This window comes from Zonotrichia leucophrys, chromosome 9 (assembly GCF_028769735.1).
Source record: "Zonotrichia leucophrys gambelii isolate GWCS_2022_RI chromosome 9, RI_Zleu_2.0, whole genome shotgun sequence".
In the NCBI taxonomy this organism is placed as follows: Eukaryota; Metazoa; Chordata; class Aves; order Passeriformes; family Passerellidae; genus Zonotrichia; species Zonotrichia leucophrys.
The window spans coordinates 24,127,680-24,337,495 of record NC_088179.1 but is presented as its reverse complement, the minus strand read 5'-3'; the positions used below and the strand labels follow the sequence as shown (position 1 = coordinate 24,337,495).

Genomic DNA, 209,816 nt, shown 5'->3' with positions numbered 1-209,816 from the left:
TTTATCAGAATCACATTGAACATGAGAAATCAGAGTTCTGGTCTTAGATTCCAATAAATTCCCTGGTTTAGCTTCTCCTGTAGCAGATTTCTGGCCCCTCAGTGTTGAGAATTTAGCTGCTAGAGAATGGAAAATTACAAAGCTGTGGCTAATTCCAAGTCCTGCACCTGTGTAGATAGCGTGTCCTTGGGCCTGGCTGTAGTATAATAACAGTGAAAGAGACATGACAAAAGAGAGATGTAACCCCTAAGGAATGAGGAAGAGTTCATGGTATAGTTTAACCAATAGATTGCTTGGCTTACAGAATATTCATAAGCTTATTATTTGCTGTATAAGTGTTTGATGCTTTCTTCAATAAACTGGACCTGAAGGACCTGAGGGACCGGGATGGGACCGGACCTGAGGGCCATGATGAACCAACTGGTGTCCTGGTCCCCTTCCTTTGACACCTCAGTGTCACCAACCACCTCATCCACCACCTGCTCACACTCAAATGCTGCAGTGATGAATCTGGAGTGTCACACATGGGATCCACAAAGTGTTTCTCTTCCTTGGAAGCGCAGTTTGTGTGTGTAACGAGGAAGAGGAGCAGCAGTGTGGGTGCTGCCTGGCTCTCAGGGGCTGTGCTCACTCCCTGCAGTCTGGCAGTTCCTCCGGGGGATTGGGGCTGGCTGGAGCTGCTGCAGCCAGGCTTTGCACAGAGGCTGTTCAGCATCCCTAACCGGATTTGGGGATTTGCAGGGGCTGGGGACGGAGGCAGAAAGCAGCTCCCGGGATTGGAGCTCCATGCAGGATGCTCGGCTGCTCTCAGTGCCTCCCCATCAGAGAGCAGGAGATGGAGCAGGAGCGGGGCCCTGGCTCTGGCACCTCCTGCAGGAATGTGCCCGGGATGTGTGGGAGGGCTCGCTGCCATTGTCTGCTCGCTGCCTGCTGCCCTCCCCTGAGTTGAAAGTCTTAAGCAGTTCTCAGATTCGAACATGAGTAATCTTGCCTGAAGCCTTTTGCAAAAGCTGCCTTTTTTCTTTTTCTTTCTTTTTTTTTTTTAATTTTATCTTGGATATGTTCCTCTATCTGCATAATACAGATAGAATAATATGCCAGAGAAGCATGTTGTTCATGTTTGCAAAAATATTTGGTGGTTGACAAATGAGCTTGATGTACTGTGCTGTTGTACTGACTTGACACTAATCTCTGCCACTTAGAGCAAATGAGAATAAATCACCTCTCCTCTCTTATCTTCTCCACCCTGAGTTGTGTGTGCACTTGCAGCTCAAGCTGGCTCAAGGTTTATTTAAATCCATGTTTTCCCAGCCATCCTGTCCTGCCAATTCAGTTTGGGTTGGGAAAAGGTCAGGAGCAGCCCTGGAGCTGGCACTTGCACAGTGCTGAATCACTTGGTCACTGCGTTCAGGTTTCAGAATGCAGGTAGGACATGACAAAGGAAAAGGAGGAATGATCTCAGCAGCTGAAAATGCCTGGAAGAAAATGGGGTTGACTCCAAAGTCTGTTCCCATAATGGGGATATGATTTACTGGCCTGGTAAAAGGGCTGTGGAGATCAAGTGGAATAAAACCACGCTTGCTCAGCTGTTGAGCTGCAGAAATGCGAGCTGAAATATTAATTGGAGAGGGGCTTTGCATTAAAACTGTCATGTTTGTGAGCACTGAATTCAGCAAGGCGTGTCCTGTGGGCTCAGCTTTGGGATTGCTCCCCAGTCCTCACTGCCAATCTGAATCACCGCTCTCAGTGGAGTTGTGAGCTCCCTGTTCATCCTGAGCCCTTCTGTGTTTAACACAGGGCTCTCTTATTTCTGCCATCTATAAACCCAGTCATAATTGCCCAAATATTTACACTGATGTTTATTTCTGGCAGTGATTTCGTGTTTGTCATTCACATTATGATTATGAAGCAGCATTTCTGTGCAGTTGAGAGGTATTTCAAATTACTTGCCTACTGAACAAGCAAATGTTTCATTTCCTTCAGATTGTCACTGCTGCTTTTTATGAGAACAAGGACCTAATTATGATTTCACAATTTGTGTACTGTAAGCTCAAGGATCAGAAGGTGACAAAAGGTAAGTTTTTACAACAATAAAGTGTTCTCCATGATGTAGCACAGTCTTTACTGAGAGATTTTCCTGCAGCATCTAAGTACATTTTATTTCAGAGTGTACAAATTCTGGAGTTCTGAGACCTGTTGCCTCCAGTTTTCCCTTGCTTCTCATTTCTGACCCACACACATCTGTGAATATTTTCCATGGAGTACTTTCAGTTGATATAAAAAATGCAATAGATTTTTTAAATCTGGTTCCATATTTTAACTGGTTCCATGGTTTTTGTGGAAACGTGTGGGAGTTGAAACCAAGCCTCATTTCTTTGTGGGGTTCAGTTGGTTTCCTCCCCATTGATTGAAAGTGGGCTTTATTTGCTTATAGCGTAAAATATGTTGACATCTTCATGTGTCCTGTTTCAATATATGCATTTAAAAAAACATATTCCAGGGAATGAAATTACTGGAGTTGTGCTTGAGCAAATCCTAGTGGTGGCTGGAATGTTCAGCCTGCCCAAGGACTACTGTTTTGTCTGAAATGGAAGACAGCTCTCTTCACATTGTACCAAATCAAAACCATTAACTCATCAGTTTAAAAAAAAAAAATTAGGAAAGAAAATCCATGGTACAGCAGAGGTAACAAAAAGCTGAAGTAAACCAGATGCCTCCCCACAAACTAAATGGGGGTAAAGCAGATTCAATATGGAACTGATAATAAACCTGGAGATGGGCAGTGCTGAGGGGTTTCCTTCCTGCTGCCTCCTCTGGACACAAACCCAGGATTTGGAGCATGGAACGGCCACTGCCTGGTCCAAAATGACCCAGTCATCAATATCTTAGTGAGATTTTATTAATTCACATTCCAAATATCCTTGCTTTTGCAGTTTTTTATCAAGGTGTGTGGCGAGAAAGTTACATTCTATTCTATTCTATTCTATTCTATTCTATTCTATTCTATTCTATTCCATTCCATTCCATTCCATTCCATTCCATTCCATTCCATTCTCTTCATCAATTTTGTTCATTAGCTGTTATTTATTCATAAATTAGATATCAAAGATAATCATAATATAAGAGAGAAGGTGGGAATGAACATTTCCTGTCAGGAGCAATGCCCACCAAGGAGCTCCCCAGCAGTTCCTCCACCCTCAGCACAGTGAGCAGGGCTGGGCACAGAGCCCAGAAAAAAGGGGTGGAACTTTTCCTGCTGCCAAGAAAAAGAGACATGAAATTCTACCTTTGCATTTGCATATTTGTACTGCAAACAGAAAGTGACCTCAAATCAACAGCAGATGTTGTTTTTCAGCTAATTTGTTTGTGTGTCATTCCAGGCAGTCCCAGCCTGAGGAATTTGGGCACAGCCTGGATCGTGGGGTGTGGAGCTCTGAGTGGCACTGCCCTCTGTCAGCTGCTCCTCAGGACAGCAATCCCAAGGAATAATGTCAATTCTTACCTGTTTCCATTAAAAAAAATAAAGAAAGAAAAAAAAAATCCCACCCAGAAGTGTCTTGAAAAGTTTGTGTACTTTCAAAAAAAAACTGGAGGTTTTTTTAACAAGGATTTAGCAATCATGTATGTGGATGTTTTTTCCCACCCATCCCAAAATAAAGAAGTTATAAAATTGCTTCTTTCAGCGGCTTCCCAGGCTTGTTGTGTCCTTTGGGCCCTGAGGATGCGCTGCTCTGAACTAACAGAACAGAACTGTTGTGTCTGTGCCTGTGGGAAATGCTGTAAACATCCACGTGGAGAGCACAAAAAATCAATAAAAGGGGAAAACCACCATTGTACCTGCTGCTGTCAGTGCGGCAGGAAGGTTCACAGCCCATTGCAGCAGTGTGATGCCCTCCTGCTAATGCCAGGGAAATAATTGTAATCCTGCAGCACGGCCCAGCAGGGAGGCAGCTGATTTTCAAAACACAGCCGCAGTGAGAAAACCAGCAACTCTTCAGCTGTGAAAAATGAGTAGTTTGCTTTCTCCAGACAGGATGATTTTTATTTTTTTCTTGTGGCTCCAGCTACAGTTTTTAGTTTTGATTTATTGTGCCCGGGCTTTTTTAGCAGGAGGACTGGATTGATGCCGGTGTCATATCCCAAACCTGGCGCCAGTTTTGATCTGCTCTGTTGTGAGATGAAGATTAAACCCTTCCTCGCCCTCGCTGGTCACCTGAAGAGCAGCACGGCCCTGCCTGAAAGGAGCTCTGTCCACAAACTCAGCCGTGGGCTCTGTTTAATCCTCTGAAATGCCTCGGGGCGTTCTTGCCAAAATCCGAGTGCTTTTGCTGCCCAGAGCTCTGCTGACCTGACTGAAACGCCAGCCTTCATTTGTGGCTCCTGTGCTGTCCTGGGCAGCAGATTCCCTCAGCTCTGTGAGTGGCTTTTTGGCACTTGTTTATTTGATTTTCTCTTCCTTCCAGTGTTGGGGTCCCCCTCACACCGAGCCCTCCTCAACTCAAATCCCCACTTTGCTTTTGTGACTGAAAAAAAGGGGTTTTTTTCTCCATTCGGAGAAGGATGATGAGAATTTAAGGAAAACACTGGTCTTTGATTGCTGGAAAAATATTGATTGGCAGGGGAAGAATTTACAGCTGGATTTATCAGCAGAAATCTGCTTTCTATGATTGTTGTCATGAGCAAGTGGCATCCCCTCTTTTCTTTCTCCAAACTATTCCATCATGGCAATAAAAGTTAGAATTAGAGGAAAATTTGTTTTAAATCTTATCCCCTTTTCACCAACATATCATTACCTTTCACCACAGCCTCTTCACTATCAGTATATTTAAAAAACCCAACAAACATATCAGAAGATGATAACATTTTACTTTGTCCATTATATGCAGATATTTTAATTCATTATGGAACTGATTAATTAATTTTTAAGCCTGTTGATATTCCCTCTCTACCTGGAATGGCAAAGTATTTTCAAAAGGATCTGCTAAATACACTGCTGCAGCAACAGATTCCTTAAAAACTAGTTACCATTTGGCAACAGATTATCCCTCCTGTTTGCACTCCCACAAAAATGGCATTAACCAGTGATCTAAGCACTGTAACAATTCCTGAATTTTCAGTGATATGTGCTGAAACTCAGAAAATTCAGAGCCCCAGGAAGACAGGACAAGAATGACTGAAAGTCTTTGAATGGGTTATAATACAAAACGCCCAAATTATCTCGAAATGGCTACTGTGAGTACATATTAACATTTATTTGTATTTATAAAACTGTTATTTTAATAATCTGTGTATAAAATTTGTGTTTAGCTCCAGAGAAGGTGCACAGAAAGCACCTTTTACCTGCTCTTTGCCTTATCCATGATGGGAAACTGCACCTGTGGACTGAGCTTTGTTCTAAAGATGCCAAACCCCAAATCCTCCTGGGCCCTCTGTTTTGTTCAACACCTTCCCTGGCTCATTTGAGCTTTGGAGTTTTGTTCCCTGATATTTTGGTATCATTTTCCTGTTACAGCTAAAGATTCGGGGTGGGCTTATTAACAAACAGATCAGAAATGAAGTGGATTCTTTTTAAAATCACATTTTTTCTAACCTGATCATAAAACCTTCTTGCTGAACCATAATTTGTACCCTCTCTATAATGATAATTCTTAAGAATAGCAACTTTATAGAAGATAGCAATATTAAAGCTACTTTGATCAGGTTAATTTATACCTTGGAGCAAATAAGTAGACACTAAAAGTTGGGAGGGGTTGCACATGGTGGTGGGTTTTTTTTATATTTAATATATTCATACCCAGTGTAGTAGTTATTGTTAATCATGTATTTTCCAGGTGGAGCACTGACATTTTGTGCTCAAGAAATGAAAAGCAAAATCTTTGGAGAAACTTTTGCACCTTGGTTTCAAACACCTGGTGAAAAGAGATGGATTGGGACTGTGCACTACAGTCACCTGTCTCACTACCAGAGCTTGGATTTGCACTTAAAAGAGCAAAAAATGACATTTTTTCTGATTTTTTTTCTGTAGGAAGAATTGTATGCTTGTGTGTGAAAACATCTCTCTGCTTAACTCCATAAACTGGAGCCATAAACCAGGATGGAACAAGGAGGGATTCCAGGCATTTTGTATTAATCCATTCCAGATTAAATGCAAGTTCTTCCCCAAATTTACCTGGAACTCTTCCAGGAGTTCTGATTCCCAGAAGTTATAATTCCAGTTGGTGTTGTCTTTCTGATTAAAGGAATTTCAGAAGGCCCTGCAATCAGAGGAGTGACCAGACAGCCCTGGCCTCGGGATGGGCCCTGAAATTCCAGTGCCATTCCCAAAACCTGATTGTGGGCTGGGTAAAACCTCCTGCACCATGGAACACAATCCCCCCTGAGCTGGGACACTGAACCGGGGCTCCTGGCCTGTTCTGAAACAAATTCTGCTTTTATCTTTTATGGGACAGTGCATTCTGTGAGCAGACTGTGGCATTCAGGGGTTATTCCATGAACAAACTCCTGACTTTCTCCTGCTCCAGCCCCCAGATGGAAACATAAACCAGGCAGTATTTATTTACCCAAAACCCCCCTGAACTTGATTTTGACGACCCTCACAGTACATTCAGTACAGATCTGCAGATGCTTTTCTATGATAGACTCTGAAAATCAACTTTTTATTGCCCCCAAAGCTCCCCTGCTCCATTCCCTGCCCTGGGACTGCAGTGCCAGCCTGCACATGACATCAATTCCTGGGCTCTGCCTTGATTGGGGTCTGAATCCAATCTTGTTAATAGTCCTCCAGTTCAAATTGTATTGCAAACAGATGCTTCCAAATCAGGTTGAGGAGCTCACAGGAATCTGGTCAAGTATAAAGTGTTGGTTGGGGATGGATGAAGTATTTGTAATCAAGAGAAAACAAAAGCAGACCTCCTGCTTGGAGAGCCCTGAAGGTAAGGGAGGCACTGGCTTTAAAAAGAGCTCCACTGCTGCCTCTTGCCAAGCAAGAAAATAAAAATCTGACAAATTTATCCATCACTCCAGTCAGAAACCAAAGGATGGGCTCACCTGGGTCTTGGTAAACAGGAATTAACCCCAGAAGTCCTAATTTCTAAGAGGGAGCTGTTTCATCATTGGTATTTGTGTAACAGTCTGTTTTGAGGAGAAATTGCCTAATTCTGGTCGACTTTATTCCTGATTGTGTCCAGAGTTTCATTAGGTGGAAAACAAACCCTCATTTCTCAAGGCCCAAGGCAGGATTAAGAGTTCACTCACTCTGTGTCTGCTGCACTGTTCCTGTGCTTCCATCTGACACGGACTAATGCTGGAAACAAATGGGCTCCTGCTGGGGCTGGGGCAGGATTCCCCAGGGCAGGATTCCCCAGGGCAGGATTCCCAGGGCAGAATTCCCCAGAGCAGGATTCCCCAGGGCAGGATTCCCAGGGCAGGATTCCCCAGAGCAGGATTCCCCAGGGCAGGATTCCCCAGGGCAGGATTCCCCAGGGCAGGATTCCCCAGGGCAGGATTCTCAGGGCAGGATTCCCCAGGGCAGGATTCCCCAGGGCAGGATTCCCAGGGCAGGATTCCCCAGGGCAGGATTCCCAGGGCAGGATTCCCAGGGCAGGATTCTCCCAGGGCAGGATTCCCCAGGGCAGGATTTCCCAGGGCAGGATTCTCAGGGCAGAATTCCCCAGGGCAGGATTCCCAGGGCAGGATTCTCAGGGCAGAATTCCCCAGGGCAGGATTCCCCAGAGCAGGATTCCCCAGGGCAGGATTCCCAGGGCAGGATTCCCAGGGCAGGATTCCCAGGGCAGGATTCCCAGGGCAGGATTCCCCAGGGCAGGATTCCCAGGGCAGGATTCCCCAGGGCAGGATTCCCCAGAGCAGGATTCCCCAGGGCAGGATTCCCAGGGCAGGATTCCCAGAGCAGGATTTCCCAGGGCAGGATTCCCCAGGGCAGGATTCCCCAGGGCAGGATTCCCAGGGCAGAATTCCCCAGGGCAGGATTCCGCAGATCAGGATTCCCCAGAGCAGGATTCCCAGAGCAGGATTCCCAGAGCAGGATTCTCCAGGGCAGGATTCTCCCAGGGCAGGATTCCCCAGGGCAGGATTCCCCAGGGCAGGATTTCCCAGGGCAGAATTCCCCAGGGCAGGATTCCCCAGAGCAGGATTCCCAGGGCAGTTCCTGGAGCAGGATTCCCAGAGCAGGATTCCCAGAGCAGGATTCCCCAGGGCAGGATTCCCCAGGGCAGGATTCCCCAGGGCAGGATTCCCCAGGGCAGGATTCCCCAGAGCAGGATTCCCCAGAGCAGGATTCCCCAGGGCAGGATTCTCAGGGCAGGATTCCCCAGGGCAGGATTCCCCAGAGCAGGATTTCCCAGGGCAGGATTCCCCAGAGCAGGATTCCCCAGGGCAGGATTCTCAGGGCAGGATTTCCCAGGGCAGGATTCCCCAGGGCAGGATTCCCCAGGGCAGGATTCCCAGAGCAGGATTCCCCAGAGCAGGATTCTCAGGGCAGGATTCCCAGATCAGGATTCCCAGGGCAGGATTCCCCAGGGCAGGATTCCCAGGGCAGGATTCTCAGGGCAGGATTCCCAGGGCAGGATTCCCAGGGCAGGATTCCCCAGGGCAGGATTTCCCAGGGCAGGATTCCCCAGAGCAGGATTCCCCAGGGCAGGATTCCCCAGGGCAGGATTTCCCAGGGCAGGATTCCCCAGGGCAGGATTCTCAGGGCAGAATTCCCCAGGGCAGGATTCCCAGGGCAGGATTTCCCAGGGCAGGATTTCCCAGGGCAGGATTCCCCAGGGCAGGATTCCCCAGGGCAGGATTCCCCAGAGCAGGATTCCCCAGGGCAGAATTCCCCAGGGCAGGATTCCCCAGGGCAGGATTCCCCAGGGCAGGATTTCCCAGGGCAGGATTCCCTAGGGCAGGATTCCCAGGGCAGGATTCCCCCTCAGCCTGGCTTAAAGGACAGCAAAACCTCACCCAAAGCTGTGGTGGCTGCAGTGAAAGGGGCCTGCTTGCACAAACAGCCAGTTATTCCCATAATTAATGGGAGTGCCCAGCTGTCTGCGGAGCGTGAGCTGCCCTCCTGTTCACTTGGTGAGGAGTTTCATCACTGCACATTTCAATTACAAATTGGACAGAATTTCCTTTTCCGGTCGATGTTTGCTCCCACTCTGCAGCAGAAGGTGGTTGGGATTCCTCCAGGTATTCTGGGGCTTGTCAGAGATGCTAAACCCAGGTTTGGGTTTTAGTAGAGCTTTAAGTTCTGTGCATGACTATTTAATGTTTCCCTTGTACACAGGGCTGCAGTCCTAATTGTTTGAAAATCCCAAATCAGTCCAGCCCTTGGTCTTGGAGCAGCACCTTCCTGAAGCTGCTAAGAGCCTGAATCTAGTGCAAGTTTTTCTGGAAAACTTCATCCTTTCCTCGTGTTTCCTCCCCTGTGTCCTTCCTCCCCTGCTCCCTCCAAACCCAAACAACTCTGCTTTGTGTTTAGTTCAGAAAAAACCCTTCACCGAGATTTTTTTCCCTTATTTTTTAGCTTTGACATCACCCTATTGTCTGGGAATTGTGTCCAGCTCTTCCACATGTTTTCCTTTTCATTAAACATGGCCAGGCTGTGCCTGGATAGCCAGAGTTTATTCAGCAGGAGCCAAGCTGCTGCACACAGACTTCTCCTGCACCTTTGGAATCCTTTCTAACCCTCCACAAAACATCAGGCCCTGCAATTCAATTACTGGGCTAAAAACAGAAGCCTGGCCTGACAACTGAGCCAGGAGAGTTTCCCAGCCAGACACTGAACTTCTCTGCACTCCTGTAAATGCTTGGGGTTGCCTCCAGTTTTCAAACTCAGTTTTAAAATTCATCTCAGATTTTTCAATTGCCAGTGCGTTGTTTAATTTCATGGAGCAAATTTGCTGCAGTAGCTCAGTGGCTGTTGGAAAGTTTACCCAGGAACCCACTTTGGGTGTCTCCTCCACCCTGGGCTCTCTCTTGGGGTCTGAAAGTTCCTGGATTCAGTATTTTGGCAGTTTATTATTATTATTATTATTATTATTAGTAGTAGTAGTAGTAGTAGTAGTAGTAGTAGTATTAATAATATTATTATGCAGTTTAGATACTACTACAACTACTACTACTACTACTATTATTATTATTATTATTAACATTAATAACATTAATAATAATAATAATAATAATAACAACAATAATATCAACAATAATAGTAATGGCTTTTCCAGCCTTAAAACCTCCAAGGTTCTGGAATTCTCTAATCCATGGTGGGACTCCCAACAGATTTTCCCAGTTCCCATGGAAGCCTCTGTTAGAAACCAGAGTGGTTTGTACCAAACTCAGACCTCAAGTACAAAACTCCTCGATTATCCAGCAGATCTTGGGGAGAATTGTGATTATTTGGTGTTTCAGGGCTGCCTGTGCTCCAAGCCAATGATTTTACTGCAGAGCTGACACCAGCAGAGAAAGGACAAGGACACATTTGTTAATTCTGTCTAGATGAGCAGTGTTTCAATGGCCTGCTTTACAATGGGGATAAATAATTATGTCTAATTGCACAACTCGTGCTGAAAACAGCTCTAAATGTTGACTCATTTGTTGTCTGTCAGTGCCTGGAAATTTGACTGCCTGGAAGTTTTGCAGGGGATGAGAATTGTGTTTTGTGACCAGGCCCTGCTGAGCTATTGCTAAGAAGAGTTTTTAAATAATTTTTAATAACTTTTTCTCCTTACCAGCCTCTCCTCTCCTTTTATACATTTGTGGGCTGATCAAGAAGCTCCTTTGATTTCAGGTAACTTAAAGGGACACAATATAAATTTTGGTTTTAAATAACAAAACTTAATCAAAAATAAATTTGTTTTTAAATAATAAACTAATGGATTCAATGGATTGTATTTAAATTCCTGCCAAAAACACATACTGAAAATGAAATATTTTCCCTGTGTTTTTGAGGATCCACCTTGGAGAACAGTATTACTTTATTAGTTTCAGTCTGTATTTCCCTGATTTCTGGAGTGAGTAGAGGGAATTAAAAATTAACCCTTTCAGTCCATAAATTAAAATGCAATTTGTTGTCCCCCCAGATTTATCTGCTGTACACATGAGATTAGCAATCTGCTGCCTGGCTGTGATTGAAACCATGACTTGTTCCTTCTTAATGCCCTTAGAATTTGTTCTTCCATCATTTCTTCAAAGATTATTTCTCCTTGTATTGCTGCTCTGTGTAATCCTGTTTTGGGATGTCTTTTTATCCCTGTTTCATACTGCTGGTTAGAACAGCCAAATGTGGGGTGTACAAAGTTGCTGTGATTTAATTTGAGGCTTTTGACTGAAAAGAATTTGAATTTTTGCATGTGAAGCTGTGGTAGTTATTTACTGGTAGGTCATATATCAGTAATTATTGTGTATGGGTTAAATCAAGGCTTCAGCTTGAGAAAATGTGATTTCCGTGCTCAAACATTCCAGGTCAAAGGCTGAAAGGCAGGTCCTGATCACCTCTTCCTTAATCCCAGGAAAAGACAGCATGGAGCTCCCACCCCAGCTACTTTATTGGAGAGCAAAGTGCCTCAAATCTTCTTGATTTATTTTACTAATTCTTCCCTGGTGCTGCTTGTAATCCCAGATTAACAGCATTGTTTGCTAATTTCTTTGTTTTAACTATCATGGAAATCTCATTAACTAAAGGAAACATCTAAAATGTCTCCAGGGCTTTATTTCTAAACAAATTAATCCCATTTTAAACAAATTCACCCCACCACAGTTCTCTGTTGTTGTCAGCAAACTCCTCCAAGACTGGAGCTACTCCTGGTTGTTACATCCCAGGTTTGATTCTTTGTTCAATAAGAAAACTGTGTCTAAAATAAAAAACTCTGCTTTATTTGCACCTTCTGCCTTTCTCCTGGAATGTGAGGTTTTCCAAGTCCATCCTGGTGTTCCCACTCCCCAAGCTGGTGTTCCTGGGAAGGGAAATTGGTTTAGCACGGGTGTGTGCTCTGAACTGGGATGAACTGGGATTGCTGGTGAACAGGCCAGTTCCCTGTTCTATACTGGGATTGCTGCTGGAATAGCCCAGCTCTCTGCTCTGTACTGGGATTGGTGCTGGAACAGCCCAGTTCCCTGCTCTGAACTGGGATAAACTGGGATGAACCGGGATTGCTGCTGGAACAGCCCAGTTCCCTGTTCTATACTGGGATGAGCTGGGATTGCTGCTGGAACAGCCCAGCTCCCTGCTCTGTACTGGGATGAACTGGGATGAACTGGGATTGCTGCTGGAACAGCCCAGCTCCCTGCTCCATACTGGGATGAACTGGGATTGCTGCTGGAACAGCCCAGTTCCCTGTTCTATACTGGGATTGCAGCTGGAGCAGCCCAGCTCCCTGCTCTGTACTGGGATGAACTGGGATTGCTGCTGGAGCAGCCCAGCTCCCTGCTCCATACTGGGATGAACTGGGATTGCTGCTGGAATAGCCCAGCTCCCTGCTCTGTAATGGGATGAACTGGGATAAACTGGGATTGGTGCTGGAACAGCCCAGCACCCTGCTCTGTACTGGGATGAACTGGGATTGCTGCTGGAGCAGCCCAGCTCCCTGCTCTGTACTGGGATGAACTGGGATTGGTGCTGGAACAGCCCAGTTCCCTGTTCTATACTGGGATTGCAGCTGGAGCAGCCCAGCTCCCTGCTCTGTACTGGGATGAACTGGGATGAACTGGGATTGCTGCTGGAACAGCCCAGTTCCCTGTTCTATACTGGGATTGCAGCTGGAACAGCCCAGCTCCCTGCTCTGTACTGGGATGAACTGGGATGAACCGGGATTGCTGCTGGAACAGCCCAGTTCCCTGTTCTATACTGGGATTGCAGCTGGAGCAGCCCAGCTCCCTGCTCTGTACTGGGATGAACTGGGATGAGCTGGGATTGCTGCTGGAACAGCCCAGCTCCCTGCTCTGTACTGGGATGAACTGGGATGAACTGGGATTGCTGCTGGAACAGCCCAGTTCCCTGTTCTATACTGGGATTTCTGCTGGAATAGCCCAGCTCCCTGCTCTGTACTGGGATGAACTGGGATGAACCGGGATTGCCTCTGGGCCGTGTCCCCTGCCCCGGAAGGTGACAGGGATGCTCCCGGACTCTCCGTGGCAGCACAGCCTCGCCCCAAAGGCTCTGGAGCTGTCCCCTGGGAGCTGCTCCGGCTTTTCCAACCCCAGTCCCGGAGTTTCCCAGCCCTCCTGCCCTTAGGGAGCCCCATCCCAGCCCGGAGTCAAACCCAAACCCTGCTGGGGGATGTTAAGGGAATCCCAATGGCACAGGGAGCATTCATGAATATTAACGGCCTCCAGTGCCTCGGTGTCCATCGTGTGGCTGCTCGAGAGGCTGCTGGAAATATATGGGCCGGAGACAGGGCATTGATTCATTCCAGGATGAGGGGGTCGCCCTAATGTGCTCCAAACAGCTTTTAAATAACGACTGCGGAGGAATTAAGACCAGTTTAATCCGACTAAATAATACTCCTAATGATAAACCATTAAAATCAAGTTGACTTTTAGATTCTAGCAATTGTATCAGACAAGGTGATTACACTCACCATCAGTATTGATAATCATTAAAATAGATTAAACCACGGCCTGGGAAATGAGAGATGCCGGGTGACTCGGGCAGAAACGCTGCTTTGACTTTCCAGCAGGGCCCCTCCTGCTCCCTGGAGCTTCTGCTGCTCCCTGGGGATTCAGGGATGGTTCTCCACCAGCCTCAGAATGAGCAACTCTTGAAGCAGTGCATTTTATCTCAAAATGTCTTGGGAGGGGGGCTGCAGACAACAGGAAGGAAAGAATTGTGTGCTCTTGCTTTGGTCCACCTGCTGTGCCTGGAGCCCAACCCTTGTTCTCCCATTTTCCAGGGTGGGAACACATCCAGAGGGAAGGGCACTCACTGGGAACTGAGCTTTGATTCCTTCAGCAGCAGCCTGAGGTTTCTCCTCTTACAGGAAGCTCTTGTAGATGTGGCCCAAAGCGACTCTGAGGAAGCTGAACATGCAGAGCTGTCCCAGGCAGAGCCTCAGCTCTGAGCAGGACACAGCTGGACACAAACCAGCCCTAAAGCCACCAGCCCTAAAGCCAGCACGGGGCCAGAACCAGGTGGTCCTTGAGATGCCTCCCAACCCAAACCATTCTGTGATCCTGTGACAACGGGAAGGACCAGAAGCAGCCAAGGCAGAGGGAGAGGAGGAACCACCTTGTCAGAGCTGCTCTTGTCTTGCAGCACCTCTGCCCTGTGGATTGGCCACAATCCCAGAGCTTGATGATAAAAATCCCCTCCACATGGAGAGAGAAGGTGTTCTGTGAGTGGATGATGCAGAAGAGCCCTTGGGCACGTTGGAAAAGGAATTTCTCAGTGTTCCAAAAGGCTCCTTGGCAATGGAGCCTCTCCCTGCAGTGCTCCCTGTGAGCCACCTCATCCCTCTGAGGGCTCTGACTGAGCCTGGCGTGTTTGGGGTGATCCAGGGCAGCGTGGCTGCTGCTCCGCTCAGGGAATATTGATATGGAGCACTCACTTGTCTGTGCCTTCAATTGCAAAGGGCTTTTTAAAATTGATTACTGGTCTGGCTCAAGTTATTGGATGACCCTGTAAATACAGAGCGAGGATGGGCGTTTTATGATGTCTGACTTCCCTACAATATTTTTTTATTAAGTAAACGGTAATGGAAATATTGGGTTTTCATTCCTTGCTTGCTGCTTTTCCAACAATTGCCAGTAAATCAAAGTTGCAAAGAGCTGCTCCGTGCTGGCAGAGCTGACAGAGCCTGGTGGGCACTCATTTTGGAGATGATATCCCCTTATTTCTAGGCACTCAGCAGACTTCAGCGCTGATGTATTGACACTCCAGCTTTCAGGTCAAGGAAATAGTGCAGGAAAGCATTTCCAGCAGAGAAATGCCCATATTTTAAAGTAAGGACTGCCGGTGGTAGCGACGCCAATTTGCTGAGGTACAAAAATGCCACGCTTAGAAAGCAAGGAAGTATTTCTTCCCTTCTTATTCCAACATCATGCCTGGGTGTCTCCATATCCATCAGGCACTTTGGACAGCACAGAAACCCCTGTGAGCCCCGGGCCAGGGGGCCAGGCTTGGTCCACCTGTCCCATCACACATCTAACAATGCCAGCACAGCCAGCAATTGGGGCTCCTCCCCACCCTCCCAGGAAGGATCTGATCCAAATTCCCGTTCTTTTCAGTGGTTTGTTTACAACCCGAGAGCAGCCGGCCCGGCTCAGCTCGGTTTCTTTGGGACTGGTGATTCCAGCTGGGATTCCCTGGGATACTGGGAGCCCTGGGATGTGGGACTGGCCAGGACATCGCTGCTGCTCTGCCGGGGGAGCTGCGAGCCTGCATTCCCCATCACATCCCACATTCCCCATCATATCCTGCATCCCATCCCTCATCCCCATTACATCCCGCATCCTTCATCCCATCCCATCCCACATCCTTCATCCCATCCCACATTCCCCATCATATCCTGCATCCCATCCCTCATCCCCATCACATCCCGCATCCTTCATCCCATCCCACATTCCCCATTACATCCCGCATCCCCCATCCCATCCCGCATCCCCCATCCCATCCCGCATCCCTCATCCCATCCCACATCCCTCATCCCATCCCGCATCCCATCGCTGCCGGAGCCGCTCCCAGCAGATGGAGCAGTTGCTGTTCCAGCGCTGCCGAGCCGCGAATCCCAAACTCTGCGGCTCCAGCCCGGACCCGCTGATGCTGCGGCTGCTCCCGGGTGTGGATCTGCCGCGGGGCTCCCGGAGCCACGAGAACCAAACCCGGCCCTGCTTTACTTCTCTTGTTCAGCAGCCTCTGCTTCCCGAGCACGTCCCAGCTCTGCCCGGGTTTTCCCGGCTGTGCCCGGTTTTGGCCGCTGCTGTTTCAGCAAACTCTTTTCACCCGGTTTGGCCAAAAGGGCGAACAGCTGATCAAAGATGAGACAGCCTGAAACAGTGACCCGTGCTCAGGCGGGACTGGGGTGTCTCTCCCGGGGGAGCAGAGGATGCCCACACTGGCCCCCATCCCTTGGCACAGCTCTGGGGCTGCACCCTGTGGCTCTGCACAGATCCCTGACAGGGACAGCAGGAGAGGGAACGGCCTCAGGATGGGCCAGGGGAGGGAAAGGTTGGATATTGGGAGAATTCTTCTCAGAAAATGCTGCCCAGCCTGGCACAGGGCATTGGTGGAGTCCCCAAACCTGGAGGGGTTTATCAGCCCTGGGCATGTGGCACTTGGGGCATGGTCAGTGTGGCCTTGGCAGTGCTGGACTCGATGACCTCAGAGGGCTCTTCCAAACTGAACAATTCTCTGAGCCTGTTCCTTGACTTTCCTACTGCTATAAAAATAAATTGTTCCTAACCCATCCTGCCCTGGCTGCACATGGCCATGGAGGGTGATGTTAAACCCTGTGTGCCCGTACTTCTGTGATAACCATGAGAGGTAAAACTTGAGATTTTTCTGTCTCAGCTGGAGGTGAACCTTGGGGTCCAGGTACCCCCAGAATTTGGAAGGCTCAGCCAGAGCTCCAGATGTTGCAGTTTGGAGCTGGCTCTGAGCTGGTGAAACACCAAGGTGTGATTTATTATTGCCTCATTCGCCTGCACATTGAAAATAAGATTGTGTTACATAATCAGATCTCATTTGTTATTTATTGCTTTCTCTCCCTGCACAGATGTGGATGTTTCTCCCTCTCTCCTGGTGCATAATCCCCGTGGTTTTCCTGCTGGGCTGTGGGAGGTGCTGTGGGATGGGTGGGGAGCCAGGGGCTGGAGGGACGGGATGGGTTCAAGTTTTTCCAAAGAAAACCAACATCTTTTACGTGTTAGTGCCTACAAAACTGCAGGAACTTCTGCAAACAGTGAGTTCAGGGGCCGTGGCTTGTCCTGGGAGGTGAAATGCTTGGATATCGAGCTGATACTGCTGCAAAAAATGCCCCAAAAAATGTTTGGTGACACCAGACCCCACCACAGCTTGTGCAGGTAACTGTGCTGCCTTTTCCTGGCAGGGCAGGCAGAGTCACCCCCAGGCACGGGCATGACAATCCTGATCCAGGTGCTGCCACAGTGCAATCCTTGCTGCTCAGTGCCACAAACACCTGCAGCACGAGTGCTTCCCTGCCCAGCAGCCTTCCAGAGCTCAGGGAGCGTTTGGACAACACTCTCAGGGCATGGTGGGGTTTTGGGGATGTCCTGAGCAGGGCCAGGAGCTGGACTGGATGATCCCTGTGGGTCCCTCCCCGCTCAGGATGTTCTGTGATTCTGGGACTCTTCTGTCCCACAGAGCATCCCACAGTGAGCTGAGCCCATCCACACCCCAGGTAAAACCCACATCCTGCTGAGAGACAGTGGGATTTAGGATTTAGAAATGGTGTGAGGTGAAAGGGCTTGGGAGGGCTGTGCATTGCACCAAAATCTACAGGTGGCTGTGGGTGCCAGCCCTGCTGCTCACAGAGCGCTCAGAACAGATCCTGCTCTCTAACCCGGATGGATCAGCCCTTGGAGCAGGTCCTTGCTCCCAGTCTCCCCCATGCCCACACCCATCAGTTCCATCTCCCAAACCACAACAGACAAATGATTTGAGATGTGTTTTGGATCCCCACAGCAAATTCAACACGACCCCGGCGGTGCCAGTGCTGCAAGAACTTGCCCCGAGCACAAAGCTGAGACAGGTTTGATTTTAAACCTCTTTATCCAATATTCCAGCTCCTACTTAAAAGCAGGTGTATGATGGGGACGTAATAAATGTTGATCTTCTCGCTCCAACTCTCTGCTAATGTGATTTTTGGTGCTGCATCATGTAGGAAATATGAATTCTTGTTTTCTTATGTAAAAGTGCTGTCACAAACCCCAGCAAGTTTTCAGTGTGATGAGACCTTTAAAAAAGGGGGGATTTTTGTTGTGCTGTAGTTACTGAGGTTTTCTGCAAAGGAGTTGTTTAGGACACAGGAACAGCTCTGGCTGCCAGTGCTGGGAATCCCTTGGACCATCATGGAATGCAGGGACAGCGATGGAAAACCTCCCCAGCTTCTTGGCTGGGTTTGTCCTGCCTTGCTTTGTGCTTCCCTCAGGTTTGTCACTTGGAACCAGCCTGTGTCCCCTCACTGCCCTCACACAGAAGGACTTTTCCTGCCAGCCCAGCATCGCTTGTCTGAACTCCCTGCTGTCCCTAAGGGGACCTGGTGGCAGCAAGGGGCACAGGGACATTTCCTCTCCATGCAAAACTTCCCTCAGCAATGCTGTCCTGGCCCTGGCTGCTGCTCAGCACGAGGGTTTCTCACTGACTGCCCCAAAGGTGAAGTTGTTGGTGAATGCTTGATCATTCCTCTGCAGCCCAAATTAATTAAACCACACTGGATCTGTTGTGTGGAATAAATGGGAATCATTTTAAGTGGTGGAGTGATTATAATGTGTGCTCTTCCAGGGCAAATATGGGAAAACAGGGTCCTTTGCTGGGTGGGGAGGGTGCTCCCCTGCTTTTCCATACATCTCTGAGCTAAGGGGGAATGCAAAGTAATGCAGGGTGACTTAATACCCAACATGACAGACGGATAATCCACACCCATGTAAAACGCTGTAAGCACCAGCTGCACGTGACCAGCCTTCATCCAAAACATGTGTGGATCTCCAGCATTCCCTGCACTGCATCCCCTGCACAACATTCCATGCAAAGCATTCCTTGTGCTGCATTCCCTGCACTGCATTCCCTATTCTGCATTCCCTTCATTGCATTCCTACCTGTCTCCTTCCAACCCCTTGGAGGTACAACTCCAGACCTCCAAGTATTCCAGAAGAAATGACATTACTGACATTGCCCACTCAGGAGCAGTGCAAGTATGCATTTCCTGAATTAAATAAAATAAAACCCAGAATAAAAAAATGAAACCCAGAATAGAATAAAACCCAGAATAAATTTCTGGTTTTTTAACTGAAAATGGGGATGTGGGGCCATCAGACAGAGAACAAAGGTGACAGAGCTGTCGGAACCGAGCTTTGTCTTCAGAACCATCACTAAATCATCAGATGTTGCTGAGAGAGGAGCACCAGCCCAAATTCCTTATAAATCCTTTCAGATAATAAGGCCACAGTCAATAGGACATGGAAGAGGAGGAGATTTGGAAATTCCTTTGGAGAAGATCCAGCTGCTCTCAGAATTCTCCTGCAGGATGTTTGGAGCACTGGGAGCAGCTCTGGGAGTGTGGGGGAGGCTGTGCCCAATGGTGTGCCCAGGAGCCCAGACTGTGCAGGATGGAAGGAAAAACTGTTCAATCCTCTAGAAAGCACCAAAAAATTAAAATTTGGGTCTTTAATACAATAAATTTCCAGTTTCTCAGAGAATGGTTGCTTCTCTCCGTGCTGGTGGTGCTCCCTCAGTCCTCACATCTCCAGGAGTTTGGGGTTCCTGGATTCTATGCATTCAATGCATTTTGGAAGAGGGGTTATTTGAATAATTATATTGATAATTTCAGGGTTTGCAAAATTCCTCAGCTCCTGATCCCTCTCACTGTTTGTATTTGCTTTCCAAAAGAGAAAATTTGTTTTGCATTTCCCAGCCACACCAAACGTGGGCTCCTGATGCTCGACACAAATCCTGTCCCAGCCGAGCTCTCCTCTGCTGCCCTGAGGGAAAACGGGAATCTGAAGGAAGTGTGGGGAATGGGAATCAAACAGAGTACAAAGAAACGAAAAGCCCAATTTTGGGGAGGGATGAGGAGCACTCCTGCACACAATCCCCCCCTCCTGTGCTGCCTGTGTTCACAGATTCTTGTTTTGACTCATCCTGCAGCTCCAGCTGTGGCAGCAGCTTCTCAGAGAGCAGCTCAAATACAAATTTGATGTTCAAGTGGAGGAATCAACAGAATTATTCAAGTGGTGCAGAAACAGCCTCAGAAAAGAGTGTGTGCAGCATCTCAGCTATTAATGTATTATTCCCTAACAGCATTCCTCGCTCATTGAAAGAGCAGAAAGGCCTGATTTGGAATGCTCCAGTTTATATAAGAATATTAAATATGCCAAAGCTTTTCCAAATAATGGTTTTATTAGTCCTGCTGGGATCACACAGGATCCAGTCCTGCTCTTTGCAGCACCCGGGGCACCTCTATCCACAGGGTGACACCACCCCTGGAAGGGCCACTCAGTGCTTCATTTGCATAAGAAATTCATTAACAAGTAATTAAATGGCAGGAGTGAGGGCCCCTGGATGGGCAGGGTTTGGTGGAGGAGCCAAGGAGCTTCTCCTGGTAACCCTGGCCCTGTTTGGTGTTTTTGTAAAACCATCTCAGGGTTTGTGGTTCTCACCAGTGCTGCTATCAGTGCCCTGGGTTTGGACAGCACAAACCTGGCTGGGGCAGGGGGGCAGCTCTGGGCATGGCCTAGGGATGAGTCCTGTTCTGGTGTGATTCCAAACACCCAGAGAGAAATCCCCAGGAGTTTGGTTTCTGTTCTGGTGTGATTCCAGAGGTAAATCCCCAGGAGTTTGGTTTCTGTTCTGGTGTGATTCCAGAGGTAAATCCCCAGGAGTTTGGTTCCTGTTCTGGTGTAATTCCAGAGGTAAATCCCCAGGAGTTTGGTTTCTGTTCTGGTTTAATTCCAGAGGTAAATCCCCAGGAGTTTGGTTCCTGTTCTGGTGTGATTCCACGCACCCAAAGGTAAATCCCCAGGAGTGTGTGGCTGTGTGGGGCACACAGCTTTACTGGAGAGTGCCTTTCCACCCCAGCTGGCTGCAGGGACACCAATCCATCCCTGACCCAGCTGGACAGGGGCAGTGAGAGCACCCTGAGTGGCACCAGCACGGTGCTGGAGCAGCATTCCCATTCCAGGGACAAAGCCCACCGGAGCTGCCCAGCGCTCCCCAGGCCCTGCACAGGGGCAGCTGGAGCTGGGCACTGCTCTGGGGGAATTCACCTTTTAGCAGCTTGGTACCCTGGCCACCGGGGCTGCCACATCCCTGTGTCCCCTGGCTGGTGTCACACCCGGCCCTCGGCTCCGGGGCTGCCTCTGGAGCTGCTGTTTGCAGCTACTCAGTATTCAGCGGCACCACTTACCTAATGCACACGGATTTAATTCATTTCTGATTGATCCCATAATTACAAAATTTGTTTAAAGCTGTTATATTATCTCCTTATTTGACACAATATGGCACAATTTTGTTATAGTATTGAAAACCAAATAAGACAACTGCAGCTGGTAGCATTTCAAAGAGCCATTCCCTTTAAGATGAAATCAATCCCGTTTCAAGTTTATTCCCTTGCTTTAGGATCGAGGCTCTAGGGGTGTATTTTGCTGAAAAATGTCTTTTTGATTTTTCAGAAATTCTTTAGATTAATATGCAGCTGTCATTGCAAGGCAAATCCAGCCCGGCTTTCATGTGCTCCTCTCTCCCCGGGCTGTGGCGAGCGCCCGGCCCTGCCGGGAGCCAGCGCGGGGCTGGTGGCAGCGCGGGCACCGACACCGGGCACGGACACCGGGCACCGACACCGGGCACCGACACTGGGCACCGAGCCTCGCCCCTCGGCCCCGCCCCGTTAAACCGGGCTTAAAGCACACGCCCGTGACAATACAGAGAGTGCGGGTCCTTTGTGCGGCCCCTGGAGTGTCCTTTGAAAAGTTGTTTAACTTGCAGATCATGTCGGCAAAACTTTCCAGGGGGATGCTTTGGAGTAAATAGACGCTGAAGGGCCTGAGTGAAGTTTAAATATTTATATCAATATTTGGCTTATTCTTTCAGCAGCATCGATCAGAGAATCACAGAAGGGTTTGGGTTGGGAGGGACATTAAAGCTCATCCAATGTCCCATGGCAGGGACACCTCCCACTGTCCCAGGAGCTCCCAGCCCTGCCCAGCCTGGCCTTGGGCACTGCCAGGGATCCAGGGGCAGCCCCAGCTGCTCTGGGCACCTGTGCCAGGGCCTGAATTCCCTGCACCCTGCCAGCCCGGAATTCCCTTCCAACATCCCATCCATCCCTGCCCTCTGTCCATGTGCAGCCATTCCCATTTCTCATGGATGTGCCCTACAGAGACTCCACCTCAGCCATGGCTCGTCCCTGGTGTTCGGGAAGGAATTTTCCTGTTTTCTCCCTGCATTCCATCCCTGCGGAGCCCCCCGGGCTGCTGAGGACGGGGATCATCTCAGCCCAGCAGTTCCTGCCCAGGATTTGCCCGGGTGGGCAGAGGAGACCCTGGGGCTGCTGGAGCTCCTGCCCTGCAGAGAACACTGCCACCGCTTTAGAGACGGCCTCAGAAAAAAGGGAAGAAGTTCTCTTTTTATTCCTTTCCTTACTGAGTGGGAAGAAAGAAGGGAAATGGTTATTTGAGCGCTCCTGTGGAGTCCCGAGCCGGCCCAGCACCGCTCCTTCCCCTGCCGGAGCACCCGGGCAGGTGAGAGCGGGGATGGAGCGCTCCGGGAAGGGCAGCGGGGCCGGTCCGGGCGTTCCTGCAGGCTTTAAAGAGCTCGTCTCAGAGCGGGGACAGGGATCCGTCTCTTTTCTTGCAACTCGCTTCACACAGAGCCCCGCTGTCCCCTGACATCTTCAAAGGCGGCGCTGGCAGCGCGGTTGAAAGCGGCCGTGCGGGAGGCGCGCTCCTGCGGGGAGATGGAATGCGGGAGATGCGCTCCCCTCCTCCGAGCCCGGGCCGAGCCTTCCCCAGCACCATCGAACCTTCCCGAGCACGATTCCTCTGCTTTCCCGGCCCCCCAAACCCGGCCTGGGCCTCTGCAGGGGCTGGGGGGGCTCCCCAGGCCCCCTCACACACCCAGATGGGCATCGGCCACCCGGGTGTTGGGGTGCTGGCACTGCGGCGGGTGCCGGGGGATACTGGGAGCACTGGGAGCACTGGAGTTATGGGGATGCTGGGGGCACTGGGAGCGCTGGAGATACTGGGAGTACTGGGATTCTGGAGGTGCTGAGGTGCTGAGAGCACTGGGAGTACTGCGGTTATGGGGATGCTGGGGGTATTGGGATGCTGAGGGCACTGGGGTTCGGAGGATGCTGGGGGTGCTGGAGGTGCTGGAAGTACCAGGATTGTGGAGGTGCTGAGGGCGCTGGGAGCACTGCGGTGCTGAGGGCACTGGAGGGTGCTGGGGGTGCTGGGGGCACTGGGGTTCTGAGGGCTCTGGGGATTCTGAAGGTTTTGGGGGGATCTGGAAGTACTGAGGTTGTTGGGTGTTCTGAGGGTTCTGGGGGATCTGAGGGTTCTGAGGGCTTTAGGGGATCTGAGGGTTCTGAGGGTGCCGGGGAATCTGGGGGTGCTGGGGTATCTCGTGGTTTTGGGGATTCTGAGGGTTCTGGGGGATCTGGTGCTTTTGGGGGTTTTGGGGGTGCTGGGGTATCTGGTGGTTTGGGGGGTTTTGGGGGTTCTGGGGGTGCTAGGGGTGCTCGGGCTGCACCGATCCCTCAGCCCTGCCAGCCTGGTCCCTGCTCACTCTCAGCCCGTGTCACCTCCCGGCTGTCCCACCCGAGGGTCCCACCCGAGGGCTCAGGGGCCGGGTCTGGCCCTCCCAGCCTGGCCAGGACCCTCCGGAGCCCGGGGCCGGCCCGGCTGCTGCTGCTGCTCACGGCAGCGATGCAAATGATCGGCTCTGGAGCGTGTTGGATAAATACAATGTTTGTTCTTCCTAATGGATTTCAGCAAGATATGGTAAATATTAACTCCCAGGTGGGGCAAATGCATAATTCATCAGCAGGCTCGCTCTGATGAACGCGCGGCAGCCCTGGCTGCGGCAGAGTTAATTCTCCTCCCAGAAGCTGGGCTGGGGACTGTGCTGGGAGCAGCACCGATAACCCAGGGCTGGTTCTGCTCTCTCTGAGCGGGCTCACACAGCAGAGAGGGCTTTGCTGCACAGCTGGGCGTGCACAAGGAGCTGGGGACCCAGCCCGGACAGCTGAACCCAGCTGAGCCCAGGGGTTTCATTTGATCCCTCCCCAAATCCCTCCAAGAGTGACTGAAAACCTCAGTGAGGTGATGCAGGTGAGTGGTTGAGCTGGGGACAGCTCTGACATCATTTCTGGGGGAGAAGATGAGGTTTAGTCATTAATTATCTCTCTCTCAGTCATTAATTATCCCTCTCTCCTGTGTCCACACTCTCCTCTCTGTGTCAGCCCTGTGCAAACCCCACAGCACCCAAATCACTCCACACTGCTCCATCCACCTTCTCAAACCCCAATTTTTGGTAGGTATGTGCTGAGGAAAGGGTTAAGAGCTGAAACCCTCCTGCATCGATCCTTGGCCATGTCATTTAACCCAATTAATTCCAGCGCAGTAAATAGGATTTAAATTTCTGCTGAAGTGATTTGTTAAGTCAGGAGATAAATACAGGCCCTCACCTCCTTCCCGTTAATTAGATGTCAATTCATAAACGCAGGAATTTGATGCCACGGCGAAAATTGCCCCCAGAAATGATTAGAGCCTCTCTTAAACTGGTGGAGGAAATCTGTTTTTACAGACTATGGCCCTTCCACTTTTTCCTGGGCATTAATTAACCCCTGCACACCCCTCGGTGGCTCTGGTGGCAGCGCTGGGTGACACCGTCACCCTCTGGAGCTGCTCCCTCGCCCCGCAGTTGGATTTAAGCCCAGGCCTAAGAAGTCAAGGCTGGTGCACTGACTTAGCAGTGCCCAGATTTTCTCCTTGTTTGAAGCTGCCTTTGCCCGGTGTGGTGACAGCCCCACCAAAAGCCATCTCCCGAAATGAAAGCAGTGACATTCAGCGATGCGATTGCAGACCTGGCTAAGTCAGATGTTAAACACCTTAGGGGTATAATCTCCTTTTAATGTGAGCACAACTCCCATTAACATTAATAGGGGGTTGTGTGGCGGCTTCAAAAGGAGAATATGCACCTAAAAGTGCAAATTAGCACTTACAAACTCTATTGATAAATTATTAAAGCGGATCATTAAAGCATAGCCACGCCCCCAGATCATTAGAGCTAGTCCAAAACATCACGGGGGCATGCGCAATGCTCCCTCATTAAAACAGCTCCTAAAATGCCATTTAGGCCCCAAAATGAATCCAGAGTAAATATTGGTTCATCAGCCGCAGCTTCGTGCAGAATTTGGAGCTTTAAGAGCTTGAACTTCTTTTCTTTAAATGCAAATGAGCAGCAGGCAGTGCTTTAATGCAGGTCCCTGCTCAGAAATCGGTGTTTAAAAGGTAAATTGAAGCCCAAAGCCCCAAGCTCGGGGCCAGGCTGTCACCAGAGCTCTTTGTTGTTGTTTATGTGGTGACAAAGCTGCACCCCGTCCCCAGGGCCCAATTCCTACATCTCATTTTCCTCCTGTCCTGGTGCCATGGGTGACGCCAGAGGCTTTGAGGGGACACTGGAATCCTCCTTGCTTGTCCTTCCTGCCTTCCCTCATCCCCATGGCTCATTCCCATGGCTGCAGCAGCTCATGCCCACCCTGGGCTTGTCCAGCCCCATGGATTTGCCTCGCTGGGCAGACTGGCCTGGTTATTCCTCCCCTGGGCTGATTATTCCTCCCCGTGGTCCCAGAGCAGATCCCTCCAAGCTGGATCATCATGGGAATACAATCACCCTAAAATCCATAAAAGGGGTTCAGCAGGACGTGGTCATCCTGTGAGGTGTTTACTCAGGCTGTGATGATTTTCAGGTTTCACTGAAATGGTATTTCCTCAAATGCAATATTCAGGTTGCCATGGTTTGTAGCATCCCAGTGACCAACATTCCTAATTTATAGGGTATTGCCTTTGCCCTTCCAGGGATATTTTTTTTAATTTTAAAAAATGCATTATAATGTTATAACCACTATCCTAAACACAAATCCCAAACTCCAAACCCATTCTCAGAGCCATTAACCAAATTCTATTTTAAAATAAGATTATTTCTATTAATGTAGCAGCAAAAGGAGCAGAAGTCAAGAAAGCAGCTCCTCAGTGCTGATCCTGAGCTTGAGATGATGCCAGTTCTTTCTGCGGTTGAGAATTTTGCAACAGGTGAATGCGAAGCTAAATAAATTTTATTTAGCTATTTTTCTATATTTATTTATTTATTTTAAAATAAATAAATAAATAAATAAATAATGTTTCTGGAGATACATAAAGACACAAATTCAGCTGGGGAGGTTAAAACAGAACAAGAACCAGGTCTTGGTGCACCATCAGCCAGAGCTGGGTGCTGCTGCATTTCCCAGGAAAATAGAAAATGTGGATTTTGGGGTTGGGTTAGAGCAGGTTCAGCTCTGGGCTGGAGGCTCCGGGTGCAGCATCTGCCCAGGCACGTCTCCAGCAGCCCCCGGTGTCACCAGAGCCACCGGTGCCCCCAGCAACACCCCCCGAGGAGCCCAGCCGGGCTCAGCCCCATTAAACGAGTTTTAATTATTCCGCACATTGCACTGAAAACACTCGTTCCTTTTTAAAAATAATTCTCCTCAGAAAACACGTTTTATCTCTCTAATAAGAAACCATTAATTAGGAGATGTTGACCCGACGAGCTGTGATAGTTTGGTGGCTGATGAACACTGCCTTTAATCAGACCTTTTACAAGCTGGTGGATGTTAACTTGTGGCTGTTAATTATTCACACCTTCAAGTATTCCGATGGTCGGAATATTTCATGAATGCCCTTCTTTTTATTTAACAGCGACGATGGATTTTATGAGCCAGGAATTGCACTTATTAATTTACAGTCGTTTTGCACTTCCATGGCAGTCGTTTGGCATTAACTCTCTGTTTAAAAATAATAAATGACCCCTGACTCTCTATTGTCTGCCCTAATTAGCATATTGTCTTTTAAAGAGGAAAGCGTGTTTTCTCTTCATTAACAGTAATATTACCTCGGCAGACAATCAGTAGGTCCGTGATCTAGAAGCTGCCGTGGACGCCAAATTACCTCCTCTACCAGGACAAAATCAATTAACACCACTAGGGATGTCATTATTGTCACATTATGTCACCGGATATACTCCAGGGTAAATAAATGATTTGTGGAATTTTTAATGCCGGAAAGCCGCGGCTGAGCCACCCGGGTGGTGGGACCGGGGGCTGCGGGCACTGCCCGGCCCTGGCCTGCCCTTCCTGGGGGACAGAGCTGGGCAGTCCCGGGGGAAAGGGCTGGGCCGGGCCGGGCTGGGCTGGGCCGGGATGGGCTGGGCTGGGCCGGGCTGAGATGGGTTGGGGACCCCAAATCCCCCCGGAGCGGACCCCAAATCCCCCGGGTCCCCCGCACCGGGACAGCGCCGAGCTCCAGCAAGGAGCGCCCGTGCAGAGCTGGGACAGGGAGGGCTCAGCGAGGGCACAGAGCAAATTACAAACAATTTTATTGCCAGGACCGCCCGCGTTTGCCGCTCCGACACGAACCGCCCGGCTGCTCCTCGGCCGCGCTGCCGCAGAGGTGCCGGCGCTAAAAGTGTCCCCAAGTTGTGCTCTTGCCCTGCGTCGGGGGGTGTTTAATTAAGTCTGCTCTGTCTGACACGATCTGATGTCATTGTACAAGGAGATGTTCTTTGTTAGCGGCGCGCTTAGTTTCGGGCTCCTCTGTGTATTTGAAACCATGGTAACAGAAGAGTAAGCTAAAGCCAATGAGATAATGAGATATTCTCATTGTAATTGTGTTTCACGAGGGCACACGCTCCCATGGGTGGGATCCGACTGTCTTACAACTGCGAACAGAATTTAAGGGACAGGAATAAATTAGCGCGGCGGCGTTTGCCGCAACAGCCGTGTAAACACTCCCGACGCGGCGCTGCCGCTGTCCCGGCGCCTTCCAGCGCGTCCTGCGCGGCTGCGGCGCGGGGAAAACGCTGCCAAATGGGGAGCGCCGCGCTCAAACCCCTCAGAACTTCAAGGAAGTTGGGGTTTGAAAGGCATTAACGAGCGGCGAGGTGCTGGTTTGCATGATAATTGCGGTGGGCGCTGGAGAGGAGGCGATGGAGGCAGGGGAAGGGGGACTGGGTTGGAGCTGCAGCGGCCCCGGCTTGTTGGGGAGATTATGGAGAATCCCATGGGGAACGCAGCCCAAGGGCCCGTGGGGTTCGTCCTCCTGCTCCCCTGGAAGTGAAATCCAAAAGTTCAGCCGTGATTTAAATGATAAAACTTTCTGGAGGCCCTGAGGAAGGGAGGAGCTTGTGCTCTCCCATTGTAGAGGGAGAGAAGCTCAAAGCGAGGGGTTGGGTTTGGAGAGCCCTGGGTGAGGTTTTCATTCTGCTCCCACACGGGGACAGGGGAGCCACACCGTGGGCAGCACTTCACACACGAGATGGACTCGGAGCACCACAAAGCAAACTAGGAAATGTGATATGGGGAGTGGAAACAGGATCAGATCTGCTTCATGCCCTAATTGTCTTCATCCTATAATTGTCTTCATCCTGTGTAATTCCCAGCAAATGTACAATTATTGCTCTTTTCCCCAGAACATCTCAGTGCAGGCAGGGCCATTTCGGGTGGAGCGTGAGCCCAGGAAATATGGGATGGTCTTCTGAGAAAAATCGCAAAACGTCTGGGAAAATCCTTTTTTCCTGGAGCAGGAATAGCGAGAGGGTCCCCAGGAGCACAGCCCGGAGCTGTTCCACCACCCGGGCAGGCTCAGGCAGGGGAGCAGCCACAACTTGCACCACATTAGGCAGGGCTGATTTTTATTAATGTAATTATTACTGTTGCTCAAAGAGCGCACTTCTGATGTGGGGACAGCTGACAAGATAAATTATATCTGTTGTCAGCTGCAGGGAGAGACCTTTGGGAGATTTTAATTGGGAGCAGGCTCCCCCCAGCACATTGTGCATCTTCCCCAGAGCGGGGCTGGAGCCTCACGGCAACCACCCCATCCAACCTCCTTCCCAACCATCCAGCCTCCTTCTGGACCATCCAACCTCCTTCTGAAACATCCAACCTCCTTCTGAACCATCCAACCTCCTTCTGAACCATCCAACCTCCTTCTGAAACATCCAACCTCCTTCTGAAACATCCAACCTCCTTCCCAACCATCCAGCCTCCTTCTGAACCATCCAGCCTCCTTCTGAAACATCCAACCTCCTTCTGAAACATCCAACCTCCTTCCCAACCATCCAGCCTCCTTCTGGACCATCCAACCTCCTTCTGAACCATCCAACCTCCTTCTGAAACATCCGAGATCCTTCCAAACCATCCAAGCTCCTCCCCAACCATCCAACCTCCTTCTGAAACATCCGAGATCCTTCCAAACCATCCAAGCTCCTCCCCAACCATCTGAGATCCTCCCAAACCATCCAAGCTCCTCCCCAACATCCAACCTCCTCCCCAGCTATCCCACCTTCTCCCCACACCATCCAACCTCCTTCCCACACCACAGAGATTTGGGGTTTGCCTCATGCACCCCCAAACTCAGTGCCTGTATTTATTTGGTGCAAAACAATACCATGAAGTGCCATATTTTACATGGGTGCCACTTCTGAGGGTATTTCCCATTAAAGCTGCCAGCAAATCATCATCACAAGGGAGATAATCAGATATAAAAACCCTCTTTAACTGGCTGACTACTCTGTAAGCTCCTCCCTGGCACAGAGTCCAAAGGAGAGGTTTGTTTAGACTCTTAAAAGAAGATTATTTTCAGTGCTGCAGTGCCTGGCACACTCTGACCCAGAGCCTGGGGACTATGTGGGATAAATGGTGCTTCAGCTGCAAAGCTGATACTGAGGGATCCTCCAGGACCCAGGTGTGGGGTTGGGTTGGTCATTCCCACCCTCTGAACTGTCCACATCCATCACCACCAAAAGGTCCAGGGCCTCCCAGATAGACAGTTGCACCAGAAAGGAAGAATATTTTAGAAATTGTCCCAAAAGAATCTGCCCAGACTCTCATGCAACCCCATCTTCTCCTCACTGACGTGCCCATGCACAGAGCAAGTTGCCAAGAGCCTTCTCTCAGAATTTACCACAGAAGAGCTGTCTGACAGCCTTGTACAGGAAATCAGAGCTGTGTCGTGGCTTTTTGAAACTTCAGCAATATACACAAATCAAGTGCATTTATTAAATCAATGTATAATCATTTTTACAAGGAAGTGTAATATAAAAACAGACATAAAAGATTTCGAAAGTAATGCTACACATTTCTTTTGGACAAATGTTATTTCAGGGATTTATGATAATTCCTTTTCTGAAAGAAAAACAAAGCTAATTGAAACAAACTTTGTAGTTTCTATTAATGCCATTGGAATACAGTATGTGCTGCCAGTTACAAAGTGACATTGAAAGCTGATGCTGTTCTCAACAACACCACGATTTCTCAGTTTTATGTACTTTTTAATTTCCTCTGTGGAAAATCTGTTCTTCATAAAAGGGCTGCTGAAGAAAATGTGGAAAAAGTTGATTCATTCCATATTTACATTCTTGCAAGTACCTGGAAATGAACCAATTACCAACGGGAGCCAAAAGAGAAGTTAGGAAAGTCATTTAGAAAACTCATCTTCTGACAGGCCTCAGAAGTGCCTGGGAAAGTCCTGCCCCGATTGCAAACCCCTTCGAGCCCAGCAGGACTGGGATCCTTGGCCCTGGTCCTTGTCCCACTCCGAGCTCCAGGCCCTCTGGAGCTTGGGGACAGCTCTGGAAAGGGGCCTGGACTCCTGTCCCAAACTTCAATTCCCACTTGGACTGGGACCCCAACATGATCTCAAACCAAAACATAAACATGAACTCAAAGCCAAGGCCAAAACCGAACCCAAAACCAAACCAAACCAAACCTGAACCTAAATGCAACCCAACCCTGATGTGAACCCAACCAAAACCCAAATCCCAACCCAAAACCAAGCCTAAAGCTGGGCCTAACCAAAACACAAACCTGAGCCCAAATAAATCCCACATCCAAACCTAAATCTCAGCCCAACCCAAACTAAAATCTGACCCTAAGCCAACCTTCAGCCAAAGCCAAACCAAAAATAATCAAACTCCTCCACAAACCCAGACTCCAAACCAAATTTGAACTTTAACCCAACTTAAATCTAGTCTCAAACCCCAGCAGCCTCTCAGCCCAGCACATCAGGGCAGGGCTGCTGTGGTTGCAGGAGAATGCTCTTCCTATTAAACCCTCAGAACCCCTCCTAGTTAAATAAAAAAATAAAAAAAAAAAAGGAAAACCAAAATTCCCCAGAAGATTAAGAAGAAGGGGGGTTACTTGTACATTTGTACTTTTGCCAGTCCCACCCTGAAGCCACTATGAGAGCAGAGCTGCCTCACCCAGCTCCAGACATGGCTGCTGCCAGCCCCAGCCTGAGCCATTCCCCCCTTTTCCCCTCAGAGTTTCAGCTGATGTGCCCTGCTAAAAAAGCCCCCCAGCTCAGGAGGGGCTGTTTGGAGCCTCTGTGCTCCCTGTTGGTGACTCAGCTGTGCAGGAGCTGAGTTTTTCCCTAAGCCTGGCTTTAATAAAGCCTTGCTGCCCTGAGGTGCTGCTTGGGGCTCGTGCGGCTTTCAGCGGCGCTAGGCCCGGACAAGGCTTTATTAAATTCTGCCAGAGGAGGAAAAGGAAAAAGTTGAGTTTCCTGCACTAATATTTTTTATTCTCTTTTTTTATCCCCCTCACCAGCCTGGTGGCTTTCACACTTGTATTGTGAGTCCATTTCCAGCAGGGTTTGATGGCCCCTTGTTACCGGGAAAAGCCAGGCCGGGCCCACAGCCCCACAGGCCCCAGAGAAAGGGAGAAGCCTTGTCCTTGTCCCACCTCGTGCTCCACAAACTGGGACCCAACCTCTGTGAGGGTGGATACACTGAGGTGGAGAGTTTTGCCTCTCTGAGGTTTTCACACCCCATCCCTGCAATCCCTGTTTGGATTTATTTTAGCAAGGACATAAGCTTGGTATCAGGGATCTGCCCCAGCACCCGGCAGCCCCACTCTGCTGAGGGGTGCCAAGAGGATGAACTTCCCTCCTTGCAGCTGTGGAGAAACTTGGGGGGAAACTTCCCACATTCAGGACAGCTGGGAAAGAAAATGTTTGTTTTCTTGAAGAGGGAGAGAAAACCATTCCCCAATCCTGCCCTGGCCATAGAGCCAGCACTGAAGGGAGTTTGTCTGAGCCCACACTCCTGGCTCATGGCTGTGCAAACCCTGGCTCAGATCCCCCTGAGCCCGAGGACCCCAAAATTCTCCTCGAAAGGCAGCACTGGGCAGGTGGGATTGATCCACTGATCCCAATCCCCAGCGGCCACACTGCAGCCACTGCACAATAAACACAGCTCAGAGCAGATATACCAGCATTGATCTGATACTAATAATCCTTTGCACTTCCACAGGGCTCCTAGGGAGTCTCCAGGGTTTCTAGGATAGTTCTTCTTACCCACAGCCCTGAAACAGCAACTGGCTCTGGTGTTCCCCTTGGATCTGTGGGAGCATTGGAGCCATCAGACTTTTATAGGAGCAAAAATTAAAATTGCTTGATATGCAACAGGTTTCTCAGGCTCCCTGCTCCAAATCCTGTTTGTAAACCCAGCCTTTCATGTTCCTCCCAGCAAGCAGTGAGCAGGGAAGTTGGTTTGTGGCCTCCAAATTAAATTAGGATTGATTTTATTTTGGTTTTTTTTTTCCTGCAGGCAGACTGAAGAAATATCTCCAGTTAAAATTGCTTTAAGTCCATTTTAAAGTATGCACTTTCATACTGAATTTAGCACACAGGCCATTAGTCTTGTTATTTTAAATTAACTAGAAAATCAATTGGAAAAAGTAATTTCCATGCACAGCTGCAGGAAACTGTGGGAGCATCAACATCTGCTGCAATGGGGCATCTGAAAATCTTAAATATTAGAGGGTAAATGAACCACTGAATGTGGGCACTTTAAATTCAGCTGAAATACACCACCATGGCATTAATTAACTTCATCTGTTTGGATGTGTCAATGTTAGGTTAATTGTTGGACTTGATGGTCTTAAAGGCCTTTCCCAATATTAATGATCCTGTGATTCTATATTTTATATAGGATATATATAATTTTGTTAATATTTTTCCTCTTGCTGTTGTTGCTGTTCTTCTTCTCCTTCATATCAGTATTTTTAATTTCCAGCCTTCCTCCTTCCCATCTCCTCCTGCCATTTCCCTCCCCCAGATTCTGAGCACAGAACATTTCTGTGCCTCTTTGGAGCTGTTCCTGCCTGGTCTTTTCCGAGTTTCCAGGAGACAGGGCCCAGGTAATTCATGAGGCCCTTTGCTGTTAGGACTGGCAGAAGAAATGCTGTAATATCTTTGCAAAATTTAATGAAAGGAGAAAAACAAATTCTTAACTGCGCAAGAGGAGTCAGATGTGCAGCTTCTCCAATAGGAATGGTTCTGTTTTCCCCTTGGATTTTCCATCCCAAGAAGGGTGCAGGTTGTACATGGGATTTACGTGCTGGCTTTTGTTTCGGTGTTGATTTATTTATGCTGAGGCTATGAACTGAGTGACTGCAAAGTGCCTGCTGAATGCCATTCGGATAAATCACTGCTGGTATTTATTGTATTCCTTGCTGGACTGGTGTTGCACACACTGATATAAAAAAAATGGACGGGAAATCAATGTGGCTCAGTGTAAAATATCTTGACTATAAAGATTTTTCAGATCTATCAAACATCCAGTGTGTTTGCTGTGTCTGGAGGCCGTTCCCTTGACATGAGGATTGTACTAATTGTCCAAGTATTTGATTTAATTTGCCGTGGGAGCCAGGAAGGAGCACACAGCTCCTACATCAGGGATTTCACTGTGGGTTTGGGGCAGGAAAATGCTCTGTACATAGGCAGCCATGGGATAGAATCCCTTCCATGAATGTGAGCCCAACCCAAAGCCCCCAAGCCTGTTTTCCCTTCCTTCCCCCACGCTCCCTGGTGTAGGGATGCTGCAGGACTTCTTCACACCACAGAAACCAGAACAGCTCAAACTCTGCCCACAGACACTCCACAGCTTTGTTCTTAGGTTAGGGATGTCCTTCAGCTTGGAGCGCTCTGTTTCCTGCTGGGATTGCACAGTCAGCGGTGTCCCCTGAGCACAGATTGTCCATAGACACTCCAGATTTGTTCTTGGGTCAGGGATGTCCTTCATTCTGGAAAGCTCTGTTTGTTTCCTGCTGGGATTGCACAGCCAGCAGGGTCCCCTGAGCTCAAGGTGCCTCCTCCTTTTCTACCATGATGTCTCTTGAAGAGGATTCTGAGCTGAGCAGGGCTTGCCACAGCTGCACATGAACCATTTCACAGAGATAGAGAGCAGGGCTGGATGGACATTGGAAGGAAATTCTTCCTTGGGAGGGTGGGCAGGCCCTGGCACAGCTGTGGCTGCCCCTGGATCCCTGGCAGTGCCCAAGGCCAGGTTGGACACTGGGGTTTGGAGCAGCCTGGGACAGTGGGAGGCGTCCCTGCCATGGCAGAGCTGGCACTGGGTGGGATTTAAGGTCTCCCACCCAATTCTGGGATGAGGGATGCACTCAGTGAGGCTTGGGGTGCATCTGGGAGTGCTCGTGTGTGCAGACAGCTTTCAGGGAGCCGTGAGGGGGCTGAGATGCTGCTTTCCCTGCACATCCCTTGTTCCAGGGAAGCCCCTCATCCCAGCACCGAGTGTCCCGTGTCACCGCACACCGCGGCACCGCGGCCTCGTTAGCGGGGGGTTAATTGGGAAAGCGGGAAGCGTGTCCCCCTCGGAGCAGCACCTCTCCTGTTTGGATAGGAAGGAGCAGAACAATTCCAGTATTTCAAACATCACTCAGGCCCCGCCGCTCTAATCGCCGCCGGCCCAACCTGCCTTGGGTCACTAATGCATTCAAACACCGCTAATGACACCGGGGGATGACAAGATAAGGACGGGCTGCGGATGAATGGCTGCACAAAGGCAACGTGGCAGAAGTAATTAGAGCCTCACGTGGGCCCAGACGCCGAATTTCGTGTAGAGCTGAACCCCCCCAGATAACCCCGTGTGCTGGGAGCTGGGGCTGGGCCACCCCTGGAACCCAGCTGACATTGGCTGCCATGAACATGAACCAATTTGCAGCAAAGAACCAGCCTCCATTTCCCTCAATTTCCCTCCATTAATTAGACAAATTAATTAAAGCGCTCTTTGGAATCTATTCCCCATTCAAGACGAGGATGCTGCAGAGATTTTGTTAAATGGTTCAGAGAAGGCTTATTAATCCTGAAATGAATTCTATCAAGCCTTGTAAAGCACCAACTTCAAGTGCATTTGCGGAGAAGAAAGCTTTGCAAATCAGATAGGAAAGCTACAAAAGTGCTGGGTATTATCCTAATCTGGGGAGTGTTTAATTTGACACTCTTATGTCAAGATATTAGAAGAGAATGAGCAAATGGCCTGATAAATATGTACTTAAAGAATGACAATCCTCATAATCAGTTAATTTCTATTTATCTTGTGATACCCTTTTCCGCAGAAACTTGTATTAGAAAATAAATAAGATTACAGGGTAATTCTGAGAGCTGTAAAAACATAAAACACTCGTCTTCCCTTAAAGGCAGAAGTTGTGTTTTATTGTGCAGCACTTCCACAGTGATTCCATCCACTCCCAGATGTGGGATTGTCTCCTGCAGGGACTGGTGCCACCAAACCCCCAGCACAGACATCTCCCTGCAGCCCAGGGTCATGGAGCAGCCAGGGAGAGGCATCAGAGCTTGGAGAACTTCTTGTGCCAGAGCTTGGTGATTTCTTCTGCAAACCACGTTGCGCTGAGGAACAGTGCCTGTCTGAGGGAAGGCTTGGTTTGGGGGCTGTTCTGCTCGGGCAGTGCCTGGGAGGGCTTGAACTCAAAATTCCTCATCAGAGGGGCCAAAGAACAGCCTTAAAGGCTTCAGAATATGACCCAGGCCTGAAACAATAGCCAGCCCAGAAGAAATGAGTTTATTATCTGCTCTAAAGGGATTTTATTGACTTGCTGAAAAAAAAGTCATATTTAATATTGAAGTATAACTTTTAAAAACAGAGATGCTGACTCTATAAAAATGTGCTCTGGAGCCGAGACCTTGACTCCAAAGCGTAATCCAGAGTTTTTTTATAGCTGTGCTATAAATCATCAAAATTAAATGTTTGCATTAGCAGCAGTGGGAGAAGACTATGCAGAGTGTGGGGATGTGTCACCCAGCACAAAGCTCAGCAACTGCACACCCTGGGGTGGTTCTGACCCGGGGAGGGCTGGGCGTGGGGTTTGCCTCTATTTCTAGTGGGTTTTGCTGTTCCCCTGTGGGGTTTTTCCCAGTGGGGCAGGTGAGGTGTTGGGAAGCTCCCTGTTCCCTGAGTGCCTGCTGGGGCTGGGTGCTATGGGGGTGAGCTGGGAGAGCAGGAGCAGGATGGGGAGAGGCTGCCCAGCACAGTGAGGGTGAAAAAATTAGGAGTTTCCCCCATTCACATGGAGGTTACCTGGCTGGCACCACCAGCCCTGGGCTTGGCCTTCCTGAGCTGCTTTCTCACCATAATCGTCACAGGAATATCATCTTTATCCAGGATCTGTCCAGATCCCCTGGCCAGGCTGGCCCCAGGGGGTTTGCAGCCCTGGCCTGGCTGGAGGAAGGTTTCAGTGCTGTCCTGCACATGAACCCCTTCCCTGCACCGCTGCAAACGCTCTGCAGTCCAGCCAGCCAACCTGTTAACATCCTCTCCTTCACACTCCCGCAACGAGCCAGCTGCTCTGCTAGGAAAATACAGCTGGAGAGGTTTATAAATAGTAAATTAAGGCTTGCTCCAGCCACTCCAGCTGGGCAGTGTTAGAGGAGTGAGCAATTCATCACCGGGGTGTCATCCCCCCTTGATGTGCTGCCCACCAGCCCCGCGCCGGCGCGAGCCGGGGACTCCTCGCCCCGCTTGGCTCAGCTCCCATTCAGTGTTTGATCCTTCTCTCAGGGTTCATTTTGCAGTGTTCCCTGCCCAGCTGGGGAAGTGTCGGTGACAGGTCGCTCACGGAGGCCCAAGGACGTGGCTCCCAGGGAGGGACGGGTGCTGCAGGGCCCAGGAGCCCCCAGTCTGCCCCGCTTCCCCCTCAGCCACTGCGGGGGCGTTTCAGGGCCAGTCCTGAACAAGCTCCATCTCTGCTGGGCAGGAGGGGCTGGGGAGATGAGCCCGGACATCTGACACATCCTCCTGCTGTGACTTTGCTTCAGGGAGAGGGGAGAGAGGGCTCGGTCCCTCCATCTGTTGTGTGCATCAGCCGAGGGTCTCCTGGGTGTGTATCCATATCAAAACTCAATTAGAAAATGAGCCCTGCCTGTGAAGGACTATTGTGTTCCAAGTATTTTTATAATTAAATCTGAGAAGGTGGGACAGGCTATTTATGAAGGGCCTTCACATGGTGCATGGAGGAAGGGGGTAGGAGAGTTTACTTTATGTGTGGTTATATCATTTTCAGTGCACAATGGGGAGAAATCTCTCTGAGGGATCAGGATCCCAAATGCACATCAGCATCATCATCATCCTCATCACCACCACCATCACCCTGCACTGCAGCTGGTTAATTGTTTAATACTCCTCAGTCACTAAGCAGTGGTTTCATCCCAGGATCTAGAGGGGTGCAATAGCAACCTGCACCTCCATCCCAATGGAATTGCTTCTGGAATTGCTCAGAAACACTGAATCCCAGAATGACTTGAGTTGGAAAGGACCTTAAATCCCATCCAGTGCCACCCCTACCATGGCAGGGACACCTCCCACTGTCCCAGGCTTCTCCAAGCCTGGCCTTGGGCACTGCCAGGGATCCAGGGGCAGCCACAGCTGCTCTGGGCACCTGTGCCAGGCCTGCCCACCCTCCCAGGAAGGGATTTCTCCCTGACATCTAATCCAAATCTTTCTTCCTTTATTTTAAGGCCATTCCCCATTATCTTATCACTATCTGCCTGTTTTAAAAGTTGCTTCTCTTCTTTTTTATAAGCCCTCTTCAAGTACTGGAAACTGTAGGGCTTCGGCTTTGTGCTGCTGCTCTTGAAGTCCTGCACTCAGAAGAAAAGTTATTCCCTTTCTACATCCCTGCCTGAATTATTTCCCACTTGCAGAGCTGCTACCTACAGGATATAATCATGAGCACAGTAAATCATTGTGCCATGTCAAGCTGCAAGTGGTTTTGGAGTTAGATCTGGAGTTCAAATCTGCGTCTGACTGTGTATTTTATCTCAAATGTACTTTTTAATTTGTCCTTCTGAAATTCTTCTAAATTTAGGGGGTATGCAGCAAGAAGAGAAAAAGTTTTTCTAAGTAACTGCGGTTATTTTACTGCCAAAATCTCTGCAAGAAATCTCAGCCCAGTTCTGGAGTTAGGGGTGTGTTCAGCACTGGCTGTCCCTTTCCTGCACCCCAGACTCTGCTCTGCCCACAGAAACACCCAGAGCGTACACACAGATTTTTCAGCCACAAATTGCATTTCTGTTCTTTGCACAGATCTATTTAATCACTATCATGATTTTAATAATTTTTATCTGTCCATTTTTTACTCTGTTGAAAAGCCAGTATGATGGCTCCCGTTAATCACCCAAAGGAGTGGGAGTTTTAATATTCTTCGTAGCAGGTGGATATTGGATGTGCAGATGTCACCTCCTTTGGTGGTGATGGGGACATTGTGACAGCACAGGGCAGCAGTGAGGGGACGGGAGGGACAAACTCCTCAGTGCTGTCCTTGAGCTCCCCTTGCTGAGGGGTGGCAGGCGGGGGATGAGGAGGACTTGGCCAGGAACAGAAGAATCCAGGGCCCAGGATGAGACGTCTTGGCGTTTTCTGGGCTGGCTCCCTGGAGCCTGGCTTGGAGGCTGGGCTGGCTGAGCCGTTATCCCGCTGCCAAGGCTCCGCACCGCAGCGTCCCCGCAGTCACGTTCCTGCCTCAGAGTCTGCATTGTCCTCAGAAAATAATCCCCACTCCATAATTCCCCTGTAATTCTCCACATGAGGGTCTTCCCTGCCCAGGCAGGGGATGGGAAGGCAGCAGAAGCTCTTCCACAGTCCGTGAGCCCAAAGTGAATCGTGCTGGGCATGGAGCACGGCCCTGCTGGCACCCACGGGCCAGGGAGACCACAGGTCATCACAGCTGAATCAGCACATTAAAAAATAACATCCTGGCAGAAGGGACTGTCTTCAAAGCACAAAGGCCAGAAAGAACAATTGTATTAAACTGCATTCATGAATTCATAATAAAGTTCAATTTGCCACCATTTATCATGTGACTTAAAATTAAATTGAGTTTTTAGAGCAAAAGAAAAGGGTTTTGTGCTTTTTTTGAAAATAATACAAAATCTTTCATGCCGTTCACAAATCATTTGTATTAGCACCAGTGTATACAGATTAATTTATTTATTTTCATTAATTCGTCGCTGCTTCCCATTGTTCCATTATCCTCAGGGACAATCCTTATTCTTTCATGTATTTTTAAGCACTAAAGAGTCACACAGACAAATAACAGACTAAAAAGACACAGTGGCTTTGGTTGTCTCTTGGGTTTGGAGTGCTGGAAGGAGTTAAAAACCTTGAGCTGGAGGAGGCCATTGTGGTGGTGGCACTGACATGGCATTGGTGTTGACATTGGTATTGATTTGGCATAGATGTTGGCATTGGTGCTGGTGTTGGCATTGGTGCTGGTGTTGATTTTGGCATTGGTGTTGGTGCTGCGTTTTTGGTGTTGATTACGGCTTTTTGGTGTTGATGTTGGCACTGGAATTGATGCTGATGTTGGTGTTGACATTGGCATTGGTGTTGGTGCTGGTACATTAGGACAGGACCCAGGAAATAGGGAGGCACTAAAACAGAGGCTCCATCCCATAAGGATGGAAAAAAAAAACCAGCAAACCTTCATGCCCGCCAATGCCCACATGGAAACCATGGAAATTCAAGTGCTGGAGCTGCAGCTGCCTTTGGGCGCTGCACAGAGATGGTGCAGGTCTGAAGCAGGAGCTGCTCACAGGAACCCCTCACCCCGTGCAGGATAAAGAGCAAATCCAGCCCAGCGTCCCCCGGTCGCCCCTGCCGAGCGCGCTCCTTATCAGCGCCGTTTGTGCGCCCGCCGAAAATAATCATCTGTGAATGGAGCCCTAATTACATTAGAGCTAATCCATTTTCCTCTCTGAAGCTGGTAGTCAACAGTTTATTCTCTCACCTCCGAGATGAAACCGAATGTCAATTTTGGAGATAACATTGACGTGAACTTATGTATCAGGCAAGTAGACAAATACCATTATAATCATTTATAATCCTTTAAAGCTGTGACTGAGAAGTGGCATTTGGACTGGATTTAAACTTGGCGTTGTCCGTGCAGAAGATTAACCGCTCCATAAGACTTTGATTTCAGAATATTGCCCATTAGAGAGTTTTGACATAGGAAATTGAAGTATTATATATAGTTTTAACGTGGTTAACAGAGTCTGACACAAACAATAACATTCCAACTTCAGTTAATTCTTTTGCATCCCATTTTCCCCAGCAGGGAAAACTCCACTGTCGTCCAAAAGCACCCCAGCAGGACTTTGAAGATTATTCCTGCTGGATGGGAATTACACATCCCCAGCTCATTCCTGCTGTTGCCGATCACTATCGATGCTCTCCAGGAGCTGCTCTGTTTGTGCAACAAGGCCCAGCCTCTGGGGCCAACACCAGCCCACAGAATCATAAAATCATGGAATTGTATAGGTTGGGAAAACCTAAGACCGAGTTCAACCATTGCCCCAGCACTGCCAAGGCCACCACTAACCCATGTCCCCAGGTGCCACATCTGCAGGGCTGTTAAATCCCTCTGGGGATGGGGACTCCACCACTGCCCTGGGCAGCTGTGCCAGGCTGGACAATCCTTTCCTTGGAAATTTTCCCAGGATGGAGCAAAGGAATGGCCAGAGTTCTGCAGTGTTTAGAGTTCATCCTTCCCAAATGCTCTGCAGGAGCTGATGGCAGAAGTCAGTGCTGACTGCTGACAAAGGAATGGATCCTATCCAATGCCACTGGATTCTCTTGGTGACTTTTGTGCTAAAACTACAAGTTCCAGACATTGCCCATGCAGAGGTAAAGAGCCAAACCCCAGCAGGGAATGGTGCTGTGGTCCTTGCTGGATGCTCCCAGCCCTGCAGCTGCTCCAGGGAAAATGAGCACCAGGATCACACTTAGATCTTCCAGGAGGAAATTAGTGATTAGTGTTTAACAATTTTTATTGCCACTTGTTCCTCAGAATCACAAGCAGCTTAGGAGGGATAGAAAGGAAATTTCAGTGATGGTGCCTGCTAGATGACAAGAAGGCAAAAGGGGAGGGTGGTCAAGGGAGAGGTGGAAATTGCTCTGGTTTAGATGTTCTCCAGGCACAGGGATGTGCCAGGCTGTTGTGTGCTCCTGGTGTGGGCTGGGTATTCTCCAACCTTTGTAGAGCTTGAGGTGCCTTCCATGCACCATTCACAGTTTCCAGGATTGTGCCCTGATTTGAGGGATGTGAGTGACTGTGAGCAGGTCCCAGGGGAGCAGAAGTGCCCAGCCATGGTTGGACAGGGATGTTTGGGGCTCTGGAGGAGGCAAGGAGGGAAGGAGCCACCCAGGGCTGCCCCCACGTTCCCCCCTGGGTCCCCAGCCCAGAGAACTGGGTGTCTGTTGGAGGCACATTCCAGCCCATGCGAACAGCTTGCTGTCATCTGGCTTCAATCTGGGGATAAATGGGCTCCAGAAGTTTTGGAATATTTGTATAAGACCACAACGCTTCTTATCAAAACATTTCCCATTATTATTTTCCAGTCTTCCCTCCATCCCCAGCTACCTCCTCCTTCCCTTCGGTGCCCAGCCATGCCCCAGCCATTAGCAGTGCTATCATTTTTTCTCTCCATATGGGAAGCAGAGGAGAGCTTTCCTCTAAAGAGGGCAGCCCAAATCCTCCTGGGGCTCCCAACCCATCCTCCATCTGCGGTCACACAAGTGTTTCCTCCCGGGCATTATCCCTGGAAATGAAAGAATGTGAACACGCCAGGCTCATTTGTTTTGTGTGTTTAATTTCGGCGTAGGTTTGTGTAAGTACTTATCGTCTTCTCCTCGGGAGATAATCCAAGACAAATGTGCAGGCGAGAGGCAGCTTTAACAAATGGGGCTGCCTCCCGAAAACTCCGTGGAATAAATCGGGATGGAAGAGCAGAAGGGATGCTCCCAGGAAGCACGGCAAGTTATGAACACAGCTCAAATCAGCACGACCCCATCATCAATATTCATAGAGCCCAGACAAAATATTTCATATTGGAGCTGCTCATAAATCAGAGGGAGAAGAAGGGGGAAAGGGAAAAGGTGAGGAGAAAGGGGAAGATAGAAAGGAAGGAATAGCTGGGGGATGAGGGGGTGGCAAGGGGGGACTCTGCTCATTTCAGGGTAACATCTGCTCACTCTGAAGTGGAACCACCTGTTAGTTTATTAAACTATGCAATTAATTCATGTGGGAGACAGGGAAGGCTATATCTCCTCAAAACCTTCCCTTTTAGCCTCTTCCTCCAAAAGTGAGCTGGGTAAAACTGTGCATGGCACCATCACTTCCACAGGGACTGATGGAGGATCCCCAGCATGTCCCCACATGGTGCCCATCATGGCTGGGAGCCAAGAGAATCCCAGAATCCCTTAGGCTGGAAAAGCTCTTTGAGTCCAACCATTCCCCCAGCAGTGCCAGGACCACTAATCCATGTCCCCAAGTGCCACATGCACAGGGCTGTTAAATCTCTCCAGGGATGGCGATTCCATCACTGCCCTGTTCCAGGCTTTGACAAACCTCCCCACAAAGAAATTTTCCCTAATATCCAACCTAAACCTCCCCTAGTGCAACTTGAGGTTGTTTCCTGTCCTGTCACTTGTTCCCTCAGGGAAGAGCCCAATCCCTTCAGATGGAGGTTGAGGATCACAGAGCATCTCTACAAGGAGCATCATCATCCTGAGCACCAAACAGGAGCTGTAAACCACTGCTCACACACATCCCAAAGGTTTGTCTCCAAAATCCTGCAGTGGCAGGGGAGAGCATTGTGCAGGAGAGCTTTTGCACCAGCCTCTTGCAGCCCTGTTCTCCAGCACTTACCCATGTCAAAACACTTGAATTTTTCATTATCAAAAAAAAAAAAAAAACAACAAACTGAAAGATTTTCAATAATTTATTTCAGGCATCTATTCTGGAAGGCGTCCGAGCGGCTCCTTCCTGCAAGTCCCCACCAGAGGAGGGTTCAGAGCCCCCGGGGGTCCTGGGCCTTCCGAGCCCGCAGGATCGGGCTCCAATTAAGTGCAATGCTCTCCAGATTTGGTTCCCATTATTGTCTTCCTTTGGCATGACCGACCAGAGCACTCGAATTGGAAAGGCCCCAGAATCTTCAGCCTCCTAAAATATTTTCAATAACATTGAGAGCAATTTTCCTTAGAGCATGTAAGGATTTCAGTGGAGGAGCCAACTTTCCCAGAGGAATGATCCAATTATGAGCACTGGATGCTCTTGTCAATCTCTCCCTCAGGGACGTGGAAAATCAAAATTATGATTTATTTTTTTGAATGTGACAGTGAGCGTAAAGGCAGAAATCTAAACCATGCCCTTATCTCCCCATGCACCCCCAGCTCCCTTTCTGATAAAGTCAGCTAAAAATACCCCCTCGTTTCAGGCAGAACCTCCTGAAGCTCTGCTCTAATGACAGCACAGGCAGGACCCAGCCCTGGGAGCAGCTGAATGATGACTTTTTAATGGTGACCTTTGCATGTAAAAATTGAGTCAAAATTACTCTGCTTCTCGCTAATGCAACGAGGGAAATGTGGTTTGAACCCCGTGGTTTGTGCTCGGTGACAAAGCGGGGGAGAGGCACCAGCAGGCCCCCAAAAGCTAAAAATAGCTCCCATGGAGGGGAGGAGGGGGGCAATGAGTGAGGAATTGGCTGTGCCTTCGCTCAGGATGCTGCGGGAGATGGCCCCAGGATGCTGATTGTGGGCAGCTGGATGGGATCCTAAAGGGAACCATGGGCTGTGCCAGCTGGGATGGGATCCCAATGGGCACCATGGGCTGTGCCAGCAGGATGGGATCCCAAAGGGCACCATGGGCTGTGCCAGCTGGATGGGATCCTAAAGGGCACCATGGGCTGTGCCAGCAGGATGGGATCCCAATGGGCACCATGGGCTGTGCCAGCTGGATGGGATCCCAATGGGCACCATGGGCTGTGCCAGCTGGGATGGGATCCCCATGGGCACCATGGGCTGTGCCAACAGGGATGGGATCCCAATGGGCACCATGGGCTGTGCCAGCTGGATGGGACCCTGATCAGCACCATGGGCCGTTCCAGCTGGGGCAGGACCCCCAGGGGCTCCCTTGCCTCCCACCACCCTGCAGCCCCCGTTCCCCCAGGCACCCCGTGCCCTGTGTGGGTGCGGCCGTGCCGGGTGCAGCTGTGCCTGTGCCAGCCCCCCGTGCCGTGCATTGTGCCGGGAAGGAGCTGCCTTTGTCTGGCGGGCAGCAGGGGGCCTTTGTCCCCTCGGGGCCGCCTGGCTCCCGGGGCTGGAACACCGAGATCAAGGCGTGGGCAGTGGGATGCGCACCACCCGCTCCCCCTTAGAAGTTGTTGTTGCTATGGGGTCCATTGTTGGCAGCTTTCCCCCGGTGCTTTACATCCTGCACCTTGCTTTTCACAGGGTGAACAATAATGCAAACTCTTTTTGCTCCTGGAGTTGCCTTTTCACAGTTTCCCCCCCTTTTGCAACCTATAATGAGTGATAACTCTAAAGAACAGCACAATTCTCCAAGAGACTCCCCCCTCCCCAGCTCACACCGTGCTGCTCGCTGGGTTACTCTGCCCGAGAGGCCCAGGCAAATCTGCATATTTAGGGATGTATAAATTACCCAACGTGACATCTCCAGCTCTGCAAAGATCATCTCTGGCCAATGAAGCTGTCAGGGCAGGCTCCACGCCGATGCCACCCTGCCGTGGGTGCTGGCCCTGCTGTTCCCTGCCCCAGTCTGCAATCCCAGCAGCACAGGAGCAGCACCCAGCCCTGGCTGCTCCCATCATCACCACACCAGCTCCATCCTCCAGCACTTCTGGGTCGCCTCAGCAAAAAAACCAGCTGGAAATCAAAACTGTTTGGTCTCATCTATTAATCCTGGAGGTTGAACCTGCAGCAGGAGGAACCAGAGCTTTGATCCTTTCAGGGTGTGACCTCTGCAGATCCTCTGTGTGCTCCTGCAGGGCTCTGGGGAAGACAAATGGAATGAATTTGATATTGTGCCAGGGACAGGAGCAGCATCCCTGGCCTGGGTGCCAGAGGGCAGAGGATGGGCAGGTCCCTGCACCAACACAGCACTCATTTCCTATGGTCAGGTTCCATCCTTGTTCCAGCAATGGGAAAACATCCCAAGATGCTGGTCCTGCTCCTGGGAGCCTCCCCCTGGCAGTGCTCAACCCCACACTCCCATCCTCAGGAATCTGACTTTCATGAAACCCATTGTAAGGGATGAATAACCCCACGTTCAGAGCAGCTTTCCATGATGGGACTGATCTTTCCTGCTGATACAGACTGGGCTCCCTCAGCTCAAATCCACATTGTAAAATTCCTTAAATGGAAATTGATACTCATGTTTAAATAAATTATTTTATTGGTTTAAGAATTCCTAATGACGAGGAGCAGGAGGGCTGCTGGAGCGCGTGCCAGATCGTCTGCTTTCCTAATGACAAATGTTTGAATTAAAATAATTCTAATTAAATGGATGTCAAAAAAATGTTTCAGTTCGAAACACACTTCACAACCTCACATCACATCCTATCAGGCAGCGGAGCACATGACAAAACACAAAACAAACTGAGACCTTTAGGCAGACATTCCTCAAAGAGCAGCAGTAATTCCCAGCTGGCTGTGCCGTGTGCTGGCAGCCAGAGGGGTGGCAGGGCCAGGAGTCACCTGCACCAAACCAAAGCCACTTTGGGGCTTTAATTACTCTGACATCATGTCACTTTGTAGGGCTTCAGCTCTCCTGGAGGATGTGGGAATCTTCACTCACACCCAGCACACACGGAACCAGAGACAAGGTTTGCTCTCCTCCTCCCTAGGGTGGTTTTCAGGGTTGGATTTGGATGATTTCTCCTTTGGAGTGGTGGCCTGGGATAACAGAATCATCAAATGGGTTGGGTTGGGAGGGGCCTTAAAGCCCATCTTATTCCACTCCCCACTGTGGGCAGGGACACCTTCACCACCCCAGGGTGCTCAAAGTCCCGTCCAGCCTGGCCTTGGGCACTGCCAGGGGTGGGGCACACACAGCTTTTGGGGCAGTGGGTGCCCAGTGATTGGGGCACACACAGCTGTTTGGGGCAGTGGGTGCCCAGTGATTGGGGCACACACAGCTTTTGGGGCAGTGGGTGCCCAGTGATTGGGGCACACACAGCTTTTGGGGCAGTGGGTGCCCAGTGATTGGGGCACACACAGCTGTTTGGGGCAGTGGGTGCCCAGTGATTGGGGCACACACAGCTTTTGGGGCAGTGGGTGCCCAGTGATTGGGGCACACACAGCTTTTGGGCAGTGGGTGCCCAGTGATTGGGGCACACACAGCTTTTGGGGCAGTGGGTGCCCAGCGATTGGGGCACACACAGCTTTTGGGGCATTGGGTGCCCAGTGATTGGGGCACACACAGCTGTTGGGGCAGTGGGTGCCAGCGATTGGGGCACACACAGCTGTTTGGGGCAGTGGGTGCCAGTGATACAGGGCACCACAGCTTTTGGGGCAGTGGGTGCCCAGTGATTGGGGCACACACAGCTTTTGGGCAGTGGGTACCCAGTGATTGGGACACACACAGCTTTTGGGGCAATGGGTGCCCAGTGATTGGGGCACACACAGCTTTTGGGGCAGTGGGTGCCCAGCGATTGGGGCACACACAGCTTTTGGGGCAGTGGGTGCCCAGTGATTGGGGCACACGCAGCTGTTTGGGGCAGTGGGTGCCCAGTGATTGGGACACACACAGCTTTTGGGCAGTGGGTGCCCAGTGATTGGGGCACACACGGCTGTTTGGGGCAGTGGGTGCCCAGTGATACAGGACAGACATGGGAGCAAACTGCAGCCAGGTGTTCGGTATGGTCAGGAATGCTGCAGGAGGGGAAGGGAGGGAGTGAGGGACATCAGCAGGAACATCCCTGGGACAGCTCTGAACCCCCTCTCTGACCCCAAAGTGATCTAACAGGACTTGAGGCCATTTATCATTTTCTCCATCTGACCCTTTTAATTTCCCATCCCAGGAGTATTTCCAAGGGATCCCCAGCCCCTGGGGGCTGCAGGTGAAGCTGCCAGGATCCCGTGAGATCCCCCATCCTCTATCCCACATCCCACACAAGGCAAGGCCGCTCTGCCGCCAGGGCCGAACGCTGTAATTGGATCTTAATTACACAACTCTGCAAGAGGTTATTTTTATTTCTTTGTTTGTTAATGCAATTATTTAGCTGCCCTATTTTAGCCTTGACCTTGCAGGAAGAGGGTATTTTCCAGTCAGCATAATGCTTTATCTTTGAAAGCTCCAATCAATAAGGATAATTAATGATGCCTGCTGCAATGATAGCCTCAGCAATCATTATCCCACATTAATCCCTGCAGTCAGCCTGGGGTCAAGGCCATCTAAATCATTCACCTGGGGGTGGAGAAATTCAAATAATTTCCCCATTTAAATCCAAGCAAACAAATCCCACTGTATTTTTCCGAGCTGTTTGGAAGAGGCTGCAGCCTGTTGGAGCTGTGGGTGTGCAGGAGCTGTGGATCCTCCTTGCAGGGATCCAGGTCCCCCGGTGGGGATGGCAGTGGGGACATGCCCCAGGGACGTGCCACATGTGCCACCAGGTTCTCCTCAAACTGGCAGGAGGATTCGATGTGGGGATGGTCACACTGCCCACACAGCACACCCCAGTCCCAAAACTGGGATCACCCGGTGTGGTTGTGCTGTGGGAGCAGGAACAGGGTTGTGCTGCTGTTGCAGGGACAAAATGTCTCTGTCACCAGCCCCAGGATGGAGCATTTGTCAGCCTTTAGTGCTGGTTCGTGCTGGAAACCCTTGGGGCACCCAAAGATGGGACAAGGCATCTGCAGGAGATCTCCAAGAGGAGCAGAGGTGTCTCCCCAGGGTATTCCTGTCCCCCACCAGCCCCTCAAACTCCAGCCCATGCCTGAGCTCCCGGGACAGCCACCTGCACAACCCCTGTTCACCCAACTGCTGCTGCTGCAGGTGTCCCCAGCCCTCCTGCCCATCCCTCATCCCATTCCCAGCCAGTATGGAGTGAGGCACAGGCAACTGGGCATGAGCACAAACTGCAAACCCATTGATCTTTCTCGTTCTTCAGCCTGTCCTTGGCACATTTATAATCTCTCAGGGGCAGGAATGCATGTGGGGCAGTGTGGAGAGCCCAAGGAAAACCCTTGGCATGTTCCCTCTGGAATCTGCAGCCATCCTTGAGGCTGGGGCAGCTCTGTGGCTGCTGTGCCCGGCTGTTTTTAATGTCCCCTGTCAGAGGGGTGCAGCTTTTTGACATCTCCGTGCTAGCACTGAAGATATCCCTTGTCTGCTCCCTGCAAAGATAATTTTTGGGATACAGCCAGCACTGGGGTCGCATCCTGACACTTCCCAATGCAGTCAGCTGGGAGAATGCTGCATCCCTTTGACCCCAAGGTGAGGAGGAGGACAAGGATCCCATCCAGCCCCGGGTGCCAGTCCCAGCCAAAATGCCCATCCGGTGGTGCTGGGCAGAAAGAGGCACCAAGGACTTTGTCAGGATATGGAGAAACCCACAAAGCCAAGCTGGTGTTATTATAGAACAGCTGCAGAGCAATGTCCTTGGCCAAAAACCAGCGTTGTTGGTAATCAATACAGTTTTGCTGATCTAAAGCTGCCTCTGGTGGCCCTTGCAGGGCTGGGTTTTACAGCTGGACGTGTGGCCTGCTGCGATGCCCACTGCAGTGTCCACCATCATGTCCACCACAATGACCACTGCAATGCCCACCACGATGTCCTCAATGATGCCCACCATGATTCCTGCTGAACAACCACCACAACTCCCACCATCATTCCCATGTGATGACCACAGCGATGTCCACCACGATGACCACAGCAATGTCCACCACAAAGTTGTCCATGATTCCCACCATGATTCCCACTGCAATTCCCACCATAATTCCCACTGGGACATCCAGCACCCTGCAGGACCAGCAGTGGAGCAGGGTCTCAGGGCTGTCCCTGTGTCCCCCCAGCCCAGCTCAGGGGCTCGATGGCCCCCAGGGTGGGTGAAGTTTGATATGTGCCAGCGTTGATTCCCTTCCTCCATGGAAACGAAGGGACAATTTGGATTAGTTGTGATTTATGGCTCTGTTATGACCAAGTTGGTGTTTTCACCAAAGTCCTTCTCCCCCTGCCTGGAATTAATTCTATATTAACAGCAGCGTATAATTTATATGTGGACACATCCACATATTCAATAAATTATGGCCTAACTCTATAATTCCACAGCTATAATTAATTACATTAAAGACCTCCATTTTAAGCCCACAATTAGATAACCCTGGGAGACAATCCCGTTAGCATTTTTAATAAATACTTGTGTTTGAAGCTGTTGAACAGAGCACCTGATAACTGATAGAGCAGTGTTAACATCTGTTCCATTATTTCCACAGGACGTTGCTTTAACGTAATGCTCCTCACATAAAATATGCATTTGTTCTTGACTGTCAAGTGCCTCTATTATTTTATTAAAAAGTCAAAAAAGAATATAATCAGACTTCATAATTTATGTGTGACATTTTCATTACAGAAAACTTTATGCAAAATTGAATTCTAAAATTTAATTTCCTGTGATGTTTAAATTACTTACTATCTGGCTCCTCTCCAAACATTGTGATCACTCCAGGCCCCATATGAATTCCATTAAGGATATGTTTAGCTGCTGCCAAAACGTATGGGGTATTTTTCTATGTAATTCCAAGAATATGCTCCCTAAATTTATTTTGTGCCAGTTTAAATAGTTTCTCTCATGCAGGAAAGAAACACAAGACATTTTAACAGCTGCCATGTTTTTTTTTTTGTTGTTGTTGTTTCCCTTGGGTTTTGATGCCCATCGTGGTTCTGCAGTCCCATTAGCCAGAGGAGAATTCCCAGCAGTCTGGCAGGACTGGATGGAGACCTGAGCTTTGAGGGTGCCCTGCTCACCACGTTCTCTGTGTGCACTGGAAATTAGCACATGCAAATTAGGTGTAATGAGTGAGTGGCTGAAGGAATATGGTCGGTGCTGCCTCAGTTCCCAAAGTCTGGGGGTTTTTATTGTCCCTGCTCCACGTCATCTCCCTGGGATGTCTTCAGTGTCCATGTAAGGAAGAGAAAGCAAATCAGGGCCTGGAGAAGGGCAAGAATTGGGAATTGTGAGGGTCTTGATGGAACCTGAGAGGGTCAGACACAGAATCCCTGAATCACAGAATCACAGAATCACAGAATATCCCAATCTGGACCCACAAGGGTCAAGTCCAGCTTCTGGGCCAGAGTGAGAGGGGTGTGGGAGACCCCAAGGAGGGACAGGGGGATGCTCCAACCCCCCAAAACCCACAGGACATGTGGAGTCACCCCCTCCCTGGTCCCATCACCACCAGGGGTGCTCAGGTCCTGCATCTCAGCATCTCCCAACTTCATCCCTCCCTTGGAGCAGTGTCCTCTGGCCATGTCCATGGCTGTGGACAAATATTTGAGGAATAACCAGGTGCCTCTGCCATCCCTGAGCTATCCCAGCTCTTCCTGGCAGCTCTTTCTAAAATCAATCTGCGTTTTGCATGGCCTCATCCACCCGGAGCCAAGGCACTCTCAGCGCTGAGATCAATACATCCTCCGGCCCAGCGCTATCGGGTTCGCTCCTTTGCTGAGCAGAACACGCCAGCAAAACTCAGCCTGCTTGGGAAATACAGCCTGAGCTCACGAATCTTCAGAGAAATGCAGGGAAAACCTTCAGGCTTGTCTTTGGAAACAATTCCAAAGTTGTTGTTGCTGTAAAATTGCGATGTTTCATGCGCTGTGATTAATGGTGATGTAGGAGTCACCAAAATAAAGGTGCTCTGCCAGATTCCTGCTTCCCTCCCTTTGCCTGGAACGTGTGAGCAGCACTCACACTCTGCTGTGTGCCTGTGGGAAGAGTGACTGGGAATAAAGAGATGCTGGGAAAAGGGGATGCCTGGACAGAGCCATGCCTGTGCCCTTCGCAGTCAGCTTTGGTGTGGATCAGGGAGATGAGCATGGTGGTGAACATCCCAGCTCACCCCAGCATGTGCCAGCATGTCCCAGCAGATCCCAGTACATCCCAGCTGATCCCAGCACGTGCCAGGATGTCACAGATCATCCCAGTAACTCCCAGTGTTCCCAGCTCATCCCAGCTCATCGTCTCTTCAGGGATGTTCAGGAAAGGCCTGAGCTCACTGACTCCAAGTCAGAGGAGAGGAGATAAAATCCAAAAACCCCTCAGCTGCTTGGATGGAGAGGGATTTTGCACATGGCAGGGGTGGAATCCCTTCCCCAGGGACACGGTCCCTGCTCCCTGGCCGTGTGCATCCCCCTGTGCCAGGGCTCCCTTTGGATCTGCTCCCATTGCACGTGGGGGAGTGAGAGCAGGGCTGATGCTGGCAACAGGGATGTCACTGCTGGGATGGGCCCTCTCCCAGCCCTCCCTGGGCACTGGGAGGCCAAACTGGTGAGTGGGAAGCTCCCAGTTGCCATTGGGAGTTCTGGTAACCGGATCTGCCCGGGCCAGTAGCGAGCACAGAACTAATAAAGGATGCAGCCGGGCTGATGGCGAAGGAAGGCTGGGCAGGAATAGGATGACAGAGCAATATCGCAGGAGGTAGGATCCTGCTGAGTCTGGAAGTGCCTGATTTATTTATATTCAGCTAAACTGAAATATTCAGAAGGAGAAAATCTTCAAGCCGGACCCTTTTTCTGCCTCCTTTCAGAAGGGAGGGGTGTGTGTGGTGTTTGCCAGGGAATGATGCTCTCCCTGTGCCTCTTCCAGTGCCCAGCTCCCATTAATTCAGGCAGCACAACTCCAAGATGAATTTTTTCTCTGATACCTTGTGGTTCCCAGATTGGGTGATGACAAAATGAGGTAATTTATTACCAGTATATTAATTTATTTATTATTGAACATTTGATTAACCTGTACACTTTGCTGCCTGCTCATCTTCAGGGGTTTGTAGTAAACGTATTCATTTATTCCTGAGTGTGAGCTGGTACCTTCATAATTCACCTGTTAATTTTGTCCCCCTTAAACCCTTTGTTTAATGGTTAAACACTAATGATGGTAAAGCACATTCTCATTCTGGAGAGCTGCTTCCCTCAAAATCTGCTTCCCCATTCCTGGCTCAGCCCTCCTCGTGTGAACAGGTCATGCATTTATGTGGAGTCCAGCATTTGTAGCCTATTCCCATTCCTTAATGGGTCAGAACCGTTTAGGCAGACTGTAATGGAAAAGTGGGTACAGAGGGTGGTCACCATTCCTGTAGGCTGTCCATAAAACAGAATCACAAAATCTCCTGAGCTGGAAGGGACCCCCAAGGATTGTCCAGTTCAATCCCTCCCTGGCCCTGCCCAGGCACCCCAACAATCCCACCCTGTTCATCCCTGGGAGCAGGGTCCAAAGGCTCCTGGAGCTCTGGCAGCCTTGGGGCTGTGCCCATTCCCTGGGAATCTGGACAGTGCTCAGCACCTTTCCCTGCTATCCAAACTAACCCTCCCCTGGCCCAGCTCCAGCCATCCCCTGGGTCCTGCCCCTGCCACAGAGGGCAGAGATCACTGCCAGATGTTGGCTGACCAGCACTGTTGGTGGGTGCTGGACATTTGACCCCAGTGGGAAGATGTTCCCTTGCAGGTGAAGCTTTCCACAGCTCTGAGCTGCCCCTGGCCACCTTGGCAGCCAGCGCTGGTGCTGAGGGGAGTTTTGGGGGGGATCTGGCGTTTTGGGGCAGAAAACTTCAGGGGAAAAAGGGCATCTCACAGCACAGGGAATAAAAATAGCATCGTGGGGAGGGGAGGGGGCTGTAATAAGAAACACGTTGGGCTGGAAATAACTTAATTCTGTCACAAACACCAGCTTAATGTATGCCCTTAAATTTGCAGCCATCTAGGTTTCCCTGCAACATCCGCCCGTATCGGGAGGATCTGCTCCATCCAGACACCGTGGTGCCTCGCGCCCGCGCTCGCAGCAGCTTTTAATGAGCATTTCTCTATTTATCTCATGTCACTGCTTCCCCAGCAGCCCCGTGCCCGGCCTGGCCAGTAAAAGCCATTATCTCTATTATGCTGCCGATAGCCCATCGCCGGGATTGCTGCTCCCTAATTGCTGGAGCACCCTCCTCCTCCTCCTCCTTCTCCTCCTCCTCCTCCTCCTCTCGCTGATAGATTACCCGGGGCTAACGGCCCCAGAGCCCGCTCCCCAGCGCCAGCCGAGCCCCAGCTATTGGGCTGTGCTCTCAGGAATAAATCCTAAGCTATCAATATATAATAGGGCTAAATAATCAACAGCTCGAGACGTTGTCTGCTCCGGGAGGGCTCCGCCGCGCCGGGCAGTTTTTATCGGCTATAATTAGCAGCAGGCAGAGCCTGTGCCTGGCCAGGCTGCGCAGGAACGAGGACAGGTTTTATGCACGTTCAAACATGATTTAATCGGCTGCTCTGCCTGTCTCGATAATGCGCAGGGGTGTAAAAAAGTCCAGCTGGCCTGGGAACGTGTGGGAAACATAAATCCTGCGGCGGGCGGCTCTGGAGGGAGCTCTGCCCTCGCCGCTGCGGAGGTGCCTTATTGCTGATAGCGGGGGAGCGGCCGTGGCAGAAACCCTGCGACAGGAGTTGGACGGGGCTTGGAGCAGCCCGGGCTGTGGAGGGTGTCCCTGCCCATGGCACGGTGGGACTGGATGGGCTTCAGGGTTCCTTCCCACGCAAACCACTCAATGACTGTGATTCCGAGATTCTGTGATTGTGTGCTCAGCCTGGGGGCTTCGATAGGAGGGCCTTTGCATCCATTCAGGAGGGGCTTTGCAGCCAGGAGCAGAGGATGCTGCTGGAAAACCAAATCCGCTTGGGTAAAGTAGCTGTGCACCAGCCACGGGAGCGGAGGAAGGGAAGGTGCCCCAAAACAAGGCAGTAAAACTATAAAGTTAATGAGGAACCCGTGTCCTTTTTTACAGTATCACCCTTTACAACCCCTCCTCCGGAGCAAGGCTTTCAGGGGAGCACAGCAAATGCTGTAAAATGCATGTTTAATGTAGCTGGGGGCCAAGAAAAACATTGTATAATTGTAGTAAGCAGCTTGCTAAGTAAAGTGATAGCTTTTAAAGGATGAAATACAGCGTGGCTTTGCAGGGCTGCACAGGCTCCAGCCTCAGATTGCCTCAATAACAGTTTCCTCCTTCCACTTACAAACACATCTCTGAGAAGATTTGGGATTAATATCTCTGGCTTTTGAGACCAGCTGCTGACTAGGTCTGCTCTGAGAATAAATTACTTGGGACAGTCAGTCCTCACCCCACTCACACCAAATTTGTTTGATTTTCATCCTTTTGTGCAAACAGGATCTGTCCCACTGTGTCCCAGCAGGACACTGGGGCAGTGAGGGATGCTCCCCTGGGATAACCACCCCGGCTGCACCCACACTTCAGTTTGGTCCTGGGGGTTCCATGGGCCCCCAGCGCCTCCCAGCCCACCCCAGTCCCACCAGGACCACAGTTCCAGCGCTTCCAGCCTGTGTGATGTGGTTTGGGCTGGGCTTCTGAGGAGAAGGGGCACAGGGAGAGGGATCTGGGTTTGGCTGGTTGGTGGAGTTAAAGTTTTCTTTGTCTCCCAACACTCTGGGCCGATGGTTGCTGTTCGGCCCTTGTAAATTCAAATTAAAGGGGACCTGTGGCTTGGCTGTGGTTTCTAACACAGAAATTAATCTGTTGTATGTGATATGTGTCCTCAGGAGGTGGGGAGGCCACTGCTCGGGACTTGTGGTCTCTGTGGTGCATCTTCCCCTCCTGCCCCAGCTGTGCCCTGGTTCCCATCACCCTGGGAGCCACAATGCCCAACCTGGGCCATCCCCCAGGGTCTGCAACTTCTGCTGGAAAAGCTGCTCACTCTTCATGAGGCATTTCCTGCTCGGAGGTGCTGAGGGTGTCACTGGTAAGCTCAGTGAAGTGAGGGGCTGAGCCTTTCTGGTGGCAATCGGGAGATGGTAGTGCTGCAGAGAACTGTGACCAAAGTTCAGTCACAATACTCTCAATTTGGGCAGAAACAGCAAAACTCAAGTACAAAATACCCTCCTTGGCTCCTAATTCTGGGGCCTGTTCAAGCTGAGAATAAACCCACGCACCTCTGCTTTCTGTGTGTGCACATAATGGGAAATTTCATCAGCTGCAATATTCCCGAAGACAGGACTCGTGAGATATATCACATGTAAATGGACACATCATCTGAGCAAGGCCCCATTCATCAATAGCACTTGGAAATGCAGTGGAAGATCTGATGGGATTATGTAGATCTCAACTATCCATGGGTGAATGAAATTGGGTAACCTTAGCAACCCCAGGTACGCTTGTGCAGCTATGAATCAAACGTCAGCCCGATGAGCTCTGTGCAAAATAAAGAAATAATTCTTTGAAATATTCATAACAGGCTGCAGAGTATTATTTTATCAGGCTCTGCCTATTATGCATTTTGGAAGCCAGGTTTTAAAAGAACCAACATTAGCATTTACATCCCCCACGCTGGCATAAATGCTTATAAATAAACCCAAGATGAAACACAACCAGCAACTGCAGCAAACCAGGGCTCCTCTTCCTGCTGGGGGAAAGGGCATCTCCCACCAAGCAAATATTCCAGCTGGAGGAGCAGCACAGAGGATGGGTTATCCACAAAGGTTTGGAACAGCACCTCCCATGATCAGGTTGGATAAAAACAAAAGTTATACACTGTCCTTTCACTTGTGTTAAATTCATCCGGCTGCTTTAATGCCAGGAAAAAAAAGGTGGGAAAAGCTGAAAGTCTCCCTTAAAAGTTGATTAAGTCAAGAAAATGTATGGTTTGTGGTACTTGTTATGCTGTTTTCATTATTTATTTTATTTAAATAGTTTAAATACATACTGTACCTTCATTTAAAAATCCATAATTACATCTGAATTTGCAGAGAATTCCATATCCCTCTGCCCTTGGCTCATGTTCAGCTCCAGACAGCATTCAGGCATGTGCCAGCTGTGGTCTCCTCCACACTGAAGCACTGAAATTTTCAAAGTTTCCTGATTTTTTCCGACATCCTTTATCCCTGGCATTGCTTGGAGACTGTAGTTCTCAGCCTGAAAATTTATTTTTAATTAATTAATGGCCACTGCAGTGACCTGCAGCAGTTGGGATCACGCACTCCAGGACAAACAACCTCTGAGCAACCTGGTGCAGTGGAAGGCTGGATGATCCTGAGGGTCCCTTCCAACCCAAACTGTTCTGGGATTCCATCACAAGGAGAAGACAGGGCATGGCCAGGGTGCTCAGGCACCTCCAAGCCTCCACCTTGGTGTTCCCTGCAGATGTTCTAAGGTTTATCTGTGGCAGAATCACAGAATCCTACAGTGGGTTGGGTTGGAAGGGACTTAAAAAATCAACCAGTTCCAAGCCTAAAGCTGGAACGATGTAGCTGAAGTTTTCCTTACAGCCTGAGCACAAGAAGTTATGTTGATAATTGAGAATCTCACATTTCCTTCAAAATAATTCCTCATACTTGTGGTCAGTGAAAAAACCCAAACATATTTGACTCTTGGGCTCCAGTTCCCTCTTGCTTTCCAGGTCCTGAACGCTGGAGAAATCAGATTATAGCTCCCCAGCCCTCTCAGCACCACGTGCCCTGTGGAGGGCTCAGATTTCAGAGCCGGGAACCACCCATTTATTTATTTTATAGTGCTTTAACCCACCCTCACACTTAACAGGCTGGCAAGCTCTGCGCTCTGTTTCTTTATTTCCCAAACAGCTCTTAAAGAATTAGTGTTTCCATAAATGCTTCTCATTCCCGTTAAACATTTTGGGTGGTGCTGGAGAGCTCAGCAGTGAAACCACCCTGAGAATTGCAGCAGCAGCTCTGGAGCTGCAGCCTTGTTTGTTCCAAATCACCTCCTCCGATGGCTCTCCCCAACGAGCTGGATTAATTGTTCAGGACCTATAGCACATGCTTCAGTGAAAATAAATTACTTTATTTCTATTACACCACCAGTGGCTGTGTAACTTAATTTCATTAGCTCAAACCTGTTGAGAGTGTTCAGATTTCCATGGCAGGACGCACTCGAAATGAAAAGACGCCTTCGATTCCCAATTAACAGAATCGCTCCCTTTCAACTGAAATGAATGTTATTGAAACCAATTAGCATAGACTGGAAAATCTCTCATTAATGAGGGGAGTGTGGGTGAGTAAACAGCAATGAAAAGATGAAATTAGAGAAGAGGCTCTTCTTGTTGGCCTGAATAATTACATGCTTAGTTGCCTAATTGTCTGGTGAAAAGCCTCGCCGTGCTGGTAACAGATTGCCGTGTTCATTAGGCTGCAAAAGGCCACCTGCTGCTGAGGCTCATTTTCCTGCAGTCTATATCCACGTGTTGCTCCCCAGGGACTGCTATTTGGACACAACACTGGCTGTGAAAAGCAAATGAGCTTGCCAATATGCTGCAATATTGTGTCCTTTATGCCAAGATACAGAAGCTTAATATGTCAAATATAATGAATAAAACCAACAGCGATAACGAAGTTTATGAGGAGAGTGACCTTCCAACACGGCCTGGTGCAGGAGGGCAGGGCCCTCCATGCAGATGTTCCTGCCTGGCCTGGACTGCTCCGAATTACGGAGCACAAAAGAGAAATTACAACCGCCACCCCTTAGACAATGGCAGAAGGAAAGCCCACAATGGCAACTGGTAAAATTGGAAACAAATGTGAAATTCCGAGCGCTAAGGAGGGCTCACGAAGCCCGGCATTGTTCCGATTTACTCTGCTGTGGCAATAAACATCAAAGGCAGGAGGCCTCTGCTCCAGCCCTGCCTCAGATCATTCCGTGTCTTATAATTGCTGGCTTTATGGGGCTTTTAAGCCAGGCTTTATTGCACGGCTCTGTTGGCAGGCAGGAGTCACCCTGGGCACGGAGTCGAGGGGCTCTTGCTCCTCCGTGAGCCCCGGCACGTGCTGAGAGCCCGACCTGCCAAGGGTGGGATGGAGGCTTGGAGCCTGCTGGAAATGTGGGATGTTGCAGGAGTGTCCAGAGAAGGGAATGGGGCTGGGGAAGGGTCTGGAGCTGGGGGAGCTCAGCCTGGAGTAAAGGTGGCTCAGGAAGGACCTTCTGGCTCTGCACAGCTCCCTGATAGGAGGGGGCAGCCGGGTGAGGGCTGGTCTCTGTTCCCAAAGAACAAGTGAAAACAGCCTTGAGTTACACCAGAGAAGGTTTAGGTTGGATATTGGGAAAATTACTTCATGGAAAAGGTTGTCCAGCCTTGGCACAGCTTCCCAGATCAGTGGTGGAATTTCCATCCCTGGAAGGATTCAAAAGCCATGTGGATGTGGCACTTGGGGACATGGTCACTGGTGGCCTTGGCAATGCTGAGGGATAGTACGACTCCCTGATCTTAGAGGGTGTTTCCAAATTAAAAACTCCATGATTCTATGATTCCATGATTCCACGTCGTGCACTGTGCAGGAGGAATTGCAGGGTACAGCAGGTTGGTTCACAGTCACCAGCAAAGAAATCAGGGATGTGTGGATCTGAATATGGATACAAGTATTGATGTCCACATTGAAGGGTATTATACTACTGCAACTACTACTAATGAACAGCTGAGGCAACTAATACTAATTGCATTGGGAGGGGAGTGCTGTCCCCCATGTGGGGACAGGATCTGTGTCCCTGGCGGCATTCCCAAGCCACCCTGGGTGAGGAGCAGCCCTGTTGCCATTTCACAGCACAAAACTTCTTCCTCTGCAAAGTTAAAATACTCCATGCCCGCAGCTTGAGCCCCTCACGATGGTGGCACATCCTGCGCTATATCACGCAGCCCACGTTGTCCCCATGTCCCACCCGCTCCTGAGGCTGGATCCACACAGGTTAAACACAAAGGCTCCAGTAGCTCCCAGTCGAAGGCTCAGGTGACCATGGGGGAACAAATGCTGCTGCTTTGCCAGATTTTGGATTGCTTTCTGTGGAGAGGTGAGTGTGGAATGTGTCCCCTCATAAATGCAGAGAATGATGAGATTGAGAAATGTTTTTATTGTTGGAAAGCAAGGATGACATGCCTGGCAAGGAGCAGGAACATGCCAGGTGGCATTGAAGGGAGCACTGGGAATGTGGTTCCAGCGGTGGAGCCTGCACAAGGCCCTCCTCAATGGCCACCCCACCAACAGGTCCTTTTTAGAGTGTGCTGTAGCAAACTCTCCCTCCCTGACCATAATCACGGCCTTTGTTTAACTCCTTAAATTGCAGCACATGGATTTCACCTCAATTAGCCATCAAGTGTCCATTACAACCCCTTTGGAATGGCTCCAGGTAGGAGCAGGCCCTGATGCCAGAGCAAAGGCCTGCTTGGAAGAAGGAAACAAGCAGGCCCTTCCCACCAGGATGTGCTGATTTCTCTGGAAACCCAGAGGATTAATGAGCACAGAAAACACAAAAAATACACAAACCACACAAATCCTGTTCTGAACCAGGTCAGGATTTGCTGTTTGTCTCCGGACAAACAAAACCTGCTGAGGCCTGCAGGCCCAACTCCCATGAAAATGGCGGATCTGCATCTGCTCTCCCTCAGCTGAGGGGGCTGAGCAGTGACCCCAGGGGACAAAGTTTTGAGGCCCTGCCAGGGATGTCAGGGCACACAGAGTCCCCTCCCCTATGGACAGGGACCCCCTAAAGCCGCCTCCATCCCATAGCTGGAAGGGGTTGTGGTGCAGCAGTGCCAGGAGGCCTCACACCCATCTCCCCTCAGCAGTGACCACCACAAAAACCATTTATGGCTGTGCCTGAGGCCGTGTGCCCACCTGAGCCACAGCTCTGTGTCACATCCCAAATCAAAATTACAGTTCCATGTTACCCTGAATGATTTTTACAGCTCTCTCAGGTTTTATTCTGTGAAAAACCCAATGTGATTACATTATTTAGGCCACTTGCCAACTGGTTAAATATAATTGACTAAATTAATTACTAAGATCAGTTTTACAGCAGATTAGGATAATTTATTGGGCAGTTTGTTGTTTTCCTAATAGTCTCACCTGATTGATGGAGAGGCTTGGCTATAAATGATTTTTTATGACCGAGAATGGCAAACACAAACTTAATCAGGTGTTCCACTTTGCACTGAGGAAAGCCTGTGTAACTTGGATAATGTGCAGGTATAATTCTTTGGAATGCCTGTGAAAATTTTGAGTGATTAAAGGGGAAAAAACTCAGAGAGAGGCATTTATGTGAAGCAGCTGGTTTGGGGGGCAGCCCCAGCTCACCTCTGCTGAGCTTTGGGGTGATGGGGATGTTGGATGAGAGCTCAGCCTCGGGGTTCACCCTGCAATCCTTCTGTACTGTCCCTGTGAGGATAAACTGGCACCTTTGGAGACTGTCTCTCTCTATCCAACACATTTTTGGGCCAAAAGTTATTGTTAGTGACAAACCAACAGCAGAAAATTAAGAAACAATGACCCAAACTTAATTAAGAAGTTCAAAAAAAGGGCAAAGCCTCTCTTGGTGTGCAGCAGCAGGTTCAGAGATCCCCTCTCTCAGAAAGGTACCACCTGCAGGGGGTGAGGCACAGGATGTTAATTTGATTGCACCAGCTCCTTTTCATGCAAAGAGTGAATTGTTTTCAGACTGCTGATGATTAATGTGGTTATTGATTAGTTGATCAATAAGGCCATGATGTCTAATTATTGATAATCCTTCCCCAAATGAAAGATCGAGTGTAAGGAGTGCTACTTACAGAGCTCAAAATATAAAGTGATTCAGTGTGAAGCCTGGTAATTGAAAGTCAAACTAATTCCATAAATTAAATCACAGCAATCCATAACATTTACCTGATAAATCCTTTGGAAAGCTTTATTTAACTCTCAGTTCTCATTGAGAAAGCTTTGGAGGCTCCCAGGAAAGTGTCTCTAAGTCTGGGTTTGAGGTGCCTTTGCTTAATGCAAAAGTTTAATTTAATATAAATGTGTATAATGACGCTTGTTTGAAATGTCTGATCTCACAGCTATAACTGAATATATTTTGCTACAACAATTTATTTTGGAAATTTAAGGATACTGGTACTAGTCACGCCAGTGTGTCACCTGTACACCAAATTGTTGTCCAAACTTCCCCTCTAAGCCCTTTCCCTGCCAACCATTTATATCATAATTAGATGGGGGAAAACAACCTCCCTGACAGCCCCTGCAAGACTTTTTAGGCACTTGGGAGAAACAGAAATAAACAAAACAATCTTTTTTAAAGAAAGGGGTTTTTCTTTTAAAATCAAAGCATTGGAAGAACATTTTGAGAAAGACATTCATTAGGATTTTGTGTTAAATACAATGTAATGGTCCCCAAATGACAGCAGTGATTTGGTTCTAAAAATTGCCCCATATTTAATAACAGCATAAATCACCTGTAAAAGATTCTTCACACCAAGCGAAACTGCTTTACATACATAAACCCCATAATTTGTTTTTATTGAAAAGATTCCGACAGTCGAAGGTTATTTATGTTTTTAATTTGTCTACACTACTAAATAACTCCTTGCTCGGTGTGCAGCCCTGTGGGGAGCCTGGGCAGGGCAGGGCAGGGGCGGGCAGGGCTGGCTGTGGGTGCTGGTTCTCTTTTGGGGTGAGCACATTGCACAGAGCACCTCTGCCCTGAGCTGGGGTGCAGCTGGCCCCTTGTAGGTATGGAAATTTGTCATAAAGTCTTTGCAGTTCCCCACCAAAGCCCCAGCTCCAGCCTGTTCTAAGCTCTTCTACACCCTCGTTAGTCCTGGAGCAAACCAAAATAATTGTGTCCCTGAGAGGCAAAATCAAAGTGGGTTCCATTTAAATATCGGCTGGGAAGTTGTCCTGAAACAGCATTATCTGTCCTTGGGGGGATGAGGGTGAGGATCGGGCTGGGAGCAGCCCTTCCTGGCAGGTCCCACATGGGCTGGTGGCACCTCCAGCTGGCACTGGCCCTGCCAGGGCTGCAGAAGGCACAGAGCCACCGTGGGGACCGGGGCTGTGCTGGCTCCGGGATGAGCAGGGCAGTGGGAATGAGCCCCTGTGGGGTGTCCAGCCTGAGCCAGGGTGTGAGCGGGAGCACGGCATGGGACAGAGCTGCAGTCGGGGTTTCCCCTGCACAGGACCAGCCTTGTGCTGTGAGAGGCCCTCGGCTTGCCCGGGTGCCAGCGCTGTCCCCACGGAGCATCAGCAGGGCACAGACATCATCCCCCCGTGCCCCCCAGCCCTGCCCGGTGCCATCAGGGACAGACGGGCAGTGGGGTGTGGCAGTGCCAGCCCTGCCCGATGCCATCAGGGCCAGGCGGGCAGTGGGTGTGGCAGTGCCAGCCCTGCCCGATGCCATCAGGGCCAGGCGGGCAGTGGGTGTGGCAGTGCCAGCCCGGTGCCATCGGGGTCTGGGGACAGTGGGTGTGGCAGTGCCAGCCCTGCCCGGTGCCATCAGGGCCAGGCGGGCAGTGGGTGTGGCAGTGCCAGCCCGGTGCCATCGGGGTCTGGGTACAGTGGGTGCGACAGTGCCAGCCCTGCCCGATGCCATCAGGCAAGCGGCAGTGGGTGTGCAGTGCCACCGTGCATCAGGGACAGGCGGCAGTGGGTGCGACAGTGCCAGCCCTGTCCGATGCCACAGGCCAGGGCAGTGGTGTGGCAGTGCCAGCCTGCCCGTCCCATAGGACAGACAGGCAGGCATGGGTGTGGCAGTGCCAGCCCGGTGCCATCGGGGTCTGGGGACAGTGGGTGTGGCAGTGCCAGCCCCGGGTCCCGGCGCTGTCGCGCTGCCGGCACGCGGCACTGGCAGCTGTGACAGCCTGATTTAATCTGCGGGAGCCTCGCTGCCTCCGACCACTGCGCCGAGTCATTAACCTTGACTCGCATAATTGAATTCAAGGTTGATTGCCTGTGACCCTCCTCGGCGAGGTCCTCCAAATGTACATATTCATTATGAGGCGCGGGGCTAAATGGATTGCACAGGGAAAGCTGTAGCAATCAGCCTGCTTGGTATGCGAGGGGCGAGGAGGGCACTAATTGCATGTTAGAGTTGAGGATTAGATTATGAAAAGAGTGAGAAAATGAAGATAGATCCCTGTGACACTGTCAGATTAAGGGCAGCCATGCACAGGAATATGACATTGAAAATTTACAGGACTGTTAAGGCAAAGGAGATTTGAAAGGGGGTGGTGGGTGTTGGGGTTTTTTTATTTTTATTTTTCAAAATTCCCATCTATTTGCTCAGTTAGGAGCTATTTAAAAGCACAAGCTGACAAATGTGTATTTTGAATCTCACTAAATGCTGGAGTGGTTGTGATGTCTCTGATAGCGGCTGTAAGGAAGAACATTTGGAATATTTTGCCCCACAGCACCTACTTGTTGTTTCATACCACCCTGAGCAGCCTGGTGTGGGAAATGTGTCCCTGCCCACGGCAGGAGTGCCAGGCTGAGCTTTCCAAACCATTCCATAAGGATTCCATGATTCAAGTTGTCCAGTCAGGACACAAACACGCAATGACCCAGGGGGTGACAGGCTCAGCAGGCTCTGGGAATCCAGCAAAACTCACCTTGGGAAGGGAGAAATGTCTGATCCCCAAAGCTTTGCCTTGTCCTGATCCCAGACCTGGCTCTGCCCAGCCCCGGAGGGAATGGGCTGAGGGAAGGTGGCCACCAGCAATCTTTGGGTTCACATCCCTGTTGTTGTGATAGCTGGGTAAGGATTTTCCCATGTTTTGCTGCAACTCCAACCAGATGGGATTTTTTTTCTTGAATTAAATGAAAGTTAAGTACAAAAACATTTTGCCCGCAGGGAATTCAGATTCTCAATGTGCTTTTAATAACTGTTTGTAAAACATTTAGGAAAATCTATGGCAACATGTTTGTGGGGAGGGGGGAAATCAAATTGTTCTTGCCTCAGGATGTTATTCTGGTATCTAAACTTTATGAATCACCCTGTGTGGCCCAATTTCTAAGCAGTTACACTGTGCAACAGAATGGAAGTGTCTGAATTTAATAGATGTAAAAATTTTTAATAAAGACATTAATCATAGCCATTGGCTGGAAATCTGTTAAGGACTTTATACTAATTCAGATGTCCAAACCTCTGCAGTCTAATAAAGCTTTAAAAGCCCAGTTCAAATTAATGTTCTTGTTAGTATTAATTGCAATGGGTAGGCCCCAGTTTTGGGCCACCTCTCTAAGCCTGCTCTTGTGTTAAAATCAGGCTTAAAATCACAGAATGGTTGGGTTTGGGAGGGGCTTAAAGCTCTCTTCATTCCACCCCCCGTGCCATGAGCAGGGACACCTTCCACTATCCCAGGTTGCTCCAGGCCCTGTCCAACCTGGCCTTAAACACTTCAATCTGCCATAAAAATTGTGTTTAATTCCAGCATTTCTGGAGGTGGAAGCTGAACACCAAAATCCCAATCCAAATGTTTTGTCAGCATCGCAGGGGTTGTTGTTAAATAGAGAAATTCAGGGTGAAATGGGGCAAAAGCTCATGCAGGTTTTTATCCCAGTCCTACAAAAGGAGGTTTTGGAGAAGCTTTTCCCCTGCTATTCCCAGTTCTTGTCATTCCTGGTGTCAGGGGGGCTGTGAGCACCTATTGATGGAAGCATGAGGGAGAAAGCACCCAAATGCCCTCACACAGGTGCAACCTGTGCCTTTCCCAGGCAGCAATCTCACCTTTTATGCAAAAAAAACCCTCTTTTTGTGTAAGAAACAAATCCTGGAAAGCTGCAAACAGCGTGCAGAGCTCCTGGGATCTCTCAGCTTCCCCTCATCAAGGAGCAGAGCTCTTCAGCCAGGCTCCAGGTCACTCCCTGCTCAGGGCACCTGTCCCTCAGCCACCTCTCCAGAACAGCAACTCCATTAATTTAATTAAATTCCCAATGTCCAGAGCTTGTGGTATTGTAATAACAACGGGATTGGAGGTGGCAGCACATCCCCAAAATCTCAGCCCTGTGAATTGCTGGGGTTTGGGGGGTTCTGATGTGTTGAGGACATAATTAATGGGATAACTTTGCGCTTTCCATCGCAGGGCTCTGTCCTGAAAGGAGGGCTCCTCACAAATGATCTGTCAGGACCACTGCTGGCTGGGTATGAGCAGAATTTTTATGTCCCGCTCATTAAATTACCACGGGCTATGACTTTCTAGGCACTGGAAGTCAAGGGAAATCGTTGCTGACTGACAATCCGGGATTGCAGGTTACCAACAGCTGCCTCAAGTTGAATAAGACTGACAAATGAGTGCTCCTTGCACAGGCCTGCAATAAAACCACCCTGCGACGTGGGGGTGTCTGTGCAGGAGGGTGGTGGCACCCACAGAAGGAAGAAAGAGTCGTTCATTCACAGGGGGGAAAAGAGGAAGTTTCTGAAGTGCTCAGATTCACCAGCAGCACATTGCTCTGTGGAGTTACAGGCAGGCAGTGAGACAGCTAAAATCCATTTGTCTCCAAAAATCCCTTTGATTTGTTTCAATTTATGAATGAGCTGCAGAGAGCAAGGCAAGTGCCCAAGGAATGTAAATGAAGTGGCTGTGCCATGCTCTGTGAAAAAAGCCCCCAGACATCTGATGAAGGAAATTTTCTGTGAGGAAAACCCAGTTTGTTGGCATTTTGTGAATCCTAAAAATACCCCAAGACAAATAGTCTAACTCACTATTGCTGAAATTTCATTTACTTACCAACCACACTAATGAGGCACTGCAGAGGGACTTCTAATTAGATCCACTTTATTCCTGTCACTGAAATTAATTTATTTGCTTCAGCTCCTAGAACTAGTTTGATATTACCCTGATGTTTAAGCTGGGCTGTACAAAGCTGGGGCTGGCTCTGATGTTTACACCCTCTGACCCAAGGCTGGAAGTGCAGGTTCTGCTGCTGGGCTGGTCCCAAGCAGAAGCTCTTTCTCAGCAGGTTTGGAGCATCCCTGAGCTGAGCAGGAGCTGGGGGAGCTGCAGCCCTGGGCTGGCTGTCCCCAGAGCCCGGGCAGGGCTCTAAGTAAGCACTAAAGCAGCAATATTGTGCCACTTGGCGATTTCCTGCCTCATGCATATTCAAAGAGGGAAGAGGCTGCATGCATAATTCATCAGCCATTACAATTGCATTATACTATTTATACTATTACTTCGGGAGCTGTTTAAATTAAGGGTTACAAATGGCTCGTTTGTTTTTCCCAGCCCCTCCAAGCTGCTGGGAGGGCTCTGGCCAGGGCTGGGGGCACACAGGGGTCCCCAGCCAGGGCACCCAGGAACTTTGCAAACTTTTGTCCCGCTGGGATTTGATTTTACAATGAATGGAGCCCCCTGGGGGAAAGCCCAGCCCGGGGGTCCGGGAGAAGCTTGGTTGGGACTCTGGGAATGCTGAATAAATCACAGCTGTGACCGTGACATGAAATCCTCTTCACACCCCAGTAAAACTCAGAGAAACATGGGAAACCCTCAGCTGGTAACTAATTGTCAACTAACTGCTAAACCCCAGGTCTGGCTGCACAGATTATGACTCTTGGTGCCTTTCCAAACATTATTTTATTAATATGAATAATATATTAACTATTGAACAGTCTGGACTGCATCCAAACCACTCTGTTGTAAGTGCTTTGCTAAGACTTACCAAGGATATTTACTTCTCTAAACAACAGGCAACATTTGTATCGGTTTTGGTTTTATTATTGTTTTACTAAATAGTTATGAGAGCACCAAGAGAGGGATCTGAAGATTTTTAAAACGATTTGAAAGATAGTCCATAAAGTGCTTTACATCTTGGTGAGTTTAAAAGGTGAATTACTGTTCTTTAATAATTTAAAGAAAACCCTCCAGAATGCATTTTTAAATGTATTTCCAGCTAAACACAGGATCCTGTCCTGGGCTCTCATCACCAGGGGATCACGTCAGGATGAATCACAGCAGTCGGGGCCGTGTAATTGAGAGCAAAGCTGCCAAGGGAAGAGCTGCTCCCCGGGGACAGCCAGCAGATACCTCTGTTCATTACCCTGTGCCCAGGTCACAGGCCAGGGACAGATCTGATTTAGATATGACTTAAAATTCAATTTCTCAAAGTTTACTTAAAATTACTGAGTTCTGCAAACGCTTTTCTAGAGGGGTGGGGCATTAAACTGAGAGAGGTTTAGATCAGATGCTGGGTTAGATACCCTTTACGGTGGGAAGTCCCAGCTGGAGCTTGGCAGCAGGAGCTGGACCCAATGATCTTTGTGGGTCCCTTCAAACTCTGGTTACTCTGTGATTCTCTGATTCTGTGAATAGGAAGGAATTCCTGGCTGGGAGGGTGGGCAGGCCCTGGCACAGGTGCCCAGAGCAGCTGTGGCTGCCCCTGGATCCCTGGCAGTGCCCAAGGCCAGGTTGGAGCAACCTGGGGTATTAGGAGGTGTCCCTGCCCGTGGCAGGGGGTTGGAATGGGATGGATTTTAAGGCCCCTTCCAACCCAAACCATTCTGGGATTAACAGATCACCCCCTGACCTTGCAGACCTGCAGGACTCAGGGATCACACAGCAACACGAGAATGAAATGAAACTGGCTGTGACAGGAGGCCCTCTCTGAGTCTGCAGGGTCAGGAGAGACCTGGCCCTTCCCACGGCATTTCCCTGCCAGCCTTGGCAATGGATGCCAGGAGCCCACAGGGGCAACCCAGAGCTGTTCCCCAGCCCTGGCAGCATCCTCACCTCCTGCTCCATTGAGGGGCTGGCTCCCACATCACTTTGGGGCTGGTTCCCACATCACTTTGGAAGGGGTTCCCACACCACTTTGGGGATGGTTCTCACATCACTTTGGGGCTGGTTCTCACATCACCTCGGGGTGGCTCCCACTCCACCTCCCCTTCGTACCTGAAGCAGTTTTGCTGTCCAGCTCATTCCCATTTCGCTGCCCACCCCCAAACTGGCTGTGACCCCAGTGTGCACAGCTCTGAGCATCCCTCGGGGTGACCCCCAGCCTGGAGAGTTTAACCCTTGCTGAGCTGCACAGACAAAAGACACCTTTCAGTTGTAAACTCTCAAACTCCCTCAGACTTGCATTAACACGTCCCTAAGTGTATTTTTTGCCCAGCAGACCCTTCAGGAAGGTGCATTTTGCCTTCCTCGAGTTCGTGCATTTTCCAGCCTGGCGGGGAGATGCTGTTTCACCTTTCCCACACGCTGGGGGCTGGGCTGGAGGGGACAGTCCCTCCACGGCGGGGTTAAGGCAGGGAGCTGCCTGCCCAGCAATGAGGATCCTCTTCCAGACAGCCCATCATCCACTAATGGGACTTAAGACAGTTGCTGCCTCATCGGCAGGAGCGTAATGATCGCTGGGCAGGGAGAGACCCATTATCCATCATCCATCCTTCTCCTCTGGCTGATGATAATGATTTCTTAGTTCAACAGTGGTGCACTGGGACCTCGGCGCTTTGTGCACGACTGGGGTTTAATATCCTGATCAAGACAAATACAGATCGTGGCCGGGCCATGGGGCCACTGCAGAGGACAAAGCCAAAAGGCTCCCTGGAAAACTCAGAGGATACACAAGAGCCTGAGAAAACCTGAGGAGTGCCTGTGTTTTGTGCAGTGAGGAGAAAGTCACTCCCTCCCCCCACAGCACACAACTTTGAGATGAGGATTTGTGTGTAAAGAATCTGATCACCAGGCCAAGGGAAAACCTAAAAGCTCTTGAAAATGCATTTTTACTTCCCATTTCATTCTCTCCAGCTGTTATTCTCCAACTCAAATCACTCTATAATTCTATTGATTGAATATTGTCATTTCAATGATTACAGCTCATGGATTTAAACTGAAAGAGTGTAGATTTAAATTGGATATTGGGAAGGAATTCCTGGCTGTGAGGGTGGTCAGGCCCTGGCACAAGTGCCCAGAGCAGCTGTGGCTGCCCCTGGATCCCTGGCAGTGCCCAAGGCCAGGCTGGACATTGGGGCTGGAGCACTCTGGGACAGTGGGAGGTGTCCCTGCCTGGCAGGGGTGGAATGAGATGATTTTTAAGATCCCACCCAAACCACGGGCACTGCACCACGGTGCTGGTGAGCAGTGTCACGGTGGTGCTGAGCCACCAGGGCCGTTGTCCCCTGTGCCACCCCCAGCCCCAGCAGCTGTACTCATCACTGGCAGGGAGAGGGTGAAGCCATCTCACCACACCCTCCCTGCCACTCTCAGCAACTTCAAGTCCAATAAAGGATGCTCAGAAGAAACACAATAGCGAGAGCGGAGCCGCCGCTGGAAATTAAATCTGAAAGACGAGTATTTATTCTTGTCGGGGCTCCTCGAGGAGCGCGGGCACACCGGCAGCATGTTAAACACTGCTCAGGTTCAGCCAGACAAATGTCCAGGCAGCTCTGCTGCAATATCCATTTGAAAGGAGCTTAGTGCCACGAGCCTTTCATCTCAATATTCCTGAGGCCGGATTTGAAAGTGCTTAAGGTTAAATATTGCTCACTCTTGGAAAGAACAGCTCCATCTGTCTCGTAAAAAAAAAGCTTTCAGTCTTGGAGGTGCTCAGGGAAACTCACCCATAAACACGGTCAGGAGAGGCTGCACAGGCAAATCCTGTGGGCCCTGTCCCAGGAGTAATTAGCCCCTAAAATTGCACAAGGATTAATCCAAAACACCTTATATACAAAATATAATCTGTACTTTCAGTGGGACGAGTGACCTGCCCGAGTCAGTGCTACACAGCTGGATCCTCACTGGGCATCCTGAAGAGTGAGGCAAGGAGAAAAGTCCCATCTGACCCTGAAGGATCCCAGAAAGGCACTCCTGACGTGGTCCCTGGCCTCAGGACAGAGCCTCTGGGTGCTCCTGGCTGACTGGAAGCTGCCACAGCATCTCAGAGGTGCCAAGAGACTCTCGGGCTGCTAAATGCCCAATTCACTTTTGAAAACCGGATTTAAGCAGCTGGTTTTGAACATTTGTGGTTAAAGAGAGACCCGAAATAGCATTGTGTGATTTGGGGTGAAGTGCCCCGAGGCCTGGTGATAATAATTGTAGTGCTCTTTAAAAAGAAAAATGACATTTTTTTCAAGGCGGTGAAAGCCACTGACGACATCCCTGGGGAGCTGGGGAAGCTTTGGAGAGGAGGAATTCTGTCTTTTCAGAGGCTGACAAATGACAGGCTCAGCAGCCTGGAACGTGTCTCCTGGAGTCCTGGATCAGACACAGAGTGATGCTGACAGTGCCCTGGGCCCGTGGTGACCAGAGGGACCATGAGAACCCTGGCCAGCAGCTGGAAAAGCCTTTGGGTTTTTCAGGGGAGCTGCTGGGAAACTCTGCTTTAGGAATCACTCCTTGCTCATCCTCGGGGAAGGAGCTGAGGTGGGTCCTGCTGGCGGGCTGGGAAGTGTGGCTGCTTCTTCTCTCAGCTGTGAATCATCCTCAGGAGCTGAGGTGGGTCCTGTTGGCATCCTGGGAAGTGTGGCTGCTTCTTCTCTCAGCTGTGAATCATCCTCAGGGTGTCTCAAGGCCAGGAGGGGAGGTCTGAAGGGTCCCAGTCCCTGCTGCTGAACAGGTTTGTTGGAATAAAACTGATCCCAAGATTAAGCTGCGTTTAGATGACTCCTCATTCTGTGAAAAACACTTTATTGTGCAGGTTCTCCTTCAGTTTGAAACCTCTTCCCACCACCATCCTCACTCCTGCTGCATTTCCCTGCTCTGCTCAGCCCTGCAAGGTCCCAGCACGACCTGGGGTCTTTTTAACCCCCCCAACTCCAGTTCAATGATTGACTGGGAAGATGGTGCCGCACTGGTCACTATACGTTGCCAGGAGAGGCTTCCAAGGAAAACTGACTTTTAATGTATTGATCGCTGCTATTTGATTACACTGGGAAAAAGGTCGGAGAGAAAATGCCAATAACGGTGCAAAACTTGAAAGCAAATTAATGCTTTTCCATCGTCACCCTCCTGCCTCCCGCCAGCACCACAGAGCAGCGGGAGCAGAGCCTTGCACAGAGATTTTATGGTGAGGACTTCTCCTTCCCACTGCAGGTGAAGCAGGGAGAGATGTGTGGTCTGGTCCTGATTAAATGGCCCCAATCTGTGCCCAAAAGTCACACCACTGAGGTGTGGGTGCTGGGACAGCTCCTCAATCCCATGGACACAGGAAAAAGGGTGCCAGGAACCCAAAACTGAGAGACATTTTCAAAACATTTTCAAAATAGCTTTGAAAGAAGGGCTCTGATATTTTAAGTGACTCAGGAAGAACAGAGAATCCCATAAAATCCAGAGGCACCTACACCATGGATGTCCTTCAGCAGAAAGATTATCCTGGACATTGGGATGTTCATCTGGAGCCACTGCCAACCCACATTCACCCAAAGGGGCTCTGTGGGGGAAAAACAAACCCAGCCAGGAGGACCAATGAGAGATCTCACAGAAACACACAAAAGGGACCCAATCAATATCAATAAACTCCTTCAGATGGTGATTAATTAATAGCAATTAATTTTGAAAAGAAGAGGATATTGACTTAAATTGACAGAGGGGCTAACCTTTGAGCAATTCAGAGAAAACATCTTTAAAGCACAGTGATTAAGTTGTAGAAAGTAATAAAAGGGCTACACTGCCTCCAGGACAAGCTGAACCCAGCTTGGGAGTGGCGTCAGGAGAGCTCTAATTAGACGTTGCAGCTTGATAAGGTAAATTGATTAGCTTGGCTCTGCCAGGTGGGATTTAAACAGGCATCTCAGTTTGGAATGTGTCCTCTGTGCCGAGAGCGCCAGATTCTGGCAGATCATTAAAAAATGCCAAAAGCTTTGCAGGCTGGATGTGCTGCAGCAAGGGAGGCTCCGTGGTGTCCCTGGAGTGAGGTGGTCCCTTCCAAGCCAAACCATTCCATGGGTTTGTGATTCTGTGACACCTCATCTCCTCAGAGGTCACAGCCATTCCAAAACCTCCTTATTCATGGGAGAGCAAGTGTCCCAATGTCCCCACGTGGATGCCTCATGGAAGGCATCCCTGCAGGTTCCCTCGCTCCTCAGAAGGTTTTGGCAGCCTTTCCCTCTGATCCAGGCACAGGGATTGATGTCTTTGAGCAAGTGAAGCTCCAGAGTCCAACCTGGGTTGGGCTGGGGGTGAATTAAATTAATTGTGAGCTGGCATTAGGGACATGAGGCCTAAGCTCTGCTCTGACAATTTGCTGATAATTAATTACTCATAATTGGTTGTTGTGGGGCCGCATGTGGTGATGGCCAAGCGGGCAAAGCCTGTGGCCACAGCAAACGTGACTCAGCCTTGGCTTTTGGGCTTCTCATTTTCCTGGGAATGTAAATTATTGAAACCCTCCCGGAAAGGAGACAGGGACATCTGGTAGCTCTTTGTGGCGGGATCAGGAGACACAACAGCTCAGCAGGTCAAAATTGTCTTCTGAAGGCCTTAATTTCTTCTCCCTTTTCTTCCTCGACATCCTGAAGTCCTGGCAGATCATTTGAAGGGAGTCCTAACCATAATCAAGCAAAACCAATTTCCCAACCTTCATGAAATGCATCCCCCAGAATGACCCTCCATCACAACAGGATGCTCAGAAATTCCTGAAATCTGCTCCTGCTGGGAGCTCCCCCCAGGCAGGAGAGCCCAGCTGTGGGTTTTCCAAGGAAGAGGCTGTTTCTTTTTTAAATAACTTTGCTCTACCTTTATTCTTGAGTGGAACAACTATTCAGGAGCTGAAGGAAATGGTTAATCACAGCCACGTTGTCTGGGATGCAGCACGTGGGCTTGAGCATTGTCTGATCACTCTGTGGGCTTGGAAAATTCGTCTCCTCTCCCAAAATGTGCCATTTTTAGCTGGTTTTTACAGGTCTGGTGAGCTCCTTCAGAGACAGCACGGAGCTGTTTACTAACAATTATTTCCAAACAGATAATTAAAAGCCGATTATGATAAAAACCTTAAAAATAGAGGCATTCTAGAAACCTTCTCAGCTTGTTTTGAAATAGCCCTTTTAAATGTCAGCAGATGAAAACATCATCCAGCAACAGGGAGCTGGGCCCTGTTTTGAAAAACAAATAGCAGTGATTGGATTCAGCTGTACAACAATGGGAACGCTGGAAAAGCCCAGCCAGGGCTTCACCCCCACGGAACAGCCCCGTCCTTCCCCCCAGCTCCAGGGCCATGGGCAGAGCCCAAGAGGTGCCAGAGCCTCGTGGAGAGCCCCTTGTCATCCTTGTTCTGAGCAAAATAAAGCCATTTCTGTTGGCAGAGCTTTGGGAAGGATCCCGAGGCGTGATCGGGTTTCTCCCTCCGAGCTGAGAGGCTGAAGACAGCCCTGTCTACAACGGCTCGTGGAGCAAATAATTATTGAGGCTGAGGACCTAAAATGACCTTGCAGAAAGAAAAAATTGTTATGGCAAAGGAGAAAAACCCACCCCAAGAGGGTCTATTGTTAATGGCTGGCACCGTTATAAAGTTCACAATTGGTAACTTATTTAAAGATTATTTTTGCCCGGATTTTTTGTGCTTTGTGCAAATCTGACTTGAAAGGAATGCCATTCTCTCAGCTCTCTCCCAACACTGGTGTTTGCAGCCATGAGCAGCCCCTAAACTTGTATTTCAGCACTAAAGACAATTGCAGAAGCAGATCCAGATTCTGATACGACTTTTTAAAAACAAATAAACATCCCCCAGTGGGATTTGCAGCCCGTGGCTGCAGGGCCATGCTGATGAGTGGGAGCTGGAAAAGCTCATTTCTGGGGCTCACTGAGGCACACAGGGAACCAAACCAGTTCTTGGCTGTTCCAGCAGAGAGAGAGAGAAGAAAACCAAATGCAGGCTCTGAAAATGAGATGAGGTTTTTAGATTTCTCTTGATATTATTAATCTACAATGCTGCCTTTTAGCACTGTTGACCAACATTTTCATGCAATTAAAGCTGGCGCTGCTCCCGACAGTTCGGGAGCAATCAAGAGTTGATTTTGGTGTTGCATTTTGACACATTAACGGGTGAGGACAACGCTGCATCCCACTGGAATCAGCCAGGAGGTTTCTTCTTGCTTGTAGGGCTGGAGGAACAAGAGTGAGACCTCAGCCCTGGGGTCCCTGCAGGTCATGATCCAGCAGCAGACCCCCAGAGAGCCACTTCCAATGTGGCGGAGCCTTGAGCCATGAAAAATGAGGAAAGAAAGAAAGGGAAAAAAAGAAAGAAGCAAATTGAAACAACAGAACATTGGACTGTTCTAAATGTCAGTTTATCTCTGTTTTAAATATCAGTCTAATTCAATTTTAAATGTCAAGGCCTGATTCTCCTCCAGGTCACACAGGCCTGGTGTGGGCCCTCCCTCCCTGCTGGGCTGCAGAGCCCAGGGATGGCTCTCCAAGGGGGCTGGGGGCTCAGAGCCTCCCAAAACCACCCAGCAGCAGCCTGGCTTCCCAAAAACTGTGAGGAAAAGGAGATGTGAGGGTCTCTGAGCAGAGAAAAGGATCTCGTGCATGGGACACCCCCTGAAGCTGTGACCACGAAGGACAAAGCTGGTCCTGCCATGGCCTTCCCGACCATGAGAGCTCTGCTGGCTCCCAGGAACCCTCAGGAATACTTTTGATAGAAAGCTGTGGATTTTTTGGTCAAAACTTGCAGCAAAGGGACTTTTATAATAATATTTTACTGGCTGTAGCATGCCTGGTATTACACGGGAAAGAACAAGATAGGAAACACATGTGCAGATATTATTTGCTGCAGAAGTTAAATTCCATCAAAGACCACAGAAATATTTATGTTTCTAGTTTGTAATGAAAAACTGAGTTGTAATTATGGATTTGCAGAGGTGGGAGCACAATATCAGTACAGCATTTACAAAAGAAATACTCATTCCCAATCCTGAAGCCCCCAGTCAGAGTGAATCTCGGAAATACAGGGACACCTCCCTTCATAAAGCTGCTACAGCATGTCCATAATCCCTTTTCTTTTATGATCCAACTCATGCACAGAATTTAATAAAATTGTATTTGCTTTACCAAAGGCACTGAGTGCACACATGTGGAAGGATAAAGAGAGAATGTCTCAGGAAGGGGGAAGACGTTCAGCTCCATCCTGGAGAGGAGCGAGGTGGGAATGTGGCTGCCCAGCAAAGGCTGCAGCGTTAAATCCTTGCACCAGAGACACCATCTGAGGCCAAGGGAGCCTTTGGAGCCCTTGGCAGATGAAATCTTGTCTTCAGTCTTGTCTTCTCTGACTTCCCTGCAGAGTCAGGGAAGGGTTTGTTGGGAGGGAGGCCGAGGGCACAGTGAGAGCTCTGCCCAAGCTGCTCTGAAGGGCACTGAGGTGCATCCAAGGGATGTGTCCCAGCACAGGGACAATGATCCTGCTGTGTCCCCTCCCTGAGGGTGTGCCAGGGGACACTGTGCTGCCAGGCCACCAAAACACCTCCTAGAAGTCACCACCCTGAGCCAGAGTGTCTCCAGGGAGCAATGTGGGGCTGTTCTGTCTAAATTCACCTCATTTTCAGTTACTGGCCAAATGTGATCCCCATTGGACATCCTGTGGATTACCTTCTCTCAGAAGTGGATGTAGGACCAGGAATTTTTCACATTTTGTCTCCAAAAGCTCCATCAGAGCCAAATGTGCTTCTGCAAAGGTTTCTCCAAAGCCAGCAAAGTCCAGAACCCAGGAAGGGGCAGGCAGGAATTTCCTGTTTGGTGGGGTAACATTCATCCTTCAAACAGCATTTTGCACACACTTAGGGATGGAGATATTTAGTGCAGGTGCTCTGGTGACCAAGGGAGCTCAGGAGCTCAGCTTCTCCAGCAGTTTGGTCCTTTCCCCTGCACTGGGAAGGTGCAAACCCTCTCCTGGGATCACCCAGGTAGACTTGAGGTGTTCACACACCTCTCCCACCACCCATTTGGGAAAAATCCTGCTGCCTAGTGTGGGCTTTCCTGGGAGAAAACCCACACTAGGCTGCACTCCCAGCATTGCTGATCCAGTGGTGATGCCCAAACCCTGCTTTTGGCAGCCCAGACATTGTTAGAAATACTTTCAAAACTGGTTAAAATGAAGAGAGCTAATTTTTCAGTGATCAGTCTGAGGCAGCAAAACTAAGAATAACTAAAATAAATTCTCCTAATGAGCAAAAAAATCCTTGGCTATGGATGTGTCCAATGGTGGTGACAACTCCTTATTGATTAGGTTGAACAGGATTGCTCTCTAATTATGTGACCCACTGATGTCCTAAAAATCTTGGCGAAAACTCAGAGTTGGAGCAGGTTATTACACAAGGTTTTAGCTCTGGGTTTCCCTTTAATCAATCATAACAATGTGGTTGAAAGGATTCGTTGAGCACATTTGGTTTTTCCCCCCATTTTGCAGGAGTTGGGTGGCAGAGGAGCTGGCACAGCCTGCAGACCACCATGGCTGCTCCATGAATTATAAGGAGCTAAATTTCCAACGCTCCAGCCACCTCCCTGAGTGGTGTCACCCTACAGGCGTTAGGGGAGAGCATTTTAATAATGAAAAGCTTAAAAATTATAGATCTGTAAGGGTCGAATAAGCTGTCACACCTTCAATGAAGATAACAGATCTGTACAAGCACCTAAAATATTCCTGCAGACTTTGGAATTTAGGCTTATGGCATAATAGCATTTGCACAATAATTCAATCTAATTGTGTAGGGGAGCTGTAAAACTGCTCCATCTCTGATGCTTTACTGTGCAGAGGAAAAAAAAAAGGATGCTGTTCCACCTTTTTCGCTGACATCTAATGTTTCAGGTTTTTAAAAATATTGTATAAAGACTGAGATTTATTTCCTAAGATGTTTCATTAATGGTTGTGGCAGGCAGCTGGCCTGAGGTTTGACACACAATAAAATCCATGTCAAGAATATTAAAGATAGTGCAAAAGATAACTATGAATTTACATTCAAACAGGCTTTTGACAAAGCCATTGCAACAGGCTCCTAATCAGGTCTTGAGACCCAGCCTGCCCTCTCTTTAAACCCGTGATCTTGAAAAGGAGCTTTAAATTGGAAATTATTACACATTAAAACCTCAACATGGAGCAGATCGAAGCGGATCGATATCTTGCCGAGCACAATAAATCAGCTGCTGCTCTGCGGTTACTGTTTGCTGAACATATTTAAATTTTCTTGTAACAAATTAATTCCAACATTTTCTCTTGATTGAATTAGGGCAAGTGTTGGAGCTGTCACAAGTATTTCACTGCTTCAGGGAGACAAATTGCTCGTCTGGACATGGGTAACAAGCCAAAGTGTTGAGTCCCTGATAATCTTTCCACTAATTCTCCATTACAGCAAAATGAAGCCATAAATCACCGTGACAGCTGATCGATGCAAACATTGTTTCCGCCATGATTGCCAGCGCTCCCCGCGGACCCACTGTCCGCTCACAATTCCCGGGAATTACTCCCCGGCCAGGCTCCCCGGCCCCGCTCCCGTGCCACAAGTAACCATCTCATTTCAGCCCTCAGCCCTCCCCCAGAACTCAAACATCCATCGTGGTGGTGGTGCCCGTTTGGGGCAATCCGTTACAGCCCGGCGCCCTCCCAAAAAAAATGGGATTTTAAACCTCCTGTTGTATAAAATGATTCTGCGGGCTTGTAACAACGTCAGGCTCCAGCCCTGTCGCTTCCCCTTAACTAACTGGTGGCAAGTTGGATGAAATTACTTGACCCTTTATCGAGTTCTGCTAATGCCTTCTAAAAAAGAAATTAAAGCCGCCCGCGGCGCGGCCCCCGGCAGCTCTCCGTGCACATTTAATTCCAGGGAAGATGGATTAAGTAGTTCCCAGGACTAATTCACACAGAGGTGGCTCCGTGGTGCTCTGGACAAGGAACCCAGGAAGGAACCACAGAGCCTGGAAAGCTCTGTGTGGGTTCCCAGCCTCAAACCAGACTGGGAATTCCAGATTGAAATGGGGTTTTGTGTGATTACCCAAAGCTCAGGCTGCTCTGAGGGAGGAGGGCTTCAGCACCAAGTGGGGATGTGGCAAGGAGGATAGATGGGGTAAGTGCTCCTAGGAAAGCCTGAGTTCCATGAAGGAGCTGTTTGCATGGCTGAGATAATGCAATAAAAGGGATGAAAACAATGGAGAAGTGGTTCCAGGAGAGCCTTGGGGTTGCTGATGGAATGTTGTCCCCATGTGTGACTGGGAGCAGCACGAGGAGCCCACTCTGGGACAACTCATTGTGGTTGGACCTCTGACCAGGCAGGACTGGATGTCACAGCCCTAAACTGTCCCAGGGCACCTCAGCATCCTCAAGAATAATTAAGGTTGGAAAAGTCATCTCAGATCATCGAGTCCAGCCATCCCCAGCACTGCCAAGGCCACTGCTGAGCCACATCCCCAAGTGCCACCTCCCCAGGGCTGTCAAACCTCCAGAGATGAGGCTCCACCACTGCCCTGGCACAGGACAACCCCTCTGCTGAAGAAATTTCCCAAATATCCAACCTGAAGCTCTCCTGCCACAGCTTGAGGCCGGTTCCTTTGTCCTGAGCACAGCAAGTGTGTCCCATGTCACCAGGGAGGTGCCAGCGGAGAGGAGGAACAACAAACGTGCACAGTGCGAATGCATCCAGCAGATCCCTGCCAGGGAATAACAAGACACTTCCTAATATTCAGGTTTCAGAGCTGGATCATTTTAGATACCAACAACGCTGTGTTATCAGCTCTGGAACTCCCCTGTCAGGAGCAGAAGAGGCACCACCTTCCCCTGGCTGGTTATGGATGAGTGAAAACTGGGGAAGCAGCGAGAGGGATCCAAACTCTGTTTCCTCCCATCAAACACGAGGTGCTCCATCCTGTCACAGCCTCTCCACTGTGCAGCAAATCCCAGGAATTCCATGGAGGAATTCCATCTGTGAGCTCTCCCAAGGAGCCAAAATCCACCCCCCTGTGCCTGCCTCGGCCTCAGCCCCCGATTTTCCCTGCAGAGGGCAGGGCCAGGGAGCTCAGCCCGGGATTGCAGGGATGCCGAGGGGCTCTGGGCATCCATCCCCATCCCCATCCCCATCCCCATCCCCATCCCCTGGAGCCGCTGCCAGCGCTCCCAGCTGGATCAATGCGGGATCGTTAGGGAGGAGGGACAGCGCTGGAGGTGACCAGAGACAGGCAAGGATAGCAAACCCCGGGCTGCCCTGGGTGTGATGCATCAGAGAATTTAAGGAGAGCTTAAAAAATAAAAATAAAGCCACCTCTGCATCACTTCTGTGCCCTTCCTTTCTTTTCCATGCTGCAATTCCACTTTGGAAGCTCTTATTATTATTGAAATACACTTAATTGAGGCACGTTTAACTGAGATTAATTGAAATTCCACTGCCACGGCAGTAAATAAAAAAGAAGGGGAAAGATCAGAAAGGATCTTTTCTTGACATTGCTAAACTCCAGCTTGTTTTGCTGTTCCAAACTGGAGCGCTGCTAATAAAAAGCCTTGTTCTTTTGCAGTAATTGTGCGTTTTCAAATATTGTTTCTAAGAAAAAGAATCTATTAAAACCAGAGAAACAATCCCAAAGAAATGCCAGTCAAAGCCATTAAGATGTTTTCACTGATGCACTGCATGTAAATCTGATTTATGTTGGTTTAAACAGTTAAGAAATCCCCGAAATAACTTCATTTATTATTTTATTGCCTGATTAATGGTTCAGAGGAACTGATTTGTAGCTGAAGTTTTACAGAACGCAAAATTAAAATAAGAGCCTTTTGTAGAAACGTCCCGTATTTGTTCAATTATGTGTTCAAAACTGAAACAAATATAAAAACTTCAATAAATATATTTTCTTCCAAGGAATGACATGCTGTGGGTTTGCTGTTATTGTTGGGTTTGATGTTTTTGCCTCTAAGGAGGTCAGCAATATGGAAACATAAAGGCCAATTTAATTTGTGCATCTGTGGCTGCCAAGTATTTTAATTCCGACAGCTGTGACTGAAGAGTTAATATTTTACTTGTCAAAATCCAAAAGGAGGCCAGTGAATCACTCTAATTCTCATTAAGAGGCTTCCCCCCAGTAGCACCCTAATTCAAAATAATGAAAGTAGAGACTGAGTGCGATTCTAATGCCAGTTGAGACCTATCTTTTAATATTTCTCTGGTGATGGATTAGGGATCGGGGAAATTCATCTCAGATCATAGAGCCTAATTTAATAAGGGATCATTCCAAGAGTATTGCATTTTATAATAATGTCATTTAATGTGTCGTCTTCCATTTTTACTGTCCCATATGGATGCTTACACGATGGTGCCACAGGGATAAACTTTTAAAGGACCAGGCTCGTTTTTTGTCCTGGGCTCCCCTTGACGAAGAACTTTATCAAGGAGATGGTTTATTAGCCAGCCCTGGTAATTGTGGGGTGCTTAAAGGAACCTTTGGAAGGCACGGGAATGGTGACAGAAGCCACAGTTTCAAATCCTGGATGAAGGGGAAGGGAGAACATTTAAAAGTACGTTAAAATCTGATTTTAGTGCCTAACGCAATTGTGCAGTTGCATGAAAAATGTGGGCACCTGCTTGTTTAAAACACATGATAATAAAATCATTTTCCCCCTGTAACCACATCTCCATGCGACGTTTCCCACTTGCTCCCTCAGTGTATTCCTGGGATTATTTAGCTAATTGCTTCTTTGGGGGTTTTCATGACTGTTTCCCAATGTTCTTTTCCCCAAAAATACAAAGACTTGCCATGCTGTGAGGGCAGCGATTTTCAACAACCATTAAGGGATTAGATGTCATTATTCTGTCTAAATATTTGGGCTCTAATATTTAATTGAATTTGTGTTTCTTGGCATTGCAGTGGAGGGGAGATCCTGGGCGATTGCCACCCCAAACCTGAGCTGCTCAAGGTCAAGGAACGAGCCAAGCCCCCAACCATCAATGGCTGGGGATTGCCAGAAGCTGCAAAGCTGCAGCCTGAGCTTTGGGTAATCACACAAAGCCTTTAGGAAAAGCGGGGCCATAATGAGGATTTTTGTTCCAAATCCATTGGCGTGATTAAGTCTTTATTTTCAGGTAGCGACTCAGGGGCTGCACTGCAAGGTTTGACAGAATGAGATCAAACGCAGGCAGGCTGAACAGGAAGCAGCTGAGGAATAAATAACCTGCTGTAAACAATAATCCCATTACAGCAGTTTTTTCCAGTGTTGGAATGTGGTGTCTGAAAGGGAACACAATTAATACAAAATGAGGGGTTTCATATTTTCTCTTTCCTCCTGAGTGTTTTCACAGTTTTGTTGTCTTTAGAACATTGTAACTTCTGGTATTTCTTGCACTTTTCCTCATCCAGCTCAATTTTTTATCCCTGCATTGTTGAAATTATTCTTCCTTGGCATTTCTTTTGATTTTCTGCTTTTCTCCTTTGACATTTTGCGCTTCTTTTTCAAGTCTCTGTTTGTTTACTGTTTATTCTCTTCCTTTGCCTCTTCCTTCCATTTTATTCCACCTCTCCCCAGTCCAGTTCTTTTACTCTTTTTCAGGTTTCATTTTTGAGCCATGCCTTTGCTTAAACTAACATTTGTAAAACTCTTTGTACGAATTGGAGAAGTTTCATCAAAATTTTATAGACTGGACTTTTTTCTTCTTACCATTTTATCTCTTCTTGTGTCAGTGTCCCATTTGTTAAACTTGTTGCTTTGGATTCAATACCCAAAGTTCTCCCCCAGTAGGAATGTTACAAATGTCCATGTCTGGCATCTGGAACTGCTTTAGGGACTCCTTGGGTTTGCAATGAGAAAATTATATTTATAACTGGTTTAAATCAGAAAAAAAATGGGCTCTGCTTGCATCTAAAATAATTAAAACTGACTAGTTTATATTAAAGAATTAAAAACAAGCAAACAAAAAGTTAAATAAATGGGGGTTGAGGGCTGGTTTTTTGATGAATGCTGCCTGTGTGAGTGACCATTTTCCATCTCCATTGCTTGTTTTTCCCATGTCACCTGCATTCCAAACCTGGAGGTGCTCCAGGCCAGGGCTTGGAGAGGGCTTGGAGCAAGCTGGGGTGGTGGAAGGAGCCCATGGGAGTCAGGCTGAGGGGACAGGGGGACACAGAAGCAATTCCTGGGCACTTTTCCCCTCAGGAAAGGAGGCTCCCAGAGCAGGAGGCCCCTCCTCGGGCAGCTGATCTGGGGGAAGCTGAGCTTGTCCAGCTGAGCTGTGTCCCAGGGGCTGGGCTGGCCCGGCCCAGGCTGCTGAGCTGCCCCTGCACACCCACCCCAGAGGGCTGAAAATAGAAATATCCCAGTGGGAACAAACAGGACAGCCAGGAACGGGGGCTTGGGCAGGAGAGAGGAGGGAGCAGCAGCAGAAAGTGACCCCCTGCCAAAGATCATAAACACAGAATGTTTCCAAACTGACTCATTCCTGCCTTGTCCTCCACAACTGCAGCTCCCTCTCCCCTCTCCCAGCCCCAAGTCCATCAGGAGTGCCCATCCCTCCCTCCATCTCCTTCTGGTGATGTCAAGTTTGATATTTCTGCCTTTTCATCCACAACTGCAGCTCCCTCTCCCCTCTCCCAGCCCAAGTCCATCAGGAGTGCCCATCCCTCCCTCCACCTCCTTCTGGTGATGGTAAATTTGATATTTCTGCCTTTTCATCCACAACTGCAGCTCCCTCTCCCCTCTCCAGCCCAAGTCCATCAGGAGTGCCCATCCCTCCCTCCATCTCCTTCTGGTGATGGTAAATTTGATATTTCTGCCTTTTCATCCACAACTGCAGCTCCCTCTCCCCTCTCCCAGCCCCAAGTCCATCAGGAGTGCCCATCCCTCCCTCCACCTCTTCCTAGTGGTATTAAATTTGATATTTCTGCCTTTTCATCCACAACTGCAGCTCCCTCTCCCCTCTCCCAGCCCCAAGTCCATCCAGGAGTGCCCATCCCTCTCTCCATCTCCTCCTGGTGATGTCAAATTTGATATTTCTGCCTCCCATCACAGAGCTGAGCCGCTGAACCCCCATTTCAGACTTGTGGGCCCTCTGACAGCAGGAGCACCTCCAGGAGGACACTGCAGGAGGGAGCTCTCCACGATGCTCTCACTGCAGGTTTCCCTCCCTGCCTTGTCAGGCCCTGCCAGGGAATCCAGCCCAGCCCCACCACGGAGCAGAGCTGCTTCCAACCCATCCCTGGAAGTGTCCCAGGCCAGGCTGGAGGGGATTGGAGCAGCCTGGGGTGGTGGAAGGCCTCCCATGGCAGATGAACTTTAAGGTCCCTCCAACCCCCTTTGGGATTCCAGGACCTGTTCTCACATTTTCAGCCCTCCATCCACTCCAGACCATTCCCACCCATGATGTCAGGTAGCAGCTCGTGGCTTTCCTTTTGTTTCTTTCTGATCCTTAAATTAATTAGAATTTATTTTTAATCAGAAATTCACAGTCAGTTCACTACAGGAATTTGAGAGTTGATACTTAGGGTAATAGAATTGTGCAGTTAAGTCTTAAGGCATTTTTCTTTAGCTGTCTGGACAGGTATAAATCTGTCTCCAGAAAAAAAAAAACAGGCTGCCACAGCAAATATTCTTTATTACAATACAAAACTGATTTTCAACAAATAAAATATGCTGCTGTGGTCAGGACTGCCCCAGATCTCTGCCTGCTAAAGGATTTGCAGACAGCAGGCACGGGCAAAGACAAACACCCCGTGAATTGATGCTTTAAAGATCAACCCCCTCGCACACAGCAACTGCCAATAGTTTCACTGAGCAGAAACCAACATCAGCTAAATTCCACCACGTCCTTCTGAAGGTTGGGCTCTTCCTGGAGCACATTTTTTTTTTTTAAAATTCAAATAATGAAGCCTAAAATATTGGTAAAGGGGTGTAGAAATGGAACCAGATTGGCCATGGAAATGTAGCCAGAGCATTCATCCTGTTCTCTCTGATACTGAACTGGTATTTTTCCCTATTAAATGCCATTAACTTTACATCTGCCGCTCCAAGTGTCTGCCCAGTGGGGAGTGCCTGAACACGAGGTAACTCTGATTCTGTTCAGGGGCTCTTGCAGCCCTTGATCCCCGAATCCCAGCCCTGCCAGGGTTTGGATGCACAACCATCATGAGCTGTTACCTCCCCGTGGTGCCCAGGGGGAAGCGCTGTGGAAGGACAGCTGGAGCTCTGCTCCCTCCAGGAGAAGGAGGGAAGATGCTGGGATTCATCTCCAGCAGCAGGAGCTGCTCCAGCGTGGGCCTTCAGATCCCAACACGTCCTCCCAGCTGGAAACCTTTTCGCATCGCTTTGGAGGAGCTGCCCTGCGCTTTGAGGGGGAAATGAAGGCGCTGGGAAATGACTGATCCGGGGATGTTTTCCCCTCTGAAATCCCAAACGGAGCCTACAAAGGGCTCGAGGGTGCCCCCGGAGCCCAGGGCTCCGTGTGATTCTCTGGCTGCAGAGCTGTGTTTAAACACACTCTGCTCAAACACCCGGGCAGGGTTTCCACAGCGCTGCCACGGCCGCAGCTTCGGCTGCGAGCTGGAAACACACTTTGATCTCTGCAAACAAATGCGTGTGGGTTTGGGCACAAATAAATGCTAAACCAACAGTTTATTTTGGGGGCACAACGGCTCTGCTGAGAGCTTGGAACATAAGTTGTTACTTAGGTTTGAATCTCCTTTAAAATGGGTGTCAAAAATAAAAATTATCCTTTGTGAAGTGGCACTTACACAGACAGAGCTCCAGCTCAGTGAGTGCTGCTCATGAGACTTTCCATGGAGTCACACCCCACTGGAATATTTATTATCCATGTGCTGCAAATGAGGGAATCCAGTTAGAATTAAATGCTATTTTGCATTAATTGTGTTTAAATGCTCACAGTTTGCTGGTAGCCAGAGTGAGGTTGGCAGTTCCTGTGCCTCTCTGAACAAATCCTGAAGGAGGGAAAAAAATTATTTACAGCTTGAAGTCTTCTGTCTTCCTTTCCATCACTGCACATGCCCTTTCCAGCAAGGTTTCCATCACCCTCACTGTGGAACTGCCTTGCTGGCAGCAGGTGCAAGGCCAGGAGGACATCTGGTGAGGAGGAGGATGATCTCCATGCCCTTCATCCAGCTGTGATCCCTTCAGGAACCCCCCAGCTCCCCTGAAGGAGTTTTGTTCTCCCTGTCCCTGGGAATGATGGAGACAGTGGCCATTCATGGATGATGGATTAATGGATAGCAGGAAAATTGAATTTCCTGCTTGCACTGCATGGTTCTGCTCCTTCTGTGGGACACAAAAGTGCACAAGACAACGACATTCTGAGGGCCAAACTGGGGATTTCGCTTCCCACCTTTTCCTGCAGAATTCCCAAGCTCTGGGAGGGCCAGCACTGCCAGCCTGCGTGGCACGGACTGCCCAGGCTCCCTTGGGCTGTTCCACCCAGGAAAATAAATTGGTGAGTGAACAAAGCATTCCACAAATCCATTGGATTTGTGGGGTTCACAGAATTCCCAGAATGACCCGGTTGGAAGAGACCTTCAAGATCATCGAGTCCAACCCAGCCCCAACACCTCAACTCACCCCTGGCACTCAGTGCCACATCCAGGCTGTGTTAAACACACCCAGGGATGGGGACTCCAGCACCTCCCTGGGCAGCCATTCCAGAACTTTACACCCTTTCTGTAAAAACTTTTTCCTAATATCCCACCTAAATTTCCCTTGGCACAGCCTGAGACTGTTTATTACAATTAGAGCACCGTGCCCAGCTGGGAGGGCATCCAGGGGACCTGGAAATGCTCCTGGTTTTGTCCCCCACCAAACTTCCTGTGCTCGTCCCCATCCCCACATTCCCTGTCCCTGTCCCTGTCCCCATCCATGGCCCATCCTGGATTTTCCCTGCCTGCAGGGATGGGTTCCTGCAGGGATGGGTTCCTGCAGGGATGGGTTCCTGCAGGGATGGGTTCCTGCAGGGATGGGTTCCTGCAGGGATGGGTTCTTGCAGGGGTGGGTTCCTGCAGGGATGGGTTCCTGCAGGGATGGGCTCCTGCAGGGGTGGTTCTTGCAGGGGTGGGTTCCTGCAGGGATGGGTTCCTGCAGGGATGGGTTCCTGCAGGGATGGGTTCCTGCAGGGGTGGGTTCCTGCAGGGATGGGTTCCTGCAGGGATGGGTTCCTGCAGGGATGGGTTCTTGCAGGGATGGGTTCCTGCAGGGATGGGTTCCTGCAGGGGTGGGTTCCTGCAGGGATGGGTTCCTGCAGGGATGGGTTCCTGCAGGGATGGGTTCCTGCAGGGATGGGTTCTTGCAGGGATGGGTTCTTGCAGGGGTGGGTTCCTGCAGGGATGGGTTCCTGCTGCTTTGGCCCCTCGGTCACACTCAGAACCTGCCCTGTTCCCTCTCCCCCTGCAGCAGAGCTGGGATGTGGCTCCCAGCACCCCTGCCTGGGTTGGGTTGGAGCCATTCTCAGCACTCACAGCCCCCCAAATTTCAGGGCTTTGCTGGAATCCACTCCTTTGGCTCTTTCCTCAACTTTGCCATTCAAGGACCAACAGCTGTTTGCTCCCAAGAGGTGTTCTCAAGTTATTTATTTCCAGGGAACTCAGAATCCCTGAGCAGTTTGGGTTGGGAGAGGCCTTAAAAATCATCTCTTTCCACCCCTGCCATGGCAGGGACCCCTCCCACTGCCTGGGATGCTCCAGGGTGCTTCTCTGCAGGAGCTGCAGCTGCTTTTGACAATTTCACACCTTTTTCATGTGAGACTGCCCCAAAGACTGCCCACATTTTGTGCCTTCCTGGGTGTCCCAGGGCAAACATTGGGAATGTCAGAGCAGGAGAGCAGGGATGGACATTTGGCCTTAAATTATTCCCCAGGATTTCAGCGATAAGAGCCACGCTCAGGCACCATCCCAGAGCCTTGGGCTGTAATTTTCTTACATCTTTGAAGCTAAACAAGGTTGTGCCAATTGGAGAGCTGTACAGAAATCAGGGAAAATGAAATTTGTGGCCAATGCATTTCTTCTGTGCCCAAACCTGATTTTTTTTTTTTGGTTTTGTTTTCATTTACATTCTGCAGCTCCTTCTCTGAAAGGGCTGGCTGGAGTCCATCCTTCCATCCTCCTCCTCAGACCACAGGGCCAGGGGGTGCTGCCCACAGAGGAACCCAGTGCAGCCTCAAGAACAATTTGCAGAATTCTTATGGTTTTCTTTACATTTTTGCAATTTCAATTCCATGTTGAAATCGTGACCATCCCCATTTTATAGGTGTTAAAATACAAAAGTCTGAGCATTTTTCAGGGCCAGGTTGGGCTGGGCTTGGAGCACCCTGGGGTGGTGGAAGGTGTCCCTGTCCCCAGCAGAGAGTGGAGTGGGATGGGCTTGGAGGTCCCTCCCAACACAAAGCATTCTGTGATTCTGTCAATTTTAATTGCAAATGGCAGAACAAAAGTTCCTCTTTCTGCTCCAGTTGTTCTCTTGGCTGCTGGAGCCTCCAGCATGAATCCACACCTCTGCTCCAAGTTCTCTGCACTTAGACAAGACCAAACTCCCTTTTCCTCCTTGACAACGCCTGAATCCACTGCACCCCCAGAGATTCCCCACATGAATGACCCATGATTGTGCAAGCACAATGGAAATAGTTAAAAACAAACCCAAATCCTGCTCTGTGTTTTTATTTTCCTGAAAACTAAGCAAGACATTTAAAGAACTTATGCACAACTTGAAACAAAATTTGAATAAATTCTTACATTTGAGAGTCCTGGAGATAAATTACCCACAGGAGTGCTTCACCCAGCGCTCAGCCTGGCCCAGGCCGTATCTTGGCTAATAACAATTGAAGTGTATATGTTCCATTCCTGAGAGAAGGCTTAATTCATCTGAATTCATCTTCCTGCAGGCCCAGAGCAGAGCTGGCACCCTGTAAATCTGCCTCTCCATTGTTCCAGACACAGGAGGGAAAATCCACAGGCACTTCCCCAGCCCAGGAAAAGAAGTTCTGGATTTCCAGCAAAACGAGTTCATTAGAAAATAATCCAAATTAATTACATCTGAAGGTAAAATAATGCATGAATTGCAAATGTTCCTGTTTCCTTCAGCAGTGTTGATGTGGCCAAATTAGTTTTGAAATTCATACAGAATCCTTTACCTGGGTAGGAAAGTATTGTAAACAGCTTGTGTAATTAAAGTGATTACACATGTACAAATTGTCATCTGCTTGAGGTTGCACAGCTCTTTGTCAGCTGCATGGAACAGGGACAAAACCCACCAGGCTCTGTCTGGGGGAGGAGGACAGAGCTGCCACTGCTTCCACCAGGTCAGGAATGGCCTGAAACCACCAGATCCACCAGGAAATGTTCTCCTGCAGTTCCATCAGATCCATCAGGAAATGCTCTCCTGCAGTTCCATCAGATCCATCAGGAAATGCTCTCCTGCAGTTCCACCAGATCCATCAGGAAATGCTCTCCTGCAGTTCCATCAGATCCATCAGGAAATGCTCTCCTGCAGTTCCATCAGATCCATCAGGAAATATCTCCTGCAGTTCCACCAGATCCATCAGGAAATGCTGTCCTGCAGTTCCAGCCATGTGGGAATAACCAGATCCCACTGCAGGGATTGCACAGGGAGGAAAAGCAGCTAAACCACGAGCAGAGCCCTGGGCTGAGCTCCCATCCCTGTGCAGAGGGAGGATGGATGTTGGAGCTGTGGTATCTCTGTAAATGAATGACTCTTCAGTAATTGGGATAATCTAAATCAGGTATGGGATGACAAAGGGAAAGATGGGATATTGGGAGGGAATTCCTGGCTGGGAGGGTGGGGAATCCCTGGCACAGGTGCCCAGAGCAGCTGGGGCTGTCCCTGCATCCCTGGCAGTGCCCAAGGCCAGGCTGGACACTGGGGACAGTGGAAGGTGTCCCTGCCATGGCAGGGCTGGGATGAACACTAAAATCCTTCCCAAACCAGTCTGGGATTCTGTGGTTTCAAATCCATCAAACCCAGTTAATTCCTCACCCCATTGTTTCCCTGTTCTTCCAGGATCAGGACCCCAGCAGAATTCCTGAATTCCAGAATTCCTTGCTGCAGCCACCAAAGTCACTGGGAACATCCCTGGGTTCCCTGCCAGGGACAGCAGGGACGTTTCCATGTGGTTCCCATTGTCCTGCATTTAACCTCTCAGAGATATTTTGGGGCAATTCTTTATTTACATTTTCTTTAACAAAGAATATGTTTACCTTCTTCCTAAAGATTACCACATGGCCAAACACTTCCAAATCCAAATATTTCCTAAAGGGGAATCTGCATAATAATTAAAGCGTGTACATAGAGCGGAGGAGTGGTGAAAAAGATGTTCTGAGTGTTCACAGGGATTTTGTAAGGGGATCCAGGCAGGATCTCAGTTTCCAGCAGATTGCCAGTCTGGGGGAGTGCAAGCCAAGTTTCCACTGCTTAAATATTTACTCAAAGGACAATGAGAGGGTGGGAAGTGTGTTGTTGTTAATAATAACAGTTTGCACACTGCTGTCTGAGCTGGGGTGCCAAACCCCGTCCTGGATGCTCTGGACACCAGGAGGAGAGGGCAGCTGGGCCAGCCCTCAGCAGAATTCAGTCACTGAACTAAAATCACCTTCAGGAGAATCCTTGTGGCTTTTTCTGGTTGCCTCCAAAATTCAGATGTTTTTTCTAAGAGCGTTTAGAGACAGGGCAAGGGGGGGAATGGCTTCAAAGTGATGGAGGGCAGGGATGGGAGGGATTTGGGAAGGAATTGTTCCCTGGGAGGGTGGGCAGCAGTGCTGGCACTCACTGCACCAAAACAGCACCAAAACTGGCACTCACTGCACCAAAACTGGCATTCCCAGCCCCAGCAATCACCCTCACGGGGAAGGAGGGGTTTGTGTGGCTCTTCCCCCTGCCAAAGCAGCCCCGGTGATAGCTCAGGGCTGAGGGGGGTGATGGGCATCGGTGGCTCTGCCCTTGGGAATTGTGGCAGGACGAGCTGGCAGGGCAGCACAAACACATCCCAAAGCCCAGAGCCTGCCCACAGAGCAGGGAGACTCGGGGTGTCGAAAATTCTGAGGATTTCCTTCACTCACACCAAGTTAATTGCCTAAAGAGCACCTGGAGGGAAGGCTGAGTGCTGGTGTAAAGTGTGAGTAGTGACAGCTCCCGTGGCTGGGAACACTCACTGGATCCTCCAGGAAAACCAGGGGCAGTCGCTGCTTGAATGCAGGGAAGGGAAATTTAAAAATGAGCACAACTTTTCCAGGTCCCTGCAGAGCTTTGCTGCCCACCTCAGAACCCCCAAAGGAATCCAGATCTCCTGCTTTTATTCCTCAAAGCTGTGCAGGAGGTGACCTTCAAGGTGCCCTCTCACCTGCTGGCACCTCTCAGTGAGGGAATCAGGCTCAGGAATAGCCAGGGACCGAGGACTCAAGGGCAAACAGAACGGGAACAGCCACAAAATGCAGCAAGTATCAATATTTGCTGGGCAGGAAGGAGCACAGGCTGTTCTGCTGGCACAACACATCGTTCATTCCCTGCTGCCCAGCCGCAGCTCCCTCCAGGGATCCCACAGAGGCTCGGGTGCTTTTCCAATGCTGCTGCTCCACAAGGCAGCTCTGGAGGAGCTGGGCTGTGGGAGAGCCCCAGGGGACACAGCAGGTTTGTGCCCAGCGCTCTGCACCTTTCCAGGCTCGCTGTTTGCTCCTTGCCAGCCTTGCTGTGTGCAGAGCTGAGAGCCAGGCAGGGTCTGTGGGGCTGAGCTCCATCAGAGCTCTGGCTGCTCCCTGCCCTGCTCTCCTCATTCCTGCTGCTGCAGGGAGACACCAAAATGCGGGAACTGCTCCTTCAGCCCCACAGACCCCACGGCAGGGCCTGCAGGAGCACAGGGACAGGTGTTTGTCCTTCCTGCAGCATTCCTGGATCCCTTCTCCATCCCCCTGCTCCGGCCAGCACGTCAATCCCACACCAAAGTTTTATCTGCAGGAAGCACAGGCTGTGAGAGCTGGCTGGTTCCTGAAATAGCCATAATTAAATTTGGGGAAATCTACGGGGTTTTGTAGAGGTTCAGACACTCTAAGAAATAAAATAGAAACAGAAGAGTGCTGGCCAACTTCTGTTGGCCTGTAGACTTATTAGGGATTCCAGTCCAAGGAAACCAGGAATGTGAGTATTCCTGTCCAACACATCCCGTTAAGGCTATTTTATTTTAATCACAGCTGTGCTAAAAACCACACAGTTCTCTCACACCATCCAATCACCTTCCCTGATAGGATGAAAGCCCATTTTCCCTGACTTTTTATTACAACCATCTTGAAGACAGACGTGCCAAGAGCTGGGGGAAGGTTTGAGGTTCCCACCACGTTTGTGTTACACCCCAAAAACCTGCACAAGGCTTTAGGGCTGCTCCACTTCAACCGGCTGTGCTCTAAGCAGAGCAGGTAGGACCTGGCAGGTTTATTCGGAGGAGGGAGAGGGTGGCAGAGGCCGGGGCTGAGCCTGCCGTGCTCTCACGCACGTATTAATGAACTGCTCTATTCGGGATCAATCGACAGCACCGCTACTTTTATTGACTTTATAATTAGCAGTATCTTACTTTTGCCGGAATAAAGCCGTTTTACCTAATGTAAAATCTATCATTTCCAGCCCGTTATTAGCACAGGAACGGCCGAGCTGCTTGGGGCCTCGCCGGGAGTGTCCTGGCTGTCCCTGTCCTCATCTCTGTCCTTGTCTGTGTTGTTATCCCGGTCTTGCTCCGTTGTCCATCCCGCGGGGACGCCTCGGGCTCTGCCGTCGCTGCCCGCGGTGCTCGGGCCGGCTCGGGGAACCCTTCTGGACCCTCCCCAACATTTCCCGACCCTTCCCAGCCTTTCCTCGGCGGGGTCTCAGGGCTGCGCATCCCCGGCCAGCCCCGTCCATCGCTGGCCCCGGAGCGGCTCCTCCCGCCGGGAATTCCTGGAGCTTCCCAGCGCCCCGGGAAGGAGGAGCGGGAGGAGAATCCCGGAATCCCGGCGTGGGGAGAGCGCCCGGCCGGGAGCGGGCACGGTGCGGGCAATGCCCGGGCTCTGTGCGGGCAATGCCCGAGCACAGGGGGTCCCGGTGCCCCCTGTGGGATCCCGCCCTGCAAAAGATGCCGAGCCGTTCCGCTTTGCTCGCTTTTATTACCTGAGGGAACCTGACAGAACTCGCACAGACACAATTGCGATAGAGCGTCCGCCCGGCTCGGCTGCCGCAGCAAAGCCCGGTCCGCGCAGCCGAAACTCGGGGAAAACTCACAGAAAGTGGAGGGGGAAATAAAAAAATGTTTTTAAAAAAAGCTGCGCGGAGGCGAGCGGCGCTTCCTCGTCGTGCTGAGCGCTATCGGCGTGTCGCGACATCTACGGAGCGGGAAGGAACGTGCGAGATGTAGAGGAGGGGAGAACACGGGAAAGAAAGAAAGAAAGAACATCACCGCTGGCCGGGCACCGGGAGCTGGCACCGGCCCCGAACCGGCCCCCGGCACCAATAGGCAAAGTGTCTTAAATTCATTACTTGGCACTTATTGAAACTCGTGACGTCGAGAATGGATTAAAAAAGGTGAAGCAAACCTGAGTGAAACAAAATATATTGTACTGACAACAAATGCAATGAGATAACAGCATCTTGCTTTCTTTTTTTTTCTCTTTTTTCTTTTTTAAATAACTTAAAATACACTAGAAAAAATATGGTCAATATAAATAATTTTGTTTTCATGGAGAACAAATAGATACAAAGCCCGTCCATACCAAAGTTCGCGTAGAAGAGCTTTCCCTCTGTCTTGGCAATAAGCATGAGGGTCAGATGGCGAAATCTGGGATAACAATCACTGACTGCAGGGTACCCCAGGTTAAATAGCTATACGTCTCTCAAATAATAATAATAATAACCAAAAAATCACAAGGTTACGTGAATAGATACACCTTTATGAGATAAAATGTAAATGTTTGACAGTCAACTATCAATTCACAAGTTATAGCCAAAATAAACTTTGTTCGTGTGTATCAACATATTTTACATGTACCCAGTACCTCTTATTGGAAATTGCCGTGGTGTCAAGTAGTGGTTGGGAATTAAATACTCTTTTTTTTTTTTTCCTTTTCCTTTTTTTTTTTTTCCCCATTTACTTTTGCCCTCAGGACAGGAGAGACCCGGCAAAGGGAGGCGAACTCCGCTCTCCTGGCGCTTTCCGCTCCCTTTTATTTCAGAGGTGGGACAGCAAACGACCAACAAAGATTTGAGAGTGGGAGAGGTAGCGCTTGATCTGCCTCTCTCTGCCTGCTTCCCTCCAAGATTAAAGGAGAAAGAACCCAGCCACGTTTGTTTGTTTGCTTTTGTGGTTGTCTCGGTTTTTTTTTTCTACTAAAGATGAGGGTGAAGTGCAAGTGAATCAAAGGACTCCATCAATGAAATACAAATACATGCAACCCGGAATGCTGCTGGAGGAAGTATCCCGGACAGTTTCCCATTAGAAATTCGCAGAGAAATCATTGTCTTTTTTTTTTTCCCCTTTTTTTTGTTTCTGTTCGTCGTAGTCTTTCTTTCTTTTTTTATTTTCCTTTTTTTTTCCTTTTTTTTTTGTCGCTATTCCAGACGTGGTTGTTAAACTCAAGTACCTGATGCAACGTGAAAGGAGGCCCGCCTCTCTTATCAAATTTCTCGTATTAAAGTGAACTTCGCAGAAAAAGGTCAGTTTCAAAACCTGTGAACTTCCCAGCTGCGCGTCCTCTAATTCCTTAAATAAGTATATATCTCCCGTCCGTTTCTCCTCTCCCTCGTTTCTTTTTCCTTTTATTCTTTTTAACTCTTTTTTTTTTCCCCTTTTTTTTTTTTTTTTGTGGAAAAAAAAAATAATAATAATAAAGCAGCAGCAGCAGCGGCGGCGTCGCGGTCACAGCCCGAGGGCGGCGGCGTGTTTCTTGGCCTTGAGGCGCAGGTCGGCGATGCTGGAGTTCTTGCTGGTGGTCTTGGCGGCGGCGGCCGCGGCCACCACGGAGGCGGCGGAGGCGGACTCGGCCAGGGTGGCGAGCGGGAGCCCGAAGGGCGGCGCGGGGAACATCATGTAGGGGGCGTGGGCCAGGTGCGGGTGCAGGTGATGGTGCGCGTGGGCCACGGCGCTGTCCAGCTGCAGCTGCGCCTGCACCTGCGGGGGACAAAGCGGAGAGGGCGGCCCGTGTCACCCGCGGGGCCGCGCCCGCGCCCGCGCCGCGCTCCCGAGCGCACTTGCCTGCTGGAAGGGCATCCTGAGCGCGCCCACGTTCACGTAGGGAGCCACCCGGCAGGCCTCGAACTGCGTGGCGGCGCCGATCAGCACCCCTGGCAAGGGGGGGCACGGCGCGGTCAGGCCCGGGCGGGGCGCGGCCCCGGCCCCCCCCCCGCGCGTGCCCGCGGCGCGCCCCCGGCCCGTTACCTTTGTGCAGCTGGTTCTCCTGCTTGCGGCACTTGGCCCGGCGGTTCTGGAACCAAACCTGCGGGGAACGGAGCGGGACACGGCGTCAGGGCAGCCCCGGAAAGCCCCGCAACAACAACAGCAACAACGATAACAACCGTAATAATCATTAAAAATGATTGAAAATGGCCCGAACCCCGCAGACAAAGAGCGCGGGTGCGCCCCCCGCCCGGGCAGCCCCAGCTCCGAGAGCAGAAGGGAAAGAGCCCAAAGCCCCCGAAAATGGCCAAAAGCAGCGCGCACCCCCAGGGAAATGATTGCCCGAGCCCCGGGCTCCTCTTCCCGCACCAACTCCCAAAAGGCTGGAATCGCCCTCGATACCCGCTGCTGACGGGCGGTAATGGCCTGAGAAGCTGCGCTCATTAATAAATAAATTAATTAGCTCTGTCTTACAGAAAAACTCAACGACAACAGCGTTTTATGACTTTTTATCGTCTTTTTTTTGTGGGGGGGTGGAGGAGAATTGCGGTCCTAAAAGCTTCGCTACAAAGAAGTTTCGAATTTCTCTGTTCACTGGAGTGTAGCGCAGAAGCGGAATAATTATCTCATTATCATAATAATCTAATTTGCTTGCACCGAAGAGGCTGCCCCGTTAGACAAGAACGTACTTTTAATATTGGAAATGGAATCGTTAAAATAAATTCCCAGCCTGAAGTTCTGCTGGCTTTGGGAAAGGAGGGAGGGAAAGGGGGAGAGCCGGTCCTAAAACATCCCCGTTTTAACCCAGGGCTCTGCAGCGCATCCCAGCAGCCGCATCGGCCAAGGAATCCTTTCCCCGCGGCCAGAAAAAAAGAATAAAAAAAGATAAAAATTGCATTTTTTGAGGTCTTACTTTAAGAGACAAATATAAACGGGAATTCCTCCCGCCCTGTCATTTTCTCCAGCCAGGGAAAATCTGCCCAAGAGCTACGCTCGCCCTCAGCCTCCCGTGGAAACAAACGCGCCTTCCGTCATTTACAAATTAGAGCAGATACGAGGCAAAATATTATTGAAAAGCGGTTTTTTACGGGCGGATTTCTAGGGAATGGGTTTAATCTATGTAAATCTCCAAAAGTTATTATGCACCCTGCGATTTGGCATCATGGGAGCGCGGATTATGCGCCGCCGCCGCCTCCTTTGTCGAGCACCTCCCTGCTCCATTTTCCACAGCCAACAACTTTTTGCCTTGGTTTTGTCAGGGTTTGGTGAACGGAAATAAAAAATAAATTTCAAAACCACGAACAAACACAATTAAAAACCAAGCAACCAAAAACCGAGCAGCCAGGAAAAAAAAAAAAAAGGTTAAAAAAAAAAAAAAAGCAACCAAAAAATAAAAGGAGGGGGAGAAGAGAGGGAAAATGAAGAGTTTTATTTTTTTATTTCTTTTTCTTTTCTCTCTTTTTTTTTTTTTTTTTTTTTCCGTTCAGGCTCTGACAAAAGCTGCTCGTTTTGAGTTTTTCGGTTCCCCGTGCCGGCTCTGCCTCTGTCCTCACAACCTTACACGATGCAGGGAAAGCCCCCAAGGACTGAGCGCATACTCGGGTGCAGATGGTGCCTGCGAGCACAAAGATTGAGGGGGAGTATCTGTTACAGCGATACTTTCCACCAGCTGCAGATGTTCGGGGCCTAAAACTTCTCCATGTGTTCCAGCAAATAATGACCATCATTTTCTCTTCTTTTATTTTCAGAACGGAAATACACCGGAGCAGCTACATTTGTTCTCATTTGAGGGATCTCCCCTTCCTCTCCTCGGCTCATCCCGACAGAACTCGCAGGGAGCAGCCCAGGGACCCGTTTGGAAAAACTTTGGGAGGGTGCAAAGCGCAGGTTAAACCCAGAGAAGCCGCGGCTTCCCGGGAGGACAGAAAGCTCAAAATATCTCGGGTTAATCCCAGACTTTCTGTATTCCATAAACCCCAACAAAGCACCTCGCTCAATTTTCGTGCCGTTTCAACATTTAGGAACTACGGGGCGAAACGGGCTGAAAATGCCTCTATCATTGTTTCACTCGGCGGTGTCTAATTCAGTTCATGCTCGCCACATCCATGACGGGAATCGCTGTCCATGGATGAGCCGGGCAGCGGCCCCGGGAGCGGCTGCCGAGGCGGGGATGGAACGGCGGCGGGGCTGGGATCAACCGCGGCAGAACCGGGGGACACAAACCCCGGGCACGCAAAGCCCTGCGAGGCCGCGGGCAGATTTGCGGGGGAAGTTGGGAGCCGGGGAGCTGCGGAGCCGCCTCCGGGCCCTGACACAAGGATGGGGCTCGTCCCCATCGTCCCCCCGGCTCTCCCCGCGCACACGCACCCGCACGGCCCCGGCTACCTGCACCCTGGCCTCGGAGAGCCCCAGCCGCTGGCTCAGCTCCTCCCGCATGAACGCGTCCGGGTAGTGCGTCTCGTCGAAAAGCCTTTCCAGCTCGTTCAGCTGCTCCAGGGTGAAATTCGTCCGGCTCCTCCTCTGCTTGATTTTCGTCTGCCCTTCGTCTTCCATCGCTTTCGCATCCTCCTTGCGCTCCTTCAGCTCTGGGGACACTGGGCACGACACAGCAGTCAGAGCGGCGGGGCCGGGGGCACCGGAGCTGGCCCCGCTCCCGTTCCCGCCGCTCTCGGCGGCCGTGGGGACGCGGGCGGGAGCGCCCCGGGGCCGGGGCAGCCGGGAGCGGGGCCTGTGCGCCCGGGCCGCGCTAGGCCGCTGCCGTGCCGGGCTCCGCCGCCGGCTCCGGGAACGCTGCCGGGGGAACGGGCTCCGCACCGAGCCCTCCCCTCCGGCCCCGCCGCGGCCCCGGGGGATGCGCAGCAACAGGTCCCCGGAGCCTCCGCCGGCCGCCGCGGCCCCTCCGCGCCCCCGGCATCCGCTGCTCTCGGTCAATTCCCGGCCGGAGGCGCGCCCCGGGCCGGAGAGCGGGGCCCGCGCCCCGACCCCCGGGGCCGCCCGGCCCGGTCCCGCCGCACCGATCGCCTCATTGCGGGCATCCGACCGGGGATGCTCCGGGCGCTCCGCCGGCCCGAACAAAAGGGCGGCAGCGACCCGCGGGTCCCCGCGGCCACGGGCACGGGCCCGGCCGCTTCCCGCAGCGCCCGGGAGCGGCGGGCGGGCGGCCCCGGTGCCGGCCCCGCGGTGCCGCGCGGAACAGCCGCGGGCGGATCTGCCGAAGGCGCGGGGCGAGCGTGGGCAGCGCGGCCCGGCCCCACGAGAGTCCGCGGAGCCGCGGGGGAACGAACGGGCCCGCGGGGCCGGGCTTTCGTTGGCGGCGCGGCTTCCCGTGGGATGCCGAACGGGAATGGGAACGAGATCGCGTTCGGAGCAAGTTAAATCCGGGTTTACATATTTTAATCTAAAAACTTCGAGGCCGGCCGCCCATCTCCCGCGGCCGGGAGCGCCCGGGCAGCCGCCCATCACCGCCGGGGGCTGCCTCCCCGCCGGCCCCCCGCGACCGCGGCCGCCCCGCGCGTACCGACCCCGACGGGGGAAGGGGGGACGGGGAACGGGAACGGGGGAAGGGGGAGCCCGCGGTGCCGCCGTTACCGTCGCTGAGCTTGGGGGTGGCCGCCTCGGCCGCTCTCTCGGCGGCGGCGTCGGGCTCCCGCGGCGGGGAGCGCCCGGCCGGCCGCGCCGCGGGGCTGCCCGTGTCCTCCCGGCCCGGCTCCGGTGCCGCCGCCCCGCCGGGCTCCCGCGGGCCGCCGCCGCCGCCGCGCAGGGGCCCGCTCTCCAGCACCTCGCGGTAGGTGATCAGCTCCTTCTTCTCCTTGGCTTTGGGATCAAACGACTTGGAGACGAACGCCGTCAGCTCCTCCATGGCTCAGGGGCGCGCTGCCCCGGCTCCCCGGGCGGGCATCCACGGGGCGGGGAGGCGGCGGCGGCGGCGCCCCGGGCCGTGCCGAGCCGGGCCGGGCCGTGCCGCCCGACGTGCAGGGCTCCCGGGGTCTGATAGCGACGCCGCGATTGAAGTGGCACTATTTATACTTTGCAAAGCCGGCCCCTTGTTCCCGGCGAATTACCTCCCCTCGGAGCTCTGAATGGACCCCTTCCTTCCTCCCTTCCTTCCTCCCGTGCTCGCCGGCCGCCCGCCCGCCGCGGGGCACTGCGGCCACGGCACCGCCCGCCCGCCGCGCGCTGCGCCCTAATTAATTTAATTAGGCGCGGGACCGTGCGCGAGGTCCCGGCTGAGCGCGGAGCGGGGCCGGGGCGGCGGGGGAGTGGCCACGGGACGCGCGGGGGGGCGGCGGGGACGCGCAGGCTCCGCGCACCGCCCCGCGCGCCTCGGGTCAGCCCCGGGCACGGCCAACCGGGGCGGCCCCGGCCCCGCGGGAGCCGCAAAAGTTCCGCCGTGGGCGCCCCGAGAAGCCGAGGGGACAAATGACAGCGAGGGACATCGCGCTCCTTCCGCGGCCGCGCAGCGAGCGCCGGATAGAGCCGAACGCGCCGATATCGCTGATATTGGTGTCCCTTTGTTTTTTAAAATCCCACCGCGGAGCACTTTTGTCGGCGGAGCTCGCCTCTTTCCCACCTTCGCTAAATTCTAATAAATTATTCAGAATTGTTTAACTCTTGCCTGCGTATCGATTTTTCATTGACCTTTGGGGCGATGACTGCACATAACGGAGCGTTCATTTACCGGGGCAGGGTCGGCACCGGGGGTGGCGGCGGGGTTTATTCCGAGCCGGTCACACGCGACCGTGTCGCGACAGGCAGCGAGTCCCGGTGCCCGCTCGGGAGCCGCTCCCGCGCGGCGATTTCGATCCCCGGGGCACCGGGCACCGGGGCATTCGGTGTGACGGGCCCGCCGCGGCTGCCGACCGGCCCGGTGACCCTCTCCGGCCCCTCCGCCCTGACATTTCGTTTATTCCCACGCGCGTCCCGCCGCTCCCGTGGCGGGGGAGCGCGCGCTCGGGAGCTCGCGTTAAACGAACCAAATTCGGTAGGAAAATCGAATTAAGCGGAGCGATGCGATCGTTCTGTTGCATTTCTGCTCGGTGCCCGGCGGAGGCTCCGCCCGGCCCGGTGGGTCAGGCTCGGTCCGTGCCCACCCGCGCCCGGCGCGCTCCGTCCCGCGGGGCGGCTCTCGGTGCCCACGCCGCGCGTGGAGCGCTGCCCTCCGCCCGCGGGGCGGCTCTCGGTGCCATAAACCCCCGGCCCTCCCTTAACTCTCCGGGACGGAACGAAGCCCGCTCCGTGCCGCTGTGACACGGGGCGGGCGGGACACGGGGCGGGGGGGATACGCTGTGGGTCGCCATGTCGAGCACTGTACAGACAGCGCTCCGTGGGCTCAGCACCCCCGTGGGCAGCGGGACCCCGACCCCGGGACCACCCACGCTCCCCTCCTGCGCGTCACCCACGGTGTGTCACGCCGTGCGCCCGTGGGTCACCGCGTTGGTCGCCATGTCGAGCACTGTACAGACAGTGCTCCGTGGGCTCTGCACGCCCGTGGGCAGCGGGACCCGGTCCCGACCCCGGCCCGACCGCAGCCCGACCCCCGCCCGTCCCGCGTGGGCGCTCGCCGGCGCGCCGCATCGATGGCTCGGCGCTCGCTGCGGCCGCCTAGCCGCGCTCGGCGGTGGATTGGCGCTGCCTGCCCACCGCCCCGGAAGGCGCTGGGCTCGAACCGGGGCTGCGGCGGCTCCGCCAGGTACGGGGGACACGGGGGGCATTGGGGGGCACAGGGACACGGGGGGACACAGGGACACAGCACCGGCCCCCGAGGGCACGGCAGGGCTGCCGGCGGCCGCTGCAGGGCCGGCTATGCTGGGCATCGCCGGCGTGCGCAGGGCTTGGGCCTTGGGAAGGAGTCCCTGGAGCTGCTGGTGACGGGGAGCGGCTCCGGGGGGATCGCGGTGCTCCCGGGCCTGGCCGGGACCGCTCGGGAGCTGCCCCGGTGCGGGTGCCGTGCCCAGACCGGGCCGCTCTCCCGGAGGGTGTTGTTCCCTGGAGCCCCGCGGCTCCCGGCAGTGCTCCGAGGGCTCTCCGTGTCCTTATGGTGAATTTGCTTCTCCGCTGCAGGCGCTCGCTCCCCGGTGGATCAGGAGGCGCTGCCCCGGTGACCGGAGGTGTGAGGATGGGCCAGGGTTTGGATGGAGGAATTGAGCGGGTTGGAGCCGTCTGTGCTGGGAAGAGGAGGAACAGAGAAGGGAGCGGAGCTGGGAAGGGGATGGAGCCCCTGGAGGGGCTGGGGGAGCTGGGAAGGGAATCAGCCTGGAGCAAAGGGGGATCAGATCAGGGCTGGGAAGGGCTCAGCCTGGAGCAAAGGGGGGTCAGGGGATCAGATGAGAGCTGGGAAGGGACTCAGCCTGGAGAAAAGGGGGATCAGGGGGTCCCTTGTGGCTCTGCACAGCTCCTGCCAGGAGGGCACAGCCGGGGGGTCAGGCTGTGCTCCAGGGACAGGGACAAGAGGAGAGGGAACCGCGTGTTTTGATTTTTTTAACATTATAAATACAAACCAGGCCAGGGCAGGCAGCGGCCCTGTCCCACGTGTGCATTCCGTGCAGGTGGGGATGGGCCGGCGCTCCTCGGACACGGAGGAGGAGGGCAGGAGCCGCAGGAAGAAGAAGCACCGGCGGCGCTCCTCCTCCAGCAGCTCCTCGGACAGCCGCGCCTACAGCCGCAAAAAGTCGGGCCGGAAATCCAGGTCCAGGTCGCGCTCCCGGGATCTCCCGTCCTGGTCCCACTCCTATGAGAAAAGGTGCATTTGTAGGAGATTCTAGAAACTCATGTTACAGGAGGAAGCTGGAAGGGATTGGATCCCACGGGTTGGGATTTTATGGCACAGATTGTTCTGAACCTTAAGGGATGGGAAACTGTTTTCTGTTTGTCAAAATAATACCCCAGACCCACCACCATGACCAGAAATACCCACACCTCCTTCTCCCCAGGGGAATAGGGCAGGGAATGTGCAGGTCTAGAGGGAAATTCTGCTTTAACCCAGGGGAACCCCAGGAGGTAAAACAGCTCTTCCTTTCTTCTGCCAGCAGGGACATGTCCCTCTCTCCCAGGGTGTTCCAAGCTCATCCTTGGGCACTGCCAGGGGTGCAGGGGCAGCCCCAGCTGCTCTGGGAATCCCATCCCAGCCAGGAATTCCCAATTCCCAATGTCCCACCCATCCCAATGGGAGCCATTCCCTGGGTGCTGTCCCTCCATCCCTGTCCCCAGTCCCTCTGCAGCTCTCCTGGAGCCCCTGCAGGCCCTGAGCTCTCCCTGGATCCTTCTCCTCTCCAGTGTCCCAGCCTGGCCCCAGCCCTGCAGCAGCTCCCTGCTCCATCCTGGCTGTCTCAGCCTGGCTTGTGCTGCTGAATTCACTGGGAGGAGCAGCTGGAGAACTCTCCTGGTGTGTCCAGGAGGAAATGGAGTGGCTGCAGGCTGGGAAAGAACCTCAGGGGTGCATTCCCAGCCCTTTCTCCTGCTCCTGCTGGGATCTCCATCCTCCCCAGGGCCAGGCCAGGGCACCTTGGATCCCGTTATTCCAGGGATCCCAGGGCATCCCAGCTGCATCCAGGAATGATCCAGGGCTCTGCTTTGGGATCCTGCCTTTGCCCCTGGGGCAGGGCAAATGCTCCTGGCAGGTCAGGCTCTGTCCATGTGGGTTTATCCCTGACCCCCAGGAATCAAAGGCAGAAGTTTCTGGAATTCCTGTTCCTCATCCAGCAGGAGCATCACATTCCCTTTCCAGGAGCATTAATTCCCTCTTCTTCAGCATTAATTTTTGTATCCTGCCCAGCATTCCAGCTCCTGCTGCCCTTTGCCTCATGCTGGACCATCCCTGAGCACATCCTGAATTCCATAAGAATATAATATAATATAAAATAATATAATATAATATAATATAATATAATATAATATAATATAATATAAGTATAATATAATATAGTATAATATAATATATTAAATAATAAATTATATTATAATATATATAATTTTATATTTTTAATATATATTATATTATATTATATTATATTATATTATATTATATTATATTATATTATATCACACATAAAGGTCAAAACCAGAGAATATTGTAATTGTTAATCAGTTAATTACTGGGGAGATGGGGAGGAAGTGTTAATATTTGGATTTTGGGTTAATATATTTTCTTTCACCTTTCTCTTTGGTGGAGAAGAATTTATTCTTGGAATAGACAAAACTGGAAGGGAGGGAAAAAGGAAGAGACCCAATTGAATCCTGATTGGACTCAGGAGGGAACTGCCCTTAAATGAACTCAAGTGAAGTAAATCAACACTGATTAACTGATTACTACTAAGAGTACTTAAGGGCCCCACCCAAACTTCATTTTTTGCCTGGGATGTGAATTTTGGAGGATCAGCTCTTTAGGGTAGCAGCGTCCCTGTGTATGTGAATTATTTGCTATGGGGGAATATTGGGATTTGAGGTTTCTGGAATCCCCCAAGTCTGTGCATGTTTTCTCAGGAATCCTTGGGGATTTGTCCCTGTTTTCTGGGGGTTTTGGGAGCAGTGCCAGCCTCACCCTGGCTGGGTTTTCTCAGGAATTGTTTGGGGATTTGTCCCTGGTTTTGGGGTTTTTTGAGGCAGTGCTGTGCTTAGCCCTGGCTGTGTTTTCTGAGGACTCCTTGGGGGTTTTTCCCCGTTTTTTGGGAGTTTTGGGAGCAGTGCCAGCCTCACCCCTGGCTGTGTTTTTTCAGGAATTGCTTGGGGAGCAGTGTTGTGTTTTCTGAGGAATCCTTGGGGTTTTTTGCTGTTTTTGGGTATTTTGGCAGCACCAGGCTCACCCCTGGCTGTGTTTTCTCAGGATTCCTTGGGGTTGTTTTGCTGTTTTTGGGTGTTTTGGCAGCACCAGGCTCACCCCAGCTCTGTTTTCTCAGGATTCCTTGGGGTTTTTTGCTGTTTTTGGGTATTTTGGCAGTGCCATGCTCCCCCTGCTCTGTTTCCTGAGGATTCCTTGGGGTTTTTTGCTGTTTTTGGGTGTTTTGGCAGCACCAGGCTCACCCCTGGCTGTGTTTTCTCAGGATTCCTTGGGGTTTTTTGCTGTTTTTGGGTATTTTGGCAGCGCCAGGCTCACCCTGCTCTGTTTCCTGAGGATTCCTTGGGGTTGTTTTGCTGTTTTTGGATATTTTGGCAGCACCAGGCTCACCCCTGGCTGTGTTTCCTCAGGATTCCTTGGGGTTTTTTGCTGTTTTGGGTATTTTGGCAGCGCCAGGCTCACCCCAGCTCTGTTTCCTCAGGATTCCTTGGGGTTGTTTTGCTGTTTTGGGTATTTTGGCAGTGCCATGCTCCCCCTGCTCTGTTTCCTCAGGATTCCTTGGGGTTGTTTTGCTGTTTAGGGTATTTTGCCAGCACCAGGCTCACTCCTGGCTGTGTTTTCTCAGGATTCCTTGGGGTTTTTTGCTGTTTTTGGGGTTTTTAGCAGTGCCAGGCTCACCCCAGCTTGTTCTCAGGATCTTGGTTTTTTGCTGTTGGTATTGCAGCGCCAGGCTCACCAGCTCGTGCAGCGCAGGCACAGATCCAGCAGCAGCTCCTCCTACGGCTCCAGGAGGAAGCGCAGCCGCTCCCGGGGCAGAGGCAAATCCTACAGATCCCAAAGGTCCAGGTCAAAGAGCAGGACCAGGAGGTAAGAGTGACCCTAGGAGAAAACAGCAGTGGTGTTTGACTGCAAAAACATTCCTGGGAAATCCTGCCAGAATTCCTGGGCTTGGGGTAAATGGGAATAACGGCTGCGGTGATGGTTCACACCACACATCCCTGGAATTCCTCATTTGGAATATACATACAGGGCTTCCCACTCTGTAAATCTTTCAGTTACCCTGGTGGAACACTTTTGAAGATAAAATATTTATTTTGCATTTGATTCAAGCAAAAAAACCCCATAAATAGGGTCTTGTGTTGTCATACAATCATTTGGAAATGTCTAGTTTTTTATTTTTTTCCTTTGGTTCCTGCTTTCCATAATTCCCACACATAACACTGGCTCCCTGCAGTTCAGAATAAACTGGTTTTCTCACCTGTGTTCCTCTCAGAAAAGGATGAGTCTTTAGTTATGCAATCTTTTATTAATATTTAAGGGTGTCTGCAGTGAAAGTTTGCATGCATTGGTTTGTGACAAACAAATATTTCACAATTTAAATATTTAAATCTTATCCAGAAGTTGCAAAAGGTATTATAAAATCTACTTTTATTCTTTAATTAAAAGGTGCTCAGGTTGTGTTTGTGTGTATTTTTCAATTAAGAGGTTTAACTGAAGTTTATCCTGGCTACCAGGTTTCCCATTAGCATTTTCTATTGATTTGAAATTAATTATTGAGTGGATCGGGCACATCAAAGCTGTTTGGGTCCCTATTTAAAATCTTCAGCCAGGTGATTTTGTGGGCCTGCACGAAGAATTTGTTAAACCTTTGGTTTCCATGTCCAAACCAGGAGAGCTGTTGCCTGTAAATGTTGAAAAATTGTTGTTGAAAGATGTGAATATTCCCCTTTCTCCATGGCTTATTCCCAGCTGTTCACTGGAGGAGCTGCTTGGACCCTTTATTGCTGCAGTGCCTTTGTAGTAGAAATTTGATTATTTAGAGTCAGAAATAAATTTAGAAATTAAACTGCCTGACCTTTCTTAGAGCATCCTCCCCATCAGAGCTGTTCAGCTATTTTTCTGGATTTCCACTTTTTTTGCTAAGAAAATCAGTTTGAGCCCACAGAAATGTCAGAGGAATGAGGTGAAAGGGAAGAGTTTTCACATATTCAGTGTTAGGAAGTGTGATAAACTGATTTAAAATATTTTTTATTATAATAAAACAATATATAATAAATTACAGACCTCATTAGCTAGGGCTTAATGGTCATACAATAATATATAATAAATACAAATTGCAGCTCTCAGTAGCTGTGGTTTAGTGGTCTTCTTTCCAAGGGGTTTGATTTTAATCATGGTTACAATATATAGAAATTAGGCACCTGAACTTGAAAAACCTGGCTACTGCTAGGAAATATTTGGTGTTAAATGGTTGATGTATCAGATATTTAATGTATCAAATATTTGGTTTATCAAACATTTCATGTACAGAGTGTGCAGCACCAGCGGGGTAGAGCTGCACATTCCTTTAAATGCTGATTCTGTGAATGTGGTTCACACCCACAGAGGGGAAATATTGCTAAATAACATCCCAAATGATCCCACAGGAGCCCAAAAGCTTAAAGTTAAACCCAACAGGACCCAACCTATCCTTTACTGTAATTTTTTCTGAGTGTGGCACTGAGCAGCTCTGCATTAATCTGATTTTGGGGAGTTAAATCTTGGTTTAGCACAAAGCTGCTACTCCAGGCCTGTGCTTGCCTGCTTGTCAGTGATGCCAAATAATCCCTTTTCTGCCTCAAAATCACTCAACCCAGGGGCTCTCCAGCTTTCCAAGGAGTTCAGGATTCCTCAGGCTGGAAATGAGATTGTGGGAGAGAGGGAATGTGATGGAGGGATAGAAAAAATAAACCTAAAAATACAAATGGTGGGAAAAGGTGGTTCAGGATTGAGGGTTCCCCATCTCTGCCCCACCTGGTGCAGGTGTGACAATGTTTGTCCTGGAAAATGTGTGTGTTTCTAGTGCTGGCATGGAATTCTCATGAATTCCAATTTTTATTTGTTCAGGGCGGCACAACTTCTTTTCCTATGGCTTTCCAAGGCAAATCCTGAAGAAACCACTTGTAAATAATGAATAAATAATTAATAAAAGGTTCCAGAGGAGCTCAGGCAGCCCCTGTGTTCCTGTGTGAGGAATGGGTTATCCAGGGGATAAAAAAGGGAGGAAAAGCTGTTCCCACCTGGAAAGGGGAGCTCAGCCCTGGTTTGTACCCTCTGCTGCACCCCCAGAGGATTATCCCCTTTAGAAACCCAGAAAAACCAAATTTCTAAATTTTATTTTATTTATTAGGAGTCTGCCTCTAGAAAATCTCCTTCCTGTTGGAAGTTAAGGTCTTTTTTGTGGTCTCTTTAAATGCCTGGAGTTGGTTTTGGTATAAATCATGCAGGTGGCACAGATTCTGTACCCTGTAACATCTTTTCTCCTCACAATCTTCTTTGAATTTGTTTTTCAAGGTACTGAAGGTGGTGTTAAAAGTAATGTGTTTTTTAATAACTTCTCTAACACAGGTGTTTTATTTGAGCAGGTGATTTACAGATCCCCAGCACTGAGATAGATCAAGTTTTACTTTGAAAAGTTGGATTTTTATAATGCTGTGTGTAAGATATTTTAAATAGGTGTTGTTTGCAACCTAAACTGATTTCTTGTACTTTAATTGGAGAAGAAAACTTGTGCATATTGTGGTTGTTTTATTTCAGATGCATTTTTAGGGTGGAAAAAGTGAGGATTCCCAATATTGCTTGTACTTTTTTTAAGAACATAAGAAAACTTGTGCATATTATAATTATCCTATTTTAGATGCATTTTTAGAGTTAAAAAAGTGGAGCTTCCTAATAACAGTTGTGTTTTATTGGAGAAAATAAGAAAATTTGTGTGTGTTGGCTGTTTTATTTTGGATGCAGTTTTTAGGGTGAAAAAAGTGGAGCTTCCCAATAGTGGTTGTGTTTTATTTGAGAAGATAAGAAAACTTGTGCATATTATAATTATCCTGTTTTAGATGCATTTTTAAAGTCAGAAAAGTGGAGCTTCCCAATAGTGGTTGTGTTTTATTTGAGAAGATAAGAAAACTTGTGCATATTATAATTATCCTGTTTTAGATGCATTTTTAAAGTCAGAAAAGTGGAGCTTCCCAGTAATGCTATAAATTCCAAGCTGTCCTACAGTGAGGGAGTACAATGCAAATACGACTTAATAAGATCACAAACTGAATTTCAGCAGAAACAACCAAGATTTACATTAAATTAGGAATTTTAAAACCGATTTAGTTTGTTTTACTGAGCATTTGCTTAATAACATTTCGCCTCCTCACAATCTTTTTAAAGCCAATAATTCGCCTGCGAAGCGCGGGCACATCCTCCTGTGGAAAAATTGGAAGCAACAGCTCCCTCTCTGCAGCCAGGCATCCAGAGCTGGGAAAGAATATTTCAGCTCCACAGAATTTAATAAATCATCCCATTTCCTAATTTGATCATATTAGATGCTGATGTGGAAGGAGCATTTCAAATAGCAGCTCCTCATTAATATACATCAGGCTGGGGAATAGCAGGGAATGCTTATGGAGGGATGTCACAGTTCCTGTTCCGTAGTTTACTAAGTGGAACAGGTTGATGTGATCCTGGGTGTTATTTGTCACTGTCTTGCTAAAATGGTTTGGGTCGAGTTATGGAGTCCAGGCAGACGGGGCTGATAAATCAAAAGTGGATTGAGTGGACAGCAGGCAGTGATTGATACCGTGACAGGATATGAGGAAAGGAATCTTGATAGGAGCATGCCCCATATTGAATATGAGAAGGAAAATGGCCCTGGAGTATGGATATTATTCAAGGAAATGAGAATAATAATATCATCTTGAAATTATTGCTGGGTGAAGATTAGGGGAGTTCTTATTAGAATATTCTGCTGCAGGATTCTGGGCTGGATGGAGCCCTGGGAATACTGGGAGGGTTTCCACTGGGATTGTTCTGCCAGTTAATCACATAGAAAATACTCTGCAGCAGAACTTGCTGCACAAATCTTCTAATTCACGGAGCTTTAAATAGAATTAACCAAAAATGTTGACCTTTATTCCCTGATTTCAGCCAATCCTGGCACTGCCTGTGAATATGCAAGTTTGCTTTATTGTCTGCCAAATGGCTTTGGCTTCTCCCATTATGTTAAACTGCAAACTGCTGCCTTGAAATATCTTTAATGCACTTCAACTTAAAAATCCACACAAAACCAGCAAGTGCATAAAATATCTTTAATGCACTTCAACTTAAAAATCCACACAAAACCAGCAAGTGCATCTGTACACGTTGAAGAAGAAAAAAAGATTTTATGGGAAGTAATCCTGCCTGGAGAGCTGATCCTTGGCAGTGTGGCTGAAGGAGGTGTTGGATCAGGTTTTACCTCTTGTTTCTTTGCCATTCCCCCAGTGTGATTATTTCACGTGCAGGTTATTGCAGCCAGGGCAGGGCAGCAAACCCCAAACCTTTGGCACAGCTCTGGCTTTGGGGATGCAGAAGCAGCTGCCCCCATCCCAGCAGTGAGAGCTGGAATTAACCTGGCCTCAGCCTGGCACAGCTCTCATTTGTGCTATTTCAACCCAGAGCCCTCAATGCAGTGGGAAAAGAGTCATTAAATACCTGAGAGTAAAACCCCACTGATTATGGGGTTTTGGGGTCTTTGAGAGTTTCCCTTATAATCCCTTCTTAAAAAAATTGCTGTTATATATTTTATTGAAGGGTTGGTACTGCACAGTTTGTAAGACTTTTTAAAGATTGGATCACTGAATGCTTTTGTATTTGTGGTGCTGGTACCTGTCTCAGTTAATCTCCTTTTTTCCATGCAATTATCTTAGTGTGGGATTGAAATGCTCGAGTCTTTCCACATTAAAACCTGGCCCATCAGGCCTCAGAGCTGATAAGAACTGGTGGATCAAGGCACGATTTGTAGTAATTTTGTGTCTGTCTGTCCTGCTCAGCACATGCTGGTGGAGAGCTTTTCATGGATTACAGAGCAGGGGCTTCATTATGAGAACTTCAGGAGGGATTTCCTCAAACAGCATTGGCCTAAAAGGAAAAGAAAGCTTTGTAGGAGAGAGGAAATTAAAGGGGATGGATGTTTTGAGTGGACAGCAGATAAATAAAGAGTAAAATTGTGATGGAGAGTTTATGGAGGAACAGAAGGATGTAGAGGAGGGATTGGTTAAAAAAAAAGGAAAAAAAAGAATGGAGTGTCTCCAGTGGTGGGCAAAGATCCACTGTGGTGGTGTGGGGTTAGAAGATTGAGTTTTAGGGGTGCTGGGCTGTGAATTTGAGGGTGCTGCAGGTGGGAGCAGAGGTGTGGCTGTGGCCCTGGGCACTGGCACAGCTGATTTGAAATTCCTAGCCATTCCATGCTTCTGTAATTTTATTCTTGTGATTAATTCTTAGGATTGCTTAATTTTTTGCCCAGTTGTGGCCACTGGAGTTACCATTCCTTTCAAGTATTGATCTGCAGCTTAGGATATTTTTTTCCCCGTCCTTGCTCCTCAAGTTAACCCACTCAGGTGCAATTATGTGAGGAATCAGTGTAAATATTACATGTTCTCTCTTTTTACTGCTGGGAAAGTTTTAAGCCTTTGGTCCATTAGCAAATAGATTTAATTAAGATATTGCAGCATTTCTTTCATGAAACTTCAAATAAAAGCTTGGGGCAGGAGGGTGGAATTGACATTACTGAGTGTGATCCTGCTGATGGTAATGTCAGCTCTTGTTTGTTTTTCCCCCGGTAAATCCAACCCTGCAGTTTTTATTTAGGATCTTGTTGCATTCCAGGTTGTATCAGCACTAGTCTCTAAAAATATCCTTTTCTTTTGTTGCAATAAGTGACTTTTTCAAGAGGATTGATCAGTTTGTGTCCGTGGCTGTCCAGGAGAGGCCCGGAGGTGGAGCAGGAGCAGAGAGGATATCCTGGAGCAGCAGCACTGCTGAGCTCATTGCCCACCCTTAATTGACCACTTTGGGAAATTAAACTTCACAAGGCAACGCCGAGGGCCCTCCAGTTATCAATAAAGGCACAGAGCTGCGAGTGACAGCTGCTTTGATGCTTTTCATTGGTATAAAACCAGGAAAAGGAGCCTCAAAAAGGCTCTGAATGCAGAAGTGCTGTTCATTGGAGCTCAGGCTCGAGTCTGGATGCAGGGAAAGTTGGTTTGTGCAGCCCAGGTGTTGGGTACACAAAATGTGTTTAAAGCAGAGCTCATCATTGCTCCAGAATATCTCACTGCTCCCTTTGCCAAAAGGGGTCTTTGCTGGTTGTTGGGGTTTTTAGTGCTTCAGTTTTCTGTTTGGAAAAGGAACTCCCCTCAGTCAGGAATTGCCTTTTTGATTTCAGTGTGTCTGTGTCTACATTCTAAACCACTACATATTTTAATTTTTTTTAAAATTCTCTTTTTCTTCTGCTACCAAAGCTCTGGCCATGAAACAGAATCTGTTTTTTCTTTGCTGCAGAGCTCAAGTTTCTCGAGGCAGCCCTGCACAAGCAGATGTCTTGAGGATGCCCTGGTAATCCAAAACCCTCTTTGCTCTGTACATTGTTGCTCTTTCCAGGGTTCATTTCTAGGAGTGATTTTTCCCCCACTGTAAAACACAAAATAATAGAATTTAGTAGTAAAAATTTACTCTTTATTCCCATCTTTCTAATTCTGATAATGTATGGCAGGAACAGAATCTGGTTAAAATGGTGAAGGCAAAAAAAGTGGATTTCTGCCAAAAAACTGATATGGAGAGGTTATGTTGGGTGTGGAGTGATAGAGCAGGGGGGGATGAATTCCCACTGCCAGAGGGCAGGGCTGGGATGGGATTTTGGGAAGGACTGGGATGGGATTTTGGGAAGGGCTGGGATGGGATTTTGGGAAGGGCTGGGATGGGATTTTGGGAAGGGCTGGGATGGGATTTTGGGAAGGGCTGGGATGGGATTTTGGAAGGGCTGGGATGGATTTGGAAGGGCTGGGATGGGATTTTGGGAAGGGCTGGGATGGGATTTTGGGAAGGACTGGATGGGATTTTGGGAAGGAATTGTTCCCTGGGATTTTGGGAAGGGCTGGGACGGGATTTTGGGAAGGGCTGGGACGGGATTTTGGGAAGGGCTGGGACGGGATTTTGGGAAGGGCTGGGACGGGATTTTGGGAGGGGCTGGGACGGGATTTTGGGAAGGGCTGGACGGGATTTTGGGAGGGACTGGGACGGGATTTTGGGAGGGACTGGGACGGGATTTTGGGAGGGACTGGGACGGGATTTTGGGAGGGACTGGGACGGGATTTTGGGAGGGGCTGGGATGGGATTTTGGGAGGGACTGGATGGGATTTTGGGAGGGACTGGGACGGGATTTTGGGAAGGGCTGGGATGGGATTTTGGGAAGGGACTGGATGGGATTTTGGGAGGGACTGGATGGGATTTTGGGAAGGAATTGTTCCCTGGCAGGGTGGGAAGGACTGGATGGGATTTTGGGAAGGGCTGGGATGGGATTTTGGGAAGGGCTGGGATGGGATTTTGGGAAGGGCTGGATGGGATTTTGGGAGGGAATTGTTCCCTGGCAGGGTGGGAAGGGCTGGCACAGATTCCCAGAGCAGCGGGGGCTGCCCTGCATCTGGTGTTCTAGGAAAAAAGGTTCCCAAAAAAAAATGGGATAATTGCAGGCATGTGCAGAGCTTTTGTCCTTTTGCTGTATCAAAATAGAGTATGAACAATTCTCTGAACAAAATATTTAATGTTAAATACGTGGTGAGGGTAAGAAAAAGATGGGAAAACTTGAATTTGTTGTTGCACAGTGTAGCTGAAGACAGGTGCATTAGATATATAATGTATGTTTAAACAACTGAAATCTAGAAAGATATGGGAATTTAGTATCTATACCATAATTATAACTGTAATTATAATTACTAAACTAAAATATTTTTATTGTACTCTTGTAGAATTTTATTTTGAGTTCAAGTTTTCTGCAAAATTCTTACATGCAAAGCCCCAAAATCCTGGGAAATTAAATGGGGAATTTAATACTTTATCCAGAGGTGTTATTGTAAGAGATTCTCCAGTTGTGTTTTTTATTGGATCATATCCATATCTCTTAGGAAGGCAACCTCTCAATGAATTTAAAGGGTCAGCTCAAATAACTGATGTAAATTGTGGTTGTAATTCTGTGCCATGGATTTATATCCTAGAAATGAAGGCAAGGCCAGCAGTATGGGTTTATTATGTAATTCTGTATAAACTCTTAGGTATCTATTTTTCTTCCATGGTTTTTGTTTCTCCTGTATGGAAACATGGAGGGATAAACTGAATTGTGATAGAATTTAAATTAATCTGTGGCACAGCACTGAAAATCTGTTCCCAGTCTATATCAAAAAGAGATGCTAAAAGTTTTCCTGTTAAAGCTCTGAGCTTCTTGATTGGAGAATGGGTGGGAAAAAAAAGCAAAGCCTTTTCCTATTTTTCTCCTATATAGTCTTCTTGAAGTTCTTCCAAATTAGATTTTAAATGCCAATTAGGAGGTTGAATATACTAAAATAAAAGCAAATACAACCAAAATGGCCTCACCTTATGGCTAGTTAGGCTTTTTCTCTCAAAAGCAGAACCTTTGCTCTGAGCATGGCTTTGAGAAAGATATTCAGCTTAATGAACACATTAATTAGAACCATAACTATTTATAAGATAATTAGAAACGAAGCACGGTAAACTGGGCTTTTCCTGCAATTAATGGAGGATTAATTACTGGAGGTAATGAAGTGGATTTTTAAATGCATTAAGGTGAAGTACAGAGATGTGCAAGGCTTTGTGATAGTTGCATAATTATTCCAGGCTGTTTGAGCAGAGCTCCTATGAGCTCGCTAATAAGCATCATTGCATCATTATGTATGCACTTAAAAAGACTTACCACCAAAATGACTGCCTAATTATTTCTAATTGGCAGGACTCTGTGTAGTCATTGAGCTGTTTGTAGCCATTTTAAGGTTCATTTAACTATCCTTGGGGCCATGTGATAGATGGAAAAAAGCTCCTGCTCCGCGCTGGCCTTGGCTGGCGCCGCTAATCAGTTTTGGTGGGCTCCAGTTTGAAATGCATTTGCTCCTGCAGAGGTCAAAACCTGAAGTAGTCCAAGCAAAGTTTGGCTTTTTGAAGCCACTTGACTGTATTCATTAGCAATTAGTAAAATAATTGTGGCTGTGGCTGTGTTTGGATTTCTGTGGGGCCGGGTGCGCTTTCATCGCCGGCACATCGGCTTCCCAGGAATCCAAACCTTCTCCCTGAGCCCCTCAGCAGCCTCAGTGCTGTGCCATGTGTCAGCTGCAGCACCTTTCTTCAGCCAGAAGATTATTTTGTTCCTGACCCAGCTCCCAGCGTTTCACCAGCAGCAGCTCCTGGTTCCCAGTGGGATTTGTGCCCTGGGATAGCGCAGGGAATCTCTGAGGAACCGGGGCTGTGTTGGGAGAGGGAACCTGGAGCAGGCAAACCCTGCTGGTGCCCAGGGTTTGGGAGTCTGGGGCATCCATCCCCCAGCTGCTGACAGCTCTGATACCCAAGGACATCATCCCAGATGTGTGGTGGGTCAGTGCAGCCAGCAGTATTTCCATTGGAAATGTGGTGGCTGGAAACCCTCTCCTGTTTGCAGAGGTGGAATCGGTCTGGAGGGGTGTTGTAGTGTGTTGTTAAGTTTCTTGTGTTATTCCCCCAATTTATGTATTGTTCTCCCCTATTATGTGTAAAATGGGTTCGTTCCCCCAGTTTTTCCCGCCACTGCTAGCCTGTCAGCTAAGTTGCCATAGTAACCGCTATTCATAGTTGCCGATGTGTAATTGCTCCTCCCCTGGTTTCCCTTATAAGTGAAAGTTGTTTCCTCCCTGGGCCCAGTCAATCACCCCCTTCCTCCTCCCAGGTTTCGAGAACCTTCTCCTCTCTGGAGATGGTGGCTGGCTGGGGTCCCAGGACACCTCCTTTACCTTTTGATTATTGGTCTCCATGGAGTGTCAGTTCTGTGAAGTTCATCCCCTCACCTTTCCCGATTAGTTCCGCCTGTACCCACCCCCCTCCTTTATAATCCTGTTTCACCCCCTATGGAAAAACTTCTTCCGGTTGGTTTCCCCGCGTTTAGATCCCGCAACACCTTCAATAACCGATGTTTAACCCCGGGAATGGTCAGCTCCGATGTTTAACCCCCGGGAAATGGTCAGCTCCGTTCCTCCCCAGTACCAGCGGTGTGAGCCAGTCCGCAGCCAGCACAGCCCGAGGCCCTCAGACGCCGAAGGGAGCTGGCCAGGAATTGCAGAGGGGCGTCGGCCTTTCGCCCTCAGCAGTCGGACTCCAAACTTCGAGCCACCTATACCCCCCTCTGCAGAGGGGTTTGTGTGCCCCTCTCTGTGGGGATGAGCTGAGATCCCCTTAGAGAGTGCCAGGGAGGGTCCTGGGTGTGATCACAGCCAGCCACAGCAGCCACGCAGGGCAGCACTGGCAGCAAACTGCAGCCTGACAAGGGAAAGGTCAGCAGGGCCATTGGACCACAAAAAAAATGGCCTTGAGGGATCTAATAGTAATGCAGAACCCAAAGAGTTATTGTGGTTACAGTGTAAGGTTGATTAAAAAGAGTTATGAATTACAAAACAGCCAAAATGTCATTGATTCAAGAGATATTGGTTCAAATAACTGATAAAGGATTAAAGCAAATGAATTGTGGCAATGTAGACAAAAATAAAAACAAATCCTTAAGGAAAACTGCAGAATTGTTTCAACTTTTTAAAAACTGGTTTAATTGTGAGACTTCTCTAAGGGTAATATTTTGATTACTCTGTAAGCAAATATTCAATACAGAAAAATGATGTAAAATGCAAATATTTTACAAAAATACAAACAAGCCTTTCTTATTCATTAGGAGTTTTATTTTATGGAGTCCCATCAAATATGTGGTCATGGAAATTGCTCTGTAGATTATCAGAACAAGGAAATGCATTTTAGAGTGAAGCTACAGCTTTAATTACATCCATATAATATGGAAAATGGGAAATTAAATTAAATCAGACTTTCAGTGAAAACGGTACCCACTTCCTCAGAGGGTGATGGTGGGAGGATGGGGTGTTCCTCATTCCCTTGAAAGGAATGTTGGAAATGTGCATGTTGTGGGTCAGGCAGCAGGACAAGGCCAGAGCTGGAGCATTCTGGTGGCTCTAAAATATCTCAGTTCTGAGGTGTTCCCTCACTTCAGCCACACCAAAAGATGGAATTCTCTGAATAACCCACTGAAGCCTTGGCCTTGCTCAGAGCATCTCTCAGTGAGTGCAGCTGGAGGTTGGGGGGCAGAGCCATGGGTTGGGGGGAGCCCCAGCTTGGGGCTGAGGGATTGTTGGGGGTCTCAGCCCGCCCAGGGAAGGGTGGCACTCCAGGGACCCTCGGGTGATGGGGACAGGGCAGGGCTGGGTGGGATGCAGCTCCTTGCCCTCTGCAGCATCCAGGAGTGTCCAGAACAGAAATGCCAGAGGCTTGGAGCTTGGGCAGCAGCAGGAACCAGCAAGAGAGGGAGAAAAAGCTGGAGAAACATGAAAAATATGTCAGTAAAAAACCCAAAATACACAGCAGGAACAGCTGGGGACACCAGTGACTCCCAGAGGGGTGTCAGACACATTTCCCTTGGGTAGTACATGGTTAACTCAATAAAAGTGACACGTTTCAGTTTCTGAAATCCCCTATTATATTAATATTATATCATAGCTGATATCATAGCTGATATCATATCTATCTCATATCTCATATCTATCTCATATCTCATATCTATCTCATATCTCATATCATCATATCTCATATCATCATATCTCATATTCCTATTCCATCCCCTCCAACATCCCAGAATGGTGTTATTGGTGTTAATTAACACCTTGGTGGTGTGAGTCTTCCCACAGTTGTGGGGACAGAACTGTGGAAGGTTTTGAGTGACACAACAGGTACTGGCTTATTTTTGGAATTTCTTTGGAATTCTCAGCTGCCTGGTTTGGGTAATATTCTCAGAGATGGAAATAATTCAGTTTTCATTTTAATTCTTGCCTTGAGGTCTGGAAATGCAGGTGAGTGTGGTCCATCAGAGCTGCTGCAGAGTCAGGAACCTGTCACTCTTTCCTGGGTTAGTGGGGCTTTGTGAGTTTCTTTTGTGTTTTAAACAAAAAGCAGAGCTTGGAAGAAAGTTCCATGAGACCCTTTTTTTAACAAAGCCTAGCTATGTAGAAATCACATCATAATTCACCTTTATTCCCCATTTAAATTAGCACTGACACCAACCAGTTTGTGCTCAGCATCATCAGCTGCTCAGAACAGTCAGAACACATTTTGAAATAGAATTATTAAGTACTTCTGTTGCTTTTTGTATTTTTTAAAAACAATCCGGATTTTGTTGTTTTTCTGGTGTGAATTATTTGACAATATTTTTGTCGCTGTTGCACATTCCATGAGGAAAGCACTAATTTTAGAATAGTAAATGAAATATTGAGAGTTTCTTCCCTGGGATTTTTGATTAGCCGTAAGAATTGGGCTTTGGGAGGAACAGGACAGGGTTAGGGGTGAGGACTCCCAGCAAAGGAGATTTTGGGGCTGATAAAGGTGGCAGCTCCGTGCTCCTCAGCAGCCTGCAGGAATGGAGCTGTTCACTTTTCATCCAGGGGAATATTGAAAACAGCCCCTGCCTTCCTCTGTCTGCTCTGGCTTTGTTACATGCAAAATATCTAAAGGGAGATGCATCCAACTTGCATGGAAATCAGGAATTACCCCTGTGTTTATAGACACAAAATATCCAAACTCTTTATGTTGTTCTATTGTCCCTCCCCAAGATTTTGAGTGGATGGTGTGAAATATTTTTGTTTTTCTTGTGTTTTTCTAAAACCTTTTCATAACTTAATTATAGCAATTTTCATTTAAAATGTCAAGTTTCTTTTGTTTTTATTTTGGGAAGACAAGATATTCTAAAAGCCTTTCTGTATTCTTCATAAACATATGGTGGTAAAAAGTACAGGTAGAATACCTTAAATTTTTTTACATCTCATAAAATTTAAACCTCAACCTGTCTGGTTATCACTGAATTAAAGAAAAAAAATTGCCTTTTTTAGAAGCTGTGAGCACAGAGAATGGGTTCATTTGTTTTGCTCAGGAAAAGGCAGAGACACAGCTTTTCATCCAGGTGTTATTATTTGTGTTGCTTGTGGTCATTATGAATCCAGTCAGTCTCAATATTCCCAGCCTTCCAAATTAGGTATTTATTTCTAGGAAATGCCTTAATCCTGTATTTAAGCAGATTTTTTCTTTGCCTTTTAAAAGGTGTTGCAGTGTTGAAGAATGAGGAATATTCAGTTTTTTCCCCTGTTGTTTCAATTTTGGCTCCGTGCTGGTGGCACTTTGAGATCTCAGTTGCCAGTGCTGGTGCTGACCAAAAATTGGGATTTTTTGGGGGTTTTTTTGCAGTTTCTGAGAGCAGGTGGTGTCCTGGTGTGTAAGCTGATTTCAAATGTCTGTTTAGGTAATTCCCTTCAGCTGTCTAATACCAATTTGGGGATGTAGGGACACACAAATATTACAGAGTCCTTAAGCTCAGCCCATCACTGAGGCCTCAATCTCGGAGGTTTTCTGATCCCAAACCCTGAATTATTGTGTTTGTCCCAGGCAGGCAGGGGAGCAGTGTTTACCTGTAATTAATCTGAGCTGAGGCACAGGGGAAGTGGAAAACCTCAACCTGAAAATCTCTCCTGTCTGTCCCTTAACGTTTTACCATAATATCAGAGGTGTTGTCAAATTTACAACAAATAATTGCCTGGCTCGTGGTTCCATCTGGAGAATGGATTGGAGCCTTTGCCATGCTCTGGGATCCATCCAGGGCAGATGCAGAGGGATAATCTGGCCTGTTTGTCCGGGGTCCTGCAGAAAGCTGCACCTTTGTGTTTCCAAATGGATTCCAGCTGCCTGGAGAAGGGAGCAACTCCACGTGCTTGTAGGAATTAATTACAGGGGCTGATGGATCTGCTTGCTAATAGATTGTGGGGCTCGTTTGTTCCTGTAGAATTCTAAGTTTTCCTATTTTTTTTTTGGAGAAAATAAAAAATGTCTTTCTTCCAGGATTGCAGCATTTAAACTTTCATTCAGCCCATTTTTTTTCTGGTTGCTTTTCCTCAGCCTAAGCAGGGACAGCTCTGGGGTTTACTTGGGAGAGGAAGGAATTTGTGTCTTTGTGTGACAAATGAGCAACTGTTGTGATTTTGCCTCACCTCGTGCTTTAAACTTTTTGTGTTTTGTATTTTTTGTATTGAAAACAAATTGGGTATTCTTAACTTAACTGAGCCTTTTTTTGTTCTGTTTTCAGATTATTGGAATAATATTTACTTCCCTTATCAACATTAACTCTGGTTTTATATGGGAGTTTTTATCTTATGTACCTGCAGCTGGGTATTGCACCCTTTTTTTTTTAGATGTATGTGGAGTTTTTGCTTTTGAATTCCAAGACTGCTTTGAATGAGAAAGGACAAGGAATGTGAGGGACTTTTGGCTGTTTATTTAATAGGACAATGTACCAGTTTCTGTATTAACTTTGCTTTCTTTATTATTTTATTCCCTAAAGATTATTAGAATTAGAGTCCATATTTTTCTGCTCAGTCATGACATGGCTGCAGGAATGCAGGGTTAGGAAAAAGTCCTGCTTTGGGACACACTGTGAGAAGAGGCGAGGGAAATTCATGTCAGGTAAAACCAGATGGGTTCTTATCTGGTGATCTTAATTTGAAGTTGAATTTTAGGAAGGAGCCTTTAAGCAGATTGACAAGAGAAATAAATGGTTTATCTCCCTTGTATCCAGGGAGCTGTGCCTGGATCCCAGGGGATGTGCAGGGACTCCTTAGGTAACCAAGGCTTTGTGGCAGAGGAGAACCTTCATCCATCCCCTTGAATCCAGAGCAGACCAAGAGTCCGGGGAGCTCGAGGTGTGCCAGACCAGCTGCTCCACAATTCCAGAGTGCCCCATCCCTGCTGCTTCTCTCCAGCTGCATCCCTGTCCTCTCCATCCTTTTCAGAATGACAGTTATGGGAATTTCGCCTCCTCAAATGTTTCCTCCTGTAGTCACCGTGATTTAAACGTGCAGAATTGCTGGGCTGGGTTGGTGCTGGTGTTTGGTGAATGAATTTCCTCAGCTCTGCATTTGGCATCGTTTCCCACACAAAGGCACCAGCAATGAAATTCTCCCTCTCCCAACCAAAGCCCAGCACTCTCCCTGCTTAGGCTGAGGGAGAAGCAGCCAGGAAGAAATGGGCTGAATGAAAGTTTAAATGCTGCAATCCTGGAGGAAAGACATTTTACATCCTCTCCAAAAACGTTCATGGTTGTCCCAGTTCTTGTTTTTATTTCATCCTGCTTTTCTCTGGCACTGTGGATGATACTTTTTAAAATCTTAAATATTCCCCTATTCTGAAATATGTTTTGTCACTTCCCAACTCTCCCAGCTGCTGGTTTGAAACAATTTTTCCCTCTTTGCATCAGTCTCATTTCAGGTTGAAACTCTGCTGCTGCCTTTTGTTATCACTCACCTTATATTGAACAGTAAATTTTAAAAAATTATTATCATACATATTATCTATATTTAACTTCCTCAAAGGCATGCATTTGAAATTGCAAACTAATAACAACCTGCAATGTTTATGGAGGCAGCTACATTTGTATTATGTATACATCTTTAATAATTTCTGCAGTCTGAATGACTGCAATTGATACCTGAAATTATTTTACCTTTCCAACAACTTGTACCATGATTTTTTTTTCCTGGTGGTGAAGTTGAGTTAAACAAGGAACTTTCTCTTAATATGCTTTGAAAGAGAACATGGCATTTTGCTGCAATTACTTGTGTGTTTGCACTCTGGCTTTATTAGCAGCCTGAGCACCCAGGCTTGATGCAGTGCAGTTGTTCCATTGTTCCACCCTTGGATTTATGGCTGGAGTATTAAAGAGCCCTCAATTTGTTGCCTTTTGTTTGTGGCCATTGAGCTAAAAATAATCTAATAAGGCTTGTGTCAGGTGAGAGATGCTGAGAAGAATTCCAGGGGAGACGTTGACATCTCAGCACCCTTCTTTGGGGTGGGGGTGCTGTTTGCCAAGAAAACGGATTATTTGTGCAAAAATTGATCTTTCCTGGAAGAGCTCAAAGAGAAGAAAACAAACCCTGTCTTGGTTTTGGGCTCTAATTCCTCTTTCCATTTAAAAAAAGTCTCTTTTGCAGTTGTAACCTTTTGAAGAGATTAGATTGGACCTCTAAGATAGAGTTCAGTGCTTTAGTGCAATATAATTGGGGAAATACTAAACGCCACTGACCTCATTTCCTTTAGAACAATGAGAATTAATAGTTGCACGTTTTATTAGGCTGATATTCCAGATGTAGTGTACATTTAATTAAGTGTAGTTTCCTTTTGGTTATGGTATGTGGCTCTGCTTTTTGTCGCAAATTCTTTCTAGTTTTACAGTTTTCCACATGTTTTCTTTCACCATTTATGATTTTTTCAAAGCGGGGCTGTAAGGATTTAAATCACTTTAGCATGCAGCAAAACAGTTCCCATTCAAACAATAAACGCCATTTTAAAAAGCCTTTAGATCTTCTGTCACTTCATAAATATAAATGTATAAAAACATTATGCAGTTGTAGTGCCCACCTGCTAATTAAATGCAGATTTCCTCAAACTTGTTTTAAAATCCGCTTATTTGTTTCAACTCTGTCTCTGCTCAGAATACATATGGCCCTTGTGAAACTAATTATGCTTATGGAGCAGCTGTTAAATTTAGTGCAACTAATTTTATCCAATATTTTACATTTTAATTGATTACCTGTGAAGAAATTAGCAAATTAACACTTATTGTGCAGTAACTGAATGGGCTTTTATGGAGACTTTCAATTTTTACAAGCGGCCCGAGTGCTGATGGAATAAAGCCATTTCTTAGGGCTGGAGATGGGGAACTTATTGGTGAGCCTTGATTATCTGGTGTGAGAATTTAGGGATCCCGAGTGATGCCAAGCATCTGTGTGTTCTGCAACTTAGACATGAAAAGCAGATTGGAAAGTAATGGCTTTTCACAGAATTTTGGGAACATATGGGCTTATCTGGATCTAAGAACCCTTTGAAGATCTTTGAACTTGACTAAATGACTTAACCTTTGGCATGGTGGGTGGGTGTTTTGGGTGTTGTTGGGGGGAAGGGGATCCATGCTGCAAATCTCCTCTACAGCTTCATTTTTTGGTGATGGCTTTTTCCCCCCACCCCCCGGTAGTTCCATAATTTGAACATTTGGGGTCTTGCTTTAATAGGACTAATTGCGATTCTTGTTATTTTTCAACAGCAGATGAAATAGAAAATCTGTCTGCTCTGCCGGATCTGTGGCCTTTTGTTGTGGTTTGGTGATGAGCTGGGGACGCAGATGACTTTTGGGAGCTCCATTTCAGGAAGCCTTATCTTGATTTCCTGTCCTGTAGATCTTGCAAGATACTTTAATGGGAATTAAGGAACAGTAGAGAGAGGCTCTTCCCAAGGCCACGGAGTGATGGGAGATGTGGGAATGGCCTGAAGCTGATGGAGGGGAGGTTAGATGGGATTTTGGGGAGGAATTCATCCCTGGGAGGGAGGTGGGACACTGGGACACCCTCCACTGTCCCAGGGAGCTCCAGTCCCTGCCTTGGACACTGCCAGGGATGGGGAAATTTAATGCAATAACTCTTTGAATTTTGAAAAACTGTTTCCTGTGTATAAATGTCACCTGTACAGACATGGGAATGAGCAGGAATCCAGGAATTGAGCATCCAGCCTGCCTGAGCTGAGCTTATTTGCACCTGTAAAAGGTAGAGCTGAACTCCAGCTCAGATTTGAGCTGAGCAACTGGAATTCTTTAGCAATAAATATTTGAGATTCCTGTTATTGCTGGTGGAGGACTGTGCCATTAAATGAGGAGAGGCCCTGCATTGATTAAAGATGATTTGTGTTGCTACAGGGCTTTGTTTGTTTGGGGTTTATTTTCTGTTTTGGACTTACCTGCAGTTCTGAGAAGCCAGGGTTACCTGGGAATACTGGATTTAGGGCAGTGCTGTGTTAATCTGTGCTGCCTCATCATGATGTTTGTACAAACAGTGCCTCTGTGCCAAACAAAAATTAGATTTAATATCCAGAATGTTCCTTCATGTCAAAACTTCCAGTGCCTGAGGAGTGAGGATGGATGCATGGATGGACACTCTTACATTTGTGATGACACACTAAAAATCCAATTTGAGCCAGCAAATGCTCTCCAGTTAAGAATGCAGCAGTGCAGTGGTAATTTGATCTATTTGTGAGTGTTAATAGAGTGACCAGGATGGGAGAGCTGCTGTTGGAGGGTACCAGCTGCTGAAACAGGAACCCAGCCCTGACCTCTGGAGCTGCTCCTGGCAGCAACAGGGACCTGAACTCCCATGTGCTGGACAAATTCCAGAAATGTAATTTATAGCCTCATCTGGATGGAGGATTTTCTTTTGCTTAGTCTATTGTTGAGTTTTATTAAGCAGTTGTTGTTTCATAAAAGGAGGGATTTTGTCTGTGTGATTTGGCTTTTAAAGGCTTTGGGAGTTTTGGACTCCAAGAGGTGCTAAAGAAACTTTTTATACTGTTTTAAAAATTCTCCTATTTCCTTCAGTATTGATGAAACTTTTCCATGAGGTGCCATCAGAATTGAATCATGGAGTTGTAGAATCATGGGATGGGTTGGGAAGGACCTTAAAGCCCATTTCCCTGGGAGGGACACATTCCAAAGGCCAGGGTGCTCAGGTAAGAGAAACCAAGGAAAACTTGACCTGATTTTTCCCAAATATCCCTTGTCCGCTCAGGTAGCATTGATCTGTGACAAATTATTAAATAAAACTTAAAAAATCCTCTACAAGAAATACACAAAGAACCAGCCCTAATATTTCTGGATCTTTTTTTCCGTTTTGTTAATGGATGAATCCATTGTTTAAGTTATTTTGCATCTCTTTTCAGAGCAGGAGCCATGTTTTCTATTTCACTTCTTTTGTTAAATTGTCAGTTTAAAGGTATTAAATTGTGACATGTGCTACATTATTAGATGTGTTTATTAAATGTATTGAAATTAAGCAATATAACTATAACAAGGCTGAGGAGCAGTGCTGGTGAGAAATGGCTCAAGGATTGTTCTGATGATGAAATTTTCTAATTGTGAGGTAGGGCAGTAAGGTCTCTGAGATTGTCACTCTAGACCTTTAAGGCATTTAAAGTGTTTGTGTTCAGGGCTGAGTAGCCAAAAGCTTCTAAAAGCTGGAGATGAAACCCTTGGTAGCAAACTAAACCTGCTGATGTGTGTCTGACTTCACTCACTGTGGTTTTTGGAGAATAAAAGTTATCTAGATATCTCTGTGGAGGAAGGCAGAGGAATTGGTGGTGTTTTGTTAGGCTAATTTGGTATTTTACACTATGGAGATCCTTTTTGTCTGCCTAGAAGCAGCCTCTTCTTTCTCTGGTGAAGGAGAACCTTCCTTCACTATCTGGCTGCTTCTCACAAGAGTTCTGGTGACTCCTCTTCTGCTTGTTTAGATAATCCAATAGATGCTGCAAAAGATTTAACGGGTTTTAATCAGAATCTCTTTCCCAGTTGCTTTTACTCCAATATAGAAATGGACCAAAACTTGTAAAAGTGTGAGGACTTGGGGTCCATGTTGGGTCTGTTTTGGGTGTAGCCTTGGTCAGGCTCTTGTGCTGCCCAAGGTGTATCCTTTGAAGGCATTTTAATAAATCCCTGTTTGATTCCTTTAACTCTGCCCAGCCTCTGTTCCAGGCAGCTCTTTAGGCATCAGTCACCATCCCTGGATGTGTTTAAAAGCAGAGTGGATGTGGCCCTCAGTGCCAGGTTTGGTTGGGGTGTTAGGGGTGGGTTGGACTCAAAGATCTCAGAGTGTTGGAGTCCTGGACACTGAGAATTTCAGCATTTCTGTGCTGCCAGGCTCTGACCCCCAAGAGAACACTGCACTGACCTGAGGCCGTGGAGAAGCTTCCAGAATGGAATGATGGAACTGGGATTGTGGGTGTGGAGTTTGAACAGAAATGTGTGATATCACAGGGTGGGAAACTCAGAGTTTGGGGTTTTAGAATACAGTAATAGATATAAAGCAAGATGGAGGTTTTAGGGTGGAGACTGGTCCCCCTTTTTCTTTAGGGGTTTGGGTGGCATTTTGTAATTGGACAGAAAAGTCAGCATTGCAGACTTTGAGTGATCAGTTGTTGGGTTAAAAGTAAATAATTTGGGTGTCATTTCTTAATTGGATAGTTTAGCCTTGAAATACCTTGTGTAGATAGTTAGCCCTTTTGTAGCATGTTAATGGGAGAACCCCCAGCGGGTCCCTGTGTTCCTTCAAAGTAACTCTGTCACCTGCAGGCCAGGGTTGTCCAGTTCCTGTAGGAGTGGGGCATGTCCTTGTTCTGTCAGGAATTCTTCTCCACCTGGTGTCTCTGTGGTTGTGCAGGTTGTGGGCACGGCAGCGCTCCTACAGCCACAGCAGCGAGAGGTTCTGCTACAGGGCTGGGTCCCTGTGTTACTTCAAATTAATTCTCATCTGCAGGCCAGGGTTGTCCAGTTCCTGTAGGAGTACAGCATGTCCTTGTTCTGCTAGGAATTCTTCTCCACCTGGTGTCTCTGTGGTTGTGCAGGTCGCGGGCACGGCAGCGCTCCTACAGCCACAGCAGCGAGAGGTTCTGGCCACAGGGCTGGGTCCCTGTGTTCCTTCAAAGGAACTGTGTCACCTGCAGTTCCTGTAGGAGCACAGCATGCCCTTGTTCTGTCAGGAATTCTTTTCCAGCTGATGTCTGTGTGGCTGTGCAGGTCGCGGGCACAGCAGCGCTCCTACAGCCGCAGCAGCGAGAGGTTCTGCCACAGGGCTGGGTCCCTGTGTTCCTTCAAAGGAACTGTGTCACCTGCAGGCCAGGGTTGTCCAGTTCCTGTAGGAGTGGGGCATGTCCTTTCACACCTGATATCTGTGTGGTTGTGCAGGTCACGGGCACAGCAGCGCTCCTACAGCCACAGCAGCGAGAGGTCCCGCCACAGGGCTGGGTCCCTGTGTTACTTCAAATTAATTCTCATCTGCAGGCCAGGGTTGTCCAATTCCTGTAGGAGTGGGGCATGCCCTTGTTCTGCTAGGAATTCTTCTCCACCTGGTGTCTGTGTGGTTGTGCAGGTTGCAGGCATGGCAGCGCTCCTACAGCCACAGGTCCAGCCGCAGGAGAACCCCCAGCAGGTCCCTGTGTTCCTTCAAAGTAACTCTGTCACCTGCAGGCCAGGATTGTCCAATTCCTGTAGGAGTGGGGCATGTCCTTGTTCTGCCAAGAGTCCTTCTCCACCTGATGTATGTGTGTCCCTGTAGGTTGCAGGCACGGCAGTGTTCCTGCAGCCACAGCAGCGAGAAGTTCCACCACAGGGCTGGGTCCCTGTGTTCCTTCAAAGGAACTGTGTCACCTGCAGTTCCTGTAGGAGCACAGCGTGCCGTTGTTCTGTCAGGAATTCTTTTCCAGCTGGTGTCTGTGTGTCCCTGCAGGTCGCGGTCGCGGGCACGGCAGCGCTCCTACAGCCACAGCAGCGAGAGGTTCTGCCACAGGGCTGGGTCCCTGTGTTCCTTCAAAGGAACTGTGTCACCTGCAGGCCAGGATTGTTCAATTCCTGTAGGAGTACAGCGTGCCCTTGTTCTGCTAGGAATTCTTCTCCACCTGGTGTCTGTGTGGTTGTGCAGGTCACGGGCACGGCAGCGCTCCTACAGCCGCAGCAGCGAGAGGTTCCACCACAGGGCTGGGTCCCTGTGTTACTTCAAAGTAACTCTGCAATCTGCAGGCCAGGGTTGTCCAGTCCCTGTAGGAGCACAGCGTGCCCTTGTTCTCTCAGGAATTCTTTTCCAGCTGATGTCTGTGTGGTTGTGCAGGTCACGGGCACGGCAGCGCTCCTACAGCCACAGCAGCGAGAGGTTCTGCCACAGGGCTGGGTCCCTGTGTTCCTTCAAATTAATTCTCATCTGCAGGCCAGGGTTGTCCAATTCCTGTAGGAGTGGGGCATGTCCTTGTTCTGCCAAGAGTCCTTTCACACCTGATGTCTCTGTGGTTGTGCAGGTCATGGGCACAGCAGCGCAGCCACAGCAGCGAGAGGTTCCACCACAGGGCTGGGTCCCTGTGTTCCTTCAAAGTAACTCTGTCACCTGCAGGCCAGGATTGTCCAATTCCTGTAGGAGTACAGCATGCCCTTGTTCTCTCAGGAATTCTTTTCCAGCTGATGTCTGTGTGGCTGTGCAGGTCGCGGGCACGGCAGCGCTCCTACAGCCACAGCAGCGAGAGGTTCCACCACAGGGCTGGGTCCCTGTGTTCCTTCAAAGGAACTGTGTCACCTGCAGGCCAGGATTGTCCAGTTCCTGTAGGAGTGGGGCATGTCCTTGTTCTGCCAAGAGTCCTTTCACACCTGATGTCTGTGTGGTTGTGCGGGTCACGGGCACGGCAGCGCTCCTACAGCCACAGCAGCGAGAGGTCCAGACCCAGGAGACCCCCCAGCAGGTCCCTGTGTTCCTTCAAAGTAACTCTGTCACCTGCAGGCCAGGGTTGTCCAATTCCTGTAGGAGTACAGCGTGCCCTTGTTCTGTCAGGAATTCTTTTCCAGCTGATGTCTCTGTGGCTGTGCAGGTCATGGGCACGACAGCGCTCCTACAACTGCAGCAGCGAGAGGTTCTGCCACAGGGCTGGGTCCCTGTGTTCCTTCAAAGGAACTGTGTCACCTGCAGGCCAGGATTGTCCAGTTCCTGTAGGAGCACAGCGTGCCCTTGTTCTGTCAGGAATTCTTCTCCAGCTGGTGTCTGTGCGTCCCTGCAGGTCGCGGGCACGGCAGCGCTCCTACAGCCGCAGCAGCGAGAGGTTCCACCACAGGGCTGGATCCCTGTGTTCCTTCAAAGGAACTGTGTCACCTGCAGTTCCTGTAGGAGCACAGCATGCCGTTGTTCTGTCAGGAACCCTTCCCCACGCGGTGTCTGTGTGTGTCCCTGCAGGTCGCGGTCGCGGGCACGGCAGCGCTCCTACAGCCGCAGCAGCGAGAGGTCCGGCCACAGGGCTGGGTCCCTGTGTTCCTTCAAAGTAACTCTGCAATCTGCAGGCCAGGGTTGTCCAATTCCTGTAGGAGTACAGCATGCCCTTGTTCTGTCAGGAATTCTTTTCCAGCTGGTGTCTGTGTGTCCCTGCAGGTCGCGGTCGCGGGCACGGCAGCGCTCCTACAGCCGCAGCAGCGAGCGGTCCGGCCACAGGAGAACGCCCAGCGGGTCCCGGGAGCGCCGCAAGGGCAGGGACAAGGACAAGGACAAAGCCAAGGACAAGGGCAAAGGGAAGGAGAAGGAGATCCACGGCACCAAGGCTGGGTGAGTGAAACGGCAAATGATGGAGCTGGAGCAAAACCGGGCAGCAACGCCATGTCCTTTTACTCTTCCTTTATGATAATCTTCCTTTAAATTGTATTTTATATCAACTGAGTTTATGTAAATGCAGAATATTTGGAAGGTGAGGAGTTATTCAGACAGTTTGGAGGGTGGGGTTTGTAGGGTTTTACAGTTCTGCAGTGTGGTAACCTTTCACACTAAGTGATGGTTTAATTTTCTACACTTTCCCTCCCAGCTTGGTTTCAGGTGGGTTAAAGAGCTTCTGCAATTTGTTAATATAAACATTCTTCCCATATGTAATAGCCATAATTTAGGGGAAAAATGAAGTATATTAAAAAGCATGAGGGCTTCTTCCTAGGAGCAGGTGGGTTTCACTGTTCACACACACCTGCACCTCCTCCCTGTGGCAGAAGCTCCTCTGGGCTGTGGTTGAGGCTCAGAAATGCAGTTCCAGCACAAGCCTTGCTCTGGGTGAATGATGGCAACCCTTGAGATCCTGCTGTCAGTCCAGTTTCTGCTTGGAATAACTGGGGTTGTTGATGACAGATTGCAGGAAAGGCAGTGTAATTTTTTGCATTTTATGTAATTTATGTAATTCCCTCTGCTTTAAACATCATGCTGTTGTGCAACCTTTCCTGGCTGTTTGCTCTTCCCTCTTTGTCTGATCCCTTCCAAAAAAAAACCAAAACACTGAGGTGTCACTTCATGACCTTCCCTTGGGTGGATTCCCACTGAAAATGCTCCTGGGGAATTTCTGGAGCAACATCTTCCACCCACATGTAGGCTTCTGTTGGCTTCTGGAATTCTCCCTTTGTTCCCTGTGGCAGCAGGAAAATTCCTGGTTAAGTTGGATCCAGTTTGGACTCTCCAAGCAGATTTAATTTCTAGACCTAGAGTCTGGAAAGTCTCATTATTCTACAGAGCCCTTCCAGAACCTCCAGCATCAGGGAATCCCTGGTGGAAACAATCCTGTGGCCTCAGTATTTGAGCAGATCCTTCCTCAAAGGCACCTCAAGGACCAGGTCTGGTTCCCAGTTTAAATTCATGGCTGTTTGCAATGTATTTATTCAAAATAGCTGCTTTGGAGCTGTAATGAAGATCAGCCTGAAGCCAGATTGTGGGAAGAAGGGACATAAATTCTCAGGTGCTGCTTGACTTTATAGTTTAACTTTGCATAAAAGGAGGTATTTCAGCTTGGCAGCACTGCAGCTTATCTGAGAGATGTTGTATATTTGGGGCTTTACTGCTCCTCTAAAGCACAGAATCAAAATGCTTTTTTTTCACTAATTAAGCAGCAAATTTGTTTGTGGCTCCTGTGAGCCCTAATGATGATTTTCTGTCCTTGGCTGTGTTTGTAGATGTGAGGGGGAAAGGTCTGTGCTTGGGGCTTTTTTGGGGCAGCTTTAGGTTCTTTCAAGGGAGATCTTGTCACAGTAAACATCTCAAGAGAAGCTTCAAAAGAAAAAAACTGAAATTATTTTAAAAACAGTATTCTGGGCATTGTCCTTTGACTTTCCCCATTTCAGTGATGATTCTCTAACGTTGAGCACTGAATTTCTGGAGTGCTGGAGAATTACCAGATGCTCATGAGCTGGGCTGTGAAGCACCTCAGCTCTTCTCCTTTACACCCTGAAATGTTTTAAGGGTTGTCCAGCCATGATGGAGGGAAATCCTGGGAATGTGGGGAGCTCCAGGGAGTTTCCTCCAGCCCCAAATCCCACATTTAGACCAGCAGCATCTACATGCAGGAAGCCTTCAGCTGTCCAAGTCTGCAGAACTGAGGGGTTTTACAGCACTACAATGTTTTCCCACTATTTCTTGTACTAATCAAAGCATTACATTCATCTTTTATTTATGCTTTTTGAAATTCTCTTGTTTTAAAACAACCTGCATGCATGTCTTCGTTGACCTGGTTGGGTGTGCTGTTGAATTTTGATGTTTTGAGTCTTGATCAGCTTCAAAACATGCAAATTCTGTTGTTCTGAGATGTGTTTTCCATAAGGCTCCTTGCTTATTGTTAAATTGGGGGGCAAAGCTACTAAAAGCTTGTTAGTTTGCTATAAGTTTTTCTAGATTTATGGGTCTCGTAGTTTCTTGTGTACTGGTGGAATTTGGGATTATTCTCCAAGTGGTTTTGACAATTTTTAATGGAATAAATTAAGAGCAGCTCCTCAGTTGTTAAGAGGAAAGAAGTGGTGAACCCTTAATCAAACCTGACCACTGGTTTAATTACTGATCTTTAATAAGGTTGTTGATACATTTGGGCATTAATGGTTTCAGAGTTTCCTAAATACCCTGACAGATCCCAGAATCCTGGAATGGTTTGGGCTGGACCATCCTTAAATCCCATCTCATTCCAGCTCCTGCCATGGCAGGGCCACCTTCCACGGGCCAGGCTGCTCCAGGTGGGCCTGGGCACTGCCAGGGATGCAGGGGCAGCCCCAACTGCTCTGGGAATGTGTGCCAGCCCCTTCCCTCTCTCCAGGGAACAATTCCTTCCCCAGATCCCATCCATCCCTTCCCCTGGCTCCTTGTTCAGACACAATCTCCATTTTTCCTGTCGGTTCCACACTTCAGGGCTTTGAGGCTTCACTGAGGTCCCCCCAGTCTGAGGGCCATTTTCCAGTGGATTTCCTGCAATCCCTTGGAGTGGATCCATGCCCAGTGCCCCATGGATGGCACGTGGCTCATTGGTGGCTGTTGATGAGATTTTTGCTGTTTGGAGAAACACCAGGAGTAAAGTGGCAATATGTCCGATTTTCAGCTGTTTGGAGGGCCTGGAAGGGCCCGGGGTGGCCTTGGGGCAGCCCGCGTATCAAAGGACGAGAAGAGGCTTCAGTTCTTCTTTCGGTCTCTGTGTTTATTAATTGTTTATCTAAAAGATTTTCTTTCGGCCCGACAGAGCTCTGCTCAGCAGTCAGCCATGAGCACACTGTGCTGCCCTCCGTACAGTCACCTATCTTTATACCCATTGTTACGTGTACAATATTTATCATTTTTCCCCAATACCTTTCACCCTTATTGCCCAGTGCACTTTTAGTAATGACCAATCCCAAAGTGCCACCATCACCACAGAAGATGGAGGAGAAGAAGAAGAAGAAGAAGGACAGGACACGCCTCAATTCCTCTATCTTACTTCTCTAAACCCCCCTGTACAGAAATCCTAAACCCTGTGTCTCACCCTCTAATTAACTGATCCCTTCACCATTCACCCCGGTGAAACCCTCCTGTCCTCATACAGGTGTCGTCTCCTGTGTAGGATCAAAGTCCAGCCACCAGACACTTCTGGAACATTCCAGGACTCCCGAGCCCCCCAAGGGTGGTCTCGGTGACACCTCAGTCCTGAGGTGCTGAGATCCCACAGCAATATTGGACTTTCCCGAGTCAGACTCTCCCGGAGCTTGGCACAGGATTATTCTCCCCTTCCTTCTTCCCAGCCAGTGCAGTAGGAAGTCATTTATGGTAATTGGCCCTGATTTGCATAGAGGTGCTGGAGTTGTGTGGGGCAGAGCACCCCAGAAGTGCTGGGAAGCTGTGCAGGGATCAAAGGGGCTGTGCAGGAGCTGTTGGCTGACACCGGGCTGGGGGTGTTGTTGGCATTAAACATTCATCACCCTCCCAGCCTGCCAGCAGGAATTCTGGGCTGGGCTGACGTGGTTTCATGCAAAATTTATTGGGCAAGACGAGGGTTGTAAAGAGAGATCTCGCTGCCTTTCACCAGCAGCAGAGCGGGAATGCTTGACTGGGAGGGAGGATTCCTCTGGCACGTTTGGATTCCTGTGTTACACAGGAGCTGAGGGGTTGGGAAGGCTGATTCTCTCTCTCCAAGACCTTTTCCTCGAAATGTGACCTGCCAAAATCCATTTCTCAAGGAGCAGAAACATGCAAACACAAATTGATGTTCAGGGTGCTGCAATGCTTGTTTAATTTACACTGCTCAGGTCTCAGATTCAGGAGTTCTTGTTGGTTGTTTCAATTCTCTTTGGAGTTTATTTCAAAGAGGTTTGTGAAGAAAATATAAAGTACATTGTGTTTAGTTTGTAGCTCAGGAGTCCAGAAGGAAAATACATTCATTTTGGAAGTTTTGATCCTAAATAGAATAAATAAGGATTGCTGCTGGGCTGGACCCTTGCATGCCATGGTTCAACCTTGATCAAATCCTTGTTGTTGAGTTGTAAACATCCTAGAGGGGGTGCTTCCAGGAAAATGGAAATGGGCTGCTGGGAATTGTAGAATGTGGCCAAAAATCCCTCTTAAACATGGACATTCCTAGAAATACTGGAGAACTTCTTTAAAATCTGTTTAAAATTAAGAAACTGCATTTTGAATGCTGAAACCAAACTACTCCATCCTGTGGTGGAAAGTAGTTTGAATGCTTATGGGAGAAATATCTTTTGGCAGAGGGGAGAACGCTTTGCTTAATCCAGGCAGGTTTATTTTCAGTGTCTGGGCTAAATTACGAGGACTTTGAGAAGTGCTTCCAGTAAAGTTTTAAGATGCTTGGTAGCACTCCTTGGCTCCAGTGATTTCTTTTGGTAGCTTCTTGAAGAACAGCTTCTAAAATTGAATTACAGCTTGAGCCCCTTTGAGCAGCCTGGGATACTCCAGTGGCTGCCAGGCACTTCCTTCGACTCTAAGTGGAATTTCCAGGATCTTTAGGATGGCAAGGGAGTCACTTATCCACAGTAAAACCAAAATGCCTCTTCTATTGATTAATGAATAATTAATGAATAGAGCCTTCCGCTCTACCTCCAGCCTGCAGGCAGAACCCAAGTGTGAGGTGACTGGAGCAGGTAATGAAGAAGCCACCAGCAGTGGGTCTCTGGGTGCACAGAGATGGAATCCCTTGCCCTGCCAGGATCTGTGTTTGCTGATGGAGCAGGGGCTGAGCAGCTTGGGCTGGTCCCTGCAGTGCCCAGGGAGCACCCAGGGAACGCCTGGGCGAGTTTGGGGTGCTGGGTGAGGATCTGAGCTCTGCTGGGAGGCAGAGGAAGCAGCTGAGAGGCCAAACCAGGACAGTTTCCTGCCAGTAAGTCAGCCAAAGGCTAAAGGGAAGCAGAGGAAGGGTTTTCTCTGAAAAGCACTGAGACCTCCACATGCCCAGAGCAGCTCGAGGGTCACTTGCCTTTGACCGAGATTTGTTGCTATTGTTGTCTAAGCTGTGTTGGCCTTGTTTTTCTTTTTGTTTGCTAAAAATCCCCTTTTAGGACTCAAAAGACTGGCCATTTATTTAATGGGCAGCAGCATATGGGATGATTTCTTTTCCTTTCACTCCCAGACAGCTGGAAAAGCCAGCGTGGATGGGACACGTGTGTAAGCTGTGGAGCAAAACGGTGCAGGAGGTGCTGGGGAACCACTGGCTCTGGAAAATAAATAGAATTTAGTTCAGAGTAAACATTTCATTTTCATTCATTAAGCACTTTTTGTGCTAAGTACAAAAATCTAAGTTTTGTGTTCAAATTCTGTAGTTCAGACTGTCAGTTAGTGATGGCTGTCAAATGAGCTTCCCTGCTAAATTCATGGACTATGCTGAGGGAATTATATTTCTCCCTATTTCCAGAAATAGGTTTTGGAATGCATTTGAAGGCAGTATCTTCAAAGACACACATTCTTTTAAGCTGTTTAAAATTTTCCAAACTATCCGCTCCTTAAAACTGCCAGCCACCCTGATTGTCCTTTTATAACTATATAATTTGCATTATCCTGGGGTTTGGGGGGGAATCATCCCTTGAACGTGGGGTGTTCCTGCTGAAGGAGGGTTTTGTTTGCCCACATGTCCAAACACACACACATGCTCTGAATGTAAACGTGGAGTTTTGGGTTTTTTTTTCCCTGGGACACCTTGTGCTGGGAGAGCAGCTGACTATTGTTTTAATGGCCTCCCTTAATCTGGGCAGGAGGAATCCAAACTGAATGATCCAGAGCTGTGCAAATCCCGTTAGTGTGAGCTGTAATCTCTTTACTGGGTTTAAGGAGTTGCAGTGGCACTGAGACACCCTGCAGATACTGAACAGCAGAGATACAGTAATCACCTCACCCTGCACCCTGCTCCTGCATCCTGCCACCAAACCCACGGTCCCAGCAAGGATTTAGGGAAAACCCAGCCCCAAACAGAAAACTGCTCCTCAGAGCAGGCACAGGAGGGGCAGGTCACACACAGCCCGTCTGAAAGATCATGCTGTGCTGAAGGGAAATTGAAATTCACATTAAAATATTAAACTCGCTGTTGCACCTCGTATTTAGGATTGGGAATGCTTTTTTGGAATGAGCTTACCTGCTATGGAGATTATAAACCATCCATGGCTGTGATGAGGAAGGGAAGGAGAATCTTTGTTTGGAGGAAGCATTTCTAATCCCGGTCTAATTTTGGACCTTTCTGTTGTTTGGAATTGTAAAATAATGTGACAAACTTAAATGAAATAATTTAAATTGTTGATCAGTGATAGGACACGAGGGAATAGTTATAAATGAAGAGAGGAGGGATGTGGGTTGGATATTGGGAAGGAATTCCTGGCTGTGAGGGTGGGCAGGCCCTGGCACAGCTGGGGCTGCCCCTGGGTCCCTGGCAGTGCCCAAGGCCAGGCTGGACATTGGGGACAGTGGGAGGTGTCCCTGCCATGGCAGGGCTGGCACTGGGTGGGATTTAATGTCCCTTCCAGCCCAAACCTCTCTGTGATTCCACAATTCACTTCCAGCCTCTGGTTTCATCCTTGGCACCCCTGGTTCTGTGCAGGGCAGGTTGTTCCTACCCAGTAGGAGTGAAACCCTACAGAGTTTCTAACCTGTTCTCCCATTTTCCTGCTTCCACACCCTTTCATTGCAGGGGTTTTCCATTGAGGAGGGAAAGCTCTTGGATCTTCCCATGGAGAAGAGACTGGCCAACCCAAATTTTCCATTCTGGAACTTCTGGTCTGGTTCCCTTGGGAGATTTCCAGATGCAGAGGCTGCTCTTGACCTTCATGTCCCTGTCTTTCATTGAGAATCCCCTGATCCCTTCTTGGAATGATCCCCTCTGGTTCCCCAGCAGGATGGGAGGATGTTCCCCATGGAGCAGAGTGGTCCTTGTGACAGTAATTCAGCATTGTGTTGGGTTTATTCCCTTTTTTACATTTTGTTTTTAGGTTATGGCAGCCTGATGCATTGCACTTTTTCTGGGGCAAAACTCTGGGAATGGCTTCCACTCCAGCCATCAATTTTTACATTATTTAGTGTAAAAACCAACACCTTCAAATATCCATGAAAACAGGGCTGGGAAATGCTTTGGGTGCCTTCCAGGGTGGGAAAGGGGAGACCCAGAGGGAACATCTTGGATTCTCCTGGATCCTGCCTCGCTCCTCAGCTGCTCCAGCAGCTGAAGCTCTTGTAATACAAGGCCCATGTAATGGTGAATTATGTTGGGAATGATTTTTCCTGGGCTGAAACTGAAGCAGCAGGACCAGTCCATTCTCTCCATGTGGATTAAGGAATTGATCAGGAAGGTCTGCCTTGGCTGCTTAATGGGATCATGCTGTGTCCAAGAGGGAAAAGGGAATTTTCCATTGATTATTGTCAGGTGGTCATTGAAAAAATATTAGGGAAGTTCAGACAATGGAGAGTGTTCACCAGAGGAATGGGGAATGCAGAGCCAGGGGTAAGAAGGCTTCATGTGCCTCCATCTCCCTTTTTACTTCCTCCTTTGCTCTGCCTTTATTTCCTGGCCACATTAAACAGTGTGGAAAAAAACCTGGGTGAGGTTTTGGATGATGTTGCAGTGGGAGTTTCTGCTGGGAGTTAATTTACAGGTCCCCTGTGAGTCAGGAGCATGAAGAGGGAAGAGAAGGAAGGGGTTTATAAGGAGTGAGAGCCACTAAATCTGATTTAAAGGGTCACAATGTGCTTTTTATTGAGGAGGACAAAAGATTAAAGTCCATCAATTAATTTATTTTAAAAAACAAAGCAAGCATTAGGCCCCAGAGCTTGTTGGAAACTCTGTCCATGAGCTTCAAAGATAATTTTAATAATTCTGCTGCTTTTTTCCTTTTTTAAACATTCAGGCTACAATAACTCAGTGAATGGGTAGTAGATAATTAGGTCTTGATGTTACAGACTCAAAATTTTATATACGGTAGGTTTTAGATATAATTTTTGAAGATTCTATTCTGCACGGTAATAAATTCTGACTCGTGCCTTATTTTTAGGTTGTGCATCTCACGTTGTTATGGGAGAGGAATTTTTTCCTGACAAAGTTTCCTGGGATTTGAAAACTGTATTTCCTCCAGTGTCCAGCCTGGCCTTGGGCACTGCCAGGGATGCAGGGGCAGCCCCAGCTGCTCTGGGAATCCCATCCCAGCCAGGAATTCCCAATTCCCAATGTCCCACCCATCCCAATGGGAGCCATTCCCTGGGTGCTGTCCCTCCATCCCTGTCCCCAGCCCCTCTCCTGGAGCCCCTGCAGGCCCTGAGCTCTCCCTGGAGCTGCTCCTCTCCATGGTTGGTTGGTTGTTTCTCTTCTCTGTGCTGCAATTCTGGAGCCAGTTTTGGAGCAGTGGCACCAGAGGAAGGGGCAGGGACTGATCCCAGGGAATTCCCCCAGGCCAGGGGGGCTCTGGAGCCTCCCACACAATTCCAGGGCTGTGCCCTGGGGTGGCACCAGGTGGGCCCTGTGGTCCCTCCCTGGGCTGGGCAGGGCAGCAGAGATTCCCCCTGGAAATGGAGCCCCAGTGCAGGGGCTGCATTGGAGCTGCTTCAGGCATTGCTGGTAAGGGGTTCATCACCACTTATGCAATATTTTTATTGGAATATTTGCCAATATAGCCGGATGGGATGTGATTTAGCTTGTCTGGCCCTTGCAGGGTGGGGAAAGGAGGGATGACTGACACACCTGAGAGGGAATCATCAGGGGAGGGACCCAGGTTCTGGGCTAAACCTTGAAGTCACACCTCAACATCTTTGAAAATATATTCCCCTTCAGTGCTTTTCAAAGCTCTGTCCAAATGGGGTTTGTAGCAATTCTGAAAATTTTACTTGTCTTGGATAAATGATCCTTCCAGTAAGAGCCAGGACTTCTCTTGTGCTCCAAAACACTTTCCCATGTGGAGAATGTGTGGTGAAATCCCTTTTCCAGGCAGCCTGGGAAGGGCCATTTTGGGAGGCCAGGATCCCATTTCAGCGTGGCACTTGTCACCCACGGCCCCAGTGCTGTCCCTGTGTGCCAGCAGGAAGGCAGGGCTCAGTTTGCAGGCACTGCCTTCCCCTGCTCTGCCTTTAATCTCTGCTGTGTTTATGTAATGCAATAGAAATGTTGCTAACGTGATTATACTTTTCTATCTTATTAGCTTCAATACTGAGCACAATAAAATGGAAAACTGTTTAAATGTTATGTTTAAGTGCTTGAGATAAGAGTTCTTGTAAATGAAATGTGATTACATTTCTGTAATAGATCTTCTCTGTCTGCTCGGACTTTGTTGAGCAATGTAATTCTTTTGGGATTGCTGTTTCTAAGTTTGATTTCTTTTTTTTTTTCCCCTTTAATTTTGATAGAACCAGCCATGTAAAATGTTACACACCAGCAGACAATGCACAGAAATCTCTTGAAAAGGCAGGGCTTCCTGTGTGAGGCACAAAACCAGGGCTCCATAGTTCTCTTTGTGATAACCAATTTGAATTAAACATAATTCCCCAACATCACCTTGAATTTCCATCTGTGTAACCCCGATGTTCTTAGGGGTTTTGCATTTACCTAATGCTCTGGGCTATTTTCCCTCAGCACGGATGGCAAACTGTGACTATCTCCAAACTGGAGATGATATGAATAACAATTGTTTGCTGATCTTCCCCTGTATCTCCCTGCATAACCTGCAGCCTGCAGAGGCTGAGGAAGTGGCAGATAGCTTTTGTCATCCCTTATCCGGGCTGTACACTTGTAAGGAAGAGCAGGGATAATCGCCTAAATCTAATTAGGGGTTAAAAGAGGCCATGACTGTGATGTGGCAGTGAGACACCTTACTGTAGCAATCCTGTTTGCATTAGAAAAATAAGGTTGTCATATTGATTATTCAAATGAGCTTCCATTGGCCATGGCTCAATGGCTGCTGTGCAGCTGAAGCTCTGGAAGGTCCCAGCTTTGGAGCATACATTATGTGATGTCTTGTTTGCTCATTTCAGGGCTTTAAACCTGAGGCTGAGGGAGTTTTGTCGTGACAATTAAGGGTTTAAGTGACCACTGGAAAATGAAGTTGAGCTTGCCTGGGTGATGGCTGCGATCGCTCAAAGCCATTCAATGGGGGCCAATGAATTTGCTTCACATCCTTTATGGGGAAATCGGTATTGGAGTTAACAGATCTTGTTTGTGCATTAATTGATGTTTAGTTCAAAGTCAAACAGAGCTGAAAAGAATAAAGTAATTGCATTCAGATCAATTCCACGTCCAAGAGATAGCGAATTCCCCTGGCTCTGACTTTGGGGGCTGCCTTTTAATTTTTAAAAAAATGTTTATCTGCTGCTGGGCTATTACAGCTTCTCAAATATTTCTCAGCACTTGGCTTTTTGTCACTCCCAGTCAGGTCTGTGACATCCTGCCAGTGCAGGAGATGCTTCAGGATGTGCTGATTTCAGCCTTCCCTGTTACCTGGTAATGTAAATGCCAAATGCAGGATGGAAAAAAGTGTTTTAAAAGACCAATTTATTAATTTAAAAAATTATTTTTGGTCCTTTTGTAGTACACCAAGTATCTCGTGCTAGGCTGTGTTGTATGTACAGAGAGTTGACGTTTTTTGCTGTTCCTACCATTGGTTTGTGCAGCTTCTGTAATTCTGTAAATCATTACAGGTTTACAAGGAAGAGCCCACCTTGAATCCCAGACACGAAGCAGAGTTTGCAAATTTTACCCCATAGCTGAAATTATTTCCCCCATTTCACCTGCAGTTTGAACATTGTTCACTCCAGCTGTTGGCTCTGCTGGATTTCTGTGCTGGGCAAAAAAATACATCTAGAGACAACTAAACTGGTTTATCTTCTTGTATATAGGTACAAAGTTTTCAAAATTATTATTTATTATTACTAGTTAAGAATAATAATTTTTCTTATTAATAATTATTATTTTAACCTAAAGTTTTTTATTTCTTCACTTGATTCTTCCAGTTTCTTCCATTCTTTGCTTTTGGTGTTGGATGAGTAAAATTTGTAAAATTTTACTCACCAAAAAATTTACTTTTGTAAATTTTTTGTAAAAAGTAAGTTGTAAAATTTACTTTTACAGTAAAAAATTAACTGTAGAAGTTATTCACTCAAATGCTGAACTGGTTGACTGAAGCCACGATGACCAGAGGAAGGGGATTTTTAAAATATCTATATTTTTATATATTATTTATTTATGTTGCTGGACCATCCTGGCCTGTTTGAAAGGCCTGAAAATTGTCAAAAAACATTGATGTAACTTTGCAGCATCTTGCTTGGGTAGGAAGTTAAGCAGTGGCTTATCCTGCGCTGCCTTTGTGTGAAAGTCCTGGGCTTTGTGCTGATCCCATGGATGTGTTTGACTGCTTGGAACAGTTCCAGTTCCACCTTCTGGGCACTCCCCTTTGTGGCACTTCTTTGCAAGGCACAATAATTTTGTCTTTTGAAATTACAACTTTCAGCCCAAACTGAAAATGGGGGAAAAGCCAATATATGAGGGGTATGTTTTTCAGCAATATCAATGTGTTGTTTGTGGAGATCAGTCCCTGACTTTGCACATTCATTCTAAATAAAAATTTAATAAATTATCAATTTATTTATTAGTTTTTAATTTTCTCTTAATCTCTTTCAGCCACAAGTATTGCAATATTCTCTGCCACATTCTTCTTCCAGCAGCAGTTAGCAAAAATGGAGTTTGTTTTGATTGAGATAGGTGGGACTGTCTGGATGCATTTCTTAAACAGAGGGAAATAAGACAAATCTGAGGAGTGTTGCAATAGGGAAAATCCTTGATCCTGGGAGCGTCACAGAGAGGCAGAACCTGCAGTTGGCAAAGGGGTTTTTGGCTGTTCCTCCTTTCAGAAATTATAAAAGCTCAGTTCACCCACGAGCTCAGCTGACTCTGGGCTGGCTGAGGTCACCACCTTGACATTTGAGGTGAAAATAAGAATTTTAAAGTAAAGCAGCACCACTGTGGGCTTGTCTTGCAGCATCAGGCTGCAGTGACTCAGGAATGGTTGGCTCAGGGATTTTTGGGGATGTTTTCCAGCCTTTGTGAGAGCCAGGGGAGGTTCAGGTTGGGCTTTGGTTGGAATTTCCTCCCTGAAGGATTGGTTCAGCACGGGCAGGGCAGCCCTGGAATGGTCACAGAATTGGGTCTCCATTTCATAACCTGATTTCATTGCAGGATTTGGCCAAAGGCTGGACTTTGATGGTGTTGGAGGTCCTTTCCAGCCTCAGTGATGCCAGGAGGTCCCTCCTGAGCACATGACACCAAAACCTGGTACAGTTCTGGCTGGGTTTGGAACTCGAGGTGTTTGGGGGTATTCATTCCCCTGGTCCTTTGAGCATTTGGGATTCTTCCCTCCAGTGTCAGCTGGATCATCCACATCCCCTTTTGTATGGGCTGGGAATCCTCTGGGAAGGGCTGCCCTGCCTCTTATTTCGTATTTTTATTTTAAACAGAATATTTCACTTCACCTCCAAGATTTGGAGGTGCTGGTTTTAACCATCAACCTCTAAATTCCTTAGGATCCAAGTTTCCTTGGAGCCTGCCTTGTTTATGGTGCTCAGTTCCTTCAGGAGTCTCTTCTCTCTATACTAAAAAAACAACCTTTGAAGGAAATCTTTGCTGTAGAATGAGACATGTCTTATATTTTTGTCTTTTTTTGGTCTCATTTGGTGGTAAGTCAATAAAGTGCAGCACTAATTATTTTGATTTCATTGAAGAAATGCCAGAACACAAAATGCTTTGGGGACATTCTGGGGGAAGGTGGAATGGGATGGGTTTAAGGTCCCTTCCAACCCAGACCTTTCTGGAATTATGGGATTCCTGGTCTGCACATTGGCTGGCACTTTGCTGGGAGTTTGTTCCACCCTGCAAAGCCATTCCTGCTCTGTTTGCACTGGACACTTTCTCTGGAAGTGCTGGGAATTGGAAATGCCAAAGCAAACTGATGGTGTTGGTTTTTCATGGCAGCAAAAGGTTAAAAGCAAATTACTGAGAGCAAGAGAGTGAAATGAGTGAGGCCAATGTGGTGTGTAAGAATTTTAGGTTTAATAACTGGGGAAATGGGAAGCCTGAAGGAGCTTCTGGTGCTACTCAAGGAGCACAAAGAGCTCAGGCAGCTTTGCTTGGTGCTTTTGGGGCTTTTTAGGCTGTCAGATTTTCTGCCAAAAACACAAATTGTAATTTAGGGGAACTTGGAGATCTTGCCATGTTCTCACCCTGCTGTGGTGCACATCAGACTCCAGCCTGTATCTGTTTCCAGCCCTGTCCCAAAGGTGCCCAGCCTTGTTTTGGGCTGAATCCTGGGAAAACCAAGGTGAGAACTTCAGTGATCCCTGTCCATCTCCTCTCCTTCATGAGCTCCAAGTAGCTGGTTTTCATTTGATTTGATTTTTTCCCCTCATGTTTTTATTAATTTCAAAGCATTTCCAGGTTATTTTTATCACTGTGTGTTAGGCTTGGGTTTGATCAGATGTGTTTGAGACCTGCAATCAGTTTCTGTTTTAATTCCATTTTGATTAAATATTATTTCTTCCTCTTCATTTGTGGCCAGGGAACTTGAGGAATTCCCCCTCAAGCTTGACTTCAGCTCTCCCTTTTAAAATTTTATAAATTTGTCTTGCAACACAGCCCAGCATGGAAGTTGTTGGAAGATACAACTTCCTTCCTGACTGGGCTGTGTGGAATGAGCATCTTGGAGAGACCAAGGGACTTCCAAAGGTTTTCCTTAAAGCTACATTGAGTTGAGATTAAAAAAAAAAAATTAATTGTGGAGGAAAGCCTGAAACTCAAACCTCTTCTGACCAAAAAAGCTGAGGTAGGTGAGGAGAGGAAATGTTCTCATATCAAGTGGATTTGCTCTGTTCAGGAATAGGGAAATTCTTGTTTTGTGTAGGAATGAAATGCTGGGCCTCTGTGACATATCTGAGATATTCTGAGAATATTCTGAGAATATTCAGCCTGGGCTGGGTGGAAGGAGGGATAGGAATTAAACCAAAGTCAGCAGCATTTCCAAGCTGGGTTTTTATCCCTCCCCACAGGGATGTCTAAAACCCCACGAGGTTCCAGGCTGCTAAAATGGGACCAGAGCTGGAATTCCAGCCAGGTGGGAATTTGTGAGGCTGAACTTGACTCCCCAAATGGCTGCACTCCTCTTCAGGGATGTTGGAAATGTTTTTTGAGTCTTTGGTTGTAAAAGCTGTGCCCAGGGGTTGCTGGGTGGCCCTGGTGCTTCCCTGAGCTGTGGAGATCAGTTGGTTGTTGGTTTATTGTTGTTTTTCAATCAGTTGTTTGTTTTTGGGAGCACATACCAAACTTTTCCTGTTTTCTTTTTTTTTTTTTTACTTTATTATTCTTCCTTCTTTCTGACCTGCTGTTTGAAATCTGTCACTTCATCTTAATTCCTATTCTAAGTGCAACATCTTGTGCTCTTTCAAAGTCCTTCAAAATTGTGTGAATTTTAAGTTAATTTTTATTTCAATTAATTTTATTTTAAACTATGGGGCAGCAGGGCATCAAAACCAGCTGTATCCTATTCCTTCATGGATAGAGGCATTTAGGCTTTGGGTTTGTTGGAGTATTTTTTTAATTATAAGAACATCTTTGTGTTTAGAAGCTTTGAAGAACTTGTGAAGTGCAAGGAACAAAAATGAAACTGTAACTTGTGGTGTTTGGATTTTCCATAAAAGAAAGCCTGAATAGAAAGGAACATTTGCATGAGAAGGGTGGGGAAGAAGTTGTCTGACTTCTAGTGATGGGTTAGAAAAACAATCAAAAATCTGAGTTGTGCAGATAGAATAAGAAGTGATGGGTGAGGTGGGTCCCTGGGTTTGAGGAAAAGAATTTTTAAATTAATAGAATAAATAAAAATATGTACAGCTCTGTATTGGTTATAGGTTGGATAAGCTGAGCTCAGTTCAGATATTAAATATAAATTTAGCTTTGGTCTCTGAACTGAGATCTGTGTGGATTAAAGAAAGAAGGAAAAAATTGTGAAAAAAGAGTAATTTGTTTCTAAAGTCAAATTGCTTTGTGGAATCCTTGAGGTTGGAAAAAATCTCTAAGATCGTAAATCCCAACCTTTAAGTGTGAATATGCAGTGATAGAATGAGATCTGTGCAAGGGAACCAAGGCTGTGTCTCGTAATGTGAATTTTGAGCAGTGAGCAAAAGCTTGAAGAGTTTTATTCACAGGTCTTAGTGGAAAGTTGGGTGCCAGCAAATAAGTTTAAAATACTTAATAAACTTCTACAAGATTTTCTCCTCTTGGGAAGAATTCATGGCACAGAGTCTTAGAGAAGAATTACAAATAATTAACTCAGATAAATTGGAGGTTGTCTTGTTTCCTAGGCAGAGAGCCTTTAATTGGTAACTTTATTTTTGCTGAATATTTAATGAGCAACTGGCAAATGTTTCCCCAAGCACAATTTTCATGAGCATTTAGTATTTTTTGAGCAGTTTATAATGAATTTAGACAAAGATGGAGCCATTCAAACCCGATGTAGTTTCAGTGTGGTGTGAAGCATTTGCCAAAGATTATTGCAGAACTTGTTTAATGTGCATAGAGAGTTTTAAAAAACCAACCCCAAACTAAACAGGCTTGAGGTTTCCTTGTGGGATTTTTTTTTTTTTTTATCACCAGACTGAGGGCCTGAAGGAATAGAGGAAGTGAATGGACACCAATGTATCCAAATATCTCATTTTGCCTAAAAGCAAGTGCCGGCAGATAAATGCCCATAAAGGGATTTCTTTCTTAAGCCCCATGGATTTTTTTTTTTCTGCAACTTTTTGTGTGAGTTGGAAATGAAAACCATTCATCCAGTGCCCCAAAGAAGGGCCTTATTGAATGGAATAACAGTGTAATGTACCATTGAAGGCAGGATTGAAAGTGATTATCTTGTTAACTCTTGACAGTTACCGCCAGCTTGAAATAGAACTGGCAGGCTTGATTTGCAAATGAATTAGAGCTTTTTCATTTGGTGCCAGGATCATCTTTTTATATTCTGATATGACAGATGCTATGTTCCATGCTTTTGTTTCTCTTCACTCTTCTACTTGCAAATAAAAAACAAAAGATTATGATAGTAATTTTATTTGCATCTTTTCTCTAGGAGTTTATTCTTTGTCTCGAAGTTTTTAATCTTATATTTTTTTCAAGAATTTGTTTAAGAATAGTATTGTTCCCGCAGAATAAAATTTCATTAGGTTAAGTACAGTAGTAATTGGGTGAATGAGGGGGATTTAGAAGCTTTCAGCAAATGGAAAATTGATTGTACTCAAATTGTTTTAGTGCTTAGAACATTTAAATTTTAAACATTTAAATTCCTCCCTGACTTACACTTGCATTTAATACTCCTCAGTAGCAGGAGCAGAGGAGAAGCTCACAGAGTTTCAGTATTTCTGCTAATGGCAGCACACGTGTAATTAGTGGCAGGCTCAGTGCTGTGTTTATATTCTGCAGCCATCCCAGCCCAGATGGGGAGGTGTTGGGTATGATAATTATTGTGCTCTGCCTCTATGTTCCTCATTAACCTGTAACACTCTCGACCAGTCCAGAGAGTTTTTCCCATAGTTGTGCTTCCCAGGGCTGGAACTTGCTGGGCTTTGTTTAATATTCAGCCCAGCCTTGTGGGCATTTCCAGCGCCGGGCTCGCTGCTCCTTCTGTAATCTGGTTTGTTCTTTGGGGCTAATTAGCAGCACTTCCGACTGCCACTGATGTCCATTATGGAAATGTTTCCCTACACTTTCACCTACAGGATGTGTTTTAATTGAATATCTACTAAATAATATTACAGGGAAGGTAAGCCAGGCCAAAGTTGTCTAATTTATTTAAGGCTGGTTAACAGAGACGGTGACATTGCAGAGCCTGATGTTTAATTGCCTGTGTTTGCTGGGAATGCAGACTGGGAGGAACAAGATTTCATTCCTGGTGAAGGGAACAGGAGGAGAAATGCCACCCAGCCAGCCAGAGCCAGGGAAAATCCAGCCAGAACCAGGGGAGAACCAAACAAACCAAAACCAGGATAGAACCAAGCAAACCAAATCCATCCAAAACCAGGGAAGAACCAACCAAACCAAAACCAGGGGAGAACCAAACAAACCAAAACCAGGGAAGAACCAACCAAACCAAAACCAGGGGAGAACCAAACAAACCAAAACCAGGGAAGAACCAACCAAACCAAAACCAGGATAGAACCAAGCAAACCAAATCCAACCAAAACCAGGGAAGAACCAACCAAACCAAATCCAACCAAAACCAGGGAAGAACCAACCAAACCAAATCCAACCAAAACCAGGGAAGAACCAACCAAACCAAAACCAGGGAAGAACCAAACAAACCAAATCCAACCAAAACCAGGGGAGAACCAAACAAACCAAAACCAGGGAAGAACCAACCAAACCAAAACCAGGGAAGAACCAACCAAACCAAAACCAGGATAGAACCAAGCAACCAAAACCAACCAAAACCAGGGAAGAACCAACCAAACCAAAACCAGGGAAGAGCCAACCAAACCAAATCCAGCCAAAACCAGGGAAGAACCAAACAAACCAAATCCAACCAAAACCAGGGGAGAACCAAACAAACCAAATCCAACCAAAACCAGGGAAGAACCAACCAAACCAAATCCAGCCAAAACCAGGGGAGAACCAACCAAACCAAAACCAGGGGAGAACCAACCAAACCAAAACCAGGGAAGAACCAAACAAACCAAATCCAACCAAAACCAGGGGAGAACCAACCAAACCAAATCCATCCAAAACCAGGGAAGAACCAACCAAACCAAATCCAACCAAAACCAGGGGAGAACCAAACAAACCAAAACCAAGGAAGAACCAACCAAACCAAATCCATCCAAAACCAGGGAAGAGCCAACCAAACCAAATCCAACCAAAACCAGGGAAGAACCAACCAAACCAAATCCAGCCAAAACCAGGGAAGAGCCAGCCCAGCCGAAACCATCCAAAACCAGGGAAAAACCAACCAAACCCCACTCCAAGTAGGAAAACCCCAAGGATTTGCACCTTGTGATGTCCTTGGAATCCCCAGGTTGAGTTGAGGAGTGGCTTTAGGGCTGCCAGAACAGAGGAATCAGCTTTGGTCGTTTATGGGGTTTCCATACCCAGCCTGAAGCCTCCCTGAAACAAAACCAGGAGATTTTGGGTGGTTGTTTTATCTCCTGTGATTTATGGGGTTTTCACACCTGACTGAAGCCTCTGTAAAGCAAAACCAGGAGATTTTGGGTAGTTATTTTGTCTCTTGTTTACCCAAGAAATACATGCAAAGAAGTGCAATATTTTTGTAGGGTCTGTTTGAAATTACTGCTTTTATCAGCACTGTGTTTTGGAGTTCTCCCTCTCTGTTTAGTTTCAGTGTTGATATTGCATAAAATCTCGGATTTTACTCTCTGAGCCAGGGTTATTATATATTTCCCCTGCTGAATATTTGATAAGGTCTCTTGGGTACTGATTTTCCTTCTTTCTAGGATAACGTATTATGGAAATTGTTTCACCTTGTGTCCTGTTTAAAGTCCTGGTTTTAGCATGATTCAATTTGGTTTGCATTATATTCCATGGAGTTCCTTGGCAGTTCCAAGTTATTCCAGAGTGTTTGTGTGGGGGCTGATTTGGCTTTTCCTCCTGCTTTAGCTAAGTGACCTTCATAGGATCATCTTGGGGTCTTTGTTGCATTTAAATTTCGTAGTAATTGGTCAAATTTCTCACTGGTTTTTCCTGAGATAAATTATTTGGATAATGGGAGGGATCCACTGGGACCAAGACCACCAAGTTTGGAGTCTTCACACTCCAGAATCAACTCCAGATCATTTGAAGTTGGTGCTTGGTAAGAACAAAACAACATTGCACACTTTAAAAAATATATAATGGGTGCTTTTCCTATCAAGACGTGAGATTCCCAAACCATTTGCTCTTCTTGATGAATTTTTTGTGCAGGAAAAATTGGAAAGAGCAGCAAAAAATGACCAGTTCAGCAATGTCTCATCTTGGGATCTCCTGAGGTAGAAATAAAGTGTGATCACATGGACATATAATTCTTTTCTCAGGAACTCTGCACCTTCCAAAAGCCCCTTTGACCTGAAATTTCCTGTAATGTCCATGTGGGTGTAAATAACCCATAGGATTGTCCTGCAGCCTGTGGCTTCTCACCCAAAATCTATGGCAAAGACAATTATTAGTTATTAATTAGCTGTGTATTAGTTCTTCAGTTCTTTGGTGGAAGTGCTGTAAATTCACTGGAAAGTACATTATATGTGAAATCTTAGGCTGTTTTATAATACCTAAATGGGGTATTTTGAGGATAGTGCACATTTTTCAGCTCCCTTGATTAATGATCAGTTTGATACAGGGAGTATTTTTAGGAACATGAATATGTTCCAGGTTAAAATCACGATTTCAGCAAGTGCTAGGGAATACTTTTAACTTAATTTACTAGCAAAGGAAGTTCACACCACCTCACTTAATTACTGTGGGTTTAAGTTATCCCAAACCTGGCGAAACCTGGAGAATCCCAGAATGGTTTGGGTTGGAAGGGACCTTAAAATTCCTCCAGTTCCACCCCCTGCCATGGGTAGGGATAGAACTTCCTTAATTGAATTCCCAGCTTCTTGCTACAGGTCCCTGATGACCAGGATTCTGATGGAGCTGGAATTCTTTCCCCTGGCATTGCTGAAACGTTTGGATGAACCTGAGTATGATATTTCCTGGGTTTAATGGATGACTTTAAATATATATGCATGTCAAGTGGTGTTTTACTGCTAATCCTTGGCCAAAGTGGGGAAAAATTCCAAACCTTCTCTGGTAGAAAAAAGGAAAACTCAGGAATAAAATCAAACTTGCCTAATGAACCAAAGAAAGGGAGGTGCTGCACTGGAGATGGTATGAAAAGCAAATATATTGGGAAGTCTGGGCTATAAAATGGAGTAAAATGTAATTAGCTGGTAATGATACCAAATTAATGGTTTCTTTTATGTTGTGAGCATTGGAATGTTGGATGTGCATAAAGCTGCTCCTGGCTTTCATTTGTGGTGTTTAATGGTTTAAAATTCTGCAGGCACTCAAGGCTGTGTGGGAGACTGAGCTGTGGCCACAGGTCTGATTTTGCCTAAAACAACAAATGAAATATAGTATTAATATGAGCCTTATTTGTATAAATTATTGTACAAATAATACAATTTAAATATGTGGTTATTTCACATAATTATAAAAATGCAACAAAGGTTATATTATCATTTATAGTATGTATTTTAAATATATAATTATTATATGTATTTATATAAATATAAGGGTAATTATGTAATATAATTTATAGTATGTATAATGTAATATAGAATGGGATGCAGAATATAATTGTGTAAGATCTCTGATATAATCTATGGGCTAACTAAAAGATAAGCCCTGCCACAGCCTGGCTGATTGATGCCCTGCAGCCTCAGGCTGGGAAGAGGTTTTCATTGGAAGTGACAGGAGCCCCAAGGTTTATTTAGGACAAGCTCAGCCTTGTCCTGGTTAGTTTGATAATGTTTTCCTTATGGATGTTCCAGCAGTGCATTTCCTGCGTTAGGGCCTTGTGCTACACCAATATTCCTGTCTGGGCTGCCTCAACTACAAATTGGCTGAACAGCCCGTGACACTTTTTCAATATTATTGCATTAAACCAAGTGGATTTTGATTGATAACCTAATATTCAACTAATGCAAAACATCAATCATGGCAAGTATATTAATTATTTAATATTGCAGCCTAATTCAGGAATCGATGTGCTGCAGGAGGGGAAGGGAAACTCGCTGTTCCCAGAAGGTTTGAGACAGGGCGTGATTAAAAAACAGCCCCACCAAGCCCTGCTCTGCTCCCGTGTGTTGGTTCGATACAAATCTTTATTCATTTGCCAATAATCTCCTCACATTTTCCACTTCAGGACCTTTTTTATCAGTTTTGAGGCCTGGAATTGAATTAGGGCTGCTTTCAGCACAGGCTGAGGGAGGTGCTCGGATATTGATGGCAGGGATGGGGCTGGCCTGGAGCTCCTCCAGCCCTGCCCTGCGTCCTCTCCCAAAGCAGCTCCACCTCCAAGGGCCAGCTGGAGCCTCCAGGAGGGATCAGGGAATCATGGAATGCTCTGGGTGGGAAGGGAGATCTGTCCCATCCATCCCACCCCTGCCATGGCCATCCCATGGGAGATCCATCCCGTCCATCCCATGGGAGATCCATCCCACCCATCCCATGGGAGATCCATCCCGTCCATCCCATGGGAGATCCATCCCGTCCATCCCATGGTGGATCCATCCCATCCATCCCATGGTGGATCCCATGGTGGATCCATCCCATCCATCCCATGGTGGATCCCATGGTGGATCCCATGGTGGATCCATCCCATGGGAGATCCATCCCGTCCATGCCATGGGAGATCCATCCCGTCCATCCCATGGTGGATCCATCCCGTCCATCCCATGGTGGATCCATCCCGTCCATCCCATGGTGGATCCATCCCGTCCATCCCATGGGAGATCCATCCCGTCCATCCCGTGGGAGATCCATCCCATGGGAGATCCATCCCGCCCATCCCATGGGAGATCCATCCCGTCCATCCCATGGGAGATCCATCCCGTCCATCCCATGGGAGATCCATCCCATGGGAGATCCATCCCGTCCATGCCATGGGAGATCCATCCCATGGGAGATCCATCCTGTCCATCCCATAGTGGATCCATCCCATGGGAGATCCATCCCATGGGAGATCCATCCCGTCCATCCCATGGTGGATCCATCCCGTCCATCCCATGGGAGATCCATCCCGTCCATCCCATGGGAGATCCATCCCGTCCATCCCATGGGAGATCCGTCCCATCCATCCCATGGGAGATCAATCTCATCTATCCCGTCCATCCCATGGCAGATCCATCCCATCCATCCCACCCCAGCCATGGCAGGGACACCTCCCACTGTCCCAAGTGCTCCAACCCCAATGTCCATCTTGATCTTGAACATTCCAGGGGTGCAGGGGCAGCCCCAGCTGCTCTGGGAATCCCATCCCAGCCAGGAATTCCCAATTCCCAATGTCCCACCCATCCCTGCCCTCTGGCAATGGGAGCCATTCCCTGTGTGCTGTCCCTCCATCCCTGTCCCCAGCCCCTCTGCAGCTCTCCTGGAGCCCCTGCAGGCTCTGGAAAGGCTCTGAGCTCTCCCTGGATCTTCCTCCTGTCTCCAAAATTGGGATAAATCCTATAGGGCTGAGAAATTAAGTTCTTCTTTCAAAGTCAAATTGCTAAAGTACTTTTTTTTTTTCCCCCTCTCACTTCATTAATGACATTTAAACAGAAAAACAAAAAAACACCTGCATAGCAGATTTTTGGAAAAGCTTTAGGAAATGATAAACAATTAGCAATTTTAGTACTAGTAATTAGTAATAGTGTAGTGTTAGCTGGTTCCCTGCAGCCCTCATGGGCTGGTTTCTCTGTTTGCTGTGGGAGTGACCCACCTTCCAGGAGGGGATGTTGGAATTAGGTGGAACCTGGAGCTGATGGAAGCAGGAACCATCTCCTTGTCTGGTGGGTTGGCATTTGGGGAATTTTTAATTTGCTTTCCATTGGATTTCATGGGTTTTTTTTCCATAGCAGGATATGTTAAAGATAAATTTTCCTTCTGAATTTTTGCTTTTCAGAGTTTTTACTTGGATACTTTGTTTCTTTTTTATTGCAGCTGCCTTTATGTAGAATTCTTCCCATTTTCCCTCTGTACATTTGTACTTTTTGCAGCTTTCAGGGATTGGATGCCCAGCTCCAGCATGGCTGCCATAAGAAGGAATTAATGACAATTCCTTCTCTCCATCCCCTTGGAAAGGGGCAGGGAATTTCATTGTGGGAGTGGTGGCAGGGCAGAACCAGGAGGCCCCAAACGTGGATTTGATAAACAGCCCCATGCCCTGATTCTTTCCAGTGTAAATAGCGGGATAATTAGATTAAAAATGTTAATTTAAATGTGTATCCTGTGACATTGCCACAGTTTGTACAATTTCAGGGCAGGTACTGTCTGAGGGTTGAATTCTGTCATTGAGCATTAGGATAATCAATATTTTTTAGGTGTTACAGGTAAATATATGTATTAAAATTAAAAATTGGACACACTGGAGGAATTACCCAGCTTTGCCATTTCAGAGTTAAACAGAAATCGTTGCAGACAAGGGTTTAGCAACTATTTAGAACTTTTGTTCTTCTCTTACAGGGACTCTGCAAACATCAAAGCTGGATTAGAACATCTGGTAAGTTTTAATTTTCTCTTGAACATTTGCATCATCTTTGATATCTGCATTCCAAATGAACACTTTTGAATGAGCTTTGAATACCTTGAATTGAGAAAGTCAACCATTTCCCAGAGGGTCAGGCTACAGTTATTATGTGAAGGCACTCACATTTTCATTTATCTCCCCATTTCAAGGGAATTTTAATTTTTTTAAATTACTTTTTTTTGATGTCGAGATGAAATAAACTGGACTACAATCCTTGGATTGATGATTGCCTTAATTATAAACAAAAATTGTTTGGTGTTGGATTTTTGGCATATCCTGATCTGAAAACAACAAACTTGTGATTAAAAAAAAAGTAAAAAAAAAAAAAAAAAGAGCCAGGGACACAATCAAATATTGCATGCATAAATATGGTGTGTTTGAGTCATTTGGAGGCTTTGAAAGAAGTGCACAGCTTTGTGCTTTCTCTTGTCTTTGCTTTATGAATAATGGATCGACTTAAATTCCATTCAGGGCTGCAGTAGGAAATAATAATTGAGGTGCAAAATATTTCTGGTTTAAGTAAACATATTAAACCCACAAGTGATGGCAAGCCAGGCTTAGCATTAAAAACTCATCAGTTGATCAAAACTGGGAAAAATAAAATCTTGTCACAAGTCAGAAGCAGTTGAGCCTCACATGTTGGTACCAGCAGTCAGTGGAACATTAAATAGTTGATGTAAAGTGATTATTAAATCCCATTAAATGAAAATATTCACTATTAATGGCACATCCATCCTGAGAAGGGTTTCATGGAATATCTAAATAATCCCTGCTGTTCCACAGTGCTGTGAAAAACATGGTGTGTCTCTTTGGACAGAGCTGCTTTCCTCTGCTTGCTTCCCATTGCGGGAATCACCTGGGAAGGATTTGGAGGAGCTTGGGCAGCAGGATCTCCTTGGAGGGCCAGGTGAGAGAGTCGGAGGAGGAAGGGGTAGATCCTGGTGGTGAAATGGAGTGTGTGGGATGGAAAGGGTGGAGATTTTGTGGGATGAGGATGTTGTGATGGATGGAAGGATGGGTGTGATGGTGGGAGGTCTCTGGTGATGGAAGGATGGAGATCCTGGTAGGATGGAGATCCTGGTGGGATGGAAAGGATGGAGATTGTGATGGGATGGAGGATGGGATGGATGAGTCCTGGTAGGAGGGTTTGGAAGGAGGATGGAGATCTGATAGGATGGAGATCTTGGTGGAAGGGGGAAATTGTGATGGGATGGAGGATTGATGGATGGAGATGGGTAAGAATTTTGATGGAGTATGGAAAGGATGAGATCTGTGTGTGGAATGGAGAGGATGGAAGATGACGTGGTGGGATGGAAAGGATGGAGGTCATGGTGGAGTGGAGAGGATGGAGATCACAGTGGGATGGAAATGATGGAGATCCTGCTGGGATTGAGATCCTGAAGCTCCTCCTTTCTAAAGATGCCCTGTGAAATGTGTTGGGAATCACCAAATGCAATAAAGAACAGAGTCCTCGGAGCAGTTGGAAAATCCACCTTGTTTGCTGCTTCCAGGGGTGTCTCACCTGCAGGCTGAATCCCTTAAAGGTCTTTATCTTGATTTGATAATCTGTTACTGGATCCCTTCTGTAATAAAATGGTGTTTTACAATTTGGGATTTACAAGAGTCAGGACTGACAGGACAAAGGGAATGGCTTCAAACTGGAAGGAGTAGGGTTGGATGGAATACTGGGCAGGAATTGTTCCCTGTGAGGGTGGGCAGCCCTGGCACAGGTGCCCAGAGCAGCTGGGGCTGCCCCTGGATCCCTGGCAGTGCCCAAGGCCAGGCTGGACAGGGTTTGGAACAACCTGGGACAGTGGGAGGTGTCCCTGCCATGGCAGGGGTGGCACTGGATGGCATTTAAGATCCATGTCTTTCTTTAATCTGATCAACCAAAAAAACCCCAAACTCCAGCCAAGAACCCTTCTCCTTTATTTGGTGTTAATACTTGATGAAGCATTTATTTTAATTAAATATCAGTATTTATTTCCTGGCTGTCCCTGGGTTTTCCATGGAGCCTGGTTGCAGGGCTGGCCCCTCACTGCTCGTGGCTCTCTGGGTTTGTCACCTGTGGTGTCACAGCTCGGTGGCCCTCGGGTGGCCACCAGACAGCCACGTCTGGCAGAGTCCTTGGCTTCCTAACGAGCTGTAAACCAAGCAGCCAATTATTTGTGTTCACAAACAATTAATTAACGCTCTTAATAGGAGTAATTATGTTTATCTTGCTGTCCTGGCAAAATTCCATGCTGGTCAATTATGCTCTGCAGGCTTGAATTGTCTCTTCTGTCTCTCTTGAATTGTGTCTGTCTGTTCCATTCTGAGAGGAAGGGAGTGAAGGTGGGGGTGGAGAGGTTTTCCTCCTGTGGCCAAAGTGACATTTGTGCCCAGGAACATTCCAGATTTCCCTTTGGATAGGCTGGAGAGCCGCTGAGTGTCCAGCTGGATGCACCAGCTTGGAAGGTGCTCTTTGAGGAGCAGTGCTGGCCCTGGCTGTGTCCCACACTGGGAGGGGACCCTGGTGCCAGTGGCTGATGGACCCTTGGCTGTGCCAGGGTGGGCATCCCAAACATTCCCTGGCTCAGCAGCAGCCTGGCCCTTGGGAATCGTTGCGGCTCCTTGAGGAGCTCTGGGCCAGGTTCACGCCAGGTGATCGCACTGCAGAGATCAATGGCTGATGAATATCCATGGAAAAGCAGCTTGGTTGGCTCTGCCTGCCTGCAGGGATGAAACCCGGGCTGCTCCTGCAGAGGGGCCCCGTGGATCCCAGGGTTTGGGGAGAGCTCAGGATTTGGGGGGAGCTCTGTGCAGTGAGTGTTGTTAAACTGTGTGCACACACCGCTCCGTTTGTTCTGGGGTTTTGCTGCTGGTAGCTGCAGATGTGAATCAAACAGCAGCGCGATCAAACCATCAGAGGCAGAGCATTTCATGGCAGAGTATTCAAAGGCTTGCAGCAGTTTGTTGTTCCAACAGTGACAAATTTTGTGGGGACTTTGTAAGAGAGGCGAGTTTTAGCCTGTCACTTCCCATTACCAGCGGGCTCTGGAACCAGAGCCTCTCCACATAAAACAACACTTTAATGTCTCTGTGTCTTTATTAAAAACTAAACTTTGATCACTCTCACTCACCACCGAGGCTGAGGTGCCTCCCCTGCCCTTGGCTGTGGTGGGGACCCCATGACCCTCCATCCCCGTGACCTTTGTGCCTTTATTTTGCTTTCCCTTTGTCACCCCGCTCATATTTCCCCCATCAATTCGTTTGGCCGCCGTAAATTCGGAAAGGCCGACGGGAGCATCCCCGATTCCCGCTCTGCAGGCTGAGGAGAGCAGTGATCAGCTGAAGTAAATAAGGCTGTAAAATATAAAGAGTGTGATTTTCCCTGGCATCTGCATAAAACCCCCGGCACGTGCGGGTGTTGTTTCCAATCGCGCCGGCGGTTTGTTCGCAATTCCCGTAATTTGATCGCGGCTGATGAAAAGCTGACAAGATTTCCACAGCGCCCCATTAGATGAAAGCAGCATGAAACCAGAGGTTAATCTGCAAACAGATTTTCCTGCTTATTACTCTAATGATTCCATCAGATTTGATGTAGCAGGCTGCGAGGCGTCTCTCGGCAGCAACAGTGTGCTGGGGTTTGATCTCGGTGCTCATTAAATGATGGAGTAATTTGGGTGACCTCTGCCCAGGTGCACATCTCCTCATAATTGCACGGCATTCTGATGGGGAAATTACCGGCGAGAACCCCGAGTATTCATCCCGCTTTCCGAGTGGAAAAACTAACAAAAGAAATATTGCATTAATTTTCAAATGATGATATTACATTTAGTGCCTGGGCCCCATATATCAAAATCTGAGAACTGCTCAGTTACTCGCTGCTCTTAATCTTAATGGTATCTGTGGATGTCAAGGGCATGGAGGAAATTAAATCGGAAAGTGCAGATAGACCTAAGAAGACATTATCTCTTGATGATTGCAGTTTTGATAGGTATTTCAGTGAATTTCATTTTCGCAGAATGGTGGAAGATGAGTTAGCCACCAGATTTTCTCATTTTTCTTCCCCGTGATTTATGTGAGTTGAGTATAAAACTTTTTATGGGAGTGCAGTTACGGCGGATGAGAGGTAAATTAATGCACTGGGTTTCCATCTCGGCCCCGCGCGCGATTGTCAGAGCTGTACATACGTAATGGGGCCCATCATTATTCAGGGTTGTTTACATTCAAAATATGTAATGAAATCTGTTCAGAATAATGAGGGAAATAAAAGTTTAGAAAATTGTAAAGGTCATGAAGTTTGAGAAATGATGCAATGCTCCCAAAATAACATTTAGGCAATATAAATTACATTATTATGCACCAACTCTGCCTTATAGAGACATGAAGATAAAGTGCTTTCGACGAGTAAAATGCTGTTAGTGCTCTCTGAAGTATGAGAATGTGTAAAATGTTTCTGATTTCATATTCTGGTTTTGTGCATATTGTGGAAAAATATATAAAGGAACTTTATGGAGGGCAGTGGCTGCTTTTCTCTCCCCAAGTTTAGATGCCTTTCCTGGGAGGGTTTTCTGCAGCAAACAAACACTTTGGCAGAAGTGTAATTGATTTTTAATTTAATTATTGAGGCCACCAGCGAATTCATCTTTTTAGGGGGTTCTTGCTCCTCTTCTTTTGGGGATTTTACATTTTGCTCTGAATATATTTTATTGCAGATGCTGAAGAGGGATCTTGGCACAATACTGAGATGAAGCATAAATTTGCCCAACTATCTGTGATCTGCACCTAAAATACAAATCTCTGCACCCTGGTTTTATGCAGGTGCTCCTCAGAATAATTATGTTTTGCCCTGCACATTTTATATTGTACTTATTTGTCAGAAGAAGCAGCCAAAAGCATGAAACACAAGTCATTTCTGGAAAAGTTAAACCTGCAGATCTGTGCCAGCACAAAACCAGTGCAGTGGGGCTGAGTTGATCACTGAATCCGAGAGCAAGGAGAAAATGCACTTTTATTCAAAGTATATAATCTTGATTAAGTTGAGGTTAATTCCTGTGTAATTAGGTGAGATTTGGGGTAGATTGTCAGATTATTTTGAAACTTAATGCTGATTTAGAACCCACTGGATCCTTGTGATATTTGAAATTATTTTCATTTTCAAAATATTTTTTTCTATTATTTTTCAATTGCTGCATTTTAATGCAAAGGTTCCAAAGGGGATGGGATTCCCTTTTTCTGAAAAATTCTAATTTCTTTAGAGAAAATTCCTCTCTTAGTGGAAAAAGTAAAGCAGTCATTCAAGTATTAACTGTTCCTTTTGTTAATTAATCCCTGTTACCTGTTGGTTGTGCTCCTGCTTTTCCAGCCAGTCCAGCCTTGGCTGGAGCTGTTTCCTAAGCAGTTTATGATGTGTTAATTAAAAATTTTCATTTCAGAACCTGCATATTTATCTGCTGCTATTTTTATGTTTTTGTTGCAACATAATGCAGCAAAAATTGAAACAGTGATAAAAGATAAAAATCCATATTTAAGAGTTAAATATTAATAATTTTATAATTTTTGTAAGCTGTGGGGATCGTTCTACCTTTAATTTTTAAAGGTTTAATTAGGAAATAGATTAATGTATAGAATAATGACTGGATGATGTTGATGCAGAAATCTCTGTTCTGTCAGCTCTTTATCAGAATGTTGAATTTTTTGGTGGTTGTGGCTGCATTTCCATGCAAATGTAAATCTAAGGGAAGATATTCCAGGCTGCAAGGAGATAAATAAGGGGAGGTAATTTTTTAGCCTTTAGTGCAATATTATCCATATTTCCTCTCTTATTGAAGAACCCACACAGAGTTTTATGGCTGTGTAAGTTTAACACTTCCAGGAATTTTTCCTTTTAAAAAGGACCTGGATTTACCGATTAATTTTCTAAAATCTTATTTACAGCTCTCCCTCTTTCTGCTGAGTGTTTAATCCATTTTGCTGTATCCACTCCCAGTAGGAAGGCCTTTTCCCTTGCTTTTTCTCAGGAATATTCACTGAAATGAGTGCATTGTTGTTTTCTGGTCCTTTTAAAGGTGCCTTTGCTGCAAAAACTGCTTTAAACCCCAAAAATCCATCGGTGTGCCCGAGCCACCCGGGCTGGTTGCCACAGCCATTCCCTCCTGCCTTTGATTTGCTTCCAGCAATCCATTGTTGCTCATTCCTCACATTTTGGGTTGGTTTCAGAGGAAACAAGATGGGATTTTCCACCCACCTGGTGTTGCAGGGTTCTCTGGAGATCCGGGGTTAAACCCAGCTCGCTCTGGGACGTGGCTCCTGCTGAATGGAGTGAAATGGAAAATCCACAGTTAAAGTTAACAAATCCACAATTAAAGTTAACAAATCCACAATTAAAGTTAACAAATCCACAGTTAAAGTTAACAAATCCACAATTAAAGTTAACAAATCCACAGTTAAAGTTAGCAAATCCACAATTAAAGTTAACAAATCCACAGTTAAAGTTAGCAAATCCACAATTAAAGTTAACAAATCCACAATTAAAGTTAACAAATCCACAATTAAAGTTAACAAATCCACAGTTAAAGTTAACAAATCCACAATTAAAGTTAACAAATCCACAGTTAAAGTTTACAAATCCAAATGTTTTAGTGGCCATGTGTGTCCTGGGTGAGAGGATTTGGGGAATCCTCAGCTATCAGGTCAAAGTGCTGCTGATGTTTGGGGACATTTTCTGGTTTTGTCCCTCTGGTTCCAAATTTGAGTGAAAATTCCCTCAGATGGAAAAACTGATGGGGTCTGAATATCCTGTGGTGTTTTAGCAGGAAATTTGGGCATTCCTTTCAGAGCTGGGATTTTACAGTTCTGCCTCATTTAGTTCCTCACTGGGCTCTGAATTTCAGGATTGGGCGTTGTCATTGTTGGCTCTCTGCTCCCAGTTTTGGTAAATTGGCAATCTTGGAGGAGGAGAGCTCTGGGAAAGTTTTGTGTCCTTTCTGTCAATGTTCCAATGGTTTTTCCTGGCTCTGGCTGGAGGAGCCCCATTCCACACCCAGGATTTCCCTTCATGTGCTGTTGGTGTCCAGGTAAGATGGACTCTTCCCTTCATCACTGGTCATGTTTTTGGTGGCCTTTACATAAATTAAAATTTCAGCTTTTCTGCCCGTTGTTTTGGTTAATGATTTCCCTTTCCCAATTAGTTCATCCCTGATGCTGGGTTCTTTATTTCTGTTGAAATACAAAGAGCATCTGTGAATTCCATTGACAAAAATCGCCATTATTCCATGTTTTACATGATTTTTCTCCACTTATAGTTAATTTTGATAAATTTAAGATTATTTTTTTGGGAGCAGGTGGATCTGTATCCAGCCCAGACACTCCTACCATAGCCTATTCCTGAGTAGTGTTGTTGATTAATTGTATCAGAGGAAAAACTCAGGCATAAATATAATTTTACCATCCAATCTTTTCAACAGATTTATGTCTGAAAATGCAGGGGTTTAATTCAAATAGTGCCAGATGTGCTTATTATATTTCTGTGCTATTAATTCAGATTAGGGATTCTTCTGTGGGATTTTATTTTTATGTTTTTAATGTGAAAACCATTCTTTTATCAATCTGGAATTTGCCACCCTCAAAGACTTAAATAAGGAAAAGATGACAATTGCAAATTCCCAATCTCCTTTGGTTTTATTTTTGTTTTAGTATTTTATTCTCTTATGAAGAGAGATTATTTTATTCTCTTATGTCTTCTTATACAAATAAGTATTTTCAGTTTCTTTGGTAATTATTTTTTTTAATCACCCAAAGAGGAGTAAATGGCAGGAAAGGAATGCAGCATTCCTATGATAAACCTGTCCCACAATATTTTCCATAATTTGATCAAAATCTGTTTAAAATCTGGCTGGGTTTAGGCTCCTTTGTTGCTCTCTCCTGTTGGGATTTGCTGGGAGTGGGATGGATAATATTGCAGGTGGAGGCAGGCCCTGACTTACAGAATAAATTCAAATGTAATTTTAGTTGTAACCCTTCTGTTTGATTTCTTCCTTGGCTCTTCCCCTCACTGGCACTTGGGGTCTCTTTCTGCTGCCCACAGCCCCAAACTGGGGATTTCTCTGCAGTCCAACATGGAATTCTGGTTTCAGACACAGATTTTCCTGGCAGTGGTGAGGGCTGGATTTGTCTTTATCAAATATAAAGAGAAAAGATTTGTGTAAAACCCCCCAAAACCGATCACCATCGCCAGGAGTTTGTTGGGCTTTTATCCAGATGGTTTGAGACAGAAAATCCTGCAGGTGAATTCCACCCCAGCAGTGTCAGGGATGAGCAGGAGGAGTGGAACCTGCCCGGTTTTAGCACATCTCAGCCATTTTCCGTATGAAATTCCATAATGAAATTCCATAATGAAATTCCATAATGAAATTCCATAATGAAATTCAGAAAGGCAGCATTGCAGCTCAAAATGCTGCAGCCTCATGACCTGCTGGAATCCTGGATAAAAGCTTTCCAGGCTGCCAAGACCCACAGGCTCTGCTCCACAAAATTCCCAGTGGCTCCAGCAGAAACTTGGACTCTCTTTATGAACTTCATGTTTCTCAGATTTTTTTCCAGTGTTCTCAAGTTTTCACTTTAATATTGTTTCCTCTGTCAAGAACATTTGCTATTCATCCCAAATAGCAGGAATAATTTTAAAAATACATTCTAAAGCTGAATTAAATGTTTGTTCCAATCTATTAATTAATTGAGAAGCTGCTTCTCCCTTGAAATGGAGTATTTGGGAAGCCAACCATGGCTCTCCCAAATATTCCTGGCACTTGTTTCCTGGATCTGCGAGTGACAACCAAATTATGTGGGGATTTTTACACAAAACCCACCACACTTTAAGTTGTGAGTCTGTTTTAGTGTAGTTTTATTAAAATAACTATTTATGACAGGAATAGTGATGGAATGCAGTGGGTGAACTGCAAAGAAATACAAGTTAAGGGTTGTGCTGCACTTTTATAAATCAGCTGCCATTAAACATTGAATGATCTAATCCAATTTTTGCTAGAAATATTAAAAGCTGTTATTAATCACAGGGGTGTTGATGGTGTCCTGTGGAATCCCATCCTTTTCTGAGCTGGGATTCCAGTGTCTCACAGACACTTTGGGCAGGTGTAAAATTCATTGCTGGGGATGACCTCAGGTCATTTTACAGTGCGCTTGTTAAGGAATTTTAGGGAATTCCTCTCCTGCTTTTACAGTTAGTGGGCTCCTTCACCAGCTGGCACTAGAAATACTTTTATTTTTCCTTTCACTCTCTTTGAATTCTTTTCCTGCTTAAGACCATAGGAAAAGTACAAGGGTTTATTTTGCTCAGCATCACTCTTGGTAATGCTTCCTCCACCAGTCATTTCACCATTTTGAAGTTTCCTGAGGCTCTTGCTGAATTTTTTCACTTAATGGTCCCCAAATCAATACTGACCTGGGGTAGCTGCTTGTTCTCACACATTGCTCCTGGCTTGTTTGAGGCTCTAATTGTGGTTTTCAGCTGAAATCCCCTCTGTCCTTTTTTCTCCGAGTGCTGGCCCCATCCGCCAGTTGGAGAGATGTTTTCTGGGGCCAAGGCAGTCACCTTTATTCAGAATCCTGCTTTCACTCCTTGGTTAGGGCTTATTGATTGCTGAGGAGGTGGCTGTGCCGAGTTCTCCCCTGGAGTAATTGGCACCTGGGGCCAGGGCAAAGGGGAAGATGCCTCAGAGCAGCTGCCTGGGCTGCTCCCAGTGGGAAACTGCTGAGTAAAGGAAGGATCTGAGTCTTCCCTCCCTTACACCAGCCAGGCACATCCATAACTCCATGGGAGGAGTGGCAAATGGTGTTTGGAGCTCCTCAGAGCAGCAGGATCAGTTGTGGAACTCTGTGTTTAGTGATGGGAGTGAATCTGTGCAGCTGCTGCTGCTGCTCCCTTCTCCTCCTCTGGAGCCTCCTTGGGGTTTGCTCTTTCGTGGGGTTCTTGTGGCTGTGGTGGTGCTGGACAAATATCCTAAAGCTGCTGGTGGAACCTTTTTCTCCAGTCAGTGGTGCTGGACACAAATATCCTAAAGCTGCAGGTGGAACCTTTTCTCCAGTCAGTGCTGGACACAAATATCCTAAAGCTGCTGGTGGAACCTTTTCTCCAGTCAGTGCTGGACACAAATATCCTAAAGCTGCTGGTGGAACCTTTTCTCCAGTCACTGGTGCTGGACAAATATCCTAAAGCTGCTGGTGGAACCTTTTTCCAGTCAGTGGTGCTGGACACAAATATCCTAAAGCTGCAGGTGGAACCTTTTCTCCAGTCAGTGGTGCTGGACACAAATATCCTAAAGCTGCTGGTGGAACCTTTTCTCCAGTCAGTGCTGGACACAAATATCCTAAAGCTGCTGGTGGAACCTCTTTCTCCTGTCAGTGGTGCTGGACACAAATATCCTAAAGCTCTGCTGGTGGAACCTCTTTCTCCAGTTGGTGCTGGACACAAATATCCTAAAGCTGCACGTGGAACCTTTTCTCCAGTCAGTGGTGCTGGACAAATATCCTAAAGCTGCAGGTGGAACCTTTTCTCCAGTCAGTGGTGCTGGACACAAATATCCTAAAGCTGCTGGTGGAATGTCTTTCTCCAGTTGGTGCTGGACACAAATATCCTAAAGCTGCAGGTGGAACCTCTTCTCCAGTCAGTGGTGCTGGACACAAATATCCTAAAGCTGCTGGTGGAACCTCTTTCTCCTGTCAGTGGTGCTGGACACAAATATCCTAAAGCTGCACGTGGAACCTTTTCTCTAGTCAGTGCTGGACACAAATATCCTAAAGCTGCTGGTGGAACCTTTTCTCCAGTCAGTGCTGGACACAAATATCCTAAAGTTGCTGGTGGAATGTCTTTCTCCAGTCGGTGCTGGACACAAATATCCTAAAGCTGCTGGTGGAACATCTTTCTCCAGTCAGTGGTGCTGGACACAAATATCCTAAAGCTGCTGGTGGAACCTTTTCTCCAGTCAGTGCTGGACACAAATATCCTAAAGCTGCTGGTGGAACCTCTTTCTCCAGTCAGTGCTGGACACAAATATCCTAAAGCTGCTGGTGGAACCTCTTTCTCCAGTCAGTGCTGGACACAAATATCCTAAAGCTGCTGGTGGAACCTCTTTCTCCAGTCAGTGGTGCTGGACACAAATATCCTAAAGCTGCAGGTGGAACCTTTTTCTCCAGTCAGTGCTGGACACAAATATCCTAAAGCTGCTGGTGGAACCTTTTTCTCCAGTCAGTGCTGGACACAAATATCCTAAAGCTGCTGGTGGAACCTTTTTCTCCAGTCATTGCTGGACACAAATATCCTAAAGCTGCTGGTGGAACTTCTTCTCCAGTCAGTGGTGCTGGACACAAATATCCTAAAGCTGCTGGTGGAACCTTTTCTCCAGTCAGTGGTGCTGGACACAAATATCCTAAAGCTGCAGGTGGAACCTTTTCTCCAGTCAGTGGTGCTGGACACAAATATCCTAAAGCTCTGCTGGTGGAACCTTTTCTCCAGTCAGTGGTGCTGGACAGTGCTGGTTGTGTGGCCACAAGGGATCAAAGACCAAGATCAAGGTGGTTGTGTGGCCAGCAAGAAGGGATCCAAGGATCTGAGAGATCCAGGGATTTTTTTGGGTAAATATTTGAACTGGATATGCTGTAGGAATATGAAATTGTATTTTGGGATGCCAGAGCCCACCTGATGCATGAGGTGCACAAAGACTTGAGCTGTTCATATGCAGGCATGAGCACAGGTGGTTTTTGACTCCAAATAATTTTCCTTCTCTGTCTGTCCAGCAAAATTTTGCCAAACTCAATTAATCCGGGTGGGATTTTGAAATGGACAGTTGTCATGGAATGGAGAAACCACAAACCCAAGTAAAGCTTCTCTGAAGCTGAAGCTGGGCAAGTTGGTTGTGGATAAAAAGCAGATCTTTCCCTTCCTCTCCCGCCTCTCCTCCCATGACATACCAAAGGTGCCAGAACAGACTGCAATGATTAGTTCATGGCAAGAAGAAGAAATGGGAAGATAATTTATGATAAATTTCAAGATGTTTCTTGCTGCCACCTGGATTAGTGGTCAGGTCTGATGGCAGGATCGATATTGCAGCTGTAATAATAAATTCTGCCCAGTAATTCTGGGTTTATGCAAACAGCAAAAATCTGAACTAAAAACAATAGAACTCTGTACAACCAAAATCTGGATCTTAATTTAAATTTCATTTTAATGCAGCATCTCTCCTATTGGAAGGAGCAGTCTGTAAGTGCTTGGAGTAGAAATGGAATTGTTCTGTCACTGTCAGCCTCTCCTTGTGGGTGTGGATGAGGGTGGCGAGGCCATGCAGAGCATCACCAGTTGGGATATTCATGGCAAAGAGCTCTGCCTAATTAAAATCATGGAATCATGGCATGGTTTGGGTTGGAAGACATCTTAAATCCCATCCCATCCCCTGCCATGGGCAGGGACACCTTGCACTGTCCCAGGCTGCTCCAAGCCCCATTGTCCAGCCTGGCCTTGGACACTGCCAGGGATCCAGGGGCAGCCACAGCTGCTCTTGTCTATATTTTCCTATTTAATTTTCCCTTTTGCAGCCATTTAGAGAAACTCTTGAGCAGAATTTCCTAAGCTGCAAAACGCCACCAAAAATTCCTGTCAGGTTTGTTTTTAGTGCAGAGCAGAAACCTCCCTAACTTCTCCGACGCTTCCAGAAATAATCAACTTCTGAACCCCGTGACAAATAGGGTTTGTGTATCAATTTAACTGTGGCAACGTTTGAGTGGCTTCACATTTGGAGGGATGGCAAACACATTGGACACAGTGCAACATCACTGGGATGATTAGCATAGTGGGGCCACGGCCAACAATGTGCTCCTCGAGCCAACAGATGTGCAGCAATACCTTCAGGAGAGGGAAAAATCAGCCCAGATAAGAGAAAAGTGTGAAAAACTCGCCACATTAATCACGTTAAACCCAGTTCGGGAGCGTTTTGTGGAGCTGTGTGTTTGTGTGGAGCGCGGTCAGCCAGGAGCCAGGCAGGGTTTGGGGTGGGAGCGCTGGGAGAGGAGCAGAGCGTGGGATGGTCATGGTGGGGATGGTGCTTTGGGTCAGCTCTGGAGAGCTCCTTGGTGGTTCCTCCCTCGCTGGCTCCAGGCTGGGAGTTCCTCTGGCTGCTCTGGCTATGGAGTGGCTGGAGGAGGCAGGAGCTCTCTGGGGTGGGAATGTCCCATGGAGCGTCCAGTGTCCCATGGGTGGGAATGTCCCATGGAGTGCCCAGTGTCCCATGGAGTGTCCAGTGTCCCATGGGTGGGAATGTCCCATGGAGTGCCCAGTGTCCCATGGAGTGTCCAGTGTCCCATGGGTGGGAATGTCCCATGGAGTGCCCAATGTCCCATGGGTGGGAATGTCCCATGGAGTGCCCAGTGTCCCATGGGTGGGAATGTCCCGTGGAGTGTCCAGTGCCCCATGGGTGGGAGTGTCCAATGTCCCATGGGTGGGAATGTCCTGTGGAGTGTCCAGTGCCCCATGGGTGGGAGTGTCCAATGTCCCATGGGTGGGAATGTCCACCATGGAGTGCCCAGTGTCCCATGGGTGGGAGTGTCCAATGTCCCATGGAGTGCCCAGTGTCCCATGGGTGGGAATGTCCCATGGAGTGCCCAGTGTCCCATGGAGTGTCCAGTGTCCCATGGGTGGGAATGTCCTGTGGAGTGTCCAGTGTCCCATGGGTGGGAATGTCCTGTGGAGTGCCCAATGTCCCATGGGTGGGAATGTCCCATGGAGCGTCCAGTGTCCCATGGAGTGTCCAGTGTCCCATGGGTGGGAATGTCCTGTGGAGTGTCCAGTGTCCCATGGGTGGGAGTGTCCAATGTCCCATGGGTGGGAATGTCCTGTGGAGTGTCCAGTGTCCCATGGGTGGGAATGTCCCATGGAGTGTCCAGTGTCCCATGGGTGGGAGTGTCCAATGTCCCATGGAGCGTCCAGTGTCCCATGGGTGGGAATGTCCTGTGGAGTGCCCAGTGTCCCATGGAGTGCCCAGTGTCCCACAGAGTGCCCAGTGTCCCAGCAGGTGTGAGCTGATCCCTCCTCTCTTGCAGACTCCTGCTGAACAGGCCAAGGCCAGGCTGCAGCTGGTTCTGGAGGCAGCTGGTGAGTAAATGACAATCTTCAAAAATTTGCTTCGTTTTTGTGCTGTCAGGTGGGATTTTATCCCTTTGTGTTTGGCAGATGCTGATCCTGTTCTCTGTAGCTCACTTGAATTGCAGGTTAAGATTAAATTGGTTTGCGTCATCATTGGCACTTAGTAAAGCCCTTTAAGGAAATAAAAGTAAGGCTTTTCCTACACTAAAACCTCATGTTTATCCTCTGGCTCTTGCTACTACTGAGACATGATTCTGTGTTCTCAAAAATTTGGTTTTGTTTATTTTTTTGCAATTTTCTTTATTTTTTAGTATTGCTCTAAATCAGTCCAAGTGCATATATATATATATGTGTGTGTGTATATATTTATATGTAATTATTTTTCCCCTTTTGGAAACCCTCTCTTTAGAGGAATCTCCTTCATTTTCCAAAATCCATCCAGCCTTTTGCTTTGTCTCTCTTCCAATGCATTCCTTGTTCTCCAGAACTTTTAATAAATCTTTGAAGCATGTAATTATGAAATGGATGTGACAGCCCTGACCTCAAAAGCACAATTTGTGTATTCTGCTGCCATCGATCACATCTCATTTTTTAATTTCACACCTGGGAGATGTACAAAAGATAACTGGGGGTTGTATATCATCGTGACCTGGGCTCCAAAATTTTCCAAAGCTTATCAGAGGTCTGTGACATTATTAAATTTAAATATCCACCACTGAGGGCTGGATCTTAGATTGAAGCTGCAGGTTGTTCATAAGGAACAGAAGAGATTTAATATCTTTGTGTCTCTTACAATCCAAAATACAGAATCAAGTTCCTTCCTGGCTTTATTTAAGTCTTGGTCATCCCAGGCATTTATGGGATCATCACCCACCTTCTTCCCCAAGTCCTGCATTCAGTCAATTAAATTTAATTTTTATTTAATTCCTGTGAGAAGGGGTTGGAAACATTGATAAATGTTGTTTCAATATATTTTTGTGTGTTTACTCCTTGCAAAATCGGCACCTTTTAGTCTTCATACTTAAAAATGAATTTCTGCTGAGCCGTTACCTGGCAGATTTTGAGGAGCTGAGGCTCAGCAGGTTCATTGCTGTTATGGTGATGTTCTGTTTGAATATAATTGAAATTAATTTTGTACCTCAGTGGTGGTGAGTGGAGCTGCTGTTGGTGTGCACAGGGCTCCATCCCAAGCTTGGGAACGCGCTCATGGAACATCTGTGCAGGTTATGGGGATTGCTCCAAGCCCAGAGTGGGAATGGGAAGCTGTGCTGTGTTCCCAGTGGATTGCCATGGATCTGGCGTTGATGCTGCTCCTCCCTGCTTGGGACAGACAAAGCAGGGGCTCCAGATCACCTGCAGGGCTTGTAGGGACACTGGGGACGGTCCCTTCATGGTTCATCCCTGCGGGCATGGTGGAATCATGGAATGGTTTGGGCTGGAAATCCCAATCCTTAGATCCCATCCATCCCACCGTGCCATGGCAGGGACACCTCCCACTGTCCCCAGTGCCCAGCCTGGCCTGGGCACTGCCAGGGACCCAGGGGCAGCCACAGCTGCTCTCCAATTCCCTCTTTGTGTCTCCCTATCTGAATTGCCCTTGTGGAGATATTTAGGATCTTGAGAAAACCTGCTTTTCGAATTTAACCTAGATATTATTTTAGGAAATAGCAGCTGCTCTTTCTGAAAGGCAGAAATCACCACCTAGTAAATCAGGTTCTTATTATTGAGATTTCCTTTTCCCTGATGTATTTGGAGATGGGAATTGTGACTCTGGTCTCTCATTAGGAGAGCAGGTAAAATAAAAAATACTCACCTGTGTCTGTGGGGGAGGAGGGTAAGATGGCCATTTTTATATTTAGGTTATACAGTGCTGAGAGATTTTTCTCCAAGTCCTGCATTCATGCTGACTTCATTAAATTTATTTTTTTTTATTTTTAAGTGTAGATTAATGTCAGTGTTTTGTTCTCATTGAGCAGGGCAATACTGGGAGGTACCCAAACACTTTTAATTCTCGAGACAACCGAGTTTTGATTTATAAAACCCTTCATTCCTCAGAAGTTGTCGGTCCCAGCTATAAATTCGTATTTCCATGATTTATTGAATTAGATTTCTTAATATTGAGGTGCCAGGGAGCCTTTTGAGGCTCCTCTGACAGCCTCCCACAAGTCGCCGTGCCCGAGCAGATGTTAAGCAGGCAGTAGTTGAATGTTAATTTGGAGAGGGTGGGATGTTTAAGCCCATCTGAAGTATGTTCCATGTGGGCCTTCCAGACTGAGCCACAATGCTTTGTCTCTTGGGAGAATTTCCAAGCTAAACCTCTTTCTTTTCCTCGCTCTATATGGACTCTCTCAAGTCAGTATAAAGCAGATCATCCCTGGGCTAAAGCTCTCCAGCTTTTGTTAGCGGGCTCTGTAGGGCTGTAATTAGGCCTCCTGGCAGGCCCTGCCGGCCAGTTAATGGTCATATGGAGTTTTTCTGAGGCAGACTGGCTTTGTGTAAATCCTTGCTCGCCATCTCCTTCTGGGTCACTTCCTACCAGGCCGGGGCTTTGTGCCGTGCCCCACGGGCGGACGGGGAGCAGCGTCCCCTGACCAGCGCCGGCTCCGGGAGCGCCGCACAATCCACCCGGATAATCCCCAGTGTAAACAGAGGATTTAGCTCAGCTTCTGTCACTTACAGTTGCCAAACCACTTGGGTGTCTGTGATTTCTTTCCCAGACTTCATTACCGAGGGAGACGCGGAGGATCCGGGCTGGGGGGTTCGTGCCGAGCGTGGCTCCCGGCGCCGCTTTTTTAGGGAGAAGTTGCAAATGTGAAATCCCGAGCTCGGGGCGAACCTCAGAAACCTGAAAGCTGCTTAGTGCCTGCTGTAAATTACATGGGCACCTGTGCTTTCTCATAAAGATTCAGATATGGATGGATATTCCCAAAATGTCAATAAATTCCCGTGAAATAGCGCACGGGTGTCTCGAGCTGTCGATGCTGCCGCCTCTTCCAAAGGGCTCCGGGAGCTTTTCCATGGTGCTAAGCAGAAATTTCTTACTCTCCATATAAAGGCGATGACAAAAGGCAATTGATCTGGATTTTCAAAGGTCTAGAGTTGAAATAAGTGACTGATGTATTTTTGGGATCTGCATTTCAATCTCTGGCTGAAAGAGCAGTCAAGAATAGGGCGTTTTGTGCAAAGAATTCGCCAGAGTTTATTTAAAGGAAACTTCGGGACCGAGGCACTAAATGTGAGAAAATGAGGGAATACAAATCCCAAACATTTACCATTTATCAGATCCAGTTCTGGATATTGGACATTTAACTCATCATCTTTGAATTATGCTATCAGATCGCTGCCTTTAATTTTGTAGCCTGCATCTTTATTGTATTTTACATATTTCTCAAAGGGAAAATCATGGAATACGATGAGTGCTTCAGCCTTAACTGTGGTAAATACAAATATTTTATAATTCTTACTGCCTTTTTTTAATTAATCTACCCATTCTACCAGGAATTATTGAGGAGAAAAAGCCTGATTTGCACTCAGTGCCTGATAAATATAGGCAAATATTCTCTGCTTTTGGGTATCAAAATGGCTCATAACAGATGTGGCTGAAAGGACCACATACGTAGACTGTATGATTTTAGTCTGGTGGAACTAATAGGATCACTTGCTACTTTATAGATTCTTGCTTTTCTTTTACTTTAATAAAAACTGTTTAGTTAAATAGGTTGGCCTCTATTTTGCTCTTTTCTAGCTATGCAAAGCAGTCGGGCGGGCAGGTGGCAACAAGTATGAAAAATTTCCTTTTATTGGGGCTTCTTTTCAACTGCCAAATTTATCAAATGTTTATGGATTTCTCGTTTTGATGATGGTTTTCTTTCAGTTTTCTTATTTGTGTTCTTTCCACTGAGAACTTACTGGTTTTAATTTAAATTTCTAATTATGCAATGAATTTTAGGAGGGTGGATAACATGTGCTGTTATATACACACAAAGGATGAAATAATACTTAAAATATTTTACTTGTTCTGTGGAAATGTAAAGCAGGCTAAAAATAATTCTTGCCCCAGAAATTGCAAGAATTTTGAACTATTAACAAGCTTAAAAGTTCTGAATATGTTGCTGTGTAGGTTTGATTTAATATAAAATTATAATTTTTATCAATTTCAAATGTTTGTTTTGAATAGTGGCAGTTGACTCTTTAAATAATTGAATTTTACTTCTATTTGTATAAAAATCTCTATTTGGAGAGCAAAGGAATCTTTCTTGAATCATGTTTTCTTTTTTGAATCATCAAATTCTTCCTTGAGTCATGTTTTCTCTTTGTGACAAACGTGGATGGAGGTGCTGCAGAGGGTTTTGAGGGTGTTTTGTGCAGCATTTCCTGGGCCCCCAGCAAGGAGAGGAATTTTCATCCCTCGTGAGTCTTCACCAGTGGGAAGGTTGTTCTGTTCCCTGTGTCAAAGGAAAATAAACTGGAATTACCTTGGGAAGAGCCTCGGCTGTGATGGCTCAAACACCTTCCCTGCGTGTCCTGCTCTAGGAGCACCTGAGATTCCAGAATTAGGGAATGCTTTGGGTTGGAAGGAACCTTAAATCCCATCCCATCCACGGCAGGGACACCTCCCAATGTCCCAGGGTGTTCCAAGCTCATCCTTGGGCACTGCCAGGGATGCAGGGGCAGCCCCAGCTGCTCTGGGAATCCCATCCCAGCCAGGAATTCCCAATTCCCAATGTCCCACCCATCCCAATGGGAGCCATTCCCTGTGTGCTGTCCCTCCATCCCTGTCCCCAGCCCCTCTCCTGGAGCCCCTGCAGGCCCTGAGCTCTCCCTGGATCCTTCTCCTCTCCTGGCTCCATAGGGGAGGTTTATCCTGCTCTTGGGCACCAGCTAATTTAGGAAATCCATCTAATTATGGAGTTAATGAACCCAGATTTTAGGTCAGCTGCTGGTTCCTACTCAGCAGATTTTGGTGTCAAAACCCATTTCAGTGACAGCATCAGGAGAAAGAGCATTTGAAAAAGCTCAGAGCAATAGAATAATTAAACAATTAGTTTTAAAATCAAGAAGGTGTGCATTAGAAGAAGTAGCTAATTTTTATATTATGTGTTTAATGGGGATTTCAGGTGTTTTAAGGCTGAATTTCAGAAAATTCAGGAAGTTTTTGAGCTCACCTGGGTGCTCCACACCAGTGAGCTTCACAGCCAAGCTGGACAGAGACATTTCCTCAGCCATTCCTTGACCTGAGCTCTTGGCAGAGCTTCATAATCTCATTAGAGTTTTAAAAAAAGTGAGAATTTCTGCACACAAAGTGACAACTGTAGAAAAAAAGAGTCTTTTTCCAATTAATTGTTTTTTTAACATATTAATGGTGTTGTCTTTACAAAATTGGTGATTTCTGAAATGCTGCTGGTTTGTGGCATTGGTAAACGAAGTAAACACTTGGATAATAGTAATTAATTAAATAATTTAAATTAATTTGCAGGATTGCTGAAAAAATACAGGATTTTAATTGAGTGTAGGTAGAGAATAAATGTGTTTGAAATGAAACAATTCACTTTTGCAATGCATAATATCATTCTGTTGGTGTCTAAAAGCTGTTCACTTCAGGGACCTCTTTTAGGTTCTTACAAGAAACTAAAAAAAATTGCTTTGAACCATTTTTGTAGAATATCAATTTGATTTTAGAGTCAGAAACCAATGAGGAGTTGTCAGGATGCCATAATATAAACCAGAGCCTATAAGTAGAATTTAGAGGAACTTTATTAGTTAATGAACATTTATTGCCTTCAGAAATCATTCTAAAGCTTTTAGAATTTCTAATTTTTTTTGTTAGATTTTTATCCAAGATCTTTTTTTTTTTTTTTTTTTGTGGCACCAAAAGTATCTCAGGCTTACATGGTGCCTAATGGGTTTCTGTAATATTGCAGCATATGGGATCCAGGATTTTGATGCAAATCTCTGTGCTAATTATGTGCAGATGAATCTTGCAGGCCTGCTATTGATCTGCAGTCAAAGACAATTTTTCAGTTAGCTGAAGTTTTATATCAATTCATATTTAGCAACTTTGCTGTAATTTAATTATCCACTGGTTTGGCTGTGCAAACCATATGTGGTCGTGGGGCTCGTTTGTTTTTTAGCAAGTCTTTTGGGAGATGTTATTTCTTAACATTGATGGGCAAATATTTAGTTCTGGTGTTTCACATGGTCTGTCACAGGCTGCTCTGTGTGCAGCTGCCCTGGGTGGGCTCTGGCCATCCGGGCATTCCCAGGAATGTGTGTCCTGAGCTTTGTGCTGACAGCTTCCCTTGTACCATCTCTGGGTGTTTAGATTTTCTGCAAGTGAAAGTGCAGAGTGTTTTTCTCCATGGATATAAATTCCAGTGGTGGATTTTACAGCCTGCATGCCCAGGAAAAGGTTTTCAGTTGCCCCATCTGCTGTGGCTGGTGCTGTTCTGGTGTTGGGAGCCTCCCGAATTTCCACGTGGGAAGTGTGCTGGAATCATCTTGCTGAAAGGAACCTATGGATTAGATTAAATTAAATTAATTACAAATCCCAGTGAGGGTGGGCAGGCCCAGGCTGCCCAGAGAAGCTGTGGCTGCCTCTGGATCCCTGGAAGTGTCCAGGGCCAGGATGGACATTGGGATTTGGAGCCGCCTGGGACAGTGGGAGGTGTCCCTGCCATGGCAGGGGTGGCACTGGCTGAGCTTTAGAATCCCCTCCAACCCAAATAACTTCATCATTTTCCTAAAGTATTTCACAGGAAGTAGAACTAAATCCCTGCTGGTTTTGTGCTTTTCCCATCCATCCTTTCAGGGAAAGCTGGAATGCCAGCACAGGAGTTCAGCACTCATCCTGCACCTTGTCGTGTGCCTGCACCATCTCCTTGTAACTCCTGGATATTAATTTTCTCAGGGACAGTATTTAATATGGGTAATAACCCCCTTGTTTTAGTTATTGAAAGCCCATTTATCACAACTTTATTAAACATGGAGAACTAAGTGTGCCATTTTGGCCAAGTGCTTTCGCTCGCTCGTGTTCTCTTTGTTGCCCCAAATGAATGAAATTAGAACAAACAATCTCCGAGTCATTTGTAATCAAGCACTGATTAATGGACTTTGGTTTCACAGCCATTATTCATTCAAGAACACCTGATATCTTTCCCATAAACAAATCGTGTTTGTCCAAATTAAGAAATTAAATGAAGCATTTGATGAGTTTATGATTGACCCTTCCAACTCGGAGCCCATTAGTCAACGTCGTTATCATGCAAAAGCGCCTGACTAATGTGCTGCCTGAGTGTGCTGTGTGGATTTATTATGATTTCTGATTAATGCCTGCTGCAAGCCAGACCACGGCATTGTAATAATTCCTTGATTTCCATTTGAGCAGCGCTGAAGATTTTCATCTGTGATGAAATGCATTTGTGTCCCATTAGATTTAGAGATGATTATGAGGTGTCGGCCGAATAAATCTTAGCGTGGAGCAGAGGGTGCTTGGCAAGGACTCTTCAGTCCTGGTGGGTTTTTGCAGGGCTGCTGCCTGTCATTGGCAGGGATTTTGGGGTGCTTTAAGGGCAGTTCTCACACTTAGGCTCTTGCAAATGTGGGGGGTCATAGAGGTTGATAGAAACAAGATCCCCAACATATTTTTATATGTGAAGCATTTCTCCTCATACCTAAGAGGCTGATAAGAAAATTTTCTTTTCTCTTTGTTGTTTATGCACCTTTATTCTATGAATATTTAATATCTGTAATTTCTTGGGTGTGTTTGATAATTTTAGTGACTTGGACAAGATTTTATACGTTTTCTGCTGAAATAATGCTCCTGAGAAGCAGATGTCAAAGTGCTGTAGTAGTAGGTTTTACCTCTCCTCCAAATGTGAACAAAGGCAAGTTCACACTGAGTTAAACCTGCATCAGGTGATTTGAGCCCTGTTGCCCCAAGCCCATGAAAGAATCCATTGGAAAGGGCAGAACAGCGTCCTCAGTAAAAGGCAGCAGTAATGGAAACTCGTGTCCTTTGCCAATCTCTCATATTGATCACCCCAGCAAGGAAAAAAGAAGTGTTTCAAAACACAGCTTATGTGAAAAATCAAATTAGGTCCCTTTATTGCAGATCCTCCCTTTAATTCCAGTTCTGTTTCTCTTCTCTGGGGCTGCACTGTGATTTATTATTGAACATTTCTGAGCTGCTTTGTTTAAGCCATGGTGTATCCCCTTATGTTCTTAAAATACCCACTAAAACTATTTAATCAGTAGTTTCTTAAAGGTTTTGAGCATTTTGTGCTGCTGATCTGAAGCCCTTGGAGAGTTTTCTCTGAGAAATGTGAATGATTTTATCGTGATGAGTCTCTTTGAGCAAGAGGAAATTGTGGTTGCATTGTACATTGGAGCAGCCTGGGGCAGTGAGAGGTGTTCCTGCCCCTTAAGGGGATGGGGCTGAGGGGGCTTTGAGGTCCCCTCCAACCCAAACCACCCTGGGCTTCTCACTCTCTGCAGCTCTGCCTTTCCTCCTGTACATTCCTAACTTGCAGCAGCTCTGGGTTTGTGTTTCCATTTCCTGGTGGAAGTGTGGGCAAAGCTAAAGGGCAAAGGGAATAAGTTGTGGAAGAGTACATGGCATTCCAGACTGGGTTGGGTTGGAAGGGGCCTTACAGCCCATCTCATTCCATTCCAGCCCTGCCGTGTCCCTGGGCCTGGCTGCTCCTTGGCCTCCTCCAGGCCTGGAGCACTCTGTGCCCGTTGAATTAGAAATACTTTATTTTAACTCAATCTCAGCATTACCGTTTGGCCTGTTTTCCCAGGTTTCCCTACATTCCTAACTTGCAGCAGCTCTGGGTTTGTGTTTCCATTTTCTGGTGGAAGTGTGGGCAAAGCTAAAGGGCCAAGGGAATAAGTTGTGGAAGAGTACATGGCATTCCAGGCTGGGTTGGGCTGGAAGGGGCCTTACAGCCCATCTCATTCCAGCCCTGCCATGTCCCTGGGCCTGGCTGCTCCTTGGCCTCCTCCAGGCCTGGGGCACTCTGTGCCCGTTGAATTAGAAATACATTATTTTAACTCAATCTCAGCATTACCGTTTGGCCTGTTTTCCCAGGTTTCCCTACAGTAGGGACTGAGTTCTAAAAGTTCATTTTCCAGCCTTATTCCCAATATTTTTGTGCCTTTCTCAGCGTGGCCGTCCCCCGTTGGCGCTGGGCCTGCCTGGCCGTGCCTCTCTGGCCCTCTCAGCTGGCCATTATTGACATTTTATTCCCAGATAAACATCCACATGGAGCTGGTGGAGGTGATTATGTGGGGCTGCCACCAGAGAAACCCTAAAGCATCCTATTAGCAGGGCCCGGGCCTGGGAATAAAGGCCCCAATTACGGAGCGCTGGCGAGGCCCTCCCGTGACATTAATGTGTCTTTATAACCTTTTTCACTTCTGCTGCCTCTGACAGAGCCACAGTCACAGCCATGGCTTTGCCCTTGGCAAGCAAAACCTCGTTTGGAGAGGATAATAAGTATTTACTATTTAGATGGCTGGCAATAAAATTTCTCTGAATGAGATTTTACGGAGAAAACGCAAACTGATTCAATTACTTCCTTTAATGGACTGGGGAGACCTGAGATAACAGTTTGTGGAAGCTCCAAGTCTCATGTTTAGCTTTTTTCTTCCCTTTTTATTTATTTATTTTTTGAATGTGTGAAAATACAAACTGATTCTTTTTCCAAGCTGAAATTATATCATGGAATCATTAAGGTTGGAAAATACCCAGCATTGCCAGATTGCTCATTTTCACTGGAAAACTTAATCCAACTTTTCCCTGCACGTCCCACGATATTTTTCTCATCTTAAAAGTGGATAAAAATCTCAAATACTGACAATGTTGTAGCAGCAAAGAGTGTTGGGAATCCCTAAATATTCTTACAGAGAATTCCTATGATCTGGTTTTAGGGTGGAATGGGGATTTCATTGTGTCTTAAAAATAGAAATTTCTTGTAAAGCCATGGGGCACAACTGCTTTAACAGCTGGGTGTGTGCCAGCAGAAGGGATTTCCCAGGTGATGTGGAATGTTTATGGGATTTAGGAAAAACTCCTTTTAAGGACAGGGATGAGAAACAGCTACTGAAAGTTTTTGGGTTTCTGGTATTTCTAAGCAAAAAAGCAACTTGTGAAACTGATCTGCAAATATTTCTTTATTTTCTACTATATCCTAAACCCAGTTGTATATTAAATAATTAAAATCACCCTGATCCACGTTTTAAATAATATTTCATTTTATGTCTGGATCCAGGATGGATCTTGGAGAGCCAAATACAAATTTTGGAAATCCCTGAATGTCTGTCTGTACCAGATGACCAATTCATTATTTTCATTCATTCAGAGAATTCCATGTTGTTGGTGGGATAAAATTAATTGGAATTGAATGAATTAAAATGTTTACAGAAACATTAAAATGTTTCTGTACGTGCATATCTCACAATTTACCAATTTCACTGCTTTACCCCTTTTATCCCCTGGCATCAATGTGGGTTTTTCTCTCTTTTTTTTGGAGTTTTTAATAATTTCAGGGAATCTGTGTTTGTGGCATTAGGGAGCACCAGGGACAGCACCAAACGTGGTTAGTGCAGCTCTGGAAGAAGACACAGGATAATATTTCCTTCCCTTTTTTAACCATCAGTCACTGTACGGAGCCACTGCGCCAACAAATTCATAACCTCCTCTGTATTTGATTTTAAAAAAATAAACCCAACCAACTTTTGCTTTCCCCAGTTCAATAACTCCCTAGAAATGTGCTTTTATACAGTGTAACTCACACAATCCTGCACGGGCTTATAAATTGGAATCCCACTTTTTTCGGACGTCGCTGCCTGGATGACTGATGGCTGTGTGTATTTGCCATAAAATTTTAATTATGACAGAGTTATGAATCACTGCTCTCGCTGGTTAAAGTGTTAAAAAATGATGGGTTTGTTGTTTATTAAACTCGGGAGCATGGAGGAAGGAAATGGAAAAGCCTTGGAGTTGTGTGGGCTGGATCCCGAGCTCGGGTGTTCCCTCAGGAGCAGATTTTGGACGGGCCCTTCCCTCCCTGGGCTCTGCTGCTGCCCAGGGGGACAAATGCCAAAATTTGATTGCTTTGAGCATCCCTGGGTGTGCTGGGTGGGGTTTGTGCCATCCCATCCCTGGGGCTGCAGGAGCAGCAGAGCAGCCCCGCTCCTTCCCCCTTGGTGTGAGCAAAACCAAGGGGTTCACTCAGAAACACCAAATACTGAACAAATACCGAGGGGCTTGAACCAGAGCCGTGCAGAACTTTCAGTGTGAGGTGGTTTGTATTGAAAGTGTCAGGTTTTGTTACCAATATCAGTGTGTTTCAGCACAAGTTCCCTTAGAACATCACAGCACTTGGCATTTCCCAATTTTTTCCCCAAATTTTAGGCAGCACCTGATGTGTTTGACAAGTGCAGGGTTGCTTTGAAGGACCCCACTTTGACTTTTTCTGCCTTAAAATCAGCTTGATTTGCCTTCCTCTTTGGCCTGGCAGGGCAGGGCTTTTCCGCAGAGGCAGAGGAACAGCTTGGAGTGGTTGCAGGGTTTCCATCCCTGGGGATGCTCCAGGCTGGGCTTTTCAGGGATGGGCTGCACAACAGGTTGGTGCCATTTGGGCACGAGCAGGGAGAGCACCTGGGGGAATTGGGGATGAATGGGGGGGCTGGGGCCCATTAGTGCTGCCCACTCCTGCCACAGGGCTAAATGAGTTTTAAAGGACAAAGCTGGGGGATTAGAAAGTCCTTTATGGTTTGATCCATGTGGAATTGGGCCTGGTAATAAGGAACAGCCCTGTTGCACTGTAAACTAAGGGAAAAAATTCCAAAATTTAAAATACTTGTCATTTGTATTGTAATTTGAGGAATAACATCTAATTTTTCTTTCTCGTGAACACGAAATGTTGTTTGACAGCAAATTCTATTTGCAATTATTCATATTGAAATGATTCAGTCACCTGCTATGCAAAGAAACTTTGAACAATATAAATAATTCTTGGAAGTTGGACTGGATGGCCTTGAAGGTCTTTTCCAACCTTAATGATTCTATTAGTTTATTTTTAGTAAATTAAGTTTAAAATCAAAGCTCAGCTTCATCATTCATTTCAACTTACTTAATGTTTTTGTTAGTCTCAGTGAAAATACTGGATGTGTGTGTTCATGATATTTTTTTAATTGATTAGGCTTGTACCGAAGTAGTGAATGTTACTGTAACAAAGGAAAGTACAAAAATATGAAATAATAACTATTAAATACTAAAAAAATTCCAGTTGGTGGTGTAAGGAATATCCTAACCCTAATCCTAATCCTAATCTGTAGGAGTGACAGGGGACAGGACAGTTGAGATGGACAGAAATGAGAGATCTCTGAAGCCAGGTCATTGAATTTGTGGTTTACTGCAAAGGGCCTTGCATTGGCTGGGGGCTCTTCAGAGGAGTGGAAATCCAGCATTGGCAGAATATAGAGATTAAAGCAGTTCAGTGGGTTTTTGGAGATAGTTATTAACCTGCTTGCAGTATTTGTACAAATTGTAAAAATAAAAATTGTAAAAATAATATTTTAATATGATGACATTTTATTATAATATTATAATGTTATACATAATATTATAACATTTTCCAAAAATGTTATGATGGAAGTTATCTGAAAAAAAGGGGTGATTTTTCTTTAAGAAATTTTTTATAGAATCCCTGAATGGTTTGGGTTGGATGGGACCTTAGAGACCATCCAGTTCAACCTTTTGTCACCTTCTGATGGACACCCCATCTCTGGCAGTGCCCAGGGCCGGGTTGGAAGGTTGGACATTGGGCTTGGAGCAGCCTGGGACAGTGGGAGGTGTCCCTGGGTGGGATTTAAGGTCCCTCCCAACCCAAACCATTCCATGTTCTATGCTTGGACGACTGAGCAGTGCAATTAAAAGTGTGATTAACACAATGATCTTCATTAAAAAGCACAAATTCCATATGAAGAGTACCCAGACATCCCGTGGGTGCACGTGCAGGTTCAGAGGCTGATGGATGAAGGATGGGGGCCTCAGTGGTGCCAGCCCCACACAGGGATGTGCATTCCCTTTCCTCATGGTTAAAACCCTTAAACACCCAATGCCATTTTAATATTTCAGATTATTTCTGTTCTCCAAGAATGAGAGAAACACCCTCCAAAAAGTACCTGGCAGAGCTCTCCCATCCACAGTTAAAGCTGGCTGGAAATGAAACCTAATTGGAGGAAGTTTATGGAAGTTGTGGTGTTGAATAAGGCTGCTTATTTATTACTTTGCTACAGCTTTATACAAATATATGGATGCACATGTGTCTGAGGGAAAATGATGCTGTCCAGACTTATGAGAGCCAGTTGGAATCTCTCAAGGCTGCAGGTGAGCAGTGGGAATGCATGTGTATATTATCAGCTCCGTGCCCTTGGCGGTGCCTTCCTCCCTGGTGACAAATCTTCCTTCCCTCCTCTCCTGGAAATCACTGCTTCGGTGGTTTTCTGCCTTGGATTTGTCTGTTTTCCCACTTGCTCTAATGGGCTCTACTCGAACTTTTAAAAACAAGCGTTTATTTGAAATACATTAAAGCCACACAGTACTTCAGAAAAAACGTTTGCTACCCCAAATTCCTTCCTGAATTATTTAAGCGCCGCTGCAGCAAACTGTTTACTCAGGGATGTTCAGCCTGGTGTGTAGTAGGGGTGTAGTTTTCTTTTAATGCAGTTATTGAATTCCAACCCACAGAGCCTCTGGCGGGGATCCAGGAGCGCTCTGCTGCGCCGAGTGAAGATAAATTGTTTGTTTTCAGCAGCATTTCTTCATCTTCATCACTTAATCTGCAATGAAACTTTACAGCCAGCCGCTGAATATTTAAGCAATATATTTACCTCTTTTATCCTGGGGGAGTGTTTAATGAGGCCGAGTACAGTGCATGGTTATAGGAGCTGGGGGTGCAGGGAATGTGGAGTTTGTGGAGTTTCCCTTCCCTTCTCCGCCGGGATGCTCCCAAGGCTGCAGTGGGTGAGTGCTGGCGATGCGAGTGCTCCCCACGACCTTCCCTTGACACACGCTCCCCCTTTTGGTGCCACATGTCAGGCTCCTGTCCCTGCCTGGCTCCTGATTCCTCAGCTCCAGCTCGGTCAATCCTGGCACTTTGCTGCGCCCCTACCCCGAAGTTTTCCAGCTCTGAGTTTTCCACCTCGTCCTCTCCTGATTTTCCAGTGCCCTGTTGAGTATCTCTGTGAGTTAACACTCCTTGCTGCTAATATTCTTTTTCTTTAACACTGTCTCGGTGTTTATGCACTTAGAGGGTTTTAAAAAAAAACTTCAAGAAGTGCTTTTTGATATTTTTTGTGTTTTGTTGCTTCACAAAATTTTTTTAACAACATCATGGTCAAATTTTTTTAACAACATCATGGTGACCTATGATACATAGGTCACCCTATGTATCATACATAGGGTGCACAAATTTCCTTCTTTCTTCAAAAATTCCTCAAAAATGCTTCCTTGCAGCACAATTTGAATATTAATTGTGCTCCGTTCTTGATGAAGTGTGCTCCACTGACTCAGCTTTATTCCTTATGTTTCCACTCCTGATGATTTTATCGGGTTGGAAAGCAGGAGCTGGAGACTCGCGGAGCCCTGCGAGGTGCTGGGGCCGCTTTGGCTGCTCTGCCCTCAGCTGTGTGTGCTCTGTGCTTTACTGCTCCCTCCCCACAGCCACAGGAATTGTCATCTGCTTGATTTTCACCTACCGTGCCCATTCCTGACGTTGGGAAATTGGCAGATGAAAGAAGGGCTCCTTTGGAATCGAAGTTTTGGGAGTGAATTTTTCAAGTTTGCTGACAAGCTGTCAGGCTGAATTCTGCCCTTACCCCGGAAAGAAAAGCTGACTGTCATTGCCAATCTACAGCCTGTAATGACAATTGTATTTGAGGCACAGTGCCGTTTTTTTCCCCCAGAAATCATTTAAGTAATTTGTCTTTGTGGTTATATTTTAAGCAAGGAAGTGTTTTTTGAATTAAAATGATTTCTTTGTGGAATTAAATGGAGGAGCTGGTAGGTTTTCATGTGAAGGTAGGCGGGTAGTGCAAGATCAGGGTGATTTCTCATGGGTGGTGGAGCTGGTGGCTGGCAGATCCCATGAGAAATGAGTGTTTTTTGGGGTGTGGGATGTGGGGCGCCAGGGGGAAACAAACAGCTCTGGAGCAAATACTGCCTGAAGAACAGTTTAGATAAATTGAATTAAATCGGAGTTTTTCATAGGGATGGCCTCTTGGTTTTCTGGTTGAGCTTATTCCTGAAGGATATAGCAATAAGAGCATTCTTACTCCATCGACTTCTATAGATGGCATTTATTTTTTTGCTCCTAAATGTTGCTGCTTCTTTTGTCGCAGTAGTTTAGGGGCAGGTTTAACTCCAGGCCATCCTTTTACTTTCCCTAGCTCTTCATTCCTTGAGGAAGAGGAAGCTCTTCCTTTCTCATCAGCTGGAGGAAATGGCCTCAAGTTGCATTGGGGGCAGTCTGGATTAGATTTGAGGAACAAATTCTTCCTGGAAAAGGTGATCTGGCTTTGGAATGAGCTGCCCAGGGAAGTGGGGGAGCCTCCATCCCTGGAAGTGTTCAGGAAATGTGTGGATGTGGCACCTGGGGACAGGGTTAGTGCTGGATCAACAGCGGGACTGGATGATCTTGGAGGGCTTTTCCAGCCTTAACCATCTCCTGATTCCATGATTCCCACCCATCTCCCCTCAAATAAACTGCCCTGGCAGTGCATTTGAGCCCTTCCCTTGGGATCCCCGAGCTGTTCTGAGCACTGGTGTCCTCCCCAGGGCTGGGCAGGAGGTGACAGCTCCACATCCAGCTCTGCTGTTTCCCTGGGCTGGGCTGCAGATCCCTCCTGAACCATTGCTTGGTTGGGAGATGTCTGGGTGGACAATGCTCAGCCTTCTCTGGGATGGACACAAACCCCTGCAATCAGTCAGAAGCCAATTAATCCTGAGTGTTAAACCCTGTTTAAGGTTGGATTTTTCCTCCAACGTGTGTTTGGGGGAGAAACTGTGGGAGAAAGAAAGAAATTAGGGATGCACTCAATAATGGATGGATGCACCTAGCCAAGAGCTGCTGATTAAGTCTTCTTTAGGATTATTATTATAAATAGGGAGTGCCAGATCCTCAGCTGGAGTAAATGGGCTTGGCTCAGCTCAAGCCAGTGGAATTGTGCCAGCTTGAACTCACTGAGGATCTGGCCCTTAATTCTGGAAAAGGAGGATATTTGGGGGCTGTGGGAAGTTGGGTGATCATAACACTGTTTTCCTGGTAATATCAGGGACAAAAATGTAAATGACTGTTCTTTTGAATTTTGTAATGAGATTCAAGGAAGTACCTGATGTGATTTCATTAGGTTGAAATGACTTTTTCCCCAAGTAGCTGCATCTTAACCCCCTGCATGTAGGAAGGGAATATGCATGGAAAATGTGGTGGTTTGTTTAATTTTGTGGGTGATTTTCTCTTGCACCAGCATTTCTGCTGTTCCTACCTCAAAAATGCCTGGCTGGCCCTCACGTGTTGCTTGGAAGGAAATAGGAATAACCAGAGTTGATTGTGGAAATCTGTGTCCCACTCTGCTTTCCCACCAGGAGTGAGGTGGGCTGGAATTTCAGATGGCAGCGATTTCAAATCCAACGTGGGGATCTCATTTGGCTGCATTTAAAAAGGTATCAACAAATCAGATTGCAAAGCTGCTGGTTTTGTAATTGCCTGTAAAAAAACCCAACCAACAATCTATTTCCATAGCAAAGGAAATGCACATTGTTCAGCAACACCTTAAAACACAGTGTTTGACCCTCTAGAGAGGACTCAAAAAAAATCCAGCTCTGAAATAACACTTTTAAAAGTGGAATATCTTGGAAGGACTAAAAATAACAACACAAAAGAAGTTTTTTTGTATTCCTAATTGTCAATTTCTCAGTCAGAGGGGCGCACAGCTTTTTCATCATTCCAATACCATAAAATCCAGTGTTTGACCATTTGGAGTGGCCACATTTATGCTTAAAAACCAAAAATCCCACCTTTCTAAGGGGGCTATCTCAGCCTAAAAATAACACCACGGAGCAAGTTTGTTATATTGCTAATTGTTCTGACCACAGAATTAATTTCCCAGCCAAAGGGGGGGCATGGCTTTTTCATCCCTGCCAGCCTGGAATATTCAGCGTGTCGCAGATGTTCATGAATAATGTCCATTTAGAAGCGTTGGCAGCGAGCGGGCGAGATGAATGAAATGTTGGGGGGATCTGACAGGCAGCACGCTGCTTTGTGATCATTCCAAAGTTCTAATAATCTCCCTCACCTTCCCTGCCTGCCTCTAATGAAAGAGAATAGGTGATTGCACCTCGGGCTATGTTCTGCGCCTAATGACTCCTCCAAAGGCGGATTTATGGAGAAAAAATTAACTTTGAATGAGGATTGAATTGGCCCTGACAGCCTGATAGACTGTGACACAGATTCTGTGGCAAAACAGACGTAGCCCTAATTGATTATCAATATTTTAAGCAAAGTGATGAAAATAAGCATTAAGTGATGAGAAAGGCAGTCTTAATACAGGAGGCAGTCAGCGGGCTCGGGGAGGCCTTTGGGGAGCAGAGCAGGATTCCAGCTCTCGGTTCTGCCTTTCCCTGCCCTGCACCTTGGTGTTCCAGGGATGAGCTGCCTCCCTCTCTGCACAGGCTGCTTCCATGTCTCGCCCCTCTGCACTGCCCAGCAGGGATTTTGGATATTCTCTCTTTGCTGCTGGGCTGTTCCCAGCCAGCAGGTGAGCCACAAACTGCTTCCTGCAAATGGGAACAATGGATGGAACGGGGGGAAAATTGCCTGCTTGGTGGGAGAGGGTTTATCTTGGTTGTTATCTTGGTTATACCCAATATAAACAAATATCTTGGTTATACCAAATAACCACAACTATCTCAGTTATCCTTTGGAACAAGACAGTGTTTGGGTTTTGCCTGTGTTTTTTCAGTTGGGTTGCACATGACTGAATTTATCTTCTACCAAAAAATCAAGTTAATATTTGGGAAAACCCTCGTGTCTGTGAGCCAGATGCTCAGCTGTGCCATCATGGGACGTTTATCCCAAAATAAGGAATATTTTCTGAAATGACAGAGGGCAGGGAACTGGTGCTGAAGAGGTGAGGAATAGCATTCCTTCAGTGGGATAACATCTCTCTTCCAAACACTGGGAGCTCAGAGGAGTTTAAAATAACCAGATTTGGGTTTCTGGGGAGTTTCTGAGTGTGACTGACAGAGCAGGGGAGGGGCAGTGAGCTCCTGCCTCACCCTCAGGGCTCCCCAATATCCATAATTAGGGTCTGGTGTAATTAAATTACAGGGCAGCAAGGGCAGAACTTCCCGTGTTTGGGAATTGGGTGTTCCAGGTGTAATCAGGGAGGGCAGGGAGACGATGGACTGGGAATGTGAGCACCCAAAACATGGATTTATGGAATCACAGAGTCCCGTGGAGCTGTGGGGTCAGGGATTAATAGAATCATCCTCTCATTTAGGCTGGAAAAGCCTTCTAAGGCATCCAAGTATGTTGGTGGCGTTTAAGTGCTGGGTGAAATGTTACTAAAGGCAAAAATACAGAAATCCAGCTCAAATCTGGGGTGGTGAGAGTGTGTGTGGTGGTGTCACTTTTCCTCTGGAACTCACAATTCCTGGGTGCTGCTCCTGCTGCTGTCAGAGGAGTGCTCTGAGCAAGTGGTTGTTGGGAGTTTGTGCTGGAATCTGTCAGATGGATAACAGATAATTTTACACGTCAGCCCATGAATATTCAGCGGAGAGGATTTCCACAAGCCTTGATAAATTTAATATACCAGAGAAAAATAGCATGTAAATTAAACAGGGCCTTGTAAATTAATAATGGATTCCACTTGTATTTTTATATGTGAGCTGACTGAATATTTTATAAGTGCAAAAATGTTTGTGTTTAAAAAAAAAAGGTGAAGTCTTTCTGATGAGCACCGTGGATGGTTGGCTGCATTTTAAATGAGATGTCCATGTGTTTTTACAGTTTCTTGGCTTTCTTTTCCTCAGACACATCTTGTATTTTCAACTCTGAGCAGTTGGAAAGTCCACAATTAGGTTGAATTAATTTATTTTTCCAGATCTCTGGTGGTTTGCAGCTGTGGGTGTTCTGACACTCCTCTCTTTTTAATTTTGACAGGAAAATGAAATCTCCTTAGTGAGGGGCTGAGTGTTTTCCATGCACCTTCCCTGCTGCTCCCTGCACTGGAGAGGGCTCCTCCATGGCCACACTCTCCAAAATGCCCTTTCCAGCCCCAAAACATCCCCTGCCCTCTTCTACCTTGGTGTAATTCACATTTTCCTGGCTTCTCTTAATTAGCAGCTTTGCTTGGAATAATTTCACCTTGGCACAGTGTGAGGCTGGTTGGGATTAAAGCATCACCCATCCATCAGGGAGTGACTCTGCTTCCCAAACCTTGAGCATTTCCAGGAGTTCCATGGAATTGTTTAGGCTGGAAAAGCCCTCCCAGACCATCAAATCCAACCCTCAACTTGTAAAGATCTTTAAATCTGTTGTTTAATTGCAGCTTGGTTTGAGAAAAGTGAATTTCTTTTAGTGCTTTTGATGGCACTTGGGCAGTGAACAACAATATATTCACTAAATAATAATAATAATAATAATGATAACAACAGCATTGAGGAGGAGGAGAAAAGAAGGAGAAGAGGAAGGAGAAGGAGAAAAGAAGAGGAAGGAGAAGAAGAGAAAGGAGAAAGAGGAGAAGAGGAAGAGGAAGGAGAAGAAGAGAAAGGAGAAAGAGGAGAAGAGGAAGAGGAAGGAGAAGAAGAGAAAGGAGAAAGAGGAGAAGAGTAAGAGAAGGAGAAGAGAAAGGAGAAAGAGGAGAAGAGGAAGAGGAAGGAGAAGAAGAGAAAGGAGAAAGAGGAGAAGAGGAAGAGGAAGGAGAAGAAGAGAAAGGAGAAAGAGGAGAAGAGGAAGAGGAAGGAGAAGAAGAGAAAGGAGAAAGAGGAGAAGAGGAAGAGGAAGGAGAAGAAGGCAAAGAAAAGGAGAAGGAAGAGGAGAAGAGGAAGAGGAAGGAGAAGAAGGCGAAGAAAAGGAGAAGGAAGAGGAGAAGAGGAAGAGGAAGGAGAAGAAGGCAAAGAAAAGGAGAAGGAAGAGGAGAAGAGGAAGAGGAAGGAGAAGAAGGCGAAGAAAAGGAGAAGGGGAGGAGAAGAAAGGAAGAGGAGAAGAGGAAGAAGACAAAGAAGAGGAGAAGAAAAGGAGAAGAAGAGGAAGAAGAGTGGGCACAATCCTGTGCCCTGTTCTCCAGGATGATCCTCCCAGCCTGGCCCATTCTGGGGCTCTGTGCAAAAATGACAGAAAATGGGAAATGTTTGATGTTAAATCCTGGAAGTAACTCAGAGTTTCAGTGCCTGTGGTGGACAGAGCCCTGTGAGCTCCGGGACTGCTCTGGAGATTTACGGGCTAAGTTAAATTGTTGTTAATGAGCGATTTTGTGTGGAGAATTGTCCTCGTGATATTTCCTAAATTGCCCCATTGTCCCTCTAATTAACCAGGACTTGAAAGGCCAAGCTCTGCCTGGGCTGCAGTTTTAACTTGGCTTACAAGGGCTGGAAATCAGCGATTTCAAGTTAACAAAGACAAGCTAAAAATGTATTCATTGACCAGCAGCATCTTTGCTGTGTGTTTTAATATCTTTTTGCCACTGAGATACCCAATGAATTGTTCCTGTGCAGCAACAAATCGGGCAGGAAGAACAAAGTAGCTCAGTGGAATAGATAAATCAAATTTAGGCCTGGTAGTTTATTGAATCTAAATTGTGCCCAGTTGGCCCACGAGCTATATGAGCAATCCATCTTGTGCTGATAATGGAGGGTCTTGAAATCCACCTGATGTTTGCATTATTAAATTCCAGCCTAATGAGCTCTGCTAATACATATTGAGGACAGTTGTAAGGAGCAGAATGGGAATGGGAGCGGGATAATTTGAAAGAAACATAAGCTGAGCATTTTACATGACTCAAGGGGTATATCTACAATTACACATATCACCAAAATTGAATTTAAATGGAATTTCTATTATCCCTGTCCTTTTACCAAGGAGAATAAAGTGTAAATGAAGTAAAAGTCTTTAGAGTTACTCGTGGTTTGGTTTTATTATGGGATTTAATAGATTCTTGTAATGATCTTCAGTGGCAGAAAAAGTTTTAATATTTCACGGCTTTAAATGTTGTCTAAATCTGTATAAAATGGTGGAGCTGGAGCAGCTGTCAGTGCAGTGATGGGATCACTTTGTGACACCCTGGCCAGGTTGTGCATTTTAAGGTGGAGCTGGTGGCTCCCAAAAGGAACGAGCCCTTCACCCCCTCCTGAGCTGAATTTGGTTTTCATTAATTCTTGCTTAATTCAGGAGGTGCTGGGATTAAATATTTGCAAATCTGACTCAGCTCTTACCATCCAGAGCACAGTTTATAGTGATTTCCCTCCCTGAGAGGGCCTGGTGTAAATTCTGGATTCCTGGTCCTTGTTGGTTCTTCTCTTTCTGGCCTGGTGATACTTTTGAAAACTTAATATTTCATCAAGTATAATGTTATTAGAGACTTATTCTCACTTAGTTCACTCATCAGGCAGTGAGATGGCAATAAAAGAGAATGGCTCCTTTGAGACATTAGTGCTTTGGAATAAATGATGTGCTAGAACAGAAATTTAATTAATTTACAGAGTATATTGATAGTCCCTTGTTACTGTGCTGTATATTTTTAATCTTCTTTAACATCTGTAGGAAAGTGTTTGAAAACCCCTGCAGTTGAGCAACTGGTAGATAATTAAGTAATAAGGGAAGAGGTTTCTAGAGGGAAAAAAATTCTTTTTAAAGAAGATTGTTGTAACATGGATTAAGTACTGCTGCTGTGATTTGGAGTGAAGAGGAAATTGTGTACTACCTAATAAAGTCCTGAGGAAGAGCTGACTCCCACTCTGAGCAGAGTCTGCAGCCCTGGAAATGTTGATTTATTTCTGTTTCAGCCTCAAAATTGGTCTGCTGGATTGCTCACTGTGGCAGCAAATCTGCCCCTTGGTGGGTGCACCACGTTCGGGGCAGTTTGGGCTGGGCAGATTGGGGCTTAAAGAAAGAAAACCTCCTAAAAGTCTCTTAATGGCTTTGCTTACCCCAAAATGCATGTGGGGATTTGTATTGAATTAATATTGCCTCTAATATTGACCTGATATTACCCTCCACAATCCCATTTACGCCATTCCTTAACTGGGAGGATGACTTTAGATAAAATTAGTGAAGAAGCAAGCTCTGGTCTGGCAGGCACGTGGATTTCATTGTGGGGCCTGCAGGAAGGAACATGAAATTGGGTTTAAAGCCCAGGAAATATTGTTTGGCAAGAAGTTGTTGACACCTGGCAGTGTCCCAGGCCAGGCTGGACATTGGGCTTGGGACAATGGGAGGTGTCCCTGCCATGGCAGGGGTGGCACTGGGTGGGATTTAAGGTCCTTCCAATCCAAACCATTCCATGATTTGATAGGATAAATTTAATTCATTCCCACTCATTTTCTTCTTTTTAGCCAAAGCAGACGAAGCGTTGAAGGCCAAGGAGAGAAGTGAAGAAGAAGCCAAGAGAAGAAAGGAAGAAGGTGAGGAAATTTCTTTTATTTCATGACAAACTGAAGCCCAGGAAGTCAGAAATGATTATTTTTAAGTGTCCAGGCTCCAGTGTGGCTGTGGGATTTTCCTGCCTGGGCTGATGATGGAATTTGGTGCCCTGAGCTGCTGCTTTGCAGGTGGAATAATGGAACCACAGGGATGGAAATGTCAGGGAGTGATGGGAAGAGACAAATCCAACATCATGAGGGAGCCAATCCAAGCAATCCAGGAGCCTCAAATCCTCACTGGAGCTCTGTGGAACTGGGTGGGCTTTAAGGTCCCTTCAACCCAAACCACTCTGGGATTCCATTATTTAATTCCAAGGGGGAACTCAGGAAAATTCCCCATTTTTGAAACAGCAGCTGCTGAGAATTTCACTCCAAATCAAAATGTTCTGATCTTTAGTTTGTTTTACCCGGGGACTGTGGGGTGCTGAGAGGAATCCATTGGTGCTCCCAGTTAATCCTGCTTGGAGAAGGTTCTTGTGGTACCAGAGGAGGAAATTCAAGTGGAAAAGTGGGATGGCTCAGACATGGCAGGAGGGGAAAAGCCAAATCTGGCAGGAAAAGGGACCAAACCAAGGGGCTGTGCCCCCTCCCCGTTGTGATTCCTGGATTTTGGAGCCAATGGCCCAGGGGGAGCCTTCCCACCTGGAGGAGTCCCAGGGGCACAGGGATGTTGGGATGAGCTGCTTGGGTCCCACAGCACCAGTTTGCAGGGAAGGTTTGGAACAATGCAGGATTTTTATTTTGTGCTTCCATCCCATTGTGATGGCAGATGTGCTGGCAGTGGCTGTGCCAGCAGGGGTTGAGTGGGGAAAGGCAGAGGGAGGAAAAAAGGGGAATTGATGACTTGGGAACAATGGAATTTCCAGGGAAATGGGGAGGAAAACTTCTCTACAATTCATTCATCAGCCATGAAAACTGTCCTGGGGTGGCTTTGAAGGGTGGTGAGGATGTCACAGTGCTGGAAAATGAAGAAAAGGTTTTCTCTGAATAACTCAAATCCATCCCTTTGCTGAATTGGCTCCCAGTTAGGAATGGAAGATTCTGCCTGGAAAATACAAAGTTTTATTAAACTGTGTATGAAGCATTGAAGCATTCCAAGACATCCAGGGAAATTGCACACTGGGAAACTCAGTTTTTGTTAAGTTTGTGTCCCATATGGATTCAGAATTCCAGTTTTAGGTAGGTTTGTATCCCATATGGATTTTCAAACAGGACATTTATCCAGTGCTTTGAGTGTGTTCCCTTCCCTGACCCAGGCTCTAGTGGCAACTTTTTCTTGGAAAAAAGAGCATTTTGCATTTTTTCTTGGTTCTTCCTTCCTCACACAACATCTCTGGGTGGTTTTTAACCCTCTTTGATCCCTCATGGGATCCCTGAGGTTGGAAAAACTTTATAGACCATTGATTCCAAACTGTGACTGATCCCCACCAGAGCACTGAGTGCTACATGCAGTCATTGAAATTAAATAAGATAAAGCAAAATAATATTGAATTAAATCTTAAAAAAAATTTCTAAATTTACTATTTTAAAAGAATTTTTATTTCTCTATTATTCCATATTTTATTTCTCTAACTAGAACCCTCCAAGAGGAAATTCCAGCCTGTGTAGACAGCCTGTGACTCCTTTACTGAGGAGCTGCAATAAAAATAATTCTACAAACAAACCAATCCTCTCCCAACTCATAAAACCTGGTTATTGCCCACCCCACAGCGAGGGTGTCGTAACATTCCTTTTATTGTCATTTTATTGCCAAATCAGGTGTGAGATTAGACGTTGGATGTTCCGTGTAATCTGCTCGGAAATCAAATTATTTGACCTCCAAGCCCAGCTCTGCCCCTTCCCGCTGGTTTCCTGCTCAATATGCAGCATTTCCCCAGCATGAATAAAAAATTGAGGACAAATTAGAATCTACAGACAGCTGACCCCAGCTCCAGATTAGAGGCTGGGGGCTTGTGCTGGTTTAAATGTTTTAATTACCACAGTCCCTCCAGCCTGGTGAAGGACACACAGCAAAATGCTGATTTTTTTTTTTTTTTTTTTAAAGTGACTAAAAAGCAAAGAGAAAAAGCAAAAGGCTCCCCCCGCCTCATTTGAATTTTTCAGTTTGATTACATTTGCACTTCCATTGGATCTATGCTAATTTGCTGCATGAAATTAGGTCTATTAGCAAAAGCCACCACTTTTCCAGGAGAATTTTCAGTGCTTGGGTTTTCCTGCTTTGGTTTTTGTTTACTGGCTTTGGGGCTGCCTGAAAAGTGACAAAATCCAGGGGGGATTTTGCCACCCAGCTGGGTTTTACTCCAGACAGATTCCAAATAGGTGACGTGGACAAGAGGAAAATTGGAAAAAAAATAAAAGCAAAGGAAAAATTGGAACACGTTGGATGGTGTTAGGGAGAGGTTTTGGGCTCGTTTTGCTTAATCTACCACAAATAATAATATTGTTAAATATTGAGTTTAAAATACACCACGGCAGAGCAACATGTGGGGAGGAGGAGCTGAGGGTGAATCAGAAAACCAGGAAAAGAAGTTGTTCTGGAACCCAGCAGAATGGAAAATGAGCATTTTTGGCAGTCAGTCATTCCATAGGTGGATGGGTGGTGCTGGATGGGGCAGGTGCTATCCCGGTGCCTTTATCCCAGAATTTGCATTTCCTGGTGCCTTTATCCCAGTGCCTTTATTCTGTGATTTGCATTTCCCAGCCCCTTTTTATTCTGTGATTTGCATTTCCTGGTGCCCTTATCCTAGAATTTGCATTTCCCAGTGCTTTTAACTCAGGATTTGCATTTCCTGGTGCCTTTATCCCAAAATTTGCATTTCTTGGTGCCTTTATCCTGATGCCTTTTTCCTAGAATTTGCATTTCCCAGTGCCTTTAACTTAGGAATTTGCATTTCCTGGTCCCTTTATCCCAGAATTTGCATTTCCTGGTGTCTCTATCCCAGAATTTGCATTTTCCAGAGTCTTTATCCCAGGATTTCCATTTCCTGGTCCCTTTATCCCAGAATTTGCATTTCCTGGTGCTTTTATCCTGTGATTTGCATTTCCCAGTGTCTTTATCACAAGATTTGAATTTCCTGCTCCCTTTACCCCAGGATTTCCATTTCCTGCTCCCTTTATCCCAGGATTTCCATGTCCCAGTCCCTTTATCCCAGGATTTCCATGTCCCAGTCCCTTTATCCCAGGATTTGCATTTCCTGGTGCTTTTATCCCAGGATTTCCATTTCCTGCTCCCTTTATCCCAGGATTTCCATTTCCTGCTCCCTTTATCCCAGGATTTCCATGTCCCAGTCCCTTTACCCCAGGATTTCCATTTCCCAGTCCCTTTATCCCAGGATTTCCATTTCCTGGTCCCTTTATCCCAGGATTTGCATTTCCTGGTGCCTTTATCCCAGGATTTCCATTTCCTGCTCCCTTTATCCCAGGATTTCCATTTCCCAGTCCCTTTATCCCAGGATTTCCATTTCCCAGTCCCTTTATCCCAGGATTTCCATTTCCTTGTCCCTTTATCCCAGGATTTCCATTTCCTTGTCCCTTTATCCCAGGATTTCCATTTCCCAGTCCCTTTATCCCAGGATTTGCATTTCCTGGTGCTTTTATCCCAGGATTTCCATTTCCTGCTCCCTTTACCCCAGGATTTCCATGTCCCAGTCCCTTTATCCCAGGATTTCCATTCCCGTGCCCGGCACGTGCCATCCCATTGCTGAACTGATTCCTTCTTCATTCCCCCCACCCTCGGTAAGCTCTGCAACATTTTGATAAACTCCAGGGAAATAAATTTGGCAGCAAATCAGCAGGAGTAGATTTAATTACGGCTCGCAGACCTTTCCCTTTTTCTGGCTTGGCGATCCCGAAAGTCCGCGCGCGTTCCCCGGGATCCGCTGCCCAATTTGTCCCTCCGCGCCGTGATAAGCCAAGCAATTACTGCTTTATTGATTTTTCATCAGGGCAAATTGGAAGTTGATTTTTTCCCCCTGCAAAGGCAGGGGTGATTAAGTGCTTCCCGTCGGTTCAGTCCCGGAGAGCTCCGTGGCAGAATCCAATATCCTGAGGTCAACCTCTGCAGGGAGATAATTCGGTGTCTTGGCCACGTGTGAGGGAGAGGAATCAGGGCTACAAATGTGAGGGGATATCTGTGGAGACAGTTTAATTTGTTCCATTTATATGAACAAGTCGTGTGGCACATGCTTGGAAAATATCATTTTGAATAGGCTTGGAAATGAGGCCCACGTGGGCAGGGAGGGAGGGCGGGATGCAAACGAGAGCGGGAGACAGCTGGCCCTTCCACAGGGAATAAACCCCATCCCCGAGGGGCATTCCTGCCTTTTACTGAGCTCTCTGTGCTGCTGGCGTGGCTTTCCTTCAGCAAAAGGGAAGTTCTTCAAGTGTTCAGGTCCCTCCAAGCCAAACCAGTCCATGGTTCTGTGGTTCCGTGATTTTGAGTGATGGAGGGGTCATGGAAGCAAAGTCAGAATGTACAGAAAGCCTGGAGGACCTGACTTTTAGAAAATCCCTAAATTATGAACTCTATAAACCTGAATTAAGAGTTTTAATTCTTTTTCCTATTCATCTTTAACCTGCTGGCCAGGAGTTCTCACATGAAGAATCTCATCCATGGCCACCACAGAATATCCTGAGCTGGAAGAGACGCCCAGGGATGGTGTGTGTCCAACCCCAGCCCTGCCCAGGACACCCCAACCCACTGATTTCCCTTCCCACTTCCTTCAGGGAGAGTTAAAAGCCTTTCCCTGGGTGTAATGGATATTAAACCACAGGCTGGACGTGCCAGGAGAAGATTTGCTGGGGTGAGGTCAGTCTGTAATAAGTTAAAGTGCTTTACTCAGCCCTGGACTGGGATGCCCTGAAGTTCATCAGTTACTGCCTGAGCTCCTCATTTATCTTCAGTAAATTTTCCTGAAGTTCATTGTGGTGGCAAAGACCAAACTCAATCTGTTTAACCCCCAAATTATTTCATACAGATAATACATTTAGATGAAGACATGGATTATTTTTCCCTGCCTGCTCAAAGCTGGAATTTCCAATATTCCTCGTTTTTGCCTCGATAATGGCAGGTTTGGAGCCCCTGCCTGGGTGTCCCTGGTGTGCCAGTGTCACTTCATTAGGCTGACACCAACACCTGGTGTTGTGCTGCTGCTCCCAGGGGGCTGTTCCAGCATCTGGCGCTCACTGTGATCTCCTTTTATCTCTGTTTAATCTTCAGATTGCTGGGTTGGAATTGAAAGGGGGCAGGAACAAATCAAGGGGAAAACAAAAAAATGCCAAGTTTTGGTGCAGTGGCAGAGTGTGGCTTGTTAGGAAGAGCAGCCACGTGAGGAAATGAGAGAGGGGAAGGAAGAGGGCAGTTTGGGGTCTTGTGTGTCCAGAGCTGAGGAAAGGGAATTGGAAAGGGGATCAATGCCCCCCCCCAAGGATAATGGCTGCTGGAGGAATCAATTCCTGGCTTTTTATTAGAGCTGCTGTAATTAATAATCACTTCTAAATGAGTTCCTTACATTTTGCCCTGCTTTGTGCCTGCCCATCCTCTCCTGGCCCTTTGTATTCCAGAATTCCCTCTTTGGCTTCCCTGCTTGGCCTGGAGAGGATCCCAAAGCAATCCCAATGTCCTGGAGCTGCTGCAGGGCTGGAGCCAGGCTGGGACACCTGGGGGGGCTCACCTGGAGAGGAGAAGGATCCAGGGAGAGCTCAGAGCCTGCAGGGGCTCCAGGAGAGGGACTGGGGACAGGGATGGAGGGACAGCACACAGGGAATGGCTCCCATTGGGATGGGTGGGACATTGGGAATTGGGAATTCCTGGCTGGGATGGGATTCCCAGAGCAGCTGGGGCTGCCCCTGCATCCCTGGCAGTGCCCAAGGATGAGCTTGGAACACCCTGGGACATTGGGAGGTGTCCCTGCCATGGATGGGATGAGAATTAAATGATCTTTAGATTCCTTCCCACCCAAAGCATTCCATGAATCTTTAAAAATATCAAAGTATATTTGAAGCTGATACTTGAGTGATTTTATTTCAGCAATCACAGCTGGTGTCATTAAAGTTTTACTGTTCTTCAAGTGAAACAGAAATTTATGATCTCCCTAACAGGGAAATTTATGGTTTATTTTTACAAATTAAAAGTCTTGAAATAGTTTCTCATCTGGAAATTCGAAGACAAATCTGATTTCTGTACCTCATTAGTGTTGTGTGTTTCCCTGTCATCTCCATGGCATTTATTTGTGCTAAAGGAGAAGTCACTTAAGGGAATGGGGTTGTAAAAACCATCATGGAATTGCTTATTGGACTTCAGTCAGTGGAAACACAAATTTATGGCTTCGTATTGAAAAGCTGCTTCTAAAGGGCAAATAAATAGGGGTGTATGGGAAATAAACAGGGGGTTTTGGAGAAAATAGACAGGGGTGTAGGGGTAAATAAATAGGGGTGTGGGGGGAAAATAAATAGGGAGTTATGGGAGAAATAAACGGGGTTTTGGGGAAAATAGGCAGGAGTGTAGGAGCAAACAAATAGGGGTGTATGGGGAAAATAAATAGAGGTGTATGGAACAAGATTCCAGATCCATTTGCTCAGCCCACAATCCCTGGTGTGGGGAATTTTATTTTGATAAATATTAGGGTTTTGTGGATCTGGGCCCATCAAACAGGTACTTGCAGAGGAGGGTTTTTCTGCGAATCTATGGGGTGAACCAATTCACTGGGAATTGTCCTGTTCAGGCTGGCTAAGGCCTAGGTAAGTTGGGAATTTAGTGGTGGATGATATTTTATTGGTGCTGGGCAGACCTTGAGCTGGAGTGAGTGACTTTATTCCGTGTCTCAGCTAAAGTCTGGGAAAGAAACAGCAAAACAATTTGAACTAAGCAGCATTTCCTGATGTGCATTCCCTGATGTGCATTTCCTGATGTGCATTTCCTGGTGTGCATTTCCTGGTGTGCATTCCCTGGTGTGCATTTCCTGATGTGCATTCCCTGATGTGCATTTCCTGATGTGCATTTCCTGGTGTGCATTTCCTGATGTGCATTTCCTGGTGTGCATTTCCTGATGTGCATTCCCTGGTGTGCATTTCCTGGTGTGCATTCCCTGATGTGCATTTCCGGTGTGCTTTCCGATGTGCATTCCCGGTGTGCATTCCTGGTGTGCATTCCTGCTGTGCATTTCCTGTGTGCATTCGATGCATTTCCTGATGTGCATTTCCTGGTGTGCATTCCTGTGTGCATTCCTGATGTGCATTTCCTGATGTGCATTCCCTGGTGTGCATTCCCTGGTGTGCATTTCCTGGTGTGCATTTCCTGGTGTGCATTCCCTGGTGTGCATTCCCTGATGTGCATTTCCTGGTGTGCATTTCCTGGTGTGCATTTCCCGGTGTGCATTTCCTGGTGTGCATTCCCTGATGTGCATTTCCTGATGTGCATTTCCTGATGTGCATTTCCTGGTGTGCATTCCCTGTGGCATTTCTGGTGTGCTTTGGTGTGCATTCCGTGTGCATTCCCATGTGCATTTCCCGATGTGCATTCTGCATTTCCTGGTGTGCTTCCCTGATGTGCTTTCCTGTGTGCTTCCTGATGTGCATTCCTGGTGTGCATTCCCTGGTGTGCTTTCCTGTGTGCTTTCCTGTGTGCATTTCCTGGTGTGCATTTCCCGGTGTGCATTTCCTGGTGTGCATTTCCTGGTGTGCATTTCCTGGTGTGCATTTCCCGGTGTGCATTTCCCGATGTGCATTCCCTGGATGTGCGTTCCCTGGTGTGCGTTCCCTGGTGTGCGTTCCCTGGTGTGCATTCCCTGGTGTGCATTCCCTGATGTGCATTCCCTGGTGTGCATTCCCTGGTGTGCATTCCCTGATGTGCATTCCCTGGTGTGCATTTCCTGGTGTGCATTTCCTGGTGTGCATTTCCTGGTGTGGCATTCCCTGGTGCATTTCCTGATGTGCATTTCCCTGTGCATTTCCTGAGTGCATTCCCTGATGTGCATTCCCTGTGTGATTTTTGTGCATTTCCTGGTGTGCTTCCCTGTTGTGCATTCCTGGTGTGCATTCCAGGCTGATGTGCATCTCCTGTGTGCGTTCCGCGGATCGTGTGCATTTCTGATGTGCATTCCCTGTGTGAGTGCATCCGTGCTGTGCATTCCCTGGTGTGCATTTCCTGGGCATGATGCATGCTTCCTGGTGTGCATTTCCTGGTGTGCATTTCCTGATGTGCATTTCCTGGTGTGCATTTCCCGGTGTGCATTTCCTTTTCCCTGCAGCCAGCTCAGGTGTCTGGGGGCAGCAGCGTGGCTGGCGCTGCTGTGCCTTTCCCCTGGTGGGGTTGCCAGGATCAGGGTGGGAATAAAGGCCTGGGAGCTCCTGGCTCGGGGCCCCGTGTGCCAGCACGGATCCCACGGGACACAGGATCCCTTGGGAGGGCTCTGTGGGGTCTCCACACACTGGCACAGGCCAGGGGCAAGGAAAGGAGCCCTGGGCACGTGCCAGCAGCACTTTTTGAAGTGACAACACAAAGTGATCCCTGGAAAAGCTGGGGAGCCTCCAAGCTGCAGCCCTGCTGCCCTGCATGCTCTCCCACAGTTTATTCCCACTACTCTGCACCAATTTCCTCCCTGTTCCCATCGCAGGATCCCATTTTCCTGTAGTTTCTCTGCTGTTGGACCCTGGGCCCCAGCAGCACGAGCAGGAATTCTCACTCTGCCTGTGTCAGTGTGGTTTGAACGTGGACAGATCTCTCTGTAGGAAACGTCCGTGTGGGATCCCCACTGGTGAGCTGTACCTCCAGCACAGAGGTTATTTGGGATGGAGGTATGGGAGAGATAGAAGCAGGCAGTAATTGCCTTTAAGATCAGAGCACAAAGCATTACCTTGGATTTTACAAGGCCAGCGAGCAACAAAAGAGCAGTAATTTATGAGCTCAGCGTAAAAGAAGAGCATAATTGCATTAAAAATTAATGCTAATGAACACTAAAATGGGGAAGGTGGTTATGATGAAAGTTTGGATTCATCTTCCCCGGGTTGAATGATGGCTGGTGCCTTGATTAATGGCTTAATTTCTATCAATTAGCGGGGAGAAATCTCCACTGAGACAAGGGTAAATTGAGCATTGAATTACAGGCCTGGCTTTGTGTGCCCAGGCAGGAGCACGGCGGGCGCGGTGACAAACACGGGGTGGCCACAGATCCTGCACAATTCCCTGTGTCCCACAGATCCTGCACAATTCCCTGTGCCACAGATCCTGCACAATTCCCTGTCCCACAGATCCTGCACAATTCCCTGTCCCACAGCTCCTGCACAATTCCCTGTGTCCCACAGATCCTGCACAATTCCCTGTGCCACAGCTCCTGCACAACTCCCTGTGCCACAGATCCTGCACAATTCCCTGTGCCCTCAGCTCCTAGCACAATTCCCTTGTCCCACAGCTCCTGCACAATTCCCTGTGTCCACAGATCCTGCACATCCCTGTGCCCACAGATCCTGCACAATTCCCTGTCCCTCAGATCCAGCACAATTCCCTGTGTCCCACAGCTCCTGCACAATTCCCTGTGTCCCACAGATCCTGCACAATTCCCTGTGTCCCACAGATCCTGCACAATTCCCTGTCCCACAGCTCCAGCACAACTCCCTGTGCCACAGATCCTGCACAATTCCCTGTCCCACAGATCCTGCACAATTCCCTGTGTCCCACAGATCCTGCACAATCCCTGTGTCCCACAGATCCTGCACAATTCCCTGTGTCCCACAGATCCTGCACATTCCCTGGCATCAGATCCTGCACAATTCCCTGATGTCCCACAGTCCTGCACAATTCCTGGTCCCACAGATCCTGCACATTCCCTGTGCCACAGATCCTGCACATTCCCTGTGCCACAGATCCTGCACAATTCCCTGTGCCGCAGATCCATGCACAATCCCTAGTGTCCACAGATCTGCACAATATCCCTGGGCCAGATCCTGCACAATTCCGTGGCCACAGATCCTGCACAATTCCCTGGCCAAGATCCTGCACAATCCCTGGCCAGATCTGCACATTCCTGGTCCCACAGATCCTGCACAATCCCTGGCCACAGATCCTGCACAATTCCCTGGTCCCCACAGATCCTGCACAATTCCCTGGGCCAGATCCTGCACAATCCTGTGGGCCCAAGATCCTGCACAACTCCCTGTGCCACAGATCCTGCACAATTCCCTGTGGTTAGGATGGATGGATGGATCAGATCCCATAGGGATGGATGGATCGGATCCCGCAGGGATGGATGGGTTAGGGATGGATCCCGCAGGGATGGATGGGTTAGGGATGGATCCCGCAGGGATGGATGGGTTAGGGATGGATCCCTCAGGGATGGATGGATGGATCAGATCCCGCAGGGATGGATGGATCAGATCCTGCAGAGATAGATGGATCAGATCCCTCAGGGATGGATGGATGGATCCCTCAGGGATGGATCCCGCAGGGATGGATGGAGGATGGATCCCGAGGGAATGGATGGGTAGGATGATCCCCAGGATGGATGGATGGATCGGGATCCCGCGGGATTGGAGGATGGATCCGCGGGAGGATGGCTGGATCCCCGCAGGGATTGGATGGATCCCGCAGGATGATGGTTGGGATGGATCCGCAGGATGGATGGGTTAGGGATGGATCCCGCAGGGTCGCTCCGCTCGGAGCATCCTCGGGCTCGGCGTCCGCGGCTCCGGCGCTGTTGAGTGAGGCGGTGCCTCCCTCTAACGGCAGCGGAGCCCGGCCGGGAAACGGGATCAGCGGCGGCTGGAGATCCCGGGGAATGTCCCGGGAAATATCCCAGGAAATATCCCGGGATAGCCCCGCTCGGGCCTGGCAGGGGCGGGAGGGGCTCATCCCCTCGGGATTGTGTCCGGCTTTGGGAGATCTCGCCTCTGGAGAGGGGCTCCAGGGAGGGTCTCCAATGGGGATCCTAGGGGGATTTCGAGGGTTCCTCCAGGGAATGTCTCAGGGAATGTCTCAGCAGCGCACTGCTGAGTTCACACTCGGGCAGGAGCGTCAGGCCGGGATCCACAGATCAGGGCCAGGACGCTGCTCCGCTCCGGATCCAAAGAGAGGATTCGAGGCAGGACAGTTCCTGAGAGCAGAGCCCAGGGCTGGTGAGGCCCGGAGGTGACACAGCCACAGTCAGTCCCCCCTGTCCTGCTGGATTTTCCTCCTTTTCCCACTGCTTCTTCTCTGCTTAGAGCAGACTCCAGGATCTCCCACAGCCACGGAGGGTTTTGTGTCATCCGCTGCAAATTACCCAGGCAAAACTTCATTTTTCTTTAATTTGTCAGCTTGTGCAGCTTGAGTAAAACTGGGATCAATTAAAAACCATGGGATGTGTGAAAACTCAGTTCTGGTGGAAAACACACAGCTCTGTAAGGCAGCTGGATAAAAATATCACTTCCAATAACCCCAAATAAAATGGGATCAAAGGGGAAGTATTTTCTGCTGTAGTTGTTTGTTTAGTCTGGGATCTGGGGGTGTTTCCTTCTTTTAATCCTCAACTCAAAAGAGCAAGAAAAAATAGCAGCTCTTTTCTGTATTTCAAAGCTTTTTATGTAAAATGTGTTATATTTTTAAATTAAATTAACCCCTTAAATCTAATTAGTAAAATAGGAAGAAACAGATTCTGAGGAATGTTTGAGGTTTTTTGTCTTTGCTTTGATTCTGGAGTTAGACCTGCTTGAAAAAATCTCTTTAAGTTCATGTTCATGGTCAGGATTATGGATAAGCAATGAATCCATAAAAATTTACACTCAGAGATTAGCAAAAAAATATTTAAAACATGTTTTTGTTTAATGGATCTTTCACAAGATATTATTGGTCATTTAATGCTTCTATTTCAGTGATTTTAAAACTCTTAGTGGAATAAATTTTGTCTTTAAGGAAAAAATGGAAATATTTTAGGCAGAGCTCACGGAAGTTTTTCTTTCACCTGATTTGTAGAATCATAGAATTCCCTGTTTCTTTTAATTTTACCTGATTCTCTGCTGTTTCTGATTATTGTGAGCGTAGTGTTTTGGGGTGGCATTGAGAGAATTCCAGCCCATTTTAGCTCTCAAGTGGCATTCCAGCCCAATTCCATAGGAATTTACAGCTGTAAAGCTGGGTGTGTGTATTTATACACGGGAGGAGAGCAATAGGTGGAAATAGAGAATTGTAAAATACTGAATTATCCCTGAAGGATGATGATGTTCCCACCTAAACTGGGAAGGCTCCCCCTGCCAAGGTGACAGGGCTGGAAATTGTGCCTGCTGCTGGAATCACCTTTTTATTAAAAACCAGCCCTAATCCAAGATTTAGTTCCTTTATTTCCCCCCTAACAGGGTGAAAAGACTCACGGTGCACTGAGTTAGTATTGATTTTTTTTTGTCTGAAGCCTGGGAGCTTTCTGACTCCATTATTTTTGATTTTCCTATGAAATACATATCCTTGCCCCTGACAGCTGACAAACAACAGCTGGAAGTCGTTTTATCTCCCCATAATGTGTTTGTCAAAACTCCCCTGCACTAATGGGCTCTGCTTCCTCCAGTCCATTTTCCCCCGTTAATGTCACTGATGTCATTGGCAGCTTTTAGTGATTTTTGCCCCTTCCCTAATTTGTCATTCCCATCACTTTGTGCAGGATCTGGGTGGGATCCTGGAGCTGCCTGGGATTTGGTGAAGCTGGAGATGAGCTGTGGATTTGAAATCTTCTTGTTCTGTCTTTCTATGCCTGGCTTTAATCAGGATCCTTTATTTACCCTCAGACCAGGTGTATCCAAAACCTCAGTGAATTCTGCTTCCCCCTCCTTTGGCTTATCCCAAAAATCCTTGGGAATCTTTTTTTGGTTTTAAAGGAGAACGTTTCAGCACCAAGGCAGCAGGACTTGCAAGCACAAGTTTAAATGTAGCAAATTCTTTTTTTCCTTCCAAATCCACAAAAAAATCAGGCTTGAAGTTGTACTTATGGATTTTGCTGTAGCGCAGCTCCTGTCAATGTAGAATTGTGGGATGGTTTGGGTTGGAAGGACCTTAAATCCCATCCAGGGAAGGGGCAGGGACACCTCCCACTGCCCCAGGTGCTCCAAGCTCACCCAGCCTGGCCTTGGGCACTGCCAGGGATGCAGGGGCAGCCCCAGCTGCTCTGGGAATCCCATCCCAGCCAGGAATTCCCAATACCCAATGTCCCACCCATCCCAATGGGAGCCATTCCCTGTGTGCTGTCCCTCCATCCCTGTCCCCAGTCCCTCTGCAGCTCTCCTGGAGCCCCTGCAGGCCCTGCCAGGGCTCTGAGCTCTCCCTGGATCCTTCTCCTCCCCATTTATCCCACAAACCCTCAGGTCAGCATTTGGGATGTTCCCAACCTCACTGCTGCCATTTTCACTCAGAGCTTTCCCTTGTAACAGAAGATTTTGGGCTGCGTTGCACCAGCAGTTTGTCCTGGTGTGTCCCAAAATCTCCTCCAGGGACAGGGCCTGGCTCCCAGGATGTCACCAATCCCATAAATCCCATAAATCCCACAAATCCCACAAATCCCACCTTCCTGTGCAGACCAAGCCACCCTCCTGGACCAGGTGAAGCGAGTGAAGGAGATCGAAGCCATCGAGAGCGACGCCTTCGTCCCACAGACCTTCAGATCCAGCAAAGAGGTCAAAAAGGTACATTTTCCTTCCAAAAGGGGCATTTTCCTTCCAAATGGGACATTTTCAGTCCCTTTCTTGCTGCATGATCCTCTCAGAGCCAGGAGGAAGCTGCACTATTAAGATTTTCCATCGATGAAGGAGCATCAATGCTGAGAACCTTAAATGCACCTGAAATCCCACCAAGGACTCCCTGGTGGTCTCAGAGTGGGCTCATAAATGGGAATATAAATGTGGCAGAATTTAAGGAAATCACCTGGTTTGAAGACTTTTGGTAGGAGAAGCAGAATTCAAATCTCAAAGTAATCACATTTACTTTGTAATTAAAGTGGAGATGATTTAATGCTGCTTAACTAAAGCCAGACTTTATTTCCTGAAAAGAAGCAGCTTGGTTTTCAATCAGCTTTCCAGAAACCCAACAGGAGACATGCAGATCCCAGAATTTACCTGAATTTTGGCCAGCAGGTGTTGCAGGGAGCTGCTGTGGGATGTGTTCATTCTCCCACTGGCAGTGAGTGTTTGGAGTTATCCCTGGTTGCTTCCCCAGAAATGTGCAATTTGTTTTTTCTAGAAATCTCCAAGAATCTGGTGCAGCTTCTTCAGGAAGTGATGCAAAATCCCAGTGGTGCAGTTTTCCCAGCTCTCTGCCCACACCTTGGTTTTGTCACTTGGTGTCCTTGCCCAGTGTGTCCCACTGAGGATCCATGAGGATCCTTTCAGGGAAGACAACCAAGAGCTGGGTTAAAATCCTGCCACATGTGGGATCTCAGCACCTCAGGACTGAGGTGTCACCGAGACCACCCCTGGGGGGCTCGGGAGTCCTGGAATGTTCCAGAAGTGTCTGGTGGCTGGACTTTGATCCTACACAGGAGACGACACCTGTATGAGGACAGGAGGGTTTCACCGGGGTGAATGGTGAAGGGATTGGTTAATTAGAGGGTGAGACACAGGGTTTAGGATTTCTGTACAGGGGGGTTTAGAGAAGTAAGATGGAGGAATTGGGGCGTGTCCTGTCCTTCTTCTTCTTCTTCTTCTCCTCCATCTTCTGTGGTGATGGTGGCACTTTGGGATTGGTCATTACTGAAAGTGCACCGGACAATAAGAATAAATGGTATTGGGGAAAAATGATAAATATTGTACACGTAATTTTGGGTATAAAGATAGGTGACCGCCCGGAGGGCAGGGAGTGTGCTCATGGCTGGCTGCTGAGCAGAGCTCTGTTGGGCCGAAAGAAAATCTTTTAGATAAACAATTAATAAACACAGAGACCGAAAGAAGAACTGAAGCCTCTTCTGTTCCTTTGATACGCGGGCTGCCCCAAGGCCACCCCGGGCCTTTCCAGGCCCTTCAAACAGCCGAAAACCGGACAGCCACAGTTGGGAATATTGGGATAAACCACTCCAGTTTTGTGTGTTTGTTTCTTTTCCAGTCAGCAGAACCTGCTGAGCCCCACCAGGAGCCTGTGCATGTGGGAGCAGGAGCCCCTGAGGCCGCTGCTGCTGAGAAGGAGCCTCCAGCTGCCAACATCCCCACTGCCATCAAGTACCAGGATGACAATTCCTTGGCACACCCAAACGTGAGTGTTTATCCCATCTTTTCAGCCGGGATTTATCCCACCCTTGGCTTCAGAGCAGCCCCTGGGATGAGAGCAGGGTTGTGGGACCCCACAGCTCCTCACAAAATCCCTGCTCTGGGATGAAGAGATCCCACTGCTCCCAGCACCCAGCAGAGCAGTCCCACAGGAGGTTCAGCAGGAGGTTTGGAGCTATAAATGAATTTTGTAATAAATTAATGTAACATTGGGGAGTTTAAGATAAATAAAAATTCAGGACAAATTGGTTTCTGTAGTTGGAAACCTGGTGGAAAACTCAGAACTTGCCCATTTTGCCAACTTGCAAAGTTGGGACAGACTTCAGCTAATTTTAAGCTTGAGAAAATCCCTTTGGAAGAACTTTAGAGGGAAATAAAAGGTTTTTTAAGAATTAGCAAGTTAAAAATTATTTGCAGTGAAGAAATGAGTGTGGGTTCTGTAGAATGGACACAGAACAGAGATCAGGACATGTCAAGGATGAATTGCACTGGAGCTTTGCCTTTTCAGTGATTATGATCCTTAAGACCCCTCCCAAGCCCAACTATTTTAGGATTCCCTGGACAGTTTTTGCTGTTGTGGATGTTTTGGGCTGTTGTGGATGTTTGGGCTCCCCTTTGTCTTGTGGATGTTTGGGCTCCCCTTTGTCTCTGCTGTTGTGGATGTTTGGGCTCCCCTTTGTCTTGTGGATGTTTTGGGCTCCCCTTTGTCTTGTGGATGTTTGGGCTCCCCTTTGTCTCTGCTGTTGTGGATGTTTGTTTTGGGCTGTTGTGGATGTTTTGGGCTGTTGGGGATGTTTGGGCTCCCCTTTGTCTCTGCTGTTGTGGATGTTTGGGCTCCCCTTTGTGTTGTGGATGTTTGGGTTCCCCTTTGTCTCTGCTGTTGTGGATGTTTGTTTTGGGCTGTTGTGGATGTTTTGGGCTGTTGTGGATGTTTGGGCTCCCCTTTGTCTCTGCTGTTGTGGATGTTTGGGCTCCCCTTTGTCTCTGCTGTTGTGGATGTTTGGGCTCCCCTTTGTCTTGTGGATGTTTGGGCTCCCCTTTGTCTTGTGGATGTTTGGGCTCCCCTTTGTCTTGTGGATGTTTGGGCTCCCCTTTGTCTTGTGGATGTTTGGGCTCCCCTTTGTCTCTGCTGTTGGGGATGTTTTGGGCTCCCCTTTGTCTCTGCTCTTGGTGAGGAGTGTGGTGCTCCATTGATCCAGCGTGGGGATGTTGGGCCCCCTTTTCTCTGCCCGGCAGCTGTTCCCTGGTGGAAGGCAGGCTGAGGGGGTCCAGGGGTGCTCCCAGAGAGAGGTGTGACGGCCCCGTTGCCTGACAGCTCATGGAGAAGCAGACTTCCCAGCAGTTGGTCCCCACACTGCTGTCTCTGCGCCAGGAGAGGTTGATGAGCCGTGGGCAGCCCAGGACGTGGATTTCCCCACTTGGAAACCAGAATTGTCCTGTTCTGTCTCCCAGTGGATTTCAGTGAACTGGGCACCTGGAGGTTCCCTGAAAACCAGGAGTCCTGTCTGGTTCACCTAGATAACATGGAATGTTTTCCTGGTTCCCCTGAATAACCAGGAGTCTTCTGTCTTGGTTCACCTAAATAAGCAGGAATGTTTTGTCCTGGTTCCCCTGAATGACCAGGAATGTCCTTGCTGTCACCTGGAATCAATGAATGTCCTGCCCTGCTCCACCTGGATAACTGGCTATGTTCTGTCCTGGTTCCCCTGACTGAGCAGAAATCTCTCTTGATTCCCTTGGATAACCAGGAATATTCTCTCCTTTTTCCCCTGGATAACCAGGAATATTCTCTCCTTTTTCCCCTGGATAACCAGGAATGTCCTCTCCTGGTTCCCCTGAATAAGCAGGGATGTCCTGCCCTGCTTCTCTCCAAGCTCAGTGCTGGAGATGGGCAGGGCAGCACAGCCAGGGGGCATTTCCTTTTTTTTGGAGGGAATTCCTCAGGTGAGCAGCACCTGGCAGCCCATGAAATATCATTTTATCCCTCCCAGTGGAATATCATTTTATCCCTCCCATTGAGATATCATTTTATCCCTCCCAGTGGATTATCATTTTATCCCTCCCAATGGATTATCATTTTATCCCTCCCAATGGATTATCATTTTATCCCTCCCAATGGATTATCATTTTATCCCTGCCAATGCAGGAGGTTTCCCAGGGCCAGGTGGGAGCTGAGGGTTGTGTGGAGCCATCCCAGCCCATCCCTGTCCTGCCCTGCAGAGGATCCAGGCTCCATCCCTGCCCTCCTGGCTCCTCCAAGGGAATCCTCTCCCTGGATGTGTTCATCCCTCACTCTGGCGAGATGCTCCACCTTTCCTTGAGCATCTGCCACTCCTGCAGCTCCAGATGGGGAATTTTATCAGCTCATCATTTCTGGAATTACCAAATGATGGAGTTACCACACACCTGCTTCTGGGCAGGGGCTGTTCCCAGCCCATGGAGCTCCCTTGGGCCAGGGGGGATTTCAGATAATCAAAGTTTAGCCTGGACAAACTTCCACAAAAAGCTGCCCATCATCCATCTGAGTGCAGGAAATCAACCAAATCAAATCAATAAAACACAAAAGTGTTTCTTCAGCAAGGCTGGGAGGAAATGGTGGCATCAGGAGAGGAGAAAGCTGAGCCCCAGCTCTGCACCAGCATCCCCTGGGATTTTTGGGGTTATTCCTCCAGGTTCTCACATCTGTGGGGACAAAAAATGGAGGCTGGTTCTGCAAATGGACTTTGGTTGTTTTATTTTTTATTTTAGATCCTAAGATGTAAAAGGAAAATGTATTGAATTTGCATTCTGACATTTTTACTTCCTTTATGAAGTGTTAGTTTGACTTTATCCTGCATCAAAATATTCCAAGACCTTGTCTGCAGGAAAAGTGGGAAAAAATTTGTTTCTCTTGTTTCATTTCAGCATTTTTAAATGGTAATATTTGTCATTGCTGCGTTTTCTCTTCACTTTTTATGTTTCTTTCATAGAAAATAAAAACTGTTTGTGCCCATGGAAGGTCCAGGTGTAAATTCCTCTTTTCACACATTGTGTTGCATAATTTTGGTGCTTTTATTGGATGTAAAATGATTCTTTTTATTTGCATCCCTGTAGAATATTAGAAAACGTTACAATAGGCTGTAAATAGATTTAAAGTAGAGTTTGTTTGTTTGTTTATTTATTGTTTATTAATCAAGATCTAAATTTGCTGGAGGAGAGTTGGGAGCAAGAGCTGGAAAGAAAATGGAAATAATATTTTGATAATTTATATAATTTAAGTTAAAATCAATAAATTAAATTAATAAATTTAATTAATTTAAATAAGTTAAATGAATACATTTTTAAATGTTTAGATAACATTTAGGTAATTTAAAAAAATTAAAATCAATACATTAAATTAATAAATTAAATTAATTTAAATAAGTTAAGTGAATTTATTTTTTTAAGTTTAGATAACATTTAGGTAATTTAAAAAAATTAAAATCAATACATTAAATTAATATATTAAATTAATTTAAATAAGTTAAGTGAATTTATTTTTTTAAGTTTAGATAACATTTAGGTAATTTAAATAAATTAAAATCAATACATTAAATTAATAAATTAAATTAATTTAAATAAGTTAAATTAATTAAATTTTTTAAGTTTAGATAACATTTAGGTAATTTTAAAAAATTAAAATCAATACACTAAATTAATAAATTAAATTAATTTAAATAAGTTAAATTAAATAAATTTTTTAAGTTTAGATAACATTTAGGTAATTTAAATAAATTAAAATCAATATATTAAATTAATAAATTAAATAAATGGCAACCCCTCGTGGGCAGGATCAGCTACTCCTCGTGCTGCAGCCACCCCAGGATGCCAGGGCCTGTGTGCCAGTGTAACCCCAGCCCTGGGTGATGCCAGGGCCTGTGTGCCAGTGTAACCCCAGCCCAGCCCTGGGTGATGCCAGGGCCCCTGTGCCAGTGTAACCCCAGCCCAGCCCTGGGTGATGCCAGGGCCTGTGTGCCAGTGTAACCCCAGCCCTGGGTGATGCCAGGGCCCCTGTGCCAGTGTAACCCCAGCCCTGGGTGATGCCAGGGCCTGTGTGCCAGTGTAACCCCAGCCCAGCCCTGGGTGATGCCAGGGCCTGTGTGCCAGTGTAACCCCAGCCCTGGGTGATGCCAGGGCCCCTGTGCCAGCTGTAACCCCAACCCAGCCCTGGGTGATGCCAGGGCCTGTGTGCCAGTGTAACCCCAGCCCTGGGTGATGCCAGGGCCCCTGTGCCAGTGTAACCCCAACCCAGCCCTGGGTGATGCCAGGGCCTGTGTGCCAGTGTAACCCCAGCCCTGGGTGATGCCAGGGCCCCTGTGCCAGTGTAACCCCAGCCCAGCCCTGGGTGATGCCAGGGCCCCTGTGCCAGTGTAACCCCAACCCTGGGTGATGCCAGGGCCTGTGTGCCAGTGTAACCCCAGCCCAGCCCTGGGTGATGCCAGGGCCTGTGTGCCAGTGTAACCCCAGCCCAGCCCTGGGTGATGCCAGGGCCTGTGTGCCAGTGTAACCCCAGCCCTGGGTGATGCCAGGGCCTGTGTGCCAGTGTAACCCCAGCCCAGCCCTGGGTGATGCCAGGGCCCCTGTGCCAGTGTAACCCCAGCCCAGCCCTGGGTGATGCCAGGGCCCCTGTGCCAGTGTAACCCCAGCCCTGGGTGATGCCAGGGCCCCTGTGCCAGTGTAACCCCAGCCCAGCCCTGGGCACGGTGGCAGTTTTCCATCTGGCAGCTCACAAGGAATTATTTTTAGTGGGAACTTGAACTCCAGAGCCCTCTGTGAGTGGGATCAGCTGGAACCTGGGGCCGGAGCCGGGGCTGGGGGGACTCCTCAGCTTCAGAGGGATGCAAACCCTAAACCCACAATGAACCAGGGCTGGAAATTGAAAAAATTTCAATTTTTTCCTGCTGTAGTTGGAGCCAGGGCAGCGTTGCCTGGGTGGTTTTGCCCGGGTTGGACACAGAGCAGCCCTGGCTGGGAGTGGCTCAGTGCCCTGGGTCCCTCTGGAATGGCCACACAGGGGATTCCAGGTGGCTCCTGTCCCTGAAAGGACACACAGGAGGAGGAGGAGGAGGAGGAGGAGGGTGCTCCCAGCAGGGTGAGCTGAGCTCCCAGCCCAGCTCCCACATTCCAGGGGCTCTGCTCCCACAAAAGCTCTGCAGCTGCTGGAGAGGGGAGCAGGGAGCTGCTGCAGGGCTGGAGCCCCTCTGGAGCCGGGCTGGGACACCTGGGGGGGCTCACCTGGAGAGGAGAAGGATCCAGGGAGAGCTCAGAGCCCTGGCAGGGCCTGCAGGGGCTCCAGGAGAGGGACTGGGGACAGGGATGGAGGGACAGCACACAGGGAATGGCTCCCATTGGGATGGGTGGGACATTGGGAATTGGGAATTCCTGGCTGGGATGGGATTCCCAGAGCAGCTGGGGCTGCCCCTGCATCCCTGGCAGTGCCCAAGGATGAGCTTGGAACACCCTGGGACATTGGGAGGTGTCCCTGCCATGGATGGGATGAGAATTAAATGATCTTTATGTTCCTTCCCACCCAAAGCATTCCATGACTCTCTGATTCTGTACCGGTAAATTTAACAGTATTTTGTTATAAATTCTTGTTGTCTTATTTCAGGACTTGTACAAATTCCTGAACTGGGCAACTGGGAGCTGAAGAGATCTGATTTAAATAAAATATTAATGTCCATGTTCTTATACATCTCCCTCCAGTCCTTGCTTTTATGTGACATTTACCAGCAGTTCATCACCAGCTGCCTTGGCAGCAGCTGATTCACCTATGGACTGAAATCAGCTGTGGAACAGCACAATCCCACTAAAAACCCATTGAAACCTCAGGAAAGTGCAGAGCAGCTCTGAGCCCACCTGGAAGGAGCAGCTGCAGGGTGAGGACACCTCATTCTGCCAATCCATGGGAAATGGAAACAGGAGCTGCTGGGGATGGTCTCAGGTTTCCTTCAGCCTTGCTCCTGACATTGCTGGGCACAAAATGGAGCAGGGCCCCAGGTGCTCCCATTTCTCCCAAAATAGTTGGGAAACCCTATTTTTACTAATTCTGCTGTTTCTCACTAGCTGGCTAAGCAGAGCTAAATGTTTGGAAGTTTGGGGCTGCAAGAAATGCAATTAAGAAGTAATTGTGTAATAGAAGCTGGGTGTTTCTCCAGTGAGCAGTGAAACCTCTCCTGGCTGGTAGAACTGACAATTTATCCCAGCCAGAACCTGAGCTGGGAACTCGATGTTGTGATAGCTTGTACCCTCAGTTTGTCCAGGGCTAATTGGAACATGGGATTAATGGGATCTGCTGAAGTAGCAGGAGGCATTTTTAGCTGCAGCCTGAGGCAGGAGAGCCCTTTGGAACAAACACAGCATGGCCTGAACTGGCATGGGCTTTAAACAGGGACTGAAAGTGCCTTCACCTGGTGCCAGTCCCAGGAAAACCTGGATTGGGATCCCTCTGGAAAAGGGCTCCTGGAAGCCCCAAATAAATCAAGCAGCTCCTGCTGCCCAGGTGAGATTTTTTTTTTTTTGTTCTGTATTTTTCTCTGATTTTCCAGCTTGAGGCCGTGGCCAAACCTGGGCTCAGTTTTGATGATGTTCACCATTAACCTGAGGCAGATTTTCCTGTGACAAACCTCCAGAATCCAGCCCAAATGCCAGAGCTCTGCTCCTGGTGCCTCTCCAGCTTTCAGAGGAATCAGGGCTCCCCAGAGGTGCTGCTGAGGGAAACCCCAAAACCCAGTGAGGGCTTTTCCCTCTCCTGCCCCTCTGCTGGGGCTGAGGCTGAGCAGGAATTTGTCCCTCCCTTGCAGGGGCAAATAACTGAGTTATTAAGGAATAACTCTTAAGGTGTTCAAGCACCTTCAGTGGGTATTTTTGGTGACTTGGGAATGCAAAGTGAGAGAGAATTCCCTGTGCTTCCAAAGGCTTTTTCCA

At 47.6% G+C, this 209,816-nt stretch overlaps 2 protein-coding genes across 3 annotated transcripts; one reads left to right on the top strand and one right to left on the bottom strand.

The window, feature by feature from the left end:
* Nucleotides 1–92,551: 92,551 nt before the first annotated feature.
* On the bottom strand, nucleotides 92,552–98,530 carry SHOX2 (SHOX homeobox 2). Of its 2 annotated transcripts, XM_064721463.1 has the most exons (5): nucleotides 97,877–98,524; nucleotides 96,674–96,882; nucleotides 94,331–94,388; nucleotides 94,148–94,236; nucleotides 93,679–94,063 (listed from the first exon to the last, which is right to left on the bottom strand). In XM_064721463.1, exons 1-5 carry the CDS (start codon nucleotides 98,145–98,147, stop codon nucleotides 93,812–93,814), a joined length of 879 nt encoding a protein of 292 aa, XP_064577533.1. In that variant the 5' UTR covers nucleotides 98,148–98,524; the 3' UTR covers nucleotides 93,679–93,811. The 2 variants fall into 2 exon arrangements, with proteins under 2 accessions (XP_064577532.1, XP_064577533.1); XM_064721462.1 differs by lacking the exon at nucleotides 94,148–94,236 and having other exon boundaries at nucleotides 92,552–94,063; nucleotides 97,877–98,530.
* A 1,408-nt stretch (nucleotides 98,531–99,938) lies between these two features.
* On the top strand, nucleotides 99,939–203,070 carry RSRC1 (arginine and serine rich coiled-coil 1). The gene is made up of 9 exons (XM_064721497.1): nucleotides 99,939–99,977; nucleotides 100,834–101,028; nucleotides 103,807–103,925; nucleotides 127,184–127,354; nucleotides 150,768–150,804; nucleotides 164,917–164,968; nucleotides 187,578–187,646; nucleotides 201,193–201,299; nucleotides 202,711–203,070. Exons 2-9 carry the CDS (start codon nucleotides 100,840–100,842, stop codon nucleotides 202,978–202,980), a joined length of 1,014 nt encoding a protein of 337 aa, XP_064577567.1. The 5' UTR covers nucleotides 99,939–99,977; nucleotides 100,834–100,839; the 3' UTR covers nucleotides 202,981–203,070.
* The last annotated feature ends 6,746 nt before the right edge of the window (nucleotides 203,071–209,816 follow it).

What these genes read in the sequence shown, in the direction of transcription:
- SHOX2 (XM_064721462.1), bottom strand. Translation starts at nt 98,147, where the DNA reads ATGGAGGAGCTGACGGCGTTCGTCTCCAAGTCGTTTGATCCCAAAGCC. An exon ending in TCTCCGAGGCCAGGGTGCAG is followed by an intron (nt 94,389 to 96,673) that starts GTAGCCGGGGCC and finishes CGTTCCCCGCAG; the next exon opens with GTTTGGTTCCAGAACCGCCG. An exon ending in GGAGAACCAGCTGCACAAAG is followed by an intron (nt 94,064 to 94,330) that starts GTAACGGGCCGG and finishes TGTCCCCCGCAG; the next exon opens with GTGCAGGCGCAGCTGCAGCT.
- RSRC1 (XM_064721497.1), top strand. Translation starts at nt 100,840, where the DNA reads ATGGGCCGGCGCTCCTCGGACACGGAGGAGGAGGGCAGGAGCCGCAGG. An exon ending in CCCACTCCTATGAGAAAAGG is followed by an intron (nt 101,029 to 103,806) that starts TGCATTTGTAGG and finishes CAGCTCGTGCAG; the next exon opens with CGCAGGCACAGATCCAGCAG. An exon ending in AAGCTGGATTAGAACATCTG is followed by an intron (nt 150,805 to 164,916) that starts GTAAGTTTTAAT and finishes CCTCTCTTGCAG; the next exon opens with ACTCCTGCTGAACAGGCCAA.